A 288,358-nucleotide genomic window follows, 5' to 3' on the forward strand; every position below is an offset into this window, starting at 1 on the left:
ACTGGAATAATCCCCTGAGGCACGCAGCAATATAGCTGTTGGTTTCTGCCGTATCTGATGCCAAATAATCCTGCATTAACTTGATTTCTGTCTAAAAAAAAAAAAAAAAAATTATGGTATGGACATGTTGCTGAGCAACCCCAAAGGAGTGTTCTTAACATATGTCTCATCGTGTAAAACTTCAGGCTGCTTAATAATTTGTGAAACAATAGTGATCAGCATGAAAGGTAAATAAGCGTCACAGCGTTTGCCACTTGCATGCCAATTAGGTTTCTTTCTCACATTTCTGCTTCCTTGGATTTTACATCATTTCTACACAGAAGGGGAAGGCGTTAGAAAACAATGCAGATTTCTGCGGGTAAAGCGTGGTTGCCATGAGAACTGACCTCATTCACGCAGCGCGGACACGAGCAGTTTTTCCTGAGAGAGGTCCATTGTACCGACATGGCAAGAACAGCAACTCCTCAGGCTCTAAGGAGGATGGGGGAAGCATGCGCTACAAGGTGTGCAGTCCCCATGGCAGCAACCAACCGCCCTGCAGGGCAAATTGGCACAGGCACGGACGTGAAAACGAGACAGTTTCACCTGTCTATAACCGAGACGGGTCTTACAAGATTAAAAAGGGAAGTTAGCGGAATCATATTGATTTTAAACTTATGCCTGCAAGTGTGCAAAGACAAGGTGAGGTCTCCTTCCTTGCTCTCAGCTTCCACAGTAATGCATTACAGCGACGTAGCGTGAGTAGCTCTGACAGCATCTCCTTAGTGTCAAAAGTACACGAGAACTTGCCACTTGTCCTGTTTTTTTATCACCACGGCCGTGCTTTCAGTTCGCAAAGAGAAAGCTAAATCTTCTGCCGAGCACTATATGAGAGCAGAATCCTGATGTACGAGCTCGTAGGTATCAAATGCCTGGTGTACCTTGGTGTACTCAGCGGGGCTAGTTCTCACATTCCAGGTTACGACTGTATTCAGAGTGTCTTGTGTGCAACGACCTTGGACGGAATTGCTGTGAGAACAAATCGCGCTTATTATGCTGGTGAAGTAACCCCTGAGTTCAGGCAACGTCCTCCTGCAATAAGGGAGCCTTGTCACCATATTTATGTCTTTCTCCTACAATGTTTTTTAAACTCTGCATTTAGAGGAACTGGCAAACAGAGACTCTAAAATAAAGCCTGCTGCCGAAGATACAGTTGGCAAGAGGAGAATGAAAACCATATATCCTCTTTGTGCTAATACCGATGAGTGTCGTGTTAGAAACATGTGTCTTGACTCAAAGCTAACTGAAACAGATGTTTGGGTGAGATGTTCTTCACAGGACTTTTGGCACCCTCACGCTCTTGTACAGCAGTAAGGAGCCGGGTTGGGATCTTCTAGTAACAGCAGAGAGGGGCCTCCTTTGATTTCCGTATTACGTGTTATTTGAACAGAAAAGGAAGGCTACAGGAGGATTCTTATTTATACGTCAGTTATTTTAGTTCAGTTATTTAGGTAGAGACAGTTGTACTTTTGTGGGAAGACAGGTGTGCTTGCTTTATTTTGTCTTGTGACTAGGAAGCCTGCCCGCCGTTTGCTTTTCTCACAATGTAGAACAGGGTGTGTATTTTTCAGTTATTTAGATTAAAGAAAATGACAAATAGAAATATACTGTATTTCTCAAGCTTCTAAAGTAATTTTTAAGGGAAATTTTTCTAAAAAAACCCTTACCTCACATTACAGTGTTTTATCATGCTATTGTATAGCAGAGCATACAGTGCGAAGCAGCAGTTCCCGTGCTGGCCCAGAAGCCAATGCTCAGATCTGCCATTCCAACGGAAGCAAGGGACTGGGACAGAGGCGTGCACGTGGTAAAGCGTAGGAAATGAGAAATATAAAATGAGATAGTCGGGAGCTGAGGGGAGGTATGCTTACCTTCTATTCAATGACAGACTTCTCCCTCAGAAAAACTAGAGCTTTTTCTATAAGATTATCCTACATTTGTGAAAATGCATGAATCCATGCAAGTGTAAACATAACATCATCCTTAAAAAGTCTGTTTCTAACTGAAAAAGATAAGCAGATCATTCGGAACAACCAGGGCCCCCCAGTTCAGAAAAAAAAAAAAAAAAGGAAATCTGAGAGCATTATTGGAGGCCCTAGTAAGACAAATTCCAATAACATGGTAACTGAGATACCTGAAGAAGGGCAATGAACAAGTACCAGACAGAATTCTGTCTTTGCATTAAAGATGGACGCTACAGAAAAATGCAGAAGTGCTTCGCTAGATGTGTCATACGGAAATTTCTATAGTCAAAGGCTGTTCTGCACCTGCTCTGTTGTCAAAAGATTTCTATTTCCAAGTCATAACCCTAAGGAACGTGAAACTTAATTCATAAAATTAAATTTAAAATAAGGCATGTATCATTATGCTATGCATAATTGTAGCTTTCAGAAGTACTACAAAATCCTACAGAAAACCTGTATGTGAGATCAAGAAAATACTCATTGCACGTATTACAAACCCTTTTTTGCTGGCATTACGTATTGTTCCTTACACCTAGGGGTGTACAGGATAGCATCTGGGACAACCGGAGGTACAAGACACAGATCAGAGCAAAAGCCGACAAGAAGGGAAGCGGCTTGGGGATCCGTAGTGGATGTGCCATTCTGAGGGAGGCTGCGGCATGTGTTTCCAGCTGCCCGTTCAGAAAAGGCTAAAAGCACTGTCACAAATTATATGGAACATAATATTTATGCCCCACTGCCACTGTTGCTCTTCTACATAAGGAATAACAGCGGGGAAGCAGCCTTCTGGTTTCTTTCGATTCTTTCTTGTGTGTAGCAGGTAAATCTTGACTTTAATTCCTTACAGCTATTTGACCTGCATCCCTCTCAGGGACCAAACCACAGCTCCTTGAAGCAAAGCGCAATGTGCTTTATAGAGTTTTGTTTTAAGAAATATCAAAAATTACAGATTTCTTGTAGAAAGGTAAAAGGGAGCAAGACATTAATAGCTCGTGATGCATTTGCTGCCAAAGCGAGACAGTCATTAGGAGATCATGGTTTCAAGTAGAGTTCATGCAATAAATCTCCCACTGGAGGGAGTTCTCTAGTCACCGAGAACCACTAGCTGTGCTGCTTGGAGAGGAATTATCTTGCAAAGACCAGAAACAACACGTCAGTTCCTGGAAGCCTTGCTCTCACCTGTGTCTGTTAGAATAGAAATCTCAAGCCTGAAGATTAAAACGTCTGTCTTGCCATTCATACCCCCATAGCGTGACAAGCTACTCCAAATACAGGTGCATGCAAGGGAGTTCTTCTATTTACTTAGCAGATTTTTGCCTCAGGGGAATTTGATTTCATATGCACTAATTGAAGTTTGGTGGAATAAATTTACTGTTTTGCTCCGCTTACACAGCATAATCCTAATGACAAAACAGCAAGGAAGATACCAGCAAGCCATACTCCTTGCCCCATAAAATTTGTGTATATAAATATACATTTTTTTACTTTTTTTTTTCCCAGAAAGAAAAGCAGGAAGGAAAAAAAGGAAGGATTGCCTATACTAAAACACTATCTTAAAAAGTTACTTAAATTGACTCCAATTTTTCAAGATGCATTTTTTCATACAGGCACCCCAATGCCTTCTCCCTCCCCGCCAGTACAAAGTCCATAACAGAAATCTGGGGAAGGATTCTGTTTCTATTCATTAAGAGCGAGCCGAGATATTCATGCGATAAAAACAGCATTTCAAAAAGCTGCAGATACCGTAAGGTAAATACCATCCTTCTGTGAAAGCAGAGGCAGCGCATTGACTGCGTTGAACACCATCTTCGAGTTTTTCCATGACTTGTTCCAGCCTGATGCCTCAGAACACCCTGAACTCAATGCCTAACTATCTGTGCAGGCAAGAGGGTGGCTGGCAGCTTAGTCAGTAAGAAACTTGAGTTACAAGAGCAGCTCTGAACTTGGGTGTCTCTCTGGTCTTAGCACTTACCGGCTGCTTGGGTGCGTGAAGGACCAAGCCTTTGTGAGCATGCAGGTGGAAAAGCAGCAGCTCTTCTTCTACCATAGCCAGTCGACCAGGATTTAGGAGCTATGGATCAGCTTAAAGCCGTCCTCAAACCTGAGAGGATTCGAGTGAAAAGATACCGTTTACCAGGAGGGACCGTGGGACAGGCTCCGATGGCTGCTGCCAGGAGTTCGCCACCGCACAGAAGGGGTGCAACCCCCCCTCCATGAATGAGAGAACCAGCAAGAGGTAGCCTGGCTTTCTAATCACACCAGAAAAATACCTCGGGCTGGGGAATTTTGAGTCTGATCTCGGCTTTGGAGACACTTAGGTATCTTGGTAAAATTTACCTGGTCATCAGACAAAAGGTATAAACATATACATAAAATGTAGAAAGTGTATAAACACTAAAACATAAGTACTTTTGATGGCCTTGCCGAGGGAAATGCATTATCATCTAACTTTCTCTTCTAGGATGGGAAATAATAGGGAATAAAGACCTTGCCAGAGACCCAGGCATCACTGACTGGTAGGTCTCAAGAGCATCAAGTAACAGCATAAGCTTCTGGAGTCTTTGTCTCCCAGATGGGTGGCTCCTCTTTCTGAAACATCTAACAAACATAGCTTTGAAGCAGGGCTGCTCTTAAAAGAATACCTCAAGCACGTCTAACTTTTCACTAGGAGTATTTTCTGGGAGGCGGCACGAGCTGTTGGCCTACACTTCTCAGGAAAGGTAGAGACAGGGAATGCTATATCCCCTCAACATACACTAAAAAAAGCAGGGTGTCAGGCAGAGCTATCCTGTGCGGGGCAGATCTTAAAATCAGAGTGGAGGTAATCCAATCTACGTCTCAGGAGCCTTCTATAGAGCAAGAGCTTAAATAATAAGCGTTGGAAGCCAGGGTGGCCACAGCAGTTATGAATATGGCTGACTAACTGCACTAGGCCGCATGCAGGACGACACAGAGGTCATGCCTAGCTTCTGTGGGAAGTGACAAGAAATGAGATGTGTTTGAATTTGCTTTATCCTTTACATCATAAGCAACGCCACAGGCTATTGAAGTATGCCAGCAGTACACACAGTGTCACGGTATCTGCCTGACTAACTGAACCTCAGATTGCTCACATGGGGTGCAGACTTTTCGATGGGACAAAAAAAAAAAACAACCTCAATGAGGAACATGAGAATGAAACCGCACATTTTAAAGACTTTTTTAATCCTTGATATTTAAGAATACCAATGATAAAAGTTACGTTTGCCTGATTTGATCACTGAAGATTCCTATATAAATCTCTGTAATGATTTGAGTACTGACATACTGGGCAGTGATACATGCAAATAGTAAGTGCGCTTTAGAACTTGTTATTCTTTGAAATTTTTAGGATACTTTAAATATTTTTAGTACGTTGTATATTAGGAAAGTTTAATCTTTCCATGATTTCTCTAATGAGTATTTCTTTTAATTACAAACTGCTGGTGAGACTTGTAAGTCCATGGAGTCAAGTGGAGTACTGCAAGCACACAGGTCTGTGGACAAACCCCCTTCTATTTTTCTTTCTTATAAAAATAAAGGCTCGAGCAAGCTCAGTGATCACACATTTGCAAAGAGCAGATTATTTCTAGAAAAATGACATTAGCCAAAACTTCCAAAATTCAACCAAAAGGAACAAATGCCATACATCAGCTACTACTTTGCAGAATGTAAAGTGTAAGGGCCAAGTCCTGAGCACTGCAAGAAATAAAAAAAAAAGGAGTAACATTGAGAGCATTGTTTTGTACTAGTAAGTAAATCTGATTACACTGGAGAACAAAATACTGAAGAAAAGGAACGACTTAATTCTGTAATATGAATTTGCTTAACCAATTAATAGGAACTCCTAAATATTTTTAAATAAAAAACTTTGCACTACATAGTAAAATTTTCCACACATTTCCATGGAAAAAACCCAGCTTCATCAATCCTCACCTGTATGTTACCTACAAAACCTAAAAAGTATAACTTCAGGAATAAAGAGACTTGGCTGTGCACTTGTTCTTATTAGAGAAAATCAAAGCACACAACAACAGAATATTAGATCTGCAGAAGGAAACCTGGGGAATTAGCGTTTAACTTGTCTTTAGTCACAAAAGGACATTTTTCACCATCTTGGTAAGAACACTTACTGACCTACATTCATTTGATAGTTTAGTATCTCTTTCTTTCCATGAGGAGGGGCAAGAGCACAATTCATATGCTTAATGCATTCTGCTCTAGAATGCAGTATATTCAAACTCCAAACCAGCAAAATAGTCAGGTTTAGGGAGCCGTGGTGGGGTTTTTTTTGCTTCACCCCATCAGGTGGCATAACTAATCGTGTCAAAGACTGTGAGGCTACATAGTCACTTAATGATCTTTTTTCTCTGCTACTTAGCTGTTCTCAGGCTGCTCCCAGGTCTTATTAAAGACTGTGTCACAAATTAGAATAATGCAATTTAGGCATTGCTATGATCATCACCTTTCTTTAACAACTATGTTTCTTCTGTCTTTACCGTATGATTTTGCCCTGTGTGAAAGGTCTTTAAAATACTTTAAGTATCTCCCTAATAAGGCCAAAATTATACCTGTCTTATAAAATATTCAGAAGTATCCTAACTGCTTAAGTAATGAGGTGATCATAAATTTTTGGTTAATTTGATAAAAAAGAATCGGGAATTTTTGAATTTGCATTCCTTGTTTAAAAATTAACCACAAATGTGAGCTTCTTACCACTCTTGTTTGATAATATAGCAATAAAACAAAAGTATTTTTCAATAACTGCTTTAAACACTGCAATAATATTCTTATGAACTTATCATACAAGTTACGCTACATTATGAACACAGAATATAGAAGTATTACTTGGGTTCTGCAACAGAAATTTTAATAATGTTTTTTAAATTGAATAAAATTGCCTGAAAATATAAGTCTCCTCAGTATGTGACATATGTCCCTTTTACTGGTGGAAGTACTTAGAAATGAAGTTTACTGAAATCAGTGGGAAAGACTCACGTGGGCTTCAGAACCAGAATCCGTGCAGAACCATTTTTAGGACTGATCACGGCCAAAGCACGTCTCATCTAAGAATATTACTGGAGCACCAAATAAGTGGTCATGACATCCTTAGCTATATGAGAGGATGGAAGCATGTTGCAGCTTTCCCTTATTTTTTCTTTATAATTGAAAGTTATTACTTTCCTTCTGATGCAGTTTAAAAAATGACAGATATCCATTTTACGATATCCTGTGGAAAGACAGCTTTTGTTGATCCGAATGTCCCTTTCACAAATCAGTAATAAAACTACATGTGGTTCATGCTCAAAAGAACAACTTTTAATCCTAAAGCCCAAATATAAAATGTATATTTAAGACCGATATTACACCTAATGGAAGATTAACACAAGAAGAGGACAGTCTCAAAATTTAAGTACCCCAAGCATTCAGTTGTTTGAAGATACTGAAAGTGGGAGACTATATTATAACTATGTTCCTAATTTCATGATTTAAAATAAAGCATTTTAAAAAGGTAGAGAATTAGATTTGCTAATGTGGGAGGATTTATATATTTAATATTCCTCTGTAGACTATATGTATTTGCACATATATATATATTTATCTTAAGATTAATGGAAGTTTGGGGGGGGTAAGTATAGCTTGTAGCAGAATTTTCAGATGTACTACTAAAACCAGACTATCACTGGATAATGGAAACATAGGGCCTTTTTACATTTCGTTTGAAAAAAAAAAAAAAGCTGTATGGGTGTCCTGCTTTGAGGACCACCCACGGTGCAGCTAATGAGCAACGGTAGAGCCAATGCTGAACTACAGGAAATGCTGAAACACAACCATCTGTATGGCAACACAGACATGGCCTTACAGGTGAAAATTTACATGTAATTGCTGAATAATTAAATAAAAGAACGTATTTAATCTGAAATAATTATAGTGATTCCTTTGGCTGAATGTAATCTATATGTGATTTTAGTTGCTAGGAGTGTGGAAGTCTTTAAAGGTACAGAGGCCAGAGGAGGAACAGATGTATGAAGGTGATAAGAAAGAAGAGTAGACAAGTTTTAGGATTATATCTGAGGAAGGATTTGGTTCCCCTGACTTTTAGGCATCTGAACCCAGAGATGAACGTGTCAGCTGCCGTGCACAGGCTGGGGAACAAAGAAGTTCGTAAACATCTGAGAACACCCTCATTTCACGAGAACAGGATGCTTTGGGGAAGACTCACTCTATACATGTCTGTTTCTTTAAATCTTTCTCTAAGAGTTAATAAGTATTTGCTAATGGACGCTGCCAGAGAGGATACTAGGCAAAGTGTACCTTTTAAGTCAACCCAGTATGTCCGAGACTCTGTACGCTGAGCAGGCATCTGTCTACATCAGGTCAAATGCAATGCTGTGCATAGCACTGAGTCCCAAATCCCACCATATGCTGTCCCATAGGACCCATCAGGGCCTCACAGGAGGCACGATCTGCCTTCTTAAAGCTGGGCTCGATGTTTTCCCAGTGGTACAAAGTCACCACAGTCACATAAACAAACTAACTCTTCTTTTCCGAAGACTCGCTTGTGCACCTTCCTCTGGGCAGGTGCACAAACCCCAGCAGAAGCCTATTCAATTTTAATTATTTTCTGCGCACTTGCAGCAGGATAGATTGCGCTTTCAGCGTATGCTACAATTTGGTGGTTAGCACTTTCTTTGGTGTATTTAGGCTCCTTTGAAGAAGGCACTGAAGTGAAGTTTTCCACTTCCTACACAAATGGTCTTAACCGCTAAGTGATCGTAATTTCAGTGGTGGCTGTGCTCCTCTTTCACCGGAGGACCTGTGCCAAATTGTTTGAGGGTAGGGCGGAAAGCGTTGAAAGAGGCACGCTACCAGGAAGGAGAAGATTGCCAGGGCAGCAAGGGAGAGAACCAGAACGGGTGCTTGGCTAATTATACCATTTAGCCGGCAGGAAGAAAACCCCGTGGCAACAAGTGCTTTGCCTCCCTGTCTCCCGTTCACTCAGCGTAAGCACCGGGGAGATGCTTCCACTCATAAACATCACCTGCCGCTGCTATGTCAAGGGCAGATTGAATTTAGGATTTGAACTCAAAATTGGCACAATGAGCAGACCACGGAATGCCTTGTGCTGATCAGAATGAAATGGAGGTATTCAGAGACAGTTATATTAAAACCAAATATAAAATTCAAGGGGTCAGGGTCATTAGGAGCAAGATAGCTTTCTTGTCTTGCTTTTTTTTTTTTTTCTCTGAGAAAACTTCTGCAGAAACCTAATAGGTCTACAGCAAGCCTTCCCACACACGAAAACATTACCAGGGTGCTTTCATGTCACTCTTTTGCCTCCCAACACACAGGCTTTAAAGTTTACTAACTCCCTTTTGTGGCAAAACTCAGGGAAAACAAGCCACCTTCAAAAAGCACTACAGGGGAGGATAGAAAAGAAAGAAAGAACAGCCGTGTGTTTTCAAACTGATGATGTGGGAGTTAGAACTGAACATTAAGACTTTCCCAGGAATCCCTAAAGAATTGGTACATATTATTTTAGGACTAAACTCAATTCATATTGGAGCCATAGGGTTGCTTTTGAATTGTTGGGTAACTCGAGGATTGGATGACTCTTATTAAACTCAGGAGTATACAACAGTGTGCCTCTCCCTGGGAGGTAAATGTTGCCGACAAATATATAGCAGAGTAAGCGCCAGAGAGGTTAAGGAGTCCTTCCCAGATTAAAAAACTAACAGTTTGGGTTAGAAGGCGGCAATAAATAAGATTACTCCACCAGCTCCTGTTCCCTTCTGTCTACTATTTCTACTTTTCCCTCAGTAATATGATACTCTTGCACTCCATCGGTGTGAGGGGTGCTTAGAAAGGGCTTTTTGAGGACTACGTTTTGTGAGCAGGACAGAGGTTTCCCGCTTTTCTGTGTGTAGGAGAATTCATAGCTGAAAGAACATAGGAAGGAAAGGACTCACCAATCTCGGGGATCTCTCCTGGCTTTGTGCCCTAGAAAATTATTAAGATATTGCAAAGCTACCTGCACGAGCACGTACTCAGACTCATTTTGTAGCTGGAAAAATTTGAAACGTGAGTCTCTGAATTAGTTCACATTTCTTCTTGGCTCTCATGTTCCTTTCTGTTCCCCTGAAATCTCGTTCTGCCTCCACAGAACCCAGACAGCTCTCATCAGGCCAGTACTTAACAGCTCCTGTGAAGTACAGAGGCAGCTGTAGAAGCATAGATAAGTGACCCTAGGTAGGCTTTTGCATGACCTGGCTGGAATCTTGGAAACATACCTCAAAGTAAAATGTGGTTTCTTTTAGTTTTCTGTGTTCTTCACTATATAGCCTTGAATTCCACATATCTTTCATTCGCGGCTGATGGAGGGGGAAGGAAGGGTGGGGGTAGATTTCTGTGAAAATGCCTTAAACCTGTGCTCAAACTGGTGTATAACAGAGCAGATAGATTTTGGTGTATTGATTGATACATTGTAGATATTTTCATTACTAAAGAAGATTCATACCCGGGGTTATATAGCAAAATTATTCATAAAATATGCTTTTTAAATGTTAGGTCTTTTAAATCAATGCATTTCCTCATCATGACTGGATTTCATGCAACTTCCATCTAAATACAATGAGGAATCTACTCACCTCCGAGTTGAAGGCTTCTGTATTCCTTGTTCCATGGCAAGGGATGGTCCCGACTTCCAGAAACCTTCCAGGAAGTCTTTCCAACCTGAGGGAAGCTAACAACCCAAATTACAAAAGATACAGAGATTGTTAATGGTATTTCCACAGAAGATAATCTAATGGGTCAGGAAGCACAAGAGAAGGAGAAAGTACTAGTGCTTAGTGAGGTGCAAATAAAAGTACAAAGGCAAAATAGGGCAAAATTAAGATAAAAACCAGCTGCTTTTCAGTGACTTCTTCATATCAGGCAAGATTCATAAAAAACGGAAACACAGTGAGGCAATTAATACCAAAGGCACTAGAAATTAATAGTGACTGGATAATCCACAGCACCACCCTCCTGTTCTACATTTTTATAACTCTGTGCCGCCTCCTCCCTCTAGAAACAACCTCCATTGCCTGTTGCCCTATGTATGAACTTACACTTGTGTATCTTAAACACAGGGGTTTTGAAAACTAACAGCACTTTCCTCACATGTGGGGCAAGTTAAGAACACTCATACGAACAGGGAGGATGGCTCACCTGTAACTTGTTACACTAATATAAATTGGCCGTGTTTGATGCAGGCCACAGCCTAAACGAGATACATAAGACTCATGAGCCCAAACAGAAATGACAACTCAAAAAAGGTATGATACTGAGGCAAGAGCAAGGATCTGAGTCCAGTAACACTGCAAATATAGGAGAAGATAATTAAAGAACAGGTTAGACAAATATTTTAAGTATTGGATAAATGTATTTTGGAAGTCTGTAAAAACAAGAGTGCATATTTTAAAGGTAAAAACACAGATGCCTAAGGATTTTGGGACCAGTCAATTACAGAGGAAGTATGGAGGAGTAGAGGGAGATGAGGGAATAGCAAAAAAAAAAAAAAAAGAAAAGAAAGAAAATCAAACTAGCCTTCGCAACATCTAAAGGCACCAGCATTCTTCCCAGGGAATGTAATATTTTTCCTAGCTGCAAATTTATGCGACAGGTCAAATATATGTTGGCCTCGTTCTCTTTGATGGCAGATTGTATAGATCAGATATCAGAGCCTCGGTATGTTCAGCTTATACAAAGACTGCAATTTGAAAACATCTAGTGGTGGTCCAGGAGAAAAGAATTGGAAAAGGAGTAATGATGAATTTCAGGGTTTGGATGGTATCAAAGCAGAAAAGATATTCTATTTTATATAGCTAATAAAAGTCAAACATCTGAAAATATAGACTAGGATGTATACGAAACTGTAGGATGAAGGAAATTAGTAGAGCTTCCCAGAGGAAAAGAAAAGTCGAAAGCAAAGAAGTAAATTAACACTGGAGATTGAAGAAGTTAAGAGCTTTGCATAAAAATGGTTTATGAATATATTCAAGCACCTCTCACTTCCTCCTGTTATTAAAGAAAATTAAAAAGGCTCACAACGGGCTGAAGTTAAGATATTGCGGTGTGAAAATAAGGCCAGTGAGCTCCTCACTTACAGATAAAATGCAGGAAAGAAGTCAATTTTCAGACAATAAAAATACAAAAGTGTGGGGACACTAAAGACCACAGATTCTGTCTAATAGTCAATCAGTTTTCACCTTTGTTTTATGCTCTCAGACACATGGATACTATGGAGAAAACTGCAGGACTATAGATTAATGAGCTTAGTGTGCCATGGCTAAATCGGGATCAGTTAGATCCAGACTAAGAATAAATAATCGAATAGTGGAGGCTCTAAAAGAATTACATTAGTGCTGACAGGCAGAGCCCAGAATAAAATAGTTTATACTATAGAGTGGCACCAGATTTTTTTGAGAGAATAGGAAGATTCTTTTAATAAAAGTCACAAGGCATATTGAAACATGGGTAAGACAGGCTGTTTTAATTTTGTTATGCCTGTTGTATTTTTTTAGGATTATAACTAAAAGGTTTAAACCACAGCTCAGATAATAAACCTGAACAAACAGAATAATACTGTGCTAACATCCATAGGTCTTATAGATAACTATATGCAAGTGCATTTATCAATTAGTAAAGTGATCTTTTTTTAGCAAGTTAACAGAAGTGAGAAGTAGAACACTTAGTTTGCCTGGGACATTTCTTGCTATTTTAGTATATGGGAAATATTTTAAAAGAAACATAAATGCCAATAGGATTTTGAGAAATCAGTATCAGACAATTCTGATAGGAATATCCCATGACGGTGGCATTCTGAAGGAAAACAAATTCATTAACAAAAATGGAATACACTTGAAAAAACATTTTAAAAAACTAAATACACTTATACATATTTAATGTTAGTAATAATTCTAGGAAGTTAACCGTCTGCTAATAATAGCAAAATGGATTTATAAGACTTTTTTTTCAAAACTTTATGGTCTAGAGGTATGAACAATTCAACAGATTTAACACCAGTAATATGAGAAGTGTTATAACTGTTTCACATGTTTGTAGTTACTTGATTATTTTATTTTGGCACAGTATATCAGGGATACAAAATTAAATGTTTTTGAATACTTAGAACAACATTAATAGCCAAGAAAAGACAACCGTATGGAATCTTAGATTTTGGTTTTATAAACTCCGAAAACTTGTTTAGATTTACAGCTCTTATTTCCCTTGATTTCAGAAAATTCCCTACCACTAATCATGCTAATTAAATTAATGTTTAACAACACAGCATTATTTATTTACTTATTTTAAATAACTGTACTTAACAGTACTTAAATCAAACTGAAAGCCAATCAAATTGTAATCTTTTGTGGTGGTGAAAGATTATTCCTTCTGTTTTAGGTTTTAGTTATGCTTTGGAATTAGACTTGCCAAATATATTCCAAGTTCTGAAATTTTTGGGGGTATTTCAATTTTAGTGGGGAAAACAGGTAGCTCTGTGCTCATATATTTACTGCTAAAAAGAGAGGTGCTATTTCAGGTCAGAAAGCATTAATTCCTGTTCTTAAGACAGCAATCGTAACTTTCGGTCACAAACAGCTTGAAATAAAGGGAGGAACGTTCTTTACCTATTCCATATCTTTTCCACTGCCTGTAGAGTTAACGTTCTGCTTTTGACATACAGTTAATTCTAATAAAGAAACAAGAACTTGGGAAACACACAGATGGCCACATACTATAAATTATGTGGTTGTCTTACGTGGGTGGTATTTAAAACATTGCATCTTCACTCCCTCATATCAAGCCTGAAATCAGAAGGCACTTGGTGCTCGATAAGGCTTTTACATTTTCTATTTTTAATGCATGTAAGAATTTTCTGATCTCCAAAAATTAAGTCTTGTCAAGTAGGAAAACTTTTGTGACATAATCTCTCAAAATCTAAAATGCTTTCCATTAACGATGGTTCTATTCTCTCCAGAGGAAAGGTCCATGCAGGAAGAGTACAAGAAAAGGAGCAAATCCAAGAACAAAAAGATACATTCAAGTATGACTGAAGTGGTTTAGAATATTACCCAGGTCCACTGCTGGAAATGCTTCTGAAAAAGGGAGTTCTGGAAGCTGGTCACCTGAAGACAGTGAGAAAAAGGATGTGAGAAAGGAAGGACCTGATCACCCATCAGATGGAATCCAGACACGACAATTAGAGTTAATGAACCACGACCCATGAAGCTGCTTCAGCGCCTTTTTACAACCCCACTTCATGGCCTTAATAAAACTACCAGGGCTTTCTTTACAGAGCACATCTGGTCTAAATTCTGAAAGGAGGAACTTTAAATTCAGAAGTTATGTTTGCTTTCTTCCTCGTTTTTCAGCCATGTATAAATTATATCTAACAGCAGTGTATTTACTTTTCTATCTGTTCAGTCAACAGAACATTGGCATCGGAAGAAAATATTTCTATAATGAGACTGTATGGCAGTATTATGCTAGTTATTTAATTTTCATTAACGTTAATCAGCTACTGAAGCTTCCTGAGAAGTACCAGGCAAATTTTTTTTAAAGTTCTCCAGTATAATGCAATCTATATTCAAGTATCACTTTTGATTTTGGATATTTAGGAAATTTATAGCATGCTTTACAAAAATTAGGTTGACATGCTGCCTTTGAAAGGTACCTCACTCAGCCTTGATATTGAAGTCCTCCATTTCTTCTTGGACCAGGTATAGCTAACAAAGCAATACGTCTTTCTCCCCCAAAGTCCATAAGATCCGCTGAACTTCCAAGTCTGAGGTTGAAACTCATCCTTCTTGCTTCACAGAAAAAGCATTTCTGCAGTTTGTCAGCTTTTGGATCCTACCCGTTTCCTTAGGTCTCAAGTACCAGCACTACGCCAGCGCTGCTGCTTCTGTCCACAAGTAAAAAGAAGCAAGAGGAAGGACAAAGTAGTTCACAGACTAATTGTTAGAAGTCTTCCTTTTGCATATTAGGAGATGACTGGAAGAGCTCAGGGCTGGGTTACAAGGTATAACACATGAAGGGAAGAAGTAATTTTGTTCTCACCACAGTGACAAGGGTAAAGATATCAAGGAATTGACCTTGTTGTATCACAACACTTCAGATGGTAGATGTTGAGCACCCTAATTATGATGCATCATTTTCAGATTGTCAGTGTTTTTCAGGAAAGTAAAGAGAATGTCTTATTCTGTCAGATAGCTAACGTTAATCCAAAATCCCTGTTTTATCCCATATCACGCTATTTTTTTCTAGAAAAGGGGGACAAGACAAGTTCCTTTCAGACCCTCTCAACAGTGTCCCTATACATAATGCAGGATTGGTAACTTTCGGTTTTCCATATCAGGCATACCTTCCCCCATCCTCCTCCTAAGATGTTCCGCCAAGTATGCAAGTCCATCAGTTTGCAATGTTCTCCCTACCTACAGCAGAGCGCTCCAAGTCTCGCTGCATGCTTACTTCCCTATTTTTTCCAGTGACACTGCCACACTGGTTTCTCTTCACCCCTACCTACATTTCCTGATGTCTCCTGACTCCCCTACTTGTCCTCCCCCCAGCAGGGATGATGAAGCAGCAGGAGAGACAAAAAGGCAGATCCCCCAGGAATCCAAATCCATTTAATCATTAAGAAATTAAATTCACTTTTTTCTTCTAGACCATACGTTTAGATTAAACTATTACTCCCCCCCCCCCCCCCCAGCTGATATTAACCATTAATTTAAAAATTAATCAGGCTTCATATTACTCCATAAGCAAGTCAATGCTAGAGCCGTTTGCTGGAAAGACAATATCTTATTTTGTCAAGACGTTATTTGTCCGCCCAAGGTCTGATATGTACACAGCTTGTGCTAGCACAAAACTGGCTTTCCTGAAACAAATCAATTCACTGTGAAAACTGGTATCTAAATTACAATTGCTGTTTGGTAATGGTAGGCAATTCCAGGAACAGTTTAGGCCTTATCAAATGCTCCTACAGTAAATATACATGATTCTACTCTTTTTATAATAAGCAGAAAAAATCAACACCTTTAGGCAACATGCTGCTTTGCTTGCAGGAACTCGGTGGGAGCTGGTGCCTCATGCAGAAGACCTTCCCAGTGCGTTCCCGCAGCCCGGTTCAGAAACCCGCAAAGAGGCAAGATGCTCAGTGCAGGGCAGGAAGCCTGCAAGAGCTGGGAGACACTGTCTCACGGCCAGCTGCATCCAGATTCCCCCTTCTCGCCGAGTTAAAAAGTGATCGGTCACATCCTGCTCTTGGGGAAGACAAAGGCGTCTCAGTAGTCGGTACCTCTGTAACTCTGAACTGGAAGAAAACCATCATTCAGAAGTACAAGTCTGGTTTGGTCTTGCAGATGGAAATGTCTGTGGTCTGTGCAGGACCTCACCGGGAGTCATGGCCTCTCGAGGGAAGTGGCTCATACAGCTTTATCTTATAAAATCTTTCCATAGCTTAATTAACAGATTAAGTAATAAAACACTTCATTTTATTCTAGCAAGTTTTTTCAATGCAAAAAAAAAAACCAAAAAAAAACCCGAAGTCTCACACTATTTTAAATGACTTGGTAATAAAAATCCTGTAAACTCTCTCTCCCAGTACACAAGTAAAATAAAATAAAACGGGAAGTTTAAAAATTAGCAAAATTTTAAAATTTGCAAAATATACAGTGTTTGCTGCAAATACTTCCTGCCTTGCTTAAGCATCAAATGATTTTTTTAAAATATGTGTTCAGAGAACACATATAATACAGTGAATAAACAACCCACAGCCCAGGTGAATGAGGCTTTAATGGTCCACTATTTTAATAATTTCCTTCAACCAAATAGTACTTCAGTAAGGAAAGAACATAGATCAGAAGAATTTTTATTTTTTTTTTTATCTTCAGGTGTCATGTAAACATATTTAGTGGAAAATCTCTATGTAAACAAGGTTTTCTAAGAGAAAACACTCTACTGGGTATTTGCAGTTTCATGAGCTGTTTACCAGTTGTTCTAGGATGAATGAACCTAAAAAGGATCCAAATTCTAGCATTTTTTATTTAAAAGCAACAGCAAATTGGATTTCTTTGTAAATTGAGTTTCTTTGGTCTTTAAATAACTTTCTTATTATTGTTATTATTGTTTTGAAGACATTTGATCTACAGAGCAGTTATTTTGATTAAAAACCACTGTTCCTCATCCAATGTTCTCATCCAAAACAACTCATATTTGTAGGGAGATACATCCAGGAAAAAAAATATTCAGCACTGACACAAAGATAAGCGCACGCTTAACAACTCGGAATTGTGGCTTGGACGATCCAAATCAAGCATACACATTCAATCCTTCATGTGAGTTACAGCCTCAGTTTTTTGCATATATTCTAAACAGAACTATAGGGTGAACTTTCCAATCTTTTAGCTAATAGAAGATATATGGAACTAACCTCCCAGCACAGTAAGTGTACTAAAACCTCTCATGTGTACTAATTAAATTATGGAATTAAAAAAAAAAAAAATTATATGGACATTTCTCAAGATCTGTTTTCAGTGGCCTACGTCCAGCTTTGCATGCTAAGTGAGACACAGCTTTAAGAAGATTTATAAAGTCCCTTTCCAAGGGGACGTTATTCCAAGCATACCAGGAATGGATACCAGGTAACTCTGGTATAGATAGTACACTGTTGCCCTACAATGAAAAGACCTATAAGTGTGGAAATAGTACTCACTCCTGAAGTTTCTATTGCAAACGTAAGCTGCCATTAGGTAGAGATTAATTTCAACTACATCTTGAAGGCTCTCTTAACACAAAAACTAACATTAAATACTGCAAAGAAATCTCTCTTGGTGTGAAGAGATCCTGTGGACAGACCATCATACGCTTTGGATCTTTCTTGATTAAGAATCTGATCGCAAACACATTTAAGCTGAACTGTGAGGAAACTACTTTGAAATAAGAATATCCATAACAGACTTGTATTACTTTAAAAATGTTTCATAGTAAATCAACTTAACCTTGTTGTAAAGGCAAAGACTGAGCCTTTCACAGACATGTTGGCGGATACTGCTGTACGGAGGTAAAATCACTTCTTACATTATTGTCCAGACACAACAAAACTAATTTTAATGATCTGTAGTTATAAAAGCCACTAGAACGTTAAAGGTGTCATACAATCATCACCTAATTACTCACATAACCATGAAAAAACAGGAAGCGACCACGCACCCACAGTACAGAGGAAGACCTTTTACTAGGGACATGCAGTTATACTTTATCAGATTAAAATTCTGTGCTCTCTTCTATTGTTATCCACAATTCAGAGATATTGTTCTACTTATGCTTTATTACGTTTTGTAAGAGGACAACAAGTCATTTTCCACCCTGAACAGTTGTAAACCTTCCTGCAGGTAATTTCTGCGCTTCTCGAGTACCCTCCTTCTCCCACCGGTACTAACACCATTACTTCTATCGCATACGATAAAGTTTTCCAGCCGTAGAGAACCCAAGCAAAGATCCTGGCATTAGACAAGTCTTTCCTATAATGTGAATCCGGTTCTGTCAAAGAGAGGAAGATTTTTACAGTTTAATTCAGTTAACTTAAACTTAGCCCATTCTGGCTCAGGGCACAAGGTAGGGAAGAAGAACTGTAGTTTTGGGAGTGACTTGTTCAGCCTAATGGCTACATCCTCAGGGCTGAAGTTAATTGATTTTTTATTAAAAATTCCCATGAGAGTGACTCCAAAGGGGAAGCAAACCTTTCCAGTACAGACACAGTACAGGTGAAGTAATTATTTTCTTATTCTGAGATTTACGGGCTACTGCTCCTTAGTGCAACCCACAAAGTGTGCTATTTCTGCACTGACTGATGGGTGTAGTTCCTGCTGACTGTTGTTCTCCTTATTAAGCTTCAGTAGGTTATTAACAGTAAAGAGCAGAAAAGAAAGAGCACCGCTAGTTGAGAACGTTAATTTTAAAAAGCAATGGAAAGTACCTCACCAAAAATGTGGATCTAAGCCATGAACTTTAATGAGGTAATAAAAATAGTAAGAAAGAAAACAATGTGTGTGAACAATTATTTTACATGAAATTGCATAAAGAATTAATCATACCACATTACCATTGCAGCAGTATATAATTTGTATATAGTAGACTAACAGTTGAAATCCAGGAGATTATTATTTATGCGTACACCTGAATATATGTTTTACAATAACAGACAGTATTTGTTAAATCTGCCAAAAATTCTTGCAGCTATAGACTTCTGCTTTATTTTGAATTGAAATATTTTTATATTATCAGGCAACATACTCAAGTTTTGATTCTTAGCACTGAGTCATTTAGTAATATCTCTGACTCTCAATAGCAGTATGTAAATTTATATTAGCTGGTGATCCAGTCATCAACTTCTAGACAAACACAATACCTTTAATTTATTCTTCCTCTAAATATTGTATCACACACATATCTCTATATTTCAGATTATTTTGCTGCAGGAGAGCAGCATCATAATCAGAGAAGCTGTAACGTGAAGAATGACCGCTTCACAGCACAGACATTTCTGCTTTCTAATACTCATGTAGGTATTTAGTGTCACGATTTATTTGCACCACATCCAACCTAGTTCAAAGCTAACAATATATAAAGTATTCACCTTGACAGCTGAATAAGATCTTTATATTCCAAAAAAGTAAGGAATGAGTAAAGGACGAGAGGACAGAGGCGCTGACAGACACATCAATGATTCTGAGGAAAACATACTTAAGGAAGGCACATTACAGCACTTCTCTGCAACCGAGCTCTTACAGCCTAAGCTACAGCTACAGTAGCTGTTCTACACGGACTTTCAACGTGGGCCCTCTTCTACTAGAAGAGCATGATTTAAACTTCTTAAGCTTAACTGCGTTTCAAAGCCTTGGTTCAGGATAAGATTTAAAGGTAATACCTTGTGCATAATATTTTCTTGCACCAGAAAATTCTTAGTCAGTCCTCTCCATCCATTTCCAAAACAGATTACTGGTGACTGTCTTCTCTTTCACTTGAAAGTGGTTCAGAAGCCTAGCCTGCAGGTACGAAGGCAGCCATGTCATATCAACTGATACTTGACCAAGTCTTACATTCATCTTAGTATTTTCTGAACAATTAGCAAACAAGGAAAACAAACAGGAAGATCCTGTTTGGAAAACCCTCACTTTGAAGGACTGACAAAAGCCACCTCGCTACAGCCATCGCAACCAAATGACACTTTCTATGACTGGCAGAACAGAGCAGCACTCGGTATTCATAGGGGAGTCCTTTGATCCCAAGAGTATCATTTACCTGTGTTACGGGTCATTTAATTATTTGTCTTCTCAGTCAATATCCTTTGATGTAACAAATTCAGGATGCCAGGGCTCTGGTATACGGATTATTCCAGCAACAGCATCTTCAAAGATGAGGTTGCCATACAACACAGAAGAAAAAAACACGAATAAAGAAAGAGGTTAGATATAAATAGTATCTCTCTAATTCAGCTAAGAACCAAACTCTCTGTGTTAGTCTGAGTGAATTTTTGAGGGCTTAGCTACACGGTGTAGCCTTTTTCTTTGTTTTATATGATACACGTATCTCTTGTATTTAATAAAAGCTAATTGATAGCTGTAAATTCATGGGACTATATGTTTGCGTATTCTAAAGAAAGGTCATATTAAAGTGCTAAAAATAGCATTCACCTGCTTTCTTAAATGAAAGAATCCAGGACGTATTCTCATTCCTTTCCTAACAACCCTCATAAAGTGCAGTGGTATTGAAGCCATCAACACGTAGTCCGCACAAACACACATATATATTGGCACTCTGTGCCATTATCTCTAGCTTTACAGACTGTATAATTTTTTGAGGCTGACTGAGGCAGACCAACCATAAAATAGTTATTCTGTATAAATTAAGAAAAAAATCCACCCTTTCTGTAGCGTACCTAGGCTTCTTGTTATTTTCGAAATTTCCCTGAGACTCGCTCTTCAAGTGCTCTGGACTAGAAGGGAACATACCCACTTTTGTCCATAAATCCTGAAAACCAGATTGACTGCAAAAAGACGGAGTTCTAACTCGGAAGGCAGAGGTTACACCTGTGAGAGCCAGCAGGGCAGCCCCGCGGGAGAAGGCTTGTAGAGCACAACAGCGGGTGCCGAGGACGCAACATCCACACTACATACGTTTCAGGAGCATTTACTCAGAGATCAGCTTCTGCGGACCAAATGGCCATTAGCAGTTGGACTTCACCTGTTGTACTCATCTTCAATTCGTAATTAGCTAAAAAAGAATCGAGTTTGCAATTTCTAATACCACGTCACGACAGGAAGTAAGGCACAGTAAACGGGAGTGATTGGGATATTCACTGCAAAAGTGATTAAAAGTGTTAAAACCCCTAGGTTCAGAAAGCCACTGGACAGCGTATGATTTCATGAATATACATAGTTAGTGTAGCTGCATAGCAACTTGAAGTTTAATATGCTTATCTGCTTTGTTAGAATTCAGCCAAAGTACTCAGCCCTAAAATTTGACATTTTACTCTGTTTCGCATACTCTAAAGAGTTGAATTCAAATTAGGCCTAGAAGCAGTTGTGCTGAAAGATTGAAAGTGTTCACTATTGCTCTTGGGCTACTACTATGGATTTAGACTTTAAGATTACTCTTTGATGTATATTTTCTAATTTTTTTTTTAATCTATTCATTATCTTCTTCATAAGAGTTCTCTATGAATAATTAATTTATCAGATTCAAAGGTATGAGCTCTTCAACTGGGTGAAACAGATGAACTTCAAAAGAAAAGCATGTGAAACTTGACATTTTTTTCTGGGTGGCAGGGTTTGTTAGTAAGAAAATGTCTTTATTTCTATCCACGTTTGCTCATTTCAATAATGGGACAATGACTGTAGTAAAGGTCATTGTTTTAACATAGCACAAAAAAAAAAGCACAGAAAATTTTGAACTGTGCATCGAATAAACGTCCTTACCATTTTAATAACTTTATCTTTGTTTTATTAGATGTACCATTTAACTATCCATTAATGTGGAAACTGCATAAAGTGTTAGCAATTTACACTTGGATGTAAGCCCAAAGTAATAACTGAAATTATAACTGATGAAAACATAGTGCTTCAACTGTTGGCTCTATGCCTCAGTGTATTTTTTCTCAAGCAAAAGATTATTTGGAGTGGAATATTATGGCTTAAGAACACAATAATGCTCCAGAAGAACTGCACATCCATAGGTGAAAGGGAAGTGAAGAACTGCTTATAGAGATGGAAGATTTTCACCTTTTCTGCTTTCTTCAGATATCCTGGGGAACCAGGAAAATAATGGACATGTAGCACACAGTTCCCATGTGGCCTCCGCCAGCCCTTCATATCAGCGCCCGTCAAAGCTTGATCTACAAGTTGATTTAACGTGCAGTCACTCAGAATGGTTGCTTTCATATGAAACCTCCTTATCTACCTGCTCTGCTCATGTGAGGTGGAGGAGGTCATGGCCTTGGGAGGAGTTACTTGCAGACTTTCTCTCCCTCATTTTCATTTACCTTTTATTTTAAAGGGAATGTGAGTGGTGTTATTTACAGCCCTGTTAAGGAAGATTAGCAGAACTGAAGGACAATAATACAGATATAAGTTTTATGACGTTATTGCTCCAGGCCAAAGGAGATGAAAGTACAGTGCTAATGACACAGCGTTTTGGTGAATGTGAAGGCAAGAAAAACATATTTACAAAGATATTAAAGGGCTATGATATGGATAGATGCTTTTGGGTACCCAATAATTCTTCTCTTCTTTCCTCCTTGTCCTCTTCTTCCTCTTCTTTCCTCCTTTTTCTTCCTCCTCCTCCTCTTTCTACTCACCTCTTCCTCTTCCTTCCTCCTCCTCTTCCTCCCTACTTTCCTTCCTCCTCCTCCTCTTCCTCCCTACTTTCCTTCCTCCTCCTCCTCTTCCTCCCTACTTTCCTTCCTCCTCCTCCTCTTCCTCCCTACTTTCCTTCCTCCTCCTCCTCTTCCTCCCTACTTTCCTTCCTCCTCCTCCTCTTCCTTCTCCCCCCCTTCCCCCTCTTCCTCTACTTCTTCCTCATCCCCCTCCTCTTTCACCTCTCCTTTCTCCTCCTCTTCCTCTTCTTCTTAACACCCTATTAATCAAAAGAATGGAACCAGCAGTGCACATGCCACATATAATAAGCACAATTGCAGAAAAAAAGAGAAAGCCTTCTAAAGCTGAGATTGCAACAGAATTGCAGGATTCATTTAGAAACACTACGGGTATATTCAGCATCAACTGACAGATTAATTGAGCTTTTCTAAAAGAGCCTAAAAAATAGCAGAAAAACATAGTTACACAGGGGACAGGATGGTGATTTTAGCTCTCCATTTGTTTTGCAGTAGCTGGAAAGAGAAGCAAAGAGGAGACCAGCTATTAGGAGGTAGGGCAAAACAACCATTGTTGTTGTTTTCTGCCTTATTATTGAAGACTAGGAGCAAAGTAGAAAAGGCAATTTTCAGATCCAACATTTCTTGGTTGATATTAAGACTATTACCAAAGCAAGATCTCAAATGAATGCACATTTTAATGTCAATAATCAACACAAAAATCTGCTGAAACACCTTCTCAACCATGCTTGATCTGAGCTAATAAATCTGAGCTAATAAATTTTCTGAATTGAACATCCATTTCATTCAATGTGCAATCACTGCCCCTTCCTGGGGAAAGACCCTGTGAATTTGTTGCCCTTATAAGGCTTCAGCAAAATTCTTATATTATTAATCATTACTTATAGTCATTAGTTTTACAACTGTACAAATCTAGATAATAAAAATACTATTATTTTGGAGAAAAAGAAATGTGACTTCCTTCTGCATAGAGGAAGCAATCAACAAGTATGCATTTTATTTGTCATTTAGTAAAATTTTCACTACTTACAGAGCTGATATGAAAGATTTCAGTGTTTTTTGCTGTGCTATATATTTAATACAAAATATTTGGTTTACCTTATCAAAACCTTTCTGAAATTCTAGGTAATTTTCTCATCCTTTAATTACTACTCCACTCTTGCAAATGTATTTTTTTTTAGAACCTTTTAGTAAAAAGTATGGATTTTCTTGCCAGTTTTTTAATTATTGTACTCAAGTTTTATCATTTTGAGACTGTTAGTTTTTCTGCTTAAACATGGTATTTGAAACAAAGCTTTCTCTACAGTAAATACGTTTTTTCTAGGCTACGTTCTTACCATGCTAGAACATTAAGCACCTCTTAAAATTACCCATTGTTTCAGAATACAGCTATTAACATTGTAACTTGCTGAATCAATGATGCACGCATGTGCAGAAATTCCTTTTCAGACCTGAAGTCTACAGCCAGATACATTTGTAGCCACAGTTTTCATAGCTAACCATCTCAAACCCAGTCATAGCCTCATGAATCACTACCTTTCTGCAGGGATGAATTCCATAGGATGCCTACACACTCAGGTAAAGGTTTGACCGGTCTTTTTCTCCGTTTTCTCCCCCTGCCTCAGAAGAGGATTCAGATCCTTTTGCATGCTTGAGCTTACATCAATTGTACAGCTTGAATGATAGTGCAGCGTAACACTGTCTCTCGCCTTTAAAATCCAAACTGATAGTGAAAGAATGTAAATTACTGTATTTTGTATATGAAAAAATGAGTTGTAGAGCTGTTGTAACTACAGTATTTACTAAGATGTTTCAAACTGTTATAAATAACATCTGTTTCCTTTATAGTTTTCAAGAAAATTTGCTGATATTTAAGTAACTATCTTTCAGCCACCATTTGTTTAATTTAAGCTCATTTCTTAGTTTGAACACTTTTTGGTTGTAGATTTAAAAACAGAAAGTCAAGGGCTAACCTAAATTCAAATTAAAAACTTTGAAAGTTGGCTCTTTCTGAACATTCTTTAAACTTCCCTCCTTCTTGACATTTATAACACTGCTTATCTTTGAATGATAACACATGAGCTTAAAGAATGAACACCAAAGAAAGTACAAATATCGGCATAGACACATGCCAAAACTGGCACAAACTTGCATATTTTATTTTAGTTCTCCTTTCAAGACCCTGAAGCTGAGCTACTGGAGATGGCATAATCTACTATCACTGTAGCTGCTGCAGCCTTTGTACATTCAAACTGAATGTACTGAAAACAGTGAGAAAACAATGAAGAATAGAGAAATCTAGAAGAACAGGGTCTGGAAGGAAGATGAGAGCTGGAGTCACAAAATGAGGGACAGAGAGGAAGGATAAAACTAAAAGAGAAATATAAAAAGAATTATGGATAGAGGGATTAGGGAAGGAAGAAAAAGCAGGGTGAAGAGAATGCAGGAAGTCAAGCAGGAAAGAAATAGATTTTGGGCACGGTGTTTTTTAGTCAACTGTCTGTCTCTTTCATCAGTAGTTACTTATGATCCTGTACTAAAGACGGAGCCATTACATTGGAGTCCTTTTAATTGTCTAGTACAAGAACTACCTCTCTTCAGTGCATCACTTAAATGAATCTTAGATGTTTAAGACTTCTTTTTCTTTCCAATTTGGCTCTTAGTCTGTCTCTCTAGGTTCTCAGACTTTCTTAAAAAGCCTTCAGTGAAAGCTTTTTTACTGCCATCCTTGGCTAAACGATTGCTCGTAAACACATACAACAGGAAAATGTTATGCTTCTTTGGTTTGCTTTTCCTAAGTTTCAGCCAGGCATAACACTTCCTTGACAGTCGTGCCATTATAACTGCCATCATCAGCATTGAAGGAAGCACAACTGGCAAGCAAAACAGCTTCCTTTGCTGTCATATGAGCAAAAACAAGCTCAGCAAGTCCAAGAACACTAACTCAGCAACACTAAAAACATGGAAGAAGATATTCTAGCAGAGAAAAAAAAAAAAAAATCACCACAAAAAGAAAGAGAAACTGAGAAAGGAAAAGATATTATATCCTTCTTGATTAAGAAACAATTGATGTATACATTCTGCAGGCTCAGAAAAACCCAGTGTAGACATCAGCATCCATTGCCACTGATTCATAGCACAGTAAGCTCAGTGCTTGAAGAAAGTACAACATCCCCCTCATTCCCTACTGCTTATCAAATTCTCCACCCTTTTTTTTTGGTCTTTTTTAGCAAAAAACTGGCTATAGGTGTTTCAGTTATCTCCTTTCATCAGAATACCAATTTCTTTATCTTTTGCATTCATAACATCTCTTATCTTACTGCACTTTTCTTCCCAAATATCTCCCGCAGACTTGGTGAGTGGGAGAGGACATAAAAAGTGCAGTGGGAATGCAAATGACATTTCTTAACTAGTTTTCTTACATTATGTGTCTTTATCAATGTGCTGTTGTAGTGAAAGCTGTCGTCCACGGCTCCTGTTGTGAGCATTTTATATTCATGCGGTGTTTGCTTTTAGAGTATTTCTTTTGTTCGGGTGGATATCTATAAAGCAGTATTATTTCAAGGAGGTAGCTTTTGGTGTTTTGGTGACAGGTGGCCTCACTACCTAGGTGTTGGTATGTATTTGCTTAGCTGAATTGGCTGTAGATAACAGTTATACTGAATAGCCCTCTCTTTCCTCAGAAAGTGGTTAAGGTTCACGTGATCTGCGATAAAACTTTTCCAATTCAGGCTCCTCTTTCACTGTTTCTCTTCACAGAGCCTTATTCCCTTGCTTCATGGCATTACTAACTCTCTGAAGGGAGAGAGGTCAGAAAGCATCTGTCGTTCGCTTCAGTGGCCAGTCCGGCCCAAACCACGACAAAGGGTTACCACCAGAAAGGTCCATGGACCTTAACAGGTCTTCCCCAAGAGCCTGTGTCACATATTTGACAAGTTCGTACAATGCCTCCTTAACTTTGCCACTGAAGGGAATTAGGACTGGTCAAAACGTTGCAAAGGAAGCCAGATCAGTACTTGTAAATTCAGACTAAAAGTTCTCATACAGCATAGTTGTTAAGAAAATGCTTTAACTGATCTCTCTTCAGCAAGCAGCCCTCAGAGACCTGCCTTAACAGCCTTACTGAGTAATGATGGCCCACTGAAATGAGGCCTGAGAGCAACCCTAGCGCCACTGAAGCTGGACGGTTGCCTAGTGACAATATGGCACCTCTAGAATTGAAATTGTGGTGATTTCCAGCAGTTTTAGATTTTGAGTAGTTAACCTTTTTGGTTGGAATTGTTTTCCCACGTTTAGATTCTTTTTGAAGTGTCCTTGTCTTTCATCTGCTCTTGTCCTTTTGTCTGAATTGCTTGCCTATGTCGCCATTAAAAACAAAACAAAACAACAACCCAAAACCCACACAACAAAAAAACAACCCCTCCAAAAAAATTCAGTGGGTTGCAAAATAGAGAAAATGCAATTATATAAAAAATTGTAATACAAGAGCAATTAACAGAAACTGATGTCTTATAGATTGCCTACAATGACAAAAAAAAAGTTCAGTGCCTGAGTAATTCTGCATTTGTTGAGATATCTTTGAAAATGCATAAATTTTACTTTTAGCCAAGTTCTGACTTTCCTTTGCTAATGACAGAAGGTTGTTTTAAACCACCTCCATTGCCAACTCTGCAGTTCAAATAGGCATTGATTTGTGAACTTTATGAGATTTTAAGGGTTGCTTTTAAGACACCAAATCAAAGTTTTGAGTATGTTGAACTGCAACTTCTCATTTAAGCAGATCAAGAATTTCAGGATAAAGACATTGTCTTCACACATATTCACAAAGTATTAAATATATGCCTTGCTTATGTGAATTATGAACAACATAATTAAGAGGAATCCAAGACAGAGTCACAGTGCTCCATAAAGAAAACAAAACAAAAAAAAAATCAGCATGTAAGGTTTTCCTCAAGTGTCTTCAGTGACCTCAGTGACGAGAGTGTAATAACTCATGACCAAGCAGTAACAAAAAAATGGGACAAACTAGAATTCTGCCCTTGATCCTCTAGTTATTCCACTGTGCATAGCCTTGAAATCGTAGAGTTTCACAGATTTAAGCGACTATATTTTCTCATTAGCAATACTCCTCCACAGCTCACATTTGTTTTCACATGGCTGCGGACCTTTAAGTGACCATCTATAGTATGCTGCCATGGTTCAGGCTGGGCTAGCCACTAAACAAATCACAGAATATCCCTCTCCCTTCCCAGAAGGTGAAGGAAGAGAGAGAACAAGGGGGAGAGAGACTTACGGGTTGAAAAAAAAAACCTAAAATAGCTTTAATGAAATATTAACAATAAAAAGGAAAGATGATAATATTAGTAAGAAAATAATGAAATGTATACAAATATATACAAAAATCATGTCAAGCTCCGAGAGTGATGATCACATTGCCAGCAGGCACTGGAAAAATCCCAGACTGGACTCAGCGACGCATGGGAACTGGATTCAGGAATGCACAGATCGGGATCAAAGGCAGACAAACAGACAGAGCCTTTCTCAGATGTTGGCCATTGAAAAAAGAGGGCTGACCCCTTTGATCCCTCAGTTTTTATACTGAGCATGGTGCAGATGGGATGGAATACCCCGCTGGTCAGTTTTGGGTCACCTGTCCTGTCCGCTCCTCCCCACAGGTGGGACCCCTCTACGCTTTTCCGCTTCCGACCCTCCAACGGGGCAAGTAACAAAGTGAGCTGCCCTTGGCTGCTATAGCAATAAGTATAAGCAGGAGCCTCTCTGCATACCATGCCTGGGCATCAGCTATGAACATCAGGTCTTATCACTGCCAGGAGCAGACACTGTATGAAAAACACCATTAATTTCAGAGAGTGCAGTCAGTTAGAAGAGACAACTGAAAAGTAAAATTACTGAAAAGAAATTGGTTCTGTTCTACCTCAAGCCAGCCTTAACAGCACCTTCTGTGGCCCACTGTGGCTCTGCTCACTTTACCTCCATTTCCTCGGAGATGGTTAGTGATCATCCGTTGTCTCCAGCATAACTGAGCACTATGACAACATGGCCTTACAGCTAAGTCCTACCAAAGTCCTTCCCCTTCCCAGAGGATCCTAACACTGTTCATCTACTGCTTCTGTCCTTTGTTTTTCAGCATTCCCAATATCTTTTCATGTGTTTTCATACTGCAAGCTGAAAAAATGAGCTTTCTGTGTTAAAGATGACCATGGCTAGACTGTGACTCTTTTTATGTCCACTTGTTCCAGAACACATGAGCACGGCTTATTCCGAAATGACAGTTCTACTTCTGTTCTACCCTTCAGGGAAGTTCCCTGAAGCTTAGGCTTAGGCTTAACCTGAGACATTAAGAGGCCTCTGAAGCACCATTTCCAGGTGCTAATACACTCAGGAAGACATTGCAGCATCATTCAACTCGCACCACACTGAAGCTCTGAGGTGGCCTAAAGCTGTGTGGTTTAACATTTTTCATCTCCTTAAAATATTCCAATCATTGTACTCATGTACAATGTATTTCAGACTGACATTAGAACTGCTTTTCTTTCATGGGTCACTGATAAGTATTCTTCAACTCCTTAAGCATATACAAAAAAGTTCAAAACTACTTGATTCGAGAAATTCGGATTTTGTATCCATTCCTATGATGGCAAGCTTCCGTCCCACTTTTGTATTGACCAATAGACTCATGTGTCTCTACATTAATCTGTGTTCTCCAACACTTATCAGTTATACAGAGCACAAATAAAAGCATCCAGAACATTTCAGGCACCTCTCCAATTACATAAAATACAGAAGAGACAAGAATGCAGAACTGTATGGATTCTAATCTGGGTAACTTAAAAGTCCAGACAACTGTAAGGACAGTCCATTCTCACTTTTTTTTTTTTTCCTTTTCTGCACACCACCATCAAACAAGATGCTTAGACTAGAAAAGAAAATCTGAAATTTAAGATACCCAATGAATCACACCTAGAACAGTTCATAGCACAGCCACGAATTCCTCCGCTATTTGAAAAATAGTTTTGGAGAAAGCATTTCACATATTGGCATGGATGACAATTCCAGGGCTGCTCTACATAACAGCTTACCCCATAATTTTGCATATCTCAAGTACTTAGAAACCACCTTGCAAGAGCTGTTTAGAAAGCTGTTCAGCAGATGCTGCTAAAGCTTACCACTGCCTAAACTTTACTGCTGTATTTCATTTTGATTGATGACGCCGCTTTTTATCAAAACAGCTACACCACAGAACAGAGAAACACTGATGTCATTAGGAAATACTTCTCTACTGATAAAAACTGCAGCCACGTTAGAAGGCTAGCAATGCTCTTCATGTGACGTTCCGGAGTAGACAGGTCTAAAGGCCAGCAGCTGAGAAAAGGATAGAATACGATCTCTTCTAAAAGGATGTTTGCCCTACCCTGTGGAGCACCACGCAGAAACATCCAACCCAAGTCTGATCAAGCAAGCTCTTGAACTACAAGTAGCGAGGTGACGTTAGCACGGTCGAGCGGCGAGGCTTATTAGCTTGAAAGCAGAGCCTGTACAACCCAAGCTATACTGCTTTCAGGATACAAGCCACCAAGTGCTGTCCTATATCAACGCAGAGGAAAAAGTTGAAGAGCTGGTTAGAAAGAGCAAGCAAAAAAGACAACTCCCGAGGAAAATGAAGGAGGCAGCAGAGAGAGCCTTGTGAAAAAAAAAAACAAACCAACCCAAAACCAAACAAACACAGTAAAACGAGACATGAATTAGAGACAGTGAGGACAGATTAGGAAGAGACGTTATCTATTCAAGAGAGGATTCCATGGTCTGGAAGCCAGGGAAGCTTGAACTCCCTTACCTCTTTTCCTGAGGGCACTTCTAGTCCTGTAGCTCAAGGCGTAAGTAGCACCTGATGAACTGTACGAAGGACCCACCTGGGGGGCCCGGCTGCATCCGGCCACACGAGTCCTTACGGCTGCCTGCGTGTGATCTCATTTATTTATAGATGAGCAGCACATCTAATTAGAAGAGTTAGGAGCCCCATTAATACGCAGTAATAAAAGCCTAAGCTGAAGAGGTACTCGGCTGCTCAAACCATCAGGAATTTTGACCTTGAACTCATGTTCTGAATGAGGTTTTATCCCAGTACAAAAATCTCTTTATCTGTCTTTGCTAGAGCTTGCATAATTGTTACACCCGAGCAAATATGCTCTGAATGGTCACTGAATGTATTCAGGCACTGTATTTTTTTAACTGTATGCAAAAATTAATGATAACCACTTTCCAGGCTTTTGTTTCCATTTGATTTAGAAAATGCCAAACTGTTTGAGCTTTGGGAGTCAAAATTCATGCTGTTTAAAACAAACTGTCATTGGCAAAGCACAAAAATCTATTTTTGCTGCATTTTTTCATCCAAAACTGATCAAGGAGGCAGAAAACCAACAGTCACTGCCTTTTAAACTTACTGATATCATTTCATTGTCTGTCTCTTCCCTCTGCTGCTTCTTACACTTATAAAAAGATCAGGATTTCAGAAAGGATGATACCTTTTATTAGGCTGATAGATCTAAACGGGAGAAACAGACAAGCTTTAGGACAGGTTTGAAATAGAAGCCACAGGTTGAGAACAATTTCCTTTAAGCTTATATTAATTACATTAATAAGTTAGGTGATCCAAGGGAATAAAAAAGTTGGAATAGGCATAACAAAAGGGAGTATTAGTAAGCAGAGAGAGTTTAAGATGGTTAGTTCCTGTGGGGCAGAGACTAAAATGCAACACTCTTAAGGTGACGGTAAAACATATGGGGAAACTACAGCGTGCTATAAAACCAATACCTCTACTGCATTCCTAATTTTGGTTTCTATTTCAGACCTGAAGTAGGGCTTGCGTACCTGAAAAGTCATCTGTTTTCCTCAAGGAATGGGTTGATCTAATGAGAGATTCTCTTCCCTACAAGTCTTGCCTTAGACCATCCACAGCCACAATACTTCTATGATTATAGAGAGGGGTTTTGGTGGGCTTCAGCTTTGGTTTTGGACGGTGCCTACAGCAGCAGGCAGTGAGCGACCCATGTCCAAGCTGCCTGGGCGCCATGGTGCCAATACAACTAATACTGACCGATCACTGCTCTCCTACTTCTTCTTGGTCTTCCAGATCTAGGATAAACTTCTGTCGAACATGGGACTAGATAGACCAATGCTATTAAGAGGTACAGTTGTTACAAAACTTGTTATATGATCTAAAAAAGAAAATTTCTGCGTTTGTATAGCCAAGGACCAGCAACTATGACAAAAATCAAAGCCTAATGAAACACAAAATGCATGGAATTGCATAAATTAGTAGCCAATGGGCATTAAGATGTTATGAGAAAACATTAAATCATCCATCATTGTTATAAAAAGGAGTAGTGCCAATTTACAGCAGAATCTAAATAAATTGATTAAGGCAGCACAACTCCTCTGTATAAACAAGGATCACAGCAAATTAACACATTCTCCAGTTGTGTGTGAGCAATTAAAACCAACTGAAGCAGCACTGTAGCAAACATTTTTTAAAAAGTTATTGGGAAGAAATCAAAGGTCTCTCTTTGCCAATGAATCTTAATGAAAATTAGAATTTAACTACTTCATTAGGTTTGTTGGGTTTTTTTCTTAATAAAAGACTTGCTGCTTTTACACATTTTGTTAGAAGATCTGGTTTATTGTTTTTATTTCTTCCTAACTTTCCATTTACAGAGGAATATCAAATATTCACTTACATTTACTTTTTGGGGGGTAGCTCACCTCTGGCAAATTATCCCAAAATTATCGCAAAAGGGATAATTCAGTAAAGAATATTGGAAAGGTTTTTTGACTATGTTTATTAATGGGTAGATGTTTAGAGGGCAATTTAAACAGTCATCTTTGATGAAGTGGGCTGCTGTCCTCAGAATGCAACGCTGGGATCCCCCACTTTTGTCAGACAAAGATAATTCTGGACAGACAAAGAAGTACCTGTGTAATGCTAAAACAAGTAGACACCCTGGTTCTTTTAGTTCTTCACAAAAATAGGGGGAAAAGATGCATTTTGATCCGGATAGCCTTTTTCTCCATACAGGATGATCATTAAATTGATCTGGGTAAAATAAAATTCAAAGATTAGAGCTAGTTTGGGGAAGAATAGTTCCAAAGTATTGGAGATCGGAGCTACCCTTTACACAAACCTAAAAATAGACAAAGAGATGGAAATGTTTCTAAAAAGTTCTTAAATCTTTTTAGAAAGGATATAATTCTCTAATATCTACTCCATCGATAACTGTCTATAACTACTATAACAGATATAAATACAGCCAAGGCCTTTCAAAGTTTACTCTTGAACACAGTAAGTCTTACTTTATAGGCTTTTCCTCCCTATTTCTTTTTCTCCGAAACACCATCTTATTTTTAATACAGGACAATACAGGTGTCAGCTTGCCCTGACTTTGAAAATGGAAGATGTTTGCTACTCATGCAATTAATCCATTAACGCTAAACCGTGCTATTTTACTAAAGGGTGGTCAAGAGGTTAGAGGGAGCGAATATCACTCTTTCTCAGCATTAACAAATCCATTCCGAAAGGGACACTCTTCATCTTGTTTGTAAGACACATAGTCCCATAAAGCCAGGATTTATAAGGCTGTATAAATTATGCGTACATGTCAACCAGACAAAAGCAGCCGCTGTCAGCACCAGGGTGTGCTTTCCATCGCTTAACAAAAAAAGAAAGGAGCATGCCATTTTCAAAAGGTCTCCTTTCGTCACCTGGAAACATCTACATGATAAACTAAAAGCAGAACCAAAGTTCTTATGCTATATGAATATATCCATTGGGCTTATGGTTAGACAAGGAGAACACCAGGGGGAAAAAAAAAGGCAACAAGAAAAGAATTAGCAGCTTTGCTGCAAGAACATGAAAATTGTAACAGGCTGGATCTTAGATGCCAGGTTGATGAGCAAGCAACTCTATCATCTTACAGAAGCAAGATTCTTTTTAATTTACAAATGTAAAATAAAATATGCATTTATTGTTAAAAACCACAATTCTCCAAATGTTTCGACACGCTCCTTCAAGTAATGAATATATGACCTATCTCACATTTGATTCATTTTCTGTTTCTGCTGGCCTTTCTACATGAATGAGGGAGCTACAAGCAACTAAACAATATGAAAATTAGCTATTAAAAACCCCAACCAAATCAGGATTTAGCTTCATCTTCATCCTCGAAATCTGCATTGCATCATGGCTGGTATTCAGCATGGGATTATAACTACATATCGAACTTGGGAGAAAGTAGTTATAAATAACCCTCACTGGGATTTTTCTTTTAAATTATTTTGTTGGAAAAAGGCACTTTTAAGTCAGCAGAAATTTTCTTAAGTTTGTTTTTTGTTTTGGTTTTGGTTTTAAACCATTCTGGATCTTCATCAAAAGATAAAATCTGAGGTTTAACAAAATATATTAAAAAAGGACCCTACAGTGAAGACATTTTTTTTTCTTCACCAAAAAAAACAACCAACCAACCAAACACACACACACAAAAAAAAAACCAACACAAAACTAATACAAAACCAAAACACGTTCCTGAAGTCATTCCAGTTCAAAATGTTTAACTTCAGGTAACGAGGTTTTGTACACCTAATACCACCATTAGTGTATAATTACGATACAGCTGACAGTATTGCTAAACATGGTTCTGCCCTAATGGAAGGCCAGGTCCCCTATGAGTAGTGATTACATTTTCTGCAAGTGGAATCCTGAACAAATTGAAAACCAGGACACTTTTTTATCAGCCTCAGTGAGTCTAGAATTATCTTTTCTGTCTTCACACAAACAAAAAAAATCCAATGGTGTGTACAAGCGCTAAACACAGGCTGGCTCCACCTGCTTCTTTCAGAGCTAATCACTCTGTGAGATACTAGAAGTGGAAGAAACTTTGGGAGCCAAATGCAAAGAATGGTTGGTTGATAAGACTAACTTTCAGAGACAGTAAAGCAAAGACAGGATTTCCTGTTTGATAACAGAAGAGATAATGAAACTCTGAATAAACTGATGGTGTTTCAACAAAAAATTCACAAAAATACTTTTCCTTTTCTGTGTTTTGTACCAGTATTTCTTAGTGGTCTCTACCACTCGCTAGAAGAGGGGCCTCATACAAACGTCCAAATAACTCACATTTTCATTTCTATTAGTTTTGTTCTGTATTAAGAATTAGTCATCAGTTTTCCAGTGCATAATGCAAAGACTTTGAGCTCTTCTCCCCTATTTACAATTAAATACTTCAGAAGATATTTACCTATAAATTACCTCATTAAAGAATGCACTACTTTTCTTTTATGCATTTCTACTTACCATGCCATTCCAGTTAGCAGCCACTGTGATGCAGTCAATCCATCAATCCAAATTACATCAGAACTACTAGAGACGATGTGGGGTAAACATAAACTGTTTCCTCTGAAATACTGGGCTGGGTGAATATCTGGCTTTCAGTTAAGCCTGACATCATAAGAAACATGCCTATTAGCCTAAAATCATTACTGTCACAGTTCTGCATGTACCGCATCAACTATAACGATAATTTCTATGCAAGGATAAAACGAGAGTACATTATATGTATTTATGATCTCACGAGCTGCCATGAAATAGAAAACAATGCTTTTCATAGAGAACATCAGTTGCTGCTCACACACCTTAATAAGCAGCAACTTACCATGCCGGACAAAGATGTTCTCAAGTCTTTCAACTTGTTGTACTGAAACTCTCCCAACAATACTTATTTATTCCGTGACACCTTGGCCTAGCAAAGTATGCATTCCTGTACATAATTTTAAGCTGACGAGCGGCCTTAGTGAAGCTGATGGATCTACTTATTGGCTTAATGACATGCACACACTCCAGAGCACCGTTAGATGAGAGCCTACAAGCTGCGAAGAATGGTTAACAGCTACAATATTCATTGAGACACACAGGAACTGTAAGCTCTCAGGACCTCTCCATGTGTTATGACCTCATTTAGAGTTTCTGATCCGTTGCCAAACATTTACTTAGCTGTTAGCACAGTGTTAGTTAATGTGTAACAACTGCACCAAAGCCTGAAAATAATGTATTTCAACCAGCTAGTTGTACATCACTGTTCTATTTAAAATATCTAGAAAAATTCTACATAAAAAGTGTAGTCACAGTTCTATAAATATAACACTAATTCGCTTAAGCTTAATTTAGAGTCTAATAAACGTCAACTTTCTATTTGGGTTCTCCTCAGCATTTCTTGGAAAAAACAAAGAGGAAAAAATATTTTTTGCAGTATAAACATTACTTTAACAATTCAATTATTACTGATACACACTGAGAAAATTATACAGCTTTCTCTTGATCAATAAAACTGTGAGCTGAGTTTGTTGCTATTGACATTCAACTAAAAGGCTCTAGTAAATAGACATTAATCCTTTGACAAACGGGACAAGGAACAGCAAGTTTGTTGATGCCTTCCAAAGATGACTGCTGCTGATTTCTGTTTGAATTCTGCAAGAGCTTTCATATGCCTAGTATTGTAAGCATTTAAAGTCATGAAACCCTGCTGTTGGTATAGAAAAACACACGAATTATCATACAAGAATAGAGCATGGTCTATTTATACTGCTACATGCCAGAGACAGACAGTAGATGAAAAGAATAAAAGCTATAGCTGGTGGCCTTCAACTAGAATGCACTTATATTAATATATTATTGTCTACACCCTTCGTATAATTTATTTAGCTCTCTAAGTACACAGAATTTAATGCTGGTTAATCAGGATGAAATTAGTACCAATTCAATGATGGCCTTAAATCAGTCAGCTCAGGAAGGCTACGCCTGTCACCATGAGAGCACGGCCCTAAGAACAGGTTGTAAACACATCAGGGGACGTGAGCAAATACTCAGGAGCACGGCTATTTCACTATTACACTGCTCAGGTAACCATAGCTAGCATGCCTAAACCTGGTATGGGTAAATCACTGCAGTGATAACATAGTCTTGTGAAGAACACTTCTAACACTCATTCTATAAATTCATTCTTCATTGGGATTTCCAGTTGAAATAGTATCCACAAGTTGTCCAAGCTACAGTCCGCAGGACACGTTCTGTCTGCCAGAACAAACTGTGGAGCTTATAACTTCTTCTCAGTTGCTCCCTATCTTCGGGCCACAGTACCCTTTCCATACCTTGTGAAAACTATAAAACCACAATACAACAGATGGGAAACCAAAGGGTTCCTCAGGAAAGACAGCAGAAGCAAGATGTTACTGGCACAAAACCAATTAATCTAGCTGTTGTTTTCCATCCTGAGAGTGAAGACAACTAGGAAGAGGCTGCAAAGAATGCCTGGACAGTGGTGGCCTGGCATCTATAGCCACCTTGTCTCCAAGCAGCTTGGAAGCCAACAGGCACTTGCCTGTGTCATGGGCAACACAGCACACGTAAAGAAAGCCCAGTGCCTCCAAGACTCTATATCCGTGAAGATGCAGACTGGAAGATCTGAGCCTCTGCAGTAGTCCCAAACCTGTGATAGTGGAGAGTGCTGAGACGTCCCCAGCCTTTCAATGTTGGACACCACCAAAATCTACTGTAGATAAGGAATAAGTCCGTAAGTACCATCTGTACCCAGAACATTGTAAAAGCTATAAAAGGGAAACAAAAATACTGCAAATAATTGCAGTCATATTGAATCCAAGCTCAAAATTCTTGAAAAGATGACTTTGCAAAGATGATGGCGTGTGATTTCATATCCAGTGGACCTTTGCAACAGTGCCCTGGTAGCAGTGCGACAACACAAGGTGGGCAAGGGGGAGAGCCGAAGGGTTACTAAACCCCTGTGAGATATCTGGAGAGTCACGCAGCGCAGAAACGGCAGAACTACTGATAGCTGCCTCTGCCCCTTCACTGCCCACTCAACCGCCTTGACAGAAACAAGCCTGGACTCCTGCATCCCATTAATCCCTGTCTGTTGTCACGACAGCTCCCTGGGGGTTTTTAAAGACAGTTTAACCTAAACCTAAGTAAGGCGGGGGCTAAAGCAGCCCCAGGCAGCTCTGGCAGCCAGGAGGCTGCACAGCTCCCTCAGGCCTACCGCACTCCCACTCGGAGGGGCTATGGGCTGGCCAGAGGAAGCTTTTGGATTTCTATATTTAATTTGCTCACTGTGGAAGTGGAAAACCGTGTTTTACTACCTATCAGCACCACAATATATACTTGAGTGGTGACATTCAGGCTCAGATTTTTCCATGCTGCATGTATCATGCTGGAAAACTATTAAGCCCATTTATTTTTTTTAACTACAAAGGTACAAATCACTGTCTCCAAGTATATCTTGTAAGCCCACTGCTAGCTATCCACTACTCCCCTTAGCATCTCATTAAAAAAAAAAAAAAAGGGCAAAAAGTAGCTTTAGTATGCAGACATATCCACAATAGCACCCAAACGCGAAGGCCAGTTTTCAAAAGCATACCAAAAGTCACCCCTCACTGGATGCAGTTCTACAATTATTTTCCATTTCAACTTCTTTTCAACACAGAGCTCTTCTTGAAAATGTTTAAACACTACTAGCTGTTTTCATGAGCATTAGAAAGAGCATTTCAATCAAGTTTATTTTTTGTGAGAAAACATTACATGTATAATCACTGAAAACAAATGAGATGATTGTTTTACAGTCTACCACAACTGAGCAACACAACTTGAATTTAAGCTGTGCGGGATCTGCCCATAAAGCTAAAATAAAGATTCTTAAAGATTCTTTTTAAAAAAAAAATTGATGAAATCACTAATTACACCTTCACCCCATATACATATTTATATATATTAGCATCTTCACCTCTGTATCAATAACAACATTGTTTTTGTGTTTTTAAAGGATTCAAACACAGCAATCGGGAGTAAGTTGAAAGGAGCAAGGACCACATCTCCTTTTGCAAAAGAAACTTTAGAAAATAGCACACATCAAAAGGAAAGTTCCTCAGGGTCTCTGGTAACAGATTTTTATGACTATTTTATAGAAATTTGCAAGCTGAAAATATTTACAGGCCACAAAAGCAAATAAAAACACTTCCAAATTCAACTAGAGAGTTTCTAAAGCTGTGATGCAACACACCTCATCAACTGCACTTCCTGACATTAGGCTCAGCTGCGCACATAGCATAACGTAACCTCTTCCACGAACCATGTGTTTTGTCTGAGGGCTGGTGTTTTTGGTTGCTGTTTTGTTTCCTAGGTTCACCTATTTTTGAGTGAGTACAGTATCCATTACAAAACTCTGATGAGCCTGGAGTCTCAAGATCTTCTTTGAGGGCTTAACACAAGAATCCTTGTGGTGAACTCCATTTACATTGAGCTTCGCTTTGTACCTTTTATTCATGTTAGAGAGGATGATTATTATTTAACACATAAACCAGTGCAAATCATCTTCACCTTTCAAAACTGTCAAAATAAACTCCCAAACAATGCTGAGCTCCTGCACAGCTGCTTCAGCTTCTACAAGATAGTCTTTCTCTGTACCCTGTACCTAACGTCAGGCATTGCAAAAATTTCCACTACATCATCCCTGCTAATTTAGTCTTTGGTCTTTCCATTGATAGATATAACCCTCTTCCATTAAAAAAAAAAAAAAATGACTGGACCTTATTTGGTATAGTTATAGGTGTTGTACAGCCAGTAATCACCTTATGGGATTAGAAGGAGGTGACAGGTTACAGTGCTCTGTCTTGCTGTAGGCTTTTTTCCTCCAAATTTCCCACTTTTCCTATCAGTGCAGCTTCAACAGGGGGAGAAGTAGTAGGATCATTACTGTAGGAGATCCACGGCAAGCACTGATGAGAGCAGATGTCTAGCAAGTGCAGCAGTTAAGACATTGACAGCTTCTTCAGAGCAGTCTTTTCAGCGGGGTGGACTTTGTTACCACTGCACAGTAACTGAATTTTCCTGCGTATGTAATTAAAAAAAGATGCTGGCATAGACAGGTCTCACAAGTCTACAATATAAATCTCGTCCCTTGGAAAATCTGTTATTAGTTAGAAGTATACAATATCTAGAACAGCTAATAAAATACCCGAGACCAGTTATCGTGTAGTCGCTGTTACCCTAACTAAGAGCAAGCACTGCAAAAATTTTCAATAAACAAAACTATATAATATGCAAACAGAAAACATTGGCCTTTCCCACACGGCAGTCAAAGGACAAACAATGTAGGAATTCAATGAGAAGTTCACCATTTTCCCAAAATAAAAGCCTGACTTTCTTGCCTTTGTTCTTTTCCATGTGTTGATATCTTTTATTTGAATGAAAGCTTGCAATTCCTGCTTTTCAGCTTGCCTGAAGGTCAGGAAAGTGGAAAAATCATACATACCTTCTCTGCTTTTGCACCTCTCGCCAGTTGTGTTGGCAACAGAAAGGCTGACCTTCCTGACCACAGCAGATAAAGAAATAATTCAGATAGGAAAAGTAGGAAAAGGCAGTACCACAGCCTCGCCATTGATGAAGAGCAAGGCAGAGCTGCAACCTTTTTGCCAAGAGGCAAAGTTCAAAGGACCGTGCTAGAAAGGTCCAAACCCTCATAGGAAAACCCGTACATAAAGTGCACATTTCGCCTTGTTGCAAGTCGGTGACGGGACTTGCAGAGGGTTAATATTAATGGTGACAACTATTTGGAGTACTAAAACATCACACTAGATATACCCCCTGATGGGAACTTGAGCTCACTCTTCTTACGGAGCTGCTTCACGCGACACCGTATCCCTGATGATAAACCGCAAGCAACATGGAAAAAAATCTACTGAAACTGCAAACCGAAGTTACTACCCAAAGTCAGAATTATAAATATGCAAAGAGCCGGAGGGTCACTTGACATTCTCTCTCAAGTAATTACTCATCCAACCTCTGTAGAAATTTGCCAAGCACGTCCCAGCACTTCCTGCATTAAAATTTTGCGGTGGCTAGTGGCGGCCCAGATCCAAAACAGAAGGTCAGTTATGTAGAAAATGATCTCCAGGAAATAAGCCTTTCTATCTGAAAAACTTACTGACATTTGTACAACTAAAGGGATAGATTTAGATAAAACAAATAATTTTCCAGCTGCATGTGAAGATCTACAACTTAGGGCTCAGGACATAAATATGTCTATGTTTCTTTACTGAACTTTCCCTAGCAAATATAAACAGGAACACGTATGTTAAAAACTGCAATAAGCACCTCTCTTTCCTAAATGTATGTTAGATGCTGCAGCAGAAAGGTAACCTTGTTTGCCTTATTTACATGATCACTGACGAGAGTTTTCATGATAATGTGAAAAATATACTTTTTAAAGACTTTCCCTGCTGAAACCTAGGGCACGAAGGGTCTAGATAGGCAAGGCAGTTACATATTTGAAAATTAACAGGCAAATAAAAATTAGTTATAGAACCTTGTGCTTTGCAAGCATTGCGTTTTTTTTTCTTGAACATCATTAATTCAAGTCAACATAAATGTCTCTTCAAATTAAAAAAGCTCTCAAATTATGACCAGTGCCAGAGAAGAATCTGACCCCGAATGGGTTGCCTGAAACGGAACATGTGGTCTCGCTGGTGGGGATCACAGGGACTGCTGCTCCAGAGTTCACCTTTTTGTTTTCTTATTAAAAAAAATACATATATATTTCCTAGATGAACCATAGAATCAGATTTGCTTGTTAGGGATGGAAAAAAACTGAAAAATAAGTGCACCATCAAGCCCATGTAAACGTGTTTTCCTCCTGTAAAAAGGAAAATCCATCAATACGGTTGTGTAGGTAACTGATGAAATCATCATTTGTCTTAGGAGGAACCTTATGATCATGCAGGTGTGTGGCTGGAATTACTTTCATTGTATTAAATGAAATCAACCCTACAGATTGTAGGGTTACAGAAGTAAGACAGACTGAAGTCTACCAGAGAATGTTTTTCCTTTTTATTATTGTTCTAATAATTATAATTATGACTTGTACTGCAGTAAGACCCTGGAGATGCTGTCATGGACGCAGTAAACTGTCTTCCCACTTTAAAATTAAAGAAAATGTACTTTCTAGGTTGTGCATCTCTGCAACGCACGTGGAAAACCTCTCAAACAGGAAAAAAAAAAAAAAAAGAAGTCAAAATTGTTCAAGGTTTAGCCTAGTCTGAGCCATCCCCCATTTCCTTTCCTTGAGCACATCTGTCTCCAGTGTCGGGTTACTGGTGCACATTCCTTCTGCCTGATGACCACCATTTTCTTCCGGAGCACTGTCACCCCCCAGGCAGGAAAGGCAGCTGAGCACAAACAGGCTTTCCCTGTTTGTGAGGGTTTTTTTTTTTTCCTCCAGAAAAAGCATAAAATGCAAAAAGAGGACGAATGGGGTTTAGTTTCTGAGTAGGTTTTCATTTCCAAGCACAGATTAAAATCATGACAGAAAGTCCAACATTTTCTCCTGAAGTCATAATTTTCAAGCCGATGAAGTTTTGTCTAGAAAAAGTAGTCTTCACAATTATAGTCACTGAAGAAGGCAAACATTATACTTGGCTTCTGATGCTATACCCTGAGCTGAAGAAAAACCATCCCTTATATTCGTGGCTGGTGCATAGACCCAATAAAACCATGAGATAATAATCCCAGTGAAAATGTGGTGAAAAAAAAATACATCACAGACGCCTAAACAACACTTCAAAATGTACCCCTTTGAGAATTTCTTTGCCAACTTTTTCACCTCAAGCAGTGACTCACATACAGTTTTTTGCATTTTTTCTTTCATTTGTTGCACAGCTCGTACACTCTTGCAATGCAATAGAAAGGAACTAGGAAAAACCTAGACCTTTTCCTAGTGACATCTGCCATTGGACTTGATCATCTGCTTCACCAAATTCTTTGAAGTACACATTTTTATCCCTGATCTTGTCTGGTTAGTGAAATAATTCCTCCAGATCAGAAGGATGGATGAATTTGGGTAACACAAAGTTAGAAAATCTGATTAGAAACTCTGATATTGTATCTTATCTGACACTCCGAAGTCAAAATAAACAAGAATTTTCATTGTTACTATCACTCTGCTGAGCATTCGGCTTGTCTTCTCATAGCACAGTAGAGATCCACAATGATCAATGTATTTGTACAGACCTCTAGGAAGGGAAGATATATTATCCCAGGGGCTATCCAAGATACAGAGATTGAAATCAGTATTGCCATTTATAACAACCAATTCCCATACTTGAGAAGCTTCACTTAACATCTTATACCGATAGCTTTTGAAAGCTGTTCTCAAAGATTAATGATAAACTGTAGTTTATAGTTATGTGCTGGCCTTCAATGGAAAGGGAGGATTCAATTTCTGACTAGCAACCCAGCAGGGAATGCTAATTAATCCCTTACTCCTTACTAGGAAGTGCCTAGTGCAACATAATGACCACCAAGTTATCTTTCTCTCCTGTTGTTACCATCCAACTCTGCTTATTCTACTTCTTATTACTATGAATTTTACCGCTCCTACCCATTATTTTATCTCTTGTGCTTCCAATCACTTGCTTTCTCATTTAAATTATCAAAATATTTTATACTTTTCTATATGTGACAGTCACTTTTCCCTTCTTTCTCCCAATCTTGTTCTTATAAATGGCACAACGATTTCAAATTATTTTTCCCCAAATAGACTGTAGCAGTCACTCTGTACTGAAAATGTCATGCAGAACAATTTATACCCAGTGAAGTGTACAGTACTGAATATAACTTACTGAAATGTGTCAAGCAAAAGCCAATGCCATGCATGTTACTTACAGTTAATGTTTGATATCCAGGAAAGGCACACCAAATTTTCCTTGTTGTAACTTTTGAAATTATTTCTGCAATGTGGTAACTATTTTTTTCACTTTCTGGAATTAAACTGATAATTTGACTATTTTGATCCTATCAAAGGAGAGGTAGGCAACAGAGTGCCTGCTGGAAAAATAACAATGATATAGGTCATAAATGCTGAAATCATCATCCCTTTACGGTGTTCCTTTCCGATTGTAAGAGAGAAGGGAAGCTTTTGATTCAAAGAACTAATTCTTCTAGCTCATAAAGCATTATCTACAGACCTCCAGCTTTCCTATGTACTTTACATTCCCTTTCCTCTTAAGCCATTTAAAAAAAAAAAAACAAACCCACAAACCCAACAACAAAACAAAACACAAAACCCACCAGCGAACACTGTGAAAAAGGCAGAACTTTTACATCACTACATTCTGCCTAGTTGTTCTTTGCCTAATATCAAGTAGTGGCATGCCGTGTCAAAGTAAGTACCTGAAGGAAACTGCTTGCAGAAGAACTATAAATTCTAGAGTGGGACTGTAATACATTTCAGAAATTTCCTCAGTGGGCAAGCATCAAATTATTACTGTAGCTTCCATGAAAATGACAAGAAATCTGTAATGCTCATGTTACAGTGACTCGGACTTTATTAGTCAAATAAACCTTTGTAAACTTTTGCACAGAGCACCTGTGGAATGAACAGCTCATGGTAAACTAAGGTTAAAAAAAATATATAAATATTGCACTTCGATACTGTATCAATCTTACAGTTCCTTTAAAATTTAATGTCTCCTTAATGTCTGTAAACTTCACCACATACAGGTGCAGAAGAGGCACAGATAGCCCGAGGGACTGGCAATAGTCTATGCATTCTTTCTGGCCTTTCAGCTATTTACAGAGTCCCTATCGCTTTGAAGTCTATACCACTTTTCACCTTAAGATTATGAGCCTGAACCTTATATAGCTCACTGCTGAATGAAAGTCATCATCATTTGCAGGGTGGTATGAACAAGGTGGCCAGCATGTTCTCATTCATGGTGAACCAGTGAATGCATCCCTAAAGGCGTCCCGGTGGAGACAGTGCCAAAGTGAGATTTAGGATATTGGGGATGTAACCCTGATTCTGTCATAAACTCGCTGTGCGACCTGGCCACACCACTTCTTCTCCATCACCTTTCTATTTGAAATGATACCTTCTTTAGGACAATTCTGTCACTGGCACCATGGGACCCTGATTTCAGCTGAGCTAGTGGCATCGATATTAAACAGAAGTCTAGTTTAAAGGCCAGACATCATACAGAGAAAACATAATGACCACCAAGCTGCACAGACGAACACTGGGAAGCGTGTGCTGCTTATGACAGACCAATGTGATCAACCAGCACAGGATTTCCTTTCTTACTGTTTTGTCTGAAACATCTTCCTCAGCAGTCTTACCATCATTTTAAAATAACATTTAATAACTATTTCCACCTATTCAAACTGCAAGCTATCTTTCAATTCATACAGGTTCATTTTTTACCTAGACAAATCAAGTAACCCGGTAATGATGTAATAACTCTATGAGGAGGGACTAACATGCACGATCGAGTTAAAGGGGCTTTTAAAGAAAATGGGAAAAGCCACAACAGGGGAAAAATACATGGGGGGATTACATTAAAGAGCATATATTCAACTCTTCATGGAATTAGGCAAAGAACAACTTTAGACCACTTTAGGCAATGCTTTTCTATTAATAATAGCCGTATTTCATCTCCACAGAAATATACTGTTTCCTGCGTATTTTAACACACAATTTTTTTTCCCAAATAGGGCAATCTTTCATTTTCCAAATCACTAGATGCTATTCCATCCCAAGAAGTCAGCAGGTTGAAAATAAGAAAAGGACCGGTCGAATATTCAACTGATGCCAGTAATTCGCTGGATTTCCAAACCAACACGGCTGCTAACGCATTTCGCAGGGTTTGTCTGTCTTCTTCTGTTCAGGCGGATCTGCGCCGTTACCGCACCAGCTGTCCCCAGCGTGGTTTGGTAAAGCGAGCTCTCACCATCATCTAGTACAAATATAATGCGATGTATAGGTGGGTTATGCGAACGTAACGTCTCATCCAAAATCGCTTTCCCCAAAATGTTGTACCAGATACATCGTTTAATACTTCTATTTTTACCCGACATGGGGGGTGGAGGGGGGGGTGGGGGTGGAAGTCTCGCAAATTAACTCCAGAATATTCTGATCCTTTAAAAATACTTGACGGTACAAAAGACGCCCATTAGCCTTAACTGCTACCAGTTTCACTTTGAATAGCCACAACTTGGCGGGTAGTTTAGAGAAGAGAGAAAGCATTTGAGCTGCGAGGAGCGCCGGGCTTGGGGGGGGGGGGGGAACTTCCCAGCCCCCGCTTTCAGCAGGGACAAAGAAGGAGGGGGAACGGGGGCTTCCTGCCACCGCCAGTGCTTTCTGCATGTGGGACCAATATGGGCAATGCAAAGTTTAAACAGTTGCAAATGGGGGAGGGAACATCGGGGCTTGTTTTACATATTTCCCCCCGCCTGGCTTGAATTTAAAGTGAAGTCGCTGCATTGTTGCGGAGGCTGCTCGCCCCTCATGCACTGACAGAAGCTGCTGTTTACACGGAGTTTTCATCCCTGCGTTGTTTGCTTATGGAAAATAAGGGGGAGTGACGGAAAAAAAAAAAAAAAAAAAAAAAAAAAAAGGATAGGAAAGGGAGAAGGGAAGAAAGGGAGGCACTGACCGCAGTGCAAACCAGGAACCTTGCCCCTGCCTGATCATTAACCTTGCTGGAAAAGGCGGCTGGCTCCCCAGCTTGCCACTGGCATGTGAGCAGCAGGGCTGCCTGCCCGCGCCGCCGCCCCCTTCCAGCCACGCGGGACGGTGTATTCTATACGTTTCTTCGCCTATAGACATCTACACGCGCCCTCGGAGCCCACCTCCGCACCGACCGCAGGCATGAGACTCCAACTGCTCCTTTGTATCGTGGTCTTCCTCCTGGCGACCCTCCTCCCTGCCCAGGGGCAGAGGCCCGGTAAGCCATGCCTCGGCGTGACCGCGTGTGCCCGGGGGGGACGGGACACGGACACGGACACGGACACGGACACGACTCGTGCCCGCCGTGGGCACCTCGGGCGTGTTTCTCTAAGCCCACCCAACACGCCGTTTCTGCCCCGCGGGGCGAGTTTGTAGTTGCCCCGACTTCTGCTGCCGCGCGTTTTGCTGCGTGGATCTGCGCGCTTCATCCCCGCTTACAGCGGCGGCGTGAGGCGACGCACCGGGCATCTGTCTCGGGAGCCTCGGCGGCTTTTTGGGGGGGGGGGGGGGGTTAGGGGGAGGCTGGAATAAACTGGGGCTCAAGCTAGTGTAAACCTGCTGCCGGGAGGCACCGCCGCCGGCACGGCAGGAGCCGCCGTGAGCACCGGTAGCCCCCGGGGAGCGGCGGGGCCGGGGGAGGGCAGGACCGCTCGCCCCAGCGCCGCGGCTACCGGGGCACGTTGCCGGCCACCCCTCTCACGCCCTGACTTGTCTCTCCCTCCCTCCATCCCTCTCTCCGCAGCCAACCTGGCCCTGCGCAGGAAGCTCCACCGGCACGGCTGCTCCCACCGGCGCTGCGTGCCGCTCCACTCCCGGGTGCCCTTCCCTTGAGCCCCCGCCGCAGCGTGGGCCAGGTAATAACCCACGCGTGTCGGGTAACAGCGCCCGGAGGAGAGGACGGGGTGGGGTGGGGTGGGGTGGGATGCCCGCCGCCTCCCCGCAAGGATTTCCCCCGGAGGCGCCGCGCGGGGCGCGCTCTGCGCAATCAGCGCGTTTCCTAATTGACACCTGCGCGGCGGGAGAGTTTTAAGAGGCGTTTGGGGAAGCAAGCCGAGCCACAGGGGTGATTTCGTCCGGTCGCCGGTGGTTCGAGGTGAAAGCAGGGCTTCGGCCGGCCAGGCGCCCGGCGGGACGGGCGCCCGGGTGCCGGGTCCCGCTTGCCGCCGCCTCCCCCTCCCCGTTATCCCCCCCCGCCCCATCCCCGGTCACCGCTCCCCGCGCAAACGCCTCCGCTGGGGCAGAGCGGGAAATAACCGAGTGTGCTAAACAGGAGGAACTGCTGCCCCACAAACGTTTCAGACTACTGGCTGAGCTGCGGGGCAAACGCTGTAGCCAGCGTTCGGGATGCCCTCACGAAGCGGTAGCTGGAGAGGATGCTGCGGGGCTCCAAGCAGTGACGCTTCTTTCGGTGTTGGATGCAGGGCAAAGCCACCCCACTCTGCCCGCCAGTAACACCGGGGTAGTGGCATTTACCCACTTCAAAGGGGGACTGTAATTCTTAATCATTGTCGGCAAAAGACTTTGAGCTCCTTGGATGAAAGGCTATACAAGTGCAAAAACATTAATGCTTTATAGCTGATGAGGGCATATACATTCAAATACTAAGTGACTGCAGAAGCACACAGGTAGCATATGCAAATAGGGTAGGCATCAAAAGGAAACCAAGGCGCTCTTGCAATTTAAGAATGAATAAAACATGCAGCCAGTAGTTTTGCATCTTCTAAACTCATTATATATTACAATAATGTTGCAGCCCCAGGCGTGACAGCATCATAAAGAAATGATGGCAGAACCTGCACTCTGTGGACCCCAGATGTTTCAATTTACTAAGTGGTTAACAGTGAAATGGAGACCAAAGTCAACCTTTTAGCAACCCTATACCAAGAATCTTGTCAATGCATAAACTGCCTGGGTGAAAAGGGCCTACACCACTCCCAAAACAGCCATGCAAAAAGGTACCATTCCACTCTATAGTGCTGGCCTATAAAGACATGGAATGTGCATACGGGATGGTAAACTGGCAACTTTGTGAGGTTGAAAAAAGATTACCATATCTTAAATTTAATCTCAGATGGGCTGCATACTGAGTGGCAGAATTGAGCTTCAAGCAGAAAGAGGGACATGCCAGAAGGATGCTTTGCTGTTGAATGCCATGTCTCCTCACTGCACTCATTTCAACAAGAGACAGATTAAATGAGATGCCCTCATCAGTTTAAGCATAAGCCTTAAAAAGATAAGCAATCAGATCAATTCACTCTGCATGCAGAGACTGAAAGACAGGAACAGTGGAATTTAGGTCCAGCAACTTCTTGAATCCTTCTGAATGGCTTGCTTCAGTTCCTAAGAGAAATAAATTTAACCATGCTTCCTCCAGCATCCATAAACTGGAGATTGTCTGTGCAGAAAACAATTACATTTTCTCTAGCGTGCTCTGAAACCATTTATAATGCATTTTGCTTGAGACTGCAGTAGCTGCACAATACATGTGCATTTACGCTACAGAATATCAAGATAAAAGCTATTTTCAGTGTTACCTCCTGTGTGGGGAGCTGATTTATTGCAACAAAAGTCAATAATGAAACAAAACACTGTACTTATTAATTCATAATATATCTTGTAGACGTTTAGCTAAAGCTAATTCTGCTTTATAAAGCTGTTTAGAAATCCACAAAGCTTGATGGGGGAGGAAGGTGTGACAGGCACCTGAGCCAACTCTGTTAACTCCAGTCATCATTGTGGGTGCTCAGCTCCTTTATCTTAAGTAGGATTTACCATCTACGTTTACATTCCCTTCCAGTTTTAGTCCTAATTCAGCAAATATTTACATGCCTGGGTAACTCGACTCACTGGAGTAATCTTATTGATCTCAATGGAGTTGTACATACGGATAAAGCTATTTGCAGATGCAAACAGGATGGACCCTTAAGCCTGAATTTCAACAGGTGGTTGGAAACTGGGATGAATGCGGCAGCCTCTCTTTTTGGTAACAACATTTGAAATGATGAAGGGATTGAACTTGATTTTTTGTCAGTTATGTAGGCAAAGCATGGGATTAAAAAAAGCGGAAAACTCCCTTATATTAAGAGGTCTTCTTGCTTTTGGTGTTTTGATTGTTTTTTCTTAACCTTTTTAGCTGACATTTCCAAATCGAGAAACATTACCCCAGATTTCAACCATCTATTTCATAATTAATATATTCAATTTTGTATGAGACAGTTTCCTAAGTCTTTCATTAATGGTTATTTCTCTCCTTTTTTCCCCAGCAATTTCATAAGAGGCTTTTCAGTGTTTTAAACAATTAAACCAATGGAGAAGTTAGTCAGACATCCAGATTGACAACAGTTGACCTGACAGAGCCACCGCAGCCCCATCTTCAGCAGTCTTCTCTGCCACATTCTGCAAGACCTGGAACAAAGGCCCCTGGCTCACACCCTTCTGGGGGGGGGGGTATGGGGGGGTGGTGTAAAAATGGAGGGTGGTGATGGGAGCATGTACATGAAACTCATCTGATTGAACCATTCCATATAAATTCTTTGGCTCCCATAATGACCAGTGAAAGTTAAAGACCAAATCAAACATCAGGTGCCTGAAATGAATTTGCAGTGGCATTAGGAAGGATCTGTCTATTCAGACTGTTAAATCTGTACTATTCAGACCGAGAGAAGTTGGCCGTGCTGTTAACTACTCAGTCCAGGCTGTGTGCAGGGCAGTATTTAGGGTAAAATAATGTCAGACTCCAACACAGAACTGTGAAGGCCTTTTTTTTTTTTTCTTTGGTTTGTACTTTTATATATTCATAATATATACATATGTTTTAACACCTAACATTACATCTTTATGGAATTACCTTAATAATAATGAAGAATGTATTACTGCAATAGTACCAAAGTCAGCACCACACCAGGGGTCCTGCTGGCTTCATGTATAGTAAGCATAGCAAGAGTTTACAACATAAGAAAGCAAAGAGAGTATTATCCCTCATTCTGTAGATAGAGAATTGAAGCACACAGAGATAAGAGATTAGCCAAGGGTCATGCAAAACTGATAACTCAGATCTCTCAAGTCAGGCCTTAAGGTCAAGCCCATCCTCCCGCCTAATGAGCTGTTACTGCAAAGCCTATCATTTGTTTTCTTCAACTGCGCTGCCAAACCAGACAGCTAAAACATACTTGAAGTTTCAGTACTATACAACTATTTGCTTAATACTAGTTTTCCTAAAATACCCACTACAGTATTATAAATAGAGCATAAAAATAGACCATTGAACAGAAACCTTTGTTTGGTCAACCCCTCTCTTACGTAGTACTCTATTCCTGTAATTAAAATGAATGGGATATTTGGAACACAGCATTACAATGAATGAGAACTTCAAACAGAAAACAGACTGTTCTTTTCGGTGCTAGAGGTCAAGAATACATTGAGTTTTTATTTTATACTTTGTTTTTAAAAATATACGTTTTGCATCTTTTTATATCAGCAGAAATTACAAACCTACATATAAAGGAAAACATGTTAGCCCTTTCATTAGTAGAACTAAACCAAACCTGAAAATAAGTCATACCCAGATTTTTAAATTATGGCACTAGTCTTGAAATGTCAACACTTTTTTGTAAATTGTATAAAGATGAGTGAAGATCAGCAGTGTCGTGGTTTAAATCCAGTATTAGAATTTTGTCTTGCAACACATAGTTTCTAATAAGTTTCTATAAGTGAAAGAAAAGTAATCAAGAAAACTGGATAGCTGAAACTTTCTAATCAGTGTCTATACGTAACCCCTCATCTCTAAGAACTTGAAACCTTAGTCAGATTCATACTGGCAGAGCTTAACAGGAGTTTCAAATTTTGCTGCTTAGAAAAAAATTTAAAAGTTTAACATAACATCACATCCTATTCTGGAGTTTTGGAAAATCACCATAAAAAAACAGTCAAACTTGTCTGTGCCAACAGACAGCCCTGCAGGTAAACCTTTGGAGTTTTGAAAAGAATTTTTCCAAAATTCTACTACCACTAATTTTATTCTTTAATTATTTATTTAACTGAGCTTTCATATGTACCCATGGCTATCTCTTTTTAGAAGTACAGGTAAAGAGTATGGGAAAGCAAGAAAGGTGAAGAGTAACTATTTAACAGTTATGTCTTATAAATGAGTATATAGATTTAGTGTGGCACTGGATATTTTATATAACCATAATTATTCAATTAACATTGATAAAATCTTAAGAAAACCAGAATGTATCTACCAAAGAGCTATATATGCATGTTCCTTTACAGATGTAAAAATAAATAAAACACCAAGTACCGAAGTGTGCTAGGAAGCCCGTTATCAGTCTAAAAAAATTACTGTAAATGCCTGTTCTTTTTAGACGTGATGATACTACAAAATTTTCTTTGAAAAAGTCATTGATTGTGATCTTTTGAGAGATATGTTTATAAATTAGCTGGCTGACTGTATATTTTGTAAAAAGATAGCATGCCCTTCAAACAATGACATCTTGTTTTAAATAAAGTTTGTACACTTTTCAAAATTCATAGTCAACTGTCAAAGGCAATGTATCTAAAGAAAATGGAGAATTTGTCTCATTTCCCTGTGGATTCATATGGAATCAGTGTCTAAGAATCTTTCGTACCGTTTCTGACACAAATAAATAATACTTATTCATGTCAATATTTTCCTCACATTTTCTAGCTTTCTAAAAACATGAAATTCTGATAAAAGCCATATAGAAAGAACTTGGCTTGAAACTACTGGTTGGTGTAATCACAGCACGCTCTAATGTGACATCATGAAACCTTGACGGGATTACAGCACAACCCAGATTATGCATCGTCTTCCTGCCTAGAATAAGCAAGATTTTCAATTACCTCAGTGTTAAATCTTGACATCTGAATGTTCTCACAGATTAAAGAAAACGCCCTCATTTCAGGACAAAAAAACAAGCTCAGAAGTAGTCTGAAGCACAGCAGAAGCGGAAATGCGCAGCAACTTCTCGCGCTACAGGTTGGATACTGTAAATAAATTTCCAAGTGCTAAATGTATTGCACAGTAAAATTAAGGAGCCGAGTGAAGCTACTACAGCACAACACTACGTGTATGTTTAACGTCAGCGGGAGCAGGGCTTCGAAGGACCTTGTTTGCAGCTGAGCTGGACTTGCCTTTGACTTTGTTGAAATCACCCGTTTGTCATGTGATTTGTGCAACATAAGCTTCATCTGGTAAAAAGGGTTTTACACGATAACAGCGTGATTACATAGATAAACATGAAGTCTTTGGACCCAACGCTACAACAGCTGAATTGACCGAACTCTCCACGTGCACATATGAGGGTATGTTTAAGGGGAGTTTGTACAAATACTAATTGCTGTGTATTGAAAGTCAGAATTGGTATTTGCGTGGGTGCAGCCTAACAAAAGCCTTGATGCAAAGGTAAACTCAGGCCTCAGAAAGCCAAAATGCAAGTTTCTGAAACTTAAATCGCCTCCTTGTCTCGTAGAGTTACATAGGAAAATTTTAAGTTTCATTTGAAAGTCGGTTTCGTTAAGTCTTTTAAATTATATTGGCCATTTTAGAGTGAAATACAACATGATGTAGCAGCAGGTCAACAGGAAATAGAGGTAAATGCAACGCTGCGGTGAGAAACAGCAGATTAGCGTGTTCCCAAAGGATAATAAACAATTCACTTCTTCCCTTTCCAGTATGGAAGAAAGGAAATTATAGAAGAATAAAGGCTGGAAATATTTCCCTTACGCCACATACATATGCTATAAATATCTCAGTATCTGTACACACAAAGCCAAATTTTGCGATGGGTCACATAAGATTTATATCAACATCAATCAGGAGAAGCGTTAGTATGGTAAGTAAGTTTCAAATGTTTGACTATCATCAGAGCAGCGCAATTAGCATACTGATCTCTCGCTGCTGCCGGTGGCTTTTATCTTTCTTGCCGGTGATCGCGCTGCAAAATATTTGTGCGAAATGGGTAACGCTCCAAAAGCACAATCAGCGCAACCCATGTCTTTCGTCAGCAATAACGCCTAAAAGCCCAACTCACTCCAACACTGAGGATGCTTTTTCACATCCCTTCTGTTACCTCAAGGTTAGACTGTTGTCTGCCCAAGTGCCTTTGGTCCTTGATACTTTCTTTTTTAGATTAAGAACGACCTTCCGTGGGGCAAGCCTGCTTTATGGCATATTCGTGTAGAACCTTGAAGTGTAAAAATCCCATTAAAGTCTTTTGCAACCAGTGATTTCCTTCGTAAGGTGAAATACTGAAGTGTTTATATGGAATTGCTACTCAGAAAGAGAAAACGCAAGTATCGACTGAGAGTTTTTCCCTTATACGTGATCTGCAGTCACAAGAGATCATCACAATGTCTTTTCTTTAATGAGTACAAAATATTTAGCACATTCCAGCATTTCATCTAGAAATCACTAAAAAAAAAAACCCACAGCATGAACATTTTTTTGGGCAACCCTGAATCTTTTATGTTTCTTAGGTGGTCTGAAATACTTGTTATCCCAAACCTGAAAAACATACCCATTGTTTTTTTGCAGAAGCAAAAAGCTATTGGGCTACAAACTGAATAATGATAATAATATAAAAAAAAAACAACAGAGCACATTATTATTTTAAATGTACAGTTGCAACGTATATTAGGAAACATTCCTTTTTCATTGTCTTCTTGCTGCCCCGCTTGCACTCCACTAGATCTTACCAAGTGAAGACCACGGACCTGCAAATACTTATGCATTTCAGCAGCTGTATTGCATAAAGCGCGTCACTCATTTCTTCAGCCGTTCGGATTCACAGGCATTCACCTATGCCCAGGTTTGCCGCACCATGCCCGAGAAGGGCTTGTGATGGTTTGCAGCAAACCACCACTTTGCAGCACTGCACGTGGAAACCATTGCGTTGACCTCAGCGATACTTCCCCCCTCCACCCACCCCAACACTTGTCCCCAATTACTGAGTGTGCAGCACACTCTGGATTTTACTTTGGACGGTGAAGGTCCAACCTGTGACCAGATACTGATGTGGTGAGCTGCAGGGGCAGTTACCCAGGCTACTCTTGGTCCAGGTGATGGACCAAGAGCTGCTCCAAAGCTGGGCAGATGGCATCAGCCACCACAACCGTACATCGGCAGAGGGTAAAAGGTTAAGGGTATGGTTAAGACAAGCAATAACTAGAAAAACTGGGGCTCAGCACCTGATTTCAGAGCAGCAGGGTGCAGGACACAGCGAGGCTGCAGCAGAGCTCTCTCTCCCCTGCCACCAGCACCCGTCTGCCCTTGTACGGTGCATTTTGAGCACCGGCCCGCGCACCGCGCCTCCCCGCCCGCCGCCGCAGCGCGCCGACGAGCCGGACCACGGGAAGGGCGGCCCGGCGCCGGGCACCACCGACGGGACCACAACCCCCAGCGGGACCACAACCCCCAGCATGCCGGCCCGCCGTGACGTCACATAGTGCGCGTGACGTCACGGAGCGCCTTGAGGACGGGCAGGGAGGGGCGGGCCCGGGGAGCGCGGCCGCCTCCGAGCGGAGCGGAGGGGGAGGTGGGTCCTGCACCGCCCGGTGCGAAGGCGGCGCGGCTGAGAGCGGGCGGGCGGTGGCGGGCGGCGGTAGCGGCTCCGCAGCAGCGCTGGGTGGCCGTAGAGGGGGCGGAGGGTCTAAAGTGTTGAGGGTGAGGAGGGCTGGCTCCTGTTCGGAGCCTGTCCCCGTGTGAAAAGCTTAAATATACTTACCAAAAAAAAAAAAAAAAAAAAAATAATCAAGATACAGCGTGGGTATGACTGCATCAGAGGAAGCGTGGCCAGCAGGACAAGGAGGTGATTCTGCCGCTCTGCTCTGGTCAGACACCTGGAGCGCTGCATCCAGCTCTGGGGCACCCAGCATAGGAAAGACATGGACCTGTTAGAGCAGGTCCAGAGGAGGGCTACGAAGATGATGAGAGGGCTGGAGCACCTCTGCTGTGAGGAGAAGCTGAGAGAGTTGGGGCTGTTCAGCCTGGAGAAGAGAAGGCTCCAGGGAGACCTTACTGTGGCCTTCCAGTACCTAAAGGGGGCCTACAGGAGAGCTGGGGAAGGACTTTTTACTAGGGCATGTAGTGATAGGACGAGGGGGAATGGCTTTAAACTAGAAGAGGGGAGATTTAGAATAGATATCAGGAAGAAATTTTTCACTCAAGGGTGGTGAGACGCTGGAACAGGTTGCCCAGAGAAGTTGTGGATGCCCCATCCCTGGAAGTGTTCAAGGCCGGGTTGGATAGGGCTTGGAGCAACTTGGTCTAGTGGGAGGTGCCCCTGCCCATGGCAGGGGGGTTGGAACTAGATGATCTCCAAGGTCCCTTTCACCCTAAACCATTCTATGATTCTATAATAAAGATATGTTGAAGTTGGTAAACACAGAACTGATTTAACAAGAGCTATGACTTGCAAAGGGCAGGAGATACACATGCTCACACCTGACAACCTGCACTTGGCCTGTTCTGTGGAAAGCAATGCTGCTGGTTAATCCACATTTAATCTTAAGCACTCATGAAGGAGAGGAGGAGAGTATGAGCAATGCCCTCAAAATACAGTAAAGTTGTTCTGCTACACTATGCAGCTTATTCCTCTACGTTGGAGAGAAATAGGAGGAGCGATGGAAAAATATAACCCAGGAAAGAGAATAAAATTAAACTTAAGCTCCAACATGAATACACAGCTATCCTTGCTATAGTAGTTTTTGGCTAATCTGAAGCACCAATGCTGTGCTGTGAGCAACTTCAGCATAACAGAAAATCTGCACAGGTCGCCTGTTGGAACAGTTTTCACCAGCTGTAAAGAAGCTTAGAAATTACAGAATTCACACTTTTCCTTAGTTGCATTTATTGTGCATGAACTTCACAGTCACATTTTACTGCTTTTCATAGAAATTATATAGATTGATATACACAACCACATCAAAACCCAAGTTCTAAAACCAAAAACATTTATATTTTTCACATGTATACTATAAAATCCTGGCTGCATTTTCAAGAAAAAAAATGGTTAAGGAGAATAGTTTAGTGTTGGATAGCAGCAAAATCTCCAATATTTATTGTTTTCCTTTAAATGAGACAACCCCCGTGTTTGTTGCACACTAAACAGTGTAGTTATTTCTAAAGTTGTGCCCTAGGACCAAAGTAGGATGGATTAATTTGTTTTTCTTAATATTCAACTACAAGACTACTCCTCATGAGACTCTTCTTCCCATTTTTGACTTGTGATTACCCTGTCTCCCCACAGAGGTATTGGCTTCTAAAATAATTTTTGGTCTACATTGGTAGACAAAGTAGTACACAGAACAGAATTTGTAAAAAGGTAAAAGTACCAGCTTTCCCAATAAACCCGCAAAATAGAACCAAAAGTTCTTGTTTCTCCAACTTCTAGAAGACCGTTCTGTCTTCTGCTGCTTTTCACTTCCCCACATACACCATTTTACCTTTTGAATCAAGATGCTGACATTTTTTGAAGAGTCAAAGTAAAGAGCAAGGATGCCTGTAACTGATACATCTTAAACCCCTTCAACACAAGTTAGTTACCAGGTCAATGAAAAAAAATCTTACTCTCAAGTATTTTTGTGTTAAGTTAGTTCAGTTGGCAGAGTAGAAATCTTGTTGATTATTAGCTGATGCAAACTCCAAGTAGCAGGAAAGTCATCAGCTCTGAAGATCCCTCTTAGAGTTTTTAAAGCCAGAATTCTGAACAACTGCTCAATTGCTTATTTTGACACTGTTTTGTACCACACTTATATGCAAGATTTGCCATTCTAGGGCACCCATAACTTTTTTTTTTTTAAATAATCCTAAATTGGATGCCAAATTGCCCCACTGGCACAGGCAACAGTTTCATTCCTTTTCTTGACAAAGGACAGAAGGAGACCAATCTAGAAAGCAAGTATTACTTTGTATAGGATTATTGGAGTACACCGTGTCTAACACTGGAAGTAATGGGACTCCGTAACAGAACACTTCTAAGTCTCAGCTTCAGCCCTAGAAATGGGAAAGAGATCCTTTGCAAAGTCAGATTTTTCTAGATAAAAGGTTTGTATTCTAGAAATATAAAATACTTCAGTAGTTTGAAGCTTAAAGGTTACAGCAGTACAAAATAATAGCAACAACTGAACAAACTTAAACCATTCTCTCAGGTCCAACTTCAACCTATGAGCAATAAAAAAAGTCCTTGAAGCTCCAGAACTTCTTTCAGAACTGATGATTTGAAGAGAGCCAGAGTATCCAGTTGTAATAGGTTTATAATATATGCAGAGCTCATCCTTCCAGCTTAACTGCTATTTCAAAATCTGAAAGGTGATTGAAGACGCATCATCTGTACAAATCAGTCTGGGTATTACATTACCTCATGTTCCCTCCAGAGCTCCTGCAGCAGTTTTCCAAATGCTGTTAAGTTTTGATTTGCTGAGATGTTAGTGCCAATAGTCTCTTGCTGAGCAGTGCATTGTGTCGCTGAAGATACTCTATTACATCTCCTTGCTTCTCAACTATCTCTTCTAAACTTGAATTTTCCCTTGAAATAACAAAAGTGAACATGGGTTGCAATAAGTGACAGCAGCTTTCTAACATATGAAGTGTCAGAGCTAATTAACAAGTATTTAAACACGTTGCTTCTTTTGGTTTTACTTTTGTTGGTATCAACTAACTTTTGAGGGAGGAGGCAATCTACAATACCTTTACGTTTAACCTCCATTTTACATGAGAAGGCAGGAAGAGGAAAAAAGTTTAAATCAAACTTCATGCCATGTATACATAATCAAGTCACATATTTCCCGCTAGACAGTTACAGAAAACTTGTGGTAGTATAAGGGTTCTCACTGTTTAACAAACTCAAAGTTAGTGAGCCAGACAACATGCTAGAATTGTACTAAGAAATCCATGGCACCTTTTCCAAATATATTAGGAAGCTTATTTTAAGCAGGTATAGTATTTTTGTTCAGCTGTAGGGATCATAAGCTGTTTAAGAGAGAAATTTCTTGATTAACCTGCAGTAGCGTACATGATATACTACTATATACAGTGATACTATCTATCACAGTATCATAACAGCATCAGCACCAGTTTTGCTATTTCAGATCTACAGCTTCATGTACAGTTAACTTCCCACTTCAAATATCTCCAGTTTTCAGGCATCCTTCATTTTAAGTAGGATAGTAACACTGCGACATCAAGTAAAGCCAAGTTAATTGAGAAAAATCTGTGAGAGTGCAGAACTTTGTCAAATCTACAATTAGGAACTTTTATGAATACAGCAAGAACAAGTACCAGTGCCTGAGCATATTCCAGTCTTCCCTTACACATTATTTCTCAATAGTTGACTTGAGAATCTGCCCTCTTAGTACACATGTGAGCATCTTGCAACTTAGAAAATTGCTCCTCAGCCCTGCAGCATTTTGTGGAGGAACATTGCCTTTTTCATAATTCTTAGAAAGTGCTGAGGATTGCTAGAGTGGGAAAAAAGCTTAGGTCCAATTAAAAACCTATAGTAGTTAAACTGGAAAACTATAAAGAAAACAGGTTTTGTAGACAGAAAGCTTGCAACCTTAACCAGTGATCTGCACTACCATCTTAAAGCACCAGAAGAGGTTCTGATCAGTAGCTTAGGTTGTAGAGGTCATAATATTCAAAAAACATTCTTATAACCAGGGTCAACTGAAGGGCTGACAGGATTCACTTTTCAATAGACCTTAACTCTCAAGGGAAAGAGAGTCAGCGTTGTATAGAGCTGAATTAAAATAACTGTTTTGCAATCAGTTCTCACAGGAAGTTTGCACTCTTTAATCAAAAAAAATCAGAGTCTTTTCCTCAGCTGGTCATTGTTGCAGACTCATTCTCTGGGCATTTGAGAATTTCTCAGGGGAGAAGCTGAACGAGAAAGGAATGAAGTCCACCATGCATTCACCATGGTGTTTAAATCAAGATGGAAGTCAGACATTGTATCAAAATTCAAGACAACTCTAAATCCTTCCTGTATCCTGGACATCTACTTCCAAGTTCCATAAAAGCATGTGCGTGCTGCATTTATGACATCAGGGGAAGTGCCTAAGTATTAGTCATCTCTGCACTCGAACTTTTTACTAAGGCACACATGCAGAAGCAAGTCATACTGTAATAGAAAATTTCTAAATAAATTCTTATATGGAAATCCATGTTAGTTTTGATAATTGTTTTTTGTTAAGTCACACCAATCTCATTTCAGGAACTGGAAGATGTTCCAGCAGTCAGAAGGTATACAAAGGACAAACAGTAAGTCTCAGTGCTCGTAAGGTTAATGTTAGATAGGAGGTAAGAAATTCCTCAGTGAGACAGAGAAGCTAAGTGCCCCACCCACCTTTAAAGTTCCTTCCCAAACTAGAAATATACTCCAAATCCCTTGCTGAAATCTCATGTCCAACTGCCGGCACAGAACAAAGCTGCAAAGTTTTCTTCATCTATCAACTACCCACAATATATTTCCTTGCCTGAAACTGGTTGAAGAAGCTAGGCTTCTGTAGGCATACTTTAAGTAACAGTTTAAGACACCCGTATCTTTCCTCAAACTCCCATATAAAGTCAACTACCACAGATTAAGCACAGTTATTTATAGCACATTAAAGGTTCATGCAACCAGCCATAAATGGTCAAATCATTTCTGTCCTCATGTTTGAGGATTTCTGTATCGTAACATATTGCTGTTACTACGTAACAAGTTCAAGTTTGTGCTACTTCTCATCTGTGCATGTAAAATAGCAGCATTAAGCATATATTTTCCTTCTAAACTATTGTTCCCACCCCTGCTTTGGTTGACACATTACATGTAAGTCCACAGAAAGTAATGCAATTATATTAGTCAGTGTTACCTACATACTATGGCTGACCAAAGTACAAGACTAATACAGAAAATCTTACCTGAATCCAATTTCTGAGGTAATGTGACTAGGGTAGGCATACATCTTTTCTTCTTCTATTATGTCAGGTCTTGGCTTTGCACGATTGAAGTTGCTTATTTTCACTGCAACAAAGTTTTATAAATTAGTTGGAAAGCAACCAAAAAGAGAAAGGCATTATCACCGTGTTCCAATGTAAAACCAAAAAAAATCTGTAACAGACAATAAGATTGTCTTAGGATAGGAGATGGAACGATAATAAGACAATCTGGGGCGTCAGGGGGAAGGAAGGAAAAAGCAGAATCTATCTCTGGTCATTTCTGGAATGGCTTTGATTGTAAGTTAGTGATGGGGTTTTTTTTGTTGGTTTTGTTTTGCCCCACTCCAGCCCTGCTGCTTAAAAGACCACAGTGAAGTGAAGACCTGAATGAGGAAGCTTGAACATACTGCTTACCATACGCAAAACTTAGTCTGTAACCTAAGAGAGGGTGAAACCTTAGTTGCCTCTGAGAGGGTACCGAGATTCAGTCTCCAAATTCAGACCATCAATTAAGCACCATGCCATAAAGAAGTTGTAAAAAGTTTTGATACTAGTATCTAGGTCAGAACTTCTAGTTTCAGCTCTTTGATAAATACTGTTTTAACTAGACTACCTGCAATGAAGCAGCACTTTGTCTGCCTGCTCTAAAACTAGGACGGACTTGCTGCAGAAAGCCATTAAGTATCCAAACCAGAGTGGCTCTGATCAGCTGCACATTGTGAACCCTGCAATGTTGGCTATCAAAACCAGAAGTCATTCCTGGGCACCTGTGAATAAAGTTTAAGATAAATTTAACAGATATGGAATGAGTACGGGTGGGTGTGGGAGAAGCCGTAGGCACTCTCTGCATTATTTCTGGAAGGAAGCTTAAAATATTTGAAGTCATTCAATGTCAGATCCTGATTAAGGGAATATACTGAGAGATCTGGAATATGCATTCTGGACTCTGCAGTTAGGGCTGCTTGTGAAGCAATACATCTAATGCCACAAAAAACATTACAGTCTGGCTCTCTGAGAAATCCACAGTACTGCAGCAGAGAAAAGGCTGTCCTTACAAGTCAAGATTATGATGGGGTTTATTACAGGCCACCTTGCTAAAACAATGCTAAGACCCTCCAGAGGTTAACTACAAGTTAGGCTCAAAGGTTAGTTATTTCTATGACTGTATTTCTCTACAAATAAAGCCATGAAGGAATGATGTGGAATTCCCAACATACGTTGTTTGTGGGAATGTTAGTCTTTTATTCAAGTGATATTAGAAGTATGTATAAAAGTAATTAAATACATATATTTAGTAAACCTTTTAAAGCTTGACTCCCTATCCTACCAAAAACAAACTTACAATAGTAAGCTGACATTTAGAGATGTCATACTTCATTCCATGCACATTTACCTCACTTGAACAATTTATATATGTCAAGTCTGTTATAGGTCAATCACAGCAATTCCTTGTAGATTTCTGAATCTCTGCCTCTGCATCCTACAGCTATATATATACTTACACTGCTGAATGGAGATTTTTAACATAGAGAGTTGTACTTTATGGGACATTGTGCATCATACAATTCATAAAAAAAACTCCAACAAGCAAGAAGAAATACCTAGAATGACAGTCAGGTATTCCATGCTACCACTTTCCATTGTGAGGAAGTAATATTGAAATTAACATGTCACATACATGATCCTTCTAGAGGTAATCATATACACCTCATTGTAGTAATTAAAAAATAATTATTCTACAATGGAGAAACCACGTATGTACTGGTGCTACCTTCCCTCCAAAATTTAGGAGTAATACACTAACACAAGGAAGAGGTTGATCATGAGTTGCTGGTGTAAAGTGACCTTAGTCTCCTCATTGTTGCTCAGCTACATCAGCTGATACTATCTTAACAGTAAGTGGTATCTGCTAAGTGCTTGCCTTACAGAGGGGCACTCTAACCCAGAGCAGAGAACTGCCCTTAAAATTATCTTATTAAGAAGCTTCATGCTTCCAGTCACATACTCTGCTCTGTTTGAGAGAAAAAAAAAAAAATTAAGTATCACTATTACTACAGATTCTCAGGCTATTTTCAAAACTGGCCAAATACATTTGCTATGCTTCAGTAGAGCTTTAATTTGATTCTCAAAGTGTTAAAAAAACACCACTACAGACAAGACAGACATGCAGGCAGTCTTTTAGCTTACCTCAACATGGATTAGGATGGAAAACAAGATACACCACCCATTGGAAAAGGCAACCTAGGGTGATTGGAGGTCTGCCCCATCTTGAGGCAAGTGTTATGTTACATAAAAATTAATCCTAGTTTTCTACACCAAGCTTTCAAGAATGAAGGTTAGACTGTTGTTTCGGGGCTGCTGAAGAAATAAGGTAGCTGTTGCCAAAAGAGACTGCCTTACTCCTTCCTCACAATGCAGCTCTGTCCCTCCTTCACTTTGGTTCCAGAACTCACTGTACCCTTCTTCAAACCTCCTTCAGTTGGAAAGCAATATTGCACCCCGCAACTTCCTGGTGTAAGTTGGTTAATGGATCTGATAGGCACAGAAACTGAAACAGTACAAGCTAGGAAACAAGACCCTTTTGGTGACAAATAAGCAGATAGATAGTTTGAGAGCTCTTACGGAAGTCCAGGCTCACACCTTACTGCTACGAAGGTCAACTTTCTTGCACTTACTTATCCTTTTCTACCAGGGTAAGAGATACATTATGTAGCTTGCTGAGGTCCAAGAGGCCTCAGGGTAAGAAATAATGTTTTCACTGGAATTCCTGGTGTTCTATCAAAGTTTTGCAATTTATCTCTTATTTCCTGAATTTCCCAGGAAAGTAAGTATGCGTATGTAAAGAGAGGATGATCTCCAGCATTCTCAGAATAGTTCTCTCTGACTGCTGTGCTTGTGTTCCCTCATCATTGCCTTCACCCCTCCAGAGGGCAGTTACTCTACTTGAGCCATGCTGGTCCATTCAGGTGAAAGCCTGACAAGCCTACAGCATTCAGGCCTCTGCACAGGAAACCAGTGCTACTGAGGCTACTTAGCTAAGGTGCCATGTCCTCATTCATAGCTGCAAATAATCAGAAAGCAGTATCTTAGAAGCAGGAATATAAACTAACTCAAAAGCAGGAACTATATATCATTTAAACAGACATGGATGTAACAGTAAACATCTCTAGTTTTCTTTGGACAACAAAAATAATTGCATTTTTAGTGTCTTGTACCTTTTCAGTGTTGCTTTTTTTTTTTTCAACTCATCTATTTTCATGTGAGTTAATGCAAGCCATAAACCCAAATAGTTTTTAAGATGAGATTAGAGAAAGCTACATGGTTCAAGCATTTATTAATCAACATTTTAAACAGTTCTGCAAAAATTTAATGCAGAGAGGTTTATCAAGTCTTGATAAGCTACAGCAAATTTCAAAGCAGATAACCTTACAAGCCAACAGTGACAGTACAAAGCAATGCCTCACAGTTTTATGAAGCAGTATCTTATTTCAGTATTAGCACAGATTCCAAAAGTTGTTTTTTTTTTTTTTTTTTTTAAAAAACATTTTTTTAAAGGCAATACTCCATTTTAGTGACAAAGAGGAACTGACACTTTTGGGGTGGGACCAGGGAAAGAAAGAGTCTGGAGACTGAGGCACATCATACCATCAACTATGCAAGTCTCACAAATAAATCCCAGAAGCAGTTCTGATAAACCCAGCTAGCTCTTACTGCTTCACAGCTTGTGGCGCATGCATTTGAGAACACTGCTAAACAGAGAAGCCTGTTCACAGGACACTTGCAACAATTACACATTTATTGCCACTTCACTGGCTCAACAGCTTTGAGGTAACATGGAGCTTTCATTTAGCAGCGCTTGTAGACCAAATCAAGCCCGACAACCTTCCCATTTGTTTTTTATTTGCCTTAGTTCTCCTTCTACAAGCCCAGAATCATTCTGTATTTATAGTTGCAGTTCAATGTCTTGTGGTACCCCAAGTGAGCTACTGTGAGGGCAACCAACCAGTTGAGTAGCAGCTACGACAAGTCTCACCCAAGAAGGCAAAAACTGCCTCTCACCTGTGTAAATTGCTAAGCATGTCAGGGAGCTAATCAGCTCCAGGCCCAGGACTCCCAGGATGAGATACAGGTACACTTTACTGCGATCAGGAAAGGAATGCTGCATTGACAGAATCAAAAGCAGAGCTGCATTACCTAGAAAACAAATGTTACGTTTTACAGGTATAACGGTTTCATTAGCTGTTGAAAATAACTTACTACTTTCTCATCCCTAATATCTGCATTAGGCTGCAGCATTTCAATAATGCTTTTCCATTTCATACCACTTGCCTCTTTGGCTAATTTCTTTAACACAGGTGATACAAGCTCACAACTGCTGGCAGGTAAATGAAGTTTAATTTCAGCATTTGACTGTAATGGTAGAGAACTGCGAGTTTCTTTATTTTTCCCACTTAAAAAACAAGAGTGGAAGAAATGGACTGGAAATACCCAATATACATGTGTGGGCTTAATCAGTTTCTAGTCTTGTTGCTGCTATCAGTCCCCAAAACTGCTTGGAGACTACTAATTTCTTTCAATTCCTAAAAGATCACATCAGTCAATTCAAAATAAGAAAGTGTTTTCCTTCAAATGGTGGATTTGAGTGTATTTCAATGAGGCTAACAAAGCAAAAAACCCAAACACCTTCCTTTCAAAGGGAGATACCTGTACAGGCTTCTGGTTGCCTGGCTATTATTTTAATACTTGCAAGTCACTGAAAGTTTAACTGAAATGAGCACAATTAGCCAAGGAGAACAAGTGTTGAGTTACAGACCTACATGCATTCTTAATTCTTTACACACCCTCTTCTCCTCTGATACGGAGTCTGAAATGTTCATTTCTTTCCTGTAGAAATTCTATAACCAGTGCCTGGATAAAGCATTAAGTGTATTAAGACCATTAATGTAGCTAGGGGACTGTACAGTTCTCTTTCATACTGCATTAGGCAACTGAACTGTCAGGATGGAAGCGGTACCAGCAGCAATTAGCACGGCAGGGAGTTTGCAGTAATGGACCTAACCACCTTCTGAACTACAGATGATTTACATCAAAAGGCCACAGCACACAGCTCATTGCACCTGAACATTTACACGTGCCCAGTTTGTCTGGTAGGGAAGAAGAGGGCTCCATCTAAGACTGAAGACAGGGCTAAGTATTCCAGATTACATTGCAATAGGCAGAATCAGTCCTTTTACTGTCTTTTGAAACAGCCTTAAGCCTGCTGTAACCTGATTTTGTCACTGCACTCCAAACACATCTGTATCTTCAGAGCTCTATCTAGTGGCCATAGCCTGAAGTTCTGTACATTCATCAAGGCGACAAGCTCTTGTAGCGACTGGATGGGAAGAAAGTTAGGGTTTTATACAAAGCAGGACCATCTAACTTATCAATGCTGGTGAAAAACAAAACAAACCACTACTGTAGTTATTCAGAAGATTTACAGAAGGGAGGTGGGATCATAAGAGGCAAAAATACTGTAAAAAGCTACCACTGTTTCTTCTTCCCCTGTTATTTCTGCATGAAAAATTCCTTTAAATTAGATGGATTTCAGATTTGTTGAAATAGTTTCTGTTAGAAAAGCTACACCAGCTAATTGTAACAACACTTCTTTCAGCTTCGCTGGCTGTGGTAACAGAATACATAGTTAAACCACTCCCATACACCACCCTTTGTCTATAGAAAGTAGAAAAAGGGAGTCAGAAGTAGAGCTGGATGTTACACTGCCACACTGGAGATTAGAAAACTGCTTATTTTACTGATTTCAGGCAGCTGTTGAGCAACGGGCAATTAATCTGTTTCTACTTGAATTGCTGAGCTTGAAAAGAGAAGCACACTTCTTAGAAGGACTAGCAGTCTCACCACATACCCAACTAGACAAATGAGTATGCAAATCAAGATCACTAGCAGCCAAACAGACGTTACTGGCTCAGCATTTTATGGCTGAAGACTAGTTACAAATGACTAGATGTTTTTCCCAACCTCACACTTACTTGTGGGCATTTTTCCACTACAAAGAGTTCTTTACAACATGCATCTGGCAGGCCAGAAAGGTCAGTCAGGAGGTCCATCTGACTAAAATAAATATAATTTATAAATGCTCTAGGCAGATTTTTAAAAGTTCATAAAACATAACATACATTTATATATAAACTGTTCAGTCTTTTATTGTGTCAGTTTAAAGCTTTAGAAGAAAAACAGAGGAAAACAAGTTCACTTCACCTGTGGAGTGTATCAGCAGTGGGAGCCTTTTTAGATGTCTTGTTGATCGGTATATTGAGAAGTAACCTCTGCTTCTGACTTTACTGTGGTGGTGCTGGACATATCGTTCAAAACAAACATGCAGAATCCACAGAATTACTTTTGCAATGATTATGACAGTCTGTACTTTAAGTGGGTGAGTATAGTTTCCAGGGCACTTATCCTGATTTGGATTGGGGTAAGAACAAAACATAGCTGCTAAAAATGCTAGAACAACAAAAGCAACCTGGAAGAGAAAGGAAGAAAGAATAAAACTCTTAGAGTCAACACTTATCTATTAAAAAAATACAGGCTTATGTATTTTATTCATTATGCATTACTTTCTGACTTTATTTTATTAGAGTTGAGATAGCGTATGGAACATTAGACACCTACTACAACCACTATGTGCCACTCTGGGAACATACTTGTGACTGAAGTTACTAAGTAGTAAGATTGTCTTCCAGGACAGCAACCAGTCTCCAGCTGAACAGAGCTGAGAACCACCACTCTTTCCAAGATTTCCTCTAAATCAATTTCACTGCTACCCAAAGTCTTCCCTTCATAGTGAATTTCTCTTATTTCCAGACCCTCTTTACCATCTCTTTTTACTTTAATGTGAACTTGACTTATACTCTCACAGGGGAAAAAAAAAAAAAAAAAGAAAAAAAAAAGAAAAATCACATCTTTTTAGACTCATTCAATTACAACAGTTATTGCTCTGCAGGACAGCCTCACATCTTATTGGTACAGTCTATGTTTCTTCAAATCAACATTGCATAAGTGGAAGTCAACCCTTCACTAAATCCATTAAAGAACATCTCCAGGTTATAACATAAGAAAAAAGTGAAACATAATCATAGTAACTTAAAATGAATTATTAGCACTGGGTAGTCATCTTTGCCAGTTGGTAATCATTCTTAAATATATTTATTATCAATTTTTTCATTTTGCTCAGAACTTGTCAGAATGACCACATTATAATCACATTGTATATACACTCGTCCTTTCAAACTAGTGCCATTATGCCATAACTTTTCCTGTCTTCAAGTTTTCATCATCAGCAGTGAGCATCAGCAATCTTTTAGCTAACTAGAAGGCAGAGTCTTGCGTGCATATTATGTGGGATATATGTATACACACAGGGCTTTTTTTACTCTTTACAGAATGTTTTTGTCACAGAAAATACTCTACTGTTTTCATTCAGTGAACAAGAATATCTGGTACTTTCTCATCCTCGTTCATCCTACAGAATAGGAATATTTTAAAACAGAACTAAAACCAAAAACAACTCCCACCAATACAGAAGTAATTTAAGAGCTTCTACATACAACAAAAAAATCAGTTTGCCTGAAGTCTACAGCAGTCTAACACCCCTAATATACTTGGCTTAAAAAGCATCCAACGTTCTGCATCTCATAACTGATAGAAGCACATCAGAACTAAAGATGGAGGAAATTGTCTGAGTTTCTTTTGCTAGCTTTGTTTCTGTATTATAATTCTATAGAGATCCAAGAGCCCACCGCCCCCTTACCACTACTCCCTTGAATTTATTTTTCATGTTTTTGTAATTTCTCAACCAGCTTTCTTCACAGAAATTAACCTTTCAGAACCACTTAATTACTCTTGATATGAACTGCCCTTAGTTTGCTCTGGTTGTGAATAGCTAGGTAATTGGAGGGCGGAATGAGGGAAATAACTTTCACACAATCATCAACACCTAAGAGAGAACAGACAGGGTAGAACATGGGAAGAAAAAGAAAAAAAAAAAGGGGGGAGTGTGTTCTATATTATCTGTAAAACCATTAATTCAAATGCAAATTAAATCCCAAATTAGCTTGAGATGGGTTAAGTAGCTAGATTAAGAAGTGGAATAAGAGGGAGGGTTTATCAACAAAACATTCGTTTAATTTATCGTTTTACCACCTCCTTGTCTTACAAAGCTAAGAATAATCCAGCTAACCCATATTTTATTTGGTCCATCTACTGTTCGGTTTGCCATTTTAAGCCATTAACACATCTAGTTCTACTCCCTCCAGGTGTTAGGAATGTATTTCAGTACAGAAAATGGCTATATTAAACTGATGCAAGCGGGAATGGCCTAGCACCACAGCTCTAGTAATCTACTACAGCAAGGTATGCAAGAGGAAACAGGTAGCCGGCATTAAGGGTGTCATTAATTAAAGATGCTTTGCTTACATTTTAGGTCAGTCCAACAATAGGTCCTTCACCCCAGTACAGTGGATTTTTATATACAAGAAGTTATTCTTGGAGTAGTATTTAAGCTCAGTTTTGTTCATGGGCAATGTCCTGGTTTGAGGTAAAACAGAACCAATTTTGTTCAGTAACTTTGCTTCTTAGCTAGGCCTCTTCTAACTACACAAGTTAAGTATTAAGGAAAGACAGGGTTAATAAAGAAACTATTTCTACCCTGTATACTTTACACTGCTCTACAGAGTCTCCTGATAAGAGCTAGAAGCCTGCAGAAGAGCAAGGCATGGCAAAACAAAACCACTTAAAAACCTAGCCCCACCACACTCCAGCATATCCTACCCACACATTCCAGAGCTGTGTGTAGCAAGGCAGCTGCACCAAAGCAGCTATTTGCCACCTAACCCCATTTCTTGGTACAGGATGGTGCAGAAGAAATACTCCGCGTTACACACAAATTACTGTAGAGATGCATTACAACACTACTGCATAACACTGTAATAGCTTAACTTCTCCAGGGATATTTGTCCCTTTGGCAGGCTGTGCATCAGAAGCTAACCTGGTGTCACCACGTTCCACAAGTTTTGTGCACATTTGCAGAAGGAGAGAGGAAGGAAACCCAATCAGCTTGTTTTCCCCCAACCATCTTTTCAGCAAGAGAGGCAGCACTAGTTCATGGGGGTAATTATAATGCTGTATTTCACCAACAGAAAAAAATATTTCTCCATTTTGCTCCAAGGACCAGCCAGCCACTGTAGCAGGTTCAGCAAGAGCAGTAAGACTTTACCTAGGAGAGTGTGTGTTCACAGAGGTCTCAGCAGTTTTCTCTCTCTTCACCTCCACACACTTTTCTCCATTTGCAGGAGAGGGGAAGTGATGGGGAAAGAAGAGAGCAGTTTTCTAGGACTGGGGTGACTGACGTTTGGCTACATCAATTATGTTAGTAGATAGTAAGGCCCCAAGGCTAGGTTGAAAAACCATTTACTGCACTACTACCAATGGCAGCGTCAGCCTTTGTAATGCAGACTTCAAGTGCCATCCTAATGGGATGGCACCAGTGTTCCTCTGGTAGTGGAAGGGGGTAAGACTGGATACACAGTTTCCATTGGAAACTTTGGGAGTTTATACAGCAGAACAGCAGAAGCATTTCCTAGGTCTACCTGACAGGCAGAGGGACGTTTCCTGATATTACTAAGAGGCTCACAAAACATTTACTTCTAAAATTGGAAGGCTAGAGCACGTGGTTTCAACAGCTTTATGTAGCTGCACAAATAAAGACCTTAGAGGTTGGTACGTGCTTTTAAAGTTCTGTCAGAGAGGACGTTTTGCAGAGCACTGGGCATACCATTTTTGTTTGAGATCAAATGAAGCTCTAAACCAGCTAGCAACACATATATGTCTGGCTTTACACACATACTATCTTCAGGTCATTGTTAGTGGCATTATAGAATCATTGAGGTTCGAAAAGACCTTTAAGATCAAGTCCAACTGTTTACCTAACACTACCAAGTCCACCACTAAACTAGGTACCTAAGTGCCATGGAAGTACCATTTCAGTTAGATCTTAGGCTCTTCACCCTTCTTTCTTCACATTTGGTTTCCACATGCTCACAAGCAACAAGTGTCTTCAGCTTATCTGAGATAAATTCACTACTAGGCAAGAGTCGCTACTTCTGTTTACCAGCCTCAAAAAGGCTTTCATACTGTTAGGTACAAGATCTGTCCTTTATCTGTCCTTTTCACCCTTAACCCCTAGAAGTCAGTCAGAGCAGGAGGTAACATTTTGTTTCCTTTATCTCTCCATCCACAGCCTTGCAAAAACTCTGGAGCAAGTCCAACTTTACTTGTTTAGTTACCATAAGAAATATCTCAAGTCTTCCCCGTGAAATTAAGTTCAGGCTCCAGAAGGCATAGCATCAAAATTATCTTAGCCCTCTATAACTAGTATAAGCACTTCTACAGCAGTAATATTATTTTAGAAAGTACATTTCTAACAGCCTGGAAGAACTACTTTTTAAATGGCTTTTCTTCCTAACAAAATGTGTCATAGCATGTTAGCACCAACAAGCAATCAGAATGAGAATGCAGCAAATATCATGTAGCATATACATTATCAAAATCCAATAAGACTTCACTGGTTTGGAAGAGCAGTGTGTGCACATCTCAGGAGAATTCTGTCCATGTGAACACTAAGAATTCAGAATAGAGACAGCAAATTTTCATAAGGAAGTCATGCTTCTTAAACTTACATGTATTAGCAACAGAAAATTGGCAAGGAGAACTGCTGGGATAGCATGAAATCTTGGCCTCAGTTGGGAATGCAGTGTATGAGATGAAATAAGTGGTCCATCCAGTAGGGGATCATCTTCCAAACTCTGTGTTATTTCCAAGGAACCCTAGAACAGAAGGGGAGGGCAAAGAATAACAGGTAAGCTAAGTACAAAGTTTTAGTAATTTCCTGTTAGCAAATCAAGCTTTGGGGTAAAACAACTACGTTAGCATCTTGAGGCAAGCCCTTAAGTTCTAGGTAAACTCTCATCGCATCTTTGTGCAAGAACTCAGCCCCTGAAATCTGACACTAATCTACCTCCCAGCATCACACAGTCTTCAGCAAGTTTAGTCTTTAAAACGTGTTACAAGTATTTGAGCATCACTGCTGACAGAGGCCACAAGTATTAGTATGTTTACATGAAAAGATGGAAAAAGTGACAATTACAGTCTCTCTCATGTATTTTATACAAGTACTGCAAAAATGCCTGTTATTCTTACTTCCATCCAACTACAGTCAGAGGCAATAAAGCCAGTAATAGTTTCAAGTGATTCTGCCACTGACACATCAGAACAGCTGCAGCAGTTTAAAATGAACCCAAGCAAGAAAAACACAGTTCACAGGGGGAAGAATTTGCTATGAAGTGCTGGGCAAGACATTCTCTGCTTTCACTAGAAATCACGCAGCCCTTACTTGTGTTGTTGGCACTGAATATTGGGGCTTTGACTTTACAGTCAGCTCAAATGTTTTGGCTATGTAAGTTTCCAGAAGTACCTCATACCTTTCACCTAAAAAAAAAAAAAAAAAGTAAAACTAAGAATGGGTGGAGGGGAAAGACCTTTCTTTGTAGAGAAGGAACTTGCCTCAGTGCTATGCATCTCTGCTTCTTCCAGGCCAGGACACAGTCATTAAATACATCCTAAGCTAAACATATACAGCCACTGTGAACGCTCAAACTGCTCACATCTCCCCCTTCGCATCCTGCTACGTCCCATGACTTGCTTGCTTCAAAAGATAAAGAAACTGAAGTCTTGACTGCTGTTCTCCCGAGTGATACAAGCCACAGCCCAGAACAACAAGAGCAGACACTTCTGACTATTCAGAGAGACATGCCAGGGTTCATTGGCATATTTACTGTTTTTAAACTGAGGACTTCTTGTCATGACATAAAGCAGCATAAGCCTCGAGGCAAGTGAGGCGTATCATTTTTCTAGACACTAGCACAAGAGAGAAAAAGAAGTTTTGGGATTAGACCTAGGTTTATACTTCATATTAACCAGGACAGTGTAGATGGGCTTCCCGGTGCTATTTCACCTGCAGACAGCTGCCTACAGTAAAGAAACTCGTCATCAAGGGTTATTTCAGTCAGCAGTTCTATTTTAGTACTGTGAATGCCACACTTGCCCAACCATAGAAGAGTGTGAACAGGCCTACCCTCACCTATTCGATACCTTTTAATTAGCCCAGTCTTCGACTGTAAAAAAAAGCCTTACTGAAATACCTGCCTGGTAAAATGACCTTTTATTGCAGACCTAAAGGTTTACAAATGGCACTCCTCTTATGTCACTGATATAAAATCCAGAAGCAAGAGTACAAAGATGATCTCTCTCCATCACCGTCCATTTTCAGATGCCAGGTATAACTTTAAGTTCTGAAAGCAAGCGTGCAGGACCAACATTCCAGCAGCCAAGACATCTTGCCACATTCCTCCCCAACACAGAATTAGTAGCAGACCTAACAGCTGCCACCTCCCACAAAGACAGTGACCATCCTTCGGACAACCACCTTTGCCTCATGGGAAGAGGTGAGCTCATCACTGCTGCAGTACCATGAAAGATCAGCACACTCCTTCACAGACAGAGCTTTATCAGAACGTTTGATCATGTTACTTACTGCGAGGCTGGCTACAATTCATCTTTGCGTCCTGAAACACAGGTAGCATTAGGAAGCACTGGGTGACATAACCTCCATGAGTAGGTATTATTACAGGCAACATGGGGAGGAGGAGAATTAAAGCAAGAGAGATGATGATGCCAAGCAGTCAATCATACATTAAGAAAACCTAGCAAGTGTGCTAATTAGATCAAACACAGGTTTCATTTAATTACAATGAGCTAGAACCACAGCTGCTGAAAGCCAAAACACCTTAAAAAAAAAAAAAAGAGTCCCTCTGTTAGGCACTGATGTTACCCCAAACATTGGTTAAGGCACCAGCCTCTGGGCTCCCTAACAGGTTTCCAGCCTGTGACCACCTCAGCAGCAGCACAGCACAAGGAGGAGAAGGATGACAAGGAGGAGGGCAGGCAGGAACAAGTACAGCCACAGCCTGCCAGCCCTGCCCACCCAGGCTCCCAGCTGGGGAGTGGGGGACAGGGAGCAAACACCCAAATCATAGCATTGTTTAGGTTGGAAGGGACCTTGGAGATCATCTAGTTCCAACCCCCCTGCCATGGTCAGAGGCACCTCCCACTAGACCAGGTCGCTCATAGCCCCATCCAGCCTGGCCTTGAACACCTCCAGGGATGGGGCATCCACAACTTCTCTGGGCAACCTGTTCCAGTGCCTCACCACCCTCAGAGTGAAAAAATTCTTCCTAATATCTAATCTAAATCTCCCCTCTTCCACTTTGAAGCCATTCCCCCTCATCCTATCACTACATGCCCTAGTAAAATGTCCTTCCCCAGCTCTCCTGTAGGCCCCATTTAGGTACTGGAAGGCCGCAATAAGGTCTCCCCGGAGCCTTCTCTTCTCCAGGCTGAACAGCCCCAAATCTCTCAGCCTCTCCTCTCCTCACAGCAGAGGTGCTCCAGCCCTCTCATCATCTTCGTGGCATCAACAGCAAAACGCCGCGGTCACGGCAGCGCGCAAACCGGACATGACACTCACGGGATCTCTTTGAGAGGGAAAACAAAAATAACCCAGAAGAACCGAACAAACTACACGAGCAGCCTCGATTAAATTAACAACCTCGATTAAAAACAAGCCCATCTCCCAGTTACTGGGGGGGAGGAGGAGGAGGGTGAAGGGTATTTCAAGCGCGGCTGCGGAGGGGCAGTGGCCCCTGCCCGCCGGCAGCGCGGGGGGCGGCCCGGGCGGCCTCTGTACTTCCGAAACGGCCATTTACCAGAGGCCTCGGCCGGAGGCTCCCCCCGGAAGAAGAAAAGAGAAGGAGAAGAAGCCTCCAGCGCCTCGTATAGAAAACAGAGCGAAGAGGAAGGAAGAAACGGAACGGAAAGCGGGGCGCTCGCTCGCCCGCCGTGCTCGGCCAGCGGCCTGGCCGGCCACCCACCCGCCCCAGGAGGAACCGCCGCCCGCAGCCCCACACTCACATTGTCCAGGTCCTGCTGCCGCCTCACCCCCGCCGTCAGCGCCATCTCCACTGTCTCGTCCCACGCCCTCTTCGCCCCGCCGCCCCGGCTGTCCTTAAGCGGCGGCCCGCCCGCCGGCCGGCCAGGCACAGGCCCCGGCCCCGCCGCCCCGCCCCTCTATTAGCGGCCCCCGCCGCTATTGGGCCCGAGCCGCGCCGCAGCGCCGGCCCCGGGGCGGGGCCGCAGCCGGCGGGCGGGGGCAGCCGCCGAGGGGGTACAGGCCCCGCCGAGGGTGTACAGACCCCGCCGCGTCCTGCTCCCCCCGCTCGGGGCCCGGGCCGGGCCGGGCCGTGTTTCTTGCCCACGGGAGGAGGAGGAGGAGGAGGAGGTGGTCTTCCCACCTCCCAGAGCGGGCCCTGTAGGCCAGCCGCCGGGGCCCGAACTTGTGCCCCCCGTGGGGGTGCCGCGCTGTCCCTTGGCGAGGCTGGGTCCCGTTGACTCAGTAGCCCGCTACTGAATTTAAAAAGGAGGGGGGCTAGTTAGTGTGGGCCCAGGGCTGGTGTCCCTGCCAGGCAGGGGGCTCAGGTGGCACGGCGGGGAGGAGAAGGTAAGTGAGAGCACCCAGCAGGTGCCTGGGGAAGAAGCGTGGGGATAGCGGCAGCGCAGCGATGCTTCCAGTGGCTTCCCATCGCCAGCAGTGTGTCTCATGGGCACCTCTTGAGGAAGGGACAGAGTCTATGCGCTTAATTAATTTCCAGTGGATCTCATCTCCATGAATGTGTCCCGTTGCCCCTTGAGACCATGGGGAGTTTTAGCATGCACAGGGCACGTAAAAAGTTGTCGTGGTTTAGGCCAAATCCACCACTGGGGACCCGAGGGACCCCAGACGGGACCGACAGATGCTCCCCTCTACCCCTCTACAAAGAGAGAGGCAGAGGAGGAAAAAGAGACGAGTTTAGAAGAAACTAAACTACTTTAATGAAATATTAATAATAAAATAAAAAGAAATAATGAAAAATATATACAAAACCGTATCAAGCTCCCGAGATGACAATCATGTCACCGGCTGGCACTGGGGCAGTCCCAGGCTGGACTCAGTGACGGACAGGAACTGGATTCCGGATCTGGAGTCAGGATTGGGATCACAGGCAGACAGAGTCCTCCTCAGACGTCGGCCATTGAAGGAAGAGCCCCTGACCCTTTGGTCCCTCAGCTTTTATACTGAGCATGAGGCAGATGGGATGGAATACCCTGTTGGTCAGTTTTGGGTCACCTGTCCTGTCCGCTCCTCCCTCCAGGTGGGACCCCACTATGCTTTTCCACTTCCGACCCTCCAACGTGGCAAATAACAAAGTTGGTTGGCCTTGGCTGTTATGGCAATAAGTATAAGCAAGAGCCTCTCTGCATCCCATGCCTGGGCATCAGCTATAAACAATTGGTCTTATCACTCTGAGAGAGTGAACACTGTCTGCACAATATGCAGTTGATTTCAGTTGTTAGAAGAGGCCCAGCTAAGAAGCGAAGTTACTGAACAAAATTGGTTCTGTTTTACCTCAAACCAGGACAAAAGTCATCCAAGATATTTCTGGTCAGGTTGTGTATTCTGTGAAGAAACACGTATTCTTTAAAAGCTGCCCACTGCTAAATTCATTTTATAACCGTTTGCTCTTGAGAGAGACTATGGGCACTCACGGTTTCCATACTACTCATGTTATGGATCTCTGTCTTATTACCCCTTGAGACCCTTTTGTATGCCAAATACTTGACCTTTTCAGTTATTCTTTGGTAATCTTTGTTAGCTTGCCTGACCTTTTTCAGCTACAGCCTTTCTGAAACAGGAGCGATCAGAATGTCACTGTTCAAGCGTGTGCTGCCTTTGTCTGCAAATCTTTCTTAACCTTTTGTTTGCTTTATGAGACCATCCCTGAGCTTTGAGCTGATGTTGGTGAGGACACTGAAGAGGATCAAAGCTGTACCAGGGGCCTGAAAGACAACAAGACGGTATTGTCTCCAAGTTGGAATTGTTCTTCAGGTACTATTTACAAGAAGCCAGGGCTGTCACCCTGAACAGCTGGTGTGGCTCTGCCTCTCTTGAAAGAATGCAGAAGTGCCAAAGGGGAAAAGCTGCATTTGAGGTATAGTCTTCTTCAGGCTGTCCCGAGTTTTTTGTCTCTGTTTTTGTGACTTCTCTTGGGTATCTTTTTGTAGAAAATACCCAACTGAAACCTCCCACTAAGAGCATTTACATTCATAACTAGGATTCATTTGTTCTTGTTTTACATAGATACATATATTTAACAACATGGGCAACTACCTTAAATGAAAAACAAGCCTTAAACTTGCTGGTTTCAGTAAGATTAAGTCCAGCTCCTGTGATAAGAGCCTGTTCAGTTCCACTTTCTTAGCCCAAATGTTCTTGTTTCCTCTTCCTTACTGTGCTTCCCCTTTCTTCCCCCCCTCACAAGAGCACAAATCCTACTGATCAGCAGCCAGAGGACAAAGTTTTTCTGTGACTATGAAGTGAGGCCACAATTCACCGGTTGCTGTTCAAGTAATCGGCGTTACTTTTGTAAGGTGTTCTGCCTTGCCAAGTAGTTAGCTTGGCAGGTGTGGCCTACATCTACACAGATCTAATAAACATCAAAGATAAGGGTGGGTCAATAAATCAGCCTGAAACTTGATTGTGCAATTTTTATGAGGATGCTGTGGAACTGCCAGAACTTCCTATTTCTTTGTGTAACTATACAGCTTACCTGCGTAGTGACTTTGTCGGAGCTTTTGCTCAGCTTGAAAAGCATGAAGTCTGTACCTTTTGTTTGTTTTGCAAGGAGCAACGATGTCTGCATTCTGGTTAACACGTCTGTTCTGGAATAACCAGAGATGCGAGTGTGCGGTGTATTGTACCAAGTCACACAGCCAAGAAACTAGTAACAGTGCCAGTTAGTGACAACGGCTAGAATATATTTTTTTTTTATAAATAAATCTATATTACTTTAAAAATACTTCATAGCAGTTTCTTTTTCTAAAAAATTAAAATAGCATTAAACTTTTTTAAGAAATAACAAAACACGTATTTTATAAAAAATAGTCACATATCATCTTGTGTTGCTTAACTGCTATTGCTTTTATTTATGACCAAATAAAATGCTGAACTGCATATTTATTTCTCTTGTTTTGCCACATTTTGTTTGCTTGCTTACACACGCTTATGAATGCACACATGTATTTGTCCTTTAATGTGGGGGTTTGGGATTCTGAATTTGCCAAGGATGATATTTGAGGGGAAACAGTAGGGGTGAGAGAGATATAATAATAAAAAAAAGAAGTCATTTTGAACAGTTGTTCAAAGAGTTAGGAACCAAGAAGCCTAAAATCAGGGATTTGCTTCATCACTTGGATACCCAAGCTCAAGCAACTACATTTTTTATTAGTGTAATAATTTCAGTTGCGGCAGTACTCCTCCTCCTCCTGTTGCCAGTCTCCATAAAATACTATAGGCTAGCTATAATCTTGATTTTAGCCTGTTTCTTCAGATATCCAATACAGTCGGGTGAGAAACACACACTTCATCTACGTTGTATCAGCAGCATACTATTTAAAAAGTGAATACAATTGCTGCTAATTAGTTGTAATTTCTCTGTGCTTGTTCAGAGATAATTTTCTAACAATCTCTGTTCAGAGATTCAGAAATTTGGTCTAATATATATTTACAAAACACATCTATTCAATGGCTTGCGTACGTATGTGCAGTGTGCATGATACATGCCATTCAACAAGTGTTTGAGATAAAATCAAATAAATAAATTCTTCTAAGTATAATTTTAGAATTCTAAAGTCCCAGGAAATTTACATTTACCAGCACTCATTTGAATATGTATAATTTTATATATAATTGTATGTATTGTTTCTACTGAATGGAAAATGAAGTGTTCTCAACAGGTTACTGAAGAGCCCAGTTGGGGAAAAATTACAAGTTTAAATATTTAAGGAGCATAAATATTTACTGTTCACAACACCAGTCAGCATTTTTTAGAAATACATGACTGTCAATTTCAACTGGTTTACCTAAAATATGTATATAATCTTTATAGTAATAGTCTTGTTCTTAGTAGATCACCCAATCTGTGTTTTGGTTTTGATATATTGTTTTAATTACTAGATTCACAGGTAATTTTTATAGCAAGAGGTTTTAATGATGTAAGCAAGGTAAGGTTTTAATGAAGGAAGATTCTCCTCTGCTCAATAACTGTTCCATCTTCTGGCAAATTTTGCAGACATTGTCATTTTAGTGAAAGTCGTCTCCTGAGGGCTGATCCAGTGCTGGGGAGTTTAAAACAGATTAAGATATGGCCTGTTCTTAAATTACTTCCTCTGTGACTCCATAAGTAATGATGAAAGTATCTGATAAGGGTAAGGTAAAAAGGTGTGGTATGGTCCAACAATGCGGTGCTCTGATGACCTTATTTGCTGGCTGCCCTTAAGGAAAGCTAGCATAGATTAGATACCCAGGATTAAATCCTCTCCTTACGCATAACCTTTTCTATATCTGTAATAATTACAATATTTGGGGCTAACTTTCACAATTGTATCCTCACAAAGAGGCCTAATACCTATTTTTCTTCCTCTCAGCTTTACTTAAAATTTGGCATGAATAGAAACAGGACTGAGCTCACAACCCTTTTCACATTCAACTCTAAGGTATAATTATTATTACTGTTTCTTATTGCAGGTACAATTAGTACTTAAAGTGTATTCAGCTCTATGTAAAGAATACGGTCTTTGCTCTGAGAATATGGCGTTGTGACAAATCCCAGCATGACTAAAAATATAAATGTGAAGTGAAAAGGTAAAAATAACAGTAAAGACAATTTTATTTGCATGAATTGGTTGTAATAGTCTGGACAGTCATACTGCAGTAAGCGCAATATATTCTAGCCTCAAATTACAGACACTTCACAGGTACTTGTTTTATTTCAAGCTTCTGTAAGTTATTAAAATCCTATGGAGATTAAAAAACAGTTCACTGCTGAACACGTTTAAAATAAAGGAACCGTTCTCTTCATGTACAGTTTCAGATTTTCACATCATGCAAGTGTAAGCTTTTTGTGGTGAACAGCACGGGGCTGTTTATACACAGTAATCATGGAATCAAAAACTACCACTTGCTATGAAGCTTTGGTTTCATACATAAAATGCCCATTAAGAATTCTGTGGCCTTTAAATGCAAGCTATTGAAAAGAGAAGACCATAACACTGGTATTAATAAAAACTCATTCAGTCTTTCACCAACAATATACAAATTTGAATGGTGGAGGCGTAATGTGGCCATTGGTTAATTCAGCTAATCCATTGGTACAAATCATTTAGCAAAATGTTCTCTGTGACCATAATGAAGTCCAGAAATAGGGCTGATGAAAATAGGTAGGTAACAGTTAATAGGGAGAGAATTTGGACAGCTAATGCAGCTGAGACAGAGGACGTAACGGAACAGTGAATGGAAGAATTGTGAACAACAGAATGGGCACTCTAGCTTACTTCTTTAATTCTACTGAATTTCCAGCTATATTCAAAAGCAAATACATTGAGGTTCAGGAAGGGATGCAACTCTTGATTTCATATTTATTTTTAGACATAACCACCAGAAACATAAATAAAACTTCAAAACAGAGTATCATAACATATCTTTCTTACTCTGCGCTGAAGATGAGTTTTAGAGTTTTAAATGGCTTAGGGCTTAAGCAAATGCCTGATTTGCAGAGTAGAAAGTTTTCCCTCTGCAGTGATTTTTAACTATGGGTTTTATCACTTTCTTCTGATTTTTCAAAATCACATTTCTGGTTATATTGTATTATAAAGCCATCAAATATGACAAACATTTACTTGAACTATATAAAGGGAAAAGCAGAGCTGTTTCTGAAAGTATTTGGGTTTAGATTATATACCATCTAGGGTGATTTTCATTGAACAAGAGGAACGTGTGAGGTAATTTGCCTCAAGAGAACTACTGATAAAATCAAAATAAAGACAGACGATGATATTTCAAGAAAAAATGAGGTGGTATCCCCCCCCCTCCCCCCCCCCCCCAGTTCTTTTTCCATTTTCTAAGTATTGCCTGAAAAGCATAAAACGAACATGTCAAGAACTAGCTTGCATAAACTAACTCTTTAGGCTGTAAAGTATTAGCATTCTGACAAGGTAGTCTTTTGAATATTTTAGATTCTGAGTTTTATTCCCTGGTATATTAGTCCGGATCACAATGTCCTTCTTTTGAATAGACAAATTGTACTCCGGTAACACCATAATAAACTACTTATTGTATGAGCATCTGCTTGCACCAGAATTAGTGGACTAAACCTTTTCACACTTTTATCTTTGACTTAAACTTCCCTATCATTTTTTTTTTAATTTAATAGGAGTCCAATTTTACTAGACATTCTGCATAGTTAACTGTACTGATCCTGAGCTCTTTTCTCAATCTTTACAATGAGTTTGCAATACCTTCTAGTCTTTCTTACAAAAAAAAGTATATATAAATCCAATCAAGGATTTACTAAATTTCTTGAATATCAGCATGATATGCTTCTCAGTTTCTATGAACAACCTGTCTGTGCAAAATTATATGCAGTAACTACACCTATGTGATTGCTATTGTTATGACTCCCTGAACATAATCTTTTAATATTTTAATGTCTTTTATTTCATTGCCTTTTTGTACAACAAAAGAATTTGTAGAATGTATGAACTATATCCCACTTGCTCTTTCCCAATCTACGCTATTTTTCATTTTCGCTAAGTGCCCCCTCAAGTGCTGTAGACTCTGCAAATACTGATCCTCCAGTCTTATTCATATGCATATGAAACAATATATATTCAGATTGATTCTTTCAGCGTACTGTGTCACTCTTCACAGCGTAAATTGCTCCCAATTACTGTTCTTAGGTAAGCAATCTATATGCATGACTACGTGCATTTTGGTGAATATACCTATTCTTTTGCTATAGGCCAATCATAGATAACCAAGAACTACTGAAATTAATAGAATTTCTCTGTACAGTTGTGCATTCAGTAAGCACTAGATGGCAGTATATCAATTTAAAAAATGTAATCTTAATTAATTAGCTGTACCTGTTTTCTTCTCAAAAAACTGTAATAAATGATTGAATTGGTTAGGACTATCTTATAATATTGCTGTTAAAAGTGAAGAATAATTATGATGGAGCAGAAATACACTGACTTAGATGGACTTGCACTGAGAGATACTATGCCTTAGAGTTATTATCTATGAAGAAAACTACTTTTGCTTCATTTTTCAAGAAAATATTGTTTTGACAAGTTGAACAAGTATGACTGAGCATAGGCATAATCTACACTCTTTTAAAGTAAAATGATCAGGAGAAAACCACCAATGACTGAGGTGATATCTGTGAACAAGAGGCTACCGTAAGCCCTGCTTATCCACATGATATATTGTTTGCTAAAGACCGGATCTTGTAAACCTTTTTTTTTTTTTTTTTTTTTGGTGTAGGCTGTACACAAAAACTGTGCAGAACTTATTTTGGTAAGGTATCACTGTGTTGAAGGGTGCAGCTCCATCATCAGCTTCGCCTGCAGCTGATTGGGGTAGTCCAGCTTTCCCTGAGAAATCCCAGCTGCTGGTTTCTGCTGCCACCTTTGCATTGTGTCTAAGTCATTGCATGGCTGCAAGGTGAAATCTAGTAAGTTTCCATGGGTATTCTGATGGTTCAGGGAATGTAAATCACTCAGCACAGAGACCCAATTGCCTTATCCACTGCACAGGAAGCAACACAAGTCTACAGATATGAGAGTAGGAGTTGGTCCACCTCTTTCACAGTCATCTCAAGGATGCACCATATGTGAAATCCAGACCTTCGCGGCACTGGGCCTCTGCTCACCAAGATCTCTACTTTGTGTCTTAGTGAGTTGCAGTACTAATATGAGTCAAAGCCATGACCTACCCTTGCTGCCATTCATAACACTTGAACTAGGACTTCTTTTTTCCGTGGCACTAAAATGAATTTGCGATCTACAGGAACCCTGCACTGTTCAGCGCTGACCACAAGGACCTGACTTCTCCATTGAGCAGAACTCAGAAACTTCATCCTATTTGCTTTTTATTTGGCCCGTCTTTTGCAAGATTAGGATTGGAGTATTTAAAGCCGGCTTACTAGAGAGTGTGCCATATCAAGTCTTTTTGGAAATTACACCATGTCTGGTTTTGAACACTGAAAAGCCAGTTCTCAGTTGCTAATTTTCATCATTATATAAGGTTCGTGAACTTTACAAAGCAGGTTTTACTGTTCACCTGTTTTCATTAAGTATGTATCATTCTTGGTGGTCCAGCAATTGCTCACACAGAAGAATGGTGCTAGAAGAGACTAAATATTTTTATCCATGCTTAATTGTATTTCACTGATTTTGGTCGCAGTACAGTTTATTTTTGATAGCAGCTGCTTTGCTATTCCTTATTTCACATTCTCAATTTACATGTCTTATTTTTTCTCTCTCTGCCTACTCTCCAGTACATATTCCTCTGCAATCTGGTGCCTTTCTCAGTCTGCTGCATGCACTTTCTTGCTTTTCCTTTTCACATTACTTTCCAGTGTAATTCTTCTCAACTGCATTCATGTCCTTAGCTCAATGGTTCCACAAATCTTTAAATATTCCATTCTTCTGGGGAAAAAAAGAAGTCTCTCACACTAGAGTAAGGCCTTTTAAGATTTGTTAATGCTGGATTAAGGCTGATATTAGTGCTTAGACAAAAGAATGCAGTAATAGCTAATGTCTGTGTTGACCTCAAGTTCTGTCATGAATTCCACAGAGGTCCTTGTGGATCTATTTAGATGCAGGGGCCTTGGTTGTATAAAAGTCTGTTGCTGGAGGTAATGTTACTGGGAGTGAAACGCACAGGGGAAAAAATGGATATGTGCCCTGAATGACTTTGGATAAAAACATACGTATTTTTACATAAATTTTATACTGCAATTACCCACAACTAGATTCAATAAGATACAAATATAATGGATAATTGCTAACAAAATGAGGAAGGACCTTGTTTGTCTCTTCGAAGCAATAGCAATAGCAATACAGAGGGGTACTTAAGTCTTTAATTCTAGCCCCTTCCTTTCTTCTTTCTTTTTCATGAAAAGAATCCCAGTCTTGGCAGCATCCTCTCATAAGCATTCTGCCCAAATCATTAAGAAGCTATGACTTCTAATATCTTAAGCAAGAGTAAATGTTCTTACAAATGTATTTTTTAACCTTGGAGATGTCTTCCTAACCTGCATTTGTCAGTTAAAAATACTAGTAAGAACCTATTTCAGTGTTCTCTGTAGCTAAACCTAATAGATATTTATTCTAACATGACCACATCAGCATTGTGTGTGATCCCTTAAAGATGCTTATAAGACACTGCACACTGCATCTGCATGCAGTTACGTTGACTTTTACCAGGATGGCTTATTCCATTTGTAGGACTGTGTAACTTGTGGAAATGCCTTGTTAGAAGGCAGAGCATTTTCAGTGGATGTACATCGCCAATGTATAGTATCAGTATTTCTGCATCAGTAAAGTACTTCTAGTGTCAATATATCCGAAGAACCGTACAATCATTAGGAAGCCTCGGCAGCATTCCTTTGGAACTCGCTAAAACAAGTGGGAAAGGACTGAGAGTTGTTACAGGGGCAGTCCTAAACACAATAGGGATTTTTCTCAGTAAATGCAGTGATTTGAATTGCTGCAACAAAAATAGCAGCTGTTTCATCATAGTTAAGAAACTTAGCCTATTTCTTTTCAAAACTATATATATATACCCACACATGTATATAAATCTATTTCTTCTCTAAATGTCTTTTCTAAGAATAGTTATCGGATCAAGCAGAATCCCGTAAAAATCCAAACATTGTATTTAAAGGATGTGTTTTCTCATGGTTAGATATACAAGTTATTTTGCTATAACCACATAATGTATTTTGGATGTAATAATTTTTGTTTCAGCTGTTTATGATTCCTTTCAGGACTACTGAAGTACAAAGACATAATTTTAGAAAAAAAAAAGAAAAAGAACCCTGCCCTTTTTGATGTTCTGTATCCCAGAAGTTACTTTAGCTAACCTTAAACATTTGGCTCAAAAGCCAAAACAACACTCCAAGAAAGTGACAGAAGTCACAGGTTAGAAATGCTTAATGTTCATTTAAGAATGAACGTTTAGTAAACAGTTCTGCCATGTTAAGGAGGAGCAGAATGTGCAGCTGCCTATGTGCTCGCAGGATCTATATGTGAGTAGTGTACAAAACCCCTCATCAGCTCCCGGACAAGTTTACAATGACTTCATAGTCTAATGTGGATCCTTAAACACAGCACAGTCTATTACTAGTAAGATTCACTTATGTCTTACGGATCAGTACAAGCTAGGATCCGTGTCTTACAACGTAACACGTACAGGAGTTTACTCGTGGCTACAGAAACCTGAGAGTACGATGTGACAGTCATCAGCAACTCTCTGACCTACCCAGACCAGACCTGCTGATGAACTCGCTGACGCTATGACACACGAAGCCAGCTGAATTTTAAACTTCCATTTCAGAGTGCATTATTGCTGGCTGTCCCCTTTGGAGCAGACTGCTCTGCAAGCAGGTTTTGTTGTGTCTTTCAAATCTTTAACAAGTAGCTTGTCTTCTCCAATACAACCCAGAGGCAAATCTAGTTGTCTCTCGAGAAGAGACAAATTCAGCAGTTAGGAAGCACAGACAGGCACTGACAATTGTGATTATTTAATTTAGAAAAACCTCCAGTGGAAAGCCATTGAAAAAATTTTGAAGCGTTCCCAGATCAAACATCACAATGTAGTGAAAGAGGATCGGTAAACTGAGAAAATGAAAACATTTTCCAAATGAGAAATATTATTAAAGATTAGCAAAGATGAAATAACAAATTAAAATACATTTAGCTTTAATAACCTGTGATTTTATTAGAAGCATTGATGGAGGCTTTATGTATCCATCTATAATATTCTCCACCCAAAACACACCTGCCATTTTCTGTTTTGCCTTCTACTTAAAATGTGCTGTCCTCAAACTTCTCTCACTCTTAGAAAAATAGTTTTGGTCAGTTAGTAAGGCATGTATTAGTTTTAGGTTAAGTTTGTCAATGTCAAATCTCTTGTGAAGAAGCCTTTTATTTTTACAGATGCTATCACTCTTAAATACATGAATTGTGTTAAGCTTGCTAAGCGCATCTTCTACTACGCAATCTTCTGAGATTCAGACGTAACTTATAGGGCTTAAAAGTACAGTAAATTCTTCTTGGATGCCCCGAGTCAGAAGTTGCTAAATGTATTCTTCATTACTGTCTGGATTAGAATCACAGAATCACAGTCAGGGTTGGAAGGGACCTTTGGAGATCACCTAGTCCAGCCCCCCCCACCACAGCAGGGTCACCTACAGCAGGTTGCACAGGATGGTGTCCAGGCAGGTTTTGAATGTCTCCAGCGTAGGAGACTCCACAACCTCTCTGGGCAGCCTGTGCCAGTGCTCTGCCACCCTCAAAGTAAATAAGTCCCTCCTCATGTTTAGATGGAACTTCCTATGTTCAAGTGTTAGTGTTGCTTACAAAGACACGTTTGAAATAGATCGCTGTCCTGTCCTTGTTTCTTTTTTTTTGTATGAAGCAAACATTAAAACACAACTCAAGTACTTAAGGCTCAACATCAGCGATGTCTGCGGTTGCATGACTGCAGCCAGGAGGGCAGCTGTTTTGGGGGGCACAGTCGCCATTCCGCTGGACTGGCTCAAAATGACAGCAGACGAGGCCCACTGGGTCATTGTAACCCAGAGCACGGGTGCTGCAGCCTGCTCAGATCCCACCTCCACCTTCTCTGGGCTCTGCTCCGGCCCCTTCTCTGCGCTGCGACCACCCCGACCCCCACAAGCTGGTGCCAGGCCAGCTCCCGGGCGGCCTGGGAGGAGGCTGTGGGCCCCCCTCCCCAGGGGTGGGTCTGCTCCCGGAGAAGACCTGTGACCAATTTTTACTCTTTTTTTTTTTTCCCTCCCACCCCGTCAAAAAGAAGAAAGACGATGCAGCCCTGGCTCCAGGCCCTCGAGCAGCTGTGTCCCCACACGCAGCAGTGCCCCACGCCACGCTGCCCGCCGCCCAGCACCGCCTGGCCCGGCCGCTCTGTGTGCGGGGGATGCCCCCGAGGAGGAGGGCGGCCTCGCCGCCGCCGCTCTCCGGCCCTCGGCTCGCCTGGGAGGCGGCAGATACCCGGCTCGGGTGTGCGGGGACCGAGAAGGGACATTGGGCCCGGGCTCATCCCCCTCGGAGGAGCCGCTTCTCCCAGCAAAGGGGAACGCCACCCACTCGGCCTCCTCTTCCCTAAAGGCCGGGGACGAGCAGCCCGCTCGGAGGAAGCCGTACCACCCAGCGGCGGCAGCCCCGAGGGCACCCTCGAAGGGTGCCTTGCCCAGCCCGGGGACCGCGACCGCCCCCCGCGCCTCACAGAGGCCGGGCCGAGGCGGGCCGCGCGCCCCCATCACCCGCCGCCGCGCCTGCGCGCTGCGGCCCGCCGCCGCCAACGCCCTCCCGCGGGCGGGAACCCGGAAGTGGGCAGAGCCGGCGGCTCCCGGCGGGCCGGCAGGTAGCGGGGGCTCCGCCGGGCGGGCGCAGCCGGCACCCCGCGGCGGGGGCAGCAGCGGCTGGCATGGTGCTGGCGGCAGCGCGCCGCGCCCGCGTTGCACGGAGGAAGCCCGAGCGGAGCCGCGATGGAGATGCTGCTACCGCCCGTGTGAGTGCGGTGGTGGCGGCGGGGCGGGCGGGGAGGAGGCTGACGGGCTGCTGGAGCCCGCCGGGGGGGCGGTGCGGCGCGGCGCGGAGCGGTGTGCTGTGGGGGCGCGGGGCCGGGCCCAGCCGCCGAACACCGGGCTGAGCTGCCGCGGCCCGCCCGCCCCGGGCCCCTCGGCGCCGGGAGGGGAGCTGTGCCCGGGGGTTGGGGGGATTCAGCGCCGGCGCGGAGGGTCGTGTCGGTGAACCGGCGGCGGAGCCCGTGAGCGGCGGCTGGGGGCGGCAGGCGGTGGTGCCCGGTGCCCGGTGGTCCGGGGCTCCCCAGGTTTGAAATGCCCCCGTCGGGGGGCTGCTGACGTGCCCCCCCCCCCCGGCGGGGCGCTGGGTGCCGGCACCCCCCAACCCACCACCCCCCCGCCACCTTCCCCGGCGCCTTCCAGCTTGCGAGGACGGGCTTTTCTATTTTTTTTTTTTATTTTTTCCCTCCTCCCCCTCACTCCTTCTGGTTCCTCCATATGTGGTCCCAATTTACTCCCCGTTTGACTCAGCAGTCATGCTCATCGCACTCCCGGTTTTCTGGTTATTTTGTTAAGCATCTTTTTTGGCAGCGACACGCTAGGCAAGCCACCTATTTCCAGCTGCACTTCAGGATGGGTTCATTCAGGCTTATATGCTCCAGTTCAGCGTAGCTTTATCCCACGCCTTCAGGAGGTTGTTTTCAGGTACGCTGCGGGTGAAGCTTGTGAGAACAAACCAAAGGGAACCAGTCGCAGACAGCGTTGACCCAACTGGTGAAATGGTGAGAGAGACTAAAGTAAGTTCAGGCAGACGAGCTGTTCTCAAAATAGAAGGCATATGACTGACGGTTTGGTAGGCTTCATTACCTTAAAACAAAATCGTCCTTTGTGACAAGCTAATGAAACTTCAGCAAATGAATTTACACTTCAGAGGAACTCGTCCGTCTATCCAGGTTGCTTGGCAGCTCTTTAGAGGCAACTCGGACCACTTTTTTTCTTGCGTATCTGTATGTGATGTGTATATAGTCTGTATATGTGTGCAGATATGTACGCATCAATATCTGATGTATTGGTTTGGATGTAAAAAGAAGTGTTCTTATCTTGGACTTGGTAAGTTAGTGGTATAATTAAAAGCTGGGTCTCTTCCCAGTTAGTCTTTGGTGTTTTGAATGTTCCCTGAAGTCACTGATTTCTGTGTATCGTTTTTCTGAATGCTGATCACTACGTATGTCACATAATTTAGAGGAGTGACACTCAGTTTAAAGGAGTTTGCTAGATAGGATTTTTTTTTTTTCTCTCCATACAACAGCATGTGTATGTGCTGTGTAACATGTGACTTGATTTTTTTTTTTTTTTTTTTTTCCTGACAGGCAAAATTACTGCTTGTTTCAGCAAAGAGTTGTATAATTTTCAAAATTGAGCATGGCACTTTGAATTCATAGTTGTTTCATGGTACAGTGCAGTAAGTTGGTAGTAGTTTGAGTTCTGTAGATGTACCTTACTTTGTTAGCCAGTGTTTTACAGAGACTTTTTTTAGTGCTTTGTTGTTTTATGTGTTTTGTATTGTTTTGCTCCAAAATTTTGTTGCTGGTTTCAGAGTCATGAAAAGTAGAGACAGATACTTTGCTTTATATGTTGTTGCAGTGCACAGAATGTAGAGTTCTAAGTTAAAATCTTATTTAGCTTTGAGTTTTTCATTTAAGCTTTTTTAGACATGCCCAAGTAAAAAGTTTTAGGTATGGTAGAAGAGAGGCTGGAATTCTGGGAGTCAGTGCATGCGTTCAATTTGACTATTCTTACCCAAAGAGAGTAAGATTGGGTTTTCATTTGAAATCAGATATACTAGGGTCAGATACCCCACCAAGTGACTTCAGTGATTTTGTTTATTTCCAGCTCAGAGGTTCAGGAATACCATTACAATGGTAATTGTAACATCACTGATGTTAAGCATTTTCTAAGTACTACAACAATGTAATTTGCCTTGTAAGGATAACATTAGGATTGTAAACACGAAACTCATTGGCTTGGCTTGGCATGAAAAACCCACTTGCTGTTTGGACAGTCCTAGTGACTGAGGGGTGTATATAATCATTTTTCTATGGAGTTAGTGCCTGTAGAATTTAGGCATTTCTTGTAGAAGGAGGTAATTGTAGATAGAGATTATGATTTTTCACACTACTTAGTTTTTCTCTTGCTATTTTGGGTGTGTTTGTGAGAGTAAGAAAAATTAAGAGTTGGTCACTTTTGCTTTCCAAAACATTAAGTGGATCTGCAAAACTACCCAGTTCTTCTTATACTCACTTATGTTTCATGCTGCTGCTAGGGAAAGCCTGGACAGTTACAGTAGTCACCATCTGCTCTTCCTGTCAGAGATAAATTGGGAGCTGCATGATCCAGAAAGGGAGGTCCTGGTGGAGGGGCAGAGAGCGGCTCCTATCTTGCAGGCAGTGAAGGCATTGAGAGACCAGAGTGGTGGATGTTGCATTCTACCATCAATCTGTATGAGCACCAGGCTAAAAATTCCCAAACCTCTGCTTTTCCTCTCGCTTCAGGGCTTATTGGAAATATTCTAGGGCATCATCTTCATGTTTTCTGTAGTGGAGATTACAGTTAGCCCTGAATGCCTCTGTTAACCTCACTAGTGTTGGTCACCAACTTACCACTTCCTTGGGAATTCTGCCTACTCCTCCATGCTGTTGGTAATAGGGAAAGCAAAATTGCTTGGAGAAAAGAATAAGTACAAATCTTCTCCTCCTCCCCAAGATGAAGGCGGAGAAAATAAGAATGACAGAACTGAATATTGCTGGAGAGAGTCCAGCGTAGGGCAACTAAGATGATTAAGGGAGTGGAGCATCTCCCTTATGAGGAAAGACTGAGGGAGCTGGGTCTCTTTAGTTTGGAGAAGAGGAGACTGAGGGGTGATCTTATTAGCGTTTATAAATATATAAAGGGGGAATGTCATGAGGATGGAGCCAGGCTCTTCTCAGTAGCAACCAATGATAGGACAAGGGGTAATGGATTCAAGCTGGAACACAAGAGGTTCCACTTAAATTTGAGAAGAAACTTCTTCTCAGTGAGGGTGACAGAGCACTGGAACAGGCTGCCCAGGGAGGTTGTGGAGTCTCCTTCTCTGGAGACATTCAAAACTCGCCTGGACACCTTCCTGTGCAACCTCATCTAGGTGTTCCTGCTCCGACAGGGGGATTGGACTAGATGATCTTTTGAGGTCCCTTCCAATCCCTAGCATACTGTGATACTGTGATATTGGACAGAAGTATCAATGCTTTTCTTTTTTTCCTCTTTCTTTCCAGATGTACCAAGCTTTGCCATCAGAAGCCCTTGGATCTCAAAGATGATAACACTGAAATTCACTGTCCTGTTACAGTAAATCCATGGCACATGAAGAAAGCTTTTAAAGTTATGAATGAATTAAGAAGGTATTACTTCACTGAATACATCTGCCTGGAGTCCATAATACATCTTTGCTTTCATTTGCATTTATTAAGTTAATAATAGCAGTTTAGTTACTAAGAATATTCAATTCCAGAAATGTAGCTGATGAGAAGGATTAAATATGCAATGAAGTGCTGGCTGAATGATAGTCATGTGATGATAGCTGTAATGTGTGCAGTATGTTTTTGCCCCTCATAAGTTAATCAAAACTAGGTTTATGAGACTTGAAAAATACTTGGAGGTTGTATTTAAGGAATTACAGTTACTAATCCTGTCTTGTATGTAGCTGATCCTGGACAGATGAAAAGTGAATCTCTAGCTGAGTGTAAGGCACTTCGTATGCCTGTTGATGATTTTTGTGGTAGGCTGTGAACTTGAAAAATGTTAAAATTTTCTGGTCTGGAGACACAGGTCACAGTCTAACAAATGTAAACCAGTACACTTTCTTTTCTTAGTTATCTTTTGCTTGCCCCCTGGGAGAAATTGATGAACTCCTAAACTGAATGTTGAAAGTAACTTTTCTCAGTAAAGTGTTGCAAGACCTTGAGTGATACTACCATCAGTTTGAGCAAAACTGGGAGACTGGTGCTGATGCTGTTCTTAGCACCTGTATTGATTTATTTTCTACGTATGAGTAGGTGAGATGGTGTTGAAAACTCTGACAGCTGGTAATTAGAACTCACAACTGAGCTCTGGTAATTAGGACTCGCAACTATCGCTGACAGTAATTCAGCTTTATAACTAACAGCAACAATGGAGAAATTAAATAAATAAAACACTAGCACAGACAATACCGGAGGGTGTGAAAATCCCATAGTCCTTTGTTATTTCCCATATAAGATTAAAAACTGGAGAGGCTTCACGTGAAAAAAAGGCAGCAACTGATACCCTATTAAAGTATGCCTCAACCCTTGATCTTCGCTGTTCCATATGGGTAAAACTTTAATACTATGGTAGCTACTGTGGTCAGATCAATGTATTTACTGGAAGATCGCAGAAAATCATATGCTGGCTATAAATGACTTAAATCCAGCCGAAAGATTCCCATCATCTGAGGATAATGGGATAAGAGCAGAGACTGTTTTTCTCGTATGTTAACAGCCTAGTTACCTTGTGCTGGACAGACTGATACTTGTTTCTTCATCTTACTTACGTCCTTAGCTTTTTTGAGGATCCTAGTAACCAGATGCAGTGTCTCAAGGAGTGTAATAGAGCCTGGCCAGAGCCAGTAGCCACGGCTTCCTAAGGATGAGCAAGAGTTTAGATGAAGAAACAGTTTCCCAGAATGAATCTTACAACAGTTTCAGAAGTCAGAAACCTTACCTGCATTTTTGTTGTGTTGCGAGTAAAAGATAGGTGGTCTTCCAGCAGAGTGCATTGTTGAAGGCTGTGGATTATTTTCAGGATATACTTTAGTTTCCATGGTTACTTAAATTTGAATTGCTGTAGAAGCAATTTGAGCGATTTTGTCTTACATGTATAAATAGTTAAAGTTGGAACAAGAGCAGTACTGTGCAGACCTTAACTATAGTTCTTATTTAATAAGGTAGTTGATGCCGCAATGTTTACTGTTTAAGCTGAGTACAGCCTTTAAAATGGCAAGTGCTAATTTGATAAGACTATAAAATATTTGTATTTATTAATTTGAAATAATAAACTGAAATATTTTAGAAATGTTTCAGACTCCATCACTCTAAATGAAGGCCTAATATTAATCAATTAAATTATATTTTTTATTTTATTGACTGCATCTTTAAAGTGGTTTCTATCTCGGTACTTTTCATTAGTGTAGCACAAGCAGGTATTTGCCAGAGGTATACTCTCCAGAAAGTGGGTAATTAGTGAAGAAATCATCTGCTTAAGAATCTAAAATACGTTGGTTTTGGAATGCTTAATTCTGTGAGTTTATATTACATTTTTGTCAAGTTGCCTGGTTCTATTAGCTCATAAGAGGGTTTTTCTGTGCCTTCAAATTTTGACAAATTTGAGTAACTTTGTCCTTGGTAGTTTTTGTCATTTCATTACTCACCATCATCTCAATACTGAGTCAGAGAGATCATTAGGATAGCTAATTAGTTCTTGACATATGAAGAAATTACCCTCTGATGCCTGTCTTTCCTCTTCATTATAATCTGTTTTTATCACAATGGAGTTTGACCTTACCTATATTTGTTAAAATCCTTTCTTACAAATAAGACTTGACCAAAGTCTTTTGAAGATGAGGGTAATGACCTATATAAACCAATGAAGAACAACCTGCAAGTTGGTAAACATTTATTGTTCTTAAATCTATACTTTTTTGCCACCACATTTCTCATTTTATCATTTTCTTTACCAAGATGGTGTACCCCCCATGGGTCTGTTGATTCAGTGGCTCTATACAAGCAAATTAGTACAATATTGCTTCAGAATGCAAGTTTTTCTAAAACAAATTGGTGTGCCCTCATGAAATGAAGGTGATGAGTTGCTGTGGAAGCCGCAAGATGCTTGCAACAGAGTACTCAATTAAGTTTATAAGCTTTTCTCTTTATTTAGTAGTTTATTTAGCTTGTCAGCTTTGTAGTAACGCAGAGCATATTCATTCACCTAATGCAGTTCCAGACTAGAGATGTGTCTGGACTACCTCTAAGTTACTATGTCAATATATGCACAATGTAATTAATTAGCTGGAGTTTTGCATTAATGTAATTCTGTTGCTTCTGGCTTTATTGTTATCTTTGGTATTTCTGTGCAGCTAGGTGTAAAGCCTTTTGTTCCTATCGTCAGGATAAGTGCGGGTGTCTGAAAAAGCTGGGTATCTGATGACACCTTATGTGCAGCTTTCTGTTGCAATTTTTGTGTAACAAATGTAATGGTTGTTTTCAAGCTCCTCTGAATTGTGTGTTTCATCTGGTTATGGTCATTACCTTATGCTTTTTTTTTTTTTTTTAATAATAAGCGTATTGCAGGCTAAACTTATGAGATTTAGATAGTTGCTGGAGGTATTAAGAGCTGAAAGGGGCGAAAAAATTCTAAGGCTAGGGTTGCAATATGGCCCCAAAGGTGAGTTGTGGCTGCCAAAATTTTTGGTGTGTGGTCTTCCCAAGGCCCTCTTGCTTGAGGCTGTGCTCAAAGAAACTGGATGATAGCAGACACCGAGAGATCGTGGAGTTTTCTTTGGAGTGAAGTGACTATCTGAGCGTCTGGCCAAGAGCTCTAGCTCTGTCGGAGCAAAATGCAACTGCTCATCCCAGTCTCTGCTACAGCTCTGCGAGGTAGTTGCAAACTGTCACAAAGTCTGCACTCTAACCGCAATATATATTCAGGCAAGGTAAAAATTTATCTTTTCAAAAGTACTGAGAATAGAGATCACTGGATTGGTGTACAGCTCTAGCTCTGTCCTTAAGGAATATGTTCTGTTAGATTGTACTCTTCCCCCCCCTTCCCTTTGTTGCCCTGGCACTGACTTTTGTGGATTGTATGCTACTTCTACAGGGACAGTGCTAGCATGAGAAGGATATAAAAAGACAGTTTTGACTATGGCTATTTAGATGCTGGGAAATTGCGGCCTTTTGGTGTTGTGGTGGATTTCTTAGTTTGTGGTTTGGTTTTCTGTTTGTTTGCTCTCCCTTGCCCTCCCCACCCCCCTTTCCATCTAGAAAATTGGGTTATAAAGAATACACGGTGTGGTAGGTTTCACTAGAAGAGGTATATCCAATAGCTGTAAGCTGCATTGGAAACACCTATATTAGGAATGATTATAAATGAGATGTTACTTTATTGCAGCAGAAGAGGGAGGAAATAAGTATTACAGTTGCAAAGGACAAGAATGCAAATAGATATAATGAAAATAAAAAGTCAGGCAGAGTGGAAACTGGTCAGAGTGGAAAAATAATTGCTATTGTGTGCCTGGGCTGTGTGTGAAAAATGCTTGGAAAACAGTAAATATAGACATGATTGAGTAGTGATTTTAAACAATTAAGTAGGCACGGGCTTCCAGTGTAACGTGACACAAGCATCACAACTGAAGTTTGGATTCTTTGTTATCTGTAAAGTCTTATTTCTTACCTCAGTTTTTTAGTGTTTCTGTATATAAAATTCTTTCTATCATAGTTATTCAAAGAGGCGCAGACTTCAAGTGAGAAGTCTTATAAATGGGGCTGATACAATTTTTGTTATTCAATGCAGAAAACTTCTGTGCAAGAAATCACAATTCAGTTGTTTGATTTTTAGAAAGTTCTGTGTACCCAAGCACCATCTGTAATCCGACTGAGTAATAGCCATGTGGTTGTGTAACGCATTTAAAAACAATGCTTCATCAACATTGTCTGCCTGCCTCGTTTGAGGGCATGGGAAAAGAAATTGTGTGTGATATTATATGCTTATCTGTTGTAGTTCACTTACGTGAAATTGCCTTCTCTGATATTTCTAAATAGTCAAAACTTGCTGTGTGATGTGACGATAGTAGCTGAAGACATGGAAATTGCAGCGCATAGAGTTGTGCTAGCCGCCTGCAGCCCCTACTTCCATGCCATGTTTACAGGTACCAAATGTTTCAATACTTACTATGTTCTAATCCAATCCAACTGTATAAAGCACAAAATTAAATGACACTTGCTTTTTAGGATCTCATTTAATTTTGAGATAAGCCAATAGGAACATTTGGGTTTATTAATGAATTTTTTTTTTTGCAGTCTAAGGACATACTGGCAACTTTTTCTTTGTTAGCATGATGAATGCTTTAAAAAGTCTCCTTCATTTAATCGCATTTATATGTCAAGTAAGCTAGGAATAGTAGAGTTGTTATACCCTTTAAGGCTCTAGTAATCTCACTTGTCCGAAAGAAGGTTACAATAACCTTCATGTGAATTTTCGAGTAAATGATGTCCTTTAACAACTACTGCTGCTATGTTCTTCAGACCCTGAATACTCTAGGCTGTTAGTAGATATGAAAGCTTTCTGTGGCTTTGGCAGCCTACAGCTGGAGTGCATGTTTCAGTATTTTTAGGGTAATTCTCCGTGACAGATGTACTCTGCATGGTTGCCACAACTTTCCTGTGCAGGCTTGATTCTGCCTCCACTTGCTCCATGCTGGCCAAATAACGGCTTTGCTGCTGAGGGCTTACAAGGTTAAGATAGGTTCAGGTTCACAGGAGCCTCCAGCTGAGTTCCTGTGATGTGGGTTTCATTCCACAATGGTTATAAATCATTGAAATCATGTGGAATTCAGTGTCAAAGTGAGAATGCTACTAAATGCATGTTAAAATTAATTTCTGAAGTTTTGTCTTTCTTTTCAAATCTTGTGCCAGTTTGGTAGTTAATGTTGACTGTCTGAAATTAAAAGAATCCTCTGCAACGTATTGCTTCTGATCACCAGCTCAGGTGGAGGCAGAAATATGACTCTTGGCCTGCTGGTATACAAGCAAATTGGAGCCTTAATAACTTTAATTGTATGCTACTGCAAGATTGATGAAATTTGAAATACTGTTGTGTCCTGGGGAAGCAGCTGATTATTCTTGATTTTTACATGTAAATATTTTGACACAACCAAAGCTAGAAGTGGAGTCACTACCAGCAGCACCAATGCTTTAAAGTTTTGTGTAAAATTAAATATCTGTTCCTCTAGCAATTCTTCAAGCTTGCATTTGTGGTTGAGACAAACATTCCAGGTGACTGATACATTCTTTCTTAATTTTTACTGCTTGCTTTGAAGTTAGAATGGAAACAGCTGCTTCTACAGTTCTTTTCATCACCTTAGTAACAGAGAAACGCAAGCCTCTTACATTAGTTCTGTATTAAAAATTAACTGTCATTGACTGTCACATTGAAAATATTCTTTACTCGGAGTGTAAGTTTTATGCTATGCTTTCTGTGGCAGACAAGACATTTCTGCTTGCCCTGATGTTTATTACCTGTTAGGACTGACAGTGCAGTGGTGTCTGTGGCTGCTCACTGGATGGAATCGCTGACATCTTGGCCCTTTCCTTGCTTCAGTCCCTTTAAATTTTTTTGCTTGTTATATGTTTTTAAATGTCATCTTTGATCCGCAGTGGTGTGGGAGGTGGGAAGCGTTTAACCCATACATCTGTGGCAATATTTGTGTAGTTGGTGAACCAAGTTGGTAGGAGTTTAAATAGAATTCAGCTGTGGCTTCAAGATTTGTCAACAGATTTTATACTACTATCACAGGCTGCTTTCAGCAGGGCCCAGCTGTGTTGTTGGTGCGTTTCAATCATTCAACACAGAAGAAATCCTGAAGTTCATCATAATTGCCGTCTCCATGAACCTCCCAGTTCACGCATCTCAGGTGGTATTCTTATCCAGTAATCTGCAAGTTCAAATAAGCAAGTTTGATCCTTTATCCAGCTACAATCAAAAGAAAAAGTATCTTCCTCCATCCGGAATAAAATAGTGACTGAAAAGACAGTAAAAAAAATTGTACTTTTATGCTTCAGGTTTACTTCTTGACTGGAAACTAGAAGCTTATATTCGGACACATGTTTGCAGGTTACTTCCATCTTTCTGAGTCATTAGGTACTGACTGCTAAGCAGGGTGGGGTATGGCACTAACTGAGATCAAACCCTCTGCCTGGGTTTTTTTCTGTTTCCATTTGCTGCAATGGTAGGACTAGCCCTATTAAATACCGAGAAAGGATTTTAAAATTAGTAACAATTATAAGTAGAGGGGAAAAGAAACATTAAACATCTGGGACTATTTTACCAGGAATAATTCCTCCTTCTGTATACAATGAAATTCTTCAGAAATATGTATTGTGAACTGAATTAAATAACCATAAATGATTAGAGGAAAGGATTATAAAACATCAGTGAAGGGACACTTCAGTGGCCCTAGGGCCTGACTTGGGACAAAGTTTACTTTTCTCTTCTGCCAAGGCAGTTATCCTTAGGGAATTACCTGCTTTCTTTGCTTCCATTCTCCATTTGTAAAATTCTGTTTAAAAAAAAAAAAAAAAAAAAAAGCCTTCCTTACATTACTTTGTGAGGAACCATATAAGCTTTTTAGATAGCCTTTTAGTAACTTCAACTCAACCAGTGCTCTGCTGCTACTGCTTGGGAGGTTGGATCAGCTCAGTGCTTTTCTTTCTGCTCACAATATGCTTTCCTGTCACTAACAGCTCTGTGGAGATACGGTGGTGCAGCTTCCCAGTTATGAACAGAGTTCTTCAGCAGGTTGAATTCTAGACTGAGCCTGCCTAGCGAGTGAATCCATGGTTTCCTGTGTACGATCTGTCAAACAGGTCTAGATCACAGGAGGACTAATCTAGAATTGTAGTAAGACTGCACGTCCGTTTAGCATGAAAGGTAGAAGCAAATCTTTGGTGGTTTGTTTTTTTTTTTTTGGTATATTTTGAGCTCTGTTAAACAGAGGAGATGCCTATCTGTGGCTCTAGAAGCCTTGACACAAAATCTGAAAACATACCTAATGTGCTTGCAGAATATCAAACTCTGCTCTCCCACACACACAATTTTCCCAAAGGACCACCTCCACAGCAGCTTGCATACTAAATAACTTGCAGCATGCATGCTCTGAAGATCAATAGGTTTAATCTGTGTCAAACTAGAAGTAGAAACTTGGAGTACAGGGCCCTGCTGAGAACACACTGCAAACATCCTTCAAAGGTTTAGGGGTATGTTTCAGAAGAGCAGGTGCAAAAAGAAGGTTCTGAGGGGGCTGGATTTTGCTGGGTTTGATGTAGTTCGTCATCATTGCTTTTTGGAATGCTAGCAGCCTGCACTGCCATTTAGTAGTAGTATGTTGCTGTGGATGGTCCTCTGCCCTTCCTAGCACTTAAAGGGTTGATTTAAAATGCTGTTCCTCACCCTTCAGCTCAAAAAAAAAAAAGTCATGAATAACAATAGATTTTTCAGTGATGATCCCTTTGCCAAATGCACTGGGTAAAATGCATTGTTTGGCACTGATACTGGAGACACAGGGTAACAAACCATTTAAAATGTGTATGTACTTTATAAGGAAATATCAGCAAAGATAAGTGTCTTCTGATTCGCTTCCCCATCCTGTCTGCTTCTGTTATTGTATACGTTAGATTTCTTACCTCATCAATACCCTTGTCTCTAGATGCCTAGGGGAAAGAAATAAGAATATATCCAATATAGAAGAATAAGAAATGAATGTATCCAGAGACTGGGATATGCTCTTCCAAAGTCAAAGTTGATATATCTACCAACATAACTGGTGTAGTTCATGTTTCTCTTCCCAGTGCAAGTCAATGTGAAAAGGGTTAAAGGTCTGAGATGAACAGATGTGTGGTTGGTCATCATGGAGAAGGTTATAATCATTACTTCAAAGTGTGTCTTTGGGCAGTTATTTCAGCTATAAAGAAAACGTTGCATTTTGAGAAACATCATATTTTAGAAGGCAGAAGCTATTTTGTGGGCCTTTCTATGAAGATCAGTTGTGGCATATGGCCAATATGTCAGCCTCCGCAAAATGAGATCCAACAAGTTTTCCCTTGCTTACCATTTTATCTTTGCTTGAGCGTTAACTGTTAAATCAGATCTGTAACAGAAGTGAAATTGTTAAGGGACTAATAAGTAGGTGAGCAAAGAAATATGTATGTTAATTCTTCTGTGGGGATATAATTTTTCTTTTTTAAATGAAATGACTCCAGACTGCATTTGGTATGCACCTTTGTTTGAGAAGTTGATAAAGCTAGAGTATTTTAATAGCGTGCTTTGCCAGCAAAATATTTTTGTGTGCATTTGAAGTCTTATTCAGGTCTGATAACAATGTTTTCCTGATTTTGTACACTAGAGAAAATACGTCACTTGCAGTAAAAGTGTTAACCCAGGTAGTATTTGCATGATGGTAACAGCAAAGTCTTCCTTTCTCGTTGGAGGGAGGAAGGAAAGAAATTGAATTATTGTTATTAAAGTTATTTTACTGTCACAGCTGATCATACACAAAAAAATCTGCTGGCAGGAGCAATTACTATTTAACTTTTACATATGTGCTGTATTTCTATCTAATTTACTCAACTAATAAACTGTATTTGTAGGTGAGATGAGTGAAAGCCGAGCAAAGAGAGTTCGAATAAAGGAAGTTGATGGCTGGACTCTAAGGATGCTTATTGATTATATTTATACTGCTGAAATTCAAGTTACAGAAGAAAATGTGCAGGTAAGAGTGAGAATATTTTGTGTAGGAAGAGATATAATGTGCAGAGTCATTTATTTTGCCAGTGTGGTTCAACTCTGACATGGGAAATCTTATCTGCAAACTGGATTTTTTTTCAGACCTGGTGCTTACAAAGCAAGGGGCCATGGTGTTTAAATTCTGGGTCAAATTCAAAGACTATTGAAGTAAATGAAGAGCTGGTTGGCTTTAATGGGCTTTGCAACCAAACCTTATGTAATATAATAAAATAGGTGGTCTACTCTGCCTAAAATTAACACTGTCAGCCATCTCTGTACCACCACCCTGTCTCTGATGCTTTAGTGCAACTTACTTAAACAAAGTAGATTTGTTCCTAAATGTGAAACCATGTTCTCCAATTAAGCTATTCTGTTTGTTTTCTTGTATTTTTTTTCCTGCTAGCCTGCAGAATAAATTACTTTCTCCTGCTTAGTCTCTGTACCTTGTCAGTGGCCACTTGTACAGAAATTTTTAGGTACTGCTTTTTTTTTTTTTTTAATTTTTAGAAAATCAGCCAAAATCTAACATGAAGGTTTTGCCCACCCCACACAAACAGAGCTGATCAGTTTTTCTAATCAGCCGTACCTTAAGCTGAAACTTCAATTAGAATAAAACAAACACAAGCTTAGAGAACAGAGCTTCCTGCCCTTAATGGTTTCTAACCACAAATCCTGAAGCTGGTCAAGGTAGATTTTCTTTCTGCTATGTTTTGAGATTCAGCATAGATTTTTGCTAAGTTAAAAACTAGTTGTATAACAGGTGATATATTTAATTCTTTTGTTTTTCCTTTTGCTCCTATGCCCTTGTTTCTGCCTTTGCCCAATGCCAGATTACTAGTGGTTATTTTGCTGCTTTTACAGGGGACAAAAACATTGTTGCTGCAAACTTCTGTTGCAATTGTGTATTCTGAAATTGTTGCTTTTATTGGGCATTAGGTTGGAATTAATAGCTTTTTATTGGCTGCTGGATCCAATGGGGTCACTGCTAGTGTTAGCTATGCTTGATTGAAGGCCTAGAAATGAGAAATATTACCAGCTTGAAACAAAATACCCTATTACTAAACCTTCCATATCTTAGCTCATACCATAAGTCTTTTAATTCTGCAAGACTAATTTCTTGTCACCTACTTCTTAATGGATTGTTTACTTCTGGTCTGATGATAGGTGTACACAGTGGAAAAAAAAAAATATGTCTGAAATTATGTTGTATCTTGCCAGTCTGGTGGTTGCAGAAGTCTCTGTATAACTGTGGGAGACCTCGGGCAAAATCCAGAGGTGTCAGAGATTCCCTAACAGACCTCTTCTTGCTTGACTGTGCTGGCTTTTCATCCTTAAAAGCAGAATATTGTGTCTTTCTGACACACCTTAATGACCTTAATCTTGTACTTTTGATGTGTAATACGAGACTGGACTTAACAGGCAGCCTACTGTGTTTTGGCTGTAGGTGCTGCCTGGTAGGATGCGTTTTAGCCCATCGTTGGCAACACTGACTCTTCTATGATAACGGGGAGAAGAAGTCAGTGTTGTTTCCTCCTCATGCAGGACTCATTAAAGGCCATAAATCTCCAGGCTTAAAGCTCCTGAGTCTGATTAGGGCTTTCATTTTCACAGCTCCAGATTATCTGTCTGAAGATATATCTGATGATGTTGGGGGTGGTAATATAAATAATGTGGCCCGATGAGTGATATTACAAGTTTGTGGTTACTTAAGTACCGAGAAGATAGTCAAGCTTTTAAGTGGATTTGGTTTTATTGCAATGTAGTTGCACTTTAATGGGGATACTGAATACACTTGTAATATGACTGGTAATGAACGTAAAGCTATTCTTACTTTTGTCACTTTCATCCTTTTTGCGTTATTAGTACTAGATATGTACTGTTTATTTGCATTATGGCAGAACCAAACACTATGGATAAAAATGAATACACTGGTGTGAGTCCTTTTTCTTAAGTTTGAAAGCCAAGGCGGGAAAATTGTTACTGTGATTTTCTGGAAACTTAGAAACCTAGCAGAGACTGTCAGGCCTTAGTTAAAACTGTATTCTCTTTATCAACATGTTGCATGCTCTTGGGATTAATTCTAGCTCTCAACTTCTGGTCTATATAACAGGAATAAGTATCGCTAGAAGGCACTGTGAAATTTCAGTAATGGTTAAGGATTTATCTTGTAGGATTACAGATCCATGAAAACCTAAGATGCCGTGTAATATTGTGTCTCTAACTTTTTTACATTTGGGCTGATGTGCTAAACTGGAGCTTCATCTTGTAGCTAGCTGGTTATGATTCTTATTCTGATACTCTTCATGGGATTTCAAGTCTATTATTATGCCTCTTCAGGTTATACATAGTAAGAGCTGCTATTGAATTTATTTCTAATTCATGATACAATATTGGTTTGAAAAGAGCACGAGCGCTTTATGTTTAAGTAATACAGAATTGCTAAGTACTCGGTATCCAAATAGCTACATTGTGTATTTATGAAAACTAATTATAAATGAATACTTAATGGTATAGCCAAGCTTACTGGTCTTTCTCAAGAGGCAGGTAACTATGAGCTTCTTTCATTCGTATCTTACTTCACCTAGACGTGGATGGGAGATTGCTTCCTTACTATGCCTTCACAACTTCTGAGTAAGAGCTGTTCATTTCTGCTCCCCACTGTCACGTTCTCACTTGTATTTTTTTGGGCAAGGAGGGGGGAGGTGTAGAAAAGTCAGGTGTAATCACTGATTGAGGAGAAAAACCCATTCAGTTAGTGTGTAAACTGTCTTCATGGGAGGCCTTCAGCACTGGTTGTTATCACTACATTACTTAAATACAAAAGAATATTTGTTCTTAAGGCCTTGGTTCAATAGGTTCTCCCCAGCCCCCAACAATAAGACAGCTGGTATATGAACATGAATGTACATTCTGTATTTTCTTCTAGTATTTGTCCTTCATTTAAAAGGAATTATTTTATAATTCATCTCTAATGGCACTCACTTAGCATAAAGCTATACCAGTGTTCCTGTCATATTTACACATTACGTCACGTTTTCCTACATTTGCAACTCTCGGCTGTTCCTCTCTTTTTTCCTTTTTTTTTTTTCCCAGAAATGAAATTAAGTGTCAGACTTAATGCAGTATCACATTTTTCATGTTTTAAAAAGGGAACACCAAATTTAATGTTTTCAGAAGGCAAATCAACTTTTTTGCACATCAATTTTTTTTTTTTCAATTTCCATATAGGTATTAACTACATGCAGTGCATAATGTGGGAGAGTTAGTTACTATAAGAAGCTTGTGCGTGAGTAACTCTCCCACACTATGCCGATGCATTTCAGCACTTACTTAGTCAGCCTTATACCTAGGGCCTCTACGGAGTGCAAATATATCACAGAAGAAGTTCCTGCAGTTATTCACGGGCTGTGGATTTGTTATGGGCTTTAGAGGTCAGCTCGATACATGGAGAGTGGGGTGTGATTGGGATAAACATGGGATAAAATTGGAAATCCTTTCTGATTCTGCCCTACAGTTCTCTGTTCCTGTAGTTGTGCTGGTACAGCTGCTCGCTGGTCTGCATTATAAACCAGATCATTGGACTTACATTAAAAAAAAACAAACCCACAACACTCCTTTTCCCCTCCCTCCCCCATTTTCTCCCCCTGGCTTTTTTTTTGAGTTATTCTTAAATTGGATCGCTTCAAGGATCTGATTTATAACACGGCCCTGCCAGCTGTTGTGTTCACATGATATTGTGAGTTAGTGTATTGAAGTGTAGGAACATACACCTGTGTTGTGAGTGGACATCTCCCTGCTGCCTAGGGAAAATATTACATGTAGCTTCACTTTGGACCTACCGATAGACGTGCTTTTGAACAAGAAGTGTGCATGAGAGAGAGCAGAAGAGAAAATCACAATTAATAGTATTTTTACAAAGTTTTATCCTGGAGTATTTTTCCCTTTAAAGAATTTTGTTAGGTACAAACAACACAAAGTCCAAAGTCCTGAACAGCATCCTTTCTAATATGTATCATTTTTTGTGTTCATTTAAAAAAAATATCTAATACCAATGTTTGCATAGTGATAAGCATATTATAAACACACAGATGCACAATATGTATGCATCTTTCTTTTGTAACTCTTGCTGTTCATGCGGATTGCTATCTAAACTATAACAGACACGCTTCTATTTTTGTATGGTGTCCTCGGCATAAAGAGTTGACAGCACATTTGATTTAAGGTTTTGTGAAAATAGGGTCAAAGAAAGCAGCTGATTTCCCGAAGAAATCCTCAAAACCCAAGATCCTCATGTTGTCCAAGCTTTTTACTAAGGCAGTCATTTTGCAGTACAGTATTTGGTAACACGGGCTTTGGCTATTTGTGCTGTACCTCATCACCTGTAGGATCTACTGGTTGAACAACTTTGCAGGGTGGTTGAATCCTGAAAAGTCTTCTAGCTTGAAAATGAACGGATACCCCACACCAAAACCCAGAGAAGTCCCACGGCTTATGACAGACGTGTGCTTTTCAAGATGGTCAGCTTCTGAATTGTGTTTGTGGCATGACCCACAAACAGTTGGATAGAAAGGACTGAGGGTACATTACAGGAGCCCAAAGGAAGAAAGAATGGGAGGTTACAGGGAATACCACAAAAGACAATTGCTGTTGAACTCTGTAAAGTGAAACAGTGACTGAATGTATCTAGTCTCAGCAGAGCATATTTGATCTAACAGTGGAAACTTTATAACAATCTTTATGTAGTTTGTCCCAGCTGCTTTAATAGCCTTTGTAGTTAAAAAGATAGTATCTGACTTAAGTCTTCTTTGGTCCATACCAGACCAATTTCTGGTACTTCCTTCTGCTGTCTTGTAAAGCAGCTTGTTGCTAGTTTTGCTGTAACAGTCGTATGTATTGAAAGACTGTTTTCATTCATATAATTTAATCTTTTTTCTTTAGAGTTGAACATCATAGACTTTTCTTTGGAGACACTGCTTTCTACTTATCACGTGCAGTTTTATGTGGGTGGTCCAAGTGAAATGACCTCTCTTTAGGGGCTAACATTTTTTTTTTCCTGAAACTGTTGTATTACCAGAATATCAGATTTGGTAACAAAGTTGTTTTTGTCCTCATGCCTGTGTCTTATGATGGTTTCAGATTTCCTCCTTCAGAACCTGTTCCACTAAAGGACGGGTACACTGGTTTACAGGAGTTTAATTAAAAAGGAGGTTCAGGATCATTATGGAATTACCAGTTTAATGACTTATGACTGCACATCAGCTGAACAGCAGCAGCTGTTTGTGTGTGCTTTTAGCTTGAAGAAAATATAAAACAACTTAGTGTAAGCCAGTTTCTGAGACTCATCACTTTACTTAGTATTTGCCACAGTCTTTGAGCACTTACATGATCAAATTGCAATAGCTTAAATTCCAGTAATCTTCAGAGCCATACTGTCTTAATATCTGAGATGAGAGTCAAAATACTCCTAGGAATATTTTGATGCTCGTTGAGCTTTATCCTCAAAAGAAATATTTTGTGTATAAGAACTGGTGACTAAACTAACAGTCTTTATCTGAGTTAGCAACACTGAGAAGTGTAAAAAGTATAAAGCACGTTTTTTGAAACAGTTTCATCTTGGATACCTAACTTGGAATGTTTTTCAATAGTTTCTAAAGCCCACCAATAAATAATACCTTTGAACACTAAAGAGCATCTCTTTTCCCTTATTGCATCAAAAGATGTCCCTTACCTTTCAAAGGGGTATATTCAGTTTTCTTTAGGAACACAGGAAATTTTCTGGTTTAAATGGGGTAGACTTTTTCCATTTTGAACCTAAGGCTGACTGTCCTTTACAAATGTGTGACTGGGCATGGTAAGAGGACAGAGTTCATTTCAGTACTTGAACAGAGACGTGCATTCTGTGTCCTGGAAGTATGCCTGCTGCTGTGTAAGTGGGTGGGAGAGATAAAAGAAATATTTATTCAACTGAACTGAATGCTGTGAAGCTTTCACTGATTCTTAGCATACAGTAGGTTCTGTTTTAAATATAATGTTATATATATATTTTATATATATATATAGCTGCTTTGAGACAATGTAATGCTGAAATTGCTTCCATGGGAACTTGGCCGTTCTCCTTCAGAGAACATATGAAAGCGATGCCTGGAAAAAAATGCTACACTTGATTTAGGCATCTAAAAAGGGTAGGAAGGGAATAAGTTTGATCTTGATGCATTTGCATATGTGCCTCTAGCCACCTCTTCTTTAAGGACTTTTTGATAATGAGGGAAAGTGAAACAGCTTAAGTGAAAATACATCTCGAAAAGAGGCAGTGTTAGGTAGGCTGGATCTAGGCAATTACAGCCCTGTTGGTGACACACAAGGTGTTTATCATGACCAAGAGACCAACAGATAATTAATATAGGTCCAGTACTTCCCCAGTCACGCACTCTACTGAAATGCAGGGTTCTTTAAGAAGAGTTTATCCTGAATTAACAGCTATCACTGAATGGTTTTCAAATAGGCTCTTTTATATGCTCGACAGTGTGGTTTGGTGATGACAGTATGGGTAATGACAGCAATTTTCCTGGCTAGGAGTAGTCACAATTTTCTAGGAGATGCTGGTAACTTAATAAAACTATTACTGCTCTACCACAGGTTAAATTCAGCATCCCTTAAGTTTGCAGGCTGGTTGTTGATAAAGGCTTTTTGATTACTTCTATTGACCTCTGTTTACAGACCAGAATTGCCTGGTGACAGTATTTAAAATTTATTCTTTTGAGAATAGCAGTACTTCCCACTGAAGTCTTCAGTATATTATTTATTAGTTGAATACAGGTTTTGAGTACCTAGATCTGTGTTTTAGGCCAGCAGGTTTCTTCCCCCCAGTTCCATGTACAGCTATCCTCTTGCATCCCCACAGCACCTGGACAGCCATTTTTGACAACTTTTTCATCTTGGTTTAGCTTCCAAAGTATTTCCAGCAATACGTGGCTTCTTGCATGTTTGGTGCTGGAGACAGAATCTTGGGCCACGTGAGTATCCTTCTGAGCTGGCTTCTCGCTCAACTCTGCATGCTCCTAAAGAAGAATGAAGTTAGGTTACATAATACCATTGCTATCGAATATTACAGCAATACTTTTTTTTTTTTCTTACCTTTTAGAGAACATTTTTTTTGATTGAATGAGTTTAAGTTGTTTCTCTTACTGCCTCTAAAAAAAGTGGAGCAATATTGCACAGATTTCTCTGTCAATAGCTGCAGTATATTATTTTTTTAATGAAACTAGCTTTGACTTTACATTGAAGTTTATAAATATCGACAGCATCTTTTGATCTGAAATCTGTGAATCTGTATTTCCTGTGACTTAAATTTAACTTGCCAAAAACTCAGCAAAATATCTTGGTGCAGCACAGTTTTTTAAGACAGACTGTTAGGCCAAATCTTCATTAAAACTTTACAGCTATCTTTCAAACTGTTCATATAGTTTTGTTTTTCTGAGCTGATACTGAATTCTGATACCCAAATAATCTCCTGTAAGCTTAACATTTTGGACAGATTTGGCTGATGACAATTGATACAGTTGCCCAAAAATGGATTTTCTCTTCATATTATGTTAGATAACGTGAAATGTTAAATTGTGATACTGCAGAATTTTTCAGCACCATTCAAACAAAAATGGTCTTTGCACAGTGTTCTGATGCCTCAGATGGGCACAAATGAAATCTTGTTGTGATGTGTTAACCTACGAAGACTTGATAATCATTTTGCATGCCATACAAGCTTGTCATACATGCCCTGCAGCAAGTGCATGTGCCTCAAAATTTTTAGCTGAAGGGACAAGTGTTAAACCATATACCTGGGCTTTTTTATTACTACTGTGAATTTCCATAGGTAGAGTAAAATTTGTCAAGATATGACTTTTAAAAATGAGATACAGGTACATAATTTCTCATCCGGTAAAAGCGGGTTACACAGTGACAGACTAAATTGTCATCTGCATTAATCTTTAGATGAAATACAGTTGTCAAAAATAAGTAATTGACACTGTTGTCTGTAACTGCTGCTTTAAGTATTGGACCGTATACTTAGACTCAGGGTGAAAGTTCAGGAATGCCAATACAAAAATGCTTCTCCTCTGTCTTAAGAGCACCGAGGCATTTGAAGACTACATGGTGCATCCCAGCATGCAGAACCATGCAGCTTTACTGATGATTCTCTTCACTGCGGTTCACAGCTTATGCCCTTCTGAGAATACTTTAGGAAAAGGGGGTGGAGAAAGGCTGAAGGACAGCTGTATACGTAGAGGTCTTAAGGACAGAGGGTGTCTTGACTGAGGCTTTCAACTTTCTAATTGATGTGACAGCTTTAGTGTTCCTTTAATGATATGTTATGTGATAGGTCTTGTAAAATATTTGCAGACAGCCCCTTCTCCCTTCAATATATGATAAGTAAGGTGCTAATTATTGAACCCTGAGGTGATAGGTTACAATCCTGCTTGGTTTTTAATTTCCTGCTGGGAATTAAAATCTTTGTCATGATCTTTGTCTCCTGCATCTTCCACATCTTCCACCAATAGGTGTTTGCTGGACTTGGCTTGATCTTGACACCTAGAAGCCTTTTTTATGCTATCCACCATCATACTTCAGCTTAGCATCACTTTTTGTGCTGCCTGCCTGGAGACATAGAACCTTCTGTTCATAAACTTTTTTTTTTCCCTTTGCTAGAAGGTTTCAAGCAACTGTACTAATTCTTGAAAGTGTTTTTCTTTACAAAACATGTTTTATGTAATAGAGCTATTGAGTGTCAAAAGCTATCAGTGGTTGGCGATCTTGTTTCCCTGACATAGATATTATTAAAGGTTTAGGAGGAGATTGAGTTCTTTAATGGATCATCTCACAGAGCTGTAAAAATAAACAAGCTTTTGGTCTTTCTGCTCATTTGCATCATGGCTACTAAATTCTGGAAGTTCTTGCAAATCCTGAAGTCATATCCAGAGTCATTCAATTTAAAATGGTTTCTAAAACTGGCTCATTGTAATGACTTCATGATTAAAACTGAATTAAAAACATCAGTTAATCCTGATGTGTGTTGAAACCACTCTTTATATGGTAATCCAAACTTTCACTTCTATTCTTTTATGCCAGCACAGTTTTAATAATATTAGGGGCTTGCTGACACTGCAGAGAGGTACTTAAATCCAAGTTGACATGAGTTTCATTAGAAATCCTACTCACAGAAACATGTTTAAGTCTTACTGGGCAAGAATTTAGTGCTGGACTAAACAGCCTTATAGTACGTTGTTTGGCCTCAAGCAACCATCTGGTTACCTCTTTTGACCCTTTTTTTTTTTTTTTTTTTGTATTTTTGACAACAGCTTTGAGGATTTTAATAATGTGAGGGCACAACTAATATGTGGCTTAGCTGGAGGAGAGACAGTGGCACACTTCTTGAATTTATATGCATTGTAAGACATGTCAGGCAACAGTAAACGATCTAATTTTTCCAGTGAAATAATCCTACTATGCGTTCTTCATTTGCTTATACATGGCTGCCTGTCAGGAGAGCAAGTGTAGGAGGGAAGGGAAAAGAGGAGTGTGATCTTTCTACAGGCATATTTTATTACCAATACAGGCTTCATTAATTTATGCTTTAAATGAGTAAGCTTCGCATAAAAGAGCTGCTGACCAAAATACTAAGCAAACAGCTTTGTGGGGAAACTTAGTATTTTCCTCTCTGTCAGTTTTTAAATGCATATTGAGTAGTATGTATTTTTCTCTACATATTTTTTTTTTCATAGCTTATATTTTATGACTTTAGTTGTTATGCATGCGTATTTATTGAGGCACAATATTACTATGGTTACTATATTGTCACTCTCCTTTCTATGTTTGTTTTTCTTAAGGGTGAGAAACTGGGGTTTTTGATTTGGTTGAAGGTGTATTCCAGAGCCTCACACCTGGCTGATAGACAGTTGATGCCCTACTAAAAAAAAAAAAAAAAAAAATTCCTTTTCTGATTTGGCTTACTTGGTGATGTGTGACAGAAGAAAATCACACTGTGTGCTAACCATAAGGAAAGTGTTAGGAGCTGCTGAATCTGGTAGCCTGATAACAGCAAGGCAGCTGCAGCTCCGTGTCCCTGAGATCCAGTTGGTAGTGAGGCTGAGCCTGTATTTCCAGTAGGTGCATACACAATCGTATGTACACAGCACAGGTACACGCAGCCAGCCACATGCATCAGAGCAGACAGAAGCACTCAGCTGTTGTCTTGATTCTGTCTTGAGCTTGGCTGTCTTCCTAAAAAATCTCTTTGATGTGTCTGTGCAACACCTTCTTTTGCATTGTGGTGCTAGACCTAAAGCAGACCTTCCGAAATTATGTTTTAAGCCAGGCTGAATAAATACAATTCATACTTCATTTAGGGATAAAATTCTTTGCTAATCTCTCACCTTGGTTATAGATGGTAAGGTGAAGTTTCAGGGGTAGGTAGCAAAAGGAGATTGTAAAGAAGGCAACTGCTGTTTCTGTACAGCTGTAGCTTTGGTGGCAGGGAGAAAAATGGTGGCAGGACCATCAGAACCAGGAGAAGCAGATGTTGCACAGATATGGCAACTACTCTTTCCTGAGGTATTCACATTTTTACATTCCTGCCTTTTTTTTTTTTTTTTTCCTTTTCTGAAGATACCTTGCTGCTACGTCTCTCTGTCCTCCAAGTGATGCTTTAGTCACATTTTGCTGGTATTTCCCAGCCAATGAATCTTTTTATAACATCTTTTTTTGCTATGGTCTTGCTAAATGTGAGATTCCAGAATTTTGTTCATACAGAAAATTGGGTAGGCAGAAGGGTATGAGCCTTGTAAGAATGAAAAGATACCTGAATGGAAATTTGAGCTGTTGTACACCAGTTTGTAGTTGCTAAAGAGAAATATGTAGGGGAGAAACAGAACCAAGAATGAGCACAAGAGATAAAGATGAGTCTAGAATGCGGATCAAAAGCTATGAGGAGTGAATTAAAGTTGTTCTGAGACTGTAAAAGACTGTCTTGGACTATCAAATGCCCAAATGTGTGGGAGGCAGCGAGTCTTGAACTTTTCTGGAGAGAGACTGCGGTCTTATGGACTGAATCACAGATTTTCCTTATCTGAACATCTTTGTTCCTTCAGAAAATGTTTGTAGGGGTTTAAAAACCACTTGTTTCTGCTTATTTGGAAGAGAGGCGTCTGAAGAGGCTTGTAGTTTGGCTGTGTCAAGCAAGAGCCAAGGAATGAATCAGAAACTCATGGAGGAGGTGATGGGGTGAGACAGCAGTGAGGTTGAGGCAGGAGTACATTATAGAAGAGATACTGATCTGTAATCCTGCCCTTCAGAAGCATGTGATTCTCATTACTGTGGGAGGTGAATGGGAAGTCACTGAGGGATTTAAACAGGCATGTTTAATTTAAATGATAAAAAGAATAAAACACTTTTACTCAGCACTGCAGCTCTAAATATAACAGCTGTTCATTTCCTGCATGTTGTTTCTTTAATGACTGATTTAGAAGAGCGTGTAGGCTGCCAGAGCCATGCATGAGCAAGGTGCCAAAAACTAATTAAGGTAGAAAGTCCCAGTTACGCCAACGGTCTGTGCAAGGTGCATCCTCTTACAGACCAAGGACAGGATTAGAGAAAGAGTCAAAAGATAAGGCACTGAAACAAATGAACATCAGGTCACTAGGGCAAAAAGGATTTTATAGACATATATGTAAAAAATAATCCTTGCATACCCACACAGAAGAAACTTTCAAAGTGAGGTAGCTGAGACTATAAAAATGTTATATTCTCTAGCTGGCTATTCCTTGCAGTTTCAGCTCACGGATTTTAGTAAATCAGTACAGTGTCAGTAGTGATCCATTAGAAAGACTATGAAGGATTTTTTTTTTGTTAGCCTCAGGTAATGTAAGGGAAGTTCAAACTTTCCATGTATTTTAGAATTCTACTTGAGTTGTGCATAGCTTCTACAAACCTCCTGTAATTCTTTGAGTGGTCTAGAAATAACCATATCAAAGGCTTTTGAAAGTCAAGTTAGTTATAGTCCCTCCTAGATTGTCACATGATAAGCAATAAATAGATCAAAAATCCCCAGGGAGCACAGGAACAAATAGGAATAAATACTTGGTTTTCACTGTATCAAAATGGTTGTAATGTGTCACAAGCTTCCAAAGAAGGATGGATTTTCTTTAGTTTTGAAAAGTAGGTAGCAAAAGATGTAGATGATAAACTGTTGTAAGGATTTTTTTCAAGACCAGACAAAAATAGAAAATTTCACTGCTTTCTAGCTAAGCTAGATGTCGGGCTAGCATGATTGCAGACCAAATTTAGTGCTGGAAAGTGTAAAGTAATGTATGAAAAGAAAAAATTGAATTACTCCTACACAATGCTATGTTTTACATTAACAACTTTTCCCAGAATAGAATAACATACTGTAGTCACCTTAGAAAAACTTCTGCTCGTTGTGAAATAGTGGCTTTCAAAAGAAGTGTAAAAAAAGGCACAGTAGCATCTGTATGTCACTGTATGAACCTGTGTTCTCACCTGTAACACTCTGCTGGATGGTCTAAAATATGACAGGAATAGCATGCTTTTGGGACAGGCTTAAAGCTGTTAAGAGAGGGAGAGAAGCTGGGCCTTTTTTAGGTTGACTGTGAGATGACTAAACAATGACTCTATTTTTCATTTTTCCTCCAGTATCTATTTGTTTCAAAGACTCCATATACCCTTTTTAAGGGTCAAAGAGTGAGTTATTTACATATGCTTAAAGATAATAAGCTTTTCTTTAGGATACTTGAGAGGAGCACACAAAGACATACATGTGCATACATGTTACTGTTGTTATTACACTTAAACAGGGGATGCCTAATTAATAGACCCTGTTGCTGCAAAATGCATGAGAAGAGCTGCCTAGGATGCAGAAGGTGAGCAGTGTGCTTTTTTGAGCTGCGCTGGTTGGTTTGGAAATGATTACCTATGAACCATGGGTTACCCTTAGACTGTATTTCAAAGGAGCTGTTTTCAGCCTGTAACGTTTACCTCCCTATATTAGGTGAGAGCATATGAGGTCCAGGTCTGGGTTGGGTTTACCTGTCCTACTTTCCTCCATCCTGGGTTTCCTCTTCGCCTCTTCCTTGGAAGGGGGAAAGAGTGAGGAGGGGATGGTTCTGATGGAAGCAGAGCAGTGCTGTGAAGCTTCAGTTCAGTAAATAACTGGGTTTAACCTCATATTGGGGAAGGGAGGAGGACATAACAGATTCTGTCTCAAGCCAGCCACAAAACTTGCTTCCAGTGTGGCTGAGAGTGTGGAGGAGATCCCTGGCTGGTTGTAGCAGAGCTAGACAGAAACAGTTCTAAGAAGGGCAATTGGTTTTTGCCATTTCTTCCTCTTTATCTTCTATTCCTCTCCTGCTCTTAAAAGAAGGCTGCATCCCTGACCCACCAACCAGAACCACAGTCACCACCACAATCTTTTACTGTCCCCTTTCAAACCTGGAAGACCAGGCTCTTGTCTCATTGCAGCCCTTATGTTTATTTACCTGCAAAGCACTGGACACTGCCAATTTTTCTCAAGTGAAGTTTGGTTTTAACTAACTGGAAATGCTGTTCTAAAAGGTAAGATGTATCTTTGTGCTTCAAGAGCAAGCTATTCCTTACATTTCAAGGAAATGTTCTCTGTTGTGGCTGATTTACTCCAGACTATGTGGTTTCACATGCCTTTCTCTGATAGTGAGTGAAGTTGGATGTTCCTAGACTACCTGGAATGAATAGGCTATTGCTTTGGTCTAATATATAGTTACCTCATGAGGTTCAACAAGGCCAAGTGCCGGGTCCTGTGCCTCGATGGGGGAAACCCCCAGTATCAGTACAGGGGAGAGATTGTGAGCATCACTCCTAAGAAGGACCTGGGGGTACTGGTGGATGAAAAGCTGGACATAAGCTAGCGTGTGCTGGCTGTGCTTGCAGCCCAGAAGGCCAACCATATCTAGGGCCGCATCAAAAGAAGCGTGGCCAGCAGGTTGAGGGAGGTGATTCTGCCCCTCTACTCTGCTATGGGTATGACTAGGTGACCTTTAAAGTTCCTTTCCAACTCAAACTATTCTGTGATTCTATGAGCTCTGTATTTGTATTATTAACATGATTTAAGGTTGATTTCAGAACTGATCAGAAGTGCTCAGCTTTTACACCAGAAGGGTGTTAGCCTTTTAAAAACAGGATGGGAAGAACATGCAAATGGAAGAGCATGCAGAAGGAAACTCAGAGGTTAATTTTTCATGCAGTTGACTAGGAAGGGATGCATTGCATTTTCTTTTTGTAAGATGGGGATTATACCCATTATTTGAACATACATTTAGCTAAAAAACTGTAAAGTTCTAGGCTAGCCTGAAAAATATTTTTAACTGTTTTATGGGCCAGCTAGGATTGTGATCCTCATGTGAGAGGTATTACAGCAGTAAGCCATAAGTATGGTGTGGCTGTACAAGTCTACAGACTTGAATAGACTACTTAAATAAATAAAGGAAACGGAGAAATGGTGACCCATGGGTATGTCAGAAGTAATCAGGATGGAGGTCACAAGTTTTCTGATTCTGAAAAACTGGTCTCTTCATTCTGCCTCACTGGAATGTGGTTGCCCTTTAACTAGATATTAATGAATAAGAACTTTTGTATATAAACTGTCTTTTCAGACTGAACAACTTGTGCAAGTTTAAGTCTGTGATCTTTGAAATTATTCCACTGCTAGGCTGTGTTAGAGACTATTCTCTGTCAAGTCGGATGAAAACAGCTACTTTTGTCTCAGCTGTGACCTTTACTGTAGGCATCCATGTATCTTTCTGTGTGTGACCATAAAGCTACCTGTGGCAAAACCTGAAAGACAGCCCTTGCCAATTTAAAGCGCAGAGGCCATTTGCTCATTTTTAAAGCGTTCTATGCAAATGAAAGCATGTGTGCCCATCCACCTCTCTGTGAAGATCAAGGTGCTTATTATGAGTAAATAAAGCCACTTAAAGAAGAGACTCCATGTTTGACCTCTCTTACTTGCAAGTAAGTTCAGCAGTATCTTGCTACACATAAGGTGAAATTTCTGGAAGCTGAATAAAGGCTTTCTTGAAAATATTAATGTCTTCTGGATATTGGTCATGCTGTAAATCAAGAAATGTATTAAACCTTCATCTGAAAAAAATTTCAAATGGGAGGCCATTTGCTTTGGGAATTCTGTCCCTGCATACCTGAATTTTATAAGTACATCTAGATTAAAGTGATTATGAAATTTGTCGCTAAGCCTAAAGCCTTTTTTTTTGTTTTGTTTTTTTAGGAGGTATTCCCCTGTGACATTTCCAGGAGAATATAAATATGGTCTGCTGTAGGAAACTGAATGATAAATAAAAGATTATCTCAAAATATAAAGCCATAACTGTAATGTTAAAAGCTTGGAGTAATCAAATGTCTTTTGAGTCCACTGAAGGGCCATTTATTGGACATTAGATGTTAATCTTGACACAGTTTTTGTATTGAAGATAAGCACTATGCACACAAAACATTTCTACTTCATGCTATTTCTGTTGTCTTTATTTCTTGGTTTTGTATTACTATAAAACTAGGTAGTACGGATGCATCTTCTGTATCAGAGAATGGGATAATAGAGAAAGCAGAGGTTCACAATCTACTGTCTCAGTTACGCTACTATTTGTTTCCAGCACAGGCTTTTAGGGTTTTGCAAATGGTGTTTCAATCCGTCTCTTGAAGATTGCCAGAAAATATGCAGTTATACTAGGAGAACAAGCCTGGTTTGTTACAAGTCAGTCAGTCTGTATGTAGAAAAAAAACCCCAGCAAACCAATCCTTCAATGTCCTCCCCCTCATTTCCCCCCGAAGTTGTCTACTTTAGGAAACATAGCATGTGAACATTTTGATTCTTTTGTCAGCCTTTTATGCCTTTAGTTTTAGGGAATATTTGAAAAAATGTTTCTATCATAGTAATCTTTGGTATAACCAAACTCAGTGTATCTTTCAGTGGGGTCTGAAACTGCAGGTGGTCTGATACTGAAGGTGTGAGATAGTACCGGTAAATCCTATAGCTGAAGCACACTAGCTAAAAGCATCCGCTGATACAGAGATTCTTTATGTGGGTCAGCCTTTACAGAAAGATTGAATACCATGTAGTGTGAGTTATGCTATCGTGCCTACTTAATTTTTTCAGCTTCTTTTAATCCTTTTGCAGGGGAGCTGTGTGTATCATTTGACTGGCTAGCACTTCAGCTCCCATAGTTAAAGAATAAATTGTCCAGTTTCTGAATGACAAAGTATCGGCAGTAAGTGACTTTGTTCAGACTCCAGTTAGTCCTGTTTAAATTATCCTGTCCCTAAGAAAATGCAAAGGTATTTTTATGCAGCTGTATAATCTTATAAGCACTGATTTACAGTATGATAGATTCTGAGTTTTCATTTTAGATGACTTACTGTACAGATTCTTAAATTCAGTGACCAAACTTCAAATCAAAACCTCTGTTTCTATGAAATAAAAGTGTCTATGATTTTTTTCACTGAAAGAAAAATCTAAAATTCTAACTAAAATTATTTTAGGTTCAAGAATGTTTCACTCCAAGTGAGACAATGTTTCAGTTCTATTTCCAGTATCTTTTAACAGGAGAGGATATGAAAGGCTAAGCTCATGACTGTTAACAAAAATAACCATGAGAATAGAAAATCAATCTGTCTCTTGTGTGGAGGCTTAAGCCAAAATGCACTGTTACATGGTGGTTAGGGTTCTGGTAGAAAAGATCTAGGAGAACCCTTAAGCAAAACAAGACTGGATAGTTCTCCCTTGTAGACCAGATAGACACCGTTAATTATAGTGTGTTACTTGATTAAAGGGACTCTTCTCTTACTTCGTTTGCTTCGTGAATCTTGTTTTTGCACTTCAGCAACCCCTAACTGCATTCCAGATCCATCTCAAAACTTCCACACCCACCCCCTTAAAAAACAAAAACAAAAAACAAAACCAAGAAAGAACAAAACAACACCTCCACCCTGAATGTTTTAACTAGGAATTAATAATTCATCCAGATTAATCTTCTAAAGTGGTATCTCTTCTAAATTCATTTTTTGAGCAAATCATTTACTTACCATAAATTGTATGTCACTGTAACTGAAGTGGACTCAAGTACAGATTATGATGCTGGCTAAAAAGCAGGTATGTAGAATAGTTACTTTTGCCTTACACTCCATTTTAATCTGTCACACTGCTTTCCAAGTTGGGAACTGCTTAGTATTTTGTAGATTGTGTCAGTCATTCAAAATACTGCGTTATTATGATTGCTTGTTTTCAACTGAAACAGTGGTCAAGCAATTTGTGTCTAGTACTAAGGGAATGTGAAGGAATAGGACCATATCTTGATTAGCAGTCTGATTAGCAGTGTAGCATCTTGTTTATGTGTATTTAAACAATGGAACAATGCACTTAGCTTGCACGTGTTGTTCATCTGGAAATGCTAACAGGGTTGAATTTTCCAAAATTGGAACATGGTATCACGTTCTAAACTTGCAGCTCATGCACATCTTTAAATCCAGTGTAGCATCTTATTTATGTGTATTTTAACAATGGAACAGTGCGCTTAGCTTGCATCTGTTGTTTGTCTAGAAATGCTAGCAGTGTTGAATTTTCCAAAATTGGAGCTTCTACATTTTATTCCACACATGCAAGTGTTAAAATATTTGTATCTATTTTAGTGTTTTTGTATGCATACTCCCAGATAGCATAATTTCAATGCAATGCTGAATGATTTCACTAGAACTTAGCCTACACTTCAGTTACAAACTGCAATTTTAATTACAGCATAGATGTGTGTAGATAAGAATAAAAAAAAATAAGATAACTTGGATGATCATAGAATCATAGAATCAGTGAGGTTGGAAGGGACCTTTAAGATCATCAAGTCCAACCATTAACCTACCCTGATAAAAACACCACCACTCCTAAACCATGTCCCTAAGCACCTCATCTACCCTTTTCTTAAACACCTCCAGGGATGGTGAATCCACCACCTCTCTGGGCAGCTTATTCCAATGTTTAATAACCCTTTCAGTGAAAAAATGCTTCCTAATATCCAATCTAAACCTGCCCTGACATAACTTGAACCCGTTTCCTCTTGTCCTATCACTTGTCGCCAGGGAGAAGAGGTCAGCTCCCATCTCTCTAAAACCTCCTTTCAGGTAGTTGTAGAGGGTGATAAGGTCTCCCCTCAGCCTCCTCTTCTCCAGGCTAAACAACCCCAGATCCCTCAGTCGTTCTTCATAAGGTTTGTCCTCCAGACCCTTCACCAGCTTTGTAGCCCTTCTCTGGACACGCTCCAACACCTCAATGTCCTTCTTGTAGTGAGGGGCCCAAAACTGAACACAGTACTCGAGGTGAGGCCTCACCAGTGCCGAGTACAGGGGGATGATTACTTCCCTAGTCCGGCTCACCACACTATTCCTGATGCAGGCCAGGATGCCATTGGCCTTCTTGGCTGCCTGGGCACACTGCTGGCTCATGCTCAGCCGGCTGTCCACCAACACCCCCAGGTCCTTTTCTGCCAGGCAGCTTTCGAGCCACTCCGCCCCCAGTCTGTAGCGCTGCATGGGGTTGTTGTGACCCAAGTGCAGGACCCGACACTTGGCCTTGTTGAACCTCATACCATTGGCCTCAGCCCATCTGTCCAGCCTGTCCAGATCCCTCTGCAGAGCCAATCTACCCTCAAGCAGATCAACACGCCCCCCCAGTTTAGTGTCATCTGCAATGATCTTTGACCATTATTGTAATTTCCTTCTTCCTTATGCCATGATAATATAAACAGCAAGTGAAGGAGTTTAGTTTGCTGAAATCATTGTTTAAACCTTAGAAATAGAGGTTAAACTTTACTGTATTTCCTCAAGATTTGTTTTATGACGGGTATTAACATGACTGCTTGCTCTCTGAAATTGATTTCATTTTAAAGTCATAAGGGAAAATATGGAATATCTGCAATTAGCAAGGATGTAACTTGCTCTCCTGTGTACTTCTGTGTTGCATTGTATTGTGTTTGGATTCTCACACATCTGCTTTCCAAGATTAGTCTCTTCCCTAATGTTACAGACTTGTATTTTTTCCACCCATGTGATAAAGAATGGAATTTTTCTATTTTAGATGGCATATTATTCAATTATCTTGGCATACGCTGCTTTGATTGGCTTATTTGCTTGCAAAATGCTTTGATGTTCTGAGAAACGTTGGTTTTGTTTATGCTGTGGGATCTTGTTCCCAAAACCTGCAATAGTTTCTTTCATTATTTTCATATTGGCATTATGCTAATCTTAATGCATTGTTTGTAGGTATCAACTTGAATTTGTGCAAGCATTCATGACAGAAGGAAATTCCACAAAATTTAAAAATAGTGGAGAGGAAAATATTGCCTTAAGCATCTTCATACTGCAGGTAGCACAATATGTTCTGGCAAGGAGAATCTATCAGTACAAAGAAGAGTGCAAAGATGAGAGCATGGATTGATATAAAATTATGGAATCAAATTGATTTAAATCAGCAGGCAGAAAACTTTAATCAATTTAAGTTTTAGTTTGCATTGAACTTTTAAAAAGCAGATTGAGAGGGCCTGTCCACTGAATTTTTAATATCTTCACATATGGACATTCTGCAGCTTCTTGAGGCAACCTGTTCCAGGGCTTAACCATCCTTATGGTTTAAAAAAAAAAAAACACAACAAAACAACACAAAATAACAAAAAACAACCTAACTTTTTTCCAATCAGATTTTCCTGTGTTCCCACTTGCCTCTTGTCCCACCAGCAGTGCATCTACAAGAACAGTCTGTCTCAGACTTCTCTACCCTCCCATTAGATAGTTGTGGATGGTAATAAGATCTCCCCTTTGTCTTCTCTTTTATGGCTGAACAGATTTAGTGGTGTTTTTTTTTTTTTTTTTTTAGCCTCTCCTTCTAATATCATACGCTCCAACTCTCTGATAATCTTTGTGGCCCCTTCCACTGGACTTGTTCCTCCATTCTCAACTAGCAGGACAGGTACTAAAAGCTTGTGTTGCATAAAGCGGTACCAACTTGTGCGAGCAAGGGGCTGTGTGAAGGGGAGTGTAGCACTGAAATTTGTGAAGCACATATACTGTGAAGGGATGAGTGTGAAGTCATCTGAGCAGCCTTTGGAGAGGATGAACTCCACTGTCTGGTGTGGAGGCACTCCAGGGCAGCTTCTCTGACCAGCTGCTTCTAGGTAGTCCACGAGGAGGGTTTAATGTTTGGTATAGAATTTACTTATTTGAAGATACTTAGTGTTACATGTATGCTATGTTTTGATTTAGCAGAGAGATACAGCAATGTACTGAAATCACAACACAGGCAAAATATAGCAATTTTGGATTACCATGCAAAAGCGATTCCCGATACCAGTCTCTATATGCCTGCTGTCAGGCTGTTCAGCATCCTCAGTTCACTAGTAAGGAATCTGTAGGATAAAGCCAGCTCAAGCCTGTTGCTCTCTTCAGAGTTCCTTCTGTTGGTTGAATTTTTGTAGTTTGTTTTGGGCTGACCCACATATACACCTGTATCTCTGGCTGGTCTGGCTAGCTGAGGAAGACATCACACTCTACTAATTATCTGAGAAGGTTGTTTACACTGGTACAGCCATATATCTAAAACAAAGGTTATTCTCCAGTCCCACTTGTGTTAAGTTCAGCTTTCTTTACACTACTTGGTGCTAATTCCTCACATTTCTTCCCTGAGTTCATCTCCTCTGAGCCTTCTTCCTTTCTAGGGGCTCATTGGTTGGTCACGCAGGCTGTATCTCCCTGAGGCTGTTGTAAACATGTTCCTTGTGAACTGATGGATCACATGTAGCTGGAGAGGTGCCTGCCTGTACTGGCTGTTCCTCGCCTCGGAGCTCAATACGCATGTGTTTTGGTCACATGAGGTAAATATGTCCAGCTGCGCAAGGGTGAACAGAGTCATGATGCTGTCTGGAAAAAAAGAGGGAGAAAAGCTGCAGGCAACCTCAGTACCCTCAGCCCTCAATGTACTCCTGGCATGTATCTGAAGTACCACAACGAGAGGGCAGCAGTCTTAAATACGGGTGGATGATCTAGCTGAGTTATTTTGCAGGGCTTGAATCTACTCCAGTAAAAACAGCACCCAAGTTCAGGGCCTTAAGTGGATCCCTCCTGACTACACAGGTGACCCTGCAGGTGGATTTTGTACCTGGTCACAGTCCTTTTTGTCTCAGTGGAATTTGAAAGGTGTATTTGGTGTGGTGGGTGCACACAGCTTTAGGAATAGGAGCGTCACTTCAGGAAGGTGAACCAGGAGGAGATATGCCAGGGAATAGTCTTCAAAGACTTGTAAGGGTTAAAAAAATCTGCTTTAGGAAATGTAGCAGTCATTCCCAGATTCATCACCATGACTTTGACACCAAAAAGAGAATACGTAATTTCTTACTTGCCATCTGTAATAATAATCTGCTCAGTTTCTTTGATTATAAAAACAACCACTGTGATGACGATACATTTTCATAGAATAAGCAATTGGAGATTGTGTCTTTTTTCCCCTCGGCATTTCTTGCAGCACAGACCATTATGCATATTAAAGTATTTTTGATCTTTAAAGGAAAGTTAGGGCACCCTCTACTGGCTATTTTTGGAAATAAATCTGAGCTATAGCCTAGCAGTTTGGAGTCAGCAGCAGTTAAACTTAATCTGTATTGCAGTTTTGATATAAGGGTTTTTTTTATGGGTTTGAGAGAAGTTTGGGTTCCCCCCCCCGCCTTCAGCAGAGTGAATGTGCCTGTGATGAAACTGTATTTTTAAACACAGGTTGTTACAGCTTCCAGGTTAACACTTCTATAGGTATAAATGGAAATCGCTAAATGTTATCACAGCTCTTGTTGCCTAGTAACCAAAGCCCAAAGTATAATTTCAATAGGATAAATTTGATGCACTTTGCCTCTCTCTTCCTTTTTAGTAGCAGAATACACATAAATATATTTAGATTTAAATGTCTTATTGTCTAATAAGTAAAATGTATTGAAATCTGTAACTTTACAAACTCAATTATGATTTATGAGCTGATGTAAATTTCCCATAATGAAGAGTGATCACTAGTTCTTATAACATTGCTTTACTGTTCATATGAGTGAGCAAGCATCCCAGTGTGACTGTGCATACAAATCTTGAATTCTTTTTTGTATACCACTCTCAAATTTCACCTTTGCATTTTGTTTACTAGTGATGACTGAACATATTTTTCTTCTGAATCCATTTAAGCAGTCAAGGACTGTTCTCAAAACAGTCAAGGATTGTTCTCAGATGTTGTTTGCTCAACTACACTGATAACGTGCCTAAAATTATCTAGGACTGTGTTTGAATTAGTTACTGAAGTTGTAAGCAGTTGTGAAATGTTTGCTTCATTAGGACAAGTTGTGTAAACAAATACTGTAGTAGATTTCTAGCCCTGATTTTTGGTAGGTAATTTTATACCTTATCCTAGAATTCACTATCAAATGAATTATCCCCTTGCTGTTATAACGAATCATACTTTAGTTCTAGTAATAGAAATTGTATGACTAGTATTATCTTTGCATTTTCATAAACATATGCTAAAACAAAATGACTTCACTGTACTTCTAACCTCGTCATTAGTAACCTTTAAGCTTTCTAAATTTGTTTTGAAGTGTGTGACTTTATCTGACAATTGTGCCTATTAAATATATTCTTCTCCATTTAATGTTATTTGACTTATTTGATATTTTCAAGGATTATCTAAGATTTAAACTAGTTTTTCGTTATTTTCACGGAGTTTCAGAGTTGGAAGGGACCTCTAGAGATCATCTAGTCCAACTCCCCTGCCAAAGCAGGATTGCCCAGAGCACATTACTCAGGACTGCATCCAGGCGGGTCTTGAAAATCTCCAGAGAAGGGGACTCCACAACCTCCCTGGGCAGCCTGTTCCGGTGCTCTGTCACCCTCACCGTAAAGAAGTTTTTCTGTGTATTTGAACGGAACTTCCTGTGTTCTAACTTGTGCCCATTGCCCCTCGTCCTGTCACTTGGAACCATTGAAAAGAGCCTGGCTCCATCCTCCTTCAACCCACCCTTTAGATACTTGTATGCCATAATAAGGTCTCCCCTCAGCCTTCTCTTCTCCAGGCTAAAGAGTCCCAGCTCTCTCAGCCTTTCCTCATAAGGCAGATGCTCCAAGCCCTTAATCATCTTAGTTGCCCTTCGCTGGACTCGCTCCAGCAGTTCCCTGTCCCTCTTGAACTGGGGAGTCCAAAACTGGACACAGTATTCCAGTTGTGGCCTCCCCAGTGCAGAGTAGAGGGGGAGAATGACCTCCCTCGACCTACTGGCCACACTCTTCCCTATGCAGCCCAGGATTCCATTGGCCTTTTTGGTGACAAGGGCACATTGCTGGGCCATGGATAATTTACTGTCTACTAGGACCCCCAGATCCTTCTCCTCAGAACTACTTCCCAGCAGGTCCACCCCTAACCTATACTGGTGCTTTGCATTCTTCTTCCCCAGGTGCAGGACCTTGCACTTGCTTTTGTTGAACCTCATTAGGTTCTTCTCTGCCCAGCTCTCCAGTCTGTCCAGGTCACGCTGGATGGCAGCACGGCCCTCTGGGGTGTCAGCCACCATACCCAGTTTGGTATCATCAGCAAACTTGCTGAGGATACACTCTGTCCCCTCATCCAGGTCATTAATGAATATATTAAACAAAATTGGACCAAGTATTGACCCCTGAGGGACACCACTGGTTACAGGCCTCCAAGTAGATTCTGTGCCGCTGATCACAACGCTCTGAGTTATGATCAGCTGCAGCAGTCTGTGTATCTCACGGCAGTCACGTTTGTGTGTTTTCCTTCATTTCTCTTTTATTAAAAGTAAACCCTTGTTAAATATATAATCCTTCTGTTTTGCTGTCTACACTGATAGTCAAATGTGTAAAACAGAGGCTATATTGGGTTACCGCTTCAAATTAGTGATTAATATCTCGAGGAACAGAAAGATGGTTTACAAGCAGGCTTCATATATGGCAGGCTGAAGAGAGAGGAACAGCCATAAATAATAGGAGTGGGACCAAAAAATGAGCTTTAAAGCAGACATTAGCTTTACAAGGTTCTATCACCTGAAATCGTTTTTGTTTTAGTTTGGGTCATAATTGTTAGTTTTATTTCAAGGAAAAAAAAGTCTAAAGAGTAAACAATAACAGTAGCTCTTTAGAAGCCAAGTAGATAGACGCTTACAAAGATGATGGCAAATATTTGATTCTACAGACAATTGCAAACATTAAAACTTTTTCCAAAGACCAATTCTGTAGAAGCATATTCTGCAGCTTTCATGTAGTAAGTGTTACACAGGTTTCTAAACTGGTTTACTCTGCTTTTCCATCTCTCTTCATTCTTTCAGTTTTCTTCTTGTTTGACTCTTTAATTCTACCCAAGTCGTTGTTTAAATGAAAAGCATTAACAAGAGTAGTGCAGCCGTTGTCTTTGTATTTGTTGCTTGCTTATTATTGATGCAGTCCTATAGTATATGTTTTCTCTATATGTAAGTGAACAGTTGCAAGACTTCCACGTTAAAATATTGCCTGTTTTTGTCCACTGAAGATGCAAGCCAACATTAATTTCACACTTGAATGTCCTAAAATAGAAGTCTCATTAAAATAACTGTTAAAGGTGCAGAAAATGAAAATATTGTGAAGAAGAATTGTAGATAGCAGTATGGAATTTTGCTCAGAGGCACAATTATAATTCACTTAAATCTCATGTTTAAATTTTACTGGGCAAATAAAATGTTATAGGGGTTTTTTAAATTTTTCTTTACTGTTTGCTTGCTTTGTGAAAGTTGAAGGACAAGTATGTCACTTATGCTAATTCCTTACTGATATGGATTTTTAATGAGTTATAGAATATTTTATATTCTCAGGCTTTTAAATGCCTGAATTGTCATTCTTCCAAGAAGGTGACAGACTTCTTTGGAAGCTGAATTGATTCCTTACTGGAATCAGTTGCATAAAGATGCTTATTATTGATGCTAAAAATGGTACAATGTCCAGTGCTTTAATGCAAACAAGATTTACATATTCCATCATGGTCTAGAAAACTTTGATTTAAAGAAATATCTAATGCTGAAGGTTTGGAAATGAGATGTAATTATGGAGTGTTGGGAACAGTAAGGAGGGAACTTGTGAATGAATATTGGAAACAGGTTTACATGAAGTGTGAGAATTATAATCTAGGGATTGATTTCCCAGTGAACATGGTGGTAGAGACGTTGCTTGTTATTTTAAATCTTAAATCTTGGGGTTTAAGTTCTTCAGTCGCATAATGCTGAAATTTTCCTCTGTTTTAGTCTTTTAATTTTTTAATGGATTATTTTGTTTTCTTTATTGAGAATACTCTTGTATAAGCTCAGAATTGAATTGGGATATTAACCACCCGTTGCTTCTCACAGGTACTGCTCCCAGCAGCTGGTCTCTTGCAACTGCAGGATGTGAAAAGGACTTGCTGTGAATTTTTGGAATCCCAGCTTCATCCTATCAACTGCTTGGGGATTCGTGCTTTTGCCGACATGCACGCATGCACAGATCTCTTGAACAAGGCCAACACATATGCAGGCAAGTTATTATTAGTATAGTATATATATAGCTTGATACCTGTGTGTGTGGGTACACACACACGTGGGTTTCATGCCCACTCAACCCCACCCAAAGGAAACTGAATTTTATCGAGGACATTGCAGACATTTATCTTCTGACAAAGAGTGCATTTGACATGAATGTTTGTGAGAGAAATAAAGTCTCCTGGCTGGAACATAGTTATAATAAGCACAAAGGGGTGGCATCTTCATGGCTTATCAGGGCCATACAGGGTCCAAACAATTTGTAATCCAGAAAGAAGGTAGCTTGCTGTTTAAAATTTTGCACCGTCACTTAAGGGAGGAAATCAGGAAAAAATTTAAATTCTGGCAACTCTGACAAGCCAAAGTCTGTAAGAACTACATGGAGGAAGAAAGATGACAAGGACATGGGGTGTGTGTGCTATGTGTACCCCTGTACGGCACTAGCTAAGAAGCAATAAAGGTACCATAAGTATTGTTTTACCAACTTGTTTTCTGAAAATCCTACTTATCTAGCTCAAGGCTTGAAATTTCCTATTATAAAGGGTAACTGTAGTCTCTTTTGTCTATCTTGACATAAAGTAGATAGAGGTGTATTTTCTAACTAACCGTATAGCTGAACCAACAAAATTCTTCTTTCCTTTTAAAGAGCGCTTGCCATTAGATTGTTTCTTTTTTTTTTTTTTTCTGAAAAAAAAAAAAAGTTCATGGAATTCTTAATTTTATTTCTAAAAATGCATTGTCATGGTCATCTTAAAGACTGTGTTACTCATATCTGTAAAAGGACTGGCTCATGTCAAGTCTTGACGTTTTTGAAAATTAGGTTCTCATTTTGCTTGCTCTTGTGAATGAAAAAGCAATTCTAATTCTGTGCTGAAGTAACGGTAGTGTTGTATGGGAGGACAAGAGAGAATAATTATTCCCTTTTTCTTAATGCTGGTGAAGGCCTCAAGTGGAAAATGTTAAACAGAACTTTAAGACAGATGCAGACAGGCTGAAGTGAATCCAAGGAAGTCTAACACGAACATATTAAGAAAATAGATTGACCTATGACAAAGACTGTGAGAGAAGATAGTCCTTTCAGTTAACAAATGAAAAGGCTAGGAGGATGAGAAGGAATGCAAATCTTCTTGTGCATAAAAATGGCTGAGAATTAATAAGCTTAACTTGTGAGGTATTTTTTAAAGTTGTTTCATATGTTAAGGAAAAATCTAATTCTAGAAGTAACGCAGATCAGGCAAGCTGTCTGTGGAAGTTGTGGACTCTCCACTGTTAGGCAGCTGTAAAACAGCCTGGTTAGACTAACTTCTGATTTAGACTGATCTAAATCATGTCTGTGTGCAAAAAGAGATGATTTTAAGTTCTTTCTAGCTTACATTTCTGTGATTCTGTGAAGGCTAAAATCCTTTTTTTTTTTTTTTTTTTCCCTTTATATTCCAATATTTTCTGCTACTGGAAACTGATATACATGTAGTTTCAGAGAAGGTATTACTAAATTGGTAATTTTTAACATAATGGATTAAAACCTTGCTTGACTCCTTTTGATGCCAAGAAAGGTTGCATAATGTTGGTTAATAAAAAGTAAACAAAACATTGTGTAAGCTGGTAAGTTTGTAGCATGAAAATGTAAGCAAAACTAAGGCTTTTTTAATTTGTTCAAATAGCAATGATCTTACCGTTCTTTTGTGTGTAGAGTGCCTTGAGGTCTTGATGTTTGAGTTGAGACTGAAGACTTAACACTCAGGAATTACTTTTTACTGAAAGCTTTTTGTAGTGGAAAAAGTCCCTCCTTTTTTATAGGCTTTGACTTACTAGCCAGTAAAGTAGTATATTTTGATTAGAGCTTTGGCAGTGAATATTCAGAGAGTTGGACAAATTTGTATGGAAATTCAGAAGTCACACATTGTCAGAGGTTGAGAGTGACTCTCAGGTATGCCTCCTCACATGCCGCTTGCACTAGTTGCCCAGTCACAGATCTTTTCCTGGCTTCTCAGTGTCTCTTGGATGTTTCATTTCTACTTCAGGTTCAACAAAACTGAATTGCTTTCCATCGAATCATCTTTGCCTTCTCCCTGTCTTCCTCTGTCACTGGTGACTTCAGTGTTTTCCCAGTCATTCCGGTTCGTAAACTTGACAAAGTAACTTTAACTCTCCTCCGTAATTTTTTCTCAACTACTCTGTTGTGTGTTCCTCTTTCATTTCTTCCCGTCCTACCAAATGTGCTCTACATCATGTTTCCCTTTTGCTGAAATGTAAATTTCTCTCTGCCATAACATCCTCTCTGTTTGCTAAGGTCATTTTACTATTTCTGCAATATTCCTTTTCCGCTTGGATCAAATTCCAACCTCTCATCCTTGGCTTTTCCAGTTCATCAGAATTACCCTCACTTGAATCTTTTATTTCATATCTCTCTCTACTACTTTTGTGATTGGAACTGACCTTCTCTTTCCTCCTTAATCAAACCACCTTCCATTTCTGTCAGATTCCTCCAGAAAGCACTTTCCTCGTCTATGCTTCCCTTTTTGTCGTTGTATTCTTGGAGTCCTGCTGGCCCATACCACAAGCTGCCAGCTCAACTCCTACTGTGTTTTTGCTGTATCTGTGTGGTGAATTTTAAAGCAATGCACACTCTGTTCTTCTCTTGAGATAAATATGCTGTGCATAGTCATGGTGTGAGCTGCTTCATTGCATTGCACTCTCTGTGCTGCCTTCCTTAATCCCTAGCACTCTGTCAGGCTTAGTACAAGACCAATACAGAAAACAGAATTAAAAATTAAATATCCTGATAAGGCCGCAGAAAAAAATCGTATGATTGTATTGCTTTTCATAACTTTTTTAAAATGTACAATGACCAATTAGCATCATTAACAATTAGTACAGACTTAAAACTGAAGATTTCCCTGAAATAGAGCACGAAGTGCTTTAAATTATGTGTCTAGGTCCAAATAATAGGCTTTTTATTGCCTTGAGTACTTTTAGAACTCATAAAAAGAAGGATTTTGATGAATGCTTTCAGTTGCCTTAATTCCTAGAAAATCTGTTTTCTGGTATAGATTCCACCCTCCCACCCCTTTCCAGGAGATTATAGTATCTCTATCAAGAACGGATGTTTCAGGAAAAAAGAGAAATGCAGCAAATTCATATGATGAGTTGTCTGTCAACAGAATCCTTGGTTGCTGACTTAAGTGTGAAACTAAGGTGTACAAATCAGCCATACTCAGAAGTTTTTAGTCTAGTGAAATTGTATTCAAATTAATTATATATGAATTTAAAAAAATTTGAAAAGCTATTCAAGTCGTTTTTGAAAGTACTAGTTTGTGTAATGTATACCTTACTCGAAGTTGTAATGCATATGTGACTGAATGACTTTGTGATAACTGTACTTAGACTATTATGCAAAACATTTTAATGAAATCTTTTTGTCTTTGAGTAATATAATATCAAATCCAAAAAGCTATTATAGTTTTGACCTTTTATGCAATAGGAAGCAAGGCATACATTTATTAACTGAGTTAATGTTCAGATATTTAATGTTTTAGGGAACATATTTTGATATAGTGGTTGCTTACTTTTGAATTTTAAATTATTTTTTTCCAAATTCTATTCTGACTACACCTGAGTAACTTCTCAACTACTTCAGTTACTTCTAAACATTCTTGGTTCAATTTAGTAGTTGAAGCTAATATTTATGTAGATTAATTTCTAGAAATATGAAATCTAAGAATCTGGCAAGACCTTGAGTACACTATTGGTTAAATGTGTTTGAGAGCACAGGAACCGTGTCCAACTTGTAACCCTCCCTCTCTGGGTCATTTTGTTCAGGCATCCTTTGCTGTGCTCAGAGAGACTCTGCAAGCAGGAGGCAGACAAGTGAAAAGGAGAAGGAAGCTATTTGTTGGTCCTAGCGGGGACTTGCAAGCTACAAGGCTGAGCACCGGCGTGCTCAGTACTCCTGGTAAAAGCACCCAGGGAGGAAGGGTTGGCCTTCATTTCTTGTTGGAACAGTCTTAGATCATCAGTCTTGCTGGATTTATGTCTGCTGACTCCCTGTTTTTCTTCTGTACAGTTTTATACGTTTTCAGGTCAATGTTTTTCCTCTTGAATTTTCAAGCTTCTTTACTGCCTGTATCTCAGCCATCATAGCTTCTTTTTCCCCCTGTTCTTATCTCAAATGGCTCTTTGTACTTTGTCAAGGCTCTTCCTTACAACTGAAAATAAATTCTCAAAAGTCTGAGCCAAGGATACATGACTGTGCCATTTCAGAATCAGGCCTTGTATCAGACAGCTGAACTCTCAAGAGCAGATATTTCAGGATTAAGGCTCTAGAAACTAGAATGAGTACAGAAGAGGATTATTAGATTGAAAAAGCAGTGAAAATATTTCCCCGCTGGAGAAAATGAAAAGCATTTTGATGTTTAGCTTCTCCCGGTCTTTATTGTGTTACACTGGCTATTTTATATTTAGGAAAAAGAGGCAGGGAGATACGTCTGCTAAGAGACAATGATAGCATAAAACCAGATGGATGCTGATGTAGATCAGAAGTTATTAGAAGAGTGAAACTCTGGAACTTCCTTCCAGTGGGAGGAAAAAAACTAACTTTCATTAAAATTGGAGCTTCATAATCCTGTGGTGGAGTTGGTCCTCTTGTAGCAGAGATTTCTATAATTTAGGAGAGTCATTTATATGCATCTATGATGCCTGTGGAGAGATCTGAAAATAGTGGACAAGTGATACAGATCACTTGGAATGAGCTTCTGTTGCAATTAAACTTTCTGAGATGCTCCCCGTTCTCATGATGTTCCAGAAAGCAGTCCTGCTCTGGGTCTATGTACAGAGCCAGCGACTATGTACAGCTGAGGCCTCTCATCCTTCTCGTGTGAGGATTCCTATGAAGAGTATGTGGCATGAGCGCTGCTAGTCCATTCTCAGTTTTAGTCTGGGATACATCTTACATAGTCTTAGAGGATGTTCACAAAATAACAATTTTTCCTGAGAATATGGTGCATTTTATAGTTGTCATTATGTACAACCTGAAGATAGATTGGTAAAGTCTTTTAAAGAAGAGGGGTATGGCATCTTCCCCTAGAGAGACACTTGCTCAGTGCTTAGGCCTTGACATATTTCTTAGTTTTAACCAGTTTTTTTCTTAGTTTTAACCAGTTTTAACCATAGGCCAGTATGGGGTTTGGAAACATTGGATTACCTGTGGAAGAAGCATCTTTTGAGGACCAGCATTACAGAGCAAACCCTCTTGGCTTTTAGCATCGTGCTGAGGAGATATTGAAGAAACTTCTGTTAGGGAATCTTAGCATGTGTTGTGAAGCAGGGATTACTGTGTTCTACTTAACTGTGGGATACAGCGTTCTTTATTCTGGTGCTCTGAGTCTAAAACTTTGAGCCTTGACTAGGCTTGGAAGCATGCATGTCTTCTGTAGACTATTCTTGTGTACATTCGTATGCATGAGATTGAAAGGACGTAGTTAGCAGAATCGTTCTTACGATTCTATTCTGAGTAGCAGCGTCTGTTGCTACGCTTCTGTTACCTTGGCTGCTAGGAATTTCATGGTGTTCTCAAAAGCAGTTATTTAAGCATAAAATTGACAAGTAAATCTGATTTAAAAAAAAAAATTATTCTGCAATGTTTAGCTTCTGCTGGTTCTCTAACTAGCAGAGCTTGTATCTATCCCTCTTTAATAAGGCTGGGTTTCTGCTTGACCTTGTTAGGCCATCAGCAAAGACCTTTTGTCCCAAGCCAAAAAAATCACAATGTGGCATTGTGAATTGAAGCAATAATTTAGAAAACTAATTCTTGCTAACTATTTTTGTTTCATCTTCTTGCGAAATTGTCATTGTTCTTTCAATTGAACGTAAGACATGTATTTCCAAGCTCCCATGCTCCACATTGCTCTAAACCAAAAGGTTATCAGTTCAGAAAGAAGCTAAATTTCTGGAAAGTTCCAGCTGTTTTTAGAGCATTATCACATCAGAAAGGTGCAGATACTCCATTTAGTTTATTAAAAAATATCATCATCTATTTTGTGTAACAGAAATAGTTGGCCTAAACCAGACAAAAGATACTTATGAGAGTCAATATATTTGATTGTGATATTTTATTTCACACGCTAATATACATTAGATTACTGTCATGAAACGATCTAGGGAATATGAGGGTTTTTTCTCTTTTTTCCAGCTGCAGCCTCTGGCACTAATAAGCTCTGGCCTGTTTTTCTTACTTGTTAATGTGGCTTTGGGAAGATCTTTGGGAGAAGATTTCTGAAAGTGTACAAAATGTTAAAAAGATTTCTGGAAACGGATATTAAGTGTCATCAGCTGCTCGAATACCTCAGAAAATGACTGAAGCCTATTAATGATGGAACAGAAATTTAGGCAGTCTTTAACAATGTCATACACTGACAACAGCCATGATCATAAAACAAAAATTAGAAGATTGGTTACAGGCTTTTATTTTTGGCCACCATGATTCTCTGACAGGTTTTTTTAATTTGAAGGAACTTCAGCAGACCTTTGCTTCTGTATTTGTTTATTCCATTTAGTAAAGATAATTAAGCCAGAGAAGTTCTGACGTAGTTGTATAAATAAGTGAAATTGTGTTTGTGAATTAATCCACAAATGTTTATAGCATAAAATGTCCTGTGCTGATTTCAGATGTAGCTTTCCTTCCAGTGTTATAGAAAAATATAAAATTAGCATCAATATCTTTATGGCCAGCAAGACTATGTGTCTTTTGGATAGAAGAGGTAGGTCAAGCACTTACTGCTGCTGCATGTATGCGTAATATACAAATATACAGATTCATAATGAAAAATACCAAAAAGTGGTACATTTACAGCTTTCTGTGCTCTCCATACTGGCATCGTTTATTGTACTTCCAAAGATTTTGTTACTAGCCCCTTTCATGTTGTTAAGAACTTCCTTTTTGTCCTTTTAGTTTGTCCCTGAAGCTGGAGTCCCATCCTACTGGTACAGGGCAGACGAGGACAGATCTTTAGCTATTCAGATAGAAACTGTCTCTGTCGGTTGCAAAAATGTGAAAATCTGTTTTTCATATGCAATTGGAACAGATATTTTAGAAATGTTCTAAAATGGAAAGGATTTTTTTTTAAAGGCAGATTTTAGTTTTGATAATAAAGAAGTAGGATTCTACTTGCTTAGGAAGTGGGAATTTGGGAGCCAGGCCTCTGCAGCTCCTAAGCCAGCTTGTTTCCAGGCTGCCTGACTCTGGAGCCAGCTGGCTTCAATGTCTGGGTAAAGTGGCAAGATGCAGGGGCAGGATTCCAATACAAATTTGTCAAAGTTGTACACTGTGTGGAAAGTTCCGATTTGGAAAAAAATATGTATTTTATTCTCTCTGAAAACTCCCGGCCAGATAGTTCTATCTGTCTGCCCATCTAGGAGATGTTCACAAAGAAAGAAGTATGTTACCTAATGCTACAAATAAAAACAAAGCTAATTTATAATTTTGCACGGGTCAGATGCGTGAAATATTTAGTCTTGTCATAAGTTTCATGATGTTTGATGTTAATATCTCCAGATTATTGATGCTGATATCCTCCTTGTTAAAAGGAAGCAAAAAGTTCGAATTTCATAAGCATTATTTTTATATATAATAAAATATTGCCTTCTGTCTTCAACACTTGAACAGCTTTAGCTAAATTTTCATTGACAGACTTAATTGGTGTTTTTGCATTTCCTTGTTCTTTTTCAGTTTCTAATTATTTTGAATAATCCATTTAGCTTTAATTTCAATTGGCTTCTGCCAAAAGATTATCAATCAGTTAAAATGGTCTCCTTGACAACAAGAGATCTCATTCTCAAGAGACAAGTGATTTGACCTTACCTCTTTTTTTGATGACTAAAATTTATATAGCAACCTACTCTCTCTTTTTCTGTGATTCATTCAGTTGAGGATTTGTTTCCAGGTGTTGCTTGAGAACCTGAGCCTGTAGCTATTGACCGAGTAGTTTGTTTTAATTTCTCCTTTTTTTCCACTCTTCTTTCTTCGCTTGGCCCCATGTCTTATTTTATGCTTTAAGCACAGAAGCTAAAATCCAGTACAACAGTCTTAGTTTTTGTTGAAGTGCTGTCTATTTTTGTCAGATTTTCTTCTACTGTTCTCTTCCTAGCATGAAGACAGAAGACAACATCATTTTCCTTATATTACTTTGAAAATTCTCAACTTTCACTGTTAGGGGCTGGATGTCTTCCTATTTAGAGCATGTCATAAATCTAAATCAACTTTTTAAAAATCGAAGGCTTTTGTATACGAGTCTTTAAAATCAACTGGATATTTCCAGTTTATGAAGTATGTCCCATTGGATGTGATCCACCATTGGATCAGCTTTCTCAAGGGAAGATAAAGGCTTCTGGACCTCAGATTTGCTTGAAATTAGTGTTGCTTTCCCTTTCTGCTTCCTTCTTAACTCAACTTCTGAGTAGTCAGATATGCTGTTTTGTGGCCCTGTCACTTGAAATTTGGAGTTTATCATAAAAATAACTTATGCAAATTACCTTACTCAAATTCTGTTTGCCATATGCAAATAGTAAAATTTATTGGATACTTATTTCAATAAGTGTACCTCAGAAAATTCTACTTCAGCTCAAGAAACTGCATATTTGTTGTCTGGAAAGCAAACAGACATAAGGATTTGTAAGGAGTGGAAAAGTAATGGTGGTGTTATAAAATTCAATAGTATTTCTCCTAATTCTTTCTCTCCCATTGCCTGAAACGTGGCAGGAAATACTACGTGTCCATCATAAGAGAATGCTGCAGAACTGGAGGGACTTGTAGCGATGATGATTGATTGCATGAATGAAAGCCTGGTAGGATGCGGGACTAAAAAGGCAAGGAGGACTGTCTACTTTAAATAGAGATGGAGGCTAGAAAGGGATATAGAATAATGAATGATTTTGAGTAGACAGGTTGTGGCTTTCCCTATCATCGTATTCAGCATTAGAACACAGGGATATTAATTGGAAACTTATTAATGGTAAACTGGGTGGTAAATTTAGATGTGGGGCTTTTTGTTCAATGAGACTGTGGTAGTATTACTATAGGAAGGTATTGAAGTCAAGGAATTCAAGGATTCAGGATTCAAGGGAACTGGACTGTATCTCACTGAACTCATTGTTTAGTAAAATGTGGTTATAGTAAAATATCCTTCTGGTTACCAGTGGCCTAAACCATGACATAATGAGACCTTTATGGAGGGAGGTTTTATTATCATACTTTTCATTTATATTCTTGGACTTTTGTCTGAAGCAACTTGTGCTGCCCATTTCAAGGAACGGGATGTTGAACTAGATAAAGGACAAGAATTATACTGTGTTAGATTTATCTTTTTATGCTCTCTAATCTTTAGCACAGTGCGAAAAAGCTGTTGTACCGTGCAAAATTGACCTGAACAATCTAGACTTCTTGATCTGGAAGCATTCAGCATTCTTTAACTTTTTTTAACAGCTTAAGACAGTTTGTCAAGCATGGGGTCTTAACTATAGTAGCACTAGTGGAGTGATAGAAAAGGCTTTAAAAAATTCTTTAGTTTGAATATCTTTGACCTTTTTCTACTTATTCTAATTTTGAGTGAATTCTTAAATTCCCGGTAACAGTTGTCCCTTCTAAATTCCGTTAAGAATAGCTGAAGAGAGGAAAAATAACAGTTAAGTGGATGGAGCTACTTTTTAAGCAACTGAATGGCTTAAAAAACAATCTTAAGGAAGGGAGAGGACAACTGAATAACTGAACAACAACTTGCTAAAGATACGTGCTTTATGTTAAAAGAAATGTCTGGTTCTGCAACTAAAACGTTAAATTTTGTCAGTTTTGTTTACTTTGAGGCATTAAAAAAAAACCTGAGGAAAAATTACACACCTATGTGTTGTAGAGATTGTGATATGTAATTTTTTACGACCTTGGAGATGCTCTGAGAGGTGCAACAGGATCCAGACTTGTTTGATTTGACCTACATTAGACTGCAAAACTGCTGGTTACTTCTATGAATCAGCCATTGATCATGTTGAACTGCAGGTTTAAAACATGTTTGTCAACACATACAGAGCATATTCTTTTTCTGGAATCTTTTTTTCTGTATTTGTGTGTACAAAGATAGCAAAGTGAGATTCAAGTAATTGTCAAGGACAAGTACTGAGATGAAGCAATGCTGAAAATGTTAAATTGCTGCGATTTCTACTTTTAGTATAATGTGTTCTAATATTTCAATTATTTTAAAGAATCTTTAATTATAAAAACTGTTTGAGACCAAACTTTAACCTATATAAAATGTTTTAAGTTAAGGTATTGCTTCTAGATATGATGAAAGAGGATGCATACAGTGTTGTTTTCCTCTATATTTGCTCTGCTGCCTTAATGCTTGTTGTGGGATACAATTTGCACTGTATGTTAGAGTACTTCTTTTCCTCCAAACAGAACAGCACTTCTCTGATGTCGTACTTAGTGAAGAATACCTCAATCTTGGTGTAGAGCAGGTGTGCAGTCTTATATCCAGTGACAAACTCACAATTGCCTCAGAAGAGAAGGTAAGACCATCTGTATCCCAGTAATCTATCCTTTTGGATGAGAGAGCGAGCTTGCTCTTACTGCACTTGTACGCTTCTCTGGATGCATTCTTTGTTTCCTCAATGAAATTAGGCATGCATTGTGCTCATGTTTAAAGGGTTTTCCCCAAAAGTGCTAAGGATTTTACCCAAAAGCATTGTCAGTCTGATGATGAAAATTAATCGCAACTCTTAAAAATCCTCAAACTGTATTAAATCACATAACCCTTTGTTCTTGAAAAAAAAAAGGGAAACAAAATTAAATAGAAATTCATTCTTCTATCTTCAAGCAGAACAAACACAACACATGCTGTGTCACATACACAGGAGTTTGGTTTACCAAGGGATAAATAACTCAAAAGTTGTAATTTGAACAAGTATATGCCATCTACTAACTTTAACGTGAGCAGTCCCACAAAGGTATTATAACTCTGTATGTATATGTGGGCTGTTTAGCCTAACTGAACAAGTGTGGCTTGCAGAGGAGATGGCTTGGTATAACCGTACTTGAGTTTAAGTATGCGTTGGCTGACCTTTAGCTAGATCTCATTCTTTTAAAGCCATTTTTGAAACTTCAGTGAGCCCAGTACACCTCTTTGAACCTCTAATGGCTTTCAGGGTGTAGATATATTAATTTTGAGCTTTTGAATCCAGTTGTGATCAATTTAAAATATTTTAGTTATTCTTTTTTCCAAGGACTATATAGGTGTACTAACACCTCTGTTAAAACGATGCTAAATTGTATTCAGAAGCGCATTTGCCTACTGATTTATATGGCTAGGTAGTATTTTGTGTTAAAACCTTTTTGAAACTTTAAATCCAAGAACTATATGCTTAAACTGCAACTAGCAAAGTAACGTTGCTGTTCCCATAATACCCTGAAGATCCGGATCTATCACTTTGATACATGTGATGCTGCTTCTGTGGAGTATAATTGAGGTTTTAACGCCCTAGTGTATGCTGAGCTCCTGTGCAATAGAGGAGAAACTAGGCTTGGGATTGCTTCTCCTAGTAAGGCTCAGTGATGTTAAGTCGTTTGAATGATGATGTGACAGGTCGATTTTCCAAGAAAGGAAGAAAAGTACGAGGATTGTAATATTCCTGCTGCTGTGTTGTTTGTTTACCTACCTAGTTTTATTGAATTCTCAGTGTCAATGAAATTACTGTGTGCATATTGTCAATGTAGTGCAGCTATCCTTGAAACACCAGTAGCAGTAGAGGAGTGATATAAAAAGAGACTGGCTACTGCATCTTCAGAATTTTGTAGTGGGTAAATATGGAAATAATGGGAGCTGTAACTGCTGCCATCTTTTCTCAAATTAGGAATTTTAGTATAAGCAAAAACTGTTTATGGAGGCACACTGATATTTTCATACTACTGAATTTATAAGTCAAGGGACTTGCATTTGTTTGTTTCCTGGAAGGTGTTTGAAGCAGTAATAGCATGGGTAAACCATGACAAAGATGTAAGGCAGGAGCTAATGGCACGCCTGATGGAGCATGTTCGGCTGCCTTTGCTGTCCCGTGAATATTTAGTTCAGGTAAGCAAAAAGGAATACTAATTCTTCTGCATGTGAACATTTCAGTTTCTTTTTTTTTTTTTTTAATGCCAGATGGATAACTTTAAATTTAAACAACAGTGTAATGTAGTGTGTTACTGATAGTAAAACAAAGACAGCCACCATTACATATGCACGTGCGTACACACACAGAGTCAAATGAGGGACTGCCACATAGAAGATACCACATATAAGTAATTTGTCTGGCTGACTATTTGTCATGCTACACTAGTAACCTGAATGATTTAATTATCTGAGATCTGGTTAGCTTTAATTTTTAATATCATATTTGATACCATGCTTCTTTTCATAACTGAATTTTAAATTTCAGAATTGAATCTATTGTTTAAGTTGGTTAGGACTTGCTAACAAAGGAAACATTTCTTTACCTGGTTCAGATATAGTACATTTTTTTCAAATTGTGTAAGATCATTTTGAATATTTACATGCCAGGTCAAATATTTAAGATTGAAAATATCAGTTTGCTATTAGCATTGGTTAGTAGGTGTAGTTGTAGTAGCAGGTTGGTAGGTGTTTATTTTAGAAATTCTGGTTTTGTGATATGAATTTCCTCCACTTTGTGTGGGCTGTTTTGGTGTTGGTCTTTTTGTTTTGCTTTTGTGGGTTTTTATGTTTTGTTTCGCTGTTGTGATTTCTTATTGTTGTGGTGTGGTTTACTAGTTTGTTAAATTCTTCTACCCCACTCCCCTCTTAAAGTGTTCTGTACTCTCTGTATTTGAAAGAAGCAAGAAATGTGCTTGTTAGAGAGGAAGTGATTTACCTTGCCTAATGCTGTTTCTTCTACTTATTAATTAAGAGAATCCATTGGGTTTTTTTCAGTGACTGCATATTGCCTTGACATAAATTCATGTCTAACTGTGGTTAAACTACAATCTAAAAAATCAGAGTAGTCTGCATTTGTGTGATATAACACAGGCTCTATTATATTTCAGATTACTTGTTTTACTTCCTTAACATGCTCAGACCTTGTTAAACTTCTATTAATAAACAGAGAGTTGAAGAAGAAATATTGGTTAAGAACAGCAGTGCTTGTAAAGATTACCTCATTGAAGCTATGAAGTATCACTTGCTGCCAACTGAGCAACGAGCACTGATGAAAAGCACTCGAACGAAATTGAGAACACCCGCTAGCCTTCCAAAAGTAAGACCCTTATTTTTCCAATGTACTTATTTCTTCCAACTCCACTTTAACAGATTTCATGAGAACATGACCATCGCTTGTAGTATTCCAGTAAAAATTTTTGTACTACAATTCTTCATCACAAAAATATAACAAGTGATTAGCTCTATACTCCATGTTACTTGATGTAGATGTTTTAGCCTCCCACTTACTCCCTCCATGGCCTCCCCCTGCCCTTACAAAAAAAAAAAAACCAAACAAACCTTTTTTTTGAAAGTTCTTCAGTGTTTGAGAAATATACAATTATAGGCCTGGTGTTAGAGAGGAAGTAAGCCTGTTTCCTTAAAAAATGCATCAAAAAAAAAACCCTAACAAAGTTGGGGCATTTCTTCAATTTTTAGCTAAATATAGTATTTTTTTCATTTTAGAAGAAGAAAATTGAACAAACATCAGGTATTATCTTCTTTCCAATGAAGTAAAGAAGTTTTCTCATAGTACTGTTATGCCAACTGCAGTAATGGAATAGGAGGAGATTCCATTCAGCAGATATAGCACGTTTCTCTCAAAGGAACCAGATAAGGCTGTTCTGTGATGGATGATCACAGTTCCATTGAACTGATGTTGAATTCCCATACTTGAGGTCAGAGTAGGGTGTGAAGATACAGCAGCATCTGCCCCATCCTTGGGAGCTCTACCTAGACTCTAATTGCTTCCTGCTTTTCTATCTCAGATATTTCCTCTGGACACAGTGATTACAAATTGCATGTGTGTTCAAAAAAAAAAAAAGTAATGAATTTTGCCTAGTTTGCAAGACTCAAATTTCTTATTTAGGAGTGCTGTCCTTTAATTCTCGTACAGAAGCTTGTTTTATTTTTTAACACTTTTTTGATATTTCACGTACTCTCATATATGCAGTTAATAATTAAATATTATCTCCCTTTTAGTTGATGATGGTAGTTGGAGGACAAGCACCAAAGGCAATTCGCAGTGTTGAATGCTATGATTTTAAAGAAGAACGCTGGCATCAGGTGGCTGAATTGCCTTCCAGAAGATGTAGAGCGGGTAAATGATGCCTATTTTTTCTTGCGGTTGATAATGCTTCAGAAGTTAGGTGTGCGAATAAAGCTTAGTATGTTCTTTGGAACAGTACTAAAGATATTTATCTGAGAAGGGCTAAGCCTTGATCATCCTTAAAATTCAAGTTACTTGCTAATCTGGGACAATACAAGTTTAATAACTTGATTTTATTTGTCCTTCAGTTTGTAATCTCTAGAATAAACTGCTTTATTACCTCCCACGGATACAGAGGATAAATAAATTTAAATATTACTTCATTATGAGTAATTTTACTATTAAAATATCCTATTATTATTATTAAATGAGATGAAGAATGTGAAAATGTGATCCTGAAGCAGCTGAGATACCAAAGCAAGGAGAAATTCAACATGTATGATATTCAGAAGTGAGCTATTAGTATCAAAGAGTCAGAACTTCTAGTGCTTAATCTGAATGAAGTGTGGCTCTAGGACTGTGTCAAAAGCCTGACAGTGTAGTGAGTACTGTAAATTGTGTCAAGTATCTGCATGCTTAGGACAGTACGGAATAAAATTAATTGACAAAGACTAAAAGGCTCATCTTTCCTCCCCATTTCCCTGCTCTAGGAATGGTGTATATGGGAGGCATGGTTTATGCTGTTGGTGGTTTCAATGGTTCTTTGAGAGTTCGCACAGTAGATTCCTATGATCCGGTGAAGGATCAGTGGACAAGTGTTGCCAATATGCAAGACCGGAGAAGCACACTGGGAGCAGCTGTATTAAATGGCCTTCTTTATGCTGTGGGAGGATTTGATGGGAGTACAGGTATTTTTGCCTTTACACACTGCTGATTAGTGTGCCAGTTTGGCTATTCTTGACATAACCATATCAAATTTGAATGTCTCTTTCTGGTAGCTGTGATGGAACCAAGCATGAGGGTAGCCTGGCATCTTGTGGTGTGGAATGTGCTTTAGTGGTCACATCCTCCTCCCTGAACAGTGGACTGTTTGCACCTGTCTCAGAGTTTAGGCTTAAGGATTAGTGAATCTTTGACAAGTTCCCTTTAGTGTTCCTTCTATAGTCAGAGTCCTTAACTCATGGAAGAAGTGAGCAGAAAACTTACCTGGTCTGTGTTGTCCTTTTTGCATATGAAATATACCTCTGCACTTTGATGTAGTGTAAATAGTATTACAAACAGCTTTCTCTGACCGGTGGGAAGGCTTTGGACATACACTGTTTGTTCTCTTCACAGATGCACAAAACCATTTGTGCAGAGATGATCCTTTTCCTTAATAACTATTACTGAAGCTTATGTAGGAGAGAGAATTGTGATTTAATTAGAAAGAAAGAAAAAAAATCCAGGGAAGAATTTTTCAGATTTCCACAAAAGCTTTCATTGATTTACCAATTTTCAGACACTAAGAATGGGTTGACTGTAATTGGCTATCTAAAGGACATCAGTTGTGCCTTTTGCACAGTAGTTAACACTTCTTAAAATGAAATAATTTGAATTTTCAAATATGAAGAATTTTCCAGAAGGTAGACAGTATGTTGCACCTAGATTTATAGAGAAAATATTATATTGTCTTCATAGGTTTATCATCAGTCGAAGTTTACAACTTAAAGACTAATGAGTGGTTTCACGTAGCTCCAATGAACACAAGGAGAAGTAGTGTTGGTGTAGGTGTTGTTGGAGGTAAGCTGACAAATGATATTAAAAAGAAAAGGGGGGGAAATTGAATCATTTACCCTACTACCTTTTCTCGCTTTTGAAAACATACTTCAGGTTTTTGCTCAACCTTGTAATTCAAATGGTATGAACAATACATAATCATTCTACTATGTTTTTACCAGCTTTTAGCATAGTTGTTTTAAATTTTTTTTCAGAGTTTCAACTGTGCCTGAGGCCAACCAAGGAAAAGCTCGCTAAGCATGCATGCTCTAGGTTATGCATGTCAGCAAAGCTAGAGAGCCCAATTACTGAAGTGAGGACCTACTAAATTGACCTTTAGTGATATAGCACTGCAGTATTGTCAGCTCTGTTATCTGTGACTGACTTTGCTGGTTGCACACTGGGGATGATCTCAAGGATGATCTCTGAGAAACTGCTGACTTTCAAGTCAGCTTAGTGGTGAATAGCTTGGATGTCGCTTGGACAATGCAGACCTGGGCTTGCTCTTGGGTCTTAAAACACTTTAAGGTGTGTGTTTAAACTGCATAGGAACTGCTGCTGTTTCTGATATGAAAATGGAGACTGTACAAGTGATTTTCAGCTGAATTTTTGACATTTCTAGGAAGCCTATTTGCAAGCTTCCAATGTTGGACATACTTGAATTAGCTTGCTTTTGAGCATTTCTTAATTAAAAATGGATAAAGCACCTTTGTATTTCAGCTGGGCAATTCAAAATATTTTGATTCATGTTGTTCTTGTTAGATACTGGCTGCCTTTTACATCCTAACAATGACAAGAACTATAGTGTACTATCTTAAACTATTTAAGAAATAGAAACCCAATAACTGATTGATGACAGTTACTGATCAATAGCTAATTCAGAGAATGACTTCCCCTCAGCCTGTGTACCTGTGTAGTCTGTGTGCATTAGAAATTTGTAGGTTTCTGTTGGTTACCCTTCTAGGTAAACTGTATGCTGTTGGTGGCTACGATGGGGCATCACGTCAGTGCCTTAGTTCAGTAGAATGCTATGATGCTAATACAAACGAGTGGACCTACGTTGCAGAAATGAGCACTAGACGGAGTGGAGCAGGTAAGTGGACAAGAACCAACTGTCCTTGTAAAAGTGAAAAAAATTCATGGTTTTAAAATGTATCTAAAAAATATAAAAGGTAAGCTAAAGTCTGGGTCTAATGCAATGTGTTAGTCTTAGATGCCTATATATTGCAGGTTATAAATACAAAATTGTCCTACAGAATAAGGGTCAGTCTGTTAATAGTAAATATCTTCCCTTGCTTTTTCATACTTTTCATATTCTTCTTCTTCCCATAACAACTGATGATTTTAACATACAGACTAATATGCATGGATTGTGACAATTTAATATCACCTTAATACTGAAGTATCAAAATCTAGATGCCCAGGATGAAAAAAAAAAAGGTCATTTTTTCAAAGATGTCTCTTTACCAGTGTAAGACTGTTTCTTCTAATAGTGTTTTCAGGCTGACTTTATGTGTGAACTATGACTAGATTTCCACCTCTTCGGAGGACTCGTTCTGCATTCTGATTCACTGCAGGAAATTTTGTCCTTGTTCATTCTTAATTTTGTATTAGTGGTTTCATCCTATTAGTTCCACTTATCTACCCTTTGTTTCATCTTCAGTAATTCTTCTCATCACCTGGTGTTTACATCCTTTGGATATGTATAGGCTACATGTTATCCCTCCTTATCGTTTAGCCAAGGTATATCCATTTATTTCTTTATAATCTTAAAAATCCCTTCTTTATTTTTTCATGGATTTTTTTTTCCTTTTTGAAATTCTGAATATGTATATTCCTCTTTAAAGACATCAAAAGTGCCTGTGGTATTCCGCTTTTGTTTAATGAAATGATGCTTCCACAGCTCCAAATTGACTTTAGCATTTTCATTATCTATTTATATTATGGACTCAAATCTCATTTACTGTTCACTGTCCTCTATTTGTCTTTTGGTATTTCAGGTTTTTTCAACTCGCAGAAGTTGTTTTATTTCTCTAGATGCATTCCCATGGACTTTTTCAAGTCAAATTGCATGATATTACTTTTCTACGTTTATTTTTTTAGTTGTTTAAGTCACTTTTTTGCCAAGTACTCAATCGTGCTTTTTAGCAACACCCTTCAAATATCTACTGGTGATTGCATTAATGTGCTTCATAATTGGAAGAGATGTTGCTACAAATAAAACTGGATGGACTTCTAGTATGCTCAGCAGATGATTAATAGTTATCCCAACTTTTCGTCTTGCCTTCCATTATTCTTTAATAAATCTGAACAGTTTTTAATCTGCATAATGATGTTTAAATTAAGTCCAAATTATTTGAAAAGAAATATATAAAAGTATTGAAATCATTACTGAAATTAAGATATTTAGTTTGTGATGCTTCTATTATACCCTTAGAAAATCAGCAAGCTGCTATGTCTCTTATTGCTAAAAGCAATGTTTTGATTGTGTTTCTAAACGACAACTATGATGTTAATGAAAGAAGCATGGTACACTATATCTCAAGAAACAGTTGTCTTGTGAAACTTCTAGTTACTCAGTCTGTGCATCTTGGAAGTAAATTCTGGATTAAAAACTGGCCAGAGTTCCACTAAGGGTACTGTTAAATGCTTCTATCTAATACTGACAAGTTTTGAGGAAAATATTTGTATAAAATGGGCAAATTACAAGTATCATTATAAAGAAAAATAGTGTTGGTGGGTTGTGACAAAGCTTAATTTTGCAATCTGCTCGCACACCCATTTTATCTCAGCATTTTTTTTAATACTCTGGTTTTGCAAACTATGGTTGTGCTTGTAGCCTATTTATACGCTAGATATTTTCAGGGTTTTTTTTAAATGTTGAATTACTTCTATGACTCTGAAATTTAGTGCCTTAGATACACTAACTGCTGGGCTCTTTCTGCCCCTCTCCTCCCTCCCCTTGTCCTAGAGTTCAGGACCATGTTTGTTTACTCAACTCTGCTGCCTTTTACCTTGTCCTCTGATTAAAAAAAAAAATGGAGAGGAAAAGTAAGTGTAGTCAGTTATTTCAGATTCATATAATTGAGTACAATAATCAACAGTCTTCTGCGCCACTCTGTTAAATACATGGAAAAGTATATTTGTCTGTGCGGGAGGAGTGGGTAGTAATGTGAAAATCACGACTGTTGATTGAGCTTGGATGTCATGGCTGAATATCTGAAACCACCAGAACTGTTTCAACTGTCGATCAGTCCTGGTGGTGTTATGGGTGCTAAATAAAGAGAATATTGTTCCTGTATTAAACCTTTGGATCTCTAGTCATCTCAAGGAACTTAAGCCCATCTCTTCTGTTCCTACTGCTTCAGCTTCATTCAAAAGCAACTTCAGAGGTTAACCCTCAGTTACTCTTCTTTAGTACCAACTGCTTCTCAGTTGATCAATACGGGGACAGATTTGTTTCCAGCAACATACTGGGATGAGGAACTTCAGATCCAGGTATAGGCCATTTGGGAGGGATGACAGATTTAAGACAGGGTCCTGAAAAATGGGCAGGAAAGAGAAATTAACAAAGAAAGGAGAACTCAGAAGACGGCAACAAGAGGATACAGACGGAAGGAGCAAGAAATAAGGTAGGACTTTGAAACTGGGTGTGGGATTAAGGGAAAATGAAGCACCAAAAAGGAATGGAGGACATTATTAAAAATAAGGAGCTATCAAAATAAAAATGGCTATATGGCAGAGGGAAAACTACATACTGAATAGGAAGGTTGGTAACTATACAGAAAGCCTGGGTGGGGGGCTTTATAGCATGTCACTTACTTTAAATATCTTAGCCCTCCTTCTAGCTCTGTAATGTTTAATGCTACAAAAAATGAATGTTGTATTATCCTGTCTAATAAGGTGTGATCAGAGTGGGAGAAAGAAAAGCTGTCACACTATACTGTGACATGATAGCTAGAAATAATAGCAATAAAAGAGGAATTAAATTAACTGGGAAGGATATGGGGAAATGTTGGTAGTGAACATCACTAATAAAGCATTAGATAGCATGATTTATAAAGCAGTGTCCTATTAAGAAGCTATTTTTCAGACTTGCAGTAACAATTAACTCTTCCATGTTTCTTTCCCCTCTTCCTTTAATTATTAAAATCTGCCTTTTTAATAAGAAAATGTAGTTTTTTCAGCATGAGTCATTTCTCTCCCCATTTAGGAGTGGCTCTTACATACAATAGTAGTGATGTGATTTGAAAGATATTTTAGCTGGCTATTAAGGTCTCGTTTTTTTTTTTTAACCCAGCATTTTTTTTTCCTCAAGTACTTAACACATCTTTTGCATTCCTATTTGCTGTTTCCCTTTAATAAAGATTTTAAGCTGTGCCCTTTCCGTGGAACCCTTTAAGAACTATATTTGCAAATATGTATCTCAACTTTGAGTTTCATAATCTTAAATGTGACATTAGATTTCCTAATATACTTTCATAGTAGTGTTTTTTCAATTGTCTTTATGGTCCATCATTCACAAGTTTTAATGCAACCACCCCCCGCATTTCTGAAATCTATTATGTTTGGGTTCTAATAGTGCTTTATAAAGTTGAGGAATAAATAAACAGACTTTCCTTTCTGCTTCCCCTATTGCCATCTTTTCAATATGTGCAGCCCAATTAGCAAGTAGATATATACTGGCTTTATTTATTCCTTCATCCCAAGCTTACAGATTGATAAACATTTGTTGTGAATTAAAGGAGACCCTAGGAATAAAGGAGACCCTTTAATATCCTTTTGGATATTTTGATGACTGAAGCTTGGTTCAAGGAACCTTGGTGTTCTCCAAATCCTGGAGGAGGAAGGTGCTCACTCTAACTCTTTACTTTTGTTTCATATATATGTTTACAAGGTATTCTAATACTTCGGTGGAAACATCCCTATTGTATAATGTCTATCCATTCAGCTTTTATCCTCCGTACTGCAGTTTTTACTTTTTAAAAATTCACTTATGCTTTATCATCTTGTCAGATTTCCGTTATGCTGGCTGAGCACACTGTCTCATTTACTGTCACTTCTAATTAGACCTAAATTTCAACAATCCTCATTTTCCTGCACATCATTTTCTGTCCAAAATTTTCTAAATCTTCTGTTGCAGAACAGCTCTGGTCTTTGTATGCTGCAATATGGTAGATGGGCATGCAAGATATTTTATCAGTGTCTTGCTGTAGTTACTGTCTTTTTTGCTTTAATGCATCCTGACCCAGATGTTTTCTGAAATAGTTCCTAACATTGACTGGATGAAGGATTTATGTTAGTGGACATAATATTTGCTGTTTCTCCTCTGTATCAGTCAAACCATTCTCTGGTTAATTTTGACTATTTTCATATGTTCACAGGTGTTGGTGTGTTAAACAATTTATTGTATGCGGTAGGTGGTCATGATGGTCCTTTGGTAAGAAAAAGTGTTGAAGTGTTTGATCCTGTCGCCAGTACGTGGAAGCAGGTTGCAGACATGAACATGTGCAGAAGGAATGCAGGTATATGCAATGATTACTTTAAAATAGTGGTAATATCATTTAGTGTAAACGGCTTGTTCCTGGATTTCTGCTTTCATGATATCACAGAATAGAAACCATTTTCATATTGATTTCCTGTCTTTTTTTTAGGTGTTTGTGCTGTAAATGGTCTCTTGTATGTAGTTGGAGGAGATGATGGTTCCTGTAATTTATCAACAGTGGAATATTATAATCCAACAACTGATAAATGGACAGTTGTGTCATCTTGTATGAGTACAGGAAGAAGCTATGCAGGTAATGTGGATAGGTTGTGGTTTTTGGTTTTGTTTTTTGTGTTTTTTTTTTTTTTAAACAGACTTTTTACAGTGTAACAGCTACGATAAAAAATTTTACAAAGCACCCAAACCAAGTCCTGTCTAAGGTAAAGCCTAAGATACTAGAATAGGCATGAAGAATCTGATGGTATGTTTTGAATGATGGCTTCAATCAATTATTCACTGCAAGGAGGAAAAGGTAGGAAACTGTAGTCAAGAGGGATTTAGCACGTAAGTGGTGAGTCAGAAAGATGATTCTGGTATGACCAGTCCTTTCTTTAACAAGAGATTCATGTCTCAGCCTATATGGGTCCAATTCTGAAGTTCTTTGGGATGCGATATTTAGAAAACAAGAGCCGTTTCAGGAATCTTTTCCTTCAATAATTGCCGTTTCTCAAATGAGTTCTTTAAGTGAATGTTAAGGATATATTTCACTGATAACAAAATTAAACTTGAATAATGGCAAATTTTTTCAAATCACAGAAACTTTCATAACTTTGCACTGATTCAGACAACTTTGTCAAAGAAAAATTAAGGAAAATGTGAACACTGATGCTGGTGCACAGGTTTTTTTGATGTTATACTAGTTGCAAGGTATTATATTAAAACTTGATTTTCATATTCTTTTTTTTTTTAAATACTACCTAAAGATTTATGCCTTTTTCTTTTCTCACTCTAGGTGTTACAGTTATTGACAAACCATTATGATCAGTAAAGGGATTTTCAACTTGATTATGCACTAGAAGCAGTCTTCAACAAGTGTATTTGAAGTGACTGAGTATCTAAGCACTTCTCTACTTGTAGCTGCACCTTGAGTCACAGTGGAAGATGTGACTGTCTACAATTACAGATGACAGATGATGAAGATTACTCTAGGTAGAAGCAAGGCGTAGGATTCTTCTGCAGTTGAGCAGAAGCTGATTGAATTTTTGAAGTTTAGTGGACCATTTCTTTTTTTATTGCAAGGTCTTAAAAAAAAAAAAGCCACTTTCGTAAGGACAGACTTATGTCAGTCATGACTGAGAAACAGATTGTCAGTGAAGAATGGTGTGTATTCTGGTGAAAGTAAATTTTTGTCTTATTTTTTCCAGAGACTAATAAACATATTTAAAGAAATGAACTGTCAGTCTTCATAGTAGGTATTGAATCCCACCTCAGTAATTCAAGCTGGCATGGGGTAAATGTTTCCTTTTATAAAACTTTTGTTACATAACTATAATATGTGCATATGTTTGTGTGAGCATAAGTCGCTTTCTATTGAAATACTTCAAAACCTGATTTTACTATTTATAATTTGGCACAGTACTTTGAATATGCCAGTACTATGTTGTAAAACAGAGTTGTATTTTTTGATATGTAACAATGCTTAACACTACTAATTCCCACTAAAGGAGAGATCAGAGATGGTATAACACTTCTTGAACAGGTGTAATGTCAAGATCTTTTTAATAAAAATGTTGACTGTACTTATCTTTTTTTTTTTTCTGTTCAATTTTTGGTCACATTTAGATGTTACTTCTTTCTTACCTTTTTATCCAAAAGGTGATTTGGCATGAAAATAACTGAAAATTTATAATGAATGTATGAAATTGCATTGAACTTGCATGGTACTAAGGCCTATTTATGCGTGTAACCTTAGCATCTATTAGCTAATATCTGGATATACTGTATGTGGCCATGCTTATAAAACAGCTCATTTTTATTCGTTCTTGGATGGCCTCCTTTTAACATGACCAAAGTTATTGTCATATTTGAGACATTTTCTTCGAATAAAAGTTTGTATATTGTTTCCTAATGCCAACAAGTCGCTTAAAACTTTTTGTTTCTCCATACAAATCTCAAACCAAATAATCCTAACAGCAGTAGAGATTTTTTTTTTTTTTTTTGGGGGGGGGGAAGGGGGGAGGGGAAGGCTGCTGTTCTAAAGATCTGAATGTAAGCAAACTTGAAAATAATTTTTAAGGTTTAGGAACTGGTCATGTAAATATCACTGGTTTGCTACAGGCTTGTTTCTGACAGCTGTGGTTTTCAGTTAGTTAAGGCAGGGGCTACCTCTACGTTCCAGTGACACTCCCTGAGCTGTGGCATTAGTATGATGCTTGAGAGTAACGTAATCTTTTTTGGCAGATGCTGAAATGGAATGGATGGCTGCGTTTTACTGTTGACGGTATGACACAGTGTGTGGGTTCGGGTGGTGGGTTTCACCAGGAACATTGTCTTTGAATTGTACGTTTGTATTATTTATAGAACGTTACCTGCATGATACTGAAGCCAATGAAAGGGGTTCCGGTCCGCTCCGACCGTACGTACCTTTCTATTTCCCTCCTTTCGTTTACTGAAGGGGGCAGCCCCCCTGCCAGCCGCCGGCACCGCCGTGACGGCCCGGGTCTGTCGGCTCCCGTAAAGAGCGCCCACGCCGCTTCCAACCAGGCCTCAGCACCGGCGCGGACGGAGGTAACAGGCGCCGGGGGCGCCTTTCGGGAACGATCCTTTCCCTCGTAGCGGCCTCCATCCCCGCCATTTCTCCTTCTCCCTCAGCAGCCGCTCGCGCCCGCGTGGGCCGTGTGGAGGCAGGCGGCGCGTGCCGCGGCGCAGGCACCGCGCAACGACCGCGGGCGACGGAACGGCCGCCGGGCGAGGGAAGGGCGCGTCCGGCCCCGCCCCGCCCCGCCCCGCCCGCCTCTGCCCACCTGAGGCACCGGTCTCCGCCTCATCACGTCTTTGACGTCACCCGGTCTCCCTCCCGCCTCATTGGCCGCGCGCCGAGGTCTCACTATCCTCACTCCACCCCTTCAGCCAATGGATGCGCGGCATCCGGAGCACCCTCCCGTCCCGCCTCACGCCTGACTCTCCGCCGCTGCCGCCGGCCAGCCAATGGGCGCCGCGCCGGGGGTTGCTGGGCGGCCAATGGGAGGGCGCTCGTGAAGAGCCGGCGGCCCCGGCGGTTGTTATTGCTGAGACGGGCGCTGCCGCCGCTTCCGCCGCGGACGTGAGGGGCCGCCGCCGTCACCCAGGTGAGGAGGCGCCCGGGGCGCGCCGCCGGGGAAGGGCGAGCGGTGGCGGCCTGTCCCGGGGGCTGCCCGTGCTGTTGTCGAGGTGCGGGGGCCCGGGCCGGCTGTGCGGCTCCTCCCGGTGGCACCCCGGGTACCGGGCGGCGCGGCCCCGCTGCGCCACCCCGGGTGGGTGCCGCTGGCCGGGCGCCTCCCTCGGGCATGGCCCGCGTCGCCGCCATCGTCCGGCGCGTGGGCGGTGTGTGGCGGGGTCTGTCCGCCTCCTCGCCGGGGCCGGACGGGCCGGACGAGCCCGATCCAGGCGCTGGCTCGCCTCTGGTCCCGCGGCCGGCCCGCCGCCTTGTCGGGAGGGTGCGCGGGCTGGCCTGGCCATCGGTTGAGGGGCTCGGGTTGTAACCTTCCCCGGCATCTGCCGTGATATCTTTACCCTTAATAAAACGGTATCTGCTACGATGTGTTTGCCGTTAATTAGAAATGGCAGCTTCTTGATGCCGTTGCTAAGGAAAGAAAACGGTAACTAACGTTGTTGGATACCAAGCTTGGTGTGTTATTTATGTCGGATCTGGTCTGAGTATATCAGCTGGGGACTAACCTGACTCCTCTGGCCCGTGAACTGCACACGTTTTAGGGTGGAAGGGTGGACCTGTTAGGGGGTCCAGAGGAGGGCCACCAAAATGATCAGAGGGCACATCGCCTATGGAGAGAGGCTGAGGGGTTGTTCAGCCTGGAGGAGAGAAGGCTCCAGGGACACCTTACTGTGGCCTTCCAGTAGTTAAAGGGACAGTAGTTATAGGACAGACGGAGAAAGACTTTTTGCCAAGGCCTGTAGCAACAAGACAAGGGGCAACAGTCTTAAACTCAAAAAAGGTAGGTTTAAACTGGGCATAAGGATGATATTTTCTATGATGAGGGTGGTGAGACACTGGAACACATTGCCCAGAGAAGTTGTGGATGCCCCACCATTGGAGGTGTTCAAAGTCAGGTTGGACAGGCGTTGGGCAACCTGATCTAGTGAAAGATGTCTCTGCCCCTGGCAGGGGTTTTGGACTAGATGACCTTTAAAGGTCCCTTCCAACCCAAACCAACAAACAGCCTACTCTGTGGAAATGGCAGAAGTTCTCAGCGCCTGTGGGAATGCTACCTCTGTGCTTTTGGGAGCTGTGATAAAAACTCTCTTACGGAAAGGTGGATTGCCTCAAGCCAGCTGCAGTCTAAAGGCAGTCTGCTGTGTTGATGTAGTTTGCATGGGTTGTGGCTCACAGCTATGAGGCAGCATAATCAGGCGATCACGGTTAATTGAATTTCTACTATCTGGTTTGAACCTTTCTGTCCTCTTTTAGTACAGAATACAATTATCCTGCAAAAGACCTGAAATAAAATTGCGTAATAATTAATACTTCTTTATCGTTTTGCTCCCTTGACCTAGTCTCAAACTTGAGAGCTGATTGCCTCTCATATTGGTTTGCCTCTCAAAACAGTCTTAAGCTTTGTTCTTTTACACTATTCTGTAGAAAAATAATCTGTTTTTCCCTTCTCTTCCTTGTTTTTACTTTAAAACTAGGTAACAACTAAGATACATAATTTTTTTTTTTCTGAAGATTAATGGCTGTTTATTCAATTTTTCTCAAAATTTGCAGGTTATTTATAGACAACTGTAGAAGAACTGTGATTGTGATGCTTTATGTTTGAACCATGGCAATGAATGACAGCGTTGATATCTTGAACTCTGCTTATCTGGCGGTGGAATATATAGACTCTTTCTTGCCTGACAATCCCTTGCAGCAACCATTTAAAAATGCCTGGAATTACATGCTGGATAACTACACAAAGTTCCAGATTGCGACCTGGGGATCACTTATAGTTCATGAAGTTTCATACTTCTTGCTCTGTGTACCTGGATTTGTCTTTCAGTTTATACCGTACATGCAAAAGTATAAAATTCAGCAGGTAAGACAAAGTTGTAAACTACACACTTCTTGATCTGTCTCTGAATATGTGAAGTAGAGCATGTAATTGCAGTATCCTGGTTTCCAGTTTATATGACCCCATTTCTTCTATCACTGTGGACATCCTGGAAATGACAGAGCGAAATTACACTGTGTGTGGGAGGTGGAAGAGAAGTGGATTTTGGGGAAGGAAAGGAGTTGAGGAAGGTATTCTTTCCACCTTTCAAAGTATCTCTATAGACACCCTCTTGAAAGGATTTTGAAGTATTTTAACAGCAGAGGAAGCCTAGGATGGACTGCACACTCCTAATCGGTAGCAAAGGTGCATCCAATTTCTAAAGATGATTGTTTTCCCCCAGTTCCTTGTCATACAAATTGGAAATTAATAATATCAGCTTATGAAATTCCTATAGTAATTGGTAAAGTGTCTCCCTGCAGAAACTGGATATTTTCAAGACAACTTATGTCTTCACAAGCTTGTCTTCAGCTTGTCTTTGTATTATTTTAGCTATGGAAATACATTCTGTGGTGTGAAGAAGAAAAGCAAACTTTGATTTGTGTTAAACTGTTGAATATGAAATGTTCCTGCTAATTACAAACACTGAAATAATGAGTATAGTCTGGGGCGACTAGCAAAGACAACTTCTGTTAAGTGAGGCTTACTTTAAATTTTACAGAAATCTAGCTTAGAAAAACAAGAGGTTTTGATGAAACTTAATTCAATCCCATGTGATTTATTTTGCCTGAGTTAATTTATATTATTGGAAGACCTGCTATCTGTCTTCCAAGGTGAAATGAAACTGCCTCCAAAGTAATTTTTACAGCACTTCAGTTATGTGCAATAGAAGTATGTAGCACAACTGATTCTTTTTGCTTCTTCTCAGGATAAACCAGAAACATGGGAAAAACAGTGGAAGTGTTTCAAAACGCTCCTCTTCAATCACTTTTTCATTCAGCTTCCTCTGATTTGTGGCACCTATTACTTCACAGAGTATTTTAACATTCCGTATGAGTGGGAAGAAATGCCGAGATGGTAGGTAGATTTTTCTCCTATGTTGATGCTGAGTTACATACACTGGAGGTAGAATATTTAACTAATGGTGCCCATTAATTGTGCTTCTGTTGATGCTTAACTGCTATAAAAGCTAGTTAGAGCTTTCTAGATGTGTGTTTTTTTTTTTTTTTTAATGGCCCCAAATTGTTCTGATACTCAGAAGAAAGGGGGGTTAGGAGGGAGTTTATGGAAGCAAAGCAAGATTCATGATGGCATGGGTTAAATATTGGTCTTCCTGGTTTTTTTCATTTTTTGATTCCTCCCAAGTCTTTCTTATCTCCACCTTGTTTTTTATCATAGAAGCAGCGTGTTCCTCAAGGGAGAGAATGTACCACCTGCTTCACATTCTCCTTTTCTGCACTAAACTGATAGACTTTTAAACAAAACTGAATTAGTCATAAATGCCTTTTTGTTTGGGGTTTTGATTTTTTTGATAGCTATTGTTTACAGCAGAAGCTCATGTTTCTTGGAAATTTATTTTGTATCTGGATAGCTGATGCAGCTCTGTGTTTTTATCTCTAGATCGTACGCAGTCTACAGATGTTCTTTATAGACCATAATACTGAAATGACAGTTTTTTATACTGCATGCTAATTCACTTCACCATATCAACAGATGAGCTGATAGGTACAAGGACTAATGTGCTTTGCAATTAATATTTTTAGTATGTTAAAAATGTAGTGTAAATACAGTGTTACTGAATCAGTAATATACATAAACATTTCCCACCCTTACTAGCATATAAGCTATTTTATCTTTTAAGATTGTCTGTCTCCTAGTATGTTCTATAACTAATAGCTCTTCTGGTTTTTATAGGTATGTTCTGGTTGCACAGTGTTTTGGATGTGCAGTGATTGAAGATGCCTGGCACTACTTCCTGCATAGATTGCTGCATCACAAGAGAATATACAAGTATATCCATAAGGTTCACCATGAATTTGTTGTATGTATTCCTTTATTATTATTATTAGGTTTTAGTATATGCAGTTTTGTACAGCTTATTTAAAGGTCTTATTTGAAAGACTTAAGAATTTTGCATCCTTCTGACAGTGGGTTTAGATGTCTTTTCTTGAGCTCTTTGTCAAGAACAGTCATCTATTTTATTTCTGATAACACCTTCTGTGGTCTTACTTCATTTAATGGGCATGAAAGGTCACACTCAGCTCTTGAAGTTTGATCATATCTGTTGAGCTAGGTGAAAGCAAGCTTTTAAAGGTGTGTTACATGCTTGATTGCTAGGGGAAGGGGAAGTGGTAGGTTTCTGGTTGTGATTGTTCGTCAGTTCTCCAGTCATCTAGGGTGTTACCCAGAGCATACTAATGCCCAGAACGCAATCCAGACAGGCAGCTCCTACATGGCCTGGGAGCGTGCATCCTATGTGCAGCATATATGATTCAGGGAAGGATTATAGCTTTGTATGTGGGCCTCTGGAAGCAGTATAGCCAGTTGTGTGATACTGCATCAATAGCACAGCGCAGTACAGAGATATTTTGGGTGGGTCTGCATTTAGTGGTGTTGGAGCTGATGTTGAGCACGAGGTAATGAGCCATGCTTGACTGGAGGTGGCACTGTTCTGAGCAGTCCAGCAGTGCTTGCACCTTACAGTTGGTATAACTGTGTCTAGATGGCACAGTCTCTGCATCACAGAAGTCAGTGCTACTGTGTTTGCGTACTGCTGTGTTTTAGTGTATAACCCATACTGTGCCTAAGGTAAACTGCAAGCTACTGTGTCTAGGGTGGTTTATACAGGCTGTGATTATAATAGAGAAGCTTGGTATTGATTGATGCATGCATATGTTTGTACATCTGCAGCAGCAGCCGCTGTTTTCCTCTTGCTCTTGGCAGCCCCTCAGGTCTCTAGCAGGAGCAGCTTCTGGCCATTAATCTTGAGTGGTTAGCAGTTCATAGGCAAGTGATCTGTATGCTAATGGCTATTTTCACTAAAAACTTTCCCTGATAATAAAAGGTGATGATTTTAAAATCGCCCTGAAGCCAAAGTGGACTTTATGTTTTTCTGATAATCAAACTTATAACCTTGAACATTAGGTTAAATTTTTTTTTTTATTATTATCTTTCTACAGTGCTGTACTTTTGCAATCTCTCTATGGAATTTCTTTTTTTGTAAACCAAATGTAGATATGACTAGGGGTTGTGTGTGTGTGTGCATATTCAAAGATGAGGGGTGCTTTTTAATTATTTTTTAAATAAATTTCTAAGTGAGTCTTGACTCTGAGAATATTTTGGCTTCCTTCTTTCTTCTGCTTCAAAGACCAGATTTATAGCAAAGCTGATAGGAGCTTCCCAAACACTTTTAATATTCCTGACATAATTCTTTGGCCTTGGGTAATGGTAAGCCTAAATAAAAGTCTCCAACTTTTCAACAAGTAGTGAAGTGTTTAGAATCACTAATGCAGTCATAATCCTTGTGACCTTAGAATACTATTTTCTGTTTTCCCAGTGAGGAGCTGAACACCTGTGTTAGGGCCCTTGATCAGTCAGACTGTTTTCTTTACCCTCAACATCATTCCCGTTGTGCTATTGTAGTCTTGTGGTGTAAGGGGAAGGCGAGAGTACCACAAAATGGTGATTCTGATTTGGAGGTTTATAAAATTGAAAATGTTGACTGTTTTCCTGTCTGTTATCTCTTTCTAGTCTCCATTTGGAATGCAAGCAGAATATGCACATCCTCTGGAAACGCTTATTCTTGGAACTGGCTTTTTTATTGGAATTGTTGTTTTCTGTAACCATGTAATTCTTCTGTGGGCATGGGTAATATGTCGCTTGATGGAAACCATTGACGTACACAGGTGAAATCCTCATTGCTTCTTAGTAATTGCTTTTCTCTTCTCCCTAAGTCTGTCTTAAACTTACCTGTCTCTTTCACTGAGCTTTACTGTTTATTTTGCACTGAAATGCTTTTTTGCATCTTGCAAAGAATGACACAGCCTGAACAGTTAACAGTGTTTTCTGTTTTGAGGTAGCGCTAATAGCAAATCTTGCTGATTAGAGGAGTGTAGACTATCATCTAGGGCATCTTGAAGGTTTTGGAAGCTAGGTGCCTTGTTAGGGTGTCTGGCTCTTGATATTTGGTGTACAAGTGACCTTATGCATAATAGAACACCAAAAGTTAATTACAAAATACTATATTCTAGCCAAGAGTTCTTTCCGTTTAATAATTTGTCAGCCAGTTTTCCTGGACAAGAGAAACTTTAGGTTACGCAACCACTGACTCTCTTTTAAATAAATAAATAATTTTTGTTTATTTATTAATTTATTTATGGTAGATGCAAAGGATAAGACTTCTTGTCTGTGCAGTATAACTGACTTCTTTCAAATCTGGCTCTGAAATGCTAGCACAAATCCCAGTAGGCTTAGTGGGGTTCATCTGCAAATGAGTGAGCTTTTCTTTCCTGTGTTTGAGAGGAAGGGGAAAGTCAGAGTTTGTACTTGAAATGCTAGTGTTACACTTGACCTTGTATCTGTAAATATATTATGAAGCATTTAGTGTCTTACTGTAATCTGAGTGTCAAGTGTTTTGGTGGAATAACCAGCTAACCAACTTGTCATACACATCATTGCTGGTTTAGTTATATATTGATTGCAGACTGAGAAGTGTATTTTGTGATATGTCATAAAGTAATTGATGCAAAATATGAATCTCCCTTGATAATTACCATTTTAGTTTGCTGTCCACATGAGGTGTTTATAACAAATTACCTTGCACTCTCCCCACTAGGTGGTGGTAAGATGCTTTCCAGTACTGCTGTGCTAAAGAGGTGAAATCCCTCTAAAGCAATCTGTTCTGGTTTTAATATTACTGTAATTGTATGTTTTGAATTTTAAACATTTGAAGAACTTGCAGTAAGCTGAAAATAAGAGTAGAAATGCAACCATTGTAGTTGATTTAAGATGGTGTTTGATGAGCAGCTGAGCTGATGTTCATAGCTTGTCACTAAAAGATAGTGCTATTTCTTATTCCTTGTTCCTAACATCACTCTTGAGTCAGTTAAACCTGATAAGCCAGTGGGAAGTCAGCCACTGTGATTTCTTAGGTCACTTGCTTAAATTGTTTTGTGTTGCTTAATAAACTGAGCGGGAGAGGTCAGCATGTGCCAAAGCCATTGTGGGATAGTTTACAGAAGCATTTGGCTAGGATAGGAGGGATCTTGTTTTCCTATTAAGCTGGTGTGACAGTGATTACCTCAGGGCCTTATAATACCAAAAAAATATTTTTATTTTATAAAAACAAGTAGTGACTGTCTATATTTTGTGGTTTATAGCTGGGAAAAATCCTTACTGTAATTGCTTTTCTTTCCCCCCCCCTCCCTCCCCTGTAGTGGCTATGATGTTCCGCTGAACCCTCTTCATTTGGTGCCTTTCTATGCTGGGGCCCGTTTTCATGATTTCCATCACATGAACTTCATCGGCAATTACGCTTCAACCTTCACGTGGTGGGACAGAATCTTTGGTACAGACTCTCAATTCATTGCCTATAAAGAAAAAGAGAAGAAGCAACAACTCATAACGAAGAAGAAAGCTAACTAAATTTCCAGTGTAAAAATTCCGATGCTAATGCTGGTAGTCAACTTTTGCTTTTCTGTAAAGCAAAATAGTGATCGGATGTTAAGCATAAATCTTGTTCCTTGGCTACTAAGTGGTAGGGAAAAGCAGCTAATTACACTGCAGTATCTTCCTAATGGGAATGCTTTCTATTTTATACATAAGTACTGCATATATTTTAACTACAGATTTAAAGATGATGCAAAAAAACCCTGAGATGACTTGTGTCTATCCACTTTTTTCTTTTTTTTTTTTAAAAAAAAATTCAATTTTATCTTTAATGTTGCCCACTTTGGATCTAGGTAGAATTATATATGAAATTGGACTTAGTTTTTTTAAATATATATTCTTAAATTTGTAATATCAAATAGCAGAACATATTAACTGGCATCAGCACTGTATTATTTAAATATTGGGTAAAAGTTGCTTAAAACCAAAACATCTGTTAATAGGAAGCTTGGACAGGCCATTTGCACACTGGATTATGCGAACTGTTAATAACAGAATATCTGGCTAAACATGAGTTAGCAGAGACATTCCTGATTTAGAGTTATTATGTTGTTTTAGATTACAGGTAAAATGAATAGAAGTTTTTATTGGAAGAAACTGTTTTTTGCTGCTCTTTTGAAGTTGGTCTGTCAGTGTACTTAGCATTTACATTACATTCTTCTGTGTGTTGTAATTTGCTGAACCGACTTGTTGCTATATTTGCACTTGTGACTGATGAAATAAATGTGGTTTGGTTTGATGTGTGTATTATAACTTTCATATGTTTTTTAATACAAAGCCGTGATAAAAACCATGTAGGGTATAGCATCTTACTCTCTTAATCTCTAATGAAGAGGCATTATTTCTGTTAGTATGGTCTACAATGGTTCCCATCTGTTAAAACTACTTACAGAGACAGCAGGAAGAAATGGAAGTGGAGAACATCTTGTAAATTCTGCTGGTTTGTGTTTTGAAGGACTTGGATACATAGCTACTGCATGTAGCAACAACTTTGGGGCCACGTGCATTCTCAAGTTACAGCTTTCACAAACTAGAATCTCAAAATGTACTACTTGAGTTGTACTAGTAATAGAAGCAGTAGTCAAATATCGTTGAATCAACTCTAAATAATTGTCTGTTGCATAGGAAGTAAGCCCTATTTAAGAAGGGCTTAAACTCTTATAAAGATCTTGCTCTTTGTATTTTAATGTCAGCTGCTCTTCAGACTTCAAATACCGCTTCATGTATCCTATAAGTCCTTTAGAGATGCTTACACTGTTTTCCTTACTCAAGACCACCTGAATTATGCTGCTTCACCTGCAGTCTGGTGTAATCCTCAAAACGCACTCCTATGAAAGTGCAGATGAGATCAGGCTTCTAACAAAAAGCCAAGGTATTAATGATATTCAGTGTGTTTCAAATATTACTTGAGGTGTTCAGATCCCGCTTCTGCATGTTTTGTAGAAGCTTTTACTTCTCTATCTGTATCCCCATTGAAATTCAGTGTTCTTCCTCTTCCCCTTCCCTCTAAAAGGAAGTAAAAATACTTGTCTGTGGCAGGTGAATGGAAGCTGAAACCCGTGGATTGTTCAGTTTTTAGCAGGGACTGGTACTTCAGATTTCCTGAATCCATATGCACTGGCAGCCTGAACGCTCCACGGTGGAAGCGACCTCTTTAATCAGATTTCAAAGATTGACATTACCATCTTTGCTTTGTCAATTCCCACTCTCATCCTACAGCTGTAGTTAGCTTTATTTTGCTGAACCCCTAGCCTAAAAATACAAGGATCTTTCGGTGCTTCAGATTTTCCATGAGTACATGACTCTATTCACTGGTTTTCAGCCCTCTGGCTTGTGCCTATACTCACACTGTCCCAAAATTGTGTACAACTGTGAGTCAATTGCTTAAATACTCCTGTAAAGGTACTTGTAAAAGCTTGGTGTCTCCTCATCTATTGCAGAGCTCAGTCAGAGCACTAAATGTTCGATAGGATGACTTCACAATGTTGCAATGTATATTCCATTCTTCACGAGGTTTTAACAATAAGGAATTTAATTATAGTACATTACTTATGCCATCTTTTTAGATACAGTGTGCATGGGGGTGTTTTGTTCTTTTTTCATGACTTGAATCCATATTTTTCTGACGCCCGTTGCTATTTCAGTTTTTTGGGTTATTTTATGTACATCCTTACAGTAGCATGTGATCACATCATTGCTTTTGATCCTCTCTGATTATTATTTTTTTTTTTTTATTCTTTAACAAATCCCTGGAGAATAATGCAAGCTGTGTTTTATAAATTTATTTTTTGCTGAAAATATGTGCCCCCTGGACCTCTCTCAACCCAGGAACTGGCATTTGAAAACCACGGGCTTGCTTTGCTGCAGGACTCGGATAGGGACCTGCATTTTACCACCACCTTTGCAAATACAGAACCTTGTATGTATTACTGAACGTGATGCTGGCTCAGAAATGACCTACCTCATCACTATGTATCTTTTAAGCATATGAAGAACTGTGTTAGGCAATCACGTTTTAGAGGTTCTAGGCCTTTATTTAATAATATTTCCCTGATTATTTTTTTTTCCAGATACTATAGAGCGTGTGTAGTTCTGAAAACTAAATGTTTCGTGCAGTAGGAAAAAAAATGAGAGCAACATACGGGTGACAGGTTTTGGCTCTTGACAAGGCACAGCACAACCTTACACAATCTGTTGTCTTTTATCCTCTTTAGCAAGGAGACAGATTTAACTCTTAGAAGTGGTAGAATAGGGGAATAAGTGGGGGAGCAACATTTCTCACAACCTAATCTTCTAAAAGTCCAGTTTGGTTTAAGTAAGGCACATCTGTGGGAAATAACAGCTTGTACTGTACCTTAGGATATGACAAATCAGTCCTATAAAAGCAATGAATTAATTTCTTGGGTTTTGTGTCAAAACCCATGGAAACTTGAAGTATAATAAATTGTGAAGATTAGGATTGCAAAATAATCAATTGCTTTTGGCTGCTGATATGAAATACTAAATAAGGAGGCTTATATTACGCTGCAGCACAGCTTGCCAGAGTATATTAATAATGTTTTATATTTGTGAATTATATGACTTTATTTTTCTTCACAAAATTTATAATTAATGACTGCTGAGTGACTTAAGATAACTTTAAAGAAAAGTGTGATATATTTATAGATTTTTAACGTTATTTTTTAGTGAAAAATGATATTATTGTAACCTGCGTTTTGGCTAGAGATGCTTATTGCTCACTATGGTGTCTGGTTCATGGCCTCCAAAACTCCATCCTGTTACTGCTGCCTTTCTCCCTCTGTCAGCTGGAGCCTTCTGCTGAATCTCAGCCACTGAAACCTAAAACCATCAGGTCCAGGAAGAAGGCAACTTTTTGCCATTGGTTTTTGCTATAATTTTCTACCTTTGAAAGTAATAAACACAGCAATCAAATCACTTTTCAATGGTATTTTCCACCAGCTAACCGGATTATATCATGTCCTCTGCGGTAAGACGTTTCCTCTATTTCTCAAATAACTTGAGGCTTGTCTCTGAATTTTCAATGTCTTTTTTCAGCTGTAGATATCACGAGTGCGTGCGCAGATCATTCTCACTAATACCACCTTGGTGGTATAATCACATCCTTCTTCTTAACCATTGTCCATCTGTCTAAACACTCAAAGTTATCTGTTCTGCAGCCTGGCACTGGAAGATACAGTTGAGTTACCCATCTATTGTGATCTCTCAATGCTTCCAGCAATACCGCTCACCACACTGTGATGAGCGTGTTTTATATTTCTTGCAATTTGCAGTTTGCTGTGCTGAAATGTTTAAATGTGCTTGATTTACCAAGTAATCTTAATCACGTTCCAGAGCTGCTGTATGCTTATTATTCACCATGCTTTGTCATCTCATTTTTTAATCAGGTTTGCTTCACGTTTATGTAATCACTGAATAAATTAGCCCCTGGACTTGAAATACCAGTCCCTGTGGAAGACCAGAACAACATTCCTGTTAGATAATGACTCACCACTTTTTTTTTTAAAATAACAACCCTGTCAGCCTGTTTTGTGCACTCTCAACATGATCCTGCATGGTGGTTTCTCTGTATGAGTGTTTGGCGGTATAGCCGTGACACCTCTCAGAAACAGCGTGGCCGTTCGGTGTCCAGGACCCAGCATCACTGCGGGAGCAGTGATTACTCCTGTGGCCTGAAACGAGCAGCAGGAATAAGCCAGTGCCATTTGTATAGGTATGCAGTGTGTAAGCACGAATGTCAGGTACATTTGGTATGGAATTTAAGGAAGCAGTCTATAAAGAGGCTTTACACAGCACTGTTACATGTATAGGATGTTCACCACCCCACCCCGAGACAAGTTCTTAAATATCTGATAGGGCTGAGCTTCACTAACATGGGTGAGTCACCTACTCGGTGGAGACAATAAAAGATTCAGCCTCGCAATACATAACTGGAAGGTGGTCTTATTTCCTTTCCCTCTCTGCAACCTCCTGTGTAATTGCCTTGTCTGTATTTGGAGTTTAAAAACATTCGTTCTTTATTTTTATTTCCTTTGACCTGCCTTATGTTAAGCCTGTTCTTAAGGTACTGGAAAACCCGCAACTTTCCATATCTTAACCCTGTTTTGCAGGCGTCCAAGGAATAGAGCCACTGAGTTGCGCAAGGCATTTTGGAGGCTGGTAACGGAAACTTCTGCCTCAAAGACAAATCTTCAAGTGAGTGGAGCTTCCAGGTATAATATGGGTATATAATCAGCATTCAGAAAATTTTTGTAAAAGGTTCTTACATCTGACAAGTTATCTCTACCTACTTGCCTGGTAGTTTGTTAACACCGTGATCATCTGTTCTCTTTTTAAAATTGATCGGAGCCATTCTATTTGTAGCATTAATTTCTTGATTGAAACCCTTACCAGCATTTGCCTGGTCTTTTAGGATATATATGGGCTATAGCTGTTTTTTCTGAATCGTTGTACTGTGTTAACACCCTAAGTAGTCTTTCCAAATTTTTCCAAGGCTTGAAAATGTGGTATTACTGAATATTAGCAGGCCAAAGATAGCCCTTCTTAGAGGGGGGCTTAAAGACCAAGCAAGATTTGGTCTTGCTGATCTTCTCCCTTATGCATCACGTTCAGCATCCTACTTGGTCATTTGTCTGTTAGAAAGCGCTGTCTTCCTTGTGCAGTACAGTGTAACCTCTCACTTCTCTCCAAATATAAACCAGAGAAGTTTACTAAGTATTTCCATGGCGTCATTATTAACAATACTTTGTTATTAATAATGTAAATATCTGATCTCTATCATAGAACGTTTTTCCTCATGTACTTCTATTGTTCCCAGGGGACGTAGGTTTAGGGTTGTCCTTTTGGGTTATAAAAGAATATAGTTGCCTCAGCCTGCTTGTCTTGCCGTACAAATAAAAAAAAGTGCAGTTATTCAAGTCTCGTAAGCAGAACTCTGTGATTTTTTTTTTTTTTGAGATTTATTTAGATACTTGCTGGTGAATCATGATTTGCTGAAAAAGACAGATTCAGGCAAGTCAAAAGTATTTGAAAATTTGAATCACGTTCAGCAAATCATTTTGGCCAAAAGAATGGAGTGATACATAAATACATACAAATATTATATATAAGTTTGTGTGTGTATATATATATTTGTCTATAAGTATTTCTGTGAATGTCAATGAACTTTTCTTCACCACTACCAAATTATTTAGGCTGCATCTGGTAGTGAAATATAATCTACTATTCCGTGTCATATACAGACATAAGAGAGAGCTAAACCAGATTTGGAATCTGCTGATCAGGACATTTTCTGGACAGGGAGCACTTGAGCTCTACTCCCTGCTCTAATTAGCATTATTAGCTTACCAGGCCATACCCTGGAGCCTGGTTATACATATAGCCTGGGAATGCCCTTGGGGTTAGGGCATTCCTCTGAGACTAAAGCAAGTGCAAAACCTTTTTCCATATTACAAGGAAATTTGGCCTTTGCCTGTGATGATAGTGTCACCTCTGAACTGTGGGAAATAGAAGGGGTTGGATAGAAGGGAAGTCATCGATTTACTCCTCCTGCTCAGTTCTGCGAACGCTCCTAAGCTCTCTGAGAATCTTATCATCGTTTCTTAATCCCTTATTAAAAAGAAATTAGTAGGTGTGAACTCAAAATGAAAAATTTGATAGTATATACGCTGCCCTGTTTTACACAAGATGTGTATGTGCATGTGTTTTTGTAAGTACTCGTTCTCCTAATTTTTTAGGGGTGGGGGGTTAATAAGTATGGAAATTGATGTAAATCCATTCCGATCTAGTTGTAAGACAAATTTTGTGTAGTGGAATAATAAATCAATGCTTGAAGAGATGAAAAGAAATAGGTGATTTCTGAGCCTACTTGTATCTTTTAGTGACATCGTATTTTGGGAAAATAAATTTGACGGGAAGCCAATGAGAGTTGCCACGCTGCACAAAGGTTTTTTTGGCTGATCATAAAGTTCTCCCAGAAAATGATCCTGTAAGTCTAAAATCACAGCATCAGCAGATTTGTTTACTTTGTGTATAAGGCACAAGGGAAAGTGATGAAGAAAATGAGGAATATTTAGCCTGTGATGAATGTAGCCAATGAGACTGATAAGGAATGTGAATCTTTCGAATGCTGGGTCACCCACCTTTATTTGCAGTTCATTTTGGAGCTCTGAGGGCGTTGCACATATTGCATGTAATTCTAAAGTAGTGTGAAGTCATAAACAAATTCATAATACAATTCATGCTGTCGGGTAGAAGTCAGAGGGATGGCACTTTGTGATCCTAAATCTGAACAGAGATCTATGTAAGAGAAAATGACACACACGGGACTCTCTGTTCATCCGAGTCCTGCAAAATGCTTTGAGCAACTCTGCATTTGCACTGTCACAACTCCAGAGCTAATGTGACGCGATATGATAGGCATCTCCCAAAATTTCCTAGCAATAAGAAACGGAGAGTTGAAGGCTCCAAGAAGTGTTCTGAAGGTGCCTTTGCACATGGTTGCATTCTTTGCAAGATGGTAAGGATTGGATAAGTTGACCTTTTGGTTCTTGCTATGAAGAAACATATCAAATAATCCAGGACTGACAGTCAGGGCACCGAAAGATAAAAAGTATAGATGAATATAGATAAATAGATATCTAAATATTTATATACAGTAGTTGCATTTTCAGGTCTGAGTTTCACATGCTGGATAAGTTTCCGAGCTGGTGTATCACCAAGTCTCAATGAAGATTTTCTCCTAGAAGACATTATTTCCATTACTTTCTTGGTCAGAACTAGACAACCCATAATTTGGGAAAATATCCATAGGATCACAAAGGATTATTAAAAAATCTTCCTGAAAATTGATTCAGTATAAATTGGTGATGGAAGGGGATGTTACGCAGGCTCACCCTTTTAGGTTAGGAGATTAGGGTAAAACATGCATTAAATTATTGGGGACAAGATTCTGTTTGTAGAAGGAGGAACTGGATGTGCGATTTTCAAACTTTAGAATTTCAAACCTCTCAAAATTTTCCAGTGAGGCTTTGTGTCCTTTAAAAATAAACTGATACGGAGGTTGCTCTTTAGCGTTTAGCCTTTTGCTTTTATCAGTCGTCCTTTACAGGCAGTTTTCGTGTAGCCTGAACCTATGTCCATAAAACCAGGCTGGAAAAACAGACAGCTCCAAGGGTCCTATAGTATCCGCAGTCCAGAAGAGACTGTGATTTATTGATATATAGTGAATGGTTCCTTACAAGAGCATTCCCGTTGAACATGATGGGATGTGCTCTCTAAATGTTCTTAGTATCAGAAAGGAAGTCTTGCTTTATCCTTTGCTTTCTGTGATGCAGCAAAGCTACCTTACAGAGGATGAGCAAGCTACCCTATAGATGATTGCTTATAGTTTTCCTCCGGTGAGGCCAATCAAATACGTTTGTGTTCCCCTGTGACAGGACTATTTGAATCTTTCATGGAGCACTCCGGTCGTTTAGGTTTTTGCCAGCGGATTGACTCGGTGGGACCGCATGAATGCCGTGCCGGATAAAAGTATTTTACCAAATAAATTAAAAAAAAGAAAAAACAAAACCAAACCAAAACAACAATGCAGAACTCGTTCCCCGGGATCCTTCCAACGCTTTTCTCCACCTGGACACCGAGACCGGTTGATGACAACCGCTTTCCCCGCTGCCGCCCGCACCCTGCGGGGCCGCGCACCCTCCGCCGCCCTCCGCGGGGAGCTCGCGCTCCTCCCGCCGCCTCCCGCGCAGACGGGCGGAGCGGCCGCTCTCCCCATCCCCCGCCCCTCCCCGCCGCCTCCGCCCGCCCCTCGTTCCCTCCCTCCCTCCCTCCCGCCGGTGCCGGCGGGGCGGTCTGTCGGTCGCTCGGTCGGGATGGCGGTGCGGGCGGTGCGGCTGCTGGTGGGGCTGTGGGGGGTGCTGGCCGCCTGCCGGGCGGCGGAGCCGGCGGAGGTCGGGGCCGGGGCCGGGGCCGGGGCGGGGGGCGCCAGCCGGCGGCGGCGGCTGAGCGCCGAGGACGGCATCTCCTTCGAGTACCACCGCTACGCCGAGCTGCGGGAGGCGCTGGTGGCCGTCTGGCTGCAGTGCCCCGCCATCAGCAGGATCTACACGGTGGGGCGCAGCGCCGAGGGTCGGGAGCTGCTGGTCATCGAGGTCTCCGACCACCCCGGCGAGCATGAGCCCGGTAAGGGGCAGGGGGGACGGCGGGTGGTCCCCCGGCGATGGCCGCACCTGGCGGCAGGTAGCGGCGGGGCGGAGCGGAGCTGCCCGGTGATGCTGCAGTGGGGGCGGGCGGCAGCGGGGAGATGCTGTCCCTAAAATATTTGCCCGCACCGGCCGTCGGCCATCGCCCGCCCTGAGCGCAGGGCGGCTTTATGTCGCTGTCGTTGGGTGCAGCGCGCTGATAACGGGAGAAACGCGCTGACATCGCTGCAAAATGTCAGAAAGTGGTCATTCCCCAGCAATGGGGGAATGTTCCCCAGCAATGGGGAATGACCGCGCTCCCCTTGGCTCCGGTGCGGGTGTGCTGAAAGGGAGGAAGGCGTTGGGCATTGGCCTCCCCGTTCCCTGGCACCAACCCAACTGTCGGGGGGGGAAAAAAGCCGTAGGTGGGGGGGTGTGAGCCGTGCAGCGCGGGCAGGCTGCCTGCCCAAACCCCCTCACCGCGCCGCGCTACGGGCGTTCGCACAGATGTCTCAGGGTACGGGGTTATGTGTCGCTGGGGTTTGAGGCGTTTTTTGTAAAAGGGGATGTGACTGACACGCTGCATTCGTTTTACACCTACGAGTGTGCGTTTTTCATCGTTTCCAATTTCAGAATTGATAGTATCGCTTAGGTCTATATGTGAAAAGGCTTAATCTTGAAAGCTGCTCAGTACCCGAGGCCCAGCCATAAGCTACCTGCAGTTGTGGCTTCACATTTCCCTTGGGACCTTACAGACCAGGTCTGGAAGTCCGTGATTTTTTTAGGTGGAGACGTGGCTTCTGTGGGTCTCTGGGGATTTGGTCTATGCAATTAGTGCTTAATGTTCTGCTTTGTGACCTGACTATAACCTTGCTTGGCATCCTCAAGGGACTTACATTTTTACTGACTGTGTTAAGGCTACTGATAAAACTTAGAGGTCATAGGATATTGGGGGTAAGGAAGACAGAAGAGGCAGGCAGGGTAGGAAAGCATTGCCTTTAAATGAAAAATGTAGGAATTGCAGTGAAATTTGAAAAATTTCCTTGTGGTATGTTGCCATCTTAAGATGAGGGGTGATCCCGAAGCTAAGAATTAATCTATTGCCACTAAGTAATTTGCATGCTAGAATGGTACGCAATTATTGTGACTTTGCGTTACTGCCAGGGGACAGTCGCTACAGTTCATTTTTTGGCACTTCTGCCAAGACAGCTGAAATGGGGAGAAAAAGAGCACTCTGTGCTGTCTGAGATGGGGCCGTGGCTCTTCCTCGAGCCACGCTGCTTCTCCTCTTGGTGTCAGTGGCGTGAGAAAGGGTTTGTCATTGCGCCCAAGCAAAAGAGAATCCAACTGTATACCAATGCGCAATAACAAACCGCAGAAAAGAAAATTTCCTGTGGATTGTGTCCACGTATAAGCTACAGTGAATGTCAAGCATTTCCTAGAACGTGCTCAGTCCTCCACAAAGGGAGCCCTATAGATGAAAATGCCACGTGTTGTAATGTCCATGTCACATGTCAGGGAATGTGATGAGTCCTGGCAATCTTTAGTGGTGGATGCTGAAAATGCTGTTTTTTTGCAGAGGATTAACCAGGGTTTGAACCAGAGCAAATTCATTTTTTTCTTTCAATCCTCAGTTTCTTTCTGTGAGGTACTGAGCATTTCTCAAAAAGTGGAGAGCTGCTGCAGCTTTCGCTATCTGCGGTGGCACACGAGGGAAACTCAGGATCCCTTTAGGAAGGGCAACGAGCCAGACCCCATGCCTAGTTATGGTTGTGCTCCTTGAAATAATTGCAAAGGGACTGATAACATCCCTGCTTCTTTGTTCCAGAGCCTAAGCACCTAAGGATGTATTAGAAGGGTTTTCTTCTGAGTAACGTGCCCTTTCTTCTACTGTGTAGTAAAAGATAGCGCTGTTTATTTTTCTATGTGAGCTTTTTTAAGCTGTGCAGTAAAAGAAGTGGAGTACCAGCCTTGGCAGGAAATAGGAGGCTGATTCTGCAGCTCTGACCTGAGGGGGAATCCTCGCTCGCTCTGAGCATCCACACTTCATTCCCAGGGCAACAACAGGAATAAAGGTATTTTGTGTGATTACAGTTTGCAGGATCAGGACCTGATTTATCATCATCTATTGTTAAAAATGGATAAGAGAGATTCACATGCACACATGTGCACATAGTTATTTTTTCTTTTTTTTCACGGCAGGCTAAGAAGTTGCTATTTCTGAATATAACCTGTTTCTACAAGATATCCTGAGTATCACAGGGTTTATTTTAAAATATCTATAAGTATAAACGAAATTTATGCTGGGGCTCATAGGTTTATGGTCTGTAGAGAGCTCACACTTCTAGAAGCCTGGTGAGTATGCAGGGGTGGTACCTGAATTGTATAGTGAGCTGCTGTGAAAACAAACAAAAATGTTGCTGTTCACTTAGTGAGCAAGTTGATGACAAAATAAATCAGGAAAGTGTCAGCAGAGCATCAATAAAGACTCTTTGTACTGAGTAAAGAGGCTTTGTACTGAGTAAATCAAATACTGCACATACATGCATACATTGCATAATCACGTGTATTGCACGGCCGTGCAGCATTGTGTGAATGCATTTGATTGTGTGTAAGCATATAAATCATTATTAATTTTACAATATCAGCTATTTTTTAAAAGAAATTTGTAACATATGTACAATATTTGAAAAAAATGCATGAGAGAAACACAAACATTTTAGAAATGTGCTTTAGACTTCCAGAGCAACTGGAACAAATCCTTAGTGAACAGAGCAACTGGAATGAATCGTTAAGGCCTCATCGTTTGCTGGGGTTAATATACATTATGAGGATTTTTTTTTAAAGTCCTTATACTGCATTGGAAACGAGAATGACTCCATATGAGCTGGTCTGCCTTCTTGCATAAGCATCCAAAGTGTCTTGGCAAATCTTGGAAAGCCGGATTAGTCACTGGGAAGACGAGCACGGCCTTCACTGAGCTCTTCCCAGGGACGTGCTGAATGCCAGAAGCGTGAGACCGCCTAAAATTTCTGATCCTACACTGAATCCTCAGCGAATGTGCTGCCTTCTCTGCAAACTTGAACACCACGCTACCTGTGCTTCCCTTCTGATTCATAGAATCTTAGAATGGCTTAGGTTGGAAAGGACCTTGAAGATCATCGAGTTCCAACCCCCCTACCATAGGCAGGGACACCGCCCACTAGACCAGGTTGCCCAAGGCCACGTCCAGCCTGGCCTTGAACACCGCTAGGGATGGGGCCTCAACAACCTCTCTGGGCAACCTGTTCCAGTGCCTTACCACCCTCACACTGAAAAACTTCTTCCAAATGTTGAATTTGAACCTGCCCTCTTCCAGTTTAAAGCCATTCCCCCTCGTCCTATCGCTCCATGCCCTAGTAAAAAGTCCTTCCCCAGCTCTCCTGTAGGCCCCCTTTAGGTACTGGAAGGCCGCAATAAGATCTCCCTGGAGCCTTCTCTTCTCCAGGCTGAACAGCCCCAACTCTTTCAGCCTCTCCTCATAGGAGAGGTGCTCCAGCCCTTGGATCATCCTTGTGGCTCTCCTCTGGACATGCTCCAGCAGGTCCATGTCCTTCTTATGTTGGGGATTCCAGAGCTGGATGCAGTACTCCAGGTGGGGTCTCACAAGAGTGGAGAATCACCTCCTTTGACCTGCTGGCCACACTTCTGATGCATCCCAGGAGTTTGTTCTAGTATTTTGCATTTTTTTTGTTGTTGTTGTGGCAGCAGTTTCTTTAGGCTGATACTGCTCCCGTATGGGAGATTAGAGCCTGCGATCGCTGATGGAAAAGAAGCCCTTGAATAAGGAGAAGCAAAACCCAGAGCTGAAGATATTTGAACTTTAACAAAGAGGTTTATACTGAGGCTGCTGTTCCATGCAGATAACCTTTGAATTGATGGGGACTGGACAGTTAAGGCAGAGGAAGACTTGAGTGAGACTGTGTCAGTGGTTGGGTGTAGAAGGTGGTGTAGGAACCAAGACAGGAAGTGATCAAAACATTTTGTAGGGGCTTTGATTACGTGAGAACATACAATGTGGCAAAGTTGGCAGAAGATGGCAGACGATGAGGTGAGATAAAGCAAGGACAAAGAGGTTGTGGGAAGTTGATTAGGCATGCTGCCACTTCTGATTCATTTGTACCATTGATTTTGGTTGTGCAAGACCCATCCCCTCCATTACTGCTCCACTTCAAATGTGAAAATGAAACATTTTGGCACTTTCAAGATTCCTAGGTTGTTGTTTTTTTCTTTACATGAAAAAATTGCAGATAAAAATTTCTCTCAACTACTTTTTAAAAATAAATTACTAAGATTTTATAGTGGTTATTCTTCAGTGTTTAGTTTTGTGAAGAAATCCTCAGTGAGGCTTATGAATTGACTGGTTATGTGTGTTACAGATACAGGCTCTGAAAATCACTTTTGCATCAAATGGAGGGGAAAGGATGGATGAAAATACAGATTTTGTGACAACAAAATTATGTGCAAATTTGTGATTTTTCATTCAAATTGTCCATGCTAGAGAAAAGCAAACAAATCCTGAAAATATCAAAATAATGTAATTTCAGAAACAAAATACCTAATGTTTTTTCAAAACGGCTTTTAATTTAGAAGAGTTTCTAAATTTTAATGATTTCATTGTTCATCCTTCCTCCCACAAGCATCTTTAAAAATACTTCAAATAGAAGGAAAAAGTTTATTTGCAGTTGAGCGAGACATCTGATTCTCTACAAAATGGCATACTTTGGACTTTCCTGTTTCGAACAACAGCAAAACCTTGTGAGCCGGCGAGGCAGGAGCGCACCGCGCGTGAGGTGAGCAGCACAGTTGTGACGCGGAGCGTTTGCAGGACCCCACCGGTGTGACTTCAGTCGGTTTTACGAGGTGTAACTTGGCTACATTAATCCTGGGACCCGTCACTTTATCCGAGACCCTATTTGGCACGGCGAGGAAATGGGTTGGGTGGGTCAGTGCTGGCGCTGAGCCTAAATAAGCTGCTTGACTTCCCAAAGTGCAGCTCCTGTACTGGTCCCCCCCCAAAGTCGCCCAACCTTAGGCTCTCAGCTTCTCACACTCCAGCTCTGCAGCGCTGGAGCCGTTTCCTCCTGCAAAATTATTAAAGGATGACTAAAAGGGAAGTGAAAATCATGCCTCTACTGTATATTAATGAATGGGGAAATCCAAGATCTCCCCGCTAATATAAAAGGCGTACCTAGGGTATTTTTTTCTGTCATTGAAGTGCTCCGTCATTCATCTGTGGCACCAGCTGTGTGAGCGAATACTATCTGTGACAAGAAATTGTGATAAGTAAATCACAGAATCATGGAATGGTTTAGGTTGGAAGGGACCTTGAAGGTCATCTGGTTCCACTCCCCCAGCCATGGGCAGGGACACCTGCCACTAGACCAGGTTGCTCAAAGCCCCATCCAGCCTGGCCTTGAACACCTCCAGTGATGGGGCATCCACAACTTCCCTGGGCAACCTGTTCCAGTGCCTCACCACCCTCGGAGTGAAAAATTTCTTCCTAATATCTAATCTAAATCTCCTCTCTTCCAGTTTGAAGTCATTACCCCTTTGTCCTATCACCACAGCCCTCGTAAAAAGTCCCTCTCTAGTCTTCTTGTAGGTGCCCTTCAGATACTGGAAAGCTGCTATAAGGTCTCCCTGGAGCCTTCTCCTCTCCAGGCTGAACAACCCCAACTCTCTCAGCATATCCTCATAGGAGAGGTGCTCCAGCCCTATCATCGTCTTTGTGGCCCTCCAAATTCACAGGAAAAAAACCCGTTGCTCATAAAGTTTGTATTTCAGTGTTGCATGAAAACCTGTTTTTTTTTAATATTTTGCTAAGTGATTGCAATTTAAATGACTCTGCAGCCATTCCAGAGGACCGCGAGCAAGTGCTGCTCTTTGAAAAACAGCAGCAGCAAAGAAGAAACAAAACGTGTAGGAGGCTGCCGCGACTTCAGCCCCGCGTGGGCAGGAATCTGCTGTGCTGCCTCAGCGGGGTAGCCCAGGAGAGGGGGACACCACTCAATATCACCTGTGGGTCTTGGGGGCTGCCCTGCTTCGGATGGGCAAACGCAGCGCTCTGGTGGGCGGCAGAGTGTTCCGGCAGCGGTGATGTTAGAAAGCACGTAACTCGTCTCTTGGTTACAGTGATGTCATCAGATGCACCCGCTCTAATTTTGTCACTTACAATTAAATGCACTTGATTTTGTAAAGCTTCTTTGCCTCGCGCTTGGAATTCACAAGTAAAAGTCTTGTGAGCTCTCCGATGGGCCCTATTAATATTTCCCAGTTTTGCAGAGCGTTAATACAAATTATATATGGCGAGAGCCTGTTACGAAGTCTAGATACTGGGGAGCAAACCTAATTTTTGCGTGCCTGAGGTTGAAGGGAACGTTGTTTTTTATCAATGGCCGCTTGTGTAGCGTTCCCTTTCTGAAGGGAGGCGTTGAAGGACGCGGGGCTGGTCGCTAGCAAATGCGAGTGCGCCGAGTTCGTGTTCGTCCAGCTGCACTGCATAAAGGTAGGGGCTGTAAATGGGTGGACAGAAGCAAAAACCGCTTTGTACAAGGAGCACAGGAGCTGCTGTGCTGACCGCGTTACGCTGTCGGATTTTTTTCTGTCAGCTGTGGTTCAGCTTCTCTCCTTCCCTCACGGCTTAACGTTTGCAATCCTCTTTAAAGGTGAGCCGCTCTTCGGGCAGCGGGGCGGCGAGCGCCCGCGGCGCCAAACCCAGAGCCTGAGCCGGGCGGCTGCTGGTGTCTGCCCAGGGACGTAGAGCATAAAATGCGGAATAAAACGCGGTTGAACCTATTATTCATGTAGCCGCCTGCATCTGGATTTTTTCATTCCTTTGCGCACCGGAGAGCAGATTTTTCTCGCGGAGCTTGCAAGGACGTTCCGGTTTTCCCATCAAACCCCGCAGGGGACGGGCTGCCGGCTCGCCTTCTGGGACTGCAGATCTGGGGCTGGCTGTACCTCGCTCATTCTGCGGAAGACTGAGAGGCTGTAATTAACTTTCCAGCGAAATCCTTTATGGGCTGTAGTGCCACTTAAGGTAGTCCCCTTGGAGTCCCCCTCCCAGCCAGGATTTGGCCTGGGGTAGTCTCTGGCAGCATGATTTTAAAGCTGCCTGCGTTCAGAGTGGGGTGTCCAGTGCCCTGCGCAGATTCTGTAGGTTGCCCAGGTCTCGAGAGGGCTGTAGGATTTGCTGGCAAGATGACGGCTGGCTGGACTCACTGACCAAGTCTCTTAAAAGCATCTGTTTTATTTTTAAGAGTCTTGAATAATTTCATTGGTTTTTTTTTTTTTTTTTTAGAATGTACCTGCTAACACTCAGATTTTTGAAAACAGATTTTTCTTTCTTAAATAAATAATACTTCTGAATTCATCCTGCCTTCCTATCTCAGTTTTAATGTTCAGCTAAGAACAGAGGTGTAGAATACCAAGATAAAAATATGCTTACAAAACTGGTGAAAGTCAAGGAGATATAGGCGCATTTATAGATCACGTTTGCAGCTAGTTGTTAATGCCATTCACGTTCCAGTTGAAGTAAATGGAAATTCACAGTAAGCGTGGTTAGGCAGCTAACTGCCAGGCAATCTCTGCAGTGTTTCCTAGAGATACAATACCCTTACTCCAAATTGCTTCACCGGCTGAGGTATTTAAAGACTTCCCTTTTTGTTAGATCATTTAATAAAGGGTTAAGAGGGGCTGTTCGCTACCTGTGAAAACGCTATAGATCCCAGCTACTGCGTCTCAGAAGTTTCTCTTTTATTTTTTGGAATAACAGAGAGGGCAACAAAGCTGTAGTAAAAGGGGCTGTAATCGTTAAGGGTAATCATGACTCTACAGAAGGCAGTTGTTTTATTTTTCAGGCTTAAAATTAGTCTGAGTATGCAGAGCATTCAGAGTTTGTCCGTCTGACCCAGGCTGGTTTTGACAATCCCACTCCTTTTGAAAGAGTCCATTACTTTGATTTCTTTTAAAGAGAAGAGTTGTCATCACCTCCCACATCTGCAGAATGCCTCAACAGTTTCCAATGAAAACAGGAGGTGAGCCTGTTTTGTTGGTGGTTGGGATCAAAGGGATGTTTTATTACGGTGACGTTAACACGAACTCCAGAGAATTAATGATAAGTATATAAAGCACAGTGATTTCCTAAGATTTCGTGAGATGTTTTGTTAAAGGCAGTAAGTTGTAATCATGTCATTTATCAAAAAATGACCTTGCTATTATATTAATTCTTAATTTACTTTATTGAGGAGAAACTGTTTATTTTTCTATAATTTAGTGATTAATATCTCAAGCCTTTACATTACACTGAGGGTGAAAATTGCAAGACAGGTTTTTGGTTGTAACCATGAAGGTGCTACTACGCTCGGCCAATACTTTAGTATGAAAACTAATTTAGAATTAATTCTGTGTTCATTCCACCTAATTTTTGTTTTCAAATATGGTATGTGATTTAGAAGCCTCTTTGCTGATTAGCAGGTAGACCTCTTGGTTGCGTTGCAGTGCCCTCTGAAAATGTCTGTTTTCTCTAGTGAGTATAAGAGGAGCTGAAATTGGGCAGCCTTCTAACTGCAGAACATGGGCAAGAGCTTACAGTTAAGACCTGATGAATCCCAGGCTTTGTGTGTCATCATCTAAAGTACCTTGGAGAGCTTTATACGCTTGCTTTGTGAAACATATTATTTACGAACCCTACCTGATCTTTTCTCAGCAGATTATTTTGTTAAGTCCTCATACCTATTTAATTCATATTCCTTCTGAAAAAGAAAAAAAAAAAAGTCGTCACGTCTTTTTTTGGTCTACATTTTATTTTTAAACAAAAGTCTCATGCATGTATTACCACAGACTCTAGCTTATTTTTTTCCCATTGAGTTGGGAATTAAACTGGAAAGAAAATTTCTAGCTGAATTCTCTTAAAATGTTGTGGAACCAAGGAAAAGTGAAAACTGCAGTGTGTACTTTAAGGCTTCTGGGTCAGTTAATTAAAATAATGGGTAGAAACAGGACCAGTGGAGTAAAGGGTGTATACTTCATATACTTCATTTTGGAGGAAGTCTCAAATCAAAAGCCATGGTTCAGTGCATTCAGTGGGATCGGAATGTTGTGTTGGAAGCTTACTTTCTTGTATGCTGAGGCTGAATGAAGACACTAAGGGTCTTTGTAGTTAAAAGGTTGAAAAAAAAATCCTTTTTAGTAAAATAGTGGCAGGGTAGGGAGATTTGATTTGCAGTGTGACAAGAAGCTGAGCTCTTTTGCCTGCCACAGATCTGCATGTGTTATCTCGGGTTTAGGGTTGAAAGCTGGTGCCGTGTGGGTTAGGAGCTCTGTGGAACACCAGTGCTGGAGAAAGCTGCTTGACTTGCTGGGATTTGGGATTTTGGAACTGGAGTTCTGCCATAACATGTCAAAATGATGGTGTGTGCCGTGACATGATAGCTGACCTGTGGCACTGAAGTTGTCACCTTGCTTATTGCTTTCAGGTGCTCTGTTGGGGTGAGGACACTAGACTAAAAGTGCGGTCTTGGTCCATAGTGCCCTTCCCTTTGGCGTGGAGGTTTCTCGCGGTGCACTGATGTTGTGCTACTGAATGGGCACCAGGCACATCTTCCCATGACAGCAGCAGCTAACAGGGTGACTGTCAGAGGGGTTTGGTTCAATATGAAGGCATATGTTGGAAACACGTCTGTGTAGCTAGAATGGGCAGGTAAGAGAGAATCTTGAATCATAAACCTGTGGTTGGCAGTTCGAAGGCAGTAAACATTTGTTTTTAATTCATTCTTTTTCCAAAGCGAGACATTTATAACTCTAAGCCAGTAGCTGCTGCCTGGTAGTTCTTCACGGCGAATTACGAGCAAAACCTGATGTCCTTGTTTGCTCGCAAATTAAGTCCTGTGGAGCAAACTGAGATAGTCATTCTTTGTAGGGAGCTGTTTGCGACCATGGAGTGTGAGCTGCCTGATTTACAACCAAAGAAAGATACCGTCCTGGCTGCAGAGCCCTGCCTACAGCGAGAACAGCCATCGTATGCCATTTTGAATGCTTATCCTTAGGTGTGGATCTGCCTTGAAGCCAAGTGGAAAGGGTTGTTTGATCGGGTGGGACATCCACCTGGCCAAGGTTTAATGAGCTGTTTTCTTGGCAAAGGCATCTGTGCTGGTATACCAATCTAATGAGCCAGTAAATTTGGGGTTATTTTTTTTTTTTTTTTGGTATCGAGAAAGTGTGAGGTTTCTAGCTGCAAAACATGTCATTTGAACGTCCTTTTACTTCTGTGTCCCTCAAAAGTAAAGGGAGCCCATGGTGTGGTTGTCTTTCAGTTACACATTGCTGTCCTTCACTGTTATGAACAGTGTAGTCCTTGAACATTTATCGTTCAAAATTAACCTTTACTTTCCTATGCTAAACTGAAGGTTTTGTAGTTTTGGCTGGCTCTGCATTTTGGCTTATTGCGTAAAAGCACAGTTTTAAAACTATAAGCAAAATCGGGGTGAGTCTACAACCTAAATATAAACTTTTTACACGTGTAAAAGATCGTTACTTCAAAGGCAGCTTTATGGCTATGGTAAGCTGACTCTCCATGTCAGATTTTCAGCTGATAAAAACTAGACAGGGGGTTAATTTCTCCTTCCGCCCAGCTGCGGAGCATCCACGCATCAGACTGAAGTCACTGGGAGCTGTACCTCTGAATCTTCATTATAAGCAGGAGGCTTATAAATCCTAATGCTCAAGCCAACTTGCATGCGTGCTATTAACGTGCCTAAAAGAGGGCTAAATGTGACTTCGATTGTGTAATAGCCTGCAGTTAAGGGATGAGTGATCTAAGTTTATGCCTTTCTGAATGAAATTTCTTCTTTCTTTTTGGTGACATCAGTACATAGTGGGATGGAGAGAAGAAAAAAGCTGTGGGGTTAGGAACTGGGCTATCAGGTGTTTAAACTTTAAACGTTGTCGTTGTAGGAAGTTGTTTCACAGAGAGGAAAAGTGGCCTTGTGAGAAAGGATGCCTGGCTTCTTTCCTGGCTCTGCCATTTATTTCTTGTCTTTTTGGATAAGAACATCCTCTCCCTGTGCCTCAGGTTCTCATCTTGGTGCCTAGGTTCTCATCTTCCGTGCTGCAGGTTAGCATGTGGCTATGCCACATACCCAATATATATGTACTTGGTGGATGGCATGTGGTTCAGTATTTAATTTACCTTTAAGAAGCGGTTCCTACCTGCTTCCTGTCAGATTTTTCCAAGTAGCAAATAGCCCCAATATTTGTGCTGACTCAGCTATGCTAATGAACATATGGTGAGGAGAAGTAAAGATTTTCTCTCCCTGTTTACCAGCCGCAGATATAACTTTTTTTTCTGTTTGTTTAAAAATCTGCCTCGATAGCAGAGAAGTATGAAGAAGGTACCAATTCTCCCTTTTCTTCCAGTGCGGGTGGGTAGAATCACAACAGAGACATCTGCCAAGGTTTCCATGTGTTACAGTTCGGGGAACAAATCCACAGTGGAAATAAATAGTACAAATCTTTAGTGTAGATCTTATAGTACAAATCTTTAGTGGAAAAATCTATAAATAAACAGAAACAGAGGAGCATCTGGTCCTTGATATTCCACAGAGCAGCTGATAAAAATAAATTCTGTATTATAACGGTAGGCAATACAAAGTGTAAAAGTACCTGAGAACGGAAGACCCCCCTGAATAGAGAAGTTTAAGGGCCAACAAGCTCATCTGACTTGAAAATTGAAGAATTGTCTAAAATAGATGTTGCCATGGAGACAGAGAGGCTTAGCAGCCTGAGACTGATTTCATTGGTCTGCTGCTAGCACAAGTTGCTTGTTTGAGTAGCATTAATATGTTGTCTCATGCTGCTTTATATGCTGAGACCATCTGGCATTAGTGGTATTTAAAGGTGCAGTTCTGTTATGGAAAGAGTTGGCCAACATGATTTGATTTGTGCTGGTAAGACGAGTTACAAGAGTTAAGGGGTCTTTGGAAAGCTGCCTCATGCACTAAAAATATGGGACCGACCGAAAAGTCACAGCCCGTATGGAGACGAAGTGGGGCTTTGGGAATCAGCACGGGGAATTTCAGAAGTTTGTTTTCTACTCAGCACACATTTAAAATATTCACTGCACAAACATGCACTTTTGCATGTTTCTTCAGGTGTGTATGTGGAGACAGCCATGTTTCTCTTTTCAAAAATAAGCCTTTTCACTGTGCGCTGTGAAACTGCTTGGGAGCTACAGCTCCACCACCTTGAACAAACATGAGATCACATTGCTCATCATATTGTGTATTAAGGAAAAGTAGAGTTAAATGAACGAAATAAGGTCAAATCAAACAGAGCCCCTCTGGATTACTTCAGAGTCCGTGCTTTCAAGAAGAAATATTTTCTTTTAGTTTGACTATATACCATTGAAAACGTATTTTGTAGCAAATTATTTGATAAGAAAGACAGTTTGTGGAGACTAAGATAAACCTTTATCTTTGATCTATTTATAGCTGTGAGTCTTCATCTGCTTTTCTTAATACCACTCTGGAGTGGGAGTTATCTTCCAAAGGAGCTTACACGACAGGGCTGACATTCCTCAGACGCTCGTAAATTTTCACTGTTTTTTTCTTTGATAACTGTTATAATGATACTTAATAATTCTCAAGAGTTTTTCCCCAGACATAGATGGATGCTTAAAGAGTGACCAAAGAATAGCCAGAAAGCGTTCCTGTCTGAGCCTGTGAGTTCCAGTGGAGAAGTCTGTCTCTGGCTGAGCATCATAGGAAAAGTGGTCGGAGGGAAAACTAGCTGGAGGCTTTGTTCTCCTTTACAGACTTAATGCTATTTGAAGTAAAATCTTGATAATAAACACTATGAAAGCATAAGAACGGAAGCATTTTTACGTTCTCAATTTTACCGATGTTCCGAAGTTACTGATGAAAAGCATTCATAATGGTGTTCTGCAGCTATGTAACGCTTGTCCACAGATACTGATGTGATATTCGTTGGATATTGGTGGTGTACTCTGTAGTACAATAAAAAATGAAATGAGGACTTGGGATCTATTTGATAAATCTTTAGGTTTTAAGCTTTTATTCTGGAGCTCCGACTTCGATGCCAAAATAAATTCTTCATATAATTTCACTTCAAATGCAAGACCCAAGAAATACATAGCTGTGACTGTTCTAGCTCCTCTAAATAGCTTTAGAATGATTATATTTGATGCTTAATGTTTTTACAGCTTAGTTCTGTTTTAACTCTGTCAGAATGAATATAGGACGCACGAAGAAAGCCAAATAACTTATCTCCCCAGCCCACGCTCAAGCCCCAGTTCCTTGTTTGCAAGTCAGTTCGCTCCCTGGGTTTTTCTGGAAGCTCAGTTCTCTCTGAGACAAAGCTTGGGTGCAGTTTTGGGGATCAGTTCACCCCAAGACCCACCTCGCGGTGATACGGACAGGACCGTCGCAGGCCTACCTGCTGCTGTTATCCCTGAGCAATCTTCCAGTGTTACCTCGGCATGTCTCAGAGCATCACATGCGTCCGCCTGCTCTCACAGCACACCCAGGGTATGCCACGCACTTTCACAGTGTTGTGGTATTAAAATCAGCCTGAGAGGCTGTGACACAGCCACAGCCTTCACATGACTGCAGGCACTCTGAACGAGATAAACCCACGAGTAATTACTTCTTGAAGACACCTGGTGGGGCCCATCGTAGCCTTGTCCAGCCGTGGGGTTGATCAGAAGGCAGTAGCCCTGAGGAGCGAGGGTGTAAGCCACCAAAGCCGCTTGGCGCGAGAGGTCTCCTGGGTGCCCTTAGCAATGTAGGCATAGCCATAATTGTTGGTTTCCAGTTTTATAATCAGAAGTTATAGTTTCTTGAAAATTATTTATACTTAAAAGCTTAATTTCTGGAGCCGTATATTTTGGTCAGATGCTACTTCATGCCTTCACAGTGTTTGGTTTGTTTCAGTTCTCCAGATACTGAAATTTGACATATCAATATTTATAGTCTGGGAATGAACTTTTTGGTTCTTTCCTTCATTCCATTCATTTCCAAGGAGGGAACACCGCTTCCATTCTTGCTGCATTTCCATAGCACTTAAATGAGCCTACTGTAGCTGATTAAACTATTCAAAGGTTATTTCAGTGTGGCGAAAGATGATCGAACTGAGAAAGAATACCATCTGGAATAGTGTTTGGGCTACTTAACGTTATACTGAGTTGCAAAGTTTGATGTCTTGGACTGCCTGAAATTGAAATAGTTGCAATGAGGCCTTCTTGTCTGGAGTGTCCAACCCAATTCTTTATCATTAATGTGAAGTGGAATGAATATAGATCAATTTATCATGTATTTTGTGTTCTGTTTTACTGGTAGCCCTGAAAACTATTGATACGGAAATGTGCGTTTGAAATAACCAGCCATAAACGGCTAATGACAAGTTCTTCTCCCAATACCATTGCAATAGTTCTGTAGATCTAATAGAACTATTTTAACAATACATTTTCTATGTTCAGTGGGTTACTTTAATGAATATAATTCCATATTATGGGAGCGATTTCAGAAACCTGTAGTTAGAAACGGCTGATTCATCAGAAGGTGAAATGTCTCCTGTACAAAGAATCAATGAAATGCTTCAGAAATGCTCTGCTTAAACGTAAACAGAGCTGCTATTAGGTTTATGCTTCCTAAGCTTTGTCTCAGGTAAATTGCACCTTTGGATAGCATTCCAGTGCTGTTCCAGGAATCCCATTGAAATCGCTATATACGGTCACTCTGGAGTGCTTAGGTATTACTCTAAGACTTGAGAAAGCTTTTGTGCCCATCTGTACCTCTGACTTCCTCTGCAACTTTGAGAAAGGTGTTTGTTCTGCCTCAGTTCACCCTCTGGGACCCTGGAGCAGTAGGGCTTGCACAGCTCGCAGGAATCTGAGAAGGAATCCTTTGATGTCTGTGTTGCCCAAGCACCACAGAAACTGGAAACTAGTGCAATCCCTTCCATTTTTCTTTTTCTCCTTCCAAGGAACTGAAAGGATTAGGATAATCTAAACCAAAGGTATGAATTTGACGTGGCCAGAGGAGGTGGAGTCTCCTATTGCAGGTCCTGCTTAAGGGTTCTTCAGTGTCCCCTCTAATGACATTGAGGCAATGAGGCATTGTCTTCTGCTCTTATTCCTCCGCTCTGTAAGTACTGGCTAGAACAGAGCATGATGTCTCTGTAAGTTCCCTATTCACTTTGTAGCAATGTTTGCTTTAAATTGTTTTAAATACGTATCACAGGTCTCATGGCTTTTTCCAGCGTAAAGTAGATTGGTGTAGGACCTTGGCAGGACCTTGAGCATCATTCTACTAACCAGAGTTAGGAAGAGAGCTGTATTTTGCAAAGAACAGGTGAGCATCCAGAGCTGAACAACTTACAGTTTGCTTATGGCTGGTGCCTGTCATCTGGGAGCACTTCCCAGACTATTTCTATTAAAATTAATTGCATGGACATTGAGTTAGATAGACCTTACCCTGTTGCTGGTATAAAAAATGTAGGTTGAAACCTTCATGAGCTCCCAGTTCGAATTTAAACTCATTGCATCCTAGAAAGCTGTGAATGGCATTTTTTTTTTTTATACAGACATTCATTTAAACCATTCTTCTCTTTCTTTTCTTCCTCCTCTTTTCATTATATCCTTTATTCCTCAATTTTTTTTGTTTGTTTTGTTTTGTTTTAATCGCTGCCACTGTCTTTTAAAAGCAGCCTCTCAAAATGCAGCAAAGGTGAAATAGAGGAGAGGAAACAGAAGAGACTGAAGAAAATGTGGTTTTGCTGCAGATTCTGTAGACTTTCCGTTTTCTCCAGCCTTAAGGCTCCATTATATCGGGTATCAAGATTATACTATCTAGAAGGAAGCTGTAGCTGTAATTTACAACAAGAACATGGCACATTAGTCAGCAATCTGTTTTTAACATTGTGGTTTAGAGCAGAACTTGCCCTTTCTGTAGGAGGATCCCCAGCAGAATCTCAGGAAAATTGAATCAGCTGTGGCTGTAAAAGGAAATGTACATTAAAAATGCCGGAGAGAAACCACAGGCAAGGATCCTCCTGTGCCATTTATAGCTCTGTCATTAAATGTCCCTTTCGAAGCTTGGAACGGGGATAGAAATAACATTTACATTTAGATACATAAAAGGAATAGACAAATAATGACATCAGTGGTTCAGCTGATAATGAGATGATTGCTGCAGTCTGTAAGAAACTGGGATCTGTCATTGCAGTTATCGTCTGAACAGAAACCGCTGAGAATGAGAGCATGGGAGTACAAGAGGCAGTAAGGGTACAGGGTCTTACTTAGTGTACAGGAGTGGAAGGGAGCAAATGAAATATTGTGGTAATTTCACCATTAATATTTTTACGGAAAAATCCTGATTTGGTTATTGAGATTTTCATGAGCATACTCAATAGGAGGGTGGCTCAAACTCTTCCCTATGATTCTTTTAGGTGAGGGATGGGTTGAATTCAATGCAGTTGTCATCCTCTGCTGTTACTTTCCCTTCGGTTGCCCTTGTGTTACTCTCTGTTGTTTAAAAAAACATTGAGATTAATGCAGCATAATTTCTCTTTGTGTTTACTTGGCAAGTTGGGTAACGTGTTTAATTTTTGAAACAGTTTATCAGAAGTGCCCTAAGTGCATTTCAAGAAATGCATGTCAAGAGTTACTTCTTCCAGCTTTCCCATTAACTGGTATACAGTGATGAATGCATCTTCCAGTAAAGCTGTCAAAACTAAATGTCATGAAAATCTGTATGGGTTTCAGTTCTGCACACAATGAAGTCCATTGAAGCTGTGCCAGTGACATCAAAGGGTCCAGAGTTTAACGTATTACCTACACTGTTGAGTACTATGGGTGTGAGACAAGAGGGTGGGCTATATGTGCCTTCAGAAGACATTATTAATAATATGAAATAACTTATAATAGTTAAAAACATACATGATTGCATGTGCATGTTCATGTGTACATGTACATTTTATATAAAAAATCTTCCAAAAGGTCCTTGTAGAAAGGAATATTCAAATCTCTCAACCATTGGCTGTGTAGAGGTTCTTTTTCTTGGGAGCTGTAGCAGAAGCTTATCAATGTGGAAGTGAAGGTGCACCAATCAGTGGGGTAATTGCTGAGCTGATCTTTAAAGTTCATTTAAAGTTCTCTCAAGAGGAGAAAGTAAATTTAAAGATTGTACAAACTTATGCTAGTCCTTATCTTAGATAGGACTCCACATTAAAAACTAGATACCTGGTAAACTTTCCAACCCTTCACGTTCATGCTGCAATTACCTTTTCATAAAGCAATGATATTAAATGTGAAAAGAAGAATGGTAAATACTCAATTTTAACATTCTTAAACTAGCACTGATGGCATTCATCAGCCACAGCAGTGAAGTCTCATAGAGACTTCTGAGTTATTATCATAGAATCATTTAGGTTGGAAAAGACCTTTAAGATCGAGTCCAACCGTTAACCTAACACTGCCAAGTCCACTGCTAAGCCATGTCCCTAAATGCCACATCTACACGTCTTTTAAATACCTCCGGGGACGGTGACTCAACTGTCCTTGCGCAGCCTTTTCCTGTGCTTGACGACCCTTTTGGTGAAGAAATTTTTCCTAACACCCAATCTAAACCTCTCCTGGCACAACTTGAGGCTGTTTCGTTTTGTCCTATGGCCTGTTACTTGGGAGAAGAGACCGACCCCCACCTCACTACAACCTCCTTTCAGGTAGTTGTAGAGAGCGATAAGGTCTCCCCTCAGCCTCCTTTTCTCCAGGCTTAAACAACCCCAGTTCCCTCAGCCGCTTCTCATCAGACTTGTGGTCTAGATCCTTCACCAGCTTCGTTGCTCTTCTAGGGGCAGGGCGGGCCAAGAAGCAACCAGTGGTTTTGAGATTTTCTTAATTCTTCTGTTTGGTAAGTGAATAAATCTCAGATAATCTGAAGATAATATACTGATACAAATTAGCATACAATTATGCTTGGTCCTGTGTTGTAAGTTGTTTTATATCGTTAACAGTGCACACAGTTTAACAACAGATACAATACTTGAAGCTCATGTTCTTCCCTTGTTGCTAGTTAATAATATAGCTAATTTGTGATGTTTTGCCTTTCCTGATGTTATTAGCAAACTTTAGTGGGCTGCAGTGTGTGCAAAACTGATATTCTGATTGATTTTCTTTCCTGTTTCCTTGACTATCCCTGGTAGCAATTATAATTTCAGACTACTTCAAAAACCAATCTGTTTTACTGAGCTCTTGGGGGAACTAGAAAAAACGCAAACACCAAAAACAAAGAAGCAAGAAACCCTTTCCAAAGCTACTTTTTATTTTAAAAGCCTTGCAAAACAAAAATGTATTTTTTAGGCTTTGAAATGTCAAAAATCACAAGTCTTGTCTCTTTTATTTGTATTCTTTGATTTCCTGGATCAGTCAAGACTCTGTATTGGGAGAGGCCTTAATTCTCCAGTGGCAAGGTTTCACCTTGAAGAAGGAGATTTTTTTCTAGTATAGTTTGTTTAAATAAGTTTTAATAAGAATGAATAATCATGTAAAATTAGCCAACGACTAATCAGAGTTTTAAGCATGAAAGTATAGTTGAAAGTCAAGTCTCAGTTTGCCATTCTTGGTGCATCGAAATTCCCCAGTTGTTTATTAAGTCTTTTTGGAGGTGATTTCCTGGCATACGTTGACCTGTCCTTCAAAACTGCAAGCATTATTACATATTATAGAAAAAGATCTTCTTAACCGTGTGGCAACTCTATAAAAGCCACAGTGTGCTCAGGGGAGGTTTCTCGGGCCAGCCTGCTTGCTCGACTTGCAAGAGCGAGGCCAGTATCTGTAATACTGCAGACACAGCAGTCCTGTCTCACCAGAGGATTAAGGCAAACCAGAACACCATTGGTAGGTGGCAGAATGAAAGATACCCTCAGAAAACAGAATCTCAAATGTTCACATTGGGCTCAAAAGCCTTTAAGATCGACTAAGCCCAAACTGTGCTCAAGTCAAGAGCGTGCTTTGTTTGCCGTTCAGTAATTTCAAAGGGGAAAAACATAAATAACTTTAAAAAGGAAGTAGTCTTAGAGAATGGGAACAAAAATATCAAAGGTAACTTTCTAAAACTTTCTCGTGTATTGAAGGGGTAAGAGCAGATAGGTTAGAGGCATATGGTGCATCTTGAATAACTGTTTTATTTATTTCTCTACAAATAGAGGAAAGAAATAAAAGACTCTACCTAATGTTAAAGTCTGTGAAAGCTCTTTAGATAAAAAGAAACAAAATTCTCCCAAGAGTGTTAGTGTGTTGCTATGTGAACAATTATAATGCAGTAGCAGAAAATGTTTACTGAGTGCCCACTATTGTAGGAAGGATTTTCTGTAGGCTATATCAAAAGAGAAAGAAGTGTTTTGATGCCAGTTAAAAAGATCGGTCCATGTTGTGAGATTTGTTCAGTAGTGTTTACTCTGAAGGATCATGGCAAGCCTATTTACCAAGGCTTGAACATTGAAAATTGCTGAAGAGCTAAGACGACATTCAAGGACAATTATTTCTAATTATTGATATATGGGTAATATATATGTGCGAAGGACAAATTTATTCAGAAAAAAGATGCCCAGAGCCATCCCTTCCTAGGGTGTCTACCTCGTAACTAAAAGTGCGGTTGTACCAGAAAGTACACTTACAGTTTGTTTAGTCGAGTGGCTGAATCCAAGGGTGTTGATGAAAATATGCTAGTAGAGGTTTTCCTCTATGTTAGTAGAGCTTTTCCTGAGGGTGTTTTGAGCTGACTAGGATTTTTGGGTGCTTATTTGTGTTGCTAGCCTGTGCTTAAACCTGCATCTCCCTCACTGTTGTTACCCACTTCGGTAGGTTAAACTTGTCCATGCTGCTCTCGTACCTCCATTTACAAGATTTCCTCATGCAGTATGGTTGTTGAAATTGAAATCTGGGGGAGGAACACGATAAATGACCCATTCATTAAGGCAACGTCACAGAATTTTTAATGAGGACAGATACAACTTTATTATATTTCCTAATAATCTGGAGGTTGGCACCCTCAGAAAGAGAGGACCTTTAACAATGTGAGGTGTTCATTCCCAATGGGATTGGAGGTATTGTAATATCCAGGTATTCTGTGAAAATAGGCGAGCAAAGAAATCTTTGTCAAAACGTTTTGCTTTATCAATGCTGATGACATTATTGAGGTGCTATTATTAGGTTTTCCTTGATATTTTTGTGTGAAATAATGTCCCTAGTTGATATCACAAAGTTGATGCTGACTGTTCTCATTGTCTTGTTGATACCACTACATTATTAAACTTCTTAAAATGGATTTTCTGACATTTCTGTAATAATTAAAATAGATACAAGTTATTGAAGTAGTCAAATTGAATATAGTTATACTTACTATGATTTAGTTTTTTCCTTTTTTCAAGGAAAACTTTGGAAATTAGTATAAAACTTACCTATAATTGTAAAGGTTTTTCTCTGTTCCTTCCTTCTCTATATTGTTATTATGTTGTTTTGTGTTTGGTTTTTTTTTTGTTTTGTTTTGTTTTGTTTGTTTTTTTTTAATCAGAACTCTGGAAGGAAATTCCTGGCCTTTTGATTTTCCCCATGTAAGTGCTGAACTTACTTTGACTTTGACATGTCACCTCATAATGTTGTCATAATGTCATGACTACAGTTTCGAACCTGTGTCTCTGTGGGATCTCCTCAGGAACCAGGAATCATAAACAGTGTTTGTAGATACACTCTACGGTGTTACATTTCACTGATAAACAGAATGCAAGCAATGAATTAAGAAGTGTTTTTAGTTAACTATTAAGCATTATCATTTTTTAGAATGATCAGAAGAGAAATAATTTTAGTAAAAGTGAAATCACAGTATATATGATTTTTTGATCAAGTTGACTTTTGAGAGTGATCTGTAATTGAAACATAATTTTGGTCCACATTGTGGACCAAAACATCATTCTTAAGGATACTTTTTCCTTAATTCGAGTTTATTCTACTTATAACAAAGATGGATGCATTGTTCCTGGGTAGTAAAGTCAACACAACAGTGGAAAAATGATCCGTCTTTTGTACAAACAGTTATGCACTGCACAGCTACTTAAGTGGAAGTAGAAGTTGGTTGCAGGATTTTTTTCAGGGGTAAGAATACTGCGATGATGGATATTATGTGAAAATGTAAGAAAGGAAGGTTAGAAATGGTTCAGAAAGAGCAATGTGTAATTTTAAAGCACTAAGCCTGTAGAGGTATCAGCTGGAATAATGTCACCTTTTGACATGTAAACTGGGACAATGCATGTCCCATCATTGTGCCAATGCATGTGATGTTCCATCAGTTCCTAGCACTTGAAAAAAACCCCAACAGTATGGTCCTGTGGGAGACTAAGCACTAGTTATACTTTACCACTTGCCAAGGCCATAAAGAGAATAAATGTAAATGTATTAGTTTGGCGGTAACCTGGGAGACGTAGCTGCTGCTGTCTTCGGTGTCCAACAGGTCTCCAGTGAATAGATGCTAATTACTCTGCCAAATGGAATATTTTTCAGGGTGGATGGATAGAAACCAAAGGGTAAGGATTAGGATTAAGTAGTGGTGAGGTCACATATGGGAACTGCTTTTATGTGTGGAATACCTAATCAGAGAGAGAAAGTAATAAACTGTGTAAACTTAGTAGTGAAGAGTTGGTTTATGAGAAAAAAGGTGAGAACATGAAATAAGAAAATAGTCACGTAAAAAAAGACAGGAAAACCATCTAGTAACATTCAAGTTAGGAAATTAAATTATGAAAACAAACACGAGCAAATTCCTAGAAGTGTTCCCCCTTCCCCCGTTTGTTCTTAGGCCAGTGCCTGTCGGTCTTGTTAGGTCTGTGGCCTCATAAGTCAACGAAGACTTTTTTTTCTCCCCCCTCTGATTACCAGCATAACGATTCTGTGCGCCTTTAGATGACATGAAAATGGCAGGATGCTCCGGGTGGTGTGATCTTGCAGGGTCAATGTTGATGGAGAGCTGATGCTGTGGTCACTGGGTTATAATGATGTCATGGAACAATTAACTTTGTGGCCTGGTGCTGCCTGTCGCCGAGTCTGCGATCGGCACTTGGACTGGACCGGCCAGTGTCCCATCACCAGGAACATGCAATGCTGGGGCACCGCTCGCCTGAGGACCATGTGGCCGGGTTGCTCAGCAGCTGACACCTCTGTGTCTTTGGCTCCAGAAGACAGCACCGTTTGAGCACAGGCTGCCGGGTTTGCCCCTTCTGCCTGTTGTCCTCCCCTTTTTTGGGTCCCATGCAGCGTAACTTCCTTCTCCCTCCCCCTTCACTTCAGAGGACCTCCGATTTCTTCCAAGTATTTCTTTGCTGTTCTCAAAAACATCAGCTTGAATCATGGAATAGCCTTCTGGGTAAGTGACTGCATTTCAAAGTGCTGTTTTCCAGCCGCCGCGATGCTGTGAGACTACTCCCTTTGTTCGCTCACAAGCCTCGCAGCACAATTGAACTCACGCCTTTCAGAGGCTGACATGGTATGTTATTTCTTATTTCATCTTATTGTCTGCCTGGGGTGGCGTACCCTGGTCTTGTATTCTTCTCTATAATTGCCTTTATTAATCGACGTCTTAGGGCAGCTTAGTTTAACTTTTCCTGAAGTCTGCAATAACTTCTAAACTTAACTTGACTTGGTGGAAAAAATCCAGTGTGATTATCTTCTGCATTGTGTTTTAACGTCAGGAAATCCTTGGCCTCCCGTTCCCCAAAATGAAGGACATGTAACTCCGACAGCAGCACAGCAGCATTTGTATTTCCCCAGTGATTTCCAGAGGAAAATCTTAGTACGTATTAAATATTTTCTTCATTTTAAGAATTTTTTAAAGGTGTGTTCTTCGCTTCTCTTCCAAGTTAGTAGTTGAAATATGCCCCTCTCTCTCTCTTTCATTTCTAACATTCTGTAAAAGCATAAGATAAATTAAAAACTCACAAGTGTTTCTGAAGGAAGATGAGCGCTTGGAAATTCTTGGAAGAAACATACTTTGTCTTAGTGCAACACCATATATATACATGAAATGGTTGATGAAAATAATTATAATACCGTAGCCTTAGAATTTTTAAAAGAGAAAAAGCATATTTTTCTATACCGGCTTCAAGCCCATTATGATGTGAAATGAAGTTTGTGTGCACTGTGATGTAAAGTGGTATGTAAACTTTGATAAGATGCTTTTGGCTTGCTGGACTATCCCATACTTGCTTCATTGCTTTGTGAATAGTTTCTGCAATGTGGAGAGATTTGAGGGCAAATTAGGTATAGTACATTAGGCATGGTGGTAGCAAGTCATAGATTCTCTTCCGAGTGTCTAAATCTTTGCTTTTCTGGCAGATAAACATATATGCTATAGGGCGTATAAGAATAAATTCTGTCTTCTCTCTGCCGTATGTCAGCGTTCATTACTCTGAAAAATGAAGGTATGGTGCAATTCTTCTGAAAGGCCGTTGAAGTGCACCATATAACAGAGTGTAGAATAGATCCCAAATCCCATAGCTGGCCTCTCCTGCATCGCAGGATCCCTAAATGCCTGTTGCTACTGTGGCTGTGTAGCAACTTGCATTGAACAGGCCTTCCTAAGAAGAAGAGGAGTTTAGCTTGGTCTGCGACCAAGTATTCTGCTTCCGGAATAATTCTGTGACATTACCTACATCAGGGTTTGTGTAAGAAAAAAATAGCATTAGGAATTTGCGCCAGCAAAATGTGGCAGGTTCAGCATCCAGCATCCTCAGGTGTAGGATATGAGTGCCAAAGTAAAATCTAAATTTCCTATATTTGACAGAAGAATACATCTAACGTAGAAAATGTGCTCTGAGGGGAATCTCTCTTGCCTCGTTAGTGCTCTGAAATGTACAGTGTCCCTGAAAACAGTGAGTCTTCTGAGTGAATTATTTATGGAAAGCACATCTGTGTTCCATGGGCGCTCATTAGACCAGTAGTCCGCTGCTTCTGTGGTTTGCTGCCACCCACACTCCGTTGTGTCCATCATCTTTATGTCTGTTATTCCGTTGTAGCTGATAACTAGTTGCAGTCAGATCTCGGGGTAATAGAGCAATCCCATACCACAAAACTGAAAGAGTAAAACCAGCAAACTAAACTGTAACAAGTCCAGCACGGCAAACTTCCAAAATCCTCTTTCGACATGAAATAATACAGCTAGCACCACATGTAATGAAGAAAACACCAAAAAATGGGAAACGTTACTTATCCAGGTCTTACCCATGTACTTCTTACATATGTGCTTATACATTTAAGTGTGGAGGTTTTGCACTTTCAACCATCTGGGCCTTCCTTTTATTAAAAAGTGTGTACTGAAGTTAAAATAAATAAACAAAGAAATAAATCACTGTTGTGAACCAGTATGGTGATTTCTGCGCCAGCTCTTCTCTAAACTTAGTTCAGGCTACTTTTCTGCTCATTTTCAGAAACAGGTTTAAGTGCGGTATCAAACTGGAGTCTGATTACTTCAGGCAATGAGCCTTCTTTAATTCGTAGACAATTTGGCACAGGCTTTGAAGTAACCTGGTTTGAGACTGTTTTGTCAAATCTCAGATGTGCTAAAACATTTCCATATTCTGTAGAATGTTAGATTTTTTTCATGAGTTAATGTTTCCAGCCCTTCAAAAAAGCCAGAACTGCTTTTTGAATTTGAAGACTCAAACAGTAACTGAAACAGACTCTAATTTCCATATTAAGAAAGGTGTGACTCTGAACTCTCATAATAAATTTGCATATCAGCATTTACTCTCTTACTCATTAACAGGCAAATTCAGTTTAAAAATAAAATTTTTGCAGCATGGACCTTTTCCTTTGACAGGTGCTTGGATACTGGCTCTCCAGGATGCTTGTAGTCTCTTAAGTCGTACTCTCCTAGGAAAAAAAGACTTCATATAGTTCTAGCTAGGATTTCGACTTCATAAGAGAGATGGAGCTGAGGGAAAAGGCCTAAAAACTCTGCGTGGGAAGAAGGTTTCAATCCACATAAGCCACAGTGGGAGACTGTGAACAGCAAGTCCATTTTTTTCTGCTGATGGTGCTGTGTTGTCAAGCTGCAGAATTTCACCTGTGGGTGACCGTCACCTTTCGGAGACTTCTTCTGGGGCGTGACAGCTAATTCAGGTTGTCCATAGTGTCACAGTGGCCCTCCGAGCAGCATGGCCAATTCCTGGCTCTAACGGCCTCGTCCCGAAACCTTGGGTCAGATCTGGAGCTCAGCTGTGAAAGGCAGTGCAGACATTGCTTTTATGCTCTCCGGTCCCCCTTTTTCCTCAAGATGAGGTGCTTGTGTAGAACTGGAAGATATTTCGCAGATTATAAATTAATGGAGAAGTGAAAGAAAATGGCAGTGAGAAATCTCCATCAACTAACACAAGTATCGAGTAGCCCAGTGCAATGAATTGTAGTGGTCAAAGTGATAACTATTTTTTTTTTTTTAATTTGTATTTATCTTTCACTCTTGTATGTTGAGATTTAGAATATTCATGGGATTTAAATGAATCTACACATAAAGGACACAATGAAAACACGTTCTCTTCTCCAGTTTTGCCTAATTTACCTGAAAAAATGTTATATTCACTAGGTGTGACATTGCTTCTCACAAAACTTGTGTTTTCCTTTGTAGGTGGATTCGTGTGGGTGTAATCAGAATTCAGCAATCCTAAAATAAAGGCATAAGATAGCACATTTCCTTCCTTTAAATAGAAATATATAGCTATAAAGCCCAATGATAAGCAAATAGCAGCTGAACATCACATGTCATCCTGCTTTCTCTCGTGTGCATCGATGTGATACCAAAATGACATCTGTTAGGGTATTTCTGTACTGAAAATCCATAAAGAACTAACTCTGCAGTACAGCTGCCTAGACTTCAAAAATGTTATAATAACACTCTTAAATTTTTGTTTAGTGGAAACATTCTAACAATGTACACGGGAGCAATTGCAGCGTGATGAGAAGTGAGTGCTGTGTATTTCTGCCTCTGCGAAAATTCACCTGCTTTTACACTAATTTTACAGTGAACTGATTGTCATTTTGGACAGTCTTGCTTTCCTTATACAAACCTCTCTGTTTCTAGCTTTTTTCATTACATTGCAAAATGAGCTGTTCCTTAAGAAAAAAAGTAGTCCTATTCAGTTGTCTATTTGAGCTGAATGTTGCTTATTCTGCCTATCTTGTAGATTTCTTTGGGTCCAAAGCTTGGAGCATCATTTAGACTTGGTACTTGATTTTGTTGCTGTGAGGCATTAACTGCCAAAATATTAGTAAACATTAAAAATTCATTTGTACTGCTGAGCCATTAATGATCACTTTTGTTGTCCACTGAGCAAATTTTCAAACCACCTTCCGTGTACTTGTTCCCGTGGTGACATCTGTGGTAGCAAACAACTTCCCCACAACAGTGTCAGAGGCCGTGATTTGATGCCCTTCTTCAGTTCTCTCCATAATACTTACTTTTGTCACAGCGGTTCCCAAAGGTAAGGGAGGAAAAGGGGTTAATGAGATCTATGGTAAGATCACCGCCCGCCCTGTGCTTGCCATATGCTTCTATTCTCCTTTCTTCTCTTGCTTAGATAGCAAATGCTCTGAGAGCAGGTACAATCTTTGTTTGTTCAGTGACAGCACAGTGGTGTTTGTCCTGTCATGGAGACCGTTAAGGATTCGTGATAATGGTATTAATACTTGTATGGAAAGTCTCGCACTGCTGGAGCGGCAGCTTTGAGTAACCCCTGTTTAAGGTCCCTGCGTGGCTTTCTGCACTGACACTGTCCCTTGTAATCGCGCTTGCGTTCGTGTTGGGAAAGAGGGCTGTTGGCTCCGACTGATGGCTTTTTTTTTAAAAAAATGCCCGTTTAGTAAGCAATACAGTAAAGTATATAGACTTTTTTCGTATCTCTAGCCACAACTCAAGCCACTCACCATTGACAAGCAATCTAAAACAGGAGTCTTTTTTTTTTTTTTCTGGGAAAAACGCATCACGGTCAGACTATTTTTGCCTGGTTGGAAAGAGCTGTAAACCAAAGCATGAACTGCTCGTAACAGGTGTGTGTAACGCACAGCTCAGAAAGCCTTATAAATTCTGGTTTCCTGCGTTACACAGTGTTATGTTTTAGGTTGGCAGTTTGTAAGTTACGTGGCCGTGACAGAACAACATCTCGATGGAAGGCCGGGAGCCGTTCCTAGTCAGGAAACCCTTACTGTTCCTGAAATTCTCTTGTGTTTTTGGTTGTTTTTTTTTTTAATTCTTGCCATAAAAGACTTCGGTTTGCCCTCATATCCTGCTTCCTTTGACACCTTGAGTAGATTATTTGGATCTAATGGGCCCTTCCGAGTAGCATAAGATGTGATAACAGCATTGTTCCCAAAGTGAAATATTTTATGAGCAAACCTCAGTTTTGAGTTTGTTGCTTTCATGGGGTTACAGCAGTAGACTACCATGTCCAGCGGGGGAAATAAAGATTACCCTGAGAGCCCAGCACACATTTGTTCCCATCATAGCCTTATTGCTAAGGGCTGCTTTGTTTTCCCTTTGTAAAAAAGTGTCATTCTCTAACACCGAGGAGTTTGAAATAGTTGTCTGAGCATAGCAGTAGTAAAATATAACTGTAATTTTACTTGCTGTCTCCCTTTTTAAGCAAAATAAGAGGAAGACTTAACGTTACACTAACCTCAATGTGCTTTTCTACGTTCGGTTACCAGATACGAGTCTGCAGAGCAGACAGTTAAGCACCGACACCCTACTACAGCTGTAAAGCTAGCGCTGGTGCTTTATATGTACCTTTTTTAGTAGCTTTTCAAATAGTGTCGTGATTCTAAATTTCATATTGGCTACTGCAAGATGGAGTTTTCGAGCTTTTATAAATCTGCTGGTACATACCTGGTTTGAAGAGAAGGCCTCAGCGGAAACAAGCCATCTGGAGAATTTTAACATGAAAAATTAATTTGTTTTCTGGGTTACACAAGTGTAAAGAAAGTATCTTTGCTAAAAAAGGTTGTCTTAATAGGGCCTATATGGTTTTACGCCCAGATAATTTATAAATAGGTGAAAAGCTTTTGCTTGAAAAAAAAAAAGAAATTAGTTAAATGTGGACCCAAACCAAATATGGAAAAATTGCATCCAGAAAGAAATTTTTCAGAAATAAAGACTTGATCCAGAATTTACAGGAGTCAGTGGAAAATCTCTTCTCAATGTTGTTGCTTTTGCACGAGACCGTAATGCCTTATTCTGGCAAACTTCAGAGCATGTGCTTGACTTTATGTTCCAGACTAACCCCTGTGACGCTAATATGCTGAAAGTAAGCATATGTTTAATGTGGTTCCCTGGTTGAAGTCCTAAATAAAGGGAAAAGATGATAAAACTGAGCTTTCAGTGGAATTTAATGGTAGTTTTTGCTACTAGCAAAGTTAAAAGGGAAAATGCCTTTATTGTATAAATGTAGATGTTTTTATGGTTAGAAGAAGAGCCATGTGAGGTCAAATATCACTCAGGTGGTTTTGGTAGAAAGTATTGTTCCTACCTGCTGGGTTAGTAGCGTGTCTTGGTGAGTTTTATGCGCTGGCTGCTCTTTCCCAAACTTGTTGCCTTTCATTAAGTGTGGTCTTTAATGCACAATGTGGTAATCTTCAGTCCCTTTGCCTTCCCATTTCTCTGTTCCCATAATCTGAATGCAATTTTTTAGATTATTTTACATTTTGTAACTTTTTTTTTTTTTTCTTTCTGGCTTAGCAGACAGCTGGAAAAAATATACTGAAACACGCTTTTGGCAGTCATCATGCTGTGATCATAAAAGTTAAAGCCAGGATGAAAGAGAAAGTTAAGTAAAATGCATATAAAAACAAAGTAGAAAATATGGCAAGACTGGATAGCTAATATTGTATGAAACATTGCAAGCAGCTTTCAGCTTGTCTTTTAATGCAAAAATATAATCACTTGATAAAAAAGGCTTTTCTTTCAGATTGTTTGATTAAATAAGAATGAGCTACTGAATCAGAAGGTGCAAGAGGGTTATTAAAGACAGGGAATACTGGGTCACATCCTAAAGGGTTCAGTTTCTTTCTCCCTTGGAGTCATGTGGTTTTGATTTTGTTTGTGAACTGTGCCAAATCTGTCATTTCATATGATTTTGAATATCTGCAAATGCAATTCCTTGAGTTAAAATTAGAAGCGTGCTTTAGATCTAAGAAGATGTTAGCGAACAGAAACATGAAAAATTTTCATGACCTGGGGATGACCTCCTTGGTGCCTGAGTCTCTCAGTGAGGGACGTTCGTGTGTGTCTGTAAGACGTATATGCCCACATACACACACTATAGTAGGGTAGTGCTTGTATACAGAGTCAGAAAAAGATTTTGCGTCCGCACTACCCAGTACTGTTCCCCCGTTTGGATTACTGTCCTTGAATGAAGAACGTGTTGGATCAGCCACCGCGTGTTCTTCCTATTTGATTGGAATCAGTATTTCCTGCCCTTCCTTTTCATTAGAGAATTTTTTCTTCTCAAAAAGCCCCAAATGCCTGAAACTACAAAGTGAAAATCCTGCTGTAGGGCTTCTCAGGAGGTACCTTTTGGCTGTATTATGCTCTCCTCTGTGGGCCGGCTAGTTAGTTGCTTCATGGGGTCTCTAGCCATGAAGAATGACAGCACGAATGAGAAAAGTAATTGCAACAATATCAGAATATTTGTTAATAAAGGTACAAAATGCATGAAATTGGCTTTTTAAAAAAGTCCCAGACTCTGTTACACTTTTTCATTATACCTCTCCAGCCTTCTACACCTGCATAAAGTGGAAATAAAATGCAATAAATCTGGGAGGTAGTGCACAGTTTGCCGCTCGCTTTCACTGCTTCAGTATTGGTCTGAATTACAGAAGTATGACAAAATATTTCAGTTCCTAGTGTTTTATTTCACTTACTAAAAAATACAAATGGCTACACAGGAATTGTGGTGCATACACTCAAACTGATGCCAGATACCACTGATATCAATAACAAAAGCTCTTTGGACTCCTATTAGTGAAGGAATTTGCCCTTAGATGACATGTACATTTTCACTAACATTATATATTTCCTCCTGCATTGGCAGGAAAGAGCTTTTTTGATGTCCTGCTAGTAACATAAAAGAGAAAGAAAGTTTTAAGTGAGATGAAAGGGACCAAAACCCATGGATTTGCTGTAGCCTTTTCTATTGCTCAGAGGAAAAAATAGTTAGTGCTAGGAAGAGCTACCCGGTTTCTGATCCTGTTGGTCATTGCACTTCAACGTGCTTGGCATATTGGAGGCATAGCGGGTATAATTGTAGGAAATGGCTGTTATTTGCCCTTTTGTGAGGAACATGCCACATTACTTTGAACTAACCTTTTTGCTTGCACTGAGAATAAGTCATAGGTAAGTTCATTTTATAGCAAATGGCACAACGCTCTATTGCGGTACATCGCGGCTCATTATAAAGTACCTCGTTGCTCAGCTGCCGGTTCACTTTCCTCACTTATAGGTGCTGTTCAAGGACGGGATTGTGATTTCTGTTGTCCTTGACTGTAGACCGTATGGACTACAGGTACCCTCTCTCCTTTCTCTGAATGCTGAACTGTCTTATTACTCTTTGGAGGGAGAACCCAGTGGAAGCTCTGAGGAAAGCTGAGAAGATACCAAGCTTTGATGTTTGTTCCCTATATGAGGAAAAAAATCTGTTTTTAGGACACCAGGATGTGTGTCCCTGGGCAGACCTAAAAGCCGCTACAGATTTTTTGCAAAACATTTGTTTCTGTCTTATGAAGGCTATTCTGTGTCTCGCAGCTATACAGCTGTGCTGCAGCTTGCATTGTTGGGGTCAGTATCCATATGGGAACTTTCGTCTGAAGTTCCTTCATCTGAAGGCAAAATATCTCTCGAAAGCCTTCTGGATCCACTCCCATCTGCTACCAAGATAAAGGATTTGTCTGGTTCAGTCATCTCCATCATTATTCTTGAGTCAACAAGCTGTTACATGATTCACTTCTTCCTCTTACGCACCAGGTTTGATTTTATTAGCTTCTGTGCCAGTTTAGCTTCCGCTCCTTATACTGTCTTGCTAGGAATCATCACCTTTTTATTTTTTTATTTTTTTAAGGTTTAAGATGATATAGGGGGCATTTTCTGAAGGCTATCCATATTTCAAATGTATGTGAGTGTGAAGAGATAGACCCCCTCCAAGAATCCAGGTCTGCATTTCTACCTAAGCTGGCTATAAATAATTCATTAAGGGGTACCATATCAATTTAAAATAAAATTTTACAGACCATTGAAAAATTCTGAAGCCCAGTATTGCAATGTTTGGAGATGTAGCATTGGACTACCAATCTTGATCACTCTCTACCCACTTAACCTTTTTTTTCTTCTGTTTCCTACTGACCTGATTTAACCGTTACTGTCTCAAGAATAAGTACAATCAAGATTTACTGCTGGTTATCACATAGCATTCATACCTTAAATGCAGAAACTTGAGACGGTATTAGCTGCTAAAATCAGGCTGGAGGTGAAGTGCAGCAAAAGAACAGATCTCAATAAGCCACTTTTTAATCAAGGTTTCACACAGTTTACCAGGTTCTTAAGCCTCAGCGCAGCTGCAGTTTTCTGGCAAATTAAAAAAAACCCTAACTTCTCAAATGATGGAATTCTGACTTTTAAAATCCTTTATACCAAAAGGGTGATGTTAAAATAGTGTCAGGACTAAAAGAAGCTACCTGGTTATTTGTTGGTTTCTGAGGATATTGACATAAATCAGGTCATTTATGTTCTGACGTAAATGGTCTCCTCCGTTAGTCATCACAAGTCAATCTTTCACATGTTGGTTTTCCACAGAGGAGCAAGGGAACAGCGTAATTAGCTTTCACAGTTTGCCTATGTCTTTCTTACTGTAATTTATTTTAAAAGGACACCTTATAACTTTCGGTAAACTCCATGGCCAATAATCACAGAAGCTCAGATCAGTAAATATTAGGCCTCATCCAAGCAAGGGGAGCTAAATAAATATGCCAGCACAAAAGCCACTCATGTTCTGTAACAGGTTGTCTACACGAGGGACTTGTTACAGATGTACGTTTATGGGGAGATTTTGTTCCTCTCCATCTGTTAGCAATGACCAATGCACTTCAGCGTCATCTGTCTGAATCACAGATCTGCAGCCCACGGTTGTGTTTTTTTTTTCACACAGTGTCAGATTGTGACAAAACAGCAGTGGAATAAAATAATGTTCCAACAAAGAAGGAGCGTCCAGTATGTGGAGTAACAGGTGCCATTGCCATGTCTCAGGAAGCCTCCTGGAAATCAAGGGAGGAAGTCTGGGGGCTTACTGCTAGTTATTCCTAGATACTTAAGCATAGAAAATATATTTCCCAAGGACCCAGAATGTCCTTGTGATGGGAGTTGTAATCCCTTTCAGTTGAAAATAGTTCTCCTCTACGGAAAGAAAAATGCAAAGAGTTTCGGTAGGTGAAGGTGGGTTCTGTGAGTGCGCTTCCCTTGCATGTGCTTGCGCAGCCCATGGCCCAAGGTAGCACAGCCCCGAAAGCTGCCCGAGCTTGCTTTCCTCCCGAACCGCAGCCTCGCAGCAAGTACTGGGGAGTGATGCTGCGGAGAGGGAACCCTGGCCTGACTTTCCTCCCTCAGCCCTCTTCAGATCTGCTTTCGGCTTTGGGCAGTGCTGGGGGAAATCACAGCGCCTGTCAGTTCCAGCCTGGAAATCACCTACGAGCGTGCTCGTGCCTGTGCTTCCGTGCTTTTTGGCCACCGTTTTGCAGAGGGAAGCCACGTGGCAGCGTTGAACTGGGCCTGTATAACTTACTGGGAAATAATTATTTGTGTCTTTTCATTGACTTTTTGTTTGTTTGTTTCCAGTAAAAAGGGAGAGCTCACTTTTGTTTCTTCACCGTATTTGTCCAGCATCTCTGCCTGCCTCTTTGACTTTAGAGTCTGGGATCTGGATATAAATGGGTTATTTCCAACTTTTATTTCTTCTCTTCATGAAAGCAGGATGAGGAAAAGCAGAGTCCAAATGTGTCTCCTGCTGGTAGCATGCATTTGAACTGGTTTTGCTTTGAAATTTCTCGTATGTTTGTTACAGGCAAAAGGAATGAGATAGACGAGCTCAGTCCTTTTGAAGTGCTGTGATGGCTGGCAGGTACTTTTGTAGTTGAAGTGAAAAAGCCGATTCTAGAGTTTGCTAAGAGAGAAGGCTTGTTAAGTGAACTTGATGAGGAACCATCATAAATACACGTCTAAATTATGTATCAACTTCTTTTTCATCTGAAGTTCTGTTTTGATGATGCATTAAAAAAGTATCTTTGCTCTATGTGCCAACCAAAACTGGAGGGATACAGTGAGTGTCTTTGAAATGAAAATTCACTTGGTCACACATAGTTATAAATGGAAAAGCCTCTCCCCCCACCCCCATCCCTCTTACTGAGCGCAGTGGAAAAGATGAATTGAATCAGTTTTATTCTACTCCCATCATCACAGTGGACATACAGAGAGTTACTTGTGTCATCTCTGTACTGCCAGTGTCCTTCACAAAGAATCCCAGGGGTATGTTTCGGTCCGGGTTTTTTCCTAGCAGCGAGAGCAAAAACTGGGAGGTGGAAGAACTCTACCTGTCTCGTACTCTGCCACAGACTGGTAAGGGTGGGTTGTTCGGGACAGTTCATTTCATGTTTGGTTTCTGAGGAACCTCATCTTCAACGCTGAGCTAACGATACTTGGCTGCTGTAAGGATATAAGGAATTCTGTAAATGCAAAGTCCTATTCGGTTTTCCTGGAGCATGAAAAATGTGATGCAATGTAGTAACTAATCTGGTTAATCAGGTTCTATATATAGATGTTTATTTTTTCCTTCTAAAATTCTGATGAATTTTAAATCTGCTTTGAAATTCAGAGAGCACTTTTCAACACATTTACACAAAATCAGGGTTTTGTGCATATCGCATTTCAGTGTTTCTTATTAAGCTAAGGGTTTTGATTAAATAAGTAAACTTGTTTTGCTTTACAAGTGATCTGTTATGATTTAAAGAATCATCATCAATTCTATTAGATAGCACCATCGGTTCGTGCGCCGTAACACAAAACGAGTAGGCAGAAACTGTTCCACTCTCTGGTAAAGCAAGTGGGCTTTACCCGAAATACCGAATTCAGTGCTACACTGTGCAACACTTCAGTGTAAGCGCAGGGTGTTGTGGAAAGATGGGCATAGGGATGTGCCAGCAAAGAGCTGTAGGTGGGGAGTGGAGGAGCCGAGCAGATGCTTTGCCCACTTCTCGTGGGTGGCAGTGCCAAGTTCTGTAGTTGCAGGGGTGAGAGTGGGCTCTTGGAAACCCGAAGAAAGCATCGAGTCACGCAGAACCTTTTTGGTAGAAATAACTGCCTGGAGCATGAGGTAATCTGTCTGGAGAATTTAATTTCCAGCGCAAAGACATATAAGTTCTTATTTTGAAGCACAACTGACAGACTTTATACTCAGTAGAATGGAGATGGCATCTTGATTTGTACGTGTCGAGGTCAGCAGAAACATTGCTGCTCTTGTGTGCTTTCACTCTGGGTTTAATGTGCAGTACAGACTTTGTTGTTAACTTTAATTTTAAGTGGTAGTGTTCAAATAATTAAGAAAATTTCCCAAAAGAGCTCGAGACCAGTCTTGAATCATAGCTGTTAAAAAATGTGTGCATTTGTTTAAAGCGGGATCTTGCCAAAAGGTCCTTGGTTTTCTTTTCCTCTTGTTTTCTTCTCAGTGTATTTTCTAGCAGTTAGCGGTAGGAAAGTGAAAGACTGGATTTTTCAAAGGCCTCTGTGTTGACCCACTTTTGCTTTCATGTAAGCCACCTGTGAAACTTCCAGTAGTTTCTTTCAGCAAGGTTAGACCGACGCTACATCTTAGTAAATGTCGAGCTAAAATTCTAGGAGGCCTATACAATGATTTAGAAACTAATGCTACACTGCAGTTCTGTCTTTCAGTGCCATTCTCACACAAGTCACGGAGATGGACATTTCTGTTGAAATGCTGTTGAGGCAGGTTGCAGACATTTAGTCTACAGGTTGCTAGAAATCTGAAATTTCTAATTGTTTCACTTTCCAATCTCACCTCCTCATTTCTTTTCTGCTTTCCCCCTCTTTCTTTTTTCATATTCCAAGGAGAAGCCCATTTTATAATCCTCGGTTTTCCATGTAGTTCATCTCCAGAGAATTTCTTTCTCTTTGAACTGCTAACAAGAATGTGGAGCATAAGCAAGTCTTCGATCACATTCAGTGAATGAATTTCTTGCCAGCAGGGCTTCTGATATTTTCCATGCCATTTATCTACAAGAAAAGTTTACTGGTTGCTGTATTAAAAATGACAAACCACTGTAAGTAATCAAAAACACTAAGTCTGTTATTTCAGGAACGCTGCTGGCTTTTCTGTAAGAAATACAGGAAAGCAGAAGGACTCTAGTTTTTAAGGGTATTTGAGGCTGATTTGCAAAACAGTTCATTAAGCACTTAAACTTTCCAGTGGCTAATTTTTTTTTCTTCCATATGGCTTGCACTTCCATGAGTGAACTACTGTACGTTTTAAAGTTAACTGCTTGACATTAGACCATGACTAGCGGCATGACATTACCTTGACTCATAGTATATGTAATTAGTAGGTGCTAAACTTTTTGTCCCTACGTTTTAGCAAATTGCTGTCTTTACTGTAGAAATACAGCCTGACCTGAAAATGGCAGTGGTTAGTCATCTTTAATTGGACGACCTGTCTAATATTAATGATGTACATGCTGTTCCTAGGAAACAGCAGAAGACCTTAGCTGACAGTAACCGCAGAAGCGAATGGTGACATTTCACAATGTTTGTCAGGCACCCAAAAGGCACGACATTTTAAGATACTTTTTCCTCAATCGTTTATCAGGTTGTAATGTACCATGCAGTCAATCTAAGAGGGATGTAAAAGCCTTCTAAAAGCCATAATGATGTGATGGCTGAGGTTTCACCAGAAATACTGAGATATTTATAAACTTGAGTGCTGCATTTAATTTCTTATGACTTGCCCTGTAAGATGTTAGCATACACCCATTCATTTGTTGTCACAAACCTCTATATCTGAGCTGAAATTACGTTTAAGCATTTATAAATGTCATGCTCACATTGTCACACAAGACCTACTTTTTCTATTGTGAATGACAGAATATAGTTTGAAAAGATATTGTCAGAAAAGGAATAAAACTAAATAATAAAACTAAATAAGAATTTTAAATATTCAAGCAATGGAAATACGCCTTTGTGTTTGTCATAGCTTGGACCATGAGAATCCATTAAAACAATTTTACTTTTTTGGGGGGGGTGTGTCAAATAAATGAGAAAAATAGTTCTATTTCTTCATGCTGCTTCTCCCTTAAAGATATCTCCAGTTCTCTGCAGTGGAACAGGAGTGTGTCTACTGGTTTGGAGAAACTGTGTAAAAAAAACTGTTGTCAAATTGAGATTTACTGGAGTCTTTTCATAAAAAACCCCAACATTCTCTAAGGCAATTACAATTACAGAATCCTACGAAGGGTGATTAAGGTATGCATTAAATGGCTCATGAAGGATTAACGGGAAGAGCAGCTCTTCCTCTAGCTAAGGAGCATGCTAGTGGCAGGTGACCAAGGGCTGTTCTACAGAATCCTGAAGCTTTTTAGAGGTGGTGTGGCACGAGATACTCAATGAATAGGCCCGGGAACCCATAAAGCGAAGGGTGCTGGCTTAAGGACTGGACAGCTGGTATCCTTGGAATTTGAGGTGTCTGTGTCAGCCCACGGGGTGGAGGAGAAGGAGACGGTTCCTTTGGGAGCCATAGTGGGCCTGGGATGCTGGCTGCATCGCAGAGTCGTTCACTAAAATTCGGGCAGCTGGGTTTGCTTAACTTGGCCAAGACAGCCATGGCCGCAGCTCGCAGTCTGCCCTGCAGCCTGGACTTCGCGGTCTTAGAGAAAAAGATGATTAGGAAAGGATTTAAGTAAAAGCGATTCCATAAAAAGGTTTCCAGAAGGTACACCCTGAGCTGCAATTTTTACTCTTAACATGAAAGGCAGAAATGCAAATGCAAATTAAGGGCTTCATTAACTGCAAAGTCGTATCAGCAGATAGTAGCCCGCGGAAGCTCCCGCGGCTTTTTGGGCACTGTGATGATAACTCATGACTTTAGCAGCATTGCCCTTTTTTCCAGAATGGACTCCCTGACTTTGCCCATGATAGAGGCACGGACAACTAATGACTGAACTGTTAATTCCCACAGAGCCAGCTTGTAGCATTAGTTTGTTTCCCCTGGAACAAACAGCAAAAAGTTTCCCTTGGAGCAGCTGCAAAGTTTAGATAGGAGAAGGACCCGTTTTTTCCATTGTTCTTTTAGATGTAAATTACACTGTTGAAATGGTGAAGAGTTTTCCTAAAATTGTCGGATACAGTGTGAAATTCAGTATATTCCGATACTGATCAGAAACCCAGTATTTCTTTGGTTGCCGTGCCCAGGGCTAAGCAAACGGGCAGCGCTGGGGAGCTGGCAGAGAACAGTTCCCACCTGCGTGGATGGCGCAGCCTTGTTCTCCGCAGCCAGAGGATCCATAGGAGATGGTTTCCTTTGCTTCAGTGAAAAGTATAAGAAAATGCCCAGGGGAGCTAAAATATGAGCGCAAAGTTAAGGTTTGAAGCAGGGCCGTTATTCATCATACTCTTATCTTTCCCTTTTCATTCTTTTGCATTCACCTTTAGATTAGTTTTTTAACTCTTGGTTTGTTAGCAAAACTTGGAGCTCTGCTGACACCTCACCGCCAACGGGATTCTTTGAATACTGGTCTCACGCTTTGTGTTACAAGTAATGTTATTTTTTCTTTATCAAGTCTAAAAATGGTCATTGTTTCCTTTCATTGAAAATCACCGTCTCTTGTTTTGTGGTGTAGGGAAGTGCTGCTTTCCAGACCAGTCCCTCCGTGCCACAACGGCTGGTACATTTAACTGTCCCTTATTATTCTTCCTAAGGAAAATGGGACTGATTTTGTCAATTACTTTTCATAGGAAAGACTTTCCATATTTCCAATGACTCTCCTTACCTCTTCCTGAGCTCCTTTTAGCTTTTAATGCTCATTTGAGACGGGTCATTACCACTGAAAATGTGCTGTAGATGAGGCTGTACTCTTGGTTCACTATAGACCCTGTGCCTGTTTTCACGAACCCCTCTAAACACTGTTAATGATTCTCTGGGGCAGGGGGCAAACAGTACCGTGTGGGAAACATATGTTCCTATTTCTTCATTTGAGCCAGACCTGTAAAATTCAAGTGGGAGAGAAAGGCAGGGTGTTAATGCACAGGGCTGGGAATCAGGAGAAATGATTTCTCCTTCAGGCTTCCTTAGTGATGTCCTAGGGAAAAGCACACATGCAAAATGCAACGGTGGTCATATTTACCGCAGTAACAAATTCGCCTGTTAGCTTGTCAAGCACTTGTCCCATAAGTAGCATGCCAGTATGCATATGCATGAGTATTCTAATTATGAGACTATGTGATGTGCAGTGCTGCGTGTTTTATCAAATAGTATCCGTCTGTTTTAATGGCATCGGGTTGATTGCATGGTCTTGATAATTAGCCCTCTTGCATTCCCTGGTATTAACAGATAAGAAAAAACAGTAAATAGGAGCTCAATGCCAAAAGAGGAAATGGAGGTGTTTAGTCACAGTAATGGCGTTGTGTGTATCAGATAAAACGAAGCTATTTCACTGGAACTAGATAACTTTTTAACCTATCTGACAAAAAAAATTCCATACGTACAGAAACATCTTAGCTGGAAGGAAAGAAGTCACGGTAGCATCTTATCACTGGATTAAGGTTAAGAAGTGCAGACTGAGGAGTCGTAAGTAGATACGGCTGTGTGCTTGATTAGCAATTATTTAGGTCTCGTTTGTGTAACACTCTTCCTGGCTTGAATTTGCCCCTGTGATAGCGCTAAAGGCTATTGCAAAGTGTCTTCAAAGACTATTCAGAGCGTATAATCAGAAGAATGTTTGTTCAAAGCTGTTACAGCAGCAGAACAGCATTTAAAAAGGAAAAGGATATGGAAAAAAGGGCTTCAACTCAGAAAACAGCATATTCTTCATTTTAGTTCCAGGACAATCCTTTTTAATCTCGTTCAGGTATTTACATTATACTAAAATCTCTCAGGAATTAGGGCTCAAAATGTAGTCTTTTGAAAAGTATAGCCTTCACAGCTCTATAAGACCTTTTTTCATGTCTAGGGTCATGAGACTGTGACTAATGAGCAATTGGGAATATTGGACTGCTTATTTATATATTGAATATATATATGAATTTATATAGAATATATATCAAATACATAATATACATCGAATTTTATATATGGAAATGCAATATACATTAAATCAACATTAAATACGTACATAATCATTCCATATAGGTATTCATTAATATATGTGGAATGTTTATGTATATATTTAATACTGGACTGTTTATTGGAACGTTAAATGGGAATGATTCATTTTGTGAGTTAGGTTATTGCCCTTGCTTCATAAAGTCTGAGCTGAATATCCAAAGCAACTGCTGAATAAGATTTTTCAGATCCCTACGATCAACAGCTGTTCACTGGCAATGCTTTGGTAAAAGAATTGCAGTTTAACGCATGCCTGGTGCGATAAGCTTAATCTAATCTTTGAGAGAACGTTAAAGATAAGCTCTGTTAGTGTCAGTTTATATATTTAAAAACTACCTAATCAAGACACTCTTGTAGTATTGAGGCATCAATGGCATTAGATCTCAACAGCAGTAATGTTAATGGCCGTGCTTAGCATTTATTTTGGCATAATGTGTTGTCCTCTGGTATTCTTTCTCTGCCTTTGGCAAATAGTTGAATATAAATTGCTATTTGTCTAGTGAGAGTTTAGGAAAAAGCCTAAATCCACTTTTCTGAAGGAGGCTTGTAGCTTCCTGGGGACATGGTGACTGGTTGTAGTGGTAGTGATACCTGCATCTCAGGTGGGCTGTGCGATCTAGTCCATGGGTGATTCGTATGTGTTGTTCTAAGACGTGCTCTTCCTTTTTCTTGCAGGAGAACCGGAGTTTAAGTATGTTGGGAATATGCATGGGAATGAAGCTGTCGGAAGGGAGTTGCTCATCTTCTTGGCTCAGTACTTGTGTAATGAATACCAGAAAGGAAATGAAACTATCATCAACTTGATCCATAGCACACGTATCCATATCATGCCATCTTTGAACCCGGATGGCTTTGAGAAGGCAGCATCCCAGGTTTGTAAGGCTGCATATATAAAAATGGTTATCAATGTCTATATGAACCTTAGGAGCTTAATGACACTTGGACTTGCAGTTTGATGGATACATGAACTCTTGGTGGTGATTGTTGATTGGAACAGCAAAACTGAAGTATTTTTTAATAGTACAGTAGGCTTGTTCTGTTTAACAAGGAGGACTTTATGCTTTGGTTTTCAACAAATAGCAGTCTCTTTGTAAGCGAGTTTACTATATTTTAAAATATAATGATGTTTATGTTTCATGCATAGTCTTTCATCTAAGTTCACTGACTGAACTGCTTCCTAAACAAGTAACTTCTAGTAATACACTATGTTTTAAAAGTGGTAGAAAAGGGAAAGCTGATGTTTCCTTTAAGAATATTCTCATGTAAGTGCACTTACATGAATTAGTCACATTCATCAGAGCTTGATCCCAAAACAAGCAAACGTTTTAATATGGATAACTTTGATTCTAAATCTCAGGCATGAGGTACTTCAATTAAACTATTAGACAAGAAAATGTAGCATGTATTTTAGCATGGCGACTCAATCAAGAAGCATGTAATGTGTTAATGCATAATTAGCAAATAGAGGCCACGTAGGACCCTGTTATATACAGCTTCTGGTGTGTATTATATTCTAAACAAAAATAAGAATTTTCTTGTTTTACAAGTTGTGTTTATTTTTTAAATTCCTATGGAAATGTTGAATCTTGTAATGTGACTATTTTTTTTTTTGTGATTAAGTAAGTCGAACCTTATTAAGATCTTTATTAAACTGATTCTCTGAAGTCTTTAAAAAAAAAAAAACAAACAGAACTCTTAAACCATATTTGGTCGTATGTCTCCCTCTCGTGGCAATGAAGCAGAAGCTGTCCTCAAATTGGTGCAGTGTTTTACTTCTTTGAAATCTCTCACCGTAGAGATTCTGTAATAATATTATTTGAAACTTTTGCTCCTTAGTCAAGGTACACTTGCTTTTACGTGGTTACCTTACAAGTTGGCAAGCTTTAGTGCTGCTGTTATTCTAATTTAGAAGTATCTCGATCCTGTACAGAATGTGTGACAGTAGATTCCGTATACCCCAAGATCAAAACCAGTAATCAAACTAAACCTACTTAACAGAGTCCTGAAAGCTTACAGAGACGAGCTAGGGAAGACTATGCGCTCTGAAGGCATTTCCTTATTGCAAACCAAAATCTTTTTTAGGGAATCACTTTAGAGAAACGATTTTTGCGAAAATTCTCACTGCATCTTTATTCGGTGTCACCATTGCAGTGAACAAAGCCGACAGACACCATAAAAATCTTAGGTAAATAACAGTTAAGGTCCTTCTTTACCTTGAAGCTATTTAGAGGAGCTTTGAAACAGGGGCAAATGTTCCTTGTGGCTGGCTGGTAAATCTACAGTTGCTCTGAGGCTCACTAAAATGAGGTCTGTAATTCATGAGCATGGGTATGAGGCAGTGGGTAAAAACCATGTCTCGGGGGAAGACTCAGCAGACACTGGAAAATCTGATGCTGTTGGTAATTCTGCCCATCCTTAGTCCAGAACTGCCACTATGAGAATGATCCTGTCCTCCGAGACCCTCAGTGAAACAGGGGGTGGTTTTGTTCCCACAGAGCTCTAGGAAGAAGTAGGGGTGACTCAGCTTTTGGTGCTTCAGAAGTTTTTATTCCCACACGATCCCTTCTTATTCTCGAGACCATGAGAAGAAAACCCCTGATTTGAACTTGCGTGGCTAAATATACCCATATAAACCTTGATATGTAATCTCCTGAATCTACTCATCTCCCTTCTCTTTCTGTTCCGTTTCCTCATTCAGCCCGGTGAACTTAAAGACTGGTTTGTTGGTCGAAGTAATGCCCAGGGGATAGATCTAAACCGAAATTTCCCTGATCTTGATAGAATAGTCTATGTTAATGAGAAAGAAGGTGGCCCAAACAACCATCTGCTGAAAAACATGAAAAAAGCTGTGGACCAGAACCCTAAGGTAAGTAGGGGCTGAATATTGGCTCGCTTACATGCCCACCTCTTCCCTTTTACACAAGCAGGCGCGTGGCAACCTCTAAGAGGAGCGTGTATGGCCTTTACGATTCACGTTCTTCTAAATATTTTGTTCATTTTGTTAAATCTATCCATCTGATGCTTCTTGAAGTTTTTCACAAAATGCCATGCTGTAGTAAACTCTTTTGATCCACATTGCTTAATCCTTAGACAATTCCTCACACAAAACATGTTTTATTTTTAAAGCCGGAGATCGTGTAGCCTTCTCCCTTGGTTTGAAGCTATTCTTGCAGATATTCTGCATTTTTACCACTGCCAGAAATTCACTTGTGTATTGTGCATAATTACACTGCTGGCTAGATAGCTACTCTCACATATAACACATGCATTTTTGTTAAGCTTAAGCCTTAAATATTGTCGTGGTTTAGGCGTATATCTGGAGGGATTTTTATCTTCTTTTGTTTACCCCCAGAGGAGGTTCTAGAAAATACAGTGTTGTGCCTGCAGTCCCATAGGACTGTGGCCTCAATAGCCATATTTTGTCTTGAAATTCAAATTATTAAATGAAGTAATTTTACTTTCTGTGCAGAGAAAAGCCTACCAACATTTATTTTGAATTAGCTTGTTTTCCTTGGTTTAAAATTTGGTAGGCTTTTTTTAGCCTTAATGGGAAGAAGTAGAAGATTGAGATTGCTTTATTTGGGGTCCTATTCTGAAGTAATTTACACCAGTTTTAGACTTATATTAATCTACTTAATTTATAAGTATAAATCTGATGTAAAGGATCGATTCAGTTCTCTTTGAAGCCAAAATAAAACTGTGGTTCGTTTCAATGTCTTGCACAGTATATGTGGTAATAATTATCCCACTATATATAATTGAATAAGTCGCTACGTTGAATTATCAATTTGTATCTGCTGGTAATGCTATTTTGTTGTAGCTTGCTCCTGAAACAAAAGGTGTCATTCACTGGATTATGGATATTCCCTTTGTGCTCTCTGCCAACCTTCACGGAGGAGACCTCGTTGCAAACTATCCTTACGATGAGACTCGGAGTGGTATGTGATAGAAGTTAGCACGAAATAGTAGGAGATAGAAATTACATTCTGTGCTTATTTCACTGCTGCCTAAGGTCTGCTTTGTAAACATCATGTCGTTGCATTGTAATGACTTATTTTAGCATATTAATCCCATGGTTAAAGCTAGTCACTGTATGACCATGTTTTCTAGTTTTGAAGATGATAGTTTGCTTCAGTAGAGTTACATCACAAAAATGATGTAATACCTGAGGGTATCGTGGTCCCTCAGATATTTTAATCACGACAGCTTAGCACTGAAATTAACTGGGGCTGTTGGTACCCTGTTAACTGAGGCGAGAGAGATGTGTCTTGGCTGCCTGTATGATCTAAAATTTCATAACTTGCACCTTTAAAAAGTGAATTACTGAAAGCGCTAGTGTGCTAATAGAAACAACCACCATTGTTTCCACTTTCTCAGTATTGGTCCCATATAAAAAGGACCACATTGTGGCAGAGATGTTATCATTTAGCACACAGCAATATTAGTTTGTTTTTTCTGCCACTAGGGGATGTGCACGTGATTGAAATGGTCGTGAGATGATGCTATTGTTTGTGATTGTCTTCCTGCAGTCTACTTTCTCGCAGCTTAATTGCAAATCCTTTTAATATCAGACTGTAAAATTCTTTTGGGAGAGACCTTATTCTATGTTGTGTGTACTAGGAAAATACCTATAGCCTAGAATAGCTTAGATTTTGTGGTGCACTTTGAAATGAATATTTTCATAAATATTAGGACTGATATGAATAGTTGCCTTAATAATTGCCTGTACCAGGTTGCCCCATTGATGAAGTATCGGGGAAATGTTATTGTTATTAAGATAATGCTATATTAGTTTGTGATGCTGTAGGACACTTACCCGTGCACAGAGAATTTCCAGGTGCAGTCCTGCTGTGCAGTGCTGGTAATCTAGGCTGTAAGACCAGTTGGTATGACTGCCCTTTTAACAATCCTTGTTCTTGGACTTTTTTTTTTTTTTCCTCCCTAGGCAGCGCTCACGAATACAGCTCTTGCCCCGATGATGCTATTTTTCAAAGCCTGGCTCGCAGTTATTCTTCTTTCAATCCCGCTATGTCTGATCCAAACAGACCACCGTGTCGTAAAAATGATGACGACAGCAGCTTTGTGGATGGAACAACTAATGGCGGTGCATGGTACAGCGTCCCAGGAGGTGAGCCCCACTGGTGGGGGTTCAGTGTCACTGGTGGTTGTTTTAAGCTTGAGTTTTCACTGGTTTAATTACAGACTGGAATACCACAGGTTATTCACAACTTCTGGTGTGGTTAAGGCTAAATCAGACAAAGACTGCTCACCACTGTACATCTACACAATCCCATAAAGCTCATCATGAAGCCTATTAAAATATCCCTCTTTTATTGCTTTTTATACGGTGTTTCTCCACTCAAGGTTTGCAAATTTACTAGTTCTACAGTGGGTGAGTGATTGCTATGCTATCATGAGAGCTTAAGAGGTTTTTTTTAATTAAAAAAAGAGTAAAAATTGCCCAGGCGAACCCTGATGAGAGAGGGCAGGCTACTGACTGTTCATTTTAACCTCAATAATGAAAGCATCCAACCTTGAAAGAAGTGGAGAGGCCTGATTTTGCAATGTTATTGACAATGGGAGTTTGGCCTTTGATTTCCATGGGAACAAAATCCAGCTGTGAAGATACTTGTGGTTCCATGCTTTGTGGCTTAATTAGTGCCTGATTCCTGCCCCAGTAGTCTTCCCCTGGACTTTGGTAGAGCCTTCTGTGCGAAGAGGAACAGCGGAGCTGTTATCACTTCAACGCTAATTTTCCAGGAGAAGTCTAGACGAGTAGCCTGAAATGAGACATTTCATTCCTTTTTACTAGGAATTTTGATGTGTCGTTTTCTTTGTAAACTGAGGCAAAGAGGTGTTGGGACAGCTAAAGTTTGGAGTCTTCTGTGTCTGCTAAACTCGGACGAGACTTCAGAGTGAAAACTGAGCTGGGGATTTCTGAGCTCGAAATTCAGTTTACGTTGGAGTGATTTGTCTGTGCATTGCCTTTCTTGATTTGTACAAGATAACTTTGAACGTGTGTACCAGTTTCATCGTTTACTTTCCTCTTAATGTTCAATTACAGTCTTTGGATGAATTTTAAGTTTTTACCTGGAATGCGCAGGAATCTCTCAAAGCATTAGGACAGCTTAGGTGGTAGCCTAACTCTGCTCCTGTTACAGTAAAGGGGGTACTAGCAGAGGAAAATAATTAAGCTCGTATGAAGAAATTAGAAGCAGAACAATGACTGATAGTGCTCACGGAGCCTGCACAGCAGTGCTCACCTGCTTAAACTTGGAGCTGTTATTCCCAATCTTCACAGGAGCAGCGTGTCTCCTCTGCTGTGGTACCACAGGTGCCAGGGAATGGGTGTAAGGTAAAACGTTGACGTTTCTAAATATGACTGAAAAGCAAAAATTTCCCTTTGTGTGACGCTTTCCACAGACTTTGAATAGAAACCATTAAAACACCCTTGACAAAACAGAGTTTGCATAATTTGAAAAAAACACACCCTCAATATAAACAAAATATTGAGAGGTTTAATAGTTATTTTTGCTTTAATTAAGTAAAAAAATTACCTTAATGAAATATTAAGTATTAAATATAAAAACATGGACATAGTTAACTTCAGCTTCTTTTTCCTTAGGAAAATGCTATAAAAAACAATCTTTCCATTGTTTTGACGAAATGCTTTGATTCTGACTAAACTGCGCATGCCAAAAGCACATTTTTCCATTGGAAAAACTTGTTGGAAAGTTGGAATTATTTCCTCCTTTTGGATCTTATTTTAAGTTAGACTGAAAGTTCCCCAAGTGAGCCCTTTCTTTTTCTCATGTATTTGTACGGAGTTAGTAGACAGGAATCTGAGTTCTAACCAGGATCTACAGTCCTAATACGGTACAGCTAATAAAAAAATAGAGAGGCAGCAATATACTTTGGACCAAACAGCATGAATCTGTTTCTTGTCCAAGTGTAGAAATCAGCTGACAAGCTGCGACTTTTGAACAAAACCGCCATGGTAATGTTTGCTACAGGCTGACTTAAAAAACCCAAAAATAATCCAGTGAAAACAGTTCTGTTGTTTCCATGTCTAGTGCTAAGAAAAATAACTAAACATTGCTTAATTCAAGTGAAAATTTTCTTGGAAGCTTTAATTCAAAAAACTCTGTCTGGAAACTGAAATGTGGTAAGTTATCTGTTGTATCGATGACCTTTGGCTCTCCATATGGTAACGCACTCAAAGTTAGCAGTGGTATAAGCTATCAAAAAGCCATTTGTATTGCTTTAGGAAAAGTATTTCGTTGTATATCCTTACCAGAGTTCAGAATTTATCAAGAGGAAGTCTCCAAAGACCTTGTCTCCATGGTATCTGCTCTGTTTCGGAGCTGAGGTGGTGCTTCTCTACCTTTGCGTTGCTGTGGGCTGTTCTGGGTCCTGTGTGGGGGCGTGAGACTATTTCAGTGTCCTGTGGGCATCTAGAGGTTAGGCTTGCATCCCTGTGTGATCTCCCTGGGTTGAGTGGAGGCAAAATAAAAGAGGACTTGCCACAAGTTTATAGAGAAAGGAGGAGAACTGGAAGAACGTGGGAAAAGAGGTAAGCACTGGAGCACTGCGTTTGGTGTAGAAAGGAGTGCATGGCTTTAGCAGAGCAGTGGTGAGGGAAGGAAAAAGAAGAGAGTGGAGGACAGCTGAGCTAAGTGAGAGAGGCTGTGCTCTCCTAGACGCTGCCTTGGACAGCACCTACTCACTCCAAGAGCTCTGACCCAGGAAGGGCTGATTTTTCTTTCTAATAAATTACTGAAGTTGCTGTTGCCCTATAGAGCTTATTATGGTGCTTCCAGTTGTGCTGCATCGATTTCTTTGCCCGGATCATTCGCCTCCAGGAACTTCTACCTTCTGTAAAAGACAGCACTGCATGGTGGGCCAGCAGCACTCTTCATTGGTTCCTCAGTGTGCAGGGATAACATATGGGTGGCTCTCTTGTGTGAGTATGGGTTGCTTTTGCATATGTTTTTTCTGAATTCTTGGGTTCTTTCAGTAGAAAGGCTGAACGTCTGGTGGCAGAAAAGTCTGGTAGCAGCCCTGGTCTCAAACTGGAAGTGAGGATGAACCCTCCATTGCATTCACGTTCTGTCCTTTCCTCTTGTCAAACTTCAGGCTTTCTTCATCCACCTCAGGCCAGGTGGCAATTCTCCATTCGGGTTTTGGGGTGGAGAGAGCAGATGATGTACAGGAATATTTGACACTTGCTTCTGTCTCTTAATACACTTCGCTGTGAGGATTTTCTCACCGTTACCTGCTTAGTGGTTACTTTCTTCTGTGGAGCAGGGGCACAGAGAAAATATCTCCCCCAACAGCATCTTTGTGCTAAATCTGAGACCGTGATGCCTGTTACACTCGCTTTGTATTTATTATTTGTCATCTGTAATTAGTTCATCCTTGTAGGTTTTGCAGAGATCATTAAGCAGAGGCAAAGAGGTCATTCTTCTGTATTCAGGAAAGGCCCTTTTAGCCACCAGACCCCAGGGAAAAACAAACCTGTGCATAAAATCCATGCTATTTTTAACGCTGGTCTTCTCCCTATCAGTATGTAATTAATGATTTCACTCATGCACAAGAAAGCCAAATTAAATTTGCACAGACAGCTTTAATTTCGGCATTTCCTTAGCTGTTGAGTGCATAACTTTTCAACATCAATAATGTTTTTTTAATGTACGTTTTGTGTGGAATATCTATTTGGAAATACAAATGAGAAGAGCAGATAGCAACGAATTACTAGTTAGCCACATGCCTATTCTGCTTGTTCTGTCATTACAGAGTCATCCGAGTCTAATCAGATTCATGTCACTACAAAAATAGTATTTCAAAGCAGCTTACATTGCTGTAGAATTAGGCTATTGTTTAAGTGTCTTTTTATTTTCAGATACTCTCAAATCACCCTTGGCACTCAATTAATTTGTTCCTAACTTGAATTACCTTTCATGTTACCAGTTTTGGAAGCAATGTTAGGTAAATTTTTTTAGGATTTTATACAACCCGTGTAGGAGGCACATGTTCTCCCTACTACGTACAAGTCTCAAGTTCATCCTGTCCTGCTAAACGTTACTGTCTTTAAGTGTAGAAGGTGAACTAGCTTAGTGCTGTAGCTTGTAATTTGAGGTCCGAGTAATTCTGGCACCAGGGGCACACCCTGCACTCCACTTTCTGTGTGAAGGCTGGAGTTCTTTCTTTAAAAGCTGAAGAAATTAATTTTGTCCCACATTCTAAGCTTGTTTATGTGAGTACTAACGTGAAGACGCTGTACTGAAGCAGTGCAACAGAGGAGTGTTTGTGTCGCTCAGTTTCAACGACAAGTCCTACTGGTGGTCAGCAGTGAAGGGGATGAATCTCGGTTATATCTGCGGCCTGCCGAGCCTTTCTGATCTTCAGAGGGTGGTCTCTGTTAAAGTATGGGAAAGTTAGATTTGTGCTAGCCTCTGTTAAAACGAGAGGCTTTGGGAGTGCGGTGGTGTGCATGCCTGTGATGTACGCCACGTGCATAACAAGAAGGAATAGAGCAGTTAGAGAGCTTGACCAGTGGCAGCAAAATTGCCGCAGTGTTGAATAAATCTTTTGAAATGTATCGATTTCTTGGATGTTGCACCTAATCGCCATATTGAACAGGCAGGTAAAGTGCAAATTGCACGTAGCCAGCCTGGTGCTCTCCAGATTACAGATGTAGTAGGCCACGGTTTAGATCTAGGCTATCTTCATCCCGTTCTCTGTCCCAGAGATTCAGATCATCACCTGCAGCTCAGTGATGCAAACTGGATTTTTTCAGGAGCAGCACATACAAACTCTAGTCCAGGCCAGGAGCTGGGAAACAAACTATAGCATATGGACATTGTGCACAAACCTGGAAAATATATTGTTTCTTTATTCTGTCCTTGAGAAACTAGGGCATCCCTCACTATCACCTTGGTTTGGGATGTGGAGGGGAGGGAGAAGCCTCCACAGAATTGGCACCGCAGTGAAATGACATCACGCCCTTCAGCTCCCAGTTCTCCTCTTCGTGGATTCTTTCCTGTAGAAGAAAGGCAAAAATCAAGAAAACAACATCATCTGGTGTCTGGAACAGATGCCTGGCAGTCAGCATTGCTGTCAGGATTTTACTCGTGACTCTGCTGCTCTCTCGCTGTGTACTGCTGAATGGTCCATCCATTCTGCCTGGTGGACATCGGAGCCGTCCCTCCCAGGAGCATCTTTGCCTTCTGTGTCCTCATTTTTCAGCCATTTTAAAAAGGCTTAGAAAGAAAAAGGTTCTTTGGGGAATCTGAAAAGTCCCCGTTCCTGTCAGTAGTAAGGAGTCTTGTTGCCTGGTTGACAGAAAATAGATTCACACTAATGTGTTGGCAAAATCCCACCTGACTCAATCTGTTCGCTGCCCTCGGTGTTCTCTTTTGGATGTGACGTCAGCTCTCTGGACGTTTCTGGACTGGTGCACAACACCGGGGCTTCAGTAAAGAGACTGCATTAGGTCTCATATGTAGCTTGCATGGGGGAACATAGGGCTGAATGAATTAGCTGTGTTTGGGGCGCTTTTAAATCCCTCAGTGAACTCCATGGGGATGCTCAAAATGCTTGGGAACGTGTTTCTTTTCGGTCCTCCGTTTGAGAATCCACTGACTCTGCTAGCGAGCTAGACTGGGAAGGCAAGCGCTAGTTCTGCGTCAGCTTCTGCTAAGAATATATTTATAACCCTTCTGGGGACAGCCACAGTCCCTCTCCGGCTGGTTGATCCAGTTACAAAACTGGAAACCACTTTGGTTATCGATTGACTGATTTGAGAATGTAGCCAATATTTCCATGTAGTAAGTGGAGGGGCTCAGAAGTGTAAGGAGGTACATCTTTCCCATCAAGTTTTTATTCCTAGTGATGATGCTACTGTATATATTTGTAAATTCCTATGATTAAAGTTGCATTAATAATGACGTTTCTCTTAATGTATTGATTACTGATTTTGCAGAGGCATTGATTGGGTGGAAAATACCCCTATCCATAGAAAAATTTCTGTGTAAATGAAGTTTATAGGAAGTTTGCTTTTGTATTTTTGGGGGTGGAAGGTCATAAATATTTGGAGTTTGTGCCGGGAAGATTGACAAAGGATATACCTTAGCAAACAGATGCTTTTCTTGTAAAATGTTACTAAGTTGAAACCTTGTACTTTCACATTTTGGACCAGTCTGTATAAACCTTTTTTTCAAAGGCACTTTTTCATGTTTCATTTGCTTTATAATTAATTGTCATTCATCTCGGTTTAAAAAGTGATCACATTTTACTTTCATTGGAAAATATTTTAGCCATAATAGGAAATAATTTTCTGTTCCTGAAGAGAAATAAAAGTAATTTATATGTCAGCTATCCAAAAACATCTGTCAGGTAGGAGCATGCAGGGCAGGTGCAACATCAGGTAGAAGTATACAGGCCAGGCGTTAAGTCTTTCTAAACTTTCCTTAGGAAGAAAACGTTTTGAGCAATTAATTGTCTTGTGGGTTTCTCTGATTTAATGCCTCTGGTTTCAGAACTAAGCTGATTAAATAGAAATGCACCAACTGTATTTATAGCTATGCTTTCCTTGACAGCCCCAGCGTCTCACATGTCCCCCTTTACTCTGTTTACCTCAGAACCATGCAAAATGCATCACTGACTCTCTTTTCTGGCATTGCAGGAATGCAGGATTTCAATTACCTCAGCAGCAACTGCTTTGAAATCACAGTGGAGCTTAGCTGTGAAAAATTCCCACCTGAAGAAACTCTGAAGGGCTACTGGGAGGACAACAAGAACTCCCTGATCAATTACATCGAGCAGGTAAGAAAAAAGAGGATGGCAAAACTCTAGTTATTGTACATGAAACTTCTAAAATTTGTGCTGTTTGAACATCTAATTCAAAATTTCATATTAATTCTCTTGATGCTCCATAATTCTTAGATGTCTCCGAGGTGGTAAATCCTGCGCGACGTTTCTAAGCGTGTGGACGAGAGGAAAAGAAGAAAGTTGTTATAATACAGAGTTTATTTTACCTTACTGAAGGTGTTACAGACGTTTAATTTACGTGATTTGTGTGGGCTTCCTCAATGAAAAGAAATATACGTCACCTGAGTGTGTAATTCATGCCCCCCCAGCGCTGATGTGTGTACTAGGAGGAGATGGATTGTCCTCTACAGATAGCGCAGTGTGCCTGCAGAGGTGGGATGAAACACGCTGGATGTACAGGGACCCCGGGCGGCTGGATTAGGCTGTAGCTGCCTGGCACTCCAGCGTAACGGCGGGGGGACACCTCTAATCCTGGCTTTGTAGATACTGCGCTACTCTCTGTTTGCATGAGCTGCTGATATTCAGCGTAGAGCTGTCTGTATGATGATTCCATTAAAAATTATACAAAATCTGGTTAGAAGTGTAAAGCGTAGTCACAGGTTTAGATAATCTCGTGCTAATGGGTTGTTAGAAGTGAAGACTCCTGAAATAGATCTCTGTATGTGTTTGGGGTTTGTTTTTTTTCCTGTGGTGGTTTTTTTTTATGGTTGTTGTTGTTGTTGTTTTTTTTTTTAATTATTTCATGCCAATGTAACAGGCTGCACTGAAATGATCGTTCCAAACAGTGTGGGAGTTTTGAATTTCTGAAACCTGGATGTTGTAGTCAAACATCACAAATGTATCTGATATCCTTAATGGCTGCACGCCTGAGATTGTGAAATCAGAAACACACTTTGTTAGCAGAGCTGGTCAGGTGGTACATTCATTTACTTAAGAACTTATTTGTGCAGAAATGCTTTAGTTAGCCAGAAATCTGAAATATTTGAATATTTGAAATGCTTGAGTTATACTGTTCTGTTAGTAGGTCGTATGTGGGCTGAGGAAAAAGCTGTATCCGCCCTGCAGGTTTTTACCCATTTATTATGGAATCCATCTCAAATTGTTCAGCTCCTTTGCGCATGGGTTAATTTTCTCTGATTCATGAAAAGCTATGATGTCACTGCATTTTCAAACTACTAATGTGTAAGAGATTATTTTGCCAACTTCCTTTGCTCCTGTGGAGCTGCTGGCTTTATCCATGAAGTTCAGATGGTCTATCTGGCATTGGTTTATATCCTCTTACAGGATAAGAGGTCCAGCTCTACGCTCCAGCTCCCCTGTGATCGCTGAGGACAGTGCAAATATGTACTTTCTGCTTTTCTAAGCCAATCTGTGTCAGGCTTCTCCCACAGGGTAAATTAGAGGAATCTGGTGAACTAAATTATAGGAGCTGAATACACCATATATATTGGTTCATAGAGGGGAACATCAAAATCTCAACATAAAATTTGTGATCCACAAGTCTTTTCAAATACCACAGAATCAGAGGGAAGCCTGAACTCCGCAACACTTCCCCGCTTAATTTCCAGGCTCCCAATGAGATGCATCTCTGCACAGGTTCAAGACGTCCCGTTCTCCCCAGCGCTGAGAGCTCCCTATCTCAGGCTGCGAAAAGGCAGTTGATCCTCAGTCTCTTGCCTCTGAGGAGCTCAGTCTGCTTTCAGACCGTGCTTAAGAAGTACCAGCAGGACTGATCTCTCCACACGCTGCAGCCAAATCGGTGCTTTAATTTCATATATGCTGGGAACAGACAGGTTAGGTACTGTTGGTGCTGGTACCTGCAGTACGTTGCCTAAGAGGCAAGGAGTAATTAGGACATGAACCATCATCGCCTTTCTCTCACAGGCCACGTAGGGAGTGTTGTGACTCTATGTGGTCTCAGCTCAAAGACGTGGATGTTTTGGGTGCACAATAGAGAGCTCAAGTGTCTCGCATGGGTATTGCCCATCAAAGTCCGAGTGCCCACATTTAACCTTGGTAATGTTTCACTTTTAAGCAGTTTTGTCCATTATTAGCCCTAAATTCTTCAAGTTAAAAACTTAAAAAAAAAAAAGTTGGGCTTTTTTTTAGGCTGTCTTTCAAAGCTTTTCAGCACATTCATTAGTCCCCAGTGACAAAGACTTTCAAATCAGTGTTCACATATATTATGATTTGCTGTATATTTCTGAGAAATGCTTTTATTTCACAGAGGAATTAGTCTAACTACCAGCTGAATTATTTTTTCTCTTCACTGTTTCTTCCATTATGATGTTTAGTTATTATCTTTGATAGCTGTTGGCATGTAGACTGTGGGATTGGTAATGTGCATCGTTAGATATATCGATAGATATTTCACTGATGAGAATGCCATCTTTTCTGAAGAATTGTCCAGTGATTTCCCATGCGTTGCTGACTTTATTTATTTATTTTAGATTCATCGAGGAGTGAAGGGGTTCGTTAAAGATCTTCAGGGCAATCCAATAGCAAATGCTACAATTTCTGTGGAGGGGATAAGCCATGACATTACATCAGGTGAGCGTTGTACTTCAGCAAAACAAGAAGTGCTGGAATATACTGCTTCTCCCTCTGCTTGGCAACCTGCAGATTTCAGATCTTGTTAGCTCAAGCTTTAAGGGAGCACAGTTTTGAAGGCAGGAAAGCAAGTTGTGCCTCAAGAAGCATGTTGCCTACAGGATTTCATCAATCCTTCTCATGCATTTTGCTCTCAAAGTAGCTGGAGGCTGGCTCTTGGGGCTTCATAGATCTCTGGCGTGAATTGGTTCTGGTGGCTCTTGGTTATTCATTCTTAGTTTGTCTTTTGATTTGTGGTGTAAGTAGTGTTTCACAGCTCTGCCAGGATTTAAAGTCCAGTCGGAGGTGCCATTTTGAATTTGAAGACTAAATTGTAGTCCAAAACTGTTGTATTACTTACAATGCGATCATACCTTTTGATATGTAAATTCTTGACAGATTTTCAGTTTACGTAACTTCCTCCTGCAAAGATAAATTCTCTCTGCTGTTTACAATTATGTGACTTTGGTTTAGAAGGGCGGTTCTAAAAGAGGAGAGTATCGTGTGGGTGTTCATAGAAAATTGTGTGTCACCTCTTTGGCGGTGGTGTGCTTTATTCTAGGAATGAATTCAAAGGTAGCTCGCGCAGTACCAGCTTGCAGTTTTCCCTGGAGCCCTACACTTTCTTATTCTAAATGACAATTTTTTTTTTTTTGTTTGCACAAGATACTGATTAGAAAAACAATAAAAAAATGTCATTGCTTTGTGCATAAGCTTACGTTACGGTCATTTTCTCGATGATATGTCTTACTAAACTGTTACAGAGATGCAGAATATTATGAAACAGGACTGGTAGAGCCTTCAGTTGGCGTCAATTTGCGTTTGTTCTCACTTCACCTGCAAAGAGGGCAGTGTTTCTGCCAAACAGGAGAACAGTCTATGATAACATTAGCCACCTTCTTTCACTGTATATAAGAAGGCAAAAAGTATAGAGGCTGGAAATAAATTTTCAGGGATAATAAAAAGGGAATAAGATGTGCAAAGAGGTATTCTGAGGTATGAGTGTGACGCATATGGTACTACAGCTCATGCTTCTGTGGTACAAAAAAGCATCTAATCATGAATCCTCTCACATCGTTGTGTGTGTATAAGCCTGGAAGTCGTGTATTGTCAAAACAGTGAGAAAAACATGTACTTGAATTCTAGCACATTCAAAAAGAAGGATAAATATTCTTTGGCACTTTTTCCCCTGCGCCTTTGTTCATAAGTTAAAATTCAGCTTTGTTCCAGTGCCAGGAATTAGAACAGATCATTATCGTAGCTCTGCAGCAGTATTTTTTTCCTTTTTGTTTTATGAAGAGAAAAGTCTGGGAACAACTGGACTAACTACTGACATTTTCTGACCGTGCGAATTGCAGACATTTAAGTAGTATTTCCCTCTGTGCTCTGTGTAGCTGCAGATGTGCTGAAAAAGCATTTAAGGAACTGGCAGTAAGAGCATGGCCAAGTCTTTTAAATGGCACTGCAAGCTGACCTTTAGAACAGCCTTGCAATGTTTTCTGGAGATAGAGAAATTCAGAGTATTAGCCTGTGACAAATTAGGTAATTCCCCACTTCTGGTGAGTCTTTGTGAAAATGGAGAGGGTCGTTTCTAGAGAAGAGGGTGATGCATTTTTATTCTGTGACAGAAAAAGATGATCTACAGGAACAGTGCAGTAGGAGCCTTTCTTTGATCTGAGTGGATCAAACTTTCATTTCTTTGTTTAGCTAAACAGAAGAAAAAAAGTCCAAGGCATTGCCTGGATACTGAAACGTAGATAATTATGCTTCAGGGTGATAAACATGGAATATTCTTGGATATTATGATCTATGGCTTTCTCTGCAAGATAAATAGAGGAAGGCGGTCCATTTATTTAAATTTGATGATAATAAAATTTATTTACATTTGGATTTTCAGAATACTGAGGGACATTAAAAATTCACATTGCATTGCAAACTGAAACTCAGACACTTAACAAGAGCTGTACTTTGGCCAGGTGTTGCTTCTGAAGTAGAATAATGTTCTGTATCATCCTTTTCTTTAGTGTGCTGGAGAGCCTTCAGCCTCAGCAGGCAAAATCTTTCATGGAGGCTACAGCACAACTTCAGGCTTTAAATCTGTGTTTTGGTTACATGAAAAGAAGAAAATCTGTAATGATGTATTTATAGAGCCCATACAGAAGAATCCTTTCATACAGACAAAATGAAAGGGCTGACGGCAATATAAAAGATTCTGACAAGATATACGGTCCCTTCTCCTTAGCTTTGTAACTAGTTTTATACATTTTTTTTTTCCTTCTTCTCTACAGCCAAGGATGGTGATTACTGGAGATTGCTTGTGCCTGGAAATTACAAACTTACAGCCTCAGCACCAGGCTATCTAGCAATAACGAAAAAAGTGGCTGTGCCCTTTAGCCCTGCCATTGTGGTAAGTGCTCGTGTGTATGTTGGTTTATCATCCATTATATATTTAAAAAAAAAAAGAAGTCTCTTACTTTTTTTCCTTCATGGCAAAAGGAGATGATTTTTCAGAATACCCTAATTTAGAAGACAGACTGGAAATCTAAACTTCTAGTACTTGCTGCGCAAGCAACCGAGAGTAATCTCATTGTAAACTCATTTTGTCTCCTGTTGGGTTTATTTGAAATAAAAAGACACGGAGAGGGGTAATATTGAGGTACTTACACTTTTTTTTAATTGGTTGATGTGTGAATAGCCAATCATATAAAAGATTACAGAATATCTTTAAATAGCGCAACGTAAAAAGTAAGAGATGTTGAGGTTTTTGTTGAGACTTGGTATTTTTAATCTAAACTGTCAAGATTTAACCTGCATGGGTTAAAACCAGTGTTCAGCTCTGTGCAGAAAGATAGATATAGTGATGGAGCTTTCCTTTGTGTAGATAGCCAACATGCATTAGGCTGCATCTAAGAGTTCAGAAGCATTTTTAATTCATCCTCTGTACAGGTGTGGATTCCACTTTTAACAATTAAAATAAATGCTTATTTCTCTGCTGTGTATCACATGCTAGGATATGCTATGCTAGCACCTAAACCATTCTATGATTCTATATGCTAGAAGATTTTTGTGGCTGGCTATTACCCAAATTTAATTTCATTGACCCATATTTTTTTGAAGTGTTTAGGCAGGTCAAAACTGGACAGATGTCTGGTTTCTTTTGGAAATGTCACTCACTTATGTGCATTTTTTAGATAAGTTTATTGTACTGATATGCTAGTATTGCACGCGTTTAAATCAGCCCTGAGAGACTTTGGAATAAACCTAGCCTAAAATGGAAGGTACCTCCCTAAGCCCCACGTCTGTGTTAAAGACCTGCTTTCAATAAATGACTCTTAAAAGCCTATGCTTCTCTCTCTCTCCAAATCCTACCAATGTTTTTGATTGTTTCTCATAGGTTGATTTTGAACTGGAGTCGCTGTCTGAAAGAAAAGAAGAGGAGAAAGAAGAGTTGATGGAATGGTGGAAGATGATGTCAGAAACACTAAATTTTTAAATGAAGATTTTGGCTTTACAGCTTTTATTCTATTATATGTTGACTTAGTATAATGTACTGTGGAAGGTCGCTATATTCTAGATTTTGTGCACTTCACAATAATTAACTTTGAATTTTTCAGTCATCTTTTGATTAATATGATTATGAATAACTACTAGCCTCCTAGCTGTATAAATAAGTTATTAATTTTCTTTCATATTGTTATAGAAAATTTACTCTTATATACAAATCAGAAAAAAAAGAGTGAATGTCTCTGCAGCCTATATGGAATAACAGTCTGTTGTGTATTATTTGCAAGTTCAGAATATGTAGGTTAACTCTTGATTTTCTAAAAGAAATATGCTGTAGTCAATTCCCAATACCGCCAGAAATATTTGACAGTGCATAGTAGTAGACAGTGCTCTTCACTGAGTTCTATAATGGATGTTATTGAAAAGATTTATAATAAGTGTGTGGTGTAATAATGTTTTACAAGGATTAAAATTCAGTATAACATTTTGTATGTCTCTGGTGTTGGGGCTATTTAACTATGTAGGAAACATAAGCTGACTTCATTTTAGTAAGCAGAAGGAATCTGCGTAAGCTCTTTTATTAAAGATGGCATGGAATAAATTCAGGAAAGAGAAGAGCTTTATTCCTTAAACTGTTAATGATATTTCAAGATCAGTTTTTAATTATTTCTCATTACTTACTAACCAAATGAAAAATTCTGAATGGGCAAAGAAGAGGAGCTTGTGCATCTCTTTAATAAGCTGCTTCTCTTTTACAGCAAGAAAAATATAATCGTTTCAGGTGACGTCTGTTTTAATTAGATAGCTACCTTTTCAACAATCCTTATATGTGTCAGTGGGGTGTAGACAATCAGCCAAAAGTTCATATGTTCACCAAAAGCTACCAAAACATTGCAGTTTAGACAATGAACTGGAAGTCTATTGAGGACATGCATTTAGTCTCACAAGCCAAGAATGGTTTTGTTTCCAAGTTTGTTTCTTCTGCTGGTTAGTCTTATCTAAAGCTAGAAGCAAGATATGCAAGTGAGAAATTTTTCAGTGTGTGAAATTTCCCAAAATACTTGAAGATGATAAAAAAGCAACTTTGATTGAAAAAGATCCTTCTTTCTCCCATGCTTTTCAGTATGCTTGAATTAACTTGCTTTAGTATTTTGTCTATGAGTGAAATTTGCAGAGTCAGAGAATACACATGAACTGTAGTGGGTGCAAGTTTGGTATAATTCTTCTGAAACCACTGCCAGTATGCTACTTTATAGCAGCTAAGCATCTCATCTGTTTGAAAGCTTACACACTATTGCTGGTCTATTTTAATTCAAGATCAGATGTTCAATACAGATTTCCTTCCTCTGTTTTTTTAGCATCACTGTCCGTGTTTTGATTAGCATATTCTTTTAGTTGATGCTGTAGGAGTTCAGTACTGTTCAGAACCAACCAACAATGCACTATCGTGCTCCTGCCGTAAGTGAAAAATCACATGTTGAGGTTGTAGGATCCAAATTTACCTCCTTTGGGTATTTAAGAATCTACTGAAAATACTGCTTTTTGAGAATTTGAAATTCTTGAATAAAAATAGCACTTGATCCTTTAAAGTAACAGGCTTAAGGTTTGACACGCATTGATAAATGGAACAGCAATAAAAAGGCATAAACTTTCTCTGATCAAGAATTTGCTATGTAACCTGTAGCTGATTTGGGATAGTAGATACTTGTCGTGGTTTAGGCAATACTTAATTACAAACTTCAGGGGACCTTCACTTGCTGTAAGTCATTAAGCAGTGATGAACTTCAAATCTCCATTGCGATGAGGAACCCCTGTGGTAAACGAAGAATCGTATCTGAAAGTGTCTTGATAACAACTTGTGGCTGTGCACAACAGCGTGGGTAGAGGATGCTCAGTTACACCAACTTGGGTGTTTATGATAATTTGAAAGGCTCAGACATGTAGCACAAAAAGCACACTGTCTGGAAGTAACAATACCGTTTTGGCTGAACCAGGTAAAATCGAAGCAAATAGTACAAAAATGGATTAAAACAAGAGACTGCTGGCATGTGGGCAAATGGCTACAGGAGTGTTTCTGACCTATAAACTACCGTAATAATGCAAGTGTCTATTTGTGCAGAACACCCTACTATGCCCCTTCCAAACCTAACAATTTTAATCCAAACAATATTACTACGTGGTGCGATGCCTGTCATGCGTCCAGTCTTCCCATGTGGCGGATTGCGTAGCATAGTTAGTGCAGACATTACATCAAAGAGATCTCATAACAGATTTCTGATTCTTACTTGTATTACATGCGTGAGATCCTCTGGTCTACCGTTTCATGCATTTGTGATTAAATGTAGTGTCCCTTAAATGATCTCTTCATTTTGCTCTAGATGACTGCTTGCTATTGCTGTGCTGAGAACAGGTTAAAGTGATTAAATGTTACAACACCAGAACCACTGCCACTGGTCTTGCTGTAGGTGAACATCCTTAAGAACAGCATAGCCCGGACTCTCAATAAGTGAATCCATTATGTAGCTTTCCTAGCCAAACTGAGCTGTCTTGTAGGACTGTGTATGTTTAAATGGAAGATTAGTGTGTTGTGTGATGCTGAGCTTTTGGTTAAAAAGGCACATGCTGTACTATTGTACAATAAATCTACAGGTTTATTTAAAATGTAAAATGTGTGAATAATTTACAGGTTCAAAACATGACCTCTTTGGCCGTGCGTGTCTGCAAAGTATGCCATAAACATCCTCGGTGAGGTGCACGTGCCAACTAGTTTGCTGTTTGAACAGAGAAACGAGACTGGGATTAGTGCTGGTATCCCATTGAGAGCCATCCATAGCCCCTTAACTTTGTGCCAGAACATCGTCCTTTGGGAGCATACATCTTTCTGAGCACTTTTCCCGTGCAGGTTTTCAAGTAAAATAAAAATGAGATGCTCTGCATCGATGCAGGGTTGGTGGGGACAGGGCGTTCACTTTTGCGTCTCTCTCCCTTCCACAGTATTTACAAACCTGTTCTTTTTCCATATCAGTCCTCAGGATTAGAAAGCACAGCGTGCAGTGTGTTTGCAAACCTGCAGTACTATGTATTCCTTATAACTACAGTGGCCAGGATTATAATAATGATGTAAGTCAAATAAAATCACTGCGTCTGAATTATGTTTCCCTTTTCCTAGGTTGTGGTGTTCGTGTTGATGTATGTGAGTTCACGCGTAGTCCTGGCTATTCCTGAGCTGATAATAACACACATTCAAGTGTAAATTAAGGCTGAGATGGTATGTAAGAACGAATTGCTACCAAGTTTCTTTCTCTGAGTTTTTTTGATAGATCTAAATGGCGTGTTAGGAACACTTAATAACTCACCCATGAAAGGAAAGAGGATTCAGAGAAGGATGACAGGTATGTTTAGAGAAGTTGGAAAATAAAGGTAAAAGGCACAGTTCCCATCAGCCTGATTCAGGCCTGCGGAGGGTGTAGGATAGCAGCAGTTTAACGTCTGCCTCTCTAAGAGTTACGGCAGCCATCTAGAGCTTCTCAGTAAACCCGCTCCAGTGGAGGAGTCCCTTGCTTCCTACTTGCAGTTCGCACTGGGAACGCAGGACCCAGAAACATCGCTTGCTTTCTGCCTTCCTGAACCTTGCAAAGAGATCGTTCTGATTGTCTCCTTGCGAGTATTTTCTTTTATTCCCCCTGTATGTTTCTGTTTATGTAGAGCTACATCTGTTGTGAATAATTTCTTGCTTGTTAATTTGACTCATAAGTTCGGTCATTGACCCAGCCTCTGTTCCAGTATTTCTGACTTCTATAATTAAACCCAGAAAACAAAAACACTCGGGAGATTTTCTGAAAGTCATGGCATAGAAGACCCCAGTGAGTTCGTTTGTCTCCTGGCTTGTGAAGATTTTGAGTGAGCTTGCCTCAAGTTTCCATTTTTAAAGCCTGCTGTAGGGGCAGAAGAAAATGACAACTGAGAAGCTGATGTAATCCTATGCCTCCAGGGGCTAAAGTTTTAAGCAGTATAGCAAGTATTAGTGTAGACAGTATAAAAATGAGATATTTAGAAACAACTACTGTTTACTTTTGCTAACTGTGATAATGGGAGTATATTAATTGAGTTAAACGGCCTTGCAGTGCTGATCTTTCTTCAGCCCTCCTTATTTTGCCTCTCCACGCCCCAGGCATTATATTTCAGCAATGACTTAAACACATCCATGATTAGACATCATTTATCACAGTGCTAGATTGTCCCTGAATTAATGGTTAATACTTCATGTTATTTTATCTTTGTCCTACTTTCATATTGAGTTAAGTCACCACAGATTTTTGTAATCACGCGTCCCTCTGTGCACAGTGGAAATTGTCAAAGAGAGAAGCCGAAGAGTTTGGCTCCTGCATTGGGAATGTAGAGGGAATTTGACATCTGGGAATGCAGTGGAAGCAGTTTAGTATTGTGAAATAAGTAGATTTTGTGGACCTTTTTGCTAGTCATTCTTTAGTAAAGGGCTGAATAGGATTATGTGCCTATGGGATTCTAGGAGTGCAGTATGTCCGTGTGTTTAGACTTTAGGTAAAGCTACTCTGGAAAGATTCCTCTTAGTTTCACTGAGGTTTTTATCAGACCCTCAGGCCTGGAATCTGAGTAGTCAGGACTATCTGGTGCCAAGGCTGCTCGTTTTGCGTTAGCGGTAATTGTTCCTCGTCTTTTCCAGGAGAAAGATGCAAAATAATAACCAGGAAGTGAAGACCGCTTTCACAAAGTGCAGAATTGGTCGTGGAACTTGTTAAAAGTCATTGCAAGACCCAAAGTAGAAATTGTGGAGATTAGCTGGACCAGTGGCAACCTACAGCTCACTAAGCCTCTGAACCGCTGCTCAGTGGAAGATAGGAGGGTAAATCAGGGTACCATTTTTGTTACATTCACCCACTCAGGATGTGGTCAGGGCCATAATGTAGAGGCAAAATATTGAGCTAGATGAACTTCTCACCTGACTGCATCATGGCAGCACTAGAGGAGATCACAAAGTTGCAATAGCATCCGGTAATGTGAGATCCCAGTTCATGAACTCAGAGGAGCATCTGTTCTGCGGTCCACTGTGGCGCGTGTGCTGGTGTCCAACGGTGCAGAACCCAACATCCCTCCTCCGCATTCCAGCACCTCTCGCACAAAAGGTAAATTAAACACATTTCAGCAACTATGGACAAGATTCAAGAGAGGACTTGGCTGCCAAGAGCAGTACGAAATTACAGTCTGACTTCCCTCCCTTCAGCTCACTAAATATCCGCTCATGTGGCTTTCCTTGGCTGCTTCCCGTTCTCCCTCTGGGTGTGTCAAAAACTAGCCCAGCCTGAGCAGCTCAAGGATCGCTTGTGCCAAGACCCATCCGGAGTGGATTACAGGGCTTCCTGGTGTCTAAAGGTCCTAAGTTTGCACTTACACTGTGAGGTAGGTCCTCTGCGGCATGGCCTGGCATCCTGAATTTTCCCGTCTCCCGAATGGGGACCCCAACAGTAGCTTGCTTTTGGCCCGCATGCTTAGGTTTCTTCCAATGGAGGTAGAAGACAGCTGCTACGCCTCCCTGGTGGTATAGGGGGAAGGATCTGGCCTATGCCCCCGTTTCCATGGCAGAGCGGGGCAGGCATACGTTAGGACTCGGAGGCTGGAAAGAGTTCCTGGATCCCATAGGTTAAACACAGTCTGAGACGTGGTTTCTGAGATGTGGTCTTAGAAACTCCATCTGAAAAGGAATAACAGTAAACCTAATAGCACCTTCTTTCCCCTTCAGATTCAGGTAATTTGTTTGAAGGTTTATCATGATAGTGATATTTATCCCTATATACACATATATCAACGTGTATTGTGTTTCCTATGAGGGCTGGAATGCTTTTTAGTTTAACGAAGCTCTGAGTAAAATAGAGAAGCAGCTTTGGGAGCAGGAGCACACTGAAACACAAACTGGCTTGTGCTGCGCAGCATTTAATATTGCTGTGTGGCAAATGAGGGGCATCCACTCCAGTCCTGGTTTTTCTAGGTTTTAACAGATGTAATAAAAGCTGTAGGGAGGCAGTTCTTGCAGATGTTCGCTGTATAAAAGCTTAGGGCCCAGGAAGATCTTACTGCAAAGAAAAGACTTAGATGCCACGAAGTTTACCTTTTGGATTCCCTGTGTGCATACATACGTAAACGCGTGTGGGAGGGAAGGAGCAGGGCAAGAATGCACATCGTCTTCTCTAGGCTATTTTAGCCACTTAATTGCTCAGGAGTCCTTGAAGGCACCTATTCTGTTTGCCATAAAGGGAACGCAGACTCTTGGTTTTATGGATCACGTCTACATTAGATGCCTACGTTAGACAAGCGAATCCCAGGCAGACCCTCGTGTGACGGAGCTGGGTGCCCCAGAGGGCAAAGCAGGTGCCCCTCCGCGGGAGGGGACAGGCAGCCCCCTTACCGGAGAGGCCGGGGAAGCCTGGGGTCCGGTTACTGCTTACAGGAACGTTTTAAAATATGTAACACGTAACTCTAATGTAGCTGGTGACTGCATCAAAAGGACGATGGTGACTGCTGGCTCGGCGCTCAGGCTGCCCTGCACCACCTCTGGTGCACCAGATGCCCTTCATGCCCTCTGCTGAAGCCTGTAGAGCTGAATCTTTTACTGTGTTTTGACCTCAAAATCCTATTGATTAGCTGTTTTAGTGGGGCTTTTGCAAAAGAGACTTCTGAAGGGAAGGCTTTCTCGTGCCTTCTTCGGGCAACTGAAAGACTAACCGTAGAGGAACTGGTTCTGAACTTTGTTATACCAGGACATGATGCATGCCTTTCCAAATAAATACAGGTTCTCTCTTCAGCTCTCCGTTTCCACATACGTCTGACAGGCCTCAACATCAGATGCCTATTAACGTATGTGGTAATACGCAAGACGTTAAACATCTGCAAAAATCTTCTGATCACTTTTGTAATGTCTCAAAAGTTAGACGTAGCTTGCAGGGGATTTCCACTGAAAAGAAACAAAATTTGGAGGACATTCTAAGTTAAGTCATTCAATATTTGTTTGCCAATGCACTGGATGGTATTACAAGATGCCAAGATAAATTCAAATTAACATGAAAAATATTCAGTACTATTAGTTGTGGGTTTATATAAGTTTCTGGCACATTATGTTAAGAATTCTGAGATGAATAGTTGCCAGGAAAACAAAATCCAAACAAAAAAAAAATAATAATTATGTATAATACACTTAAACAAGTGTCACAGAAGAATGAAATTTTTACTCAGTAGAGTTTTGCTTCAGGAAAGCAATTAAGCAGATGTGTTCACAGACTGTTTCAAACTTAATTGATCTCAAAATTCTCATTTTAAAGTTGAGAAAATCGAAGCCAAGATAAAAATAGAAAAAGCTATGAATTCTGAAGTAAAAGTACAATAAATAAAAATTTAAAAGATTGTAAAAAGATTGAATATTTGTGTACCAAACCAATTCACTTATAGTGAAACTTCCTAGAAGCCTTAGGTGCCTTTGAAAACTGTGGGTTGAAAAATAATTTCAAAAAAGTGTTATTGAACAGTAAATGGCAAATTTTTGAAAAACTTACTATTCTGTTTCCACTTGAATCTTTCATTTATAAAAATGTCAATTCATATTTTTGATATTTTATGGTATAACGCTTATACTTAAAGGCATTTTTACTAGTTTTGTTGTTTTTATGTAGCCACAGTCTAGCAAAGAAGGACTGAACAAGATCGAACAGTTGGCAGCTGAAACTGGGCAAATTCAGAAGCGGAACTAATGTCCAGTATTTTCTCCATGAGGCTAATTCACCTTTGCAATAGTTCATGTAGCAGTAGGTTTTTAATCACCTAATTTTTTTTAAATAAGACTTGTCCTTTTGCAAGACCGTTTAACTGCTGTTTGTGTTCCTTGGCTGAACCAATCCCTTAGTCTTCATGGGCACGCCCTTTCAGTTGATTGTCCCATCTGGTATAATTGTTTCCCAAGGCTTTAGACAAGCACACATCCCTTTGAGCTTCTGCTTCATCAATCAAAGAGCATTTTTGGATGCATTAATTACGGGATTCTGAGAATTCAGGCTTGGATTCCGTGGGCAGTATCTGTATGCCATTAAAAATATCAGGGTATTGATTTTCCATGTTTGCTTCTGGGTTGGTTCCCTTACTATCTGTGCTCTGAATGAAGCCAGGTGAGATTTTCAGCTTTGATTCTGAACTGAATTTTCAAATCTAACAGAACCTGCTGAAATGTTGTAGGAATGTGTTTGATTTTAACATCAGTCAAAATGCTTAAAAGGGCTTTCTCTCCTCCTTCAGTCTTATACGCTTCTCAGTTTTCTTGGAATTACACTATTCCTAGAATTTACTAATTAAAGACTGGCTTGCTTGTATGATATTTGTATTGTCAGCAGCTTCAGCTCCCATAATATCTAAGAAAATGATTTGTATTGCAAGTCTCTATTCCTCTCAAATTCATCGACATCCACGGGGAGGGATGGGATGTCAAAGCCATAAGTTTCCCCTCACTCCCTCAGCGGTTTGTAATTGTTCTTTCTCCACAACCTCCTTTTTTCATTCCAGCATCCCTGAGATGCATGCTAAAATCCTCGTGTGACCTGTGCACTGTGGAAGGTGATGGTTTCCAGGTCAGTGAATGTAAAAGACGTTGGGATACGATGAAATTTATTACCTAAAATGTGAAACTAAGCTGCTGCTGGTAGTAGAAGGTCATACAGTCACAGAACATGCGTTTCTTTATAATTTCTAATGAACAACCTCGTTATTCTGGGCCTTTGGACAGAAATTGTTGAAGGCAATAAGTAGTCTTTATACTTCATGTCCTGCCAGATCTTCACTCAGGAATTATTCTCCTTGAAGATGGGGCTAGAAAGGTGCGATAGTAAACTGCAGTTCAATTCCTTTTCTGCTTCCTTTTACTCTCAGTTTTTCGTACCATTATGTCTTTTATACGGGAGCAAACGACTCCGTGACAACTTGCACTTTCTTTCAGACAAATGGATCCTTAGGTGGATATTGTACAAACCACAAAAAAGCACTTACAAAATGGAAACAAAGATTATGAATGTTTTATTTATATATGCACCTATATATATCTATGTACATCTATATCCAAATACTTCTATATACGTCCATATATATTTAAATATACACATATATTTAGTCTTCCCTGAACTTCAGTGCTGCACTTTAAGTGTTTTCTTCACCTAGTCTTTCATAAAACAGCAACAATAGGAGTTATCTCAGACCTCTGTATTTGTTGGGCAATAATAAGTTAGCAGCCTTTTCTCTCACTGAACTAATGGGGGGCACAAAGCCCAGCACTTTCCTTAGCATATTGCAGTCAGCTGTAGGTGACTCAGACTTCAGGATTATCTCATGGTTTTATTCATATTCTATTTCTCATTTTGCCTTGCAAGGCATGTTTTTCCTGCAAGAGAGGATGGCCCACGAAATGGCTTTGTTTGACGTACCCTAATCCCTACCACATCATTTTCAATACCTGAAAAACTTGTTCATTCAAATAGTTTGAGCTGTTGTTTTATTGTTTGATAGTTTTGGATTAGGACCTAGATAGTCCTGATCTTAGAATCAAAGCCATGCTTAGTAACGAGAGGAAATATCAGGATAAGCTTCATTAGCTGTAGGCAAGCAGCTGAGAGCACAAACGTCCAGGAGCACACCCAGCGAAACTCTTTCTTGATTACTGCCGCAGCTGAGAACTTGAAAGCTGCGTGTTTATGGGGACACCGAATGTACAATGAAGGAAAACAACAAAGTCGCACCACGCTTTTAATTTTAGACTGGTTCTCCTCCAGGGCAATTGTGCTATGGATTTGCCCACCTGAGTAGATTACTGGGGTGGAGGAGGGAAAGCTTAAAAATAGGATTCTGTTTATTTACTTTTCTTCTCTACACTTCCCTGTCATCAGCTAAGTAACTAATATTCCTTAGTAATAGTTCCTCTAACGTCAGAGTCACATTTACCATTACTGAGATTCTGTCAGTCTCAGAGTATGTGATGTTCCCCAGATATTTCTTCTAGATACGATGTAGGAAACCTTGCAGCTTGACTATGCCTTGAAACGTTAGGATGCTGAGGTTAGGCTGAAGGTCCACAGTGGCTGTCCCTGGCCTTGCTGTAGGGAAGCTCGTGGAGGCTTGCCCATAGGGACCAGCTGTGAATCTGTGCCACGCAACCAAGCAGGAACTTGCTGGAATATTCGGAGGCAATAGCTCGTGTTCAATTTGCTTATACCAACAATGTCTTTTCTACCTTTTCGTAATGTATATGCTCACAATGATTTGTTTACAATGAGGTTACAAAGAGGGGATGTGAAAAGACATGATGGGAACTACCTGTGCGGCGAAGACAGGTCTTTCCTGTACAATCTTGCAACTCTCATCTGTGTTGTAAGTTCAAGGAATGTATATCTCAATTATTTCCAGCTTGCAGAATCCAAACAAGACATAAATAGAGAGGATACAGCTATACCTATGTAGAGTAAAATCTCCAGTTGTCTTTAGCTATTCAAATATTTTGTCTTTCTACCTAGGGGATGGGAAAAGAACAAAACAGCAATCTGGGACAAACAATGATAGGAAAGCTACAATACAGTTATTTATCTGAGGAATCAATAGATACTTAAATAAAAACTTTCTTCTTTTCTTTTTTTTCATGTGTCTGGAATGCACTCAGAAGCCTAAAATGGGGAGGGAAAAAAAAAATCCCATGTCATACTTTTCCAATGAATGTTTTCCCTTTAGAAAACTGCAGATCAAAATAACCAAAAGATAAAAATCAACTTGTACAAACACTTCCTGTTACAGCTTTATTTTTTCCCAAAGTCTTTCGTATTTGGAAAAATTGCTTTGAGAAGCTAAAAAAAATGCTACAAAAAACTTGGATTCTAATTATGTGGAAAATCTAAGCATAAAATTAAGAACTATGTAACTGCCCTAAATACCCTTTAATTATTACTTGATGACCAAACCTTAAAACAGGATCTGGACATCTGTGCTGCCTATTACTGCCAAGACTACGTTATTATGTGTTCACCTTGAAATTCTGTGAAGTGGGAAATGCATCGTGACTCAAACCACCTCTGCTGCTGGATAGCATCTTCTGTTAGAGAGATGGGACAAACAGATTTTGGCTAATGAGGTGACCATCCTCTGTATTGTCCCTTAATCCAACACTTTTTCTGAGTCAGCAAATCCAGATGTTTAGGTACCTGTTTGGCCCTGATCCTAGCTCTCCCTCGAGAGGAGGAGAGACTTAAAGTAAAGATGTCCTGAACTGATTCTCCACCTCCCGTTGTGTTTAAAAAGGGATAATGGCCAGAGTCTATTTTCCACTCCATATTTAAAACCATTGACTTCAGTGGAATTACTCTGGATTACAAATGCCATTCTTCGGAGCAGAAAATGACCTTGTGTCCCTTTTCTTCCCACCACAAAGATCCTCTTTCAGCTTTCACACATTGAGCAAGGGCAGTTTGGCACGTGCTACTACTGCGCATTTCCCTCCCAATTACCTGTTTCCTCTCCTGTGTGCATTTTTGGCATAACGTGTCATGTTCTGAAACTTCACATACCTGAAATATTTGGAACCAGTGAGTTCTGGACACATCTGGTTATTAGATTCTAGATGGCTGCCCCTTTTGTGAATAAAAGCCTCACCCTGCCATGGGATATTCCACTAAGATTTTCCCCTCTATATTATAACTTCAATGTTTCGCTGCTTCCTTTATTAACAAAGAAATATTATAGCAACTATGCAAAACACCGAAGAAGCTTAAATGGAAGATGTCATGTTTTAGGACAAGAAGGTAAGATCCTTTTCTTCTAGGTCCCTCACAGCTGAATTCAGTGGCAAATTTTGCCATCCACTGTGGTAAATGCTCAGCAACCGCCATGGCCTTTGGGAAACAGTGCTGTAGCTGAATGGCTAGAAAGCATGTTTTTCTGTATGCTTTTACTGTGAAAAATTGTGCGTAACCATATAATCAGCAAAGACTTTCTTGGAAAGTTGTAGTCAGGAAAGCCTGAGAAACCTCTTGTTCGACTTAGGCGGCTACTGATGCTGGACATCAAACTGGCACACAGACATGCTCCCGCTACCAGCTGCGTCTTGTGCTCTAGCTTAGGAGTTAGTAAGAAAGTGTCTTCAGAAGTTTCTTGACCCTCCTCTACTTCTTAAGAATAACACCTTTCCTATGCTAATAGAGTTCAAATGAAATTTGAAAATTAGGCTGCTAACTTAAATGCAGAATAAGCTTGCTAGAGCTAGCAAACAAATTGAGGCTTATTAATAGGCCACTGTTGAAATCTCTGTTATTAGGCATTTAACCAGAGGAGTTCTTTCTCCTCGGGATTTGAATGTAAGCATCTTGCTATTCCCACTTTGCATTAAAAAAAGCACACTAAAATCATCAGAAAAAGATTCAGTTATAGATAATCTCTTCTGTTTGGAACACTTTTTTCTTTAGTTTCAAAAATCCAGTTTTCTTTTATCAAAAATAAGGCAGATACTACCACTTAATATAGAAAGAATTACCTTCTTTTCACACCTTGCTCTCTGGATAAAATACACTTTTATTCTATTAGCTAATCATGTAATAAGATGGTGCTCAGCTAATTATTTGTAAGTTCTTTTATTTTAGTAAATGGGGAAAGCACCAAGCTCTGGCTACAGCAACGGCAGCTTTTTCTGACTACATGCCAAAAGGCTGCAGGTACACCTGAACTAACTTAGATGATGCTGTGTCGGCCTATGAAAAGTTGTGAATTGAAGGCTAGAAGACGTTTAAGGATGGTGATAAAATAAGGGAAACAGTCCACAGGAGGGCATGGAAGAGGCATACTAAAATGTCTCCCTAGTTCTGTGTCTGTAGATAATTACACTGAAGACTTAAGTACTTGCTTCACTTTTGTACTTGAGTTGCTGCCCTGTTAAAGAGAATGGGAGTGTGTACACGATTGGTGGTAGGTACAGGTATCAGTATCTTGCTGAATTAGTGTTCGACATATTTAGAAAAAAAGGAATTATAATCACCCTTGATCTCTATTTACACTTGCTACCCTTCCTCTTGGCATAACGCCCAACAGCTGCGCTAATGAGAGAAGTTATCAGCCCTAATTGTCCTTCACCTTCCCTCCCTGCTGGAAAGGACTGGCCCCTCTGATCTGCTGACAGAGCCAGTGTAGTGTTTCATTTAGAAGGACGTTGGTTAGCTTAAACAGTTGGTTTTTTGCTCACTTGGCTCTTTTAGACTGAAATGAATTAGGGCGGTAGCTAGCCTCCTCCTCTAGCTCAGCTGTTCATGGGCTGCGTGCATGTTTGCATCGGGAAGCACGGCGTAAGTACCGTGGGCGGGTCAGTAACAAACTGAGACTGAATTGATAAAGGATATATTTTGAATATTAATTGTAGGAATAAAAAAGATACAAGTGTCTAATGTAGTGGCTAAACAAAAGGCTACAGGCTATAAAATTACATTTATTGTTACTACACCCCGTGCAATATATCATGGGATAAGACCAGTAAAGCAAGTGAATGAGTTAAGGAAAACTGGTAATTCAAGCCCTAACAGCTAGCAAAAAGAAGATAAAATCTGCTGGTTATGCATCACATTGTGATATCTTGTTAAGATGTTGAGGCACTGAAAAGAACAGCTATAGCCAGTCCTTGTAAAACATGGTATTTGTAACTGATGTTGGGGTTAAAGGAGCTTCTTCAGCTCCATAACTGGAAAGCCTGATATTGAAAGCAGAGGCATGGTTTTGAGGTACCAGTTCCCTTTCTGATCGTACTAAGGGTTGTTTCCTGCTCTCTCTTTCCAGTGGAGGGCCTGTTTCTGTCCCAGGTGAACTGGCAGATGGGGTGAGTGTGAAACCATTTTTTTCTTTTTCACTCGGCATTGACTGCAGCACCCCAGAGCCCAAGGAGGGACTGGGCAGGAAGGCGGCAGTGCTCAGTGCTGGACTGGCCTCCCCATGAACCCGGTGGCCAGGGGCTCTTGAGTACAGTGCCGGCGCATTTACTTGTTCCTTTGTAGCCTTGACTGTGTTATAAGTGAACCTTTGTATTCTGGATCTGGGCCTGTTTGTGTTTTGAAAGAAAGCTTCCAAAAAAAGAGAATTCTTGCCATAAAGATTGGAGAAACGTGTGCTTCAGAGGTCTTGGTTTAAAAGCCCAGATTCTTAAACTGGAGTGAGACTTGTGTATTCAAAAGCATGGTGGGGCAGTACTTGGTGTTGCAAGACTTCAAAATGGCCAAGCTCCTCTCTTACAAGCGCCCAAATTTCTCCTGTTGTTAACCTGGGTGGGACGTGCCTCTAACAGTGTTCACAGCTTGTGGATTTGGGTGCTCTTACCAAATAATGCAGGGAAGCATAGCCCTCGAGGGTGGGAATGTAACTGCTAACGGTCTGCCCAGGGTGGTGCGCTGGTGGGAAACCCCAGTTCCTCATGAAGTAGGACTGGGAGACTCCCATGTGGCCACCTGGGGCCTGGAGCAATCGGTCTTTTGCCACTGCAACGTGGACTGTGCCCCCTTGACATCCAGGGACTTTGTGGTGCAGCTTAGCAAAGAACACTTACTTTTGTTGATAACAGTTTAATTAGTTACAGAAAGCGGGATGAGAAGGATTGGGATCGTTCCTCTCTCCTCAACCCAATGTCACTTGAGAGCAGAGTGGTTGTGTTGTTGTCAGGGATGAGGGCTCGTATTCCCTCCAGGGGAGGACCACTGAATCCCAAGCACCCTTTGCTGCATGAGAACAACTGAAATTCCTAAAACTTTCGGTGGATGTACCCACTAAACACAACAGAACGGGACTCAGTAGGGTGGCTGCTTCTAGAGTAGCGCTTTCTTTACGGTGCTGAATTTCTTTGCAACACGAGTCATACGTTTCTTGGGATTGAGTGGCTTGGAGGAAATCTGTCTTTCTGCAAGATAAAAAGCATTGAGGAAAGCCAGCTAAGGCGAAAATTCAGCTGCTATGTACCATGTAATTGTTTCCTGGGGTTTACAATCTAGACTGTATACACTAGATGGCAATGTAATACCTGTATAAAGAGGTTACCACTGAATTCAACAAAAAGTGCTTTGAGGTAAGTACTACAAGCTCTTTCAAAGTAATAGCTTTACCTTAACCTTAACTTTTATTGTGAGCAAATAGTCTATCACAAAAGAAAAACACAGGGCCAGTTTAGATCAGTAGAGGTCCACTGAGTTTGATTGTTGTTTGTTCCCAGTTCTTTAATAATTTTCAGCCCTGTGTACATATTTGTCACACAGCTTAATAACTATTTCATACGGTAAACTCTATTGGTATGTGGTTTAATGTCCTTCATTAGGTTTTTGCATCTCCTATCCCTGTTTGACACTAGCTCAAATAGCTTTGAAACATCCTTCCCGTATATTCCCTTTAGAATACTTTAGACATCGCAGATGTTCCTTTTTCATTTCCTCTTTTTCCGATGACCAAAAGCCTGTGTAATAGCTTAGTAATGTTTCTGGGACACAAGGAAGCTCTGTTGCATGTGTATTCCAGGTCCACCTTTTTCTCAGGCTTTGCTGTGGTTTTCTGGATTTAGCCCAGGCATAGATAAGCCTGTGATAATATTTGATTTAACATACACGGTATGGTATTTAATTATTCTTACATTTAGGTGATTGCCTCATTCAAATATGGCTGGTACAAAAAGGTTTAATACATCTGAATGTTCAGTAAGGGTGTGTAATATACTGAGAAACTTTTCCTCTACTGTATTTTTTAATTAGTATTACATGTTATTTAAATAAAAATTTAAGGGAGATCTGATGTCCTGAGGTCATAGCAGAAGTTCTAATTAATTCTTTTCTAGTCCTGCTGTCATCAAGAATCAAACAGGGAAATCACTGTGTTGCAGTTCATGAATTATAAGCCAAAAAGTTAATATTGTAATTATACCATGTTGAACTTTTAATCCAAGTTTTGATTCAATTCATACCCTTTGCAGCTTTCTTTATTGTGGAATCAGAATGAAATGCTCCTTAGTTAGTGAAATTCTGGTTTTTGTTTTTAGTCAATGAAGGATTAGTGGGACACTCCAGATGGTGTTCTTTGGTATTTCTGGTGTCTAGGTATGAGGAGCTGCTGTAACCCGAGGCAACAACCAATAATCCCATATGTCCCTCAAGAATCCACCCTGTCAAATATCTTTTTACATCCCATATAGCTGTTCAACTTTGTTTCTCAGGTCTTCATTTTCTACCTCCCAATTAATTCTTCTAGTATTTCCCCCACTAGAACAGTTTCTTTCTCTCTCTCTCTGTTTATTATTTCCGTCCTGTCCACCCATCTGCTTTTTTTAGCTACCTTTTCCTTCCTCCCGCCTTGCTTCTGTATAGAACACTCTCTCAGGGATCAGGAACTTATACATCGGCTTGCAGGGAATTAACAGAACTATTTAGATTTATTTTCTCCCGTGAGGCCTTGGTTTGATATTGCTTTTTCTTTATACCCGTGCTTTGACTCTGTCATAAAGTCAATTAATTATTTGTTTTCTCAACAGAGTATCTGAATGTAAGCATACCCATTAAGACTATAGGAATGCTTAACACTGCATTTCAAGGACTAATTGCTGTCGTGTATTTATCCTGACTGTACCTCTTCCTTCTTGTCTTCTACTGTGATGAAGGCTCCTGCGTTATGCTTCCTTCCTTGGCCTCTTTCCTAGCAAGGACCTGCTCTTGCAGTTGAGGTCAACAGCGGAGCTATCCTTGAACACAGCGCTCTCTTACAAACCAGCATGGCTTTGCAATGTGATGCAGTATTGCTAGCCCCGGGGTTCTCTTTTAAAGTGAAACAGAAAGCAAAAGTGAAAACTGAATTAAGTCATTAATTTATGGAAAATGCCTTCCCTAATCGGGTAGTGTGGCCTTAGATAAAAGTCAGTTGAAAACGCGCCATGAAATCCTTTTGGTGCTTTTGATTGCTGAAGGGGGTCACAGGATAAATTCCTCCATTCTTAATGCCACGTATACCACGGGGCATCCTGCATCTGAGACGTTTCATTACGTGATATTGTCAGCAAGTTAAAAATATGCATTTTTAAAGCCTATTAAATATATATTTAAAATAGGTGTACTTTAATGATAGCTGGTTAAAAAGTATATTTTAACCTCTGTTTGATTTGATGCAAAGATGTATGTTCTTTTGGTTTCCGAGTGAGAGATTCATTGAGGTATAAGGTTAGCAGCCTTGAGTGAAAGATGTCTTCACACCTCCATATAGAGCGAGAGATTAATATGTTAAAGAGATTAATTTTGCGCAATTAACTTTTTTTGCAAGTGAGGAGTGGTCTTCACTTAAGTGTAGAAAACCAAAGCAACCTGTGCAGACCTATTGTCTCACTCTCTAATTTTGGGGCTATAGTCTTATGTCATCAGAATGTTACATATCAGATAATTTCCAGGCTTCAAAAGGTACTGCACATTTCCAGGTGTTGGGAAAAAAGCAGGAGCCATTCCGTATGTTATTTTATTTCAACATATAAAGAATGTATATTAGGTAAGGAGTGAAAGGTCAGTGTAATTGGTTTAGCCTCAAGACATAAGTCTTCCATGTAAGTAATTTTCACAGTTCTTGCTAGCAAATGCTGCAGAGTGGCTTTCTCAAGCAAAAGGAGAAAACATGAAAATTTGCTTCGCTGGTAAACTGATTTGATTTCAGAATGACTGACTTATTGAGATAGAAAATGAAAATTTGCACGTGTCCCTCTTTGATCATCAATTCCCCAATATAAATCAAAATTAAGAAGCATCTAATAAGTCGTGGATGACTGAAATGCGAAAATAACTGTTTTGCAGTGGAGTGTCAGCTTAGTCTCTGTAGCAGTTACAGAATCTCAGCCCATTACTGCTTTGCAATTTCCAGCTGAAACTTCTTTTTCATTTTGTTGCTATTTACAGTTTGTAATGTGAAACATAACAAACCTGGTGTGAATTTTCTCTTTCTTTGCTTTGTTGTAGATTAGACATATAGTTAAATTGTGGTGATGATTGCAGCAGCGTGCATTTGTTTTCTGTTTAGGCTGGATTTACATTGGCCCATCAAGTCTTTGGGTTGGTTGGTGATGTAGTTCCCTTTCTTTAAGTTCAGAGCCTTCCCCAGAAGAATTTTTCTTTAATTATGGGATTCTATCTACAAAAAGGAAAACAGTTATACAAATAATTCCCACTGCAAATCTTTTGCATCTGGCTAGGGACAATGTTCAGACCGGACAGCTTTGCTATTTGACTTTCTGTTTTCTGGGATAAAATGGATTAGCCATGGAATTAAAAGCAAGACTTGATCAATTTAGTAAGAAATGCCCATAGTGCTTATGGTGATCCGCAAAGTTCTTAAATTTAGAAGACACAGCAGCTGACTGAAATTCCCAGAAAGAAAAGAGGGTTATTACCTCGAAAACAAGACAAATTGAAAAAATCCTAGTAGTAATAATTTTCGCCTCCACATTTCCAGTAATTTGACCTTCGTATTTCAGGGAAAATCCTGCAACCTTTTGTTGAGCAATTGTTTCTTCAAGCGTTTGCATTTGCCTTGACGTCTCCACTTACTCAGGGAGCCTGCCTTGTGAATGAGCTCACGAAGTGCTATGGTATCTGGACATCAGACTGCAGTTAAATGTGCCTGAGGATACTATGTGGGCAGTGAAGAAGTATGGGATTTTTTGAAACTTTTTTCCAAAATGATTTTTAAAGAATACTAGCTGAGCTGACACTAATGGTTATGTTCTCAAAGAGAATCGGGCATTCAGGTTTATCTTAAAAATCTCATGGCGAATCTTTAATTTTCATGCCCTAAACACTGGAGAGGAGAGGAAAAAAACAGAACAAATATAAAAAAAGCCCACCCCAAACCAGTGCCACCCCCAAACATACAAAGAAAACAAATATGTCTCTCTCTCTTCAGTATATGAATGCGTGGTTCTCTTTCTTCAGTATAAAGTTTCAGTATAAAGTTTCTCTAGTATTTTGGTATACTTAATACAGGGATTCTTTTTTAAAAATAAGGTTATTAAAAAATGCACCATGCCTATGTTGCATGCTTAATTGCCTGTCCTTCCCCCTAAGCAAAGGTTGTATTTATGTTGTATATAAAGCAAAGATGGCCTTTTTCTGAAGAAGCACAGTCAGCATGCTTGTTAATTCTTTCAATTAAAAGAAATTAAAATGCAAAGTTAAAGGATTAGAGATGGTAAACATATGCAATAAAATATTAAATGTTGATAAAATTGTGATGCAGTATGTATGAATTAGGTGAAAAGAACATTTTTTTTTTTTCTTTGTTTTCTCTCTCCTCTTAAGAAGCCACATTTTGTGACTGCTGGTAGCTCAAACATCTTTAGGATTATGAAAAGTTTTAGAACCGGAGAAGATAATTTGATAATTTAAGTATCTGCAAAGCTCCAGGTAATTAAACTGTCCTCCTTTCTATCTGGTCGAGGAATAGCATTGAGTACTTCAAACTTATTTCTCATTGCATTTCAGCACTCTTTTTTGGCATCTTCTAGAGATTCATTGCAATAATTAGATGGATGAGAAAGAAGCAGTTGCTGTAGCAGTTGTTTCATTCCTCAACAGAAATCAAACATTTGGGAAAGAGGTAATAATGGAAAGCACCTGGAAAGGGAGCCCAGTTCTCGGAATGAGTTTCTCGTGGGTGGTAAGGCAATGATATTGCAAACTCGAGGAGATATAGAGAAGAATATACGGGGTTAAGTTGGCAATGGAGTATTGATGCGGGAAGGCTAAACGTTAGGAGAAATTGGGAATAATGGAGGTAGTGGGTTTGGAGGTGGAGGATGCAGTAGCTGAGGAGAGAGAATGGAGAATGAAGAGCTTTTCAAGGTGGAGGGAGAACTTGGAAACTTAAACCAACAACAAACCCAAGATTAGAGGCAGGCGCTGTAAGCATGGTAATGATAAGATCGTGAGGGGAGACAGGCAGTATCCTGTGCTCATTCGGTGTGTTGAGCTCTTCTGGCAAAATTGCCATGGCGGATTGTGAAACAAAGCATGGTACAGCACTGAAGATTTGTGAATGGGGAGGTGTCAGCTCACGTTGCCCTGGTCCCCCAAAAGTGCAGTCAGGGTTTTAGCTAATAACTCTTCCTGTGACAGACAAGACTGTGAGCAGCAGATGAGCTTGGGGGGAAGCCAGGGTGGCAAAGCCCTCATGTAGCAGCATGCAGAGCTGCCTAGCTCAAGCACATGCATCTTCAGAGTGGTCTCGTCTGCACTTCACCTGGTTTCTGGCGCTGCCGGAGGCTGCGTCCTACTGAACTTGAATGGTGTAAGGCAGAAAGAAGTGGAAACTCTCCCATCCAGAGTTCTGAGAGAGCATTTACAGGAATTGGTTAATGGCAAGGCAAGGTCTGGTGGTTAAAAAGCTTGTCTTTGATCTTACTGTGGCACTTGTGCCATCAATCATTCCAATTTATTGCCTTATCTATGCACATTTGCTGTTTGTGGAACTATTTACACAATCCATCCTCATTAGATTACCAGGTGATTTACTCCCTGTCTACATAAAAAACAACCCACAATGGGTGATTCCATTGATGTGCAAGTGAGTTTTGTGCAGTTCAATTGATGCTGAAGTAAATTGCATTGCAATAAACTAATAGGTTTATAGTGAGTATGTGCGTGCGCGTGCGTGCAAATGTGCATTAACGGGGTTACACTGATGTTGATCATGGCACAAAACAAACCCTCAAAATAGAAAGAAACTTAGATGAGAAATATTTCAAGAATTACTAAACTACAGCATGGTGACAAGAAATAAAACTTAACCTGATGCAAGTCTTTCTCTCCATGGTTTAATAACTTCTAAAACTGAATCTTGCAATCAACTGTGAGAAAGAAAAAAGCAAACAAACAAAACACCAAAAACAAACCAAGAAAGTTAACATTTGGAGTGCTGGCTTTTTTTTTTTTTTTTTCCCAAACTTATAGACAGGCGAAAAAATCCCTAAAAATATAATATTTAACTATAAAGGACTTATTTGGATAATATACCACAGTAAAAAACATGTTTCCCAATCTCTGTGCCCATAAAATAACTTGGACACTACCCAACATACTTTTAAATTTCCCAAGAGCTTAAATCACTATTTCATTTTAAGTGTATTCATTACTGAAAAGAATCAGGTGCCTAATAGGAGGCTGAAAAGAAGAATTGCTAATAGAAGTAAAAACAACACAGAATGACACGTATAGCCACATCAGGGCATCCGCAGTGAATGCTGCGCCGATGTGGATGATGGGGAAGGAATAGCAGCTCTGGAAGCCAGGGAATGGACATGGGGGTTGCTGTGGAAGTGCTAATATCCCTTTTGGGTGTCTGGTCTGTTTGTGCTGCTCAGGCGAAAATTCTCTTTTCTGCATTTGCGGGTGGTGCTTCAGTACTTTGCTCTTACATCTACCTGGTGGAAACCGAAAAGAATCTACCTACCTGGTTTCCTGTTTGAGTGGGCGTTGCTGTGTAAACTCTTAGATCTGGTTCAAGTGCTTCAGAGCTACTTTGGTTCTCTTAGTCCTGAGTCCGATTTTCAGAAGAAGAAAGAATGTTAATATGTCATTTGTCAGCCTATTAAAAGTGAAGTATGGTACAGTGGAGGCAACAGGATTGCAGTGCGAGTTCTTGGATGCATCTGTTCAGGTTATTTTACCAGAGTCCCCAGCAATCTGGTGCTGATGTTGGATTGGATTAAGCCGCTTGATTTTGTATTTGGGAATTAGTGATAAAGGGACAAAAATCAGCTCCGGTGGTACTATTATGAAATGTTTGATGTTGTTGCCTCTCTTAGGCAGTGCCCTAACTTCTTATAAAAGCAGTGAATGAGCAATGCGCATTTAGCGGTTGTACTCTGAACTGTGTGTGTCTAGCTAACTTTTGAATGGACATATAATATTTTACTAGTTAGTACCATAGCTGCTTAGATTTTATTTTCCTGCAAGAAAAACGTATGAGGGGGGAAAAATTACATCTTATAAACTACCAGAATTAGAAGCCTGGGTTTCACAGAACAGTCTCCAGTAGGGGAAGATAAATTTTCCGATAATGGCAGCATACTTTGTTTCTATAGACAGCAAATTCAAAGAACGCTTTAGAGTAAATATCGAGCCATACAATACGTCTCTTGGGATAGACATTAATTTGAATCCTGAATGATGTATCACTCTAATAAAGTCAAAGTCAGAAGGAGCTGAATAAAGGATGTCCTTCACCTGCTGCTTGGCCTGTCACGCATTTTGGAGATGAAGTAGTGGATTACATTCACACAACTAATGAAAGGTCTTAACAAATGAGAGGATATGCTAAAGAGACAGAGCAGTAGGTCTTGCTTCAATAAGGAACCAACTGTTCCCAAAGTGCTTTTTTTTTTTTCCCCCCTTCCCCCCATGATTAATCTGTATTTGAGACTGTTGACCCGAGTGATCGTTCCCAAATGATCGTCTTTGATTTCACTCTGCCTAGTCACTGTTAAGCTAGAGCTGAAGGTCTGTGCTTTCCTAAGATAGTTTCACTTGTTCTGCTTGTCTCAATAGGTGTTTTTAGAAGACACGTATTTAATTAAACTTGGGAGCACTTCAGCTAATAGTTCCAGGGAGAGCTTTAGCATAAGGAACCAAGAACTGCTAAAGTTTAAATATTTGAAACACTTTGGCAGAAATAATAAAGTACATTCATTACATTTGCTAGGAAGGAGGAGTCTGGAATTCAACAAACTGAACAATGGCAAAGACTTAACACTTGGGTATAAGAACATTTTAGAAATAAATGTATAGGGTGGTGATTTTCCAAGTGGGACTGGAAGTAAAATTAAAATCAGATCAAGATGCATGAAAAGATATTGCATACCATTTTGGACTTGTGTTCTGTGATGCACTGACATTATTTTGGCAGTATGGAAAGTAGCGCTTTTATAAGTGAGTTCACACTCTCATACTAATTCCAGCCATAGAGCTACAACAACATAACTGCTGAAGAAAGATGAATATGATGGATTGGGTAGAGTGCATGGATTAATAGGTGTCAGAGCAGAGAAAAAATGTGCAACGAAGAGAAATGGGGCATGGGAGGAGAAGGAAAACAGGTGTTGTGGCTTACTGGAAGGTTTATGGAATTTGGCACAGAGCGTGATTCCATGTTCACTGATGCTGATGGCAAAGCTCCCATTAACTTTAATCATGCAGAATCCAGACATTTCCCAGGGTATCCAGAAGAAAGTAAGAAAGATTGCAGGGGAGCAAAATAATCATGAAAAGATGGGAACTTGGAGAACAGCAACACTGAAAAATACAAGCTTGTCAGGAGCCAGCCAACAGAATATGGTGATTTATTAATAATAACCTTATTCGATCTTATTGATTAAGTGAATGCAACTTCAAACATAGGTAGAACTGGTTTAAAGAATTCCTGTTCTGTCATCTGCATCTATCTAAATAAATGTCCAGATGCAACTCCTGTGAATTAGGATGGCTCAGAGCAGTATGTCTATTATTTGTTGATCGACTGTGATGATCCAGAAAGAGTCTGTACTATTCGGTGTAGGTGTTTCTAGCAATGATGAACGTGAGACACTAGTCGCTCGTTCTTTCTTAAGGAAGAATAGCTTGTCAGGCAGATGTACACTCTTCATTTTGTATGTTCAGCCTATTTGTGGGTCCTTAAATTTGGTCAATTCTCTTCCCCATCTAAATGGTCTTTTAAAGGTGACGGAAGGACATCTGGACAGGACTGGTGGGGTGCACTGTAAGACATCTGTTTTGAATACTGTCACTTCAGTAGGAGAACGACTTCAGTTGTCCTGCTGAAACCACAGTTCCCTCAGCCTATTCAAAGCCACCAGGCAGTGGGTCTTAAACTGTTGGTTTTGCCATGTATTGGTGAATGTGCTTTCAAGACATCTTTAGCTTCTGTCCCGTGTCTGAGAGTACTTGAAAGTTATAGACTGTAAATAATTTATACACATTATGCAGCAGTGAGGAAATCTCAAAAACAGCTTGAAAAGAAAGCAACCTGATTGGTACTTAAGCTATCACTCTCTTGTTTTCAGTAGAAAAATCTGAATCACAGAAAAAGTGGAAATAAAAAATATTCTGACTGGTATCTTCAGAGCTAGGACTGCTTAAAGGAAGGCTTTATGAATAGTGGAGAAAGTGGTATTGTCGTTACTGTTGCTACTTATTATGTGGTATAGCCACATTCAGTGGTATAAATGCTTTTCTTTATTGGATTGTATGATTCTGGAAGCAGTGATCTATGTTCAGAAAAAGTCTTGGATTAGTTTACTTCTACAATTCAATTGTCCATAGTCACAGCACTATAAACTGTTTATAATTATTTTTGAGAGGTACTTGGGAATAGGAAACAAGAATTTTTCACTGGCTGGGTTTTTAATTCTGAGCAGCAGTTCCCAGAGTGGTTTTCATGGTCTGTACCTAATAGTTCGGACGTAGGCTAAGGGTGTTATAACAAAAGTAATCTGTGCCATGGTATCTTTTTGTTCTATATCAGTTACAGGATGCACTTGGTGTATGCAAGCTTACAACCAGGGAGAATTCAGCATCATTACTGAATGAACTGTTGAGAGCTGAATTATTTCAGGCAGCGTAAATTTCTGCCTCTGGCACCTGGCTTTGCTGTTCATGAGAGCAGCCAGTGGATGCCAGGCCTGTTCAATGAATCCTGGTTTTGGCGGACACGTGGGAAGCCCTTTCCAGTCCCAGCACAGCTCTCTTGGTGGCACAGCCAAATGCTGCCGGCCGGGATGCTATCAGCAGCCCTGGCCTCCCTCTTCTGTATCAGAGAGTCGACAACTGGGCTTTTTTGACTGCCTGTCTTTGGTTTGCGGGTCATGTGTCAGGCCAGGATGTCTGCTGTCTCTGTTACCTGCTGGCACCTCCTCTCTCTCTGGTAAAGAGTGGGGTCTCACTACCCCTACTGACGGCTGTGATGTGGTACCCCTGGGGCTGGCCCTAAAGCGCATCCTCGTTCTTGGCATCTCTGGGAGGGACTCGGTGGCTGCCGCAGCTGTGGCAAGCAGCTGGTTCAGCCGAGGACCACCACAACTAAAAGGGCCATGTGTAAACATGGTAAAAAGAATTGGAAGGTTGCGGTTTTGGCAGCCCTGGCTTTTGAGTAGTATGAGATTATTTAGGGATAACTGCAGTTTGATTCTTAGCTGTCTTAGAACTTACAGTGTTGTATAATGGCTTGAGCCAGCTTGAGGAGCAAGGACACTGCACAATTAACCATAGCAAGAATGCACATATTTTGCATTAATATGTGTTCAGGATCAATGATTATATACATTTGTCTAATTATCATAATTACAATCCAGTTATTTCTCCCCACCTGAAAAACTGGTACTTCTTGGCTGAGGTATTACTTGAAAATCAAAGTACCCCGTCATCATCATCTTTAGAATGTATTAATTGCATATACTTCTCTCCTGTTCTGTGTCTGGTTTTTACATGCCCATTCGCATATATTCTTTATTGTGTGAAAAGTGCTTAATGTTATAGATTTTAAAGGCTGTTTTCTTAGAGGGAGATCACAGTATTTATGCAACCTAAAAGCAATGTAAAGCAAAGGACAGAGGCAGTGCGCACATCAGCACGGAGCTTGCTGAAGCTGTATTTGCTAAGGAGATGAACCACCCTGGGGGCAGGAGGACCTGTTGGTAGCCACGCACAGCACCGAGTTTGTGAGAAAGTGAGCACCGGACCAGAGTAATAACTTGCAGCACAAACCCGTTAACCCAGGCAATTATTGTTAGACTAATAAGAACCTTATTTGGTGTTTACTTATCCTTTTCCTGTCTCAGAATTTTTCTCTGTTTACAACTAAACACGAACTACTTCGGTCCCTAATTTAGGTAGATAGATACATCCATATTTAAATCTCCTTAAATGTTACTTTGTTAAGCACTTGACCTCATCAGTGCTGACAGAAGCTTCAGCTAGCTGAGTGCATCCCAGTACTGACAAGACACTGATTATGACCTTTGCTTATGAGTTCTAAATCGCAGATCATAACATATTGTCAATGTCTGGGGTTGTGTGTCTGGGTGTTTGATGACAATGCTTACTGTCCCCAGCGTATTCTATGGTCTAGCACTGGAACGCTCAGCAGGATGAATAAGAAAACTGCAAAATTCTGCAATCAAATGTGGATTATAGGTTTAATTCCGTGTTTCATTCTGACTGTCTTCAATTTAATTCCGTAAGGCTGCAGAACTTACCTTGTAAAAGTTTCTGTGATGAAATCTCAGTAATCTGCAGCACCCAGAATAGGTATTGGAATATAGGCTTCAACTTATCACTAAGAGAAGTCTCTTGATTGTAGTAGAGCACCGAGTTTCACATGATTTTGAGTGACACTTTATATGAACTATTGCATAGCTTTCTGCATAACTTCTTGACAAAACTGACAAGAAACCTACAGAAAGTTTGTCTCATTTGAAAATTCTAAAATGTCTATGGGATATAGATACCTGCATGTACAGAACCAAAGTAGTTTCATCTCTGTAGTAAATAACAAGGCTAAGCACTGGCATGTCACTCAATTAAAAATGACTCTATTAAGGTGCTTCTGACATATTGTGTGTAAATAACTTGGGACTATGCAGTATCTTCCCTCCTTCAGGAACACATCTGAAAATGTGCTGATGGCAGGTGTAACAGACCACTACTTAGAAAGTGCTACTCAAACACTTTGTGTTGTCTCTGCATCTCCATTTCAAAGTACATGCACTGTTTCTCCTCTGCCTGCCTCAGACTTTATTTCGCTGATCACAGTTGAAAAACGGAGTCCAATAACCTAAAATGACATTAAAGGGCAATACCTGTTGCTCTGAAGTGGCAGTAATTCTATCTTGTATTCAAGGTTTATGGCAGGGCAAACTTGCTTATTAACTTTGATTTCAGGGGAGCATTTAAATCTTTAGTATGAATGTCGGTAATCCAGAAACATTTTTGCTTTATATTACCTGCAATGCCTCATGCCAGCTGAGCAATTCCACCCTGCTGTGAGGATAAACATGTTACATCTGCATTCAGTGCAGTATTGAAAGATATCACAGGTAGTTCTGTATGAAAATAACAGTGTTCATACAGAAATGTTAAAAATGAGTCCCTGTGTGTTGTTATTATGCTCACTTCTGAGCTATTTTTCTTCTGCTGTCCCATCCATCTACTGGCAAATGACAGGTTTACAAACGTGCCTCTTGTTAGAATTATGATTCCTAAAGTCCCCAGCTTAGATTTGTGAGCTATTGTGCTAGGAGAAGCCAGTATTGCCGAAAATACTGGCTTCAAGGGAGTGAAATACACAGTCACACAAAAGCAGAAGGGAGGAAATATTATTATTCTAATCTCAGTATTAAGTAGATAAAGAACCAATCCACCGAAACTGAATGACTTGCCCCAATGTCATCCAAATTTCTTTGCAGTAAAGCCAATGAGATGATTTTGATTTCCCTAGTGCTTAACCCCACCCTTCCTTCACAATATCCTTTATTTTAAAACAATCCCTAAATCCCGTTCATATCAAGTGAGAGCAAAAGAAATTTTTGCATCTTGACACAGTCATACTATTAATTTGGAAAGAATGCCCAAAGCATCTACAGGAGAAATCCAGCAGCACCAAATAATTTGCTGATGTGTTCCTTGTCACCAGGGTCTTTTGATACAGATATTTTAAAGCATTTTTTTTCCTTTCTTCTTTTAATTACATGTAGAATGATACCTATATGTTAAAATGTTCAATCTGCTTGCTCATTATTGGCAAGAGAGACAAATTTTGAACCTCCTTCTGGCACATCTCTATCCCAAAATCTGCTGCACATTGCTGTTCTAACGTTTCCTTTTTTCTCCGGAGTAGGCACAATCACTCTTTGTCCTCTACAGAGCGGATCAGCGCACAGGGAAATCTCATCTCAGCCCTAGCACAACTTGACTCCCGTGGCGTTGCAGTACTGAATTCTGGCCATCTGTGTCTTACTGCTTCAGCAAGTTTCCCCTTAGTAGTGTCATTAAGCATTTTCTGCACGCAGCCTTTGCACTTGGAAATGAGCAATGTTGTGTTAATCTAATTCTAGTGCATCAGCTAGGCTCTGTAAATTTGTAGGGACGCGTTATTGGGACCAGAATACATATTTGCTTTCCATTAAGTACATATTTTCCCCCTTGCCACTCGTCTTCCCATTACTTTATATTCAGGTATCTGTCCTGTTGCAGACCACTAGTTACTTTACTCAGAAAAGAAACCCAGGCTTCCTCATGAATATAGTGCCTCTTTATTGTTGAAAATTATTCATCCCACCCTTTTCCATTATAAGACACAACACAAAGGTGTTTATGCAATAGTCACAAAGCAGTTTAATGTTCTTCGGCTTGGATCCCTGTCACCTGCTGGATATTATGGACATAATGTCCAGTTGTGTGAGAATATAAATGTGCTTTTGGAGGAGGAAAGCAATCTTCTTTTACAGTGACTTTTCTATTGCCATTCCACAAAGTTACATTATTTGTCTCATAGAGATCTTTTTTTTTTTTTTTATTTTAAAAAAAGCACACCACAAAAATAACCCACACAAAACAAAAAACCCAATAACACATTTCCTATTAAAAAATGAAAAGCAAGACTTCTTCTTTCTAATTAGCAATGAAGTAACAACCAGATGTCTCTGTAAGTGATGGGATACCTATTTCATTAGCTATTCTTCACAGCAACCAGATGGTTCCTGCCACAAAACACTAAACATCTAAATACGTGATGAAAAACTAGCAGATATGCCAGTCAGGAAATGCAAAGAAACTCTATACAAGAGGCACCGCGCGCACGACGTAGGTGGCTTGTATGCACAAACCAACGCGTGCCTTGGTTACCACCTCAGCTGCAATAAAAGTGGGGGAAGATGGAAGTGGACAGTTCAGCAAAGCAAATTGACAGCTTCTGTATAGACCAAAGCATCTCCTGGCTCAGCTTGACACGTGCAACTGAGAACGAGGGCTTTCGGGCACAGGCCCTCCACGTTTCCAGCGCTACAGGGTCCTGGAAACTTGCTGCAAATGCAGATACTTCCCGCTTCTGAAAAGCCAGTGGTCTGTCTTCCCTATATTATCCAACATATTTTCCTCTGTTTATTGAATTTGAGTTCAACAGAGGGGCCTTAACTATTCCAGAACCATAAACTCATCTCTCTTTGAGCTTGTGAAGCCAGGTCCAAGGAAAGACACACTGGTGAATGTGTTCATGCATTTCTTTTCTCTTACCTCTGGAGCACGCTTTATTTTGCGAAACTAAAATTTTGCAGAAACAGCGTGAGGGAGTCCACCACAGACTTTAACTGCCGTAAGGACAATTGGTGTTGTCTTAGTGTCGATGAAGACAGCTGCTGTCATACAGCTCTGCTGTCACATGCATCTTCCCAGCAGCTACCTGGGCTGGCAACTGTAGTTTTATATCTTTTCATCAGTGGTATAGATCCAGAAGATTATTTTATGGTTACTTAAAAAACAAGTTTTATTCAGTTTCATTGCCTTTGCTTGTCTTACTGACAGTTTTCCACGGCTCAGTTGCATGGTTAGGTTGGTAGGCTGCACGCTTTTTAGTAATTTGTGGACATGAGTTAATTCAAGTTGAATATTCAATAGGATTTTCCAACTGAAAATGGGGTTTTCCAACTGAGTACGATGTATAGATGCTGCTTATTTTGTTATTCATACTTGACAGTGACAGAGACCCCTGTGGTAATGAGCAAGCAATTTTTAGCCTTGTTTAATAGTTGTGTCATGTCTCTGCATCATGTAATAGGCTACACAACCCTACTGAAGAAGTAACTTGCTTAAAAAAAAATAAAGGGAAAGAAATAGCATCACAAGAAGGCCGTTCATAATGACCCGCGGGAGACTTCCGCAAAAGTGATTTAATCCGATATGGACAGTCCCTATTTTAAAAAAATGAATCATCTCAGATGAGTGGAAGAATTCCCCCTGATATCACTAGGTGTTGGATGAGGACATTCCTGGACGATTCCCAAAACTTGTTCAGATATTCGTAACTTGAGTAGTCTGTAAATCTCCCAAAATAGGAATTGAATCTCATTCTTTTTAATTATATTTCATGTCACATGAAGTGTGGGGTTTTTTTTTTGGTTGTTTTTTTTTTTTTTTTTTTTTTCCCATCTGAGGATGAATATAAGTGTCAGAAGAACTAAATTGGGCTTAATGGGTGCTCCACAGCAGCTGAAAGTCCTTGGGTGAAGGACTCCAACTGCTGGCTTGTGCTGTGGTCTGGCACCTGTGAGCCAAGTGTGGTGAGAGCCTTGGTTAATGAGAGAGGTTGATGAATGTAGGATTGTTGGAGAAAGACTTTTTTTTTTTCGTAACAGCACAGCAATTCTGAAAGTACACAAATGCATTTTAAACGTTCAGCTCAGGTTGTCAGGTTTATTATTCTTTTAGGTTACTGCAGATGGTAAATTCTTTTTAATCTTTCTTTTAATGTTCTGTACAGTTGTTTAGAAATTCCTTAACTCTGGGAACATCTGCATTTTGTTTTCCCCAGTATTATTAAAGTTGTCACATGCATCGGATTCTCTTTCAGAATATCATTATGTGCAGCAGTGCCACCAGATTAAAGAGATGATTATGATTATGAACTACCCGTACATTTACTTCTCAGTTTTATGCCAGTCTGTAAACTGGCTGAGTGGATCTGATTTGCAGCACGGCTTTTTTCTGCAATATGCAGATGATTAAGACCTATAATTAACTAATGATCTATACAGCAATTCAACAAATTCTTTTGCTCTGATTGCCTACTCCCTGCAGAAGCCTTTCTGTAGCTTCACAGAAATTTCCGCTCCTGGCTCCTCCAAACCTCAGCTATGAAACATCTTTTAATATATAAAGGGACTTAACATTCCACTTTAGAGTGGCAGAGGTGGCTGTGTGCAAACCTCGCAGCTTTGCATGGAGCATGAGCGGGGAAATAAAAAGCCGAAGAGCTTTTTACAGCTCTCCTTCAACTGCGGCCAGCAGCGGTGTCAGCCAGCCATCCTCCGCTAAAGGCGAAGTTATAAACACCACTTCTGAGGGCAGAGCGACCTGGCGTTGCTGAAGTAACCGTCAAAGTAACATCTCCTTTAAGTGACAACCTGAAACAATAATAGTGTTTAGGGAAACAATGGCCTGTTAAGAGCGAGCGATGTTGGAACATGGGGAGCGTTGGCCGTCCTTGACTTTCCGACAGCCCGGGAGCCGGTGAGGAAGCACAGATGGAGCCAGTCTGCATAGGCCTCTTCACACTCGCTTTTTTCCTTTTTTCAAACAGCAGGAAAATATTGAACAGTGCCAAAGTCCGAATGAGTCACTTCGCATACAATAGGAAAAATCATAGAGCACTGAAGACCACCTTAGAAGTGAGTTCAAAAGAAAAATGTGTATACACATCTTGCATGTATCGCTGATGTTCTTCCTTTAAATCCCCACTATGAATTTTCCAGGAAAACATGTGACAAACAACAAAGAGAAAGTTCTCTGATTTATATTGTATTCTAGACTGGTAGAAGGAAAAGTTGGAAAATAATCAGGGCGATGTTTAAAAAAAAAAAAAAAAAAACAAAACCAAAACCAAGGGCACATCTCAGAAAAAGTTGATTTAGAGCCCTATCAATCTCCTATTTAAATCAGTGGCAAAACTCCAAGTGGATTCAGAGGGAGAAGGATTCAGCATGGAGAAAACAGACTGTGAACATATTTTTTAGCTTAGTTCCCTGCAATCCCCCCCCCTTTAAATGACTGAAAATTTAAACCACATTTAATGCAACTGGTTCTCACAGGTAATATGGAAAGCACGCAGTGGTGTTGCAACTAAATATTTCTGCTTTGACAATACCAGAAACTACAATAACCCCCAAAAGAAAAGTATAATTACTATGAAGGATGGGTTTCAGCCACTAGAAGTAAACAAGAAAGCTCATATCCTCAATTAGAGGAAAGGTTTGGAAGAAAAAGTGGCTATGGAAGAACAGTATGAAAGGCAAGTAAGAAAACTGAGGTTAAAGTCAAAGACCATCTGCAAGAATGGCAAACAAAGACCTGAAGATCAGATTTCTTAGGGCAAATGAAACCTTTGACGTCAAAGGAGATGTGCTGATTGATTTCAGTGGCTTTGAATTGGGGCTTTGAATTGGATTGAAATTATTATACCACAACATACATAGCAGCAGAAGTCTAAAACTGCAAGCTGGTGGCCTAGTATGTGTGAGGAAGTAATGGTGGAATCAACAAATCGGGACATAGTTGTATTTATTCTGCACGTTGAATCATATTTTATGTTTTGGTCTCCAGACTGTTTTGTTACATCTTTGTACTCCCTCAGCATTGACTGAAAAGATATTCATGGTTCATAACAGTTGGGCAAAAATTGAATTCCATCTGTTTCTTCCATAATAAGTAACTGGAATGAAGGTCTTAGCAGAGAACTCCTCCTTGCTAAACATCACATCAATGCTTTTTGCGAGTTTATGTCTGAAGCTCTTGCTTAACGTATTTGCGCAAAGAAAAACTGCTTTCCTATGCAGAAGTCCATATGATCAGACAGCAGTGCCAGCTGATCATCCAATCTGGCAAAGAACCCACAGCCACTCCTGATGTGTAACAGCTCATGGATTTTTGACTGGTACCTCAAGATAATTTTAGTAGGATGAGAGTTTTCTATGGAAAATCAGATGAAAGAGAAATTCAGGTCTCTCTAACAAGCACTTTAATTGTGACAAATCCATCCAGAAATATGTATAGGTTTATTAAAATGTTTCTCATTCTTTCATAAGTTAGACTCTTTTAGGTTTCTATATGCAATTTTTTTCTTATTTTGTTTTAAATTGTGCTTACTGCAGATCTGAAAGCCAAGTAAAAATTCACGTTTTCTGCAAGGACCTAAACGTTAGGATTTGGATGTTGAAACCTATCTGTCATTAGAAACTCAGTCTAGTAACATAGTCAGTTCTGTCATTTGGACAGAATATAGATAGATGGTTAATACAGAAAATAAACCCAGAGAAACTATAGTCATAGGTATGGAATACCCGCAGCTCTGGTGACCTTTGGGGTCAGACAGGAAGTAGATCTGGGGTGTTTCAGAGGAAACAAAAAGGAAATTGGTAGTGAATATTACATTAAAATAGTTTTGTACATCTGATATAACCGAGGAGAATGTGAGCCGAGTCTTAAATGTTATTGCATTTCAGCAGCCTCACCACAACTTACTCTCTTATGTTATGAAGCTTACTCCCTAAGTTATGAAGAAATTGGCACAAATTCATCGACAGTTTGTTCAGAGTGATATTAGAAATGGATAAACAGTCCATAGGTATCTTAAAGTAAGCATTGGCAGTCCCTGTTGACACAGAACCCAGCAGTGCAGTTCTCATATCCCAGTCATTCCCTAATCATTGCCAGAGATACGTAGCTATCTCTAGAGCAAATATTAACTCTGCTGCTAGATGAGATGTTTGTCATTACAATAGATAAAACAGAAATTCAAGCTGAATATAGTTGTTCCTGATGAAAGGAACTAAAAAGTGGAGTCCGAGAGCTCTGCAATATGCTGTTTTATTCTTTTCCTGAGAAAATAATGGATTGGAAACTATCACGTATTAATGGTTTTTATTATATTTCCTTTCTATGTCCCTCTTATACATCCTTTCTGTCTAGTTTACGACTTCACATACAATTATAATCTAAAGGTGCAGGTCACCATGTTCAAAATGTTACGCCCGTTTCTGGCAACATCCTCATAACTAGCCTGGAGCATATGCTTCCTGTATCGTCCTCCTCTTGTAGGGAGAAAGGCTGTTATTGCTGATAACTAATCAGCTCTTCTGTGATTCATGGGAATAAAGAGCCAATACACTCCTAAACGTTTCTGTCTCACCCCCAGTCTTACCACTTGATACCGTGTCCTTAGTCAGGGCTTCCTAGAATGGTGTGGTCATCACCTCCTGGTGCTCTTTGGCACCAATGAAGTCTAAAATGCCCTTGGGTAAAATGACTTTACTTTTTGGAACAGAATTTTATTTCCTACGTCAGTAGTTTTCACTGATTCCATGGAAACTACTTGCAAGACCTCTTCTATTTTCTACTTGAATTTATGGGTGATTTGCCTTTCAGCATCGAAATTATTTTTCCAATCAAATGTTGTTTCTCCATGAGTGTGTATTTAAAAAAAAATAATCTTTTAACAAATGAACTCCTTATTGTCAGAGAGGTGATTAAAAAATAGGCTGTTTTCAAGAGCTAACTCCTCTGCAACAGCCGCCTCCTCAGACAGAGTGCTCTGGAGATCAAAAATAGTGAAGGAAAATGCTGTGTTTAAATCATTTGAAGCTCATGGAACGTGAAGGGCTCATCGGCTGAACTACTAAATGTTTCTTCAGAGAGATTTCATCTATGTAAGTTCTGCCCAGTGTTTTTTGTCGATCCTTCACAGCGCAAACTGGGTATTACAATGAAGATTTCTTTTGATTTTTGGCATAATCTCACAGGTTCAGGGCAACCCTTTAGAGCTGTCTTTGTTACAATTTTAATTTACTAATGCAAAGCAAATCACATTCTAGCTTATAGCATGTCACAGGTCTGTTTTTCAGCTAGAAAGCAGTACTGTTTAAACCTCTGCCCCCCTCCGCCCCCCTCCTCCCCGCAAAAAAATAAAACAAAAAGACCCAACAGTGAGTCTGATCTTGAAAAGATGCTAAAGAAAAAAGATCGTGACAAAAGTAGCATCAGACAATTATTTTAATCCTGTACTTAAAAACATCCTGTGAGCTCCTTCCCCTTTAGATTCAACCTAAATATCCAGTTTGAGAACCTGCACTGTCATTAATTGCTGCTTTCAAATAGAACTGGTATAATACCCTTGCATTTCTCGAGCCACTTAATTGAAAGATCAGCCTTACCTTCTGAAATAAATCCAAGGATCATTTCATAGCATGTTGCCACAATGGTTTCCATTTACAACTCTCTTTCTCTGTCTCTGTATATATATGTATGTGTATTTTAATGCAAAGCAGGCTGAGAAACCTAACTTCAGTGAAGGCAGAGTTTGAGAGGTCTGTGACCAGCTGCACTGGAATCGCTTATAGCCCATATAATCTCCTGCGTTTTGGTAGCTGATTTGCCGGGGTTTGTCTCCTGTTCTCACAAGCATGTCTTTGTAATTGTCTGCCTACGATGGATTAGTTAATATACATATTGCAAAGTCCATCTGAAACTGGTGGAATCTGAAGTCATGTAGCTTCTTACAAAAGATCAGACTTTTATACCAAAGACGTCGGGTCATCTGTAAATACGTTGTAGCTATGAAAATACCAGTACCTGAGAGGCAAGGTTGCTACTTTTTGCTTCAGATTTGTCTTTCCATATCATCTGGACTTGATTCTATTTAAAAATGTCAATGCAATGAAAAAAACCCAACAAAACAACCCAGGATCCTCAACTGTGAACCCAAGCAAGTTGTTAATAATTACCGATTTTTAACTTTTCTGCAGACAGAAGCATTTCTCCGTAAGGAATAAAAACTGGCAAATAGAAGCCCCATTTATATTCAATTTATCACATTCTCAACATTTTACTGTTTAATTAAAAGACCTCACCGTGTCCAATGGCACAATAAATTTAGCACATCTCGGAATGACTTTCTGAGCAGGATGCACTAACAACAGGGTTATTTTCTACCTTTCTCTGATAGTGATCCTACTTGCTGCATTATTTTTAGAAAGTTGTCTGTTGATAAAAAAACTCGGTAAGGATGACCTTTGAAGAAGCCAAGATGATACTTTTCCCCTCGTGCAATGGACTCTGTCTCCCCACCTCAAAGCGGACACTCTTGCTCCTTGATATTAAAGGGTGCTTCTTCACAAAGAGAAGTCCCTATCTGACTTGATACTGTCATTTTCAGTTTCCTAGGGATTATAGGAAACATCACACATTTTTTTGGTGTAGTATATTTTTCCGTTGTCTGCTTTGTCCCGCGGGTTTTTGGTTCTTTTCTGACAGGGAAGCTGATTTCCACACACCAGCGCTTCTGGGGCAGAGAATAATAAAGCCAAGAACCCCCTCTCTCCACTCAATTTAAAAGTAAGCTTTAAAAACCCCGAAGTAACCAGCAGGCTTTCTGCAGTGCATTAGTGACTTGATTTATTTATTTTTTAATGTTCATTTAAATATCCTCTCCTTACCTCCAGTGGGAGGGATTTGAAGCCCTACCTCAACAGTTATTGAGGTATCCAGTGGAGCAATGCAACCTTTTTCTTCCCACTGTACAACGAGGAAGAAGAGGACTCTAGGTGTCTGGTTGTGGAGATGGGTTCCTAGTTCCCCAGGCTCTCAGATCAGCAGGGTGAAGTGGGCAGGAGGCGTTGGCAAAGCCCAGAGATACGCTGGAAGTCATGGCAAGAGGAATCTGGTGTGCTGCTGCTGAGATGAAATAGGCTCTGTGGAGCAGCATATGGCTTCACAGTGGCTTCGGAGGATGGATAGCAGGATTACTTAGTAATTACCGTTCAGTCTGATCCTGGAAGGATCTGAGTGTGAATGTTTGTCCAAGCTTTCCACAAGATGCCTGAGCATTCAGCACCTCAAAGTGTCAGGGCCAGAAATGGGAAGAAAAGGGAAATGATTGCTTATGATGACTGCCAAAACTCTGTATTTGTACAAATCTGGCACTTTATAAATAGCATGCTATGTCCTCGTAAGAGTTTAATAAACTATAAACATTCATTACAATGTTTTCTAATCTAAATGTGATGATTAGTTGGGTTTTTTGTTGCTTTTTTTTTTTTTTTTTTCTTTTGAATGGGACGTTCATTTGCTAAAATCTTGATGGAAGTGGAGAACTATTTCCCTGCTTATCTCCCCTGGGAAACTGGCCCATCAATTTTTAGCTCCTATAAAAGGGGATAGAAGACAGTTCCCAGGGACTAGACTTGGAGAGCAGATTGTGGAGGTCCATCTCATCCTACTTAATGCAGTTCAGATGTAGGAGGCTCCACCTACTCTAAAAGATGGTTAGCTTCTAGTGATTTTCCATAACTAGCAGAATTAGATCATTTTTAATGCTGTACAGTGTCTGTCTGCAGTGAAATACTTATGGTGAAGGAACTGACACAGGTTGTATATCGCAGCATATGCATGCAAGATAATTTGGTTTTTGTCTTCCTATCTTAACCTCCCTCCTCCAAAAGTAAGTTTTCAGACACACCCAAATTTACATCGATCCTTAAAAACCAAGCAATTATTTTTAAAGGAACACAGAGAAGTCATTCCTTTTTCATCCAACTCTTCCACACAGAATACTAAGTTCTGAGGAGCTGTGGTGTGAGTAATTCCAGTAAGAAGATTTGTAATCACAGGCTGTGTATGCTGTTAGCTAATTTGGAGTACAGGAACCAAGTTTCATCAAAAGTTTGTAGCGGCAAAATGATTTGTCTCCCTTGGGCACCCAACCGAATGCTTAAGAGAATCTGAAATTCGAGAGTTAGAGTAGAAAGTGCGCCTGGCAGCCCTCGAGCGTTTGTTTGCCTCAGTATGCTTACCACACAGAGTCACCACAGGTTTTATTACCTCAAATTGATTGTGAAATGTTGCCATTGTGGAGTTTTGAGATTTCTTCACAATGTTTCCAATACACTAGTAAAGGGGCTTTCACGTGATTTTAATGCAATTTGATCTCCTTCTCAACTGGAGCTAGTGATGTGAAAATGATGATAGAAATTCTCCTTTTTTGTTTGGATGAAACATATCCTTTCAAAGTGAATCTTCTGGTGATCCTCTCCTTTCACTGCTTTTTGGTTCGTATTCGGGAGCACACGAGTTAGACTGCATTGCTTATCCAGTGTAGGCACCCCAAAACCTGTATAGCACCAATGGCAGGTCCTCAGTACTACTTGTCAATGTATAGATATCCTGTGTGCATACTGAATCACGTATTCACATAACAGCACGTACCCTGGAGCAGTTTTCCATTCTCCGTAATTATTTGGGGTTTAGTCGGGCAGGCTGGTGCACATCTAATTCGCTTAAAGCACCTTCCTTTTTGCAAGCGTGGAGGAGATGAAACGTCCGACTTTGAGCAAGCTGATGCCGTGTAGCGCACGGCGCGCTCTTCCCAAACCACGCTGGTGCTCTGTGTTCAAGTGGCATGGCAACTGCTGCTATGGAAACTGCTTCCACGATGACCAGTGTCACAACTCCCCTACTTTATCAGCAAGCTATCGCACTTTCAGAATATCAAGTCATGCGTTTGCCTCAATGAGTAGGAAGATGCGAGAAAGTCGCTAATTCAGCTTCTGTTAGTAAGTGTGACTTGTTCTTTTTCAGAGTGTACGTTAAAATTATTTTGCTGCTTCTTTCTTAGCTTATCTCCATTACATTCAGTTTGGCAAGTAGTTTCCCAAGTAATTTTTCCCCCTCTGTGATGCTCCTATTCGTATCACTCTGAGGTACCTTGGGGATATCATTGTGTGATTCTGGAGCCAGAGAACGAGGGACTGGTCACTTCAGTGGCTTGCTGTGTGACCCCGTATTGTTTCGCTTCTGTGTGACGTTATTCTTCCCCATCTAAATTTTGTTTAAAAATAAGGTTTTTGTAAAGGATTTCTGAAGCGTAACTAACAATTGCAAAGGATTTTGTTTCACACAAAAAAGCAATGTAACAACACCATGACATGACACTTATTACTTGGCTTTATGCATTTATTATTTATGTGCAAATAGCCTTTTGGCTCAAGCGAAGGGAGTGCTGGATGCAAAAATTCAGTGTCAGCAACTTCATATCCTCCCTATGGCTTTATTTACTTCTTTCTTGAAAAAATCGCACTTGTGTTCTTAAATTTACTGGGTGCTTGCTGATCAGTTTTCTCATTGCAGCAGATAAATGGTGCTCTGCAGACACTACTTTCACATTCGTTGGTGGCAGGGATGGAACCATGTTGTTTTTTCCAGATTGGCAGATGTAATCTAGGAGAACTTCAGTCTGTCTTCATAATCTCCGTTTTCCAATTATTCTTTCCTGCTTCCTTAACTGATTTTCAAAGAGCTACCTTTCCACACACTTTGCATTCTCTCTTTTTTTTGTTTATTTATCAGAATAAGTAAAACTAACATAAGAAGAATCTGGTGTAAGACTCTGTTCTGCTTGGTGGTGCTGTATCAGGGAATGAGAACGGTACGGCGCCCCCCTCAGAGAGGATGCTGCATCCCGTTGCCTCTGGGATACAGAGACACTCTGCAAAAGTCATTGGATGATTTTCAAAATACCAACAGCAATGTCTTAAAAGATCTGTCAAGTACAATGATTGGGGGGAGGTACAAAACACTGTTTCAGGACTACTGGAAATTTCCATGAAACATGGGGAGATGTAAAAAAAAAAAAACAAAACCAACCCCACCTGAAAAACACTGCAGGTTGTAAGCTAAATGTTTTAGTAATGATTTATGGATGTATAAGGATCACAGAAATTCGAGGAAAGCTTGCCACAGAAAGAGTATAAGATCAGGCTACAACAGCTGATGCCTGGAATATAAAAGAATCGGGATTTTCTATGCATAATTATTTATACACACATATGTCAACCTTCTATTGCATATCATGTGTTAAGTGTAAATTGAACAGCCTCCTTCATTCCAGATAAGAATTCGCTATATTTGAAATATGGTTGCAGCAAAGAAAAAAACTAAGAACAAACATAGGGTTTGGTTCTCCAGTAGAAAAAGGCTTTGTAAACCAATAGTAGTCCTTTGCTTAATGAGAAGCTAAGCAGAATATTTCTGCCAGCTCTGCTGGTGTAAGGGATTCAGAAGCAGTGTGTGGCCAAGGAACATAAGGAAGAGTGACCTTGGTATCTTTAAATCTGTTTCTTTTTCTTCTCTGTTTTGTGAAGCTGTGCTAAGTTTGGGAATTTGTCTTATTATGATCCAAATGAGAAATAATATACTAGCCGAAGCTGCAAAACAAAAATTAAGTACTCTTGAAGTTGTTCAAATTATTTAAAATACAGTTTTGAACATTTTTCTTAGTAGTTTTACCCTGAAGAATAAATCTTGAATATGGTTACGTTTTCAAAGCCACTTTAAAGATTTGATAATACTGTTTGTTCTGCTTACTCTCATCTGTCCTCATTTTTCTTTTTTTTTTCCTTTTTTTTTCTTTTTTTTGTTATGCTGGTGGGTTTTTTTTTCTGCTGTAATAATGTGACAGGCTATTTCTGTTCTCTGTTGCCTAAATGGCTTTTTATAGAATTTACTACTTGGTCATGCCTTCTGTTTTATTTTTGTTTCTTTCTCCTCTCAGTTTTACCTCTTTTTTCCCCTCCTATTCTTCTTTTTCTTCTTCTATCTTACATATTTATCCCTCTTTTCCAGTACTTATTTCTTTCCTCTTACCTGGGAACTCCTCAAATATAACTATTATTGTTTTACCTTTTAACCTCCATTTAAAAACATTTCATTAATCTTATGCCCACTTATCTAATTCTGTTTTAAGTGAAAAATTAAATAACTTCTTTTGTTGACATGATCAAGTTAATTGACATGATCTAACAGGGTCAAGCAGAGAGTTTGTTAGTACTTACAGTTTGCCTAGCAGAAGAACTGAATAGATTTTTTTGACATCCGGGACATTGGCTATTACTCCAGAAGGGCACAAAATAATAAAGTTAGTGTCTCTCTTGAAAGGGACTCAAAAGGAATTATTATCGATGACTCAGCTTTGCTTCAATGCATGGAAAAATACTGGAACTAAAAATCGAGCCAAGTATTTGTAAGTACTACAAAAAAAGGAGAGTAACAAAAGGAGATAACTTGTAGTCAACAAAGGCCTGTAAAAAAGATAGTAAATCTATTTAATTTCCACCCAGAACTGGTTAATACCCCTTGTCAGTAAAGAAAATTTATTAAATATTGTTACATTAGTAGATATTTTCATAAGCAGAGGAAATACGGTCTAGACACAAGATGGATTGTTAGAAGATGCATTCCGACTCAAAGACTATATTCAGCAATTTTCTGAGATCCACTGTCAACTCTTTTAATTAGCTAGCTGGATAGTAGCTTAGAGAGTGTTCTTATTATCTTTGTAGATGGCATCCTCCTGGGAGAGCCAGCGAGTGCTCTCAAGCAGGGGTTGGACTTTGCAACAAGCATTAGCGTTGAGGGCATCGCGGCATTGCGTCTCTCCCTCAGGGCACAGGACAGGACAACCCTCTTTCGCAGGAGTTCAGTTTGGCTGATGCTGATCACAAATGAACCTGGTTTACAGCTAATGTCATACTAAAATCTGCCAGTAGGGAGTGATGTAGGTGTGACAGGATATGTGATGGCTTCCACTCAGAGATACGAGAGCCTCGGAGCTGGTTTGCGGTGTCAGCCTTGGGGCACCGCTCTTTCCGGAGGGATGGAATCTTGGAGATGGTCATTGAGTGAGCAGCCAAATGATCAGAACCTATGAAACCTATGGGAAAGGACTGGGCTGATTAAGCCTCAGCTGAATCGAAAGGAGACAAGAAGGAAGCATGTTAAGTCTTCAAATACGTAAAATGTTTCTCCTAAAGCTGTCTGCTGTGGATAAAGCGAGAAGCAATGAATTAACCACAGCATGTGACAGCTAATTATGCGGTTAAACAAGTATTGGCATATATTCTTGCAAAAGGGTTTCGTTACCAAGGGCTTTAACAGTGAAGTTAGAGAAATATCTGTCAGGAACAGCTGACGTGCAGTTTGATCCTGCTTGGTGGAGGCAGAGAGCTTAATGAATGACCTTTTTTTATTTCTCTTCCAGCTTTATGTTTTAAGATTTTATGATCAGAAGAAAAGATTCCAGAGCAAAAAGGTAGCTTTATATTTCAGTCCTGCTGCTCACTGAGATTTTGGACATGGAGTGTTCTGAAGAGTTGAAAATCCCATTTTGAAAATAGACACATGTGAAGTTTGTTTGACAAGGCACAAGAAAATTTAAAGATGGGCCCATGCAACCTTTAGAAGACCTCTACCTCCTTTTCTGTAGTATGCTAGCAATTAGGGTGATTCTTCCTCTCCATCATGCCGCAGTGTCGTTTGATATATGGACTGGCTGATGTTTTTCAAAGATTCTCCCCCCACCCCCATCTATAAAAACAGCTCTCTTGGAGGCTTTTGATTAACATGGAACAAAGAAACATTATTTCACTTGTGAGAATATTTTTGTGGTACTAGAAATATTCTCAAGGGTGTGAACTTTATGGGGAGTGTTTAGCAGCACAGATTCCACCTATTTTCCCACGTTCGCTTTGTAATTTGAAGTCTGAGTTTAAAATTCAAGCTTTACCACTCAAAGTTTTCCCTAGTAAACCCCTATTAAAACCATATTTCTGAAGCAAAAATTACAGTATGACCAAAACAGTTGGAATGTTCTCACTAAGGCGTATCTACGACATTTGATAGCTATTGGCATTTTAGATTTATGAAGGGCCAGCTGTGAGATTTTCAGAAAAGAGAACTTTTGATTTCTTTATTATTAATAATAAGCAGAAGCATGCACTGGAAAACAAATGGCACCGTGTGACAGACTAACGAAATGGGTATTTCTACTCTAGTAAATTCCTTGTGCCAAACATGTGATTGTGCATTTGCATAACAACTTCATTCGCTCATAAGTGGTCAGAAAAATGCTCCCCCCAAGTACAAAATTATTTCTTGCTTTGATTTTTTTTTTAAGTTCACAAGATGAATAAACATGATGAAACTGCCTTTAAGCATATGCCAGACATTAGTTTTGTTGGTTGCTAGCAATCCACTGTCAGAAAGCCATCAACTCACCCATGTGATCTTTAACTTTGAAAAACACATTATTTTCTTTTTTTCAGATATGTGTAGCTAATTATTGTTTAATTGTTTACAGAACTGCCAGGAGAACTACTGAAATTTGTTCAGTTGTCCAAGACAGCTTGCCAGCTCATGCACAGATATAGACATCTGTCCAGTTTCCCACTCATAGGGAGTTTCCTTTCTATTTCTCACTTGTATTTAGTTCTACCAAATATCTACCTGACTCCTCATTGGGACTTATCTAAAAATGTAGCCATACTATTTTAATAAATCATTGTTTCGCTTTTTTTTTTTTTAATACATCTTTGGTTAGGATGAAAGGTTGGACTATTTTATAGCATACTTGTAATAGCCTATTTCTGTACATGGGAATACATTATTATTGGCAGTGTGGTGAAGCAAATAGTTTAAATATATGTAAGTTCACTTGCTTTAGGGAAGAACCATCTGGAAGACTGAAGTACTCATAGGTTTCTGGTTCTTGCATTGCCACTGGCTTATGTTGACATAGTTTCTATAATCAGATTTATCTTTTTTATTGAGGGAGAAGATATATCTGATCCAGCGCAATTCTATCAAAGTGCCAGGGGCCCAAAACACACATTATTGAATGTATAAAATGAATTCTATTGATTGACTGTAGTTTATATTCTTAGGCAATAAAAAAGTCCTCAGCATGTTTACATACTGTAAGCTATATGAATACTAGAACTGGATTAGATTTTCAAAATATCTTGTTTATTAGAGCGCACTGTTTGAGATTGTGATACTAAAGAATAATACTATAAATGAGTATTTTATCACATGGTATGAACCATCAGTAAGATTTTAAAATTAGTAATTAATAAAAAGTGCTGTAGATTTTAGTGGGATTTAAGAGAGTACTATTTCCTGCAGCAAATTTATCCCAAGCAATAGTCCTCCTGTTTCTTAACATTGGTGTCCAATGGCATGTTCTCTCATTCTTTTGTTGTGCTTCTGGTCTAAGTTTAGATTAAAAGTAGGAACCATGCTGAAATTATTTACATCGATGACACAGCTCCCTTTGGTGTCAATAAATCCATACTCCCTTATCCTTATATTTGTGTTTCAGCTCCCATGTGCACATATGACATTGTATAGGTAGTAATCTCACATAGGTCTGTGCTCGTCAACTATGGAAATCTAAGCTTACAACATAAGAGGTGCGTAACAAATACTTATTTGAAAAAAGTAAATTAGAACTATAGTCCTACAGGACCATCTTTTCAAAACTGGTTATCTAATTTGGCTTTCTACATTTGAACCTGCAACGTCAGTAAAAGAGTCAACAAGTGCTCATTCTGAGTCTTGTCCAAAACTATTTCCCTGAATGAAATGTACCTACTGAGATCGGTGGGCTTTGGTTCACACCCTGTCTCATGCCTATAGGGGCTGAGATATGTAAAATAAATGAATATGTAGTTTTAATGGGCAATTGGGTTAGAAAAATGTTTAAAAATTGTTACTATCCAGCTATGACTTTCTCACTTATGCTGTATTTAAGTCTCTCAAACCCTCATGGAAATGGCATGAAAGTTGCAGAGCTCTCCTTTCTGAGTGTTTCAGCAAAATGCTTAAATTGGGTAAAGCTGCACATATTGTCTGTCAGTTTTGAAGCCTGTCTAAAAATCTATGTATGAAATTATTTATTGATTTGCATGGCAACAGTCAAGGCCATTTACTGTAAAATGGACAGAAAAGTTAAATTTGACTTAAAAAGAAAGCTGACTCTTCAAGAAAGCAGGTAAAGAAGTAAATTCAACTCTATAGGATATATTTAGTAAGCATTCCTGAAAGTTAAATAAGCAAAGCAATCATAAACATTTAGTTTTGACTGTTTTTCAAAGTCTGATATCCCTGATATTTGGGGAAAAATGTACCAGGAATATTTTTGTGAAACTCATGTTCCTATTTCAGGCTTAATTTTTAATGTCTCTCATCTAGCAAAACTCTGAACTTCCTGCTTAACTTTAAAGATGAACAAATCAAAATGTCATTTATGATAAGGCTGAGAATATCCTGACAGCTTATTTGTCTGCCAATAAGAAACAGTTATCTTCCTAATACGGGCCGGATTCTGCACTAGTGATCAAATAAAAGCATGTGAGGACACTGATGTCATTTTTCAAAGACAAAATTGTAATAGAACTACAGATGAATATTTATCATAATAACTTTCCTGACATGATATCAATAGTCACATGAATCAGTTATTTCTCTAAATAAGGACCTAGTCAACTGCAAAGGCACTTGTGCTTGATTTCCCAAAATCTCGTCTCTCTCTTGTTATTTTTCTCCATTTCCCATCTTGTAAAAATCTGGTCTCAAACAGGTCTGTACTACTTCTATTCTATGCTGGCAGGCAAGGAATATTCTGGGCAGCAGGGTAAATCTCAGGTATTTGGAAACCTACCTTTGTAGACTCACTCCATCCTGAGTGAGGAACATCTTGATGCTTACTACTTGCTTGGAAATTATGGTAATCCACTATAAGATAAAATACAGATAAAAATACCTTATCACTTCATACATACTAAACAATATAATTTAAAAATTTTATTCAGATAAGTAACTAAGCGAAAGGAAACCCCACTATTACAATCTACTTAGTGACAGATCAAACCAAAAAGATGTCTCATGGGGTCTAGCTCTCTGCCAAATGATTTTGTGACTGTTTGGGGTTGGGATTCTCTCTCACTCTGTGGCTGCCTTCCACAGAAGCATCCTACTCCCCGTGAAATGCACTTCTTTTTATAGCCAAATTCTTTCTTGGAGCTCTCCAGGGATTCCATTCAGATCCAGATTTTCCTTCCTATGTATAGCCAAATTTTCAGTGGAAAGTTTTGATATACCTCCCATTGCATTGCAAAGAGCCTCCCCTTCCTTGGGATGTAAAAGTTATGCCTGCAGACCAGACTTCTTCCTACGTATTTGACTAGGTCGCAGATGACTCTGTGATTGGGAGGAAGGCTTCACCTTCCTGTCAGCGGCTGAGGGTATCTTCTCTCTCAAGGGAAAACTGATGTGAGAGGCTTTGGTTGTTTACCAGAACCATTCAGACAGGGCTTTCGCTTTGCTGTCATCTCAGTTACGGTTACAGCTGCTTGTGTGGGGTTGTTATAAAATAGATCCACAAAATAATTCAGGTTAAGAGTAAACTCCTCAGGGTGTTATTATTCAACGGTATTATTTCTTTATAAAGTGTGTATGTTTCAGTGCAAAGTGCCTCCGTTCTCCGAGACTTGTAATTAGTCACCTATAGACTATCAAGAATACTTCCTATTTATGACTAGATGAGATTAACGCATGTGCCCCACAACAGGCTGTTGACCGAGCCTAGATATTTTAGTAATTAAACACTTCAGGATCATAATGCGTGTGAGGCAACCACAGACAAAATCTATATTGGAGAAGGCCTTCAAGAATATTCTTTGCAAGTGAATTGTAACACTGATTACCTCTGTGATATAAGCCCCTAAGATCTATAAATATATGAAAGACCACATATCAAATAAATATGAATAAAATATAAATTATATTAGGTTCTCATTAATTTTGGTTTTGTTTTTCTTTTTTTTTTTTTACCATCAATTGCCTTTTCATCCAGATGTATAAATAACATAAAGAATGAAATCAAAGTACTGATAAGAAATCCCAGATCAAATTGCTTTCAGAGCCTGGATAAGTTTTCTGTATTGTTTGGAGGGTGGTTTTTATTTGTTTTTGTTTTTTGTTTGTTTTTTTTTTTCTGGTACACCCACGTATCTAATTCTCTCCAGCTTCCAAATCTTGTACAGTCTCAGAATAACGTCAAATCAATACACATCCAATACTCTTGCTTTTGCCTCAACAGAAAAGAGCTAATGGTGCTGACAGTCTTTGAAAAGCTTTCCAGTTGGCCCAATATGGAATAAATTATCCTGAAAAAGAAGTAGAACTCTTTTCCAGCTAAGCTATTATTGTAGTACATTCCATCAGCACTACCTTTAAGTGTTTAATAATACATTACTGCACAGAGAAAAGGCTAATGGAGGAATCTACCTATATTAGAGAAAAACTGGTGTATGATTTGTGTTTCCTGCTTTTTCTAAGAAAAGGACTCCTCAAAGAAGGAACTGTGATTTTTATATTGTAGCTTTAAGCATTGATTCTTTAAGGAGTGAACACTTTTAATGTAAAATGCCCATGTAATTTCTTTAGGAAGTAGTGTAGGAAGAAAAAGGAGTATAGCATTATGTTGCAATTTCTAAACATAGGTGCTAACCATGACTTTACTTCAAGAAGGTTCTTAAGCATGTGTCTCACTTTAATTCTGTAAATCTATTGATGCTATTATGACTTCTTATGTACTAGGACAACGCACACGTGTACTAAGGGATGTGCTCCTGCCACAAAAGGAGAAAGGATTTATTCTTGTGTATCATTTCTTCTTCCCTCCTCTCCTATTTTTTCTTTGCACATGTCCTTGCCTTTATATCCTCCTCCTCACAGATTTGACTTCATCTTCTGCCCTTCCGGTACTTATCTATCCACTTACTTCTCCAGAGAGGTCATCACACACATTTCGTTGATCAGAAGTATTAGATGCAGTAGTAGTTTGAGGAATCTCTGTTGCGTCACCACCATCCCCAACCCTCGCTGCGTTGCTACCTCTTCAGCAGTGACACCACCATTGTTTGTGGAGTTGTGCAGAAAAACACCTCAGGGTGAAAAAACACAAACAGGATTTAATAGGCAATTCTTGTTTCAGGTTATTCCTCTGGTTCATAGTGCAGTCTCAGACGTGGCTGGTTGGCACGACTGAGTTGCAGTCAACCGCAGTTAACCGCTGTACAGCGGTGGAAATAAACGGGCAGTCATGGAAAGGGTCAGGGCTGTCATGGGGTAGTGCTGAGGACGGTATTTCTGACAGTGCTTCATATCTCAGAATAAGGCCTGAGGGTGACACTGCTTTAAGGTCTTCCAGAAATGCAGGTGGCCTGATTTCCAGATGAGAAGTTGAAAAATCTGTGGGGTAACAGCTGTAGCGGTTGTAGTTGAGGACAGCCTGACCTCCTCCTTTTAGGAGGTAACTGTCTGTACAGCAGTTAAAAATCAAGAGGTTGTGTATACTGTGATCACAAATGCTTTAAAAAAAAATTACTAAATTCATAAGGCTGCAGGCTATAAACAATTGGAGTTTGCTTGTTTATAACATCTTTAAACTTTTGTCTATAAAAAGTTGAGATACATGCTGTACTTTTACAAATCACTTTTTGAGATCCCGTGTGAAGTCAAGCCTTGATATTGTGGTACAGAATTGCACTGAAAAGTCTGGGGGGCTGGCAGAGATACTGTAGATCTCATACGAGGGTGACACGATCATCCTATTCCCAAAACAAAAGTTTCACCCAAACTCAGCATCCTGAAGTTACAAAATAGCTGAAAAACACCAGCATTGATAAGTGATTTTGTGTGTGTATGCGGATCTTTAAACATGCAGGTTTTTTTCCTACTCTTTTTGTATTTTTTCGGATTGTATAGTGAGTCCATCTGAATGTGCATAATGGTATTCACCTGCAGCTTTTGGTAATAATACTGCCTGTGCCGGAGGATGATGGAAATTCCTCGTCTAACTTTTCAGAACATCTTTCAGAGTGAAACTCACCGGATAGTTATATAAAAAATATAAAAAATGGATTGTTCCTTGTTTGGAATCGGAAACTTTTCCCACCAAAATGTACAGTAATTTTTTAATAGGAACTGAGTTTTATTATTTGTATATTATCAACAAAAGGATTCTTTTCAAACTTCTATTTAGTTTGCATGTTATGAACAGAAAACATAAACAGTCACAGGATCAAGTATTTATTCTGGCTAATTTTCAGCTAGCATCATTCCATATATTTTTTTTAAACACAAAAAAGACTTTTGTAGATGTTCTGTTTTGTGTTTGTAAATGCTCTTGGCAGGAAGGATAGGCATAGAAAAGACATTTTACATGAAGCTCTTTGCTTTCAGATTTTACCATTTGTTCTTAACAAATAGATATACAGATTGGGAGAGTAAAAGAATAACAGGAAATTAAAAGAGAAAGAAACAACCACAACTAAACAAAAGCATCAAAAATCCTCTAACAGGATTGTCTGTGGGGGTTGTAGATCAGATGATTGACTACCATAAGCAAAGAGCTATTATTCTTTAGCAGTTAGTGGGCGGCAAATGTTCCATTTCCACTTATCTAGCATTGCTTTTGGTTTGCAACCAGACCATGGCTATGCTTTACAAGAGTAGAATTCACCTGGGTAATTATACTCTATTAGCAAGGTTAAAAGGGCAATGAGAAAGAGATAGAGTGGGAGAAATAAAAAAAGCATTGGTGGTGGTTTAGTACCAAAAATGGATGGGAAACTGTATGAACTTTACAGTGAAATTGGGATTTAGCCAGGGAGATGAAGAAATTATTCTTCCCCTTTTCCCTTATCTAGGATGAATATCCTTCTGTTGTGTTGTTGGATTTTAATTTTTTTTTTTTTTTTTTTTTTTTGTGAAAGAAGTCTGAACTGTAATAGCAAATTCCTCCACTCCAGTTTATGGGCATGTTATTGATTGTTGTGATATGACATGTTTCCTGATGTCATGGTGGTAATGTTCTCCACCAATTCCTCTATTTGTTGCCACACCAAAAAATTTTGTCATATGCTCATCATAAAAGAAACCCCATCAGATTGTCCATCTGTAGCAAATCCCAAATGCATTTGTATTCATTTTAAGAAATTCTGGTTTGTTGCACAAACCTCCACAGAGATGCTGAATACCTTCTATCAGCTGATTTTATTTCAAAGTTATTATCCAATATGACATCATACACTTATATATGCTATCCTCCTACATTGCAAGTAACTGGAATACATAAGACCTCAGACCCAGAGAAAATTTAATACCTTTCCCAATGTCAAATTGGAAAAGCTTGACTATTTCATATTTCGGTAAAAGGAGCTCTCTACAGTCTTGAGAGTTTTTTGATCAATTTAGCACATATCTAGCTTAAAAAAAAAAAAAAAAAAAGCCCTTCTTGCTTATGGAACCCATCACTGGAAGTAATACTGTATTAAGAATGAATGAGTGGACTGTCTAATATTAACAGTAGATATACATGGAAAATGCAGAGGTATTCTTCTATGATTCCCATTGCTGTGGTTATATATGATTATCACATAAATAGAGTCAAGACATTCATCTAGAGCTCTGGTTCTGTGTCTGCGTTGAAGTTGGAATTTATTTTTTGTAGAGCTGTGACCCTAAAAACTGCAAACACAGAGCAGGTTTCCCACAGTGCCCAGTCCTCTTCACACGCAGAAAGGGTGGCTCCTCTAATGAGCAAGTTGTAATTATCTGTTAGGGGCAGAAGATTGCTAGCTGAGATGCATAGAGGTCCAACGAACAGAAGATTCTAACTCTGTAATGAATCAAGTTTAAAAGTACCATATTTGAGATTTTCAAATTTGTATCTACATTTTGTCCAGTCGTTGGATTTATGAAGAATTCTGTTTCTACCAAGTGTATCTGTATACTTTCTCCTGAATTACATTAATTTACTTCAGTAAGCTACCTGCTTCTCAATTGCAAAATATATTTCCCATAGCACTTCTCATTCCTTCAATATTTTTTTAAAAGTTTCCTAAGCTTAGCATCTTATTATAGATGACAAAATTAAGGACACAAATTATTTTCATAGTGTTGCTTTTTATTTATCCATTCTGCTGTTTCCATAGTTCACGATAATTCCATTTATTCTTCCTGATGGCAAGTGCATTAATTAATTATTTACTTGGGTTGGTAGTGTATAGCAAGGAGGCATGAAAATGAAAGGATGGACATCTGAGGGAAGACTAGCTATACCTACTTGACCATCAGCCTGTGAATGACTAGAGCTCTGTATAATTTGTTGAAATACTTGGGAAAAATTTCTGCTCGACATTTTTTCTTATTATTTTGTTGAAATAAAAAAGAAACTACCTTTGACTAGCAACCAAAATCTGGCTATGAGTGGAAAGTAAGGAAAAGGAAAAGAAATAACTGGAGAGCTGGAAAAGAAGAGCTGGAAAAGCTGGAACAGAAGCAGTCTCTGAATTTTCTTACTCATGTGAAAGGCTCTCAGTTTCAGCTTTCCACCCCAATACTTCGTAGGGCTGCGATCATATTGTGTTTGCTAAGACATATGCTTGCCATTTTTCCTCCTTCTTTTCTTCTGCTGAACTGTTGATAGGAAGTACAACCCATCTCTGCTTTGGTGCTAAAGTGAAGTTGCAGATGTAGCTGACAGTTTATTGTTTAGCTTGGTGCTGATGGCTACCTTCCATTTCACCCAAGGGGAGTTCTACTCACTGTTTTGATAAATTACAGTTGTTGTCAATGGACGCTTTCCTTCCCTTTCTTCAATCCAGCTGTCTACAGAGTGCAGGGAAAATAGCGGACTGCCCAAGGTTAAAGCAAGAATGACATTTTGCTCTTGCCGGAAAGCTAACAGTGAGCAGAATAACTCTGCCTGAAGAAAAGGACTTATCCAAATATTCTTATTAAAAGATCTTTTCATTCCACTTGACATTCGTGCGTCTACTGATAGTAGTTATGTTGTTAGTGTATAACTCTCAAGCCAAGGCAATCATGACAGCAACTTTTTTTAAAGCAAATTAACTCTAGAGGAAACTCAACATTTTTCTGGCATTTTTGACATTGCTTTGAGGCATGTGCTTGCCTTTAACAGTAGCTATTAGACACCACCTTTTTTCAGGAAAGCAGGTTTTTGTTTAAGATGGGTACAGTTGAATCTCTTCTCTATAACAAACTGGTGTCTCACTATAAAGAAAGACAAATCTGACATTAATGCTCTTGAAACAAATCCGAAGTTTGATTCTGATCTAGTCTGTACTCGAGTTGAGGATCTTGTCATTAGAAGTCAGACTTTGAGAAACTGTAACTTCAGCATAAGCACTGAATAGAAACACTATTAGTTACAGACTCTAATTCGGACTGCAGTACCTCAAGACACTGATAGGTATGTTTTGAGTTGTAAGAAAGTCTGTAAAAATAATTATTTACATAGGAAAGAAAATTAAAGGGTCACCAAATACTTGCTCGATATTATTTCAGCTGGCGAATTTCTGGATGCTAAGCACTTGCGAGAAGTTTAATGTATTGTTAGTCTCGAAGAGTCTTGTCAAGAAAGCGATAAGCAGCCATTAACTGTCAGAGCAGTCAAGAGCCAAAGGAAAGATTCCTGTTGGCTCCTCACAGAGCTGCAAATACGAGCAGCCTCTCTTTGTGCCACTGGTTCAAACTACACCTTGCTGCTGGTCAGCTTAATGTAACTTTGATCTTCATTGATCTGTAGTCAGAACTTTCTGCTGAAGATGAAGAGAGCCAAGAAAGGTCAACTTTCTCACATTGCCAGAATGTTTTCCTGCATCAAACCTATTGAAGCAAGTTGCTTTAAAATCATTAGTTCTTTTAATGACCTTTCTACAAGTTCTTTGGTCTAAGATCTTAAAACATCTGCCAGAGCCTAACCACAAACATTTACAATCCCATATGACATTTTTCCATTCTCTTAATAAAAATACTAAAATGAAAAAATATTTTTGCTTAACTCTACTACTATCACATGCAGAAAGCGGGAGAAAAGTTAATGCAAAAAGGGAAAAGCATAAATGTAAAGAAAAGCTTTTTAGCTTGTGATTCAAGAGCACGCCAGTTAGTGAAACAAGGTATTGATATGGAAACAAGGCCAGAGAAATATTGATTTCTTGCAGTGAACTAAGAAACCTTTTCCCGCTCTCCCAGCGGCTTTGCATAAGGTTGATTTAAAAATTAGCATCCACCTCAAATTGAAATTTGATTCTAAAGTTACGCTTGAACTGGTGCCTGTGCTATTTGCTTGCTAGCGCTACACCTGAATTCAATCCCAAGTGACATATTAGTTGTAAAGACACACCTGAAATTACAGTCTTTGGAAAATAATTCTCAAACTTAGAAAGTGAATCAGGCCAGTATCCTTTTCTGTGTGGCTGTATCCTTCTCTGAACGCAGCTTGCTAAAGCTGAAGGATGACAAAGGTGATGATGGAGACTGGCTGTTACATGTAACACATAACTTTACACATAACTACATAACTATGGATGTTCCTTTTACAGATTGAAATCTAGTCGTCTAAGACTTTAAATTCTTGCCAGAGGGTAAAACACTAACCTAGGTATTTCACACATAATTGACGTTTAAGCGTAGTTCTAAATCAAAGCTGGTTGTTCAAAAATCCCTAAACAATGTTCTGTGGGACTGATAGTTTGTGTTAGGATCAAGCTTTCTGCCAGTAAGGTATTGTTTTTACTCATGCTCTTGATATTATTTGGGGCTGCTTCTGCATGGGGGATATATTTCCCTAAATTTCAGTTCAATTTCCATTAAGATTCAAAGAATTATTGTATGTCTTTTTCCTGTTGTTTCAGTGAACAATGGGCTAAGCACTAAAATTGTTGCTCTTGCATTGATGCAGTTGGATCATACTCAGGTTTCCCTCTGATTTTGAGTAGTAAATCCAAAAAATGTAAGACTGTACAACTCCTACAATTAAAAAAGGGTTCCTTTTGTATCTCATTATCATATTGCTTGGCTGAGATTTTAAAAAATAAGCCAGATTTAGCCAGAGAAGATTAAAGACTGAACTCTTACGCCGGAAGAGCTGTGTGCTACCCTTTGCAGTAGGATGCTCTACTTTGCCCCATAGCTATCTGTCTCCACTTAAATTACCTGCCAGTGAATACATGCAGTTCTCATTTGTTACCATGAAAATGTGAATAAATCTTAGGCATTGCTTAATTTCCATCACTCGCTTGAGGCTCAGCAGGCATATCACATTGCCACATGCCACTTTTCTTGACCTTGTATCCTGGAGAACTTTGAACATCTCAATATTTAAACATGAATGATGCATAGTAAGAACAAGTTGGTCAATCAAAAATCTGAAAATATTCTGAAAATAACTGTTGTGGATAATGAATCATCTTCATTTAGTAGTGTTGGCATTGATTTTCTGTAAACCAGCTGTTGCCAGTTTTACACGATCAAAGATTTCTGAGCAGTGAGCATGCTAATGGGGTTAAGCATGTAGCAGAATGACTAGGTACACTGTATTTTGGAAATGCAATTTTTAAAATGTGATAATGATTCTGTGAATCCTTAGATCATTATAGAGGCATAAAATACTATGGAGTCTGGCTGCCGGCAGTGAATTGTGACCCATGTACAGCTCTGGCCTGAGATGTGGGTAACTAGCTTAAAACTTGCATTACAATTTAAGAATTTAAAAGCTCAGTAGATGATTTCTCTCTCCTAGAGAAATAATAAGATAGCCTTCAGCAGTTTAAATGCAGAATCAATTTTCAAGGACAGAATTTACACAGTAAAACTGCTATTTGCTACCTTTAACAGAGAACTGTTTCCTCAAATGGGTACTGATGCCCAATGACCATTCTCTGGGCTGGTAAAGCCAGAGAGTTTTGCCTGCTCTCCACCCCTGCATTGGTATTTAAAAAAGATGTACAGCTAAAAGCAGAAAGAAAGTCTCATGCAGTGATAAAGAGCCTAGCAAGGTCTTGGACTCAGTTTATCCACCCAGGTCTTCTGGGTTCAGCACAAGTTGCCCTCAGTTGCTCTGTGCTGGTCTAGCCCATCCCCCAGCGTGACGGGATGGGCTTTTCCCTTGCCCTTTTCCCAAAGCATGGCTGTACTGCTGTCAGGCTCTACTTGCTTGCGTAGGACCTGCACCTGTCTCTCACCTCACTCACCAGTGCTGAGTTTGTGTGGAGCCATCACGGCCACCCCTGCACTTATGGGGTGGACATGGCAGAGGTGGCAAAGTGCTAAGGCACTCCAAGCAGCAAACTTAGAATCGTAGAATCATAGAATGGTTTAAGGTTGGAAGGGACCTTAAGGATCATCGAGTTCCAGCCCCGCTGCCATTGGCAGGGAAATGTTCCGCTAGACCAGGTTGCTCAACTCCCCATCCAATGTGGCCTTGAACACTTCCAGGGATGGGGCATCCACAGCTTCCCTGGGGAACCTGGTCCAGTGCCTCACCACCCTCTAAACTTCTAAAGGAGAAGCTTCATGAAAAGAATAAGTTAAAGTGAATATGTTTTAGCTATTTCTCTCTAAAGCCTTCTTAAAAATGTAAGTGCTTAGTATGAAATAGGGTTGCTATGATATATATATCGTCTCAAAAGGATTAATTATTGATGGGGAGTGTAAATTTTTGACATTAAAGTCTGAACGAACAAGAAACATATTAGGTGTGTGGAATTACAGAATTTCACTGCAGAAGCAGCAAGTATACTTGTACATTCAAGAAATGTTTGATTCTTTGTGCATTGAACATAAGTTTAGATAGAGCAAAATGTTAATCTAAGCCGGTGTGATTTGTTCTTCCGATTAAATTTAGTATCTTAGAAAATACCACTTTTGATACCTTTGTATTCCTTTGTATTTTCATGTGTTTTAAAAATAGTTCCTTAAGGAAGAAAATAATTTAAAAAAAACCCTCCAGTTACTTAATGATGCTTTCTGCATATCTTACCTTTATTCAGTACACTACAATAAAAGGGTTTAGGAAAATTCTTCCTTGTTTTTAAGTCCCAATGATGGTATAAAAAGCAGAACAATTGAACACATTGCTACTTAAATTTTAGTAAGTCAACTAATCTTTACTTGAAAAAAAGTTGCATCTAGACTTGATCATATATGATAGTTCAAGGGAGATACATAGCATTATTTTGTAGTCATGTAAAGAGACCTAGTATTTTTCAAAGGTGTCTGTATTGACAAAGTCAGCAATTTTAATAAGACCGTTCACAGAAAGCCGAAGTCATAAATGCTAAGTGAGCTCAGGCTTCTGCTTCAAATACCTTTTCACAAAGCTTTTTGTGCTGTTAATGCATCTTTACTCTGGACCTTAAGACTACTGCTCATGCCTTAGCTTTAATTAGCCTCTTGAAAAGAGGTGGGGGAGAAAGATCAGACTTTTCCTGCTGAGTGTACAGGCTTGACTCGTCTCTTTTCATCTTGCTACCTTTCACGGAACTGGCAGAAAGAATCCAAGCTGGTGAGGGAAAACAGGTTTTGATATTTCTGGGTACCATCTCCAGTGTTGTCTATGTTGTTCTTTCATCCAAGGCACTTTTATTTTCAAAATGAATAACTGTCGCCATAAAGAATCTTCACAAGTTTCTGAGAACATTATTTGCTCTCTTGAATGTCCTCAATGGTCTTGATTCAAATATCAAAAACTTTTCACAGAGTTGAGAAAGCTTTTTCATTCCCAAACCGGGGAAACAATTTTGGTGGTATAGCAATCGAGCCAGCTTTGCTTACAGGAAGGAATGCAGTTATCCAGTTGCTATAATGGAAAAAAATTACTAGTCGTTTCTGCTGTCGTTCCTGCTGTCGTTCTTGTGGCTGTGGTTTCTTTTTCATGGTTCTGTTTCAATCTCTGTGACCTTGCAGCTGCTGCAGCCACGTTGCTTGGTCTCAGAAATGAGGCTTTAGCATTTTTTTCCTTTATGCTGTGAAGACCGTGACCCGTTGACTTGTTATGATTTTTTAAAAGCTCTCCATAGAATTTAATCCAGTTGTTCACATCTGGAAAGTAGAAACAGAGCTGTCTGAAATTTTCTTTTCTTTTTTTCTTTTTTTCTTTTTTTTTTTTTTTTTCCAGTGGGGGGAATGAGGAGAGGAGGAGAGGTAAAGGGAAAGATGAAGATTTGAATTTTAGTTACTTCTACTGCTTGCTGAACTAGTGGTAGTGGTTTGTAGAAATTTAACCTACACGTTAACCTACACGTAACCTACAAGTTTTATTCTTCAGGCGATCGAAGTTTAACCCTGGCAAAATAGTTTTAAGATCGTTTTACCTGCTCAGATATGGAAGCACCCATGCAGAAAACAAAAGAAAAGGTAGCAGAAGATTCAGGGGCCAGACTGACCCTTCACGAGCAGTCAGCCCTGTTGTCCCCCCACGCACCCCTGACCCCGGGGCTGCGCAGCAGTGTCCCCTCAGTGGAGAGCATCCCTCTCTGCGATAGGGGTGTCACAGCCTTTCCAAGCCCCCTCTCTGCCATTTCCCAGGGGGGAAAGGTAATAGTCACTGCAGAGCTTATTTGATTAGGCTCAGCAGAGCACTTTATCTCTCCCATCAGTGTGCCTCAATGCTGCAGGGCAACAGATGAAGCAGGAGACGGTGTCCTGGTATCAGGAGCTGCTATCTAATCCAGGAGGCAAGCTGCATTTCAACCAAAAAATACAACAGGAAAGTTGACACCCAATTAGCCTACTGAAGCTCAGTGAAATTCAATGAAGATGAAAGATAGATACCCTTTAATAAATAAATCTTGAGGTTTCTTAAGTGGTTGAAATAACTTTACTGTACAAAAATCTCCATAGCAAGACACAATTATATGGCTGCCAGCGAAAAAGAAAATACCCCCACATTAAAATATGCCTGCATCCAGATTAAATACAACTTTTTGAGGTTACTAGGAGTTTCTGCTAAAATAAAATGACTCTCTCAAAAGTGGAACAAACATCTCCTTAGAAACCTTTGTTGGTGGGAATAGGTTTACATGGGCTCAGCCCCTCGGTGGCTGCACTCCAGCCAGTGAGCTCCTTCCAGCTTAGAATGGATACAGACAGATAGCAGAATAAAAGCTTTGGTGTTTGGGCTTCTTTTAATATTTTTTTTTATTAATTTGTCAGTATTATTTGAAATAATTTATTCGTTTAGCACTGATTTTTCCAATCCCTTCTCCCAGCCCCACACACTTCCCCCCATTTCTGGGGGGAAAATTTGTTGCAGTGGGAGCCAGTGAGCTGGACAGCAAGACCACATATTTTACGATCTAGATGTTTTCATTGTCCTAATTTGAATAGGACTTGTAATTGCATTGCTGATTGTCAGTGTGTTAACAGTACGGGACACCATCACACACTTCTCCGAGTATTACAAAAAGCAGATACAAGAGAGAAAGAAATGATTTACAAACTAGAAATCTCATGTGATGATTGATATTTATTGGCGCTATCTACAAGCTGACGCAACCTATAAATCTACAATGTTGATGGAAGTTTATTTATTACTGTGCAGTCAGTGAAATTAGTAATGTTCTGGACAGTAGTTTTCCTACTGAGGCAGTAAGAAAATTAGACGCTTTCACTGGCAAACAACCTGGAGCACTAGGGGGTTATACAATGAGATCTAGGAAATTTAACAATTTGTTGGTAGTATAGAACTGGTGGAGGTAACCTGGCAAAACAAAATTCACCAAAAATATTTCTAGTGAAAGAAAAATTTATGATTCAACATAAAGCTTAAAGACCTGAACTTTGGCAATGATAAGAAAAGAGAGTATTTATTTGGCTGCACCAATGAGGTGCTATTCATGCCTGTATAATTATATGTGATAGCATCCATGTGAATGTATTTGGTTCTGAACACCACAAAAGCAGAAGAAACACCTTAAGAAGTAAAGAGTATGGTCAAACATAAGGGTATTTGTAGGTATGGCTGGGTGGCAGATAAGGAAAGATTGGTACAGCTGCATGAAGAAACACACAGCCGAAGAGATAATATAGTCTATAATATCATAGAACTTTTCATCATCAAGTTGTCCTAATCCTCTGAAAATGAGTGAGTTGTGTTATTTCTTAGCAATAATAAAGTGGCATAATTCAAAGCAGTGAAAATAAATGGTGGGGAAAAATGTAATATTTTCAAAAGTTATAGTAAATGAATAAATGAAGTAATTGCAAGTATCTTTGGAACTACTGCGTGTGCATTAACTAAACTTATCTGTTAGATATGTAATTGCATATTTTGGCAATTTATTCACTGCGATAATTTCATAAGTCAATCTTCTCTGCTTTTCGGTTTTGTGGTAAGATTGCTCAACATGTTTTTGACTTGATAGTCTATATAACAAGGTCTGACCCCAAAATCTTCTACAAATTTATGTTGTAGGTATACTAAAGTGAGGCATTATGAAATATAACAGTTAGAATTTGTCAGATGTGTCATAAAGGCCGTTTCTAACCCTTTCTATGAGCTAGTTTTATATTTATTTCATTAATTCCTAATATTTTATCATCTGATTCTTTCCAAGACTTCTCTCATATTCATTCATTCATTCTGAAGATTAGAAAACTTATGGATAACTTGGATTTATTCTTACAAAAAAAAAAAAGTACTACATAAAAACCATTTTAGAGGGCCAGACACCGTGATCCTATGTTGATTATGGCTAAGGTAGAAATAAGGAACTATGCAGGTTCACTGTTTATTCCAGAACAATAAATATGAGATCCAAATATTATTAGTATAAAGGGTGAATAGAAGCAACTTTAGAAAGAAGGAGTTAAAGTAAATGGAAGGAAATTAAAAGCCAAAAATACTAATATTTTTTCTATTAATATATTTTTGTTCTCTTTGTGATGAAAAAAACTGTCACTAAATTTGATACCAAGCAGTGCATTCTATATGTTAACACTGTTAGATATTAATATTCAGTCTATTTGGACAAGGAAAACTCAAAAGTGATATTTCTACCCTGGCATTTCAAAATCATGTAAGGTTTTTGTTGATTTTTTTTTTTCTGGCAGTGTTCACTTTTTCCAGTAAGCTATACATCAAAAGTACTGTAGCTGCATAAACATGAGAAATACAAAGAAAATATTTGAATTTACTTTAAAATGTATCAATAAAAAGTGGGTTTCAGGATCTATTTGAATATATTTTAGTGGGTAATACTGGGAGCATGGATTAATTTGAGAGCACAAAATTTCTCAAGTGTACCATCTGTTATTTTTAGACGGTACCTTTATTAATGAGAAATTTGCTGAGTGAAGATCTTAAATAACACAGTCAAATGGGACTCCCATTCATGTACCAGTGGTAATAATAGCAGTTTGGGGTTTGGGGGTTGTTTTTTTTCTTTTTCTTCCCTGACTGGAAGTACACACAGTAACTCTATAAAAATACCGCTGTTGTCATAGGTATCTCTGAAACATCAGATGATCAGATATGAATAAATTTCTGATATTAAAGGCAGAAATACTTCCTCTAAAGCCAAGTTTGTGAATAGCCATTGTATCCTTAAAGGTCTGAATACTTTAAACTTGGAAGGAAATTAAAGACATTATCGGAATTGGAAGTTTTGGCTTATCGCTACTTCTTCATAACAGCAAATCCAGATTTAGTAAAATCATTTTGCTTAATAATAGCATGGAAAATGTCTTTGTCATTTCTGAGGCATTAGGATAAGAGCGAGCTGTGCTGCTGGTTGCAAAAGCTGTGCATTTGCTTTGTGTACGGTTGGAACACAAGCAACAAAACATTAACATCGTGTCTGTGATGTGATAAGAATAATAAGCGATTCTCCTTATTTCAGGTAGTTCTAGGTTATTACTGCCTACCAAAGAGAAAAGGTCATTGCAATTTCATTGGTATGGAGCCTGTCAGTGAAATTCAGTTGTTTGGGAAAGCATTTTGCTCTGCATTTGGTTTTGCTCAAAAATAATTGGGAACCGCCAATTCTAAAGGGAAAGTTCCTGCGTTCTTTTATCCACGATCCTCCATAATTTTATTTTAGTAAAGGAGTGAGTTAATGAGTGTTTTATGCAATCCACAGATGTGAAGTTAAAAATGAAACTCTAATCTAAAGTCTACAAAAGCACACACTGGCGGTTCAGTCCTTCAGACGAAAACTGTTATCACTGAAATGAAGAAAACTGAAATTACCGTCACTAGCATTATGACAGCTTTTTGCCCTTTGCGGGATTTCTAAAATATATACAATAAGGCAAACACATGCACAACATTTTCTGTATAAAACTCTAACAGCACTTTAAAACATATGCGTGACTCACACTGACCTTTTAATTTCCCACGCATATTGTAACCATGACTTAGATGAGCAAACTCAGATATACAGAGGGGGTTTGAGAATAGTGGTGGAAGTGGCCAGACAGGCAGGGTTTTGAACTGTCGGTGGCACTTGTGTCTTTCTGTCACTTTACAAGGAACATGGGTTTTGATTTTGCAGATTTTCGTGCAGAAGGGTTGGTGACGATGTTCTACTTCATATTGAAGGCGACTGCATTGTTAACACAAACAGTTAAACCCTATGTGTCACAGTCCTCCTAGAATGATCTGAAGTGCTTAAAAATGAGAAAAGATTTGCGATAGAAATATTTTAGTCTCTTTATTGACTCCTGGTTTTTTTGTTTTTTTTTTTTTTTTGTTTCATGGCTTTTAGGTTTTTCTCTTTAACTACGGGATCTAGGATTGGTGAGGGATATTTTTGCACACCCTCCCCCCCCCCTTCTTTTTTTTAATAAAATCTCAGATTCTGCCATGATTGCGAACTTCCTGAAGCTGTCTGTTTGCAAAATACTAACCGCTATTGTGACATGGCAACTCTGGCAGAAAGAGGAAACCCCCTGCTGGGAGGACCCTGTAGCCGGAGGAGGTGCTGAACACTATCTGGAGCTCTTCTCCAGCTGGGAATGAAAGTACTCCTCCATCACTGAAACAAGGGGAATATTCCTTCTAATAAACAGAAGGTGTTGCAGGAAACAAAGTGACATCTGAATCTTTTCGGTAGCACTGTTGTACACACATTTGACAGGCCTCCAAAAAGTAAAGCAAATGTTTCAGAAGTCTCACTGTACATGTTATCTGCTCCTGTATGGATGGAAGATGGATTAACTGAAATAAGCTCTTCCAGTTTGCAGTTGTCCCATGACTAGATAAATAACAATAATAAAATTAAAAGCAGTGCTGCCCTGGGGACAGTAAGTCTCTCAAGATTACTAGTTTGTATTTTTACTGCGTCAGCAAGGATGTAGATTTGTAAATATCCCAGACTACCCAAAAGGGCAATAAGTTATTCATCTTTTGTTGTTTTCTTACGTAATATACTTCCTTATTTTCAGTAGAGAAGGAAATATAATGCTGAGAACCAGTGCTAGAAGTTGCCTACTCAGAGTCTTTCTCATAAATACGAGTGAGTCAGAAGTTGCCAATTTGTTCAGGAAAAGCTATGTAACACCACCACGCAGAGATGAAAGAAATGTATTTTCTTAAGGACGCCTTGTACTACCAGAGTTTTAGAGCCTGATTAATTATAAAGGTCAGAAGTTAGTGTTTGTTTTCAGGATAAAAACTTTGCTTTGGGAAAAACTTGAGTCATTTACTGTAGATAGTGAAGGCTTGGATTACATTAATTTATAGTTTGTATTCTGCCATACATTGTTGTGAAAAATACTTCCGGAGTGCTATTACATTGAAATGATAGTGTCATAGGAAAGCACGGGTAATGAAGTTTGGGCTAAAGGATGTAGGTATCACTCTGGCCTCCTTAAAGTCAAAAGAGTTTTTACTGTTGACCTCAGTGAAGTTATGATTTCCACCCACCCCATCTCTACTAGACAGCTGCCAGGCTTAAACCGACAGATCGGGCTGGGGTTTCCAGTAAAATCTTTCTCAATTTCTAGCTAAATTCCTTCTTTATGTGTCTTATTTCTACCATGGTATCAGCTGTAGTATCCAGGAAGCTTTTCAGCTGACTGGCTGTTGAAATGCTTATTTTGTGCCTACAGGACTCTGTGGGCTCATTAAGTTGCCCAAACTTCCCCGTTTGGTGATGTTTGGACCGCTCTGATGTATGAGAAGTACTTGCGTAAATAAGGGAAGGTCTGGGTAAATGCAAGAATATATGTGAATTTAGTTCGATGAACCCTCAGCTAGAGATAGTTGCTAATGTACAAGGATATTAGAACACTATCCCACAAAAGTACGTAATTTCAGTAAAGCCTTTGTGTTTTATTCTGCCTTTTATAGTTTAGAGTCTTTCAAATATTTGTTTTGAAAGTACATTTTTCTTTTAAAAGGAACACAAGATATAGCAAAAAAAAAAGTTATTTAAAGTCCATACATAATATTGAATTGATGGAAGACAAATTCTGTTTTTAATTTTTTTAAAAATTAACTTAAAAAAATATCGACTTGGTTCCAGCCTGACCACGTTTCCCACACAGTATTCTTTAGTTCAGGGCCGGAATTAATATAAATCCGCCATTTGCTCAGCCCTTCACTCACGGCAATTACTACTTTCCCACACAAATATTATCACAAGGCGATTTCTTTTGGGGTAACTCTCTTCCACCTTCTTCCAATCTGAAGGAGTGATGAGATTTAAAACACACTGTTTTCCTTTGCCTCTTGTCAAGTTTGAAGAGAGTAGTTTGAGCCAGAGCATTGCCCCATAGCGTTGTCAGACCTCTGACTCCTCCCCAGCATTGCGTTAGTAGCCTGGGCTTCTGGCAAAGGGCTGTGGATTCCAGGGGGTGCTGGGTAGCCGAAAATTAAAAACAAATCCTCCGGTGATATTGAAGCTCTCATCTCGAATGTCTTTAGCTCCTACTCAGCTCTGAGCACTTGGGCTTTAACTAGGGGGAATGAGCCCTGTTGTCAGAAAGTGAACAGCGTGCTGGAATAAGCCTGCTGTAGATAATGACATTTCTTCTCATTTTATGGCCTTGGTGTGAAGTTCTGATGCCGTTTAGTAATAATTTTGCCATTAACTGAACAGATTCAAGATTTGTTCTTATTTTTCCTCTTGAAATTGGAGCTATGTCAGCTTATCTATATTGCCGTTATAGAAACTTTTGTCAGCCTTTTGCCAAGATAAATAATTCTCTTAGTAACATAAATTGAAAAGATATCATCTCATTCTGAGTCTAAACGATCTACTGATCTGTTTATCTAATCAGCCCACTTTCTTTCTAATCTATTACCTTGACATCTGAATTTGAGCCTGTTCTATGATAGATTAAACTTAAATAAACTGTCCTCTCACACTTTGGTATTCTTCCTAAACGTCCCTCTCTCTGTTTCTTGCCTACAAAAGATGTTTCAGCAGTGGAGTTTTAAATGATCCCAGACTGGCTTGTATTATTTTTTGGTATAAGCTGCAGGTTTCTAACCTGTGGCCCATTTTAAGCAAATTATGTCTTTAGGAAATATCTCTGAAAAATGAAGTTACATTTTGATCCGTGTTTTCAACTAGTGATGCTATTTTGTAGAAGTGCCAGCATTATTAAATATT

At 39.7% G+C, this 288,358-nt stretch overlaps 5 protein-coding genes across 5 annotated transcripts; 4 read left to right on the plus strand and 1 right to left on the minus strand.

The window, feature by feature from the left end:
• Positions 1-46,736: 46,736 nt before the first annotated feature.
• APELA (apelin receptor early endogenous ligand) lies at positions 46,737-47,426 on the plus strand (the record flags this gene model as incomplete). Its single annotated transcript, XM_082482731.1, has 2 exons — positions 46,737-46,812; positions 47,338-47,426. 2 exons carry the CDS (start codon positions 46,737-46,739, stop codon positions 47,424-47,426), a joined length of 165 nt encoding a protein of 54 aa, XP_082338857.1.
• A 9,024-nt stretch (positions 47,427-56,450) lies between these two features.
• On the minus strand, positions 56,451-74,712 carry TMEM192 (transmembrane protein 192). Its single transcript, XM_082482592.1, has 6 exons — positions 74,620-74,712; positions 71,271-71,417; positions 66,793-67,057; positions 64,594-64,728; positions 60,517-60,619; positions 56,451-58,141 (listed from the first exon to the last, which is right to left on the minus strand). The coding sequence occupies exons 1-6, from the start codon at positions 74,662-74,664 to the stop codon at positions 58,018-58,020; spliced, it is 819 nt and encodes a 272-aa protein (XP_082338718.1). The 5' UTR covers positions 74,665-74,712; the 3' UTR covers positions 56,451-58,017.
• A 12,563-nt stretch (positions 74,713-87,275) lies between these two features.
• Positions 87,276-149,261, plus strand: KLHL2 (kelch like family member 2). Its single transcript, XM_082482571.1, has 15 exons — positions 87,276-87,397; positions 90,722-90,847; positions 95,279-95,385; positions 99,881-100,002; positions 125,516-125,678; positions 136,125-136,234; positions 137,677-137,793; positions 138,824-138,973; positions 139,897-140,014; positions 140,614-140,811; positions 141,581-141,682; positions 142,623-142,751; positions 147,043-147,183; positions 147,313-147,456; positions 148,156-149,261. The coding sequence occupies exons 1-15, from the start codon at positions 87,375-87,377 to the stop codon at positions 148,182-148,184; spliced, it is 1,779 nt and encodes a 592-aa protein (XP_082338697.1). The 5' UTR covers positions 87,276-87,374; the 3' UTR covers positions 148,185-149,261.
• Positions 149,262-150,441: 1,180 nt separating this feature from the next.
• Positions 150,442-158,795, plus strand: MSMO1 (methylsterol monooxygenase 1). The gene is made up of 6 exons (XM_082482988.1): positions 150,442-150,490; positions 152,125-152,434; positions 153,318-153,466; positions 154,304-154,430; positions 156,140-156,294; positions 157,825-158,795. Exons 2-6 carry the CDS (start codon positions 152,180-152,182, stop codon positions 158,030-158,032), a joined length of 894 nt encoding a protein of 297 aa, XP_082339114.1. The 5' UTR covers positions 150,442-150,490; positions 152,125-152,179; the 3' UTR covers positions 158,033-158,795.
• A 7,654-nt stretch (positions 158,796-166,449) lies between these two features.
• CPE (carboxypeptidase E) lies at positions 166,450-224,902 on the plus strand (the record flags this gene model as incomplete). The annotated part of the gene is made up of 9 exons (XM_082482074.1): positions 166,450-166,759; positions 206,950-207,146; positions 208,973-209,140; positions 210,095-210,216; positions 211,224-211,402; positions 217,961-218,100; positions 220,557-220,656; positions 222,984-223,102; positions 224,090-224,902. The coding sequence occupies 9 exons, from the start codon at positions 166,450-166,452 to the stop codon at positions 224,186-224,188; spliced, it is 1,434 nt and encodes a 477-aa protein (XP_082338200.1). The 3' UTR covers positions 224,189-224,902.
• Positions 224,903-288,358: the final 63,456 nt, after the last annotated feature.

This window comes from Vanellus vanellus, assembly GCF_965231255.1.
Source record: "Vanellus vanellus genome assembly, chromosome: 4".
In the NCBI taxonomy this organism is placed as follows: Eukaryota; Metazoa; Chordata; class Aves; order Charadriiformes; family Charadriidae; genus Vanellus; species Vanellus vanellus.

Coding starts and splice junctions, on each gene's coding strand:
- TMEM192 (XM_082482592.1), bottom strand. CDS start 74,664: ATGGCGCTGACGGCGGGGGTGAGGCGGCAGCAGGACCTGGACAAT. Junction 60,620..64,593: donor ATGCTTAGCAATTTACACAG/GTGAGAGGCAGT, acceptor ACTTTGTTGCAG/TGAAAATAAGCAACTTCAAT. Junction 58,142..60,516: donor ACCTCAGAAATTGGATTCAG/GTAAGATTTTCT, acceptor TGTTATTTCAAG/GGAAAATTCAAGTTTAGAAG.
- KLHL2 (XM_082482571.1), top strand. CDS start 87,375: ATGGAGATGCTGCTACCGCCCGT. Junction 90,848..95,278: donor GTTATGAATGAATTAAGAAG/GTATTACTTCAC, acceptor ATTTCTAAATAG/TCAAAACTTGCTGTGTGATG. Junction 125,679..136,124: donor CAAGGCCAACACATATGCAG/GCAAGTTATTAT, acceptor TCCTCCAAACAG/AACAGCACTTCTCTGATGTC.
- MSMO1 (XM_082482988.1), top strand. CDS start 152,180: ATGGCAATGAATGACAGCGTTGATATCTTGAACTCTGCTTATCTGGCG. Junction 152,435..153,317: donor AAAAGTATAAAATTCAGCAG/GTAAGACAAAGT, acceptor GCTTCTTCTCAG/GATAAACCAGAAACATGGGA. Junction 156,295..157,824: donor GAAACCATTGACGTACACAG/GTGAAATCCTCA, acceptor CCTCCCCTGTAG/TGGCTATGATGTTCCGCTGA.